The sequence below is a fragment of the Leguminivora glycinivorella genome, chromosome 4, assembly GCF_023078275.1.
Source record: "Leguminivora glycinivorella isolate SPB_JAAS2020 chromosome 4, LegGlyc_1.1, whole genome shotgun sequence".
Classification (NCBI taxonomy): Eukaryota; Metazoa; Arthropoda; class Insecta; order Lepidoptera; family Tortricidae; genus Leguminivora; species Leguminivora glycinivorella.
In genome coordinates, this window is record NC_062974.1 from 13,649,838 (window position 1) to 13,915,113 (window position 265,276).

The following is a 265,276-nucleotide window of genomic DNA, read 5'->3' on the forward strand; positions in this document are numbered from 1 at the left end:
TAATCAATTTTTATCAATTTTACAAATGACTTCAAAAGTCAAGTTATTCATACTAGTGGAATAATTAATACCTACTTGCTACGTGAAAAAAAAGGAAACAATTTGTTTTGTTTTAATAATTTATTGAAATATAGTAACAAACATAATTAATAAAATGAATGTAAAAATAAACAAATAATTTAATTTACTTTTCACGTATCATGTAAGTATTAATTATTTCACGTATGAATATATTAGTTTTGAATTCAGGATTAAAATGATTAATGAATAATGATCACGCCTAGGTACTAATTATTAAATAAAACTCTTGAACCATACTATATGCAGCGTGACGTCAAATTTATGTCATCGGCATGAAAGTTACGGGCCCTATTTATAACGTTTTAAGATAGTTACTGCAACAGAATTGTCACTCCCTGCGATGTAGAACCGCTACGACGCTACGACATGCGTAGCACGATAGCGAGTTACGATACGACTAGTAGTCGCTGTGCATATTGGCTCACTTCTGATTTCATGCAGTTATTTCTCAAAATCATCATCTCAACATCAAATCATTTGGTTCATAACGTTTAATAAGTCTATTGGTTTAACGTTGCGTGCATCATATAAAGCATAAAATCAACATAAACAAACGAATTGAAAACGATTTAGGTCTCGAACCTTTTATAAAGCCTCTAAAATGTTGGCAGTTACTTCCGCTTCACCCTGCTTAATACATTACAGCGATTACTCTAATATTCATGGCGTTTGAACGAGATTACGCCTCCAATACGCCTTTATTGCTGTGTGATTAAATTAGAAATTAAATCGCTAATTCAGTTAAACGCTAAGTACCTTTTTCAATTAGTTGCATCTGCTACATGTAACAACTTAAGTACGTACTATTTTCGTATACTACCATAATTATATAAGTAGAGATTTGGAGGACTTATATACTAATTATAAGAAAAAGTAGTTGAATGATTTATTTTTCATAATTCATCCACATCTCTTGGAATTTCATTTTTATTTAGTTCATTACGCTGTACCTAATGAAATTGTAATTTAACTACGTCTGATGATAAATTCATCTAGTGCCTACCTGATTTTATTTTTAAGGTGTAATTTTATTTTTAGAGTGAGTAATTAAATCATTGTGAAAAATGTATACAGGGGGACCATTTTGACCATTTTCCAAATTAAATCCCGAATATCGAATTTCGCCAGATCCGGACGTGTTTGAGCTCATTCTTCTCAGAATCACGAGCTGATTCGATCCCGACGATAAAAAAATGTGTCCCGAATTTTCCATAAAAAATTCGAGTTTCCAATACCTACGTCCCACTCGTAGTAAGTTCATACTAAAATCGTGACGTAAAAGGAAAAAAATAAGACACATTTTTTTATAGTCGGGATCGAATCAGCTCGTGAATCTGAGAATAATGAGCCCAAACACGTCCAGATCTGGCGAAATTCGATATTCGGGATTTAATTTGGAAAACCCCCAGGTAGTTTCAACTAACCATTATTTTTCCATGTTTTACAATTTTTACATTATTAAATAGTGTCCACTGGCCACAAATGACATGTGTGTCCAGTGGACATTTACTCAGTAGTTTAACACTAGAAAAATTGATTAAGTAGTAGAAATTGTCCGCCAATCGAAATGCCCCCTACCTATTTACCTTATACATTTACGTAATTTGCTATAGGTTTATGTTTATATCTACTGCATAATGTCTACCTGTTAAATTTTCAATTTACAACTTTGTCTTGGTCCCTGATTTTCCGGCTTCCAATTAACTAGTAATCATAGACGCCCGAGAAGCCCTTTCATTAAATACGGTTAATGATTTTTCACCCTTCCACAAATGGACACTGGAGCTGTGACGCCACAGACCACCTCAACTACTAGACGGAGCATTCAAGCCAACTCAAAGTTACCACAAGACGTCCCACTCACTTTAAGAGACGAGATTTGCTTTTATCTTTATATGAATAAACTGACACAGCAGCTTTATAGCAATCGAAAAAGTGGGACGTTTTACTAAACTCGCTCTCATAATTATGCTCTCCCGTAGTGATTTAGTATAGGATCGCAACCTCTTGATCCAGTTGTATCAACGAACAAAAACCAGCACTCGTGTAATATTTGAATATTCATAAACAACTACCCAGCTTCTGGCCGTGGCTTAGCTCGTATTAAATTCGAAAATTGCGGAATGCTCAATAAAAAAATCCACCCCTATTTTAGGAAAGTGGGGAGTTACAAAGAGACCAAAAGTAGCCTATGTCACTCTCTATCCCTTCAACTATCTCCACTTAAAAAAAAACACATCAATTCGTCCCTCCGTTTTGATGTGATAGACGAACATACACACACACATACACTTTCCCATATATAATATTACTAGCTTTTTCCCGCGGCTTCGCTCGCGTTAGAAAGAGACAAAAAGCAGCCTATGACACTCTCCATCCCATCAAATATCTACACTTAAAAAATCACGTCAATTCGTCGCTTCGTTTTGCCGTGAAAGACGGACAAACAAACAGACACACACACTTTCCCATTTATAATATTAAGTATGGATAAGTATGGTCGAGTTTTAGGGTTGGACGTAGGCTGTTATACTGATGTAATGCAGCGAGATGCTACTAAATTTAATTTCTCAAATCGTGGTATTTTATCAGTGAAATTATACATATCTCTAGTTGACCATGTAATCTTTGTGAACGCTGAACACATTCACTACCAGACAAAAAATGACACGCGACACCAGAAACCGGACGTTATTTGTTTTATAACCGCCCGCTTGTCAAAAACCCGTCCAAAGGGTTATCCGGCATATGAGCAATGTTCACGTGTGCCTACCTGGGTGGCTAGCCGAATGGCACAATCGCTCACGAAACGCTCACGAAACGAAGCGCTAGTAGATATCTATCTCTATCGCGCTTGCGTATTGGCGCGACAGAGCCAGCGGCGTATCGCTTTCGTTTGGCGTCGGAGAAATGCCATTCGGCTACGGGGCCTGGGTGGCTAGCCGAATGGCACAATCGCTCACGAAACGCTCACGAAACGAAGCGCTAGTAGATATCTATCTCTATCGCGCTTGCGTATTGGCGCGACAGAGCCAGCGGCGTATCGCTTTCGTTTGGCGTCGGAGAAATGCCATTCGGCTACGGGGCCTGGTAATCGTCGTGAGCGTTTCGTGAGCGATTGTGCCATTCGGCTAGCCACCCTGGCGAGTTCTTGGTTGCGCAAGTGGTAATAATGCGGTGTCTGTGTAGTCTGTGCTGTCTGTGTGTGACGGTCAACGTCGTGTTTTGTCTTTTGGTTTTACTGACGAATTGAGCAAGAGCGAGTTCGGTTAGTTAGGCAGAATGAACGTGAAAATTGAAGGCATTGCTTTTGGCTTTCAATTAACGGGGACAAATAAATTCAAATGAAATCTGACTATTAATAGGCGGCACATTGTTCGTTATAATTATCTGCGTAAATTAATTTGCTTAAAACGTTGACAAATATGTAGTTACTGAGACTTTTATTTGACGACTGGTCTGGCTCAGTCGGTAGTGACCCTGCCTGCTAAGCCGCGGTCCTGGGTTCAAACCCCGGTAAGGGCATTTATTTGTGTGATGAGCACAGATATTTGTTCCAGAGTCATGGATGTTTTCTATGTATATAAGTATGTATTTATCTATTTAAGTATGTATATCGTCGCTTAGCACTCATAGTACAAGCTTTGCTTAGTTTGGGGCTAAGTTGATCTGTGTAAGGTGTCCCCACTATTTATTTATTTATTTATGGATGCGGATGCAGATGCGGATTTTTCAAGTCCCACATCTGCAGATGCGGATGCGGATGCGAATGTGAGGATAGGCACTTACTCAGGCATATTAAAAACACAAAATTTGATCAAAGAAGTTATATTTATTCAAAAAAATAACCTTTCATATTTAAAAATCTTAGAAATTAAGATAAAGGTGGGCCAACGATACTAAAAAATCTCGCGATCCACGAATCACAGACGTGTAACGAGACTCGTATTGGCCAATGGTGAATTTACCGTGCACGTGGGCCGCGTCTAAGTCGTTCCTGTACCGACCTGTTCAACATCCGCATCATGCGAATGCTCCGTATTGATTTTTGCGGAGGCGGATGCGGATGCGGATTTTGAAAATGATGCGGAAGTTCCGCGCGTGCGGATGCGGATGCGAATATCCGCAACATCCCTGGTAGGTACTTCAATCATTGCTAAAGGGCTTGAACACTTGATTTGATTAGTTTCCTAGTCACAAGAGACGCAAAGTACCTACTATCAAATGTCCTGAACCAGTACGTGGTTAGTAAGACGGACTGAAGGGGTTCCGATTCCAAAACCGAGCTGGCTGAATCGAATTAGAGGTTGCAATCGGACACTGTGAGGGCCCGGGATAACAGAGAAATTGCACCAATTAGGAGGTACTCATCACGTAATAGTTACATAATATTAAGATTAGTTAGTATACAGTGTGTTACCACCACCCGGACCTTTATTAAAACCAATAATAATACTGTCATTTAGCAATCGTTTGCGCATATCAGCAAATCATAAATCAATGTAACGCGTGCACTTCTTAATTGTCATTACTCACATCGCTCATACATATGAGCTGTCAAAACCCACTTGTTGGTAACACACTGTATAGTTTACTTGCACCTATAATGCCTGCGTCTATGCTAAATTTGACGTTTGGAAAACGTTAGATACTCTTAATTGATAGGATTCTAATATACCTCAGGTTAAAATCGAAATAAATTTCACATTATGAAAGAAAATGTGACCAAGGCCTCTGGTACCTGAGGCTGGTACCTCAGGTTCTAACTAGCTCAATAGCACAGTCAATAGTGTCATTATATTTACGACTGATTGCAATTTAGCTATTAGGTTAAAAATATGCTCCTCACACGCCGACATAGGTATGAGATCGTTACCTTGGCTTGACCGGTTGGTGTTACAGGAGTCTATATGCTTATTATCAGGCGATGAAACAGAGTCACTATTGCTATAGGCCTAATATGATTGCTTTTCACCAAGTTCATTTATTACAAGTACGCTTTAAATCTTGAAATTTCGGGTGTCGCATACACCCCTGACCGTTCCTTGAAGGCGGTTCAGATCCCATTGAGTGTTAGGTATTTATGACGTGTATTGCTTCGAGCGTATTTCAATATTCTCAATGATATGAAAGGCAGGGGCGACGAATCGAACGGCCCTCATTAACGGCAATGGCGGTCGGAACGATACTACGGATACAGCGGTTTAATTAATGCCGTAGCCACCGCCCTTTGTTATACACAATTATTATCAAGTTCTGATAACGATTTAGTTACAATTAATGTCCGATGGCTGTGTCTATTCCATGTCCAATATTGATTTATTTTTGTGTGTCATATTATTATTTATTACTTTATTCTAGTAGGTCATCAACTCATCATTTTTCTTGTGCTATTTTGGTATTTTGCACTGTCTCATGGGAGTCTGGTATCCATTTCGATCATTCAGTGCCGCTGACCCGATTTATTCGTAGGCGATTTTCGCCATGTTCTTGGCTACATTCGTAGCGCGTAGCACGTGTCGGCACTGAATGCGTTAATGTCAAGAATTGGCGTATGCACTAGTTTTTCTGAAAGTGACTGCTGTTGACCTTTCAGAGTTAGTCTGGTTTCCTCAAGATGTTTTCCTACACCGAAAAGCGAATGGCAAAATACTAAGTAACCTACCATATACAGGACTGCCTAATATAACATATTTATATATTCATATTGACCAGACAAAAAACTGACTGTCATGCAAACAACGTTTCACAATAGACGGGATTTATAATGTAGAAATAAGTAAACAAAATGTTTCCAAATAGTAATGTTTATTATGGACAATCGGAACGGTTTTGAAAAAATACATATAAAACTGTAATTGGATACAAACTTTCGGGTTTAGTGGGTCTCAGTCTTGCCACATTCCCCTACCAATTGACCCTCTTACTCTACCTTCTTGTGACTTGCACATACGAATTACTTTATAACATCCAGAGTTAGGTACTGAGACATTTTTTTTGAAGATAATAGGTAAGGTCACAGGTCGAGTTCACAAACATCTTTACAACATGCCAATTAGGTAGATTTACAAACATTTACCAGTGAAGTAAGAAATATCTCGGATCACATGTAATTGGCGGCCGAGACGAAGCCGAGGTCAACAAACATGTGATCTGAGGCTTTCTTATTTATGGCATAAATGTGTACACTATTTTTCTGTTTAATCCGGGAAGCGGTAACTTTGTTTAGCGCAGCGGCCTAAAAATTGACATTTTCCGCCTGGAGGACAGAAAATTCTATTTTCACGTTTCTATGTCAATGACAATAAAGTCGTGTATACAAACATTTGGAATGTTGGTCTCAAATATTGTTTGTGAACTCGATTTCTTATCCGAGTTTTGTAGTCAATAAAGCTGGGTAGGTACTGGCTCACAAACTTCAAACCTATCTCAATGATTCGCCGATCCATTGGAATTATTTACATGTAAATCAATTACAAGAAAAAGATTACTGATAGTCACTTTATATTACGCTGGTGAACATGTTCACATTTAACACGTTCCCTCGTTATTCCAAAAATACTAATCTACATAACAACTGTACATGATTCAATTACTTGTTCAGTGAAACTGATAGTAAGTAGTAAATAATAATACCCGTCTTTTTCATGAAAAAAGTATTTTACTTATAAATAATAAAAAAAATGTGAAAGAAAATTGTTTAAAAAACCTGTTAAAGTTACAAAGTTAATTGGACAGCCTGAACAGATTAATAAATTATATAAACTGAACATTTCAAGTAATAACGTCTAGTAACCTGAAGTTAGAAGTAAGAACAAGTCTTTGGCACAGATCTTAATTGATATTTTATATAAATTGTCACAATCTTGGATGGGTATCATTGAATAGCTTAAACCTTATATAAACATAAAATAAATCTGTCTATTTGCTAAAATAAAATCCTGTACACAACACAAACAAATACTGATGTGAGCTTCATGTTTTTGAAAATATTTAACATAATGAGAATTACGATATAAACAATAATATAAAATATTGAACATACGTTAACATACATTGGAAAAACACAAGAGTATTCACAGTATTTATAGTAAGTATAAATGTAAGTCGGTTCACAGCTCGGTGCTCATTTCAGCCGTGGCCGAAGTTTTGCCGCCGGCCGGCGGCGGGCCGTCCGCGCCCGGGCCCCCGGGCGCTTCGCTCGAAGAATTCAGTTGCTCTGCAGCCTGTTTTCACGGAAAGTCGTATTACCAGAGCGAATCGACACTTTGCAGAAAATTTTTTTAATTCATGTAGGTAGAGATAATATAAAATTAGAACAGCGAATCACACGTTATGGACAATTTATTTAATCACAATCACAGGTGCATAAAAGAACAATAAAACATGAAATTAAACAAGTGTAGTAATAGGTTAGTCAAATCGGGTTAGTCTACTTTGACCACATTCTTAACCACTACCCTTCACCCGCATGCACAAAAAAACATATAAACCTCCGCAGGCAGGGAGGATTTACAAACAAACCGGGGTTGCGTGCAGCTAGGTCATTCCGCTACGTGTTGCGACACAGATGGGTCGAGGAGCCTTACTTACTGCGTGCTTTCTATGAGAGGCTTAAGGATAATGTTGAGTGTGTTGTCGTGGCGGTGTATGCGCGCGTGCGTGCGCGCGAGGTTGGCGTTGTGGTCGCGCGCCTCGCGGGACTCGCGCGGCGCGCGCGGCGCCGGCCGCGGCCCGTGCCGCCGCGCCAGCGATCCGCCGGGCTCGCCCACCAATATGTTGTTGTTGCTAGCATGTCTCTGCGTATCCCATAATCACGAGCGTCAACGACTACCGGTGCACACCATAGCTTTATACAGTACTTGTGACATAAAATTATACATGTAAGTAGGTATATCATAATTAACCCCAGATAGCAGGAGGCAATAACATCGCACTACAAGTGTAAACGCTAAATTATAAGATTCATTTAGACGGCGCGGCGCATGAAATTACACGCGATTTTTGTTACACTACGGACTTTTGAGGCTACATACTGTTCAGAACACCAATCAAATACCGCAATGCAATAAAACTGCTATACGAGTTCTCGCACCGTGTAAATGGGCCCTTACGCTATTTATCACTCGTAGTGTTCTGTTGTTTTGAAAATTGGAAGCCCCGTAGCATAGAATAGTGTATGTATATGATAATTTAATGTAAACCAAATCTAATATGCGTCAGTGAATTAGACTATTCAACTCAGGTCTACTATAAAATGCGCATATCATAGTCAAGTAAGTACACACATTATCAAACTTATGTACCTAAATGATAAAACGCCTCTATTATCCTTTCGTTATAACTTTTAAATATCGCATCGCATTAAAGATTAAAGCATTTTTTCATTTACAAATGTTACTTTTTGTTGTCAAAGCTAGAACTGAAGGATATTTAGAGTGTTTCCAAGTAATAAATGGTATTAAAACTGTAAATGGTTTGATGTCGCCAGCAGCCTGTACACGGTTAGCTTCGTCAGCGACCAAGAAACAGGAGCTGCGGATTAATCCGGCGGCCCTTGTAAGCTTCTTTGTAATTTATTGTACTTTACTGGCTTCTTTTAAATCGCCGCCGAAGCAATTAAAATAGAAACGTTTATGGCGTTTTTCATGCTGGTCGCATGCATTTAATAAATACCGCCTTTTATTTGATGTGCAAAGTAAGTTTTTTTTTTTTTTTATCCCTGTCTTCAATTAGTTATATTAAATTAGCTATTATTTTATTAAAGTCTAAAATTACCTGTGACAGATATTTTTAAAGATTGTTCTACGTACAGTCAAATGCAGAGAGGTGATCTTTCTGCAAAAGAAATCTATTCAAGGTGGACCTCTGTCCGGAACTGACTGAAAAGTGAAAGTACGTATCGTATCAATCTAGAAAATATACATATATAGGTGCCAATAAGGGAATATTATTTTCGGTAAGTGTGAAAACGTTAAATATTCTGCAAGATCTATTCTCACCCGATAATGAGATAGTGAGTGCTGAATCTTATGGCAATCACTGAGATGTAACTGAGACTTAGCAATTATCTCATTTAACCCTACCAGGTGTTATAACACCGATTCTTTTCTTTGGCTTTTTCTATTAGGTAAGTGACAATATACCAAAATATCCCGAAAAATCCGGGGGTAAGAATTTTTGCATTTAGGGTTAGGTACCGGCCGGCAGTACCTACTGGCAAAAACACTCAATAAAACAATATTTGCTCGCCAAGGGCCGCCGGATCGCGGAAGTTCGGTTAGAAAGCGAAGCGCCCACTCACGAAGAGAGAAAAACCCGTGTCCGCGGGATGGGGGTAGTAGCGGGGGAGGAGCTCGCGCGGGCGGCGCGAGGTGGCGCTGTCGCTGGCCACGGACAGCAGCGAGCGCTGGGAGCCCGTCGCCGAGCTGCGCCCGCGCGGCGCCGCCGGCGGCCGCCGCGCCACGCCCGCGCCGCCCGGCCCGTCCGGCACGCGCCACTGCCTACTCACAGGCACCGCTGACACCGGCGCGCCGCATTTCGCGCTGTCGCTCGACCTACAACCAAAATACGTAAACTCATCCATATTCCTAAAAGGGGTAGGGAGATCATAATAAATAATAAATAAATAAATAAATATTATAGGACATTCTTACACAGATTGACTGAGGCCCACGGTAAGCTCAAGAAGGCTTGGGTACTCAGACAACGATATATTTAATATATAAATACTTATATACATAGAAAACATCCATGACTCAGGAACAAATATCTGTGCTCATCACACAAATAAATGCCCTTACCGGGATTCGAACCCGGGACCGCGGCGCAGCAGGCAGGATCACTACCGACTGCGCCAGACCGGTCAAGAAATATCATGAAACTGCTCAAGCTTAATTAAGAGTATTTTGTTCGTTAACAACAGATAAACACGCCTGTTTTCCAAAAATGGGGTAGGCAGACCACATGGATATGCAATGTCATGCGATGGGCTAGAAACCTAATACTGCTCCTGAGCACACATACATAGCCGAATGGCACAAACGCTCACGAAACGAAACGCTCGGAGATATCTATCTCTATAGCTCTTGCGTATTGGCGCGACAGAGCCAGACTACCTTTCGCGGCGTTTCGGTTTCGTTTCGCGTCGCAGAAATACCATTCGGCTACGGCACCACATATCAGATCCACTCTTAACAAGAAAGGGAAAATATGAAAAATGAAATTATACAACACAATGAATGAAATGTCATAAGTGCATATGTCATCATTATGTCCCGCAGTCGACTTTTACGACACCCATGGAAGGAAACTAAAGGCGGTGGTGAAATTCCGAACACGGGGCAATCAGAAATACAACTTGTAAAAACTCAACTTCGATAAAACGGCGAATCATTACGGTTTCAAAGATTATGAAAGAACGAAGCACTTGAAATCCCTTTTCCTCAAAAGAGGGACTGAAGTCGGGATCAAGTGTCGCCACGAAAGCAAGGGTTGGGGGCGTCTATAAATAGTCATAGCACTTATGAATCCTCGAAGCTACATTTAAAATGTTTGACATGAAAATAGACATTCATAGGAAGATATTTTAACTAGTTTAATGCCTATAGATAATGTGAATGCGAGAAATATTTACACTTCGAGTATACAGTACACATACTATTTTCAGTTTCAGTTCTCAAAAAGTTTGTACAAAAATTAAGGAAAAAGGTGAATTAGTTTTGACATTTTAGTAAGTTTTATTTGGTCATTTAGGTTCTCTAGTATCTATATTTTCTTAATTATAACAATTATCCTGTATATATATCTCACGAAAGTCGATTTATATTACAGAAATGTTGGTAACAAAATAGGATCAATTAAAATTTGCTGACGTGGTTTTTTGAAAACTGCTCATTTACGAAATATTATTATGTATCGAGCACTATTCGTAAACAAACATCTCTGTTTGTAATACCTATATATTTTACAGTTTTAGATATTTACATTGATACTACGAGTATCCACGGTGTGTTAAAATACGAGTATGTATGTAGAGTTGTAGATGCATTAAGCCACCTACGAATAAATGCACAATAGTCAAAATAACGACATGAAAAAGCTGTAAATCTGCCAAATCCCCGCAACACTGAATTTCAGATGTTCAACAAGCCATTCGTTTTGCACAGTATTTAAAACGCATTGAATGACACGTGATCGGATCAGTCGATCGCATCATTTACCGCCTTTCAGCTTTCAGCGAGACTTTATTCACATTTACAAAGTACCTTTGTACAGCCAACTAATTGGAAACCCTGGACACTGTAGAACTCTTTCACAGTAAATGTCAAAGTACCTACTATGGCAAATGAAGCACAGCGTCAACGAGACAGGGTTCTAATGTGGCCTATATTCAAAATACCTGACTGTAGGTGTAGGTACTCCTATAAACTGAAACTCTTATAAACTGAAATAGATATCATACACGAAAAGAAAAACGATAAGGCCCACTGGTGGCCGAGCCGGGAATCGAACCCGGGTCTTCAGCCTTATTACGCGGCTAACGTCCTTACCACTACCACCACCCGCCCGTCAGTCTAGTGTTTATCACAATATTAGGACGTTAGCCGCGTAAGCTGAAGACCCGGGTTCGATTCCCGGCTCGGCCATCAGTGGGCCTTGTCTATTTTTCTTTCGTGTATGATATCTATTTCAGTTTATAATTTATATATATATAGTAGTGTGACTACTTGAAAAACAACAAATCAAAAAATTATTAAAAAAATAAATTTGATTTTTTCCCTAGTTGTAGGAACTCTTGTTAGAGAATTTGTAGGTAAGTGATTAAACGATTAAATAAATTGCTTGTTCACCTTTCGGAAGAATAGGCGTAATCCTGGTCGGCCCCCAGGCCCGAGTCGGTGTGTTCGTGGGAGACCCGCGCGCTCCCTGATATCAATTCTCCGCTTGAGCTGTTGCTATTGCTATTTGTCACTGGGCTGTAAGGGTTGTCGTTGTTCGAGACGGGCGTCACGTTGCCTTTATATCCGTTGTTTGTTAAGAAATCATCTCCGTTCCGGCCGGCGGTCTCCTCGTAGCTCGGGTATACACGCCTGAAAACATTTGTAATATTATATAACCCTGAAGCTTACAGAGTAAATCTGTTTTGCGGTTCCCGAGTTCGTACCTTCCGTATTTCTCGATGCCGGTTCGGTGCGTGCTAAGGGTGCTTGAGCTTGATCGGAGGGAGCCTTGGTTATGGTTGTCATGGGCGCTCTTGCTGTGAGTTAAGGAACTCTTCTCTCGCCTCACTAATGATCCGTGTTCAGTCCTAAGTTTGATATTAAAGCATTTTTAGAAATACAGTAAACTTTAGAGTGTATGGGTATTCTAAAATAGTTTTTGGTAAACCGTTAACCACGTTATAAATTGGGGCGCAACGATTATAATATCTCAGCGATAAATTTTATATTTTCAGTAGCAAAGCTTACCTATTTAATTAAGAACAAAAGTTAAATGTAGAGAAATCAAGATAAGCGTCATTTACGAGAGGGTAATAAATCCCAGCGAGATTTAAGTATACTAATGCAATGTTTGTATTTTTTATAATATTGGTAATTTTAGCCATGCGTAAATATGACAGACAAGGGTCGAGGAAAATATAACAACTCTGTATTAGAGGCCGAAAGATGCTTTTATACATTTGATGTTTTCAAATTTGGCTTAACATCACCGAAGGGTACTGCTATGAGCTCCTTCACTTTAAAAGCTATGAGGTCCTTTACGTCTGAAATTACAACAAAAATGCATACAACGCCCACGTCTTTATTCCCAAAAGGGATAATCAGAGTACACGAGACTGATTAATTTTCAGTGGCAATTTTAGCAATTAAGGTGTTGAAAGAAAATTAAATTGCGATATTACTGACAGTTCGACAGCCCATCGCCCACATTTGACTTGATATTTGATTTCTACGATACCCACGAAATAACAGGGGGTGGTGAAATTCTTAACCCGCTTCAACAATAAGAACCCTTCTGGAATGGAAAGCCACAAAATATAATCTATTGCTTACTGTCTATGCCTCGAGGAGGTCCTCAGCTTGGTCTGCCGCGCGTGGCTGGTCTGCACCACGGTGTAGGGAATCTCCTTGAGCTGCTCCTCCGTCATACCCGCCGTGTCCACCAGTGAGAACTCTAAGTGCTGCTTCAGCTCACTGGGCAGCCATTTCTTATCGTTTGGTGAGCCAGACCGAGACCTAAAGTGTGGCAATAAAAGGATTTGAACATTCATTCATTAATTATCAGCTCATTATCGCCCATCAAAGAGCATTGGCACAGTAGAAGGACGCCTCAGTAATAATTCTTCTAACAAATTTTGCGCCGCGCGGTTTCAACTTGAGTTAGCACTCTGCGCGAGCGAGGTGTAGATGCCGGTCGCGCCAGTACGCGCTTGGCTGCGTGGCGCTGCCAAGGTCAGGAGACAAGGAGCCAAATACCGATCGCGGGAGATTAACAGAACTACTTAGTCGTCCTTAAACTGTGGCGTTGTGCTCTCTTCCTAGAATCCCACTTGTTCCGCTCCTGAGCTGGTCTCAGCCAGAAGTGATCCGCAAGTTTCCCAATATCGTCCACCTAACGAGCTAACAGACATTAAATGGATGATGTAAAATAGATACCTAGATCTATTTTACATAGTTATTTTAGATTGCCTATTGATAAATACTGACTGAAAATATTGCAAGCAAAATTCACGAAATTAAACAATGAAACACAAACGTAAGATTTCGACGAAGTAAATAATAGAACCGTCTGGGATCTAGATTTCAATTTGACTTCGCTTAATAAATCCAACCCGCCTGAAGGGTAAGTAATCAAATTCAGAACATATCTTACGTTTATATAATTTATATCTACCTTCTTGTGTTCTAAAATAAGTGACTGGCAGGAAAAAACTTTCTCAATTTCGTGTAATGGTTGGTTACGATCAAAGTTTTCGGCTAAGTCACTATCCATAACTACAAAAGAAGGTACAAGATATGTGAATAATATACAGATATGTACATAAGATAAAATGAGAATGAGCATAAAGTTTACCGATGTTTCCTGTGTCTTCTGTGTTTGTGGGACGACCGGTGCGTTCCCGTTTCTGGTTCCATTTGTGAGCGACGAACGTTGGCCACCTACAAATTGAACGGTTTAATTAAAATGTAGATTCCCACCGCCGCATCGGTTTCCATGTCCGTTTCTAGACGTTCTTAATCTTTAGGATTTGAATAATGCAAGTGCAGCGACTGCAGTTTGATGGTTATGTTTACGGTCGGTACTTACTTGCACGCCGCTACCGGCTGTCGTCTGTCTCAGCACCTCCTTCCACTGGGACTCAGATTCCACCAGCTCGTATTCTCTGCAAAACATGTTATATTTTAAGTTTTCTCGTGTTGCATATTTTAGAACGTGAGTGAGGTTTAAACTGAAAAGTAAAACCAAGGACGATAATATAATATGGGACAGACAAAGCCCATACAAAAAAGCTTAACCCTGAAATATATGGGACTTTTAGGCTTAAAACTAGATGGCGCTGTTTTGCAGCCTGGAAATGGCTAAAATCATATTTTCCTCAAATATTTTTGCGTGTTTTTATTTTTTTATAAGAACAAATGACATGCTTCTTTATTTATCATGATACGTCAATACATATTTTGAAAAAATACATTTTTAGGCATCATCAGTGATAACCAGAGCCCGTAACTTTCATGCCGATGACATAAATTTGACGTCACTGTGCATATAGTATGATTCAAGAGTTTTATTTAATAATTAATCATTTTAATCATGACTTCAAAACTAATATATTCATACGTGAAACAATTAATACTTACTTGATACGTGAAAAGTAAATTAAATTATTTGTTTATTTTTTACATTCATTTTATTAATTATGTTTGTTACTATATTTCAATAAATTATTAAAACAAAACAAATTGTTTCCTTTTCGTTTCACGTATCAAGTAGGTATTAATTATTCCACGTATGAATAGCTTACTTTTGAAGTCATTTGTACATGATAAAAACTGATTAATGAATAATGATTAATTATTACAATAAAACTATTTGAATCATCCTATAAGCAGCGTGACGTCAAATTAATGTCATCGGCATGAAAGTTACGGGCCCTGGTGATAACTACACTGATAGTATTTAAATGTAGCGCTAAAAAATCGAGGTACGATTGTTAGTATGAAGATTGTAACAAATCCTATATAAATTATCCTGGGTAAAACCATATCTTTTTAAAATTAGAACAAACTGGATACGTCACGCTCTTTGGTGGGTCTGAGGCACGTTCCTCCCCACCTCTTTTTACTCTGTACCTCACTAAAGTCCAGATGAGACTTAGAGCCCATTTAAGCGGTACGAGAACTCGCATACGAGTTTTATTTTTATTGTATTGCGGTATTGACGGCTGTGCAAAATTGTATGTAACATAAACAGCCCGCAATGCAACTAAAATCGCATGCGAGTTTGCACGCCGTCTAAGGGCCCATTTAGACGGTACGAGAACTCGCATACGAGTTTTATTACATTGCGGTATTTGATGGCTGTGCAAAATTGTATGTAACCTCAACAGCCCGCAATGTAACTAAAATCGCATGCGAGTTCGCACGCCGTCTAAATCAGGCCTAAATCAGGCCTTACTTGGTATCGGGTTGCGAGTCGTGTTCTGAGCCGGACTCGTGCTTGTGGCGCGAGCGGTGCCGCCGGTGCCGCCGCCCCGAGCGCCCTGAGCCCCGGGACATTTCACTCTCCGCGTCCGACTGCTGTCTTCGGGACCGGTGCTTATGCCTGATAGAAATACGATAATCAAATAACAGACATTGTAATCGTCATTTTAGTGACATTATCTCTTCACTATGCCTCAGATAACAAAGTTACGAAACTCGAAACGGGGTGACTCTGACTCGCTAGTCTTCAACTGTTGCAGCTCAAATTATCAAGGCCACGGAGTCTTCTCTGAGGTAAATTTTGTATAAATGCGTGGTTAATATCTCCTATGAAGAGTCAAGCCATGTTGCAGCCCTTGGGGCCCATATGACTTTTGTTGGTTAAGACATTACCTGCGGTTGGATCGCGAGTCGTTAGAGCTGTGCGGTGGCGGGGTGCCGGCGGTGGTCGGGTCGCGCTGGGTGACGCGGAGTACAGCCCCCGCCGCGCGGGCGCTGAGCGCATCGACCGAAGTGAACCTGGTGCTGGCGCCGGTTCTAACGTCCCTCCGACGTTCATACAGCGAAGAATCGAGGTGTGCTGCAGCCGCTGGGGTCCACCCTATATTATTACTTTGGTTGGTTATGCCATTACCTGCGGTTGGATCGCGAGTCGTTAGAGCTTTGCGAATCGACGGAAGCGGAGCGGTGGCGGGGTGCCGGCGGTGGTCGGGTCGCGCTGGGTGACGCGGAGTACAGTCCCCGCCGCGCGGGCGCTGAGCGCGTCGACCGAGGTGAACCTGGTGCTGGCGCCGGTTCTAATGTCCCTTCGACGTTCATACTGTAGAGAAGGTAACATTGAAATCTTACTTGGAAATACTGAGCTAACTTAGATAAAGCATAGTTCAAAAGGTTCAAACAATTGTTTAACTAAAACCAGCTTGATTTATATGACTTTGCTAAATATGTATGATTTATTTTTGTCTGATTGTGGGAACGTCAGCAATTTGTTTATAATAATAATGTGTTTACGATGTTTTCACAATATTCACTTTATTAACGATACCCGGAGAAGGCTTCGAAGACCTATTGAAATCACTTCAATCAATCACCTCATGATATTTTCAATCAGGCGTAGCAATAAATTCAATCAAATCGAAATCTATCTGAAGCAGGTAATTGACACTCACGAAATGGGACGGTGTATTGAGGTAGGTTGCTTAATTTCCGGGGGACAGTCTTTTATTCTCAAGTCTTCTAGTTTGTGTACTGAAAACAAAAAGCAAATATTTATTTTAAATACGAGGACTATTAACCCAGCTGTGTGATGTATATAATTATATAGGTCTAGGTTATTATCATGGGCATTGGCGTCTATCGCAGACAATTTATGGTCTGAGAAACATCTTTTCTGGTTGCTGAATAGTTAAGAGTATGAGACCGATATGTATGCAGTAGATCCTTCAAATACAACGAGAACAGCGGTCCCAACATGCACGAGTATTTCTAGGAAATATGAGCAGAATTTCAATCAATTTTTGGGCTTGTTTTAATTGGTTTTACCGTCGTGCATGGAGCCGTGCGGCGGGCGCGCGATGCGCCGCGATGGTGTGCGCGTGAAGGCCGGTGGCGGCCGCGGCCGAGCTCCTCTCCCGCTGTTGAAAAAAAAAGCGTTAGCTACAGATGAAATGAAAATATATTTCTTTGCAAATTTTTTTTTCTTCCGTGAACGTTCTGGCTGTCGAATAACCTGTCTGCCGAGGATTTCTCGAGGGTCTACAATATGGAGTTCGTCAAAAAAGGAATGTACAGATTTATAAAGTGCCGGCAACGAGCATGTAACACCCCTGGAGTTGCATTCTTCCATAAAGTATGGTGACTGTTCACCATCAGGAGGGTCGTCTGCTTGTTTGATGTGTGGTATAAAAAAATGATTACATTTCTAACTTCATCGGAATGCCGCACACGTCTCACAACACGCTGTTAAAACTCGGAAAATATTTGTTTGATGCCATTCCATACTTTGTGTTGAAAACAACACACTTTTTCTTTGTTCCTAAGCAGCAATATACGGGAAGTGATATATATAAATAAGTAATTATAGATATAGATTTACTTTGATTCATTTAACATTTTACTTATATAAGTAGCATTACTTCCTACTCGTAGATGTAAAACAAGAGCATGCAAGCGACTTCAAAAGATTGTTGGAAAGTTCAACAAGTAAAAACTACGAGCGAAGTGTAAAAACTACGGAACGAGAAAGTTCAATAAGGAATTTTTAACATCTATCAGACACATCTGAAAGACAGTTTTAGCGAAGAACTTATTAGTTTTACCTTGAATAGAAGCAGGTTCTTATTAATTATACCTATTGTTCCTGCGTCTGTTACATTTCGAAGGTAGATATATTTTTATAAATGCCGTGAAAGTAGTTGTGAGAAATACCTTTAGACATTACTATATCTATATATATTGTTGGCAACTTCCAGCGCTGGTCTGAGCGAAAGACCAGCGCTGGAAGTAGCCCTGGAATATGCTGAGGTGAGACCATTTCGTGACTCTTCATATTCTATCTGTATGTCTCGAAAATTGTTTATTGTCTGTGTTTTTACGAATAAACCATTATTATCTACTTAAATGTACCAATGTACCGTGTTTTAGGCAGTTGAATATTAGGTACACTTGAAGTAAATACTGCACACAATTAACATAAACTGCTAAACGTTGCTAACAATCAAAATTACCTAACTAGACGAGATTCAGTTTCTAGCAAATAATAGCAGTGGCCCGTTTCTCGAAAGGTACAAGCCTTGTATTACAAGTGTGTTTCCATGACAACCCATACGATTTGACAGTTCGCGCACTTGTAATACAAGGCTTGTACCTTTCGAGAAACGGGCCCCGTCGACGATATCCGGTAAATTATTATTATTAATTAAATATTCTAGTAAACGTCAGGATTATTCAACACCTATTAAACCGCGAGTTCATAATGCAAATACGTAAAAGCGTAAAGCGAAAAAAATCATCGCGGTGGAGCAGCATCAACTAGCGACTCCAGTACCAAACTTAGAGATGTAAGTATGTTGATTACCTGTAAGGATGATAGCTAACCTGTTCCTAAGTCGAGTTCCTAACGCAAAGATGTCGGCGGACGCTGGAGAGGTTTGCTGAAGGCGGAAGAATGCGTGGTGGTCGGAGCAGCAGCGCCACAGGTGCCGACAAGCTGACCGCGTTGGAGACTCGAAACCGTATGTTGACGTTTCATTCTGTTAAAAAAAAACACAATATTTTTATATTAACAATATATATTCGTAATTACTGTACAACATAATAGAAGTATTTGTCTGACATAACTAGAAATAATAACAAAAATATAAGTAGGGAAGTACCTAATTCAATGTAAAAATATTCTAAGAAATTCATTTTCCTTGTAGCATCTCCGTATTAGAATTTCATATCATACAATACATTAATGGTTAATTAGACATATATTTGTCGTATAAAATATTTATTATTATTAATAATAGAAATAGTACATTACTACAGAGGCCGGGACAAATGGGGTTGCCGGCCGAAGACATATAGAAGACGGATAGGTCTGAGGCGGGCAACCCCATTTCCCGCCGAGGTATGTATAGTGCTTTTCTCAAACATGGTATGAAATAAATAAAGTCTACTGAAAATAGTAATTTTGGATGGCTGTATCTCCTAAACGGTGCGTCGTAGCGCAAAAATAATCGAATTTTCGTTCCCCTTTAATACCCCGTATACGCCTATAAAAAAAAACAAAAAATTTAAAAAAAAATTAAAAAAAAACGAAAAAAATTTTTTTTGTATGAAAACGCACCCAAAATCAAATATTGTCTAGGGCCCGTACCAGTTGCAGTCGGCACGTCTATAAAGCCCCTTATAGTTTTTTTTTTAATTGGCTAAATACCTGGATGTTATGTCACAATTATCTGTGTTTGGAAATTAAAAAAGAAGACTTTGCCGGCCTTGGCCTGCAAGGTTTGTATGAAATTCCATTATCTATCAATCGTCCTAGCCGCACCTGCAACGTCATACTTCGCTGCCAATTATAAGGCACATAACATCAATATTTCATACCATGTTTGAGAAAAAAATATTTCCGTCTTAAGACTTAAATAGGCCAATACCCAGCAACATGCCGCAGGACGCGAGCGGGCGCGCGGTTATCAGCCGCTCCACAGCGCAGTAAATACGCCGCTCAGTCCTCTGACTTATCTATAATTGCCTTCCTACGAATGTCTTTCAGGGAAGCCTCAGAAGGTGGACGTCTTGCACCACTTCACTATTCACTGCGCGATTATGAGATAGCTGCCAACTAGAAACGGGGTCAAGACTCAGGATTTTGTTTATTTATTCGTCTCTCAATTAGTGAAGTTTTTCGCCGGGGTTTTCGCTTCGGCTGTCGCAGGAGGAAAATATTCGTTAATTAAAGATGAGTGCTCACATTTTTGTCCGCTACGCGAAGCATGAAGTAACGCCCCTTGTAATACAGCTTGGAGACGCGCGGCCAGTAATAGTTTGCGACGGTGTGTTTTCCTTTCAGCAGTAGCAACCCGCTGGGCGCCAGGCCGAGGAAATATTCTACGCTGTCTTCACCCTGTTGAACATAATCAATTAATCACGTAGTATGAAATTAATCAATGTAACTATTTGTTAAATATTGCCTTTAACGATGCGAATGTTTAGTACCATAAAGAAAAGGTTCTATACAATGTAGATACATAGAGAACTTAGGTTTTGCCGATTTCAAAAGTGAAGTAAAAACTAAACGAATGCAACTTTTGGGTACATTGCATTTTTCCTGTCTCTGGTTGCTTTTTAAAATAAAATAACTTTATTTAGCATGCTGAGATAGGTAAATTATTCAGTAAAATATATAATAAATTTTCTTGCATATTTTACCAATGGATTCGGACCGCCTTCTGCGCTACATATAAAATTTGCATACCACCTGAAATCCAGATTTTACTTGCTACGTACACCGGTGTTTGCTATTCGTAGTGAATAATATAAGAATTCGGACAAATATCTTACCAGAACGGGGTGCAAATCGACGCCATACATGTCGAGCCATTTCACTTTATCCAGGTAACTCAGTTCGGCTTGCGCCGGCGAAATGCCGCTGTAACAAATAACGCAATTTAGTCGAAAGGGGTAACTGAAACAAAAGACAATAATAAAGAATAGCTGAAGTGAATTATTACAAATTGTGGCATTATTCTGGAAAGTGTAACAATGAATAATCAGTTGGATAGGGCGCGGGCCCGCGGCGTTCGCTGCCTCGGCCGCACTTGGTGCTAAGTACACGTAATTTGCATGTAATTGCGGCTTTGTGACGCGCCCTCGGCCGCAGACTGCATCTTTGTACGGTTAAAAATTCATTCAATTAGGCGAGAAGCGCGACGAAGTTTAATTTCCGGCGCGGGCGGGGGGACTCTTCCGGCGTGAAACTGCTCCCTCTGAAATCTTAATTCCTTGAAACTTACTTTCTTCTGACGATGCAACCAACTTGCTACTCTCTTTGCCGTGATCATAGTATACAAGCTACTGTATACGCGTCTTTTTGTTCGAAGCTGCTTTTGTAGTTAGCATTGTTTGTGAGATGCACACATGTCTAAAACTTCAGGTGAAGATTTTCTGTTGTCTCATAACTTGCATATTATACTCGCACTCGCAGAAGAAACTTGCAGGTTTCTATTTCAGTTAAAAGTTCTTTAGAACTTAGTTGTTGTATTAGCCTGTGTTACATGTTCTTTGCTGTTAGTTATGCTTTTATTAAAAGTACCTAACAGGCATTTACGAATTATAGGCACCTAGAGTTTATGTTAATATAAGTAAGTAATTATAAGGTTTCTGACTTTTATGAGAGCGCTGTTAATAAGTAAGGGCCCATTTAGACGGTACGAGAACTGGCATAGGTAGGTACGAGTTTTATTACATTGCGGTATTTGATGGCTGTTCAAAATTGTATGTAACCTCCACAGTCTAAATCAGGACTTAAAGGGAGTGCCTGATGTGAAATGCTGGTTATTTTCTAGTTTGGTTGTTTATTCTCGCTAATTTGAATGAGTAAGGGTCGCGCCCACGGGGGCAACAGTTGCTCGGCGATTTTCGTATTTGTATGAAAAGTTGCGTCGCCTCGTGTGCGCACTTTCATACTAGGCCATACTCTCTCATGATTGACTCACGTAAGTGTTCGGTGGATGTCGGCAGCGCGGGATTCCAGTTCAGGGGTTTGGTGAGCGAGGAACCGGAACTCCGACACGTAGCCAGACACGTGCCGACGAGGATCGTAGTCACCCAGCTCCGCTGTATAAACAAATATTATTCTCATTAAGAATGGCCACCGAAAAAAACTTATTGGAATATGGAGGAGTTCCACTTAGGAACGTTCAGAAATAGATAAACCCACACAAAAACATTTCTAACATAATGAACGGTCCTTGGTGCCGTAGCCGAATGGCATTTCTATAACGCGAAACCAAAACGAAACGCCGTGAAAGGTAGTCTGGCTCAGTCCCGCCAATACACAAGAGCGATAGAGATAGATATCTACGAGCGTTTCGTTTCGTGAGCATTTGTGCCATTCGGCTACGTACAACTAGCCCAGGGTAGTTAGTGTTGTTATCTATTCCCCTATCATACTTTAGTACTATTGATTGACTCCTGAAAAGCGTAAAATGAAGAAAACTACCACACTCACGACAGCCATTAAACGCAGACCTATCTTTATTCTTCCAACAGATGTCAATGCACACATTATGCTTCGTCCCACTTCCACGGCAATAAACAATCGTGCCTGAGGGATACACGAGACACGTTTCTAACCAGCACTACTCTCGCACGTAAGTGTTCAAATTTTAGTTAACATAAATCATGAGCGAGTATATATGTCCTTTGGACTGGTTAGATCAATCTATTTCCTAAATGGTTACATTTTGAGAGATCCTTAAATTTATAATATTATTGGGTAATGTGAAATACGAATATTTTCCTTTAATGTAAATAATTTTCAACCGGTGCCCTCTTGGTTGTTCAGAAACTGATGAGAAAGTTACATTTTATCAACTTTAGGTAGTTACGGCCCGGCGCAAAATTATCTCTGTTAGTAGAAGTATTGAGTTTTAAATAAACTATCTCTGAGGTCAAAAAAGGTGGAAGCCGAAAATTGTTAATAAAGACGCCACGAGCATTTTTTGACTCAGTTTGAGTTAGCATACAATCAGTTTGAGTGCAAACATGAAAATAAAACTGTCTATGGTATGGTTCTTTGAAGCCTGGCCACTAAGACGAATCGAGCCGAGTTGAATCGAGTTCTCATTACATTTGAATGCGATTCGACGCGTCGCCAATGAACGCAGCAGACAACGAAGGAGTCTCGACTCTGCGAATTGGTTTGTTAAGTTGGTAGCAATGTATTTACTGAACTTTAACAGCTATATCGTGCTACTGCTACTAAATGTTTTCAGGGTATAGACTAGATAGACTTGTCCTGACATCTTTTATGTAGGGTTTTAAACACAGAACTTAATTTAGATAGAAGAAACAAATTCATATATTTGTATAGGGGCCGAGCGTGTCAAATTTTGTACTGAAGTTGATTCTTGCCTGTAATTTTAAATATGTCTCAGGCTCTTGATTGTTCATAATTTTTGTGTTGTTGCAATTGAATATCACGTAACGAGGCATTTTTTATGTTTTGGTTGACTTCAACTTACAAAAATTGACGCCCGAAAGCTGCAAGCTGCGAGTAAAGACGGACAACTCAGTGGATTTCACTGAGTTCATTTGACACGCTGAGTAGATACGTTTGCTTGATCTATGGTATATATGACATCTGTGGTTTTAAAGTTCTATGCACGACCTTGTAACTCACGAATACGGGAGTAGAAAAAATATTTAATGAACTAGATTTGGTTTCATATCTTATAGCTTACATTTTTCTTGGGTTGCATCAAGGATTATTTATATTGGTTTTACAATTTTCATACCAAGGATGATTTATGTATAATAGGATTTAGAGGTACAATCTCCATACTAAGAATCGTACCTAATTTTTTAGCGCCACCTATTAAATTCTATCATAACTACACTGATGATGACTACAAATTTATTTTTTTCAAAACGTGTATTGACGCGATATCATGATATCAAAAAAAGAAGCATGTCATTTGTTCTTATATAAAATAAAAACACGCAAAAATATTTGAGGAAAATATGATTTTGGCCACTTCAAGGCTGCGAAACAGCGCCATCTAGTTTTAAGCCTAAAAGACGCTTTTTTTGTATGGGCTTTATCTGTCCCGGTATTATATGGTCCTTGGTGGGTATTGAGAAAAAATGGGTTTAACTTTGCTTGGGGGCAAGTCTTGTTCAACTATCTCTTAACGCTCGCGCATTAAAGTTTTAGCAACGCTCAAGATTATACTTTTTGAACCACGAGCGTATAGGAAACTGGTGATGTAGACACGATGTAGATATGCGTCAGACTCGTAAGAGATTAGTTACATGCAGAGTTGGCTAGTATAATAGTAGTATTTGCACGAGCACGAGCTAGTAAGCAGCCAAGCTATAATTACAGATGAAATTACTGAGTTTGCTACTCGTACTCTCGCTAGCTACTCGAGTTTGTGTTTAGTGAAGATTAAGACAGACTGTAAGAGTTAGGAGCTTAAATGCGAGGTAATCCTACTATACCATCCTACCTGAATTCTGAAATAAGTTATAGTCGTACTATTTAAGTAGGCTTATAGTGCTCATCAAGTTTAAAACCAAATATAAGAAACTAGGTTTTGCCCGCGGCCTCAAATCGAAAATTGCGGAATGCACCATGCAAACTTCCACTCCCCCATTTTAGGGAAGTGAGGGGTTAGAAAGAGACAAAATGTAGGCTACGTCACTTTCCATCACTTCAACTGTCTCCACTTAAAAATCACTTCAATTCGTCGCTCCGTTTTGCACACAGTTTCCCATTTATAATATTAATATGTATGTATAATAATATAAAATATGGATTATATAAAAATATTTTGTAATTATTTCAGCGTTACGAAAATTATTTGAAATTAAGTAGATTCACTGTTAATAATTATCATTTATTTGAAGCTCAATTTGTTTTAAGTTTTTAATTAATTTACGTACTACTTATACTTCGCATCTAACTCTTCGAGACTCTATGAGTCCGTTCGCTGAAACGACTATCGGAACAATGATCGTTGAATCAACATCCCACATGGCGGTTATCTCGTGAGCCATATCTAGGTACTTACTGGACTTGTCCTTCTCAGCTTTCACTTATTACCTTTTACTACGTCGTCTAAAAACACAATCCATCCTTACCAACTGAATTTATCTATGGCATACTTAATAAAAACACTATTAAACAGAAATAAAACTATGGAAACGGATTATATCGCGTATAATGAATTTACAATTCATCCCGTTATTTCACGTTTTACGCGTTATAATCCGTTTCCATAGTTTTATTTCATGAGTACCTAACTTTCGCGGTAGCTGAAGACAATATTATAAACTAAACAGATCAACCGCGCTCCACTGTATTATTTTTAAGATATCCCCGCATAAAAATATAGGCACTGCCATCACTAAAACTAAAATATTGCCCGCTTTGTACACATGTGACACTACTGAGGATAATAAAACCACATAAATTCTAAGTATCATGTAAGTAAGTCCATTTATAGGTGATGAAGTACTTCAAACAAGTGGATAGAAATAACCCCGAGCGCGACATACCGTTTTAGTAACAAATGCCTTGTTTGGAGCACCGGCATATATGTAGGTAGGTATACGAAAATAGTTGGCATCAGAGACTAGTAATTAAAATAGATTGTCGATCATTATCATTAATATCAACACCATTGTTATATGTCAACCAATGGATATAGTTTGTCCCTAAATTTAATGTTACGTATTCATCCAAAACTTCCTAATAGAAAACTGTCATTCGAATTGTAAACTATTGAACTCCCAAACATGTTCAGATACGTTCAATAGATTTTATAACAAACTACTATACCTATTTACCTATTACATAGTTTTTTTTTAAATTATAATTCGGCTTACTCTGGGCCACAAACTAGCCAAAGGCAAAGACGTGGCCTACGATGGAGTGAGCTCGCCCAGAAAATGCCTGATTACATAAATAAAATCGGTATATTTAAAGGAGAATTAAGTTTTAAGTATTTTGAGAGTTATATGACAATCCACTAATTATTGTAAGTGAAATAAACGCCATTTGTTTAAGTGTTAATTTGGCTTTGGGTGTGGTGACGGATTAAGAATTTCACCACCCTCTTTCTTCCCATGGGTGTCGTAGAAGTCGACTGTGGGATATGGGTTAAATTGTGGCGTAGGCGAGAAGCTGGCAACCTGTCATTGCAACGTCACAATTTGGATTTCTTTCAACCCCTTTTTGCCAAGAGTGGCACTGAAACTTAGTAGTTCATTTGCTCTGCCTACCTCTTTATGGGATACAGGCGTGATTATATGTATCTAAGTATGTAATTTGGATGATACAAATTACAGTAAGATAGTAGGCTCCAGTATAACCTTTTAGGAATAGAAGAGCTTTTGTTCAGTATCGATTTCTAGATGTTGCACTGGTATATCTTTCCATATATCGGACCTTTGGATGGCAAAATCCTACAGCTCGGATGCCTTTACAATAACTTTTAATATTCCAGTTAGCTGTCGTATTATTAGGGTTTCGTGCCACAAATGTACAAAAGGAACCCTTACTCTGCCCGTAGTGTCCGTCACTCGTCAGTCAGTCAGTCTATTTGTCATATTTTTGTTATTCAGCTCGACTTAAGTCGGCTTTATTATTTTCTAGTCCTTGTCCCTGGCGTTACAAATAACCGAGACGCGTCCGTAACACTATTACAACGCCGACCTGCCGCCCCCATCTTCGGAAACAATTAATCCAATCAATTCAAAGGGATCTATATCTTACTAAATATCGCTGTTTACATTTATGTATGTAGCTACGCTCGTTAACACGATTATTATTGTCCTGGGCGAATTTGCGTTCGTAGTTCAGGCGAACACTCACACAAACCAGTGTTAAGGCCATGTTGACATTTGGAATTTATTTACAGAATTTCATAATAAATAAATTAGAAAACACTGATACTAAACACTTATAAATTCAGCAGTGATTCCTCATATGATCTCAAGCTCAATAAAGTTGGTCAAGTTTAAGTACTTAACAAACGCGATCCATGTCCACCTATCGTGTATTTTCAATGAATAGGCGTATTTTTAACCCCCGACGCAAAAACGACGGGGTGCTATAAGTTTAACGTGTCTGTCTGTCTGTTTGTGTGTATGTCTGTCTGTGGCATCGTAGCTCCCGAATGGATGAACCTATTTATATTTGTTTTTTTTTGTTTGAAAGCTGAGTTAGTGGGAGTGTTCTTAGCCATGTTTCATGAAAATCGGTCCACTATATCGAACTTTTTTCAAATTTTTAATTTTGTGATTATTAGGATTTATTAGTAAACCCCTCAGGTTCGCCTGTACCTATGTCATAATCATTTTATGTATAAAATTAGAAAAAATCGTATATTTTGTAAGACGCTACTTAGTTAAAAATACATAGAATGTAAAAAAATGTATTTTAGGGTTGTGTAACCCTCCATATTCATAAATTCAATCAAATTATTTTGTTGAAAAAAATGTTTTTTTCATGTGCGTAATCTAAATCATTAATATCTAATGTACCTATGTAACTATTAAATAAGTTACGGCCCGAACGTGTGCCCGGAACAGGGATTGGAATAATGTAGGTATCTGACATTATCGCACGGAGCTACGTGTGTGGTTTATTAACGAATTTAGGCTCAATAACGATATATTCAATTATATGTGGAATATAGGAACATTATAGATAACCGTTAGCGGGGACACTCCAGTCCCATCTGTTTCCACTACGCTGATTAATAGGTAGGACGACCAAATATTAGTAGGTGTACATAAATAGTATAACATAACTACCACCATGGTATTAAGCCTGCTAGGGCTGCTAGTGCTAAGCCCATGGTCATGGGTTAGATTTTTTTTTGTGCGATGAACACAAATGTTTGTTCCTTTCATGGATGTTTTCTATGTAGGTATGTAAGTATGTATTTATCTATATAAGTATGTAAATATTACCTTTGCTTAGTTCGAGGCTGGGTTCATCTGTGTATGGTGTCCTCTAATATTTATTTATTTATTCATTATTTAAATGTGGCTTTATACAGAAGGATGTCTATTATTGTGATTATTCTTCACGTGCAATAAGATGCTATCCGTCTGAAAGTTCTGTTAAATAATCCTTACCTCTTGAAGCTTAATAATGCTTCCGTGATGGACAGCCACAAAATGATTAACTATAGAATGTAGGTGAAGTTTTATTTATACTAAAAGTTCTACGAGCCAAAATGCGATGACAGGGACATTTTTGTTAGCTATCGAATTCATAAAACATTTGTATTCTTCAAACGCCCCTCCCGTTGACGGGTAAAATGTACCCTTATTTGTCCAAAATGTTAGGGAAACGTATTTGCGGGCAATTTATAACGGCTGAAGCCTATGCCCTAACCTAAGAAACAGTAGTATTCATAGGTCCTAGCCGAGGATTAATGGCTCGTTCCGTGTACCGGCCACGTTAAGCGGACGTGCGAACTGCGGCCAAATAAATAATCTTCAAACATGTGTATTCCCGTTGCAAAAGACATCGCTCTTTTAGAGCATCCAGTATCTGTGACCTGTAGATTACCCCCCTCCCCCCACCCTCCTGATCTCAGAATGAATCTTACTTTTTATCAAACTGAAAGTTCATAGTTTCGTAGTGTCTAAAGTAACACCTTTCGGCTAGGTATTTAGGGTTGTTATCTTATCTGTTGTGTGCATGCAAAATACTATACACAACACCATTTGTTGTATGTACCGATTGTGATGTGTTTACAAACACTCGCGCTTTCGATGCATTCTTAAAATGCTACGACACGACGCGTTACGTTGGTGTAGTGTCTTCAATGTGCTAGTAAATCTGTGTTCGACTTAGGTACTACACTTAGTAAGCAATATCACTCCAGAAAAAGTAGAATGGACGAGCCGTGTGTCATTTCCCGTCGTTGTATATCTTGTTTTTGCGGACATCACATCTGGTTCGTGTCCTCATAGTGTGAAACCTACATGTGTATCTTTTTTAATGTTTTTTTTTTTAATGTCGGTGTAAATAAAGTTAGTCATCGCTATATTTGCTATGCAACTAGACACAAAAATATTTACACGAGCACCCTACGAGTATGTCATGACGAAAGCACAATCCATGGAAGTTGGGTAGTGCCCCAGATTAAAATAAAATACATACAAAAGTTTTCTTTAAAAAAAATATTAAATACCGTGCACCTTTGAATAATGAGGCCTAAGACGCCTAAGTATTATTCAAAGATAAATATTTTATTATCGTTAAGTAACGCTTGTGTAATTTAACCCTCAAATCGAGAACTAAATAATACCTTGTTCATTAATATAAACAATATGCATACCTACTCCAATCGAAACCCCGATGCACGAACGAATTATTTATGATATAATTGAGATTACGCATTTAAACCAAACAGATTTTCCCAGTAACGATATGAATATTGGTTGGCATGTTAAACAAAAATATCCAATCTGTGTAAATTTATGAACGCAAACACTCCACACGTTTCGTTTTCCGATATAATTTCGACATCAAAGAATTTCATCGCCTGATGGTTTTCATCGTGTGTACCATCAGTATAAGTCACGAGCAAAGAATCTGTTTTGCGTTAGATGTTAGATGTGAATGATCTATGGAGGGAACATCCATCAAGAGGCGGACCGCCCATCCGTCCAAAGATATCGTTCCTAACGCTTATCGAGCACGTACATAAAAGGCCCAACCGGAACAGCTAGTGCGCTCTCGAACTTGCTATGAAACTAGGGGCTACGTTCCAGTGGTTATACCAAAAACCTGACTCGCCTGCGGTCACGTAAAGAGTAGGATAAGAGGAATATCCACCGCAACCACTCACGGTAGCCACATTTTAAAATCCTTCTATAAACAAATAATGATTTTATCGCATGCGTTAACAGATAACTTAAATAAACAGTTATTCACTCAAATCACTCATAAAAACGTTCCACGGACTTGTAACTTTAGATTTCAAGTTCTTGGTAGCGCCTAAAATTCATGAGGGTCGTTAAGCTTCAAATGTAGCATTTCAAGTGCTTATCATCTTTATAACGTTATTATAGTTAAGCGGGAATATCCATATTGTGGTCACCGCACAGTGTCTCATTTGGCGCTGGCAGCAATTACCCGGTTGATTAATGCGAGGAGTGTTTCGCTACTTGTTGCGAGCGAACGAGCCGCTCGAAGTATTGTAGATACTACGGTTCTGTTTTCAGCTCACCATTAAATGAAATTCGACTCTTGGGGACCCGTCCGTTGCCGTCTTGATTTCCTTACCAGCTTTGTATAGTTGGAGATCAATACTATACTGGAATCTTAAGTTAGTAAGCTACGAGAATAAGAATACTATTGTCACCAAGCCGATACTATCTCGCAAGCAGGAGCTCCTCTCGCGTGAATATGGGACTAAACTAAGAATAGACTATAGCATCCAACGGCGGTAATAAATTGTTCGTTGCCGTTTCCTGAAATGCGCTGCTATTTACTTTGAACAACAGTATCTTATGAGTTTTTACTATAAATTATTGTCTCCGAGAAATCGTAAACTTTGAGACTTGGAAAAATGAACGAACATTTATAAATATGACTTTTTTATGCGTCTTATTTCTGCATAAAATGTCTCATAAAGAAATCTGGCGCCCTCACCAGAAGGCAGTCTCACAGGTTTGGATAATTTGGAGTAAAAAAGGGCAGAAAATGAGAATATTTCTCTTTACGACTAGGTTACATCGCTGTCAGGAACACAAACGGGCGCTTGAAACGCTGTTCTTTTCTTTATGTTTTCTTCCACTTAGGTACGAAAGGAGCTTTAGACTTCAAAGAATTAAATATAAAATTAAAAATAGACTCGAAATTTTGGTGCGGGGTGAAAATTTCTTGTATGAGCAAGCTTTAACGCCCCCTGGTTATCATTAAACAATGTCACAACCTTGCATTCCATCCCCACGTTCCTCAATACATCCTGCAAATACATAGCCTCTTTGGTGGCTTCGGAAAGTGCCATATATTCGGCCTCAGTGCTCGAGAGAGCGATAGTCTTTTGCTTACGTGCTTCCCAACTCACTGGCGCACCAGCCAAAATGAAAGCAAACCCAGAGTAAGATTTACGATCTATCGCATTTGAGCCCCAATCAGCATCAACCACACCAAATAGCGGTAAATCAGTTCTCTCATACACCAAACCATACTCAAACGTGCCTTTCAGATATCTTAACACCCGCTTTGCTGCCTTCCAGTGCTGAACATCATAATTAGTATTGAACTGACTCAGGTAATTGACAGCGTAAGCAATATCGGGCCTTGTCGATACAGCTAAATACATCAGCGCACCTATTAAGCATTGATAAGGATATTGCTTCATAATTTCATTATTCACACTTTCAGGCTTCTTCAATTTTACAAGACTATCAATAGGTGTCATAGCAGGCTTACAATCTTGCATACCAAATCGATCTAAAACCTTTTGCAAGTACATCTTTTGGCACAGATACACCCTATTTTCATCATCTCGATCAAATTCAATACCTAAACAAGTACTAATCTTGCCTAAATCTTTAATATCAAAAGCGTTTTTTAATTGCATTTTCACACACTTCAACCATTCATTATCATTCGTGGCTAATATCATATCGTCAACATAAACGGCAATCAGCATTATTTGTTCACCTCTTTGTGAGACAAACAAACATGGATCTTGAGGCATTTCTTCAAAACCTATAGACTTTAATTGACTTACCAATTCTTTATGCCACTGAAGACCTGATTGACGCAAACCATACAAAGACTTTCTTAACAAGCACACAGTATCATCACATTCACTCATCTGTTTCTTCCACATCTTAGCTACTTCTATAATTTTCTTATCTTGAATTACTTTCTGGCTTGCTCCAATCCTTTTCTTTGTCAGTATCTTGTTCAATACATCATGTATGTGATCAGGCATTTCCATGTAGACATCTTCGTCTAATTTTCCATTCAAGTATGCTGTCACGACGTCCATTTGATGGATTTCTAGTCCTAGTTCCGCTGACAAAGCAGCGACTAATCGTATTGAAGAAGATCTTACAACTGGGGATGATATTTCATGGAAATCCTCCCCTGGTCGTTGAGAGCAGCCCTTAGCAACAAGGCGTACTTTCTTCCCTGTAGTTTTACTAGCGAATACCAGTCGGTTGCCAATAACTCTTCGATCATTTGGGCGTGGTACTATATCCCACGTTTCATTTTTGATTTGTGCTAAATATTCATCTTCTAATGCGTTTCTCCAATCAATTGCATCACTCGTCATTTCCGCTTCTTCCCAGGATATTGGCTCAATTATTGCAGTTCCTGCTAACATTTGTGTGATCTCTTCTTCATCTTCTGAATCATCTTCTGTCATGTGTTTGTTATACTCATTCGGAGTTCTTTCCATACGTATAAGTCTTGATCTTCCTTTTCCTCTTTTTGCTGGTTCTATAAGCCTTTCCCATGATACAGTCGAACTTCTTTTTCTGGAGAGCATCCCATTACTTTTCTCATTTTCAGTATCTATATTTTGATGTATATTCTTAAGCGATTTTCTCACTCTAGATTCATCTCTCCGTATTCTAATATATGGTCTTTTCTCCTCTTGTTCTTCTCTCTCTTTTACTTGTTCTTTTTCTAAATCGATTGTCATTTTCTTGTCTTCCTCTTCATTCTCTAGAATTTCTTTATATTCATGGTCAAATGCAGTTTCCTTCATGAAACTAACATCCCTAGTTACAACAATCCGCTTATTCCTGGGATTATGTACTCTGTAGGCTTTAGATTGATTATCGTATCCCATAAATATGCCAACTTCCGAATTATTATCGAATTTACCTTTTTGTGTCCCTTTCTCTTTATAATAAACCTTTGCACCAAACACATTCATATACATTACTGTAGGCTTTTTGCCTTTCCATGCAGTATAAGGTATTTCACCTTTTAGTGCAGCAGTGGGACATCGGTTTCTTATATAATTGGCGGTATTCACAGCTTCAGCCCAAAAACTTGGTGGACTTCCAGCTTGACGCATCATACAACGAGCCATCTCAATCAGCGTTCTATTTTTTCTCTCTGACACGCCATTTTGCTGTGGTGTGTGTGGCACCGTTAGTCTTCTTTTGATTCCTTCCTTTTTCAGAAAATCATCGAATTCTTTATTCACGAACTCTTTTCCATTATCAGATTGCAAATTCTTTATTTTCTTTCCAGTCAACTTCTCTACGTATGATTTATATTCTTTAAATACTCCGAAGACGTCAGATTTGTTTGCAATGAAGTATACTTCGCACCAACGAGATTTGTCGTCAATAAATGTGACGAAGTATCTCTTCTGTCCAAATGATGGATGTCTCATTGGACCGCACACATCTGTGTGTATTATCTCCAGTAAATCTGTTGTGCGATCTTCACTTCCTTTCGGGAATGGTTTACATGTCAGTTTCTGACTTATGCATATCTCACATTCTGACAATTTTTCACTGTCGTCGAATGTTAAACCGTGTACTAAATCATTCTTAGCCATAGCTTTTAAGTCACGTTCATTAATGTGGCCTAATCGCTCATGCCACATATCAATCGGCTTCTTCAGCACTTCCGCATTATTAACGTTCTCTTGTCCCATTCTAACGTGATACAAATTCCCTACACGGTCGGCCTTCATATGAATCTTCTGGTTTTCATCAATCACAATAGCATCATCTTTTCGAAAATGCACTTCAAATCCATGATCAGTCATCTTTGCCACTGACAAAAGGCTTGTACGTAAATCTGGCACGTAGAACACTTTCTGAATGTCTACTAGGCGTTCTTCACTGCCTGTGTTAACTGGGATTCTAACTTTGCCCACCCCAGTTATTTGCGTACTTTCATTATTTGCCAGATTTAGTTCATTTTCCAGTCGCGTAAATCCTTGCATTAGGTGTTTGTCGTTGCACATATGCCCTGTACACCCACTGTCGATACACCAAGTCGGATTTATCTGTTCACCCAACATCGCCTCTTCGGTTGTACTCAGCATTGTCGTATATCTCTCTCGATCATCACATCGCCCTGCCTGCTGCTGTGCACTTTGTTTCGCCTTATTAGACAATTTAGTTTTACATTCTCTGGCTATATGCCCTCGGCGTCCACAACGATAACAATTTGCTTTATTTTTGTCGTTGCTTGCGAAGTGTTCATGCACGATATTCTTCTGAAAGTTTTTCTTAGGAGCACGCTTGACGAACATAGCTCCCTGATCAGGTACAGCTGCGCCTTTTCTACCTTCATGGTCTTCCACAATCTTTACTTTAAGTACTTCGGTAGATGGCAGATCGTCACGCGATTCCATTGCAGTACGAAACATAGCAAATGAATCTGGTAGGCTATACAAAAGCAATATCGCTAACAATTCGTCAATCACCACTAACCCAATTTCCTTGAGTTTCTTGACCGCATCAAAAAAATCGGCAATGTGTTTACGCAAGTCGTCGCCTTCTTGCATACGCGTCAACACAAGCTTCTTTAACAACGAGGCTTTTCGCGCAGGTCCACTGGATTGATACAGTGATTTTAACTTTTCCCATATCGCATTGGAGGTTTCCAAACCGTCTAACGCTGCTAATTCACTTGGACTGACGGCTAATAAAATATCAGATTCCGCCTTTCCGTCCATTTTAATCCATTCTTCATACTTAGAATCCGTTTTTGCCGGTTTCGCGATAGTACCTGATACGTATCCCCACAAGTCATTTTTCTTCAAAATTGCTCTCATGTGTATCTTCCACGTATCATAATTATCTGCAGTTAATGGATCAATCTTTATTGTAGCAGCCATAGCGTTTTTTCAACACTATTTTTTCACTTACAATCGAAATTTATAAAATCGTTAGCGTTCCGCAGCTTCATTTAAATTCTAAAACCATCCTGAACTTTAAGCAATCTAATACAGCTTTAGCGTAGTTACGGCAACGTGGCTCTGTTAATGAAGTTATTTCAAGTGTTGTAAACTTTAACGCTTTCTTGTAATTGGGAGTTGCTACAAATTGCACGCGATTACGAGACGCCGGTCGCCGGTGTGTCCCGTGAGCCGATGCGGCAGAGGTCGACGCACAGATTACTCAAAATATTACAGATGCTCCTTTGAAAGAAATCTGCGTGTTGTCCAAATATTACATACCTATTCAAATACGTATTTTTTGTTGAGTGTATCTGCTTCTGCTGCCTAATACATATAGCACCTAGCAAAAATATAGCTACAATGTTCTTTTTTATGGCACGGAAAACAATTTAACGTTAAAATTACTTATTTAATAGTCAAGACGTGGCAAAATAGACGCTTAAATGTAACTGATTCTAGACGGCCATTTTATGAGTAGCTTAACTTTAAACTCTAACGTTAAAATTACTTATTTAATGGTCAAGACGTGGCAAAATAGACGCTTAAATGTAACTGATTCTAGACGGCCATTTTATGAGTAGCTTAACTTTAAACTCTGAGACTTCTAACTGACGATTTTGGGGGAAAATAATCAATACTTAGTGTATATTGGATATACAAAATTTGCGATGAGTCATGGTTTGCTGCACTCGCTGATAAGAGACAGAAGCGACGCCAAGGTGTTTCAGCGCCGATTTCCGCAAACTTCTCTTGTCAGTCCTGCGGTAGACTATGTCGGTCTCGCATCGGTCTAATAAGTCATCAGAAAAGGTGCTCCTCGAATATTACACCATAAATCGTCTGCAATAGACGTTAAGGCCAATGATTGGATATATATGTACTTGAGTTTGAAGTTTGGTGTCTCAAATTATGGTGACCCTAGTAATGTTAGATTTGGGAAACGTAGATTTTATTTTTTGTTTATTTTTATGGTTTCTGTTATAAAATTATGTAATCTGCGGCACAACGGTAGAGATTAGATGCAAACGACGCCACTGCTGATGGCTCATTTACCTCTTGAATAACGCATCGATATTACCCGCCTTGTTTACGGCACTCACGCTTAAATGGGGCGAGGTAAAAAACGCGCCCTTTGAAAAATTGGTTTGGGATGAATGAGCTACGGAGCTATTATTAATATCAGGTAAGGATAAACGTTTTATGGCTTTGCGGATGTTACATGTTGGTAACTCGTAACTCGTAGAACTCGTAGAAGGTTCTTGAGTAATTTTGATGATCTTTATCCTGTTACGATTACCAAACTAAAAATAAGGTAACTTTTATTGTAACAACAGCGAATGATTGCTTTTCAATAGCGAAAGTGTTACCAAAGTAGGGTTTCTTCTAGTTCATATACCTAATACCTACTATATGTATAAACCGCATTAACAAGGAGCATTTATTGTAATAAAACGTTGATATAAGATTGAAACTACATAATTGATACACCCTGACACACTTCATGATGTTCACATTTAAAATATTACCTTGTATAAATACTTATAATGTTTTACATGAACGGACGATCGGACGCGTAAATGACAAAGTTGTCTAAATATTTGCGATTTTATAAACTAACATGTCCTGGAAATTAGGTACTAAACAAATCTCATGAATAAATTTAAATACGAAATTCGGATAATCTAAATACTAAATAATGTACAATCAGTCAATTGCATTCCGCAATTTCATATTGTAATGGTAATTATAATTAGGAAATTGGAATGCTCAAATCGACGATCAATTTGCAAGATTGTTATATACAAATATAGGTAAGTTCTTAATCTATACAAATCATGTTATGTACGTTGTATTAATATATATTTGAAAGCTAATAATGGTTGATTGTAGTGTACTATGTAGTAAAGCTGAGCAAAGGGTACCGTCACTTTTTATTATTTTTGTTTGCCCCTAAATTACGAGTTTTGTCTTGTACGTAGGTATTACTTAATAAATATACGGATCAAAAACGTCAGCGTTTGCCTGAGCTCAATCACGATGTTTTGAGTCACTCAAGATTGATATAACTATACTAACTTAACTATTTATGTTACCCTTAAAGTGATTACGTAATCAGTAGGAATCAAACAAGAATCAAATTATTTGTGATCAGTTTTGAATTGTCTTGAATTGAGTCCTTTTGCCGTTTTAGCCTGTTAAGCCATCATTACCCGAGTCCCGATGGTATTTCCGATGAACTACAGTATGGGGTTCTTCAAAAAAGGAGTGTACAAGTTTCTAATGGGTCGGCAACGCGCACTCTTTGAGTTGCAGGCGTCCATAGCGTTACGGTCACCGCTTTTCATCAGGCGGACCGTATACCTGTTTGCCACCGACGTGGTATAAAAAAACCGATTGTATTGAGAGGTTATTTATGGTAAAATTATATTTACACAATACCTACTGGAGTTAATGAAATTTTGACGTACTTATACGTATTCCAAATTGAATAATGCAATAATTTTATCTCATGTATCTTCGACCGAATAACGTTAAACAATAGTAGGTACTAGTCTTCCCACACTTACCATCTATAAGCTGGCGTGCAGCCGTGTATTGATTCTATAGAATGTACAGAGATAGATTTTGTATCGCTTAGTAACCATAGCACAAGATGTTTTACCTAGGTCGTTTTGTGTCTATTGTACCCAAATATTTGTTCATTATTTAGTGGGCGTTCTTTAGACCTTATGCCTTTAATCGTGGATTCAAGTTCAGCCAGTCGGTTACCTATGGGGCTTTTTCAATTTACAGGTACTCCAGGTTTTTTGAACGTTCCCTAAACTCAACCCATTTCCTGCCTTTTTTTATTTTGTTTCGGGATTTTGCGTTCGGAAAATATTTGGTAAATTCAAAAGCTACGGTCGCTAGTTTAGGTAACGGATTTTAACGAATACACCAGGTACGTAAGTCAAGTGTAAAAATATGTATCGAGAAAATCGTCTCATATGTATATATGGTAGGTACTATACGCTCTTATTACACCGGACTAAGATGCTATGAGACATATTTTTGAGTAGTTAAGATGTGTACACCCATATTTTTACACTGGACTGTGCGTACTTAGTCTATGTACATAATATTAATTGAAACAAAATATAAAAGTAGGTATATCTAAGACACCGCACGGTTTCAATACTATAAAAGCAATAATAATTATTGCTGAAACAAAAAAAAATATGTCTAAAAAAATTAAAGTTACAGTCTCCTTTAGACTAATTTGATCATATATAAGTAATACTTACTTATACGTGCACAAATCATCAATTTTCGAGAAGCAGTGCTAACCAAATTGATAAACGAAATCGCCACTTTCAGGTGCGTCGTTTCAAAGTCAAAAGTATATAACATATTAAGTTCAACGATTTTAATGTCTGACATAAAACAATATGAATAAATAAAATAACCCTTGAAGCGAAGTATTAACCAAGATAAGTTCAAGCTAGACTTTCAAGTTTACAAAAGATAATACAAGTGTTCAGGCTCCGTGCGAAATTTATGACTTGAAACTTTGTAAAAGATGACTTAAGGGCATGACATGACTGGTTTAATAATATTTAAGACTAGAATTCTAGAAATTCACGAACAAGAATGTGGCTGAGTTATATTTTAGTTTGCTGTTGAGATCTATGTTTTGAATGAAATCAAATAACGTTTAATTTTTTATTATATTATAAAAAGCTCCGATGCAATAATGTCTACTATAAAGTGATTTACAATAAAGGAGATACATATTTTTCCCCATTCGATATAACATGTTTTAATATTTACGAAATTAAAAAATAAAGAAAAGTACAGGAAATTTTTGAATCAAATATCTGAAAACAGGTCGCCGCGCGTGTGTTAGAGCATGGGGTTTAATTGCACAAAATTAAATAAGAGTAACTAAAGCTCATCTAAAACTGATGAAAGTAGAGAACCAAAACGAAAGCAACGTAAAATAGTTTAAAATTCCCAAGATAGATGGCGATCCGAGCGTAGTTGCAGCTTGGCCTTATCTCGCCGGAGCACTCGCGCAAAGAATGGCTTTCAACTATCACCCATGCCGGAAGCGCATTCTGATTCCAACGACAGGTTATTAATTTAATCTGAAGTTGTTATGAAAATGATCTAATCATGTCAGTAATGTTACTGGTTAATTGTTTTTTGCTAAAAATCATACATAACACTTTTTTTATACCGAATATTGCGATAGAAATCAAAGATAGATATAATTACTTAACATGGTGGTTGAAGAATGTATGTTAAGTAATTTTACTTTTTATACAGGGCGATTATATCTGTCATCAAATAGATCAAACACATAACCTATTACCTACTACAATCAGAATACACCATCTGGGCTCTGCCAAACTGAAACACCGAATACATGGTAACTATAACTATAAATAGACCGACAAGAAAGTTTTTTTCTTATTGTTATAACCAGTACGGATTTGAAACTCAATTGATAAATAATTGTTACATTTAAGGACTGTATCGTTAATTATAGGGACAAAACAAACCTCGTCTAAATGTTGACATGTGCATAATTTTGTATTATTAAGGTCCGAGAGTATGATCTGAAGGTATTGCTAAGTATTGGGTTGGTAAGAAAGTAATGAGCGAATCATAACCAATATTGTAATTTTTATTTAATTTATTATTTTAATCATTTATCAAAAATATAACGGCCTTCGTTATCTACTACTTGTCTCCATCGTTCTGGTAAAGAATGAATAGCATCGGCGAAGAAGTTCTTAGGTTTAGATTCAAAAACTCAGCTATGTACTGTCGTAGATGGGCTTGATCATCGAACTTTTTTCATTCAAGGCATTGCTTAGCGATCTGAACAATGCGTAATCCGTAGGTGCCAAGTTTGGAGAGTACGGTGGATGAGGTATCACTTTCCAACCTAGCTCCAATAGCTTTAGCCGAGTCACTTTTGCAATGTGTGGGCGAGCATTGTCGTGTAAGAAAAAAACTTTAGCATGCTGTGGACGATTCTGACAGATGTTTTGGTTTAAATTTTCAAGCTGATTACAGTATACTGATGCGGTAACAGTCATTCCACTTGGTAGGAGTTCCCAGTGAATAATACCATGAATATCCCACCAAACGGACAGCATAACTTTTTTCGGGTGAGGCTCTGTTTTTGGTGCCTCTATTCCTTTTTCGTTTGGAGCTAGCCACTGACGTTTGCGTGTGTGATTTATATATAAGACCCATTTTTCATATCCAGTGATAAGATGGTCCAACCAGTTGAATGTGCGGCGAAAAGACAGAAGTTGTATGCAGATATGGGCACGGCGGTTTAGTTGATGTCTATGAAGTTCGTGCGGTATCCAAACACTGTATTTGTAGTTTTTTCCCAACTAGTGTAAATGTGTTTCTATGGTGACATGAGAGCAGCCTAACTAGGTAGCAAGAGTACGACTCGTTAGCCTCGGATCTCCTTCAATTAAGGTTTTTAATTTGGCTACATCAATCTTCACCGGTCGACCAGACTTAGGTTGATCTGATAATGAAAAGTCGCCACTACGAAACCGCTGGAACCATCGTTTCGCCGTGGCCTCAGACACAACTTCAGGAGCAACACGCTGACATATATTACGCACTGCTTCGGCGGCTGAATGGCCAGACTGAAATTCATATAGTAAGCAATGCCTTACATGCACTTTTAATTCGTCCATTTTCTTCCTTATATTAGCTCGGCGACAGCTAGTGAATGACTGACGAGAAACTGTGCGACTAGCCCTTTATATACTTTCGACCATAGAAGATTCTAGAACTCTCTCAAAAATTTTATGTGGAATTCAATCGATCGCTCATTACTTTCTTACCAACCCAATACTATTTGATATAAGAAGGTCTGCTATTTTTTTATTTTAGGGACTTTATGGTACTTTCATTAAGGTCTAGCAAATAAATTTCGGACAACCCCTAATCTGGCTTAATTTGAGAATATCTCAAAGACTCTTTGTACGATTTCGACAAACAAAGGTTAATATGCTGCCAAAATATATTTTTTAAGAGTCCTCTTCGTGGTTGTTCAATTGGGTACTTGCAGAATAAATGCGGTGAATTTATATAATTTAAAAAAACGCATTTTTGAGCAACGTTCCGGATTGTCGTAAATTTTTGATACAAGCAGGATGAGAGAAATAGATAAAAAAAATTAGGCATAGGCCAATGTCTAATAGACATTCATGGTGTTTGAACAGTGCCTAAACCAGATCGATATAAATAGTGTATGATAGTTAATTTCGACATCAAAGTCGGAGTTAGCGTAAGCGCCATGCCAGATTCTCTAAATGGCCTCCATACACAGATCATGAACTTTATTTTTTTTAAATAACAGTGGCTAGACTATGTCTAGATATTCTGCTTTGTGGATCATGTGTCGTTGAGGTGCGCACTGTACAATTTTTTTTCGCAATTGTGTCGTCTTGTACGCACTTTGTGAATTTTCTAGTAGCATTTGTCCGAAATCGTAATCGGTACTCGGGAGGATTAAGTCAATGCTGTCTAAACCACATGCTTTACGTCGAGTTTTTAGGACAAAATGCGTACCTTATTAATCTTATTATGTGCCTTATTAAAGCCCATGTCTTGTTATAAGAAAAAAATATAATAGCAAATAAATACGGCTACTCAAAGTTGTCTCCATATTTAACGATACAGTCTTTAAATGCAGTAAAACAGAAATTCCGCCTATGTATCGTGCGTGAAAATAACATAAATTAAGTAGGTTCAGTATAAATCACGATTAATCTGCTAACTCCGTGAGCTGTACAGTAAAATCCACAACAATAGATCACATTTCTCAAAGCAGATGGAGTAGTTTTCCACTTACAGTGAGAGCTGCACAATCAGGTTAATAAAATAGTTGTGCTTTTACGGGGAATGGTAAACGACGGGTGTCGACACTGCGGCTTGGAGTAAGGGTTACAGATTTTTCTTTTCAGAAATATTAATATTTTTTTCAAGGAAGCAATTAGAATGCAGGAAAATAGCGTGTCGTATAATCTAGCTTTGCATACATTTGAACATACAAATGGAGAAAGTGTTATTATAAACATCTATTATTTATACTTACCTAGTTTTTTAGAGTTCCGTACCTCAAAAAGGACTCGTGCGTCTGTCTGCCCGTCTGTCATAGCCGATTTTTTTTCATATGACTGTGTAAAAAAATCGGTAAAAAAATATGGATTTTGTTTCAACCTTTTCCAGTCCTAATGTTATATCCATTTTTATTGAATAATACGTTTGTTTTTCCCGAAGGCATACGATGGAATGAACTCAATGATAATTAATGTTTTGTAACTAATTTGAATTCTCCATTACGTATACCGATACTCTGTTTATGTAAAGGAATTTCCCGGGAATTCATACATCTATCTAAACATTAATATTGATCATGAAGAAACCTTTGGAATATAATATTATCACCAGGATTTTAAAAATCGTACCTGATAACCCTAGACAAATAATCGCAATGTTACTGGGCGCTTTGTAACCCGAGCACGGCCCACGTCTTTATATGGCGACTACTTGCGCCCAGGGAACTCTAATTCGCACCAGGATTTTTACACGCCTTGAGTACGTACTAGGATTATGTCTTTAGTCCATTTCGCTTATTGGTCTCAAAGGAAAAACAACGCTTCACTTATACTGTGAAGAACAAATGGGTACTGCCAGGAATGTGTGTAGAGTTTCGAGAGAGTTTGGTCAATAACAGTATTTTCGCTTCCGTTTCTGACGTTATTGCAAAATTGAATGTTGTTTCCTATCTTGTTTTGTGTATCTCGTACCCACTTTCTACACGAGTGAAATTACGTAACAATGCCAAATGGGTCAATGAATTTTATTTGAAATGAAAATATTTAGGTAGGTACCTACTTACAAATATAACAGCAAAAGCAATGTATTTTTATTTATTCATTCAACTGACCTTGTGATCATCAGAATACTTAGGTATGTGAAAAACTTCAACCGGCGTACCGTCGAACTTTGTTATTGAAATGGTAAATCCCAAACTAGTCTAACATTCCAAATTAAAAAAAAGTGCTCAAAGTGGTTAATTTCTTGTGAGGTGAAAAATGTCATACGATACACGTGCGATAAGGACATTCGTTACTCGTGTTGATTTACAACACTCCCTTCGGTCGTGTTGTAATTTATCGCCACTCGTTTCGAACTTACTCTTTTCCGCACTTTAATAGTAATGTAATCAGGTACAGCGGGGCAAATCTCGACTGGGGGGCAAATGTAGCTGGTCCATTTTTTCTATGTTTTACAATGTTTGCATTATTAAATAGAGTGTCCATCGGTTAGATATGGTAGGCGTGTTCAGTGGATACATGTAGAACTCAACATCATACTCGTAGTGTAGGTAATAATGGAGAAATGGGATCAGTTATAATTGCCTTTTTTGTTTTCATCATTAATCTGATCCGCTCCAATGACAAGAAAACAAACACGTAAATTTTATGTATCGCGGTGATAAACTTGGCTACTTTGTCAAGTCCCAGGTCCCATAGCTGTATAGTCATAGGGCTTACGGAAAAAAACTGCATTTTATGCAGAAAGCTAGCCACTTTGCACAGTGATACTAGGGACCAATACAAACGTTTTCATCCGAGGAAACACGATTTTCATCCACTAGAATTCAAGATGGCGGACATTTTCCAAAATGGCGGCCGCATATTTTTAAAAAATTATAGAATCGTAACGGCTGCACCGATTTAGATGGTTGTGGTGTCTATCGCATCGTATTGAAGCGTTTATTAATATAAAAAAATAAAGTCATAAAAAAATTAAGATGGCGGCCGAATAATAAGAAAAATATGAAAATTTCAAACTTTTTTTTTTATTCTCGTGCAATTTACCAATAAATTTTCTATGATATGGCCACATTTTTATGTATTTAAATCAAATCTGATAATATTATCTACATAATAAAATAAGAATCATGAAAATCTGTTGAGTAGTTTTTGAACTATACTCATTTGAAATGGAGCGCGCGGATTTGAAAGACGTTTTCGCACGTGATGTAAACAATTTTGGAATCATAACGGCTGCACCGATTTTAATGGTTGGGGTAGCTATCAGTTTGTATTAAAACATTTCTTTATATAAAAATTAAAATCATTTAAAAAATAAAGATGGCGGCCGAATACTAAAAAAAATATGAAATTTTCATTTTTTTTTATTCTCATGAAATTTACAAATAGTTTTTCTACCATATGGTCACATTTTTATTTATTTAAATAAAATCTGATATTAACATCTGGAAAATAAAACAAAAAACATTAAAATCCGTTCAGTAGTTTTTGAACTATACGCATTGAAAATGAAGCGCGCGGGTTTGAAAGACGTCTTTGCACTTGATATGTGATGCATCGTATCGTTTGGTACCGCTATACACGCAAGACTGATTATTTATTTTGGTCACAACTTACTATATTACTATTCAGAATCAATGTTTTTAGTATTTATATACATTATTAGTTTTTTATTCCGAGTTTAGGTATATTTAGACGACCCCCGAAAACTTGACCATCACAATTTTTATTTTAATACGTAAAAGAACTTAAATGCACATAACATAACATTTGTATTAATAGCAATTGTCCTTTCCGAGGACTCCAGAGATAATTTTCGACAACTTCTGTAGGGGGCTTCAGAAATATCTATGTATAAAATAACTTGTTTTCTGCGACAAGGAGCGTATGTTTTTGTAGTGCTGGCGATATTGGTGGGATGCTGGTTATTAATTTTGGTTGGAAACAGTTCCTTGCGCACCAAGTTAACCGATAAATGTTGAGTCTGCGGATCAAGTTTTCAAGCTTGGCCATTATTCCTCCAGGAAGACACTGTTCAGTATGACAACCAACAAGACTTTTTCCAGAAACTGTAGCCTGTTGATGTTATAAGTGTGGTGATTTTTTTTTTCTAAACAATTTACTTCCTCAGAGAACATTTGCTCTGCTATTTCAGGGTAAACCATAGGAACGTAACCGGAAGAAGCTGATAATAGCCTCATTGTACCTCGCGCAAAAGATATGGCGGAACAGGGACTCACGCGTATCATCACATCTTCCGATACAGATGTCTTGGTATTTAAAGTCAGTGGCCAGATTCGGGTTTTGGACCTAGCTTAGAGCCTCGAAAGGTCTTTGCCTCATGTGAGACCCCGAGTGAGTTCAGGGTGGTAACGGATGCTAGAGTGTCCCATCCCATGCCCTTCGTTGAGCTTATCTCGCAGTTTGTAGCCGTGGAGGCTTTCAGGGCGTTACGTGCGAGATCGGACGTGATGTAAATGGAGGCAGGAATGACGGCAAAACGACACTTTACGAGTGCCTCAGCCGCCAAACCATACCGGTAAACAGGCCTGAGTCCATGCTTGCTCACTAAAATATGTGTTAAGAACGATCCCAATTTGGCATTTAAGCATGTGATCTATGGAGCTAATTATATTGGGAAATTTCCAATTCTTATCTAGTTGAAATAAACTAATTAATTTGTATAATAATCATTTTATTATAATATCCCAAACTAAAGAGCAGTTGACAAGACGTCAAATGTGCTAACAGAACTAAAACCAACATTAATAAGGAGTCAGTATACCACAATCCTCCCCACTAAAACAACGAAACAATAACACTCTAATAATGTCTAAATAATATAAATCATAATATAAATTACCTGTATACAGGATTTTTATTCCTAGTACAACGTGGCATGGGGCGGTTCAACACAGGAGATGAATTCACATTTGTACTACTCCCACCTCTTACACTATCCCCCTGAGGAGGTACTGGCGCAGACCCTACAACCGGCTGAGCTGGGACCTCTGCTACGATGTCACCCGAAAATGAAACATTCCCAACCCTTCTTTAGTTTGGGATATTATAATAAACTAATTAATTTGTATAATAATCATTTTATTATAATATCCCAAATTAAAGAGCAGTTGACAAGACGTCAAATGTGCTAACAGAACTAAAACCAATATTAATAAGGAGTCAGTATACCACACTAGTATACTTTCTTAAGACTTCAAATGAGAATAACTTACGGAGTATAAGGTACTACTGCTATTGGTGGTTTTTACGCTTTTACGTCTGATACCACTTCTTTTTTCAATACAAAAGGAAAAAATCATGTTCTAAAACATTGTTTGCACACACACTGAAGTTATACCAGCTTTGATAGAAACATCGCGGTAACTACAAAGTCTTCCTGGAGGAATAATCGCCATGCTTGAAAAGTTCACCTGAACTTGGTGAGCAAGAAACTGTTTACCACCAAAAATAAATTAGTACCTAACCAACATCGGCAGCACTCCGTGTCGTATAACAACGCCCCATATTCTGGATATTACTTCTGTGCCTATGCCATCATCGGGGTTGGAAGATGTACAATGATAGTTGGGTACTGCAGTGGTCTGAAAACAGGGAGATACAGTCCGAGTCACTTGAATAGCCTCACCCCCAAAATAAGTATAAATGCTGTTATATATTCAATATTGCCTGTTTGATTCTATAAATAAACTTCACTAGCGTAGTACTATGGCTTAATCATAAAAAGTAAAAATAAGAAAAATAAATATACGGATTGTCCACTATAGTAGTGAAAAGGGTGCGTCACTTGAATAGCCTCAGTGAAATAAAACACCATTAAATACGATTATAATTTGTTTTTAATATTTTGTATACTTTCCATTATTTTTGATAACTTCAAAAATACGTCCGGGAATAGAGTCATATAATGAATTAATGTAATTTTGGTTCAAATTATCCCAGTGATTATGAATTTCTTGTTCAAGATCTGCGCAGCTATTAAACTGGCGTCCACCGGCAAATATCTGGCGAGATAGATAGCCCCAAACATTTTCCATAATATTCAGGTCCGGAGAGTTAGATGGCCAATCTAAAACTTCAATTTTATTTTTTTGAAACCAAGCTTTTGTTTCACGTGACGCATGTATAGATGCATTATCGTGTTGGAAAATCCAGTTCCGAAGTTTAATAATTTTGCGAATATCTTTTTTCTTGTCTTCTAATAGATTAGTATATAATGCTGAACTTTGTTTGCCTCTGAGAATTGAAATTGGAATAGGTCCGTTATAAGAAATCGCCCCCCATACCATAACTGAGCCACCACCTGAATGACGACGTGACAACACTTGCTCTTCTTTTCTTAGATCGTGAAAATAATATGAATAGCCATCTGGACCATCTAAATTGAATTTTTTTTCGTCACTGAAAACAACTTTACGCCATTCATTTGTCCAAGACATATGCATTCTGGCAAATAACAATCGGGCTTTTTGATGCCGGTCGCGCAAATGAGGTTTCCTCTTGATTTTCTTCCGTTTAAGGTATGAGGATGACTTTATAATGCGTCGCACGGTAGACAGTGATGCGCTAGTGTTAACTTCATTCGCGATTTGTCGCGCTGTCTTGGAAGAATTAGATGCTGCACGTAAAATAAGCCGACGTTCACGTGACGAAGTAGCCAATTTTTTTACGACCTTTATAGTTTTTTCCATAGTTTTCTTTATTTTTCACATAATTATTAATTACTTTAGGACTGCGGCCAATTTTAATTGCTATTTCACGGTGAGATAATTTCTGATCTAAATAAAAATTCACTTTTTCTCTTTCTATTTCAGTTAATTTTCGACCACGACCCATGGTAGCTAAACAATAAAATAAGACTTAAAAAATAATATATACGTAATATTCAACGCTTAATTGAAGAATTGCAACCAAAAAACCGAATCAAACGCACGCGAGTAATGTTCGAATATCACTGAGGCTAATCATGTGACGCGGACAAAATGACGCGCCGGCACGGGGCGCGGTGTTCCAGTGCAGGTTCGAACATGTTTTGTCTTGTATCGTAATGCACTGCGCGTGAAGTCAAATTAAGACTATTATGAAAGTAATATTCGTACACATTTATACAGAAATTTCAAAATTTAGGGGTGAGGCTATTCAAGTGACTCGGTCTGTATGGTATGAATATGTATACTTGGACAATTGCGGTTGTGAAAAAGGCTGCGAAACAATACGCTGTACGTGTTGTGGGTCTATTACCCTGCGCGGCGCAATGCAAATAATGCAATGTATTAATAATGTTATATTTGCAAAGGGATCTGCCAAAATAAAAAGTATTTTGCAAAAATGATATTATAAATTATTATGTTATCATTATTTCCTTGTTTGATATTATTTTGTATCTCTTTAATCTTTCAGTATAACCTAGACGAGAAGCAAAAAATATGTTTTGTATTAATATATGTTTTCGTAGCCCCCTACAGAAGTTGTCGAAAATTATCTCTGGAGTCCTCGGAAAGGACAATTGCTATTAAATTTATGTATTAAAATAAAAATTATGTGATGGTCAAGTTTACGGGGGTTGTCTAAATATACCTAAACTCGGAATAAAAAACTAATAATGTATATAAATACTAAAAACATTGATTCTGAATAGTAATATAGATAGTAAGTTGTGACCAAAATAAATAATCAGTTTTGCGTGTATAGCGGTACCAAACGATACGATGCATCACATATCAAGTGCAAAGACGTCTTTCAAACCCGCGCGCTTCATTTTCATTGCGTATAGTTCAAAAACTACTGAACGGATTTTAATGTTTTTTGTTTTATTATCCAGATGTTAATATCAGATTTTATTTAAATAAATAAAAATGTGACCATATGGTAGAAAAACTATTTGTAATATTCGTGAGAATAAAAAAAAATTGTAAATTTCATATTTTTTTTATTATTTGGCCGCCATCTTTATTTTTTAAATGATTTTAATTTTTATATAAATAAATGTTTTAATACAAACTGATAGCTACCCCAACCATTAAAATCGGTGCAGCCGTTATGATTCCAAAATTGTTTACATCACGTGCGAAAACGTCTTTCAAATCCGCGCGCTCCATTTCAAATGAGTATAGTTCAAAAACCACTCAACGGATTTTCATGATTTTTATTTTATTATGTAGATAATATTATCAGGTTTAATTTAAATACATAAAAATGGGGCCATATCATAGAAAATTTATTGGTAAATTGCACGAGAATGAAAAAAAATGTTTCAAATTTTCATATTTTTCTTATTATTCGGCCGCCATCTTAATTTTTTTATGACTTAATTTTTTTATATTAATGAAAGATTCAATACGATGCGATAGACACCCCAACCATCTAAATCGGTCCAGCCGTTACGATTCTATAAATTTTTAAAAATATGCGGCCGCCATTTTGGAAAATGTCCGCCATCTTGAATTCTAGTGGATGAAAATCGTGTTTCCTCGGATGAAAACGTTTGTATTGGTCCCTAGTATCACTGTGCAAAGTGGCTTGCTTTCTGCATAAAGTGCAGCTTTTGCCCATAATTTCGCCGTAAGCCCTATGACTAGTATGGCATTTCTGCGACGCGAAACGCCGCAGAAATGTAGTCTGCAGGCTCCGTCCCGCCAATACGCAAGAGCGATAGAGATAGATAGCGAAAGAGATATTATCGTGAGCGTTTGTGCATTCGGCTACGCACACAGGTGACAACATTGGAAGTGATAGGCGATATAAATGCAATACTCACACTGTAACACAAAGGCAGCCAGCTCGGCGGCGAGGTCGAAGTTGACGGGCAGCCGGCCGCGGAGCACGTCTTGCTTCACTTGCAGGAACAACTGGTACCTGCACAACGTATATGTTGTTACTTGCACGTTACATAACTAATCATACGAGTTTGTATAATATACCTACAACTACTTATACTTAAACGATTTAACCAAACATGTTATAAGAGTTTTGAAGAGTTTTCCGTGATCATGATGCATGCAACTGCGTCGAAATATCTCCCGGTCCCGGTCTATATCCCGGTTAATACAAGTCAAACATGTTATGTTTGTAACCTATCGTACTTTTAAATACTTCGATCAAATGTTAAAATCCGTAAAAACCACAGATGTCATATATACCATAGATCAAGCAAACGTATCTACTTAGCGTGTCAAATGAACTCAGTGAAATCCACTGAGTTGTCCGTCTTTAATCGCAGCTTGCAGCTTTCGGGCGTCAATTTTTGTAAGTTGAAGTCAATCAAAACATAAAAAATGCCTCGTTACGTGATATTCAATTACAACAACACAAAAATTATGAACAATCAAGAGCCTGAGACATATTTAAAATTACAGGCAAGAAACAACTTCAGTACAAAATTTGACACGCTCGGCCCCTATACAAATAGATGAACTTGTTTCTTCTATCTAAATATAGTTCTGTGGTAAAAACGATAAGCTAAGGCGCAAATAAATCCGATTTGCCGCAAATATTTAGATATATGTGTGTAGTACCCATTCACGGGATGCCAATATTTACACCCCACTTTTCGACCGTGCAGTAAATAGTAATAGGTAACTAAGCTACCCCTGCCATTCCTAAATGTAAAGACAGAAGCAATAAGAAAATTAAAAGCGATTTTTCTCAAAGAAAAATGCATAGAAAGTTACGCTTGGAATGCTTGTTAAAGTTGCTTCAAGATAATTAAATGAGAGATAGAATTAATTTGTAACTCATTTTTCTCCTTCTGGTATTGCGCTTAGTAAAAAAGATCTAAGGAAACACAGCCCTTAATGCGAGATTAAATATTAAAAGAGCATTACTGTAAAAAAGTTCGAGTTTTAAATGTGGCTCTTATCTAAAGCATCTACAGGAAGACGTTACCTCGCAGCAGCCCTAACACGAGGCGGCGGACGTCGTAATAACGAAATTTTAATAAAACATTTCAATTCCCGCAGCAAGCCTACGTGGAAATAAAGTATAATGAATACTCTCAAATATTCCACTTAACTGCCTTCAATTTTGGCATTGTTGAGAGTAAAACTTTCGAGGTAAAAGGGAAACCAGAAATTAGAACCTTGCCTTAAAAAATACAAATGAGAAAAAGAAATTAACAGCCCACGTTCTAACGACAAATCAAAACGGAAACTCCCTTTTGTGCATTTTTTTAGAATTCTATTAGGAAAGTATTTTATTAATTTGGGGTTTCTATTAAACCTTTGTTGTACGGGGGTTTACGAGTTACTCACAAGTTATAGCGCACCCGCATTGTAATTTATTTTAGTCATAAAATTTTGCAGTCAGCAATAAAACTACGGTTGTTAAAGTAGGTGGCACTTTAGTACTTGATGTGTGCACTTAAACCAGACTTGTAAGTGTTATGTATTAATGAGGTTTACTTTACTGTTCCATATTTAATTCATGTATTAGTTCATTTTACTCATATTTTTTATCGTGAAATATGACATAATTGTTAATAAGAGGAACGTCGGATGCTTGTATTTATATGAAAAATCGAAAGTAATTTTGTTTATAATCAATAATTTTATTTTATTTTTAATTCCAAATCGTTACTTCCAGTCATTGCATTTGCTTGATACTAGGACTTAGCTTTTTGACATCACTTTAATATTTTTTTTAATATCGCACATTTTACTAACTGCCAAGAACATATGTGCCTTATGGTTGTAGCGGATCAGTCGTCATGCGTGGTTTGCCAATGACGTAATTCCTAACCTAACCGAAGCCACGCATGTGGACACGGGAGCGATCCCTCTCGTGCGCAATCTATCTGGCTCTAAATAACTGTTTGGTTTATGGACCCGGCGGGCCCACGTCGCACTACTCAATGTCTGCTTACATTTCGTCGAACCGATAAAGTTAATGGACTAAGAGTTGAGCCGTACGAGTGTTTATAAGTGCCTACATTTTCAAAGATACATAACCCTCATCAGGCAGGCAAGCACGGTCGCGTGATAAACGATATAACTTCAGGCCGTCCTTTTCGCACTATATGAAATACGTTTGTTCAAATTTCGATCTAAGCGAACACATGTCTTTTTAAACTTGACTTTTTCAATAGTAAGGTGAAATATCTTTTTTTTTAAATTGTATATCAGTATTTTAGAAATTCTGTCGAAAGGTTAAGTACTATTAATCGTTTTAACCTATTTTGGATTAGAGCAAGTAACTAACATTTAGGGTCAAAATATAAAGTAACCCCAAAGGACAAAGTTCATAGTAAAATACCTACATGTGAACTTTCATAACACGACGTATAAGTAGGTTTAATAATACCCGAGAGGGTCCGAGGTGATGGCAAAGTGCTGAGTAGCGTGAAGCGCAGATGTCTTTTATAGTTTCTATCCTGTCTGCCACATATTATTATCAGCATACGAATAATTCCTCGTAAGCTCGTGTTAGGCAAATTCGCATTTGTATTCTCGTATATTTTATGGTTTACGATATTTTTTTTGTACTTCAGATGTTTTTATAGCCCACGTGTCACAGATATGGTGCTATGAATGGAAACTAGTAAATGTCGTTTCAAATAAATCCATCTTATTAAATATGTATACTAGTTTTCGTACATGAAAATCGTTAACATGTGTAAATTTTATTGATACATAAATGAAAAGCACTACGATAAAACAAATATAGCTGCCGCATTAAATATTAATGTAGTCCGATCATTTATTATTCAAGAGCACAGTTAGCGGTTTCGGCCGGCCATTTTACGAGTATAATAACCAAAATATGTAGGTATATACGCAACTATACGGGTCAGTAGTGGTACAAGATGACTCCTCAAACTGGTTTTTATATCAGAGCTTACAGTTAAGTATCAGGAAACATCTATTTATGCAAACATAAAATTTTCCTAAACAAATGAGAACACTGTAAGGTTTTTAATTAAACTTTTAAAACTTTACGCGCTCAACCATAGCCTCGTCAAAGATACGTAAATAAGGTTTTCGGTTATACATGTTGTTGTTGTATTGAAATTCTTTGCGTTCTTGTACGTTAATTAATAAAACAAAGTAAATAGTTAAAAGGAACAATATTAAGTACCTAAAAGGTACATTCTAATGTCTTTGCTCTTCAAAACTTAGAAGTGAAGAAGATGAAATTGAATTTATTATGTTTCTATCTTCAAAATGATTTACTATCTCTGAATTCAAATAGGTAGTTTAAAGATGAAAGAGCTCTTCTCGCTTGAATTTTGCTATTTATTCATTTTAATGAAAGCTATAGGTACATACTGTTGCTGGTAATATTTTGTTAATAAGTACTGTGGGCGTAGCTTTGGAAGTTTATCGAAACCCTTCGCGGAAAACGTGAAAAGGTTGGGGTACATCAAGCTCTTTTAAATTCGGTTATCATTCTCGTACAAACATAAAATAAGCGTCTAACGAAAATGTAAAGTGAATATTATACATATTGTAAGGCTTCAAAGGTTGAGTTAAATATATTGTATGTAAGTAATGAAATCTTAAATTATCTTAGTAAATACCTCGTGATTTCCTCCAATAGCTTGCAAGGGTCAGCTGCGTAGAACTTGACTCCGAAGTAGAAGGTGTGCGGGTCAGATCCGCGTAGTTGCCGACGCAGACGCTTTCCGGCGTCCAGCCAATGCTGTTGACAACAATGCGTCAAATACAATATCTAAAGTCGCCGTCAATAGAAATTGTCAACAATGTAAACAAACCATTCTATTAAATATCAATATTCTAGCACAATTTTATTATGTTAAAGGTTGGGGATCATAATGTGATAAGAATTGATTAAATAACACATGGATTTAGCCAGTATCTGATGAGTTAGAATGGAAATTAAAGATATTTTGACTACAAGGTTTGTTTACATTGTTCACGAATTCTATTGACGGCGACTTTAAGGAAAAATCAGCAGTCCTGGACAGTATTTATCCCAGTAGATGACACTTTAATATATTCATTCATTGTCAATAAATCTGAGTGTGATTGTGCCGACGAAGCCGATAATCTTGGGTTCAAAACCCGTATATTTTTGTAATGAGACTAATGAGCACATTTACCTATTAACGATTTTTTGCGCGAGTTAATAATTTCCAACTTACAGTTTGGTTGTCCTGGTCAACGTAACGCAGGCCAAAGTAGGCTGTTTCCAAGAGATCTAGATGCCGGAAAACCACGTCCAATAGTGCCTGCCCCGTACTATTATCCTGTAACAAAACAATAGACGTTAACAATATTGAAAACATGTGTAAAGTAAGCTAGCTATAAAGAGCTTTTAATCACTTTTAAAGGCAACTACTTAGTATTTTTCCAGCAGAGTTTAGATAGGTATAATGAAGTTTACCTAACTTATAAAAAGGTTTGATTTCATAGTAGGTACTTATTGTAAACGAAAATTAAAATAACATTTCTGCTAAAAACCTCTGCTAAAGTGAGCTGGGGTCATAACGATATTACCATCTTTATAAACGTGATGAAATGTATAAATAATTACGAGCACTACGAATACAAACACCATGGTAACTAAACGGTTTTAAAGCCGAGTAATGAGGTATTAGAAGAGTCGTTTGTTCTTGGGTAATTTTCTAACAAGAGATTTATATCTGCTCGGGGCGGTACAAAAGTCTCGGAACTGTTCCCTTAACCAGAGATATAACTTCGTATAAGATAAATACGTTCGTTCAGATCGCATCATACCTTTGGTCAAAAGTCATTTAGATGACGCCACTGATTATATTTAGCAAGTTTAAGACATACCAAGTTAAGAAAAACCGGATGTTGTAAAAGTTGTAACCCTACATAGAGATGACAATAAATGCACTCTCACTCTCTATATCCATTATCTTTGCCTTAACTGAATACTAACTGTTCGCAATTCCATTTCCCTGTTGTTTCTTCAAATAACTTTACGTTTGAAGTCATAAATTTAAACGTCTGGAACGAGATCTTCGTTACTCTTGGGTTCACTCTGGACTTTCTGTTTTCATTACTGCTTAGTTACGTAACTTTCAGGATAAAATGAATATGAAAACGGTTAGATGCTAACTTTCATCTTTCTTCCTTTTGTTTCGCACTGCGAGAAAACTACTTATGCAATGAAAAAAAGTTCACAACTAAAATAAACGGGGAACATTCGATGCACAGTCTTAAATATTTCTACCGTTTAGGTTAAGAAATAAAGAAATAACAATTTGACTGAGAAATAAAAAGTACAAAGTAGGCTGTAGGCAACACTGAATTTAATTAAATAATATTTACTTCAAACCAAATTTGGAATATTCAGAGCAGTGCTTGAATACGACTGACATATATTGTAACTACTAATACTAGTACTTACTGCACAGTATAATAAAGAGTACTATCGTTATAGATAGACAGAATATAGAATAATCTTCATTTACTTTAAAAAATGTTTTTCAAAAGCTCATCGATTTAGTAACACATTAGAAAGCGAGGACGCACGAGAGCCGAATATTAATATCCCACGGTATCGGCACGTAACTATCTCCAATTTGCATTTCCGAAGCCGGGCTTTCCACAATTAGGGTAATTCGCACGCGATCCCATTGATGGACCAGTAAGACCAGTAGTGGACACTATAATGAGCGCGCTGGTCTCACGCGCACGGTCGCGCGATGCGTGTGCGCGTAACTGTGGCATTCCAATCCATTCAAATACTGAGGAGTGAGCCTTAACCAGTGTAAGAACCCTTAAATATTGATAGCATATTATTCCCCGTGTGGTGCCTGGTTAAGAGGAAAGGCGGTGGCCCTTGAGTGTCGCAGAAATCGCCGGTGAGCTATGGGTTCCACTCTGATGTGGGCGATGGGCAAGGCAACCTGCCACAGTTCTGTTTTCTTTCAACCCCGTAATTGCCAAAAGTAGCACCGAAGCTTGAGTAGTTTCATGTACTCTGGTTAAACTAAAACCTCGACTCGCTCACCAAAGTTGGAATGCGCGCCGAGATGTGCCCATGACGCGATAACTACTCTAGAATTAGTATAAAAACGAACCGCGAAATTACTAACTGCCTTTTGTTTCTTCTAAAATTAATGTTCGTGCTTTTTGAAAGATCAGGCCGATGACCTGATGTGGGAAAATGGGATGTTTGCGTTTAACCGATACCTGTAGGCCTAGCACATGATGGCCGCGGGAGTATGTCGCCGCGAGATAGATGACACGTCTTTGTCTAATTGTATTAATGACATAAGGACAGGTAGTCTATCCCGCGGCGACATATTCCCGCGGCCATCATGTGCTAGGCCTGCTGGTAGTTTGGACCTACCACTAACTCATTTTGGAAGGTTTTTTTTTATGTCCACTAAGCAATGCCAAAATAAAAATTATATTCATGTTGGTAAAGGCATTATTACATGCCAGTTGTTTTTCTTTACATACATGGATAGATTGGAACAAAAGAACAAACCAACAAAAGCAACAGTTCGAAGGGAAATACTCGTAGACGAAGAAAAGAAAACACAATGAAAGAAAAAGACAAAAATTCATGTGTTCAAGATGTTGTTACCTAAATAAATACCTAGAATTTAAATCTAAATAGCTAACCTTTTATACAGTAGGTATACTATACATATAAGGCCTACGTGCATAAGAATACTTATGTAGCTGCGATAATTCCGTTACAGATATTTTTGTTAATGCGACAAGTTTGTAGCTAAGGGTACCGGAATAGGTACGTAATTAAGACGAGCTCTCTTCACATCCACGATATGCAACAATAATGCACGCAACAATAACAGATGCAGCACAAGTAGGTATCCGCAAGAGCTGTATTTGCTTGTACATAAGCCTCCGAGTTTGTGGGAAAATTGCGAAACAGTTCGTTGGGTTGAATAATAAATGATTTAATAACAGAGCGCGTTTGCTCCCAACGTACGTTCGGGTCGAAAAATAACAAACGATTTTAAAAAGTGCCGGCAGTCGCGGTATGTACGGCGGTGCACGCGATCTACCTCCCGCGGGCGCTCGGCTCCGGCCGCTCACTGCCCTTTCCATACATTACATACCACATACACCTATTACTGTGTACCTACCTCCTGCCTCTACAAACATTTTCTCAACCTGGAATCAAGTTGAGATAATCAGACTAAATTGAACCAATTAAATCAGCTTAACTCATACGACGAGAAACGTTAAACATAAACAAGTTAGTTATGTTTCCCAGAAGTAGTCTCGGTCAGCGCATGAGTACGCTGGCATCTGTGTCGCAGAGATAAGCCGGGCTAATTTCGTTTCCGCATCTGTACAAATGTTTGGATTTGCATAAAAATTCAACCCCGATGTTTCCAATTCTAATGTCAGGAAAATTGTGAAAGCAAAATTATGAAGATAGCGTCTGAAGCTGAAAGGTAAATAAACATTCGAAAATAAAATAAATTCAGAATTCTCTCAGTTGAACGTGGGAATTGAGAACAATAAAGATGTAATTTGCTGGGCTTTAATACAGTTAATTTATGAAATGCTTTATTCGCTTCACTTCATTAATTTGTCAATTTATAAATAGGGAGACGAAGACGATGATATTAATAGATTCAAATTTTCTAAAATTACCAATAAATATAAATTTGTATTACTTACTGATACAATGCTTCAATCTATATTTTTTGGTAATTTCTATATGCACGAATGCACCTATTTTATAACAAGTTTTCCCATTATAAACTGAAATAGATACCATACAGTAAAAAAGCGACCAAGCCGAAGTGGCGAACCAAAAAGTCCAAAAAGTGGCGAAGCCGGGAATCGAACCCGGGTCTCCAGCTATCGCAGCTGATGTGCTAAACCGTTACACCTCGAAATTTTGACGGGTACCTCGGCGGTCGAGGTGGTGTAACGGTTTAGCACGTCAGCCGCGATAGCTGGAGACCCGGGTTCCATTTCCGGCTTCGCCACCAGTGGGCTTGATCGTTTTTCTTTAGTATATGGTATCTATTTCAGTCTATAATTTATATATATTTAATAAAATAATTTGATTTGTTCTCTACATCGGTTTTCCCATTGTTATTGCCATTGTTATATGTATATTGCTTAAAGCTAAGTATTTATTTAAACCCTTGCATCTGGAGGTCACAAAACTGCGTCTGAAAAATCCGTAATTGAAAAGAAATACGAACGCGATGGGAAGTTAAAGGACGGCATCAATGAAACACAAGTAGTAGTGCAGCCCTAGGCAGCAGACCGTGAAACTCTGCAGAGTCAATTTGCTGCAATACAACAATGGCGAGCCATCGCGTTGTCGCCGACACTAGGCTCGCTTCATAAATTGCTGCGCAATTCCTTATCTTCCCTTCCCGTCTAGTGTTTGAGTCAAATAAAAACAGCTCTGCTAGAAAAGTCCGACAAAGCTTTATTTGCCTTGCTTTTATGTCTGACATCTAGATAGTTTCCTTTTTATTACACTTTTAGTCTATGCTTACAAGCTAATTAAGCTTCTTTGTATTTTACCAGTATACAATGTAGGTCGTGTCAATCACGGACGATGATGCGCAAAGTCAAATGTGTCGCTTAACTTTAAACTCGGGTAAGTCCATTAAAGCAGCATGGATAGCAGAATGGATTTACCCGAGTTTAAAGTTAAGCGACACAATACGACATGATCTATAAAAGTACTTACTTCAAATTGGAAGCTTAATCATAATTATTACTGCTACTGAAACTTCTTCTTTCAGTTTTTTAGGAAATTAATTGTAGTAAAACTATCTTCAAGTAATACGCAATTACTAGTACGAGGCATATACATATAAAAGTTAGAGGAAGCTAACGCTTGACGAATAATAATGTTATATTAATAAATCAATTAGGTACCTGCTTTCTATTTTCAATTAAGACTGCCAATAATTAAAGTAGCATCTCGATTGAAATCAAAATTATAGGCAATAATTACAAGTAGCTTATTATTAGCAATATTATCTTTTACATTTCCATTAAAACCGTAAATACTGTGTAAGGAAGAAATTGTATTCAAGTACCTATGTATTGTCCCTGGCTTGGTTCAAAAGAAGGATAAATAGGAATCTTTTTTCCTCAAAGTGGCACAGCGAAAGATTGTCAAAAATTAATTAACTTTTACTTTTAATTAATTCAATTTCCTGGCAACGGTTTCATTATTTTGTAGATTGAATTCACATTAGAAAGCTTGAATCAAGCTGTTGTTAAACAGGCTTTTGTTATTCAGTGACCTCTAGTAATATCTTAAAAAATCCGCCCCGCACTATCATACATAAAGATAGATACATATTTAAAGCCCCATTTACACCGTGTCCAATAAGTTTGAATACAGCAAAAATAGCCAATAAAACAAAATGAACAAATAGTTACTACATTATTATTATATTTTATGAATGGCACTCTTATTTACTACATTCACAACAAATGTTTTGGAATAACTCCAGCATTAACTTGTTTACCAGCCTCAAACGCTTCTCAAACGGATCACACGCGGCACGCACAGTTTTCTTCACATTTCATCCCAAATACTCTCGATAACCTTTTTGAAATGATCTAGGTTTATGATTTTATAAAAATTTAGCCTTCAAAGCATGTATGACCATACAAAATAGTCTAATACGCTTAAACCTGGAGGCCTGGGTGGCCACTCATATTTCGGATAAAAAACTGCCAAATTAGTCTGAAACTACGCTAGAATACCATTTGCCGAATGTATTGGAGGTGCGTCTTGTTGGGACACATGATACTCATTCCCAAGCATTCTTTTTAACTTTAAGGCATTTTTTTCTCCAAAACCTTGGTTTTAAAGAAAAAAACGTTGATTTTAACGCTTTTATCTGTAAGTACTGAAGGTAGTTTACCTCGCTTACATACTGCATCCCACACCTGGGCCGATGGCGAGCTCTGGAACCTAGGCACATTTTTCTAGTTGCCCGGAACGTTATCTATCCTCGGTACCCATAATAGTTTATTTTGGACACGTGGCGTCTGTTTTATCACATACAGATTCTCCTTTTAAAAAATGACTCGTCACCTGCGTGCCGAGCAAGTATTTTGTTAGCACTTTACCTCTTTGTTTTTCTTAGACACTTCGGAAATTTCATGTACTTTGTGCTTGTATTTTATTAAGAGGAATATACTCTTTAGTTTAAATAAGAATTTGATGGCCTGTGATCCCTATATCTTTAGAACTGAGGTAAAATGTGAGTATTCGGACTTATTGGACACGGTGTAGATGGTACGAGTTTCTCGCCTCGGACGTACGATTATCGAAGTACGAGAAAAAATATCGTATCATGTAAACTATGCGTACGATATCGCACGGGAGGAGGCGATAATCGCCTCGCCTTTGATGTTTGTTTATCGTACGAAAACGTTTACACTCGTGCGAGAAATAAAAACTCGCATACGAGTATCGTATGCGATACTCGCCAGGCGATTATCGCCTGGCGAAATAGTTTAGACGGAGAGTTGAATTTTCTGGAGATATTTCCATTAACATTTCTCGACTCGTCTAAACCGGTTCTCGTATGACATTTTCTTCTCGAACGTGCGATTATCGCACGAATCGGAGCGAACCGATTTTCATGCGAGTTTTTCCTGTCAACTTGCGTGCTTACTTGCTAATTAATTAATTAAAAACACATATACTATATGCTTTTTTATAATATTGGATACAATTTACTTTGGATTTATTTGAATTTAAGTTGAATAGTACCCAATAACTTTAAAAACACTATAAATTATTTATGACGGTTTAAATAATAACTGTATAATAGGGAAAATAATTAATTCGACCGTAGCGTTATCTATATAGTAAGATCATGGTTGCGATTGTTGCGATTAGGTTTAGGATATAATTGAACATAGAATATACCTAGATAAGATTTATTTTAAATGATAGCATTATACCCCATATGGGGTAAAATGCCAGTAAACATTAACTCTAGGGGTATAATATTGATAATGATAACCCTAATTTATTTTTGGTCTTAGCAGTTACTGAGAGTTAGCTATAAATATAAAAATACCATGATTTACATGATTCCTGTTTCTGGTAAAGAAAATTTATTTCGACTGAGTAGCGCATAAACTCGTATACGATTCTCGCATACGGGCTTTGTTTACACGGAGACATACAAACATCTAAGGCGAGGCGATTATCGCCTCCTCCCGTGCGATATCGTACGCATAGTTTACATGATACGATATTTTTTCTCGTACTTCGATAATCGTATGTTCGAGGCGAGAAACTCGTACCATCTAAATGGGGCTTTAGGAAGAAAAATTAAATCAAGACTCTTGGGATGAATTTGCTATACTTTACCAAATATAATAACTGTATAAGATAAATAAAGTCTAAAATAAAAAAGTTCGTCGGAAACACCAAGAAAAATGTGTGCTCGATCAGATGGCGACACAGTTACACTTTTGGACATATCAGCTTAATAAAAAAAACTGATATTTAAAATTTCTAACTGATGTTCTAAAAGTGGGCAGGAAATGCACTGTGATTCTAAATTCACTTTGACAATAATCCTCTACATCCATTCTCTTTGACTTTCCTAAGCGTTTACGACCATTTTGTAGTCCAGCCGGCGCGTGCTGTTTCAGTTGGTTGTTGTTGGACTCGCAAAATTTTAAATCATTTGCCAGAGTACATATTATGATTTCCAATATTTATATAACGTTTTTTACTGGCATCTTAAATTGAGTGCAAATCTTCTTGTATTTACTTATAATTTATAAATGTTGCACTCAGATTAGCGCTCACCTGAGGTTGGCAAGTGATTGGAACAGCCTAGTTCTTGTGCGGCGCCGGCCGACAGAGCGATCGTCGGCTGCGGCTGTAATCTTCGGTAATAAACGTAATAAAACCGCCAGCGCACACAATTACACGTTCCGCTATTCCTCAAATTCGATCACCTATAATCGATGAAACTTCACTGATTCGGTGAATTTTGTATTATTTTTTAATGTGAATATGTAATTATTTTGAAACTAATTTTACATGAAGATTACATTAGGTAATCTACGTATTTTTAGATATGTATAAGCTTTAAAATTAATTTGGTTCATTTATGATACAATAATAGATTTTAGTACGCATTCTGATAGGGGTAAGTAAATATAATAAATTAAGGGAATACAGCTAAATAAAATAAATCAGTTTTACAAAGTTTGAAGCGGAAATAAAATCCGCAAACTTACCTACTAGCTGAGAGCTGTGAATAACAAATCACGATATTTTATTGGATATTGGATGTGTGAAAAGAGAAAAGTTTTTGTTAGATCCGTTTAAGACAAATGTCCCTTTGTAGATGGAAAACTGAGGGAAGAAAGGCGATTTATCTAAAATACCCATACAATTTAGGATAAAATGTCGCATTCTCGTCGCTTTCACTTTACCCAAATTGGATGAGTCTGGCCTCAATATATTTTCTGGGGAATTTGTTTGACGTGTAAGTTGAGGATCCATGCATGCCAAACAAAAGCATTTCTAGGACAAATTCCGTCCTTGTTTACGGTTATGACAGAGTAACTGGCCGGTATTCGTTCGAAGTCGGCGGCTGTATATTTCCAAGTTGGCAGGAGTTTGAAGATAATAGACATTGTGTGTGAGGTCGATAGAGGCGGCCATTATTCCTCGGCGGACGAGGGTGTTTTTGGAGCCATAACTTATCTCAGCTTTGGAAAAAGTTTTAACAAAGTTTCCGTCGCGAGAGTGGAAAGTGTTAGGGAAGCTTTAGATATGGGACGGCATTCAACAAGTGGAAGGAATAATCGCTATCGGGGCGCGATGATGAGCCAGCTGGGAGAGCATAATTGGCCGATAGTGAGGCTCGAGCGACGGCGGCGGCGGGAGTCAGCCACTCTCACATTCACTGCGCGGCGACAATACCAGCCAAATAGAATTTAATATTCATAGAGTCGACGTACGATTCAGTGAATTCATCGTCCGCACCTTGGACCCGAGTCTCGCATATAAAAGACCTTCCTCGAGCCCCTGGGTGTACTTCAAATAATTCGTCTCGGAATAGCTGCTGCACTTCAAAAGTAAGGGAAGGGAATCCGAGAAAAAATTCACGCGTTGTTTCATACAAGGGAAATTGAAAATACCGCCAGCGTCCGCCGGGACGAGGTGGCAAAGGTTGAATTTCGAAATAATCCCCGGCCAATTTTCGACGCTCCTACTAGGAGCGGTAATCGAAGTCATCGCAGAGAAGAGTGAAGTTGTTTTCAATTGTAACGTAACGCTGGGATTATCGCCTCGGTTTGATGGTTTGGGTTTTGTATGGGGAGAGAAAACAATATTAGGTAGGGTTGGCGAATAATAAGGTGTACGAACTTGTCTGATTGGCTTAGTATATTTCGTCACGTTTACCTACGATTTATTTGATATCCATACAATTATGGAATACATATTTTTATTTATATGTTAAGCTTGATATATTACATATAGGCATATTAATATCCGTATGTTCTATTGTTTTCCCCATAATTAATTTTTGAAAATGTACTGAGTAGTAGCATGTACTGTAAACAAGGTTGCGATGAGTTAACGACATTACCATATCGTCACTACCTTGAAAAAAACTTGTATCTCCTTCGGTCAATGAAAATAAAAATGTAGTAAGTATGTATGGAATGCATATAGAGTTGCGGCGTGAGCGACTGTGCAACTTTATGTGCGAAATGTCATTTGATATTTGTCAGTCGCTTTTCGGTGAAGGAAAACATCGTGGGGAAACCGGACTAATTCCAATAAGGTCTAGTTTACCCTTCGGGTTTGAAGGTCAGATGGCAGTCACTTTCGTAAAAACTAGTGCCTACGCCGAATCTTGGGATTACTTGTCAAAGCGAACCCCAGGCTCACATGAGCCGTGGTGAACGTGAACAACGCAAGGAGGATGATGATGATAGAGTTACAGCGTTTTAACTTTGAGTAATATGTAGTGTGAGATACGATATTTTTTGAAAGTAAGTACTGACGATATGCGATATGATTACCTGTATTTCGTGGAGCAGTTCTCGCTCGTCCAGTAACACCACGCGGCAGGCCAGCGTGCGCGGCGCGGGGCACAGGCAGTCCATCATCCTGCTGCGTGCGCCTGCGCCCTGCAACAACATATAACAAATATTACCAACATGTTCAATAATTTGTGTTTGGTATTCCATTTGGAGTCCTTGAAATATCCAAGGTTTGTCAAAAACTTAGATACTTATAGTTTCAATAATGGCTCCTTTTTAGGGTTCCGTTGTTGGATAGGTATTTAAAAATGAATAAGGGTTTACTAACATCGTTTTTTGATAATATTTATATTTTCGGAAATAATCGCTCCTAAAGGAAAAAAAAGGGCGTCCCCCCCCTCTAACTTTTGAACCATATGTTTAAAAAATATGAAAAAAATCACAAAAGTAGAACTTTATAAATACTTTCTAGGAAAATTGTTTTGAACTTGATAGGTTTAGTAGTTTTTGAGAAAAATAAGGAAAACTACGGAACCCTACACTGAGCGTGGCCCGACACGCTCTTGGCCGGTTTTTATACCACGTCGGTGGTAAACATATAGCTTGCCTGATGATGGTAAGCAGTTACCGTAGATTTTGGATTTCAGCAAATACAGAGGTGTTACCTATAAATGCGAGTTGCCGACGATTTTGAGAGATGTGGTCCTTTTTGACTTCTTTCTTTGCTCTCCGAAACAAAGCTCCGATATCTACATATAAAATAAACTATTTTTGACCACCTAACATCTTGATTTGAGTGATTAAAATAATTGCCTAATACTATTTGAAACACTCTCAAGGTACTTTTGCTCGTTTGGAGATTAAAAAACGTGTATCGTGCTCCCCTTTTTAGTCTTTAAGTCTATTTGATTCAGAACCTGTCGAGTTATCAAGGAACTGTTGTTCCATAGAATAGTGTAGCATTTAGTGCAGCAGCATGGAGTTTAAGTAAATCAGCAAAAATAAAGTCAAATATAAACATCCTAGTTATAATTTAACTTCTGTTCGAGAGTACGTTTCAAGCATAAATCCAGGCTATTTACTAGATAACACGAAACTGCATAAATTCGGTATGCATTTTGCGCTTTAGGGCAAATTAAAACCCTTGCAGGTAGCTTATACAAATCCCAGTATTCTGACCAAAGCCAGAAGTTGTTTGCAGTCAATTACGGAGTTATTTGGATTTGCAGTCAGACTCAATAGTAAAATCACCAAAGGGTTGGTCGAAACCAAATATATACTCGTTAAAAGTTAGTCGGGGAGAGCGCAGGGTGGGTGTGTTTTAACAATTTTGTTTTAATTAGTAGCAGCGCCCTCCCTAATAGGCGTATTCGATTCGGCGGGTTTTTTGTGATCTCGAAAAGGTTTTTCGTACGTTAAAGTAACAGGGAGGACCGCGTTCGTAATGAATGTTTGGAAAACGAAAAATAGGAATTGGAACGTGAAATGGCTACTTTTGAACCTGAAATAAAAAATTGCCATTGGAAATACTGAATGTGATATTTTACGTGACGATCGGAAGGTCAAAAAAGATTACTCATGAACCTAATTGCTTAATAACACTTTCATAAAATGAATCTTGTGTTATATTTTATGAATGACACGCAATTAATTAAGATTTTACGTGATGAGCCGATGCCGTATTATTTACGGAGCTCGAGTCGACTAAGGTTTATTAGATCTCCCATTTCAATTTTGCAGTTGTTAGACAATTAACTGCCAGAAACAATTAGATTTATTACTTGCCTGTTTGTTTATGAAAGTTATATTAATTTGAAGGACTTATCAAGATGTCAAATTGTTGTTTCGGCAGGTACAAGATACAAAAGTATAGACCATCTGATAATACGCTTTACGCTGTAAATAATTAAATAAATAAATAAATATTGGGGACACCTTACACAGATCAACTTAGTCCCAAACTAAGCAAGCCTTGTACTATCGGTGCTAAGCGACGATATACATACTTAAATAGATAAATACATACATATATACATAGAAAACATCCATGACTCAGGAACAAATATCTGTGCTCATCACACAAATAGATGCCCTTTCCGGGATTCGAACCCAGGATCGCGGCTCAGCAGGCAAGGTCACTACCGACTGAGCCAGACCGGTCGTCTGGTGTATTAAGTAGCTCATACTGAGAAAAATTTACAATGTCCCTATTGACTCCCAAATCTCCCAATAAACGAAAAATTTTTTTGCTGTTTCATGCATTTTGGCTGGTTTGACGTTGCCATTTTCAATGAGGAGGCACACTGACATTTAATCCCGCCAGGCGGCGCCTGTGCAAGTGTCTAGGTATGTCACTGTCATTCATATGTGTGAGAGAGAAAAAAACATATCATCTTCTCGCTTTCACGTATGGACTGATACGGTGGCGCCATCTGTCATAACCTTTGAGTGTGCCTCCTCATTGTCGTGACATTTTTTCGTTATTTTGAGGTTATAACTTACGTACGTAGCAACATTCATTATGAATAATACCATAATCATTTCACTTATCATAGTTTATTGATTTTGTATTAAGCATAAATTTCAACTACAGCTGGAAATGGTTAACACAATAGATACAAGTTACGTTAAGTATAGTGCGATGTAATTTACCATTGTGACGTATAATGCAATGGCATTGTTTGGCAAGTACTGCCATAACTGGTACCATAATGTTACATTGGGTAAATAACAACGCTATTGCGAGTATTGCATAATGCGTATCATTGTGATGGACGCCGAATTTAGCAGCCATAGCCAGTCAGCCACAGTAAGTAACGGACGACAATAATACCTAAAACTCATTAAAAAAATTGAGACACAATAGTATCATCTTAACTAAGTACCTAAATTATGCAAAAGGTAATCAGCATTTAAAAATTTGAGCCAAGTTTTTGATATATTAAGATAAATAGGCATATAACCTATTACATGTAACGATCCTCCCGTAGACGTAACTAATAAATCCCTCGCTAAACATCGCGTAAAAGAACATCCAAACATTAACGCAACACGTTTAGCGCATCGCAAAACTTCTAACAACTAGACAAGCCAAGAACTTGGCGCAGCAAACAACGGAACAGGGCCTCTAACTAAACGTACAAACGTTGCGAACTATACAGGCAACTGACTCTGTCGCGCCAAGACGAAAGAAAGATAGAGAGATAACTACGGTACGTCAACGATTGCGCTTTTGGCTAGACGGCCAGAGATGGCAATACGAGCCATTAATCCGAACGAGCCCGGCAGAGATTAGTGCCCCCTGCCACCCCACACGTGGAAAACATTTTCCCGCCATTGTCTGGGGGCAAAAAGAGAAGTCGCAATTGACATCGTGGCGCTGCAACGCGGGCCGGGCGAGTACCTACCGCGCGCGATCTCGAGCGTTCCGAGTTTAAATTTACAATATTTGTACCTATTCTATTGTAGCGCGACTCCTTCGTCTCCTTCACACGAATGCATAGTACGAGTGAGGTACAAGAAGATCAGATATAAATCAATTAGAAAACTTCAGTTCAAAGTATTCGAATCAGACTCCTGGTTTTAATTATCTACACACCAAAACAAGGTCCACCGTCATATATCTGTGTGTCAGTTTGTTTCTATTTACGCGATATTTTCATTCTGTTTTCACCTATGAATACTGTGCTTCTTGAGGAAGATTGAAATATGACTAAATGTGATAAGGAAATCGGTATATATCTCGCTTCCTAAGGTGTTTTTCTTGTTTTGTCCCGTAAACCAAATGTCACTTTAATCTACAGAACACATAACTCGCAGTGTCATTAGGCCTGTCAGATAATGAGACCGTGATATTTATTTATATCTTAAGGAGATAAAGCGGCAGATTTACTGGTGGGAGCCTCGTCTTGTTTCCCCTCGCATCCGTCGTGGCTACCTAGCCAACGTCACAATTGCTTGCGTTTTGTAAGCCTTTCGCAGCTTACATACGTGCCGTCACGGAAGTATAACTAAAGCATGGAAGCCATGCTAAAATAAGAGCTCGGTGACATGTATCTTACTCACACCACACTATTACCTTTTTTATATGAGCGAATGAGACAAAATTCTACAACTTCTTTCGTTTTCTCGAAGGTTGTCCCTAAATGCTGATGTCAAAATGGACCTGGGGTCCATTTATTATACGGCAAAATTAAATATACGTTTGTCATTTCACACTCGGTCTCCATCTTTGACAACTGTACATAGTCGTATTATATTGGTTCGGATTTTTAGCGCGACTTCAATGGTCGTCTTGACGATATTTATTTATTTTGTGAGGATTTCTGATAGATCGTGGAAAAATTAGCTCAGTGTATATTTGTGATAGTTCCAAGTTTCATTTCGGACTATGGCTTGTGTGATCAAGTGTTGCAAATCACATTCAGGAAGAAAAGAAAACACGCAAGAGGTTATATCATTTCATCGGTAAGTTTCTTGAAATTTTGATAGTATTTATTGATACGACCTGACAGAAATATAAATGTACATATTAGTAGTTTATACAGTTCAAATCTTATTCAATTCTGTATAGATTTTTGCATATTTTTTGGAAGTTTTCTCAAACTCGCAAAGGTTATGTTTTTTGGCATAGTGATGTGATGTGTTTTATCGACCATGCAATAATAACCTATCGATATCCATACCTAAAAAACGATATGAATGATTATTGTTCTTTGTTATGATTAGAGATAGGCCGAATATTCGTTAAATATTCGGTATTCGACAAATTCGGCAAGTTTTTCAGTGTTCGTATTCGGCCGAATAGTTCGGTTACATTGCCGAATAAACGAAGTAAATAAATAGCGTAACCTGTTTCGTAATTCATCACATAATGACATCCTATTTCTGAATTCTAAGAAACTACCAAAGGAAGTTAAAAATTAGTTAAAATATAAAATTTAATAATTTTGTATAAAAGTAGAATAACGTATCTTAAAAAACAAAAACGATTTTTTTCTTATACACTAAATTATAGGAACATTAAGATAAATGTGTACCCATTAGCAATCATTGAAACGTTTTCAACTCTAAGCCCGGATTTAAAACATGGCTCAACCGAATATTCGGCCGAATGTTCGGTTCGGTAATAAACAGCTGAACCGAATGTTCGGCCGAATATTCGTATTCGGTAAAGTCCGTATTCGGCCCATCTCTAGTTATGATTCTCTTGTTATTTACTTATCTTGCAAATTCAATTTTATATATTTCTTAGATTTCCGAAGAACACTGGAAACACGAAGTTCAAGGTGCGATGATCGCGTTTACTCCCTGGACCCCACCAAAAAGGAGAAGGCCAAGAAGCTAAAACAGAGCCTGTCCCCAGGTCTCTATATGAGGGGTGAAAGTGAAGTAATGATTAATGTATGACTAAGTCTAGTCAAAAGTCATAATAAACGCAATTTGTACATTACCTTGCCTATTTTCAATATTAATAAAAGTGATAAATTTAATACATTTTTAGTGTCATTAGTTATGTATGAAGTTTATATTATTTTTAAGGTGAGAACATAAGCACGTGCAAAATATATCGATAATTAAATCGACACAGTCACATCCCTGGCTAAACACGAAATCTCACAAAACTGGCGACCACCTACCAAAAAGAGAAATAACTAGCATATATCCGTCTCTTTTCAATACATTATCTAATTCATAAGGAAGTCAAGGATGAGTATACGCGTTTCACACGATTTTTTATTAGGGAGGCTTGCGTGCCGTAGCCGAATAGCATTTCTACGACGCGAAACGAAAATGAAACGCCGCGAAAGGTAGTCTGGCTCTGTCGCGCCAATACGCAAGAGCGCTGAAGATATCCCACATAACGTCAACAGAAGTCACATGGCAGACAGAAGGTTCTTCCCATCGCCTTCCGAGGCTATTGGCAAACCATGTCTAATTTTCAATAATGCAGAGTTTTTAGACTATAATATAATGTTTATTCGTGTACTTATAACTATATCAAGTCAGACAGAAATCAGATAAAAGTAAAACAACAAATGGCATTGACGTAGTATGGCATCCGTAATTTTTTTGAACCTCTAGATCACATTTAAGTACATCTTGTTCTGCTAAGTACAGTAAGGGTAAAGAGGTAAATTAACGAAATTATAAAGTATAACTAGCAACACTGTAGTGGTCTCCCTTTCAAATCGATAAATACCAGAAAACGGGCGACACTACAATACAATGTTCCCTCTTTAATTTCTGCAATGTCTTGCCAGACTGTAAGCCAGTGTAAGCAACTATTCAGTAAATAACGAGAATAACAGCCCCGCGATCTTTTCCCCCTTTGTTCGAGATGCACGCGCGTTACAAAAGTACCGCATTAGGCCCGTTAATATAGAAACGGCAATATTCTCGCAGCGTACCCACGATAACATCGTTACGCACTCGTCAATTCATCACTCCGTTCTCACGAGTGCCTTTTCTCATGTGCACAAACGAGATTACCGACAATGAGCAGTTTGCTTGTGAGTTTTTTTTCGTTTAAGGTGTAATAATAACCTGTGTAGCTTATTAAAAAGTCTTTACAATGTAATGTAGGTACCTACAGTTCAGGTCGGTATGATTTCGCTATAAATCGACGAACGGCGCAATTAGAACTACTTACGTAAATCACTTAGACCCAAAGTAAAAAAAAGTAATGGTAAGTACCTTGTATCATTTTTAGGGTTCCGTAGTTAACTAGGAACCCTTATAGTTTCGCCATGTCTGTCTGTCTGTCTGTCTGTCCGTCTGTCCGTCCGTCCGTCCGTCCGTCCGTCCGTCCGTCCGTCCGTCCGTCCGTCCGTCCGTCCGTCCGTCCGTCCGTCCGTCCGTCCGTCCGTCCGTCCGTCCGTCCGTCCGTCCGTCCGTCCGTCCGTCCGCGGATAATCTCAGTAACCGTTAGCACTAGAAAGCTGAAATTTGGTACCAATATGTATATCAATCACGCAACAAAGTGCAAAAATAAAAAATGGAAAAAAATGTTTTATTAGGGTACCCCCCTACATGTAAAGTGGGGGCTGATATTTTTTTTCATTCCAACCCCAACATTGATATATTTTTGGATAGGTATTTCAAAATGAATAAGGGTTTACTGAGATCGTTTTTTGATAATATTAATATTTTCGGAAATAATCGCTCCTAAAGGAAAAAAAGTGCGTCCCCCCCCCCCTCTAACTTTTGAACCATATGTTTAAAAAATCACAAAAGTAGAACTTTATAAAGACTTTCTAGGAAAATTGTTTTGAACTTGATAGGTTCAGTAGTTTTTGAGAAAAATACGGAAAACTACGGAACCCTACACTGAGCGTGGCCCGACACGCTCTTGGCCGGTACGAATACGAACGTTAAAGAAGCAAGGAATAAAAACTTACTTCCAACTACTATTCTATATTCTTATTAAACTGTGATATTAATATCAGAGATAAATTTAAGATGTCTCCTCTTCCCTACATTCCAGGATACATAATGGGTATGTGACAGTGATCACATGTGGGAAAGGGAAAACAACGCGACCCCACGATACGAGATAAGTGCAGCAACCTGTCGGCGACTTACGTTAATGTAATAACACCTAACGAGGTTAACTATGACTCGCTATAGTCGCTGTTACGTGACGGTGGAATGAAATACGACCGGATTCGAACTTTAAGATAATGTTGTGATACGTCAAGCTTTAGATATGGATCGGACATGACGTTAATTCCTTGATTGAATTACTTACTATTTTTTCTGCATATATTATGTGAGTGTGTTTAGTAAAACGTCCCACTTTGTAGATTACCATTAAGGCGAAATTAACTTGTGTCTTTATATGAATAAACTGAAAAAGCGGCTTTATAGCAATCGACAAAGTGGGACGTTTTCCCGTGCATACTCACATTATATTTCCGACTGGCCTGCTTTTACGTCAGTAATTTAACGTCAAAATTAACCCTGGAAATGATACCTCTAATGTATGGATGTGTTAGGCCCATTTGCACCAACCACTTAACTCAGGGTTAGCGGGCTGTCATCTGTCACATTTCATATAAAACGGTGGGTTAACCCTCGGGTCAACCCTCAATTTTCGTTGGTGCAAGTGGCCCTTAGCGTCATAAACAACGTTTCTTCAAATAAAGAAGTGGACGTCTAACGATACGCAACGTTAGATCATGTCTTCCACAATGTCTGGCATGCCACGTAGATTTGTCAAATGTAGCCTTTAATGGCATCAGAATAAAAACCAAGGCAGGCGTCAGGGTGAATGTCTTCTTCTTCTTTGTTAGGGGCTAAGTAAGGCTTCTTAGCGCCTTATGTGTCACTGCGACCATTTCTGATCTATTGTGATCGCCACCTACTACAACTCTCGATCAAGTCCATGGTGAATGTCACATGCAGTCGTGTATAGTGTAGATATGAGTATAGGCATGAAGCAACATGCACTCATACTCATGTCTAGTGTTAGGTATGGGTATAGGCACGAAAAAGCCAATATGGCCAATTATCGGAGCGTTAGCGACGCCGCCGGGGTCAGCTTTATACGCTTTATACGTATAAAATGTCAATAATTGTTATTTTGCAGCAACAGTACGCTGCGAGAGTAACGAGACTATAAAAAACACGGCGATGCGTGTGTGCTGACGGTACATGATTATCATGCGGCTAAATACTCGTAAAGTCTAGAAACTTCCAAGAAACGATCTGTTAGGATAGTTTTCTAAAACGATTTAATAAATTAACAATTATTGAAACAAATAAATAGTAACATGATTCAATTTGCGAGTGAATCGAAACGGCCATTCGAACGTCAAAAAACGTAGAGATAGTCGGGAGAGAAAGGGACAGAGAGAGGAGGAATCGTGAGAATAACTGGGAGAAAAACGAAGGAGGAAAGATAACATCGTTGTATTATGGTTGTGTATTTATCATAATAAACTAAGATTTGCTACGGCGTTAGATAATATATTTTATCATTGATCATAGATCACAATATATTTTGATGTAAGTTTTGTAAGAAAGCCCTCTACATACGATGGTTTTAGGTTAAGTCAAAGTAGAGTCAACCTAATTTAACTTTGCGCCCCTTTCATAGACCAAAATGGAGAAGTTGAAGTTGGACATTTTTGACGATATTAAGTAGTGACTACAAATGGTTGATCATTGCTAACGCAACGTTACGTCAAACGGATGTTACTCTACATATATAAAAGCAAAAACGTTTTTCCTACACACAGAGAGAGTCAAGTAAAACCAAATAAAAGTTTTAACAAACTAAACCTACCTGCATAAAAAAATATTTTTCGCTATGTTAAACTTATGAATTCCGAAAAGTTCTATGTGAAATGAAATAGACCGTTCAAAACCATTTAGCGTTAGCTAGTTTTTATTTCAAACAGAGTTCACTTCTTTAATTTTATTTTACACCCTTTTTTAACATTTTATTACCAAAAATAATGCAGTGATAGTGATTCACCAACAAGCTTCATTAAATTAAAAGAAAATAAGATTGACACCTTTCTACGATACCATTTTTCACAACCTCATTTCCGCTTATTACCCAAAAACCAGCTAGGTACTTTTAAATAAATTACTTGATTACTTGAAAATAACGAGCGCTATTCAATTTTTACTCAAGTTCTAGGTATGTATCTAACTTCAGACCCACTCAACCTGGGAAGGCGTTTATAGGCAATAAGAATAACTTTTTGTTATGTTTATAAACAACCAACCCTGTTGTATTTGCTTACGTACAGTATCCCATAGCTTTTAATTCGTCAACATAAGACCTATAGGACATATTTTTGAGCAACTTTTATTTATACAAGCATACTAAATTTGTACACGTTGTTCACTCATCAACTACAAGTGTGACCTCAAGATATATTAAACAGTACATTCAATCAGTTTGTTGCTACACTGGTTGACATGAGGCAAGTTGTTGTTATGCATTTTAAATAATACCAAAGAGGTGCGAGCGGACGCCAATGCATACCAACACGCGCAGACCCTCGCATATTGATGGAGCTGCCCGCTTACACACTACTTCTACAACTTTATTGATTCGCTTTAATATCAAATCAGACAGATGACAGCAGTTCTCAAAAAGTTTGTACATAGCCACGTCAGAAAATTTTAATTGATCCTATTTTGTTACCAACATTTAGTAACATAAGTAAGTCAACTTTCGTAAGACATATACAGGATAATTATTATAATTAAGAAAATATAGATAGATAATCTTAGTGACGAAATAAAACTTACTAAAATCTCAATTCATCAAAAAAAATCTTTGTAACAAAATGGGAATAAAAAAACAAATTTAACTTTTTCCTGAAATTTTGTCTAACATTTTTGAGAACCGCTGATGAATGAAAAACCACGGTTCTCATGTGGTTCTAGTCACTAGTTTAATTAAATTGTTTTTCATCACTTCAATTAATTCTACTTAGTCGTCTATTAGTAACGTGTTACCCCAAAATATTTGAAGTAAATACTATTTGTTTAAATATTAAAGCAAGAATTAATTGTATTTGATAACTAACATGTTCGCAAATCTCGTAACCAACAAATCAAATATCAGACCATGTCGTGGTATAGTGATTTTGGGATCTAAGAGCATGAGCATGACTTAGACGAAAAGTTGTTCTAGGTGTTTTCTCAGATCTACGAAAGTATGAAAGAAAGTCGCGATAAGACCATCTCGAGCACATAAAGCGAGGGTGTATCACTATAAACGGTATCTGACCTTTTAGCACAACTTGCCTTGTCGCACGCGAGTCCATACATCAAGTGCGACTTCAAGTGTGGACTCGCGCGCGACAAGGCAAGTTGTGCTAGAGGGTCTGCAGGTCTACATATTGACTTTGTAATTGCCATATCATGTCATGTCAAAACTTCAATAATAAACCGACAAAAACGTGTATAAGAAAAATATTCTGAAACTTTTAAACATAAGTAGAAAAATTAGTATTTTTAAGTTAGTTTTACATGTACAGAGTAAAATATAATTTAGTAGAAAAAGTATAATTGTTACAAATTGTAATTACCATTAGAGTTTCTTGCCTTGGTACTTATAAAAACCAGACTACAAGTTAATGTCCACAATAATAAATGATACGACAGTTTAAATCTTCTGTTTTATGTCACAAAAACAGATAAGGCTCATAAAAATGCTGGAGTAATTTAATTTTGCATACAAATACTGAAGTTAGCATTCTGCGTAGCTTTCTCAGCCAAATAAGAATATTTCCGTATTCTGGCTTCTCTACATATAAGTTTCAACTAAATCTGCCATATTGTTATAAGTTAAGTAACTAAATTTGTATGCTTAAAAGTTGTGCAGATCTCCCTCTACTGGTAAAACAAGTCGGGTTTTACCGGTAGTTTTTCTTTTCCACGTTGCCAATATTCCAAGATTTTTAAGTGGACGAGAAAATTAGAATTCAAAACGAGTATACGTGACATTTCTGATTGTTTCGACAGCATCTACGAAAAAAAAATCTGTCTAGTGATACAAGTGTTAGCGCAAATTAATATTTTATTTCAAGTTTAGTCATATTTTCTTTTAGATTAATATTATGGACATTTAGGATATAATTAAGTAATAATATAATTAAGTAATTTATTAGATTTTTTTCCTTTATTTTAATTTCATTCAAAAATACTGACAAGATCATAGTTTCATATGGATTATGATATTCAGACAACTAATATGTATTCTGTGATTCAGATCAAATTCATAACCTATTAATATAATCAAAATACGCCTCCCGATTATGTAATAAACCTAATCGATATTCGTAATGTTTGATAATGTATAGTAAGGCACATGTAATTACATGTATTACGTTGACATTGACATAGCGACTACAACCTTGTGTCTCCTCCTAAAGTGAGCCTGGAAAAGCTCTCATTTGAAAACCAAATTAACTACATTGCTTAAGTAGAACATTGGGAGAAAAACTTTTTGGCACTTATTTACTACCTACCCATATTTTTACAAATTGAATGTTGCTAATTTGTTAAGGCGCTACAGGAGCGAAAATGCTGAAATGGAAAGGAGCCCCTTTCAATTTGGGAATTTTAGTTAAATATACAGTTAGTTATTAATTAGATTTATCGAAAAAAATTGTCCATTCAGAACAACTGAGTTAAAAGATATTTCGTAAAAATCTTTAAAATTCAGGTGCTGCTCTCGACTGTTTCCTCCTTCAAAACTTAATCAATCCTAACGAAATTTGAGAATTTGAATGACAATGAAATAATCTTTATCGGACCGTTTAGTTTTTTTGCTAATTGTTACCAATTTTGCGCCATAATCAATCAGGCCGATTTTGAAAATTTTAAAATATGGTAAGAATTCTTTCTACAAACACTTTTCTTTCGTAGGTATATTATTTGAAAAGAAACACTAAACAAAGTTCTATACTAAAACACACTGGAAAATTGATAGATATGCCATTGTCAATGCGTTTGACTAACGAGACGTGAATATTTCGTTCGTTTCTATGCATGAATGAATGAATAGCTTTGTACCGGAACTAAATAAATAAAGCCCAAACTGCATTTTGAGGATTCCAATTGGATGCATGTCGATCGATTCGTCGAATATGGGATGTAAGTCACTCTCAGAGCAATTACCTTTCGTTTGTTACTACAACAAAGCCTTTAAAAGTGAGTTTTTGATAGTTTAGTATACGTTAGGTATTAGCATAAACGTTAAGTGGTTCTTGATAGGTTTAGTAGTTTTTGAGAAAAATACGGAAAACTACGGAACCCTACACTGAGCGTGGCCCGACACGCTCTTGGCCGGTTTTTTTTTTATACTACGTCGGTGGCAAACAAGTATACGGTCCGCTTGATGTAAAGCGGTCACCGTAACCTATGGACGCCTGCAACTCAAACAGTGTCACATGCGCGTTGCCACCCCATTAGAAACTTGTACACTCCCTTTTGCTGTGTTAAGTACACAGCAAAAAGGAGTGTACAAGTTCCAAGGAGGGTTCGGGTTGCCGACGACTCAAAGGACAATAGACGGAACAAGTTAGTTCCGTAAGTCCTCCCGTCATCAGCACACCGCACCCTCGTTGAGCTCTGGCAGCCTTACTCACCGGCAGGAACACAACACTATGAGTAGGTTCTGTTCAATTTCTACAGACAATGAATGTCAATGTCACAATGAATGATTGTCACGATTGTCATAACGTCAGGCCTACGTCACTCGCTCGCGGTCACGCGTTAAGTACCTACTCGCTAGCAGTTGCCTCGAGGTAACAAGTGGCCGAGAGGCGCCACGCGCCCGCCTGTGTAGTCGCGTGGTACGTACCTACTATTCTTCTGAGTTTTACCACAGAATATATAATAGTACAAGTACAGAAGGCCCACTGCTTTGATGTTCACGAAATGCCGCCTTTTTAAATGCCTACAAAATTCTAACAAAGAAACGAACCGCACGTGCGCAGCGTCGGAGGATAGGGTTGCCTATGGATTAAAACCCATCAATTCTCAGATAAATATACTATATATTCAATTCTTTTCTGAGTTTTACGTAGTAACTCATTAGTATTAGGTAAATAAAGCATATGCATTTGTCGTTTTGCGGGCATGTTAAGGAACGTTTAGAGCGGTTTCGCACTACGTCCGATCAGAATTCGTGAAAATAAGATCCGTGATAGCCGTAGAACTATTTGTATGGTACTTTATGCACTACATCCGATCTCCGTCATCCGATTCCTTTCCGTCATTTTTCGGATTTAGTGCATAAAAAATAGTTCAACGGCTATGACGGATCTTATTTTCACGGTTTTCGTTCGGATTCTAGCGTCAAAAACTCTTGGCACAGGCTGAGATTGTTTCTCACACAATTCACATGTCCTTGACAGACGAATTGAAAGTAACCAATTACATGTTCCCATTAAAGTCAAATGAGACCGATCGAATTTTTACGCTCGTTCGCTACACTTAATCGCAAGCGTGTTTCCTATGGTCCTATGGTCTAGTGCATAGGTTCCCAAACTTTTTTGGGCCACCGCCCACTTGGGTATCTAAACAAAACTTCAGCGCCCCCCTATCATAAAATAGCTGAAATAAACGATGTATTTAGTCATTACTTTAAAAAATCATACATTAGTCTCACCCAACAACAACACACAACCCAAAACGACTTAGAATACGTACTACTTAAGTACGTACATGTAAAGCAGAACGAAATACATAGTTATATTCAACTTTTTGAGGATGCTTTTATTTTCGCTTAAAAATAAAACAAGTATACATGATTAAACACTATTTATTTATTTTTTGCACTATTGTCTTTATTGAAAATATGAAGTTATCTACTGAGTTTATTGAACAATCAAGATTTCAATGTGAAGGATGCGATTTTGTTAATTTATTTATATCTGGTTGAATTTTCGTTAAAAATAGCCGAAGGTCACCACGTTCAGTAATTTGCAGTTTGCTTCTTTTTTTTGTAAGAACAATGTGAGAACGGCACTGAAACCTCGCTCAGCTAAATACGAAGATGGAAACGCGATTAGAAACTTCTGTGCTATTTCCCATAATCCAGGGTACAGTTGAGGTATTGATTTTTGGAGCCAGAACTCCTGGTATCCCATTTTAAATTTCACTTTAAGTTCTTCATTTGTTGTCAGTTCAATTAGTTCTTCTTCTAAGTTAGGTGACTCTGCTGTATTCAACTGCGAGAATGGATTTAAAAGCCAATCCGGTATGTTCATTTCAAGAATATCTTGGAACCGCTCATTGAAGTCAGCATGAAGAATTTGTAAATGCTGACAATATATTCGCCTCTACCTAAATTACGCTTGAACAGAAGGATTTTTCCCATAAAAGCAGCAATAACATTTTTGGTTTTAATTAAATTCAAGTGATCACCCTGTAATTGAAGATTAACATCCGATAGAGGTGATGCAGGTAGGCACCAATATCTGCACCTGGTTTATGCATCACAGTGTTTATAACTTCTTTGACTGCCGGTAAAATCAATTCTTCGCCAATTGTATGTGGTTTACCTGTTTTTGCAATCAACAGCGAAATATTGTAAGAAGCTCTCAGTCCGTCATCATCTTGTTTTAAAGACGACGCGAAGAGGTTCGAAATGGTAGGCCGCGTATGAAATTTTTTTTCTAGCCCTTGAAAATACGACAAATCTTTGTCTTTTTTGTCAGCATGCATTTTAGTCAAATGCTCTTGTAACCGAGAGGGCTTCATTGCCTCATTTGAGAATACCTTCTGGCAGATCACGCACATGGGTAAAGTGTGGTTGGTGGGAGATGAAATAAAGCCATATTTCAAATATTCAACACTATACTGGCGACATTTTTTCTTAGCCTCCGACATTGTCGCAGCAAATCAAGTCCAACAATATAATTATGTATTCACATTTAACACCAACAAAAGTCGTTGTTCGAGTTCACTTGTAATCACAAAAACATTATTCAAAATGTTCAGTCGCTTTGTGGCAAAACTGGACAGTTAAACTTATTACTATAACCACCATTAACACTCCCGATAAATAACTTTATGCGCAGTAAAATTAATCTAGGATCCCCAACGATGAGCTCAACTAGAAAGACGTGGATTTACTGATTGCAAATAAAGCTGTGCACTACGCGGTCCATGTGTAACGGTCACCCAGATGGCTTCGAGTTCTCGCGCCGATAAGGAGAATAAGGACCCGACAAAAGATATTAGACAAAACAAAAACTAACCTAAGGTAATAAAACAATGTTTGCTAACGGCGGGCGCGGCTTATTGCATAATAATACAAATGCGCCGAGACGATGGTGTTTAACAATAGGCTTTACAGTTATTATTTTAAGTTTTTTTTCCTCATATATGGGACCGCCCCCCTGTGAGGGACGAACGCCCCCCAATTGCTTTCGAGCCCTCTACCGCCCCCCTGGAACTCCTCAGCGCCCACTGGGGGGCGGTATGGACCACTTTGGGAACCACTGGTCTAGTGTATGATGTAAAACGATATGAAGTTGAAATTGTTGTTTTCCATGGTTAAAGGGTCCTTACGTTTCACATGTAATAAGGTGCTTTCTGTCCTCGTTTGCATGTTAAATCCATAGAATGTAGAAACCCATAGATGTATAAGATGTCATCATGGCACCAGTTGTTTTGCATTAGGTACCATAATACATATAACGGCCTACAATGGTGCTGGTGGTTAACAAACATTCGTATAAATCTCATTAAAAATAAGTTTTTGGAAAGAAAACACAGTACCACGGTAGAGATTGAAGATCGAGTAGAGTAGCTACATATCTGCCTCTTTCAGTATTTTGTATGCTTCATGATCATAATATATAATACTATACCTACTTATAAATTCTCATTAAGTAATCCTTATTTTATAAATAGGAAGGATAAGGACCTTTTGGACGTGGAACACTAAATTTGATCAGAGAGGCCATATCTCGGCGGACGTCGTAAAGTTTGCACAACCGCCGCGGAGGCTGCGGGATGTGGGCTCGGGCAGTCGTCAAGCTTCGCCGAACCAACTAGTGGCCCGACTGATCACGCTACTTACTAACTTAAAAAAAACCTTCGACAATTTTACCCAACAAAAATAACACCTTTGTAAACCACAGCTGTAATGACATCCTGTTCTTCGGAATTACCTTTATTTTATTCCTACTGAATGTAAAACATGAGTTTCTGAGAACACATTAAAATAACCAACACTGCCCTTCTATGGAAGCTGACACGAGGAGAAGTTTAACATATTCCTTTTTTATTTTTAATACATTCAACTTACGCTTCGGATACAAGTAGTTCGTTGGAAAGAAGCCAAAACAAGTCACGCATGGCTTACGAGTGACATATTGGTTTGGCGACGATTGAATATGTGAATTGTAGTGAATACAAATATTTGGGTAAACGTTCATGTATAAACACTGCCAGTTGACAGAACTAGTTTATGTCATGACACATTTAGTCATGTGTCTTAATAAAAGTGAATTATCCGCCTACTACCAAACCGTAACTGAGTGTGACTGACATGCGAGTGTTACAAACCAATAACCAAAGTTAGGCTCATTTCATATGATTTGTGGTAGAAAACTAGCATTTTATAAAATAGTTTACATCCCTATATATTAAAATGAAGACACATTTCTATTTCTTTATATCAAAGTAGGGCGGGGCTTGAGTACGACTACTAAATTACAAGCGGGATCCAAAGACGCAAGCTTCGGCATACCTATGCAAGATTGGCGTTGAGTCACATTTAATACGCTGCTTCAACCGAAAGGATTTAAAGTCTGCTTTTTAAAATTAGTAGGCACATTATTATTATGAGTAATTTGTTGGCTCACAAATTACATCAGGTAGCCCGCGGCGGTCCCGCGCGCGGCAATCAGCAGCGCTGTCGGCTCCAGCGCAGCTCCATACACCTCCGGACACGCCCACAGTTTAACATTTTTCAACTCGCCTGGGATAATGCTAGATTCGTATTATTCATTATGGACCCCGATAATTATATTGTCATTATGCTGGAACCCGGGCTGATTTCTTGAGGGTATATTGTTAGGCCGTCGGTCAAATAAAAAGGTCAACGGCTATACAATAGGGATAAGTGTGTCCCGGACGGACGGTTTGTGAGATCTGCCGGCCTCGCCGAATTGACCAACATTGATGCTACGTGGCGATCCAAACGCACTCTGATTTTGTTGCGAATGATTGGGAGACCTAGCAATGATACTTACGAAGCGATTGTGACTTCAAAATGGGTGTCAATGGCTTTCTCGCAAGTTTTCGCTGGCTCGGCGCTCGGAAGCCAAAGGAATGATACGGATTTGCGGAAGGTACTGCTCGTTAAGTTTTTGTGGCTTTAAATCAGCGTTAATTAAAAAGTTGCAGTTATCACATAAGGATTCTCTGCGCTCAGATTTTGCTGAGCTTACTTAGTCGGCGCGGCTAAATGGAATATTAATAATGCTTGTGGCCCCACCCGAGGTGCCTTTATAATACCATTTGCTAGTGAATATGAAGATGAGAAGGCATGGAAGCGTCCCTAACACTGTCTCTTCATCCGTCCTTTGTGTCAATTCGTATGAAGATTAGTGCGCCTAAGCCAACTATTTAGCTCGAGTTGTACCTTAAATACATGTTTTATATACCTATTTAAGGCACACACGTAGATAGCCAAGAAGTAGATACAAATAAATGCGTATATATTCATATAATACCTAAAATACGTGGTTGGTACTAGCAAAGACATATGTAACTCCGTATAGACAGATAAAGTCTAAGAAAAAAACGTACCTCAAAACCGTACCGAAAAAGGTACGGTGACCTAGATGGCGATACACCTTTGGGAAACGCTCGGCTAGATGGCGTGTAACGGACCACACAGTCCTCGGTTCAAATCATAAGATATATCTATAATAATTATGCTTAGAAACAAATGCATACAGAGATAAAAACTTAAAAATTGCAAATAAATAAAACGAAAACAACTTACATACGAAATGGAATTCCAACAAATTAAAAATAGAAATTCTCGGAATTAAAACCGGCACAATAGGCGTTTTAGGCACATTAGGCGAAATCGGCACAATAGGCGTTTTAGGCACAATAAGGCAAGTCCGGCACATTAGGCGTTTTAGGCACATCTGGCGAAATCAGACATTCTTAGCCATAAAACAACACAGCGCATGCGTTAAAATCGGGACAATAAAACTCAGAGCGCAGCGTCAGAGGGGGCATTCGGCGAGGGAACGTGGAGGTGTTGACATCAGGAGTTTAAGATACAAGATTGAGAGGTTGGAGACTGGCGAGAAGGTATCTTGGTAAAGTAGACTTGAAGACTACCAGTAAGTATCCAAATTGTTTATTTTGAATGTGTTTATATTTGTAATTTTAGATTAGTGCTATTTTCTGAAGGTGATAATTTTAAATAGTGGTACTTATTCATTTCATATGAACAAGATATTCATGAATGTTATATTTATGTGGTAATTATTTTAAGTCGTTCAAATTTCAATTTATTTATTACATACAATTAACACTAACGGTTAATTTGGAATATTATTAATTAAAATTCGGATCTGAGTATCTCTAATATGACTACTATTTAGATACATAAAATATTACACATATTTACTTTATGTACATACACATTCTATTAGCTAGAATCTCTTTGGGTGATTAGAAGGATTTTCATACTATTGTTTCATCTTTAAGTAAGATAATTTTGCTATATCAATGAAAGTAGGATTAATAACTTTATTTATTGTTCATAACATGTAAACTTTATTAGAGTTAAAGGATAACTTGTGGGAATTAATACTAATACTAAATACTAGGGAGGCATAGGACATCTATGGATGTTAGGATCCTGTCGCTATCAAGGAGAATCATTGATATAAAAATACGATTGTTCACAAAAGTTGAATCATTGACACTGGCCTCGAGATTGACAGACTTTGGAATCATCATTCCATTTTCATAATATGGTTAACGATAACGTTGTCTGGGAGACCAAACAATTCTAGCATTGACTAGTGAAACACGATGTCAAGCAATGGACCACTATACTCGGAACGTGGGAAATTGCACGCATATAGAATTTATATTTTGTGATCTTGGACAACCTTCGATGGCTATGGCCGAACCAAAATATATATATGGGATGGCGTGTGAGTCTGGGGTTTTGTCGTTCGAAAGGCTAGATCAATGAAGTATTTGTCTTAGTATCAAAAGAAGGTCAATGAATAGGCCCAATAAAGGGTATCAAAATAGATATTCTGTTTCCTTGATAGACCAGGGGTAGGCAGAGCAGTTTCTATCCTGACGTTAGAGGACTTGGTTGCAGAAACATCCCAAAACATATAAAATTATACCGGGATTAAAGGATCCTTGATTAAATATTTGATATCTACTATTATGGTAGTACATTTTTAAGTAGAGCAAAGACACTTTACATCAGTTTACTTTTGTTCTAAGGATCCCATTTGTTCAATGTTTGATAAAGCATAAATTGAACCAGCAACCTAGTTTGTACATATGCTCGAGCGAGGTCCTTATAATAGGCTATATTATATTATACACCTATTATTCCTACGTATAAGGGACTCGTGGGTCGGAAACAATTAACCCCATTTTAAATAATGTCTTGTATTTATTTTTAATATATTTCCTGTATTTATATTCCTTACACAATTTTACCATTCTCACACACTTTTATCTCAACGCACTAAATTCTTTCACAAATGACGTTCTCTCAGCTTATTATACCTCAAGTGAATATATTACTGCCTTAGTTTTATCAACTTAAATTTAACCCTAATAGCAAGTTCCTAAAGGTAAAAAGAATCTGGATTGCTACGCACAACTACGGGGTCCTTCCACTTACTAGACGATCACAGTATTTGTTTTAATGGCCAATTTTTAATAGTGTATTGTTTTAATTAGGGCTAACAATTTGGACTTAAGTTAGGTAATTTAGGGTGTATTTAATTAAGGGGTAGCGGGGTGTTATAAAGTGGTGCCGTGACCAGGATGTAATAGACCCTAAATATGTCCAATTGTTAGCATATTCAAGTGACATTTTGTCACAAAGTGTTGCTGTGAATGAGATATCCTTTTTGGGAACTTGCTATCCTTCATGCTGAAACTTTATGTTAATTTTGTATCATTCGTCTATTCTTATTAACCACTGCGTAATAGTCTAAGGGGCAATCAAGCTATTGATAGTTTTCTAAGATACGTTTCATTTTGAAGTATGTTTTGTAAGTTTAAGGTCACTAACCTGGATTTTTAAACAAAGTTATAATCCGATATTGAAACAGAAACATTGCACTTTGCACAACACATTTCACTCACTTTAGACATAGCTGTGTAATTTTAAAACCATTGTAGGCTTATCACTTATCTAATTAGATTGTTATTTCACTTTAATTCACTATTCAAAGAACTAATGACAGTTTGCGCTTCTAGCATAAACTAAACTTATAAACGTTACCCGTTACGAACTTAGGACGCGGCTTTATACGATAATTGGAATCGCGTGTGCACATGGTAATGTATGTAAACAATAACATAATTATCGATCAACAACGTGCGTACAGACTGATAAGAGATAACACGTGCAGAAAACTGTCATCGACTAGGGACACCGGGGATAGAAGAAACTATTTGAGGCTATTGTAAAAATGTCAAGCCAGCTGTCAGTGAAACAATTCAATCGGAATGGCAATTTTAGAAAAGTTATTCGTTTTCTAGCTAATATTTATTCTGTTGCGATAATCAAGAGATTATAGCAAAAATAAAACCTCAATGGTATCGGCTATATTTATCTACTGGGAAAGTTTTGTACTAAAACAAATTAGTCGTTACTGAAAGCAATTACGCACAGATCGACTGTCTTGTGGTAATTTTGTGTCGAGGGTTCTTTAAAACGATATCATGGAAGATTATAAATACTTAGATACATCAAAATAATTTAATATTAAAACGTTGTACATGTTTTATGTTAAGGGAAACTTTTACTGTTTAGTGAATCAAGATTTTCCCGTTCTGTTGGTTATAATATATCTGCCAGTCTCACTAAATTAAGTAGAAATGAGCAAGGAAATACTGCTAGTATTTTAGGTACTTTGCTCTGTGGGCCTCTGTAGGAATTGATTTCTAACTAAATTTGGTATGTAGTATGTATGTATGTCATGTCATGTACAAGTTGTCGCCACCCCTCTCCTAGCCGCCTACGGTACATTTACGAGTCCGTAAAGGAGAAGGATGGCAACTTATTTGTGTGTGTGTGGTCAATATATATACTGACCACCAAACAGAATGCATGGTATACATACCTGACATTTCTATAGATGATTCCTCATCCACGCTCACGCTGTCCCAACCTTCTCGGGGCCAGGTGAGCCTCTGATCTGCTTCGCTTGCTTTTATGTTACGGCGGCTGATTGTCACTCCGTGATCTGTGGGTTTTAAGTGCTCATGAATATGGTATTCTCCTAACAACCGTCCCTTAGAACATACATCATCGTCATACTACTCATACTAAGGATTGATCTTATTCAACCAGACAGGGTACACCAAATACATCTTCCTCGGACGCCTACACGCCCAAGTGGATAGTCGAGACGTACCGCCACACTACGGCACGTCTGTCTGGAGCTCGGCGGGTGTGAGGACGTGCTGAACTGTCAACACCCTCGTACCTATCATACCGACTCTTCTGGAGAACTCGTCTTCCAGGATTGATAACAGTGAGGGCCGTCGGCGTACCTCTCGACCCCCGGCGACCTCGTCTTTCCGGGCTGAGCCAGGTACGCCGCCGACGTGCCCCTCGACCCCCGGCGACCTCGACCCCCGGGCTGAGCCGAGCACGCCGTGGACTTGCACCTCACCCTCTGGCGATCTAGTCTTACCAGGATTGAGAACAGTGAGCCGTCGACGTACCTCTCGACCCCCGGCGACCTCGACCCCCGGGCTGAGCCAGGTACGCCGCCGACGTGCCCCTCGACCCCCGGCGACCTCGACCCCCGGGCTGAGCCGAGCACGCCGCGGTCTCACCATGATTGAGCATGCATGCTTATTCTAAGTGTGTCTACCTGTCACTTACCGGCACCTTTAGCGTGCCTTGTCTGCTTGCGCCTCTGGAGAACTAGTCTTCCAGGATTGAGTACCATACTTACTATTTAGATAAACAACTCGGCACCTAGTGGCACCTTTAGTGCGCCTTGTCTGTTACTAAGATAATCGAGGTAATAGCCTTTAGTTAGATATGGAAACAATTGTAAGAGATACCATTACACCACTGTGAGCCACCAAGTATAAATAAATACTTAGCTTTAGTCGTCTCTGCAATATCTGGATAGCACGTGGATCACTTCACTGTGTGTTACACTTTTAAGTACTGGCGCGTTTCTCGCGCCTCGTGGAATGTCTACGTGGCACGTAGTTTGACAACTTTGAGATACTTACTATGGCTCCACCCAGAGGGCGCCGCCAGTGTTGCCGCAGGGGAATATTCTTGGGGCTCTATAGTTTCGCGTTGGTCGCGACACTCCCCACTACAGGCAGCAAAACTGCGACTAAGTTGCTGGTCCACTCCTTAATCTTCTCAAGAGCACGAAGCGCCGCTGCTCTCTTAGGTCTGGACTCGTCGTGATGTTCAGCCGACGCGATGTTCTCTAGGTGGTGCGTTTCAGGATCAGTGTTCTCGCAGAACGTCATGTCTTTGACTGCGAGTGGGTCTGGTTCGGGTATGGACTTAGGCTCAGGCTCGTGTAACTGACTAGATGCAGGCTCTAATAAGACTGAATCAGACGGTATTTCTTCTGACTCGTTTAATTCTGTTAATTGATAAGATTTCTGCTCAGAAGTCTTAAGAACGTCGTTAGTGGATTCTTTCATCACGTCGTCCCTTCTTGTTGGATGTGGGACGTCAGGAACCTGTACAGATTCTTCTACGCTTTCTTCATGTGACGTTTGTTTACACTGTTCCTCTCCATCTTCGATCTCTAACGGGTAGAGATGCGCGATAGATCTTGTATATATTGTATCTCCTACTTGGACCGTGGCTACTCTACATAAACCATCGGCGCCTTCCTTTAAAGATACTATTTTCCCAACTTTCCAATTGATCCTATTCTTCGTGTCGCCTTTTATTTGCACTATCTGACCTATTTTTGGCGTTAATTTTGAAGTCACTCTAGGCTCCTTAGGATGATGGGAGTATCTTTCTCTCAAATTTAGGAGATACCTGTTCTCAAACATCTCTTTGAATTCTCGTAGAATGATGAGCGCTTTCTTCCAACCTTTAATTAGATTGTCTTTGGTTACTGTCCCATGTGACGTAATAGGATCCATGCTCGACGTTTCCATTACGATACATTTTCCCATGGTAAGAAAGTCTGAGGGTTTTAATACGTGGTCAGGTTCTGAATCCACGTAGGTTAAAGGTCTTGTGTTAAGTACTGCTTCTATTTCCTTAACTGTTGTTGCCAGCTGGCTGTCATTCAATAAGTGTTTTTGTAAGGTTTTCTTCATACAATTCTTGGTTAAGCCAATCAACCTTTCGTAAAATCCTCCATGCCATGGGGCTAATTGCGGTATGAATTTCCATTTAATCTCCTTTTCTATGCAATATGGGTCTTGAAGAATTTCAGAAAGTAACTTGTAATGAGCTGCGTTGTCAGATGTAATTAAGGTAGGCACGCCTCTCGCTGATATCATCCTTTTTAAGGCCAGAAGACCTTCTTCCGCTGTTAGATCCTTTACCACTTCCAGGTGAATGGCTCTTACCGCTAAACATGTATAAAGGCTAATCCATCTTTTACAACTGCCATTCCCGTTGTTAACTAGAAGTGGTCCCAGGTAGTCTGTTCCAACGTACGTAAAAGGAGAGCTGTAATTGACTCTCTCTTTAGGAAGAGCAGGGGTTTCTGGTAGTCTATAAGGTCCTCCATCATGTTTCATACATTCAGGGCATCCCTTTAATATCCGTTGGACTTTACTTCTTCCTTGAGGAATCCAATACATTTCTCTTATTTTATCAAGCGTGTGGCTGACACCTACATGTTTGTTCTCTTGATGAGTTTTCATTATAATTTCCTTCGTGAAATCTGACTCTTTTGGTATGAGTATAGGGTATCGTTTGTCGAACGACCAGTTTGCGTTTTTCATACGACCTTTGCATCTCAATAGGTCATCAATGTCCTTGAATACTCCTAAGTTTCGACTTAGATTGGTTTCTTTTCCTTCTACCTCTAGAGGAAAATATTTAGCTTGAATTTCTTTTAATTTATGAAGCTTGTCGTCTGTTGACTGATTATTTCCTATCACTTCATTTGGTGTTATAATTTCCTCCGTTTTCATCGGGTTGACATTAACAACTGGATCTTCTTTATCGACCATCTCTATGTCTTCTTGGAACCCAAGACCCTCCCCTGTCAGAAGAGAACTGGTTGGCTCACTGCCGGATGTGGTTGGCCATTTCTGTGGATCTTCTGTTATAAACTGCGGACCATTCAGCCATTTCTCCTTATCCTCCTCTGCACGAAGGGGTCTTGTGCCTACATCTGCTGGGTTCAAGCTTGATGGTAGATATCTTATCTCCAGGTCTTTGTTTGTCTTGATTTCTTCTACTCGTCTGGCAACGAAGGGAGGAAGTAGTTTGTTAGACTTACACCATTCGATGACAATCTGACTATCGGTCCACAAGACTTGTCTTACTATTTTCTGTTGCAGAAACTTAAGGACGAACTTCATCAGTCTACAGCCTATCAGTACTCCCAGAAGTTCTAGACGGGGTATCTTGAGGTTATCTTGATCCTTGGTTGGTATCAGACGGGATTTACCCATGATAAAGCTTTTCTTCGAGCCACAGACTAGAAACACCGATGCTGCGTAGGCTTGTAGTGAAGCATCTGTGAAGCAGTGCAGTTGGTAATTCGCTTCCGTTGGTGCCTTCATGTAACATCTATCCACCGATACCTTTCCTATGACTTCTAGGTTCTGTCGGATGATGTTCCACTCTTCTGTTAGCTCGCTTGATAATGGTGAGTCCCAAGATACTCCGGCCTTCCAAAGTCCTTGCAGAAAAAGTTTAGCTGATAATGTATGAGGTGCCGCGTAACCGCACGGGTCATAAATTGATGCGATAGTCTTCAGTATTCCTCTTTTTGTGACTGCTTCCTCTTGGAGGTTGGTCTTCAGCTGGAGGGTGTCCTTTTTTATGTCCCACTCTAAGCCAAGTACTTTTATCTTGTTTTCTTTACATGTATCAGGGACCATCTTCATGAATTCTTCGGAGTTAGAACTCCAATCCCTGAGTGACATTGAAATATCTTGAAAAGATCCTTTCAAACTTTTGTAAAGCTCTATTGCTTCAGCTGTAGTACTACAGCCTGAAACAAAGTTGTCTACGTATATGTCATTCGCTTTCTGCCTGACATGCTGATCTTCTGCATTATTTAAATGTTCTTTAATAGTCGCATTCAGTAGAAACGGTGAAGATATCACGCCGAATGGAACTCTGCAGAATCTTAGGTAAAGTAGGTTATCCTGAGATACTGGTTTAGAGGTATCTTTAAGCCATAAGAATCTGGTAACGTCACGATCCTTCTCGTGTAATGCCATCTGTAAAAACGCCTTTTCTATGTCGGACGTCAATCCTATGTGATGTGTCCTGAATTTGATGAGTAACCCTGTAAGGTCTTCAAGCATGAGTGGTCCTCTGTATAAGCACTCGTTCAGACTCTTGGTGTTCTTGTTACTCTTGGAACTAGCATCATACACGATTCGCATAGGTTTTCCTCGATGACGTACTCCATGGAAGGGTAGGTAGTGAATAGCGTTACCAGTTGACGTTCCTGATGTGGGTACGACTTCTATTATACCCTTAGCTAATTGTTGTTTAAATGTATCGTCGTATGACATTAAGGTTTCTTGGTCCATGCGCTTCAGTAAACTTGACAGACGCCCAAAGGCGATTCCAAAGTTATTAGGTAAGTCAGGCGGATAAGTTATCCATGGCCAGCTTACCGTGTATCTATTGTTAATTTTTACTGTAGTTTCATTAAAATTTTTAATAGCTTCTTCTTCTCTTGTTGCTTTAGGTGAATCACAAATTCCTATACATTCCAATTCCCAAAGGTTTTTAATGTCTCCATCACAAAGAGGTGAATCTGGTTGATGAAGCTTCGTTTCAATACAAGTTTGAGCATAAGTCACTACATATGATTCCTCTTCAAGCTGTGGTTCCGTCTTGCCACTGACTATCCATCCAAGGGCAGAATCCACTAGAAACAAGTTACTATCTAGTTGTATCTTAGTTTCATAAATAATGTTAAAGTAGTAGTCGTTTCCGATTAGAATCTGCACCTGTCCGCTTACAGAACCATCATCCGCCAGTACATAAGACTCGGGTACGCCCCGTAACTTGACATTTGGGATGAATCCTCTTGAAATGCGTTGGACACAGTTAGCTTGTATAACTATCTTCTTATTTGTTCTAGTTACTAACTGTAGAATCACTATAGGACTATGTATTTCCTTCGGAGGATCTTCACCGAAGGTGAAAATTGTCAAGAGACTTTCTTCTTCGACTGGAAGCTTCAACTCCTTGGCCGCTTGAAATGTGACATAAGAACGTTGAGACCCTGGGTCTAAAATTAAACGGTATTTACACAATACATTATTCTTATCACCTAAGGGGTTAGCATAAACAACAGCTGTCTGTAGAGTGGTGATTCCTCTTTCTGAAATAGTCAAGACTGTTTCTTTGTTTTGGGATCCTTTGGAAAATTTGAAGGGCATAAGGCCATGTTGTGCCTTTCTTTTCCTGGGCAAAGTCTACAAGTCCAGTTTTCCTTACAGTCCTTTACAAGATGATTCTTCCTAAAGCATATAAAGCATCTTCCGGTCAACCGCTTCTTTCTTTCCTCTAAAGTAGAAGCGTCCTGGCACGTATAATTGCGGTGTTTGCCGTTGCAGAATATACAACCTAAGATTTTCCCTTTTTCCTTTGGGTTAACAGTTGCAGATCTGTTAGCAGATGTTGCAACATTAGATACGCTCGGTTTGCTTCCTTTTTTGGGTTCATTGGCCCTTTGAAATTTTCCTTTTCTATTTAGTCCTTTTCTATTAGTACTTCCTTGATAATGTTGAGTATTTGAGGTATTATTTCCCTGTTGGAAATGATGCATTCTCTTCGCACGCTTTGCGTTCACATGCAGGGTACCGACAGTGCTGTCATCTACCTCATGTGATCGTTTCCTTCCAGCAATTCTCTCTGCATCTTCCTTTGCAGTGATAATTTTATTCAATTGTTCCCGGAGTTCTTGTGTGGACTCATTCTGAATTTTCAACTTTATTTCGTATATTAAATCCGAAGGAAATTTCTCCAAAATCATGAAACGAAGATGGTTGTGGTTGGTGTTTTCGCCAAGAGACTCTAGGATTTTAAGATTGCGCTCCACCTCGTTGAAAGTTCTTCTACAATCTTCTGCGCTGCTTTTTGCCGCTTCGATTTTGTATAATGTAGCATAGTGGGCATCAATCAGATGAGCTTTCTTGCCAAAACGTTCCTTTAGTAGAGTGACCGCTATCTTATAGTTTCCGTTAGTGGTAGGCAGGCCATCAATAGCTTTCTTAGCATCACCCGTCACTGAAGTTTTAAGATAAGACAGCTTGTCTACATCAGGTAAGTTTCTTGAGTCGATATTGCTACTAAAACTATCCCAAAATTCGCACCAGGAAAGCACATCCCCGTTATAAACCTGTAGTTGGAGTTTCGGTAGTCGACAAGAGGAATTCACTTCAGGCGGCTTTTCCTGGGTCTCACGGGATACGGTGACTTGGTCGATCTTCGCCTTGAGTTCTGCTAAAGTCTCTTCTGCTAAAAGCTGCTGGCCACTAATCAAGAAAATTTCATCTGATGCAGGAGTTGTAGCTAAACGAAAGTATTCTGATAAATTAGCGTTGAGCCTATTCACTGCAGCTTGCAGTCTGTTATAGACGACCTGAGCCTGTCCTATGTTTTCTGACCGAACCGTACTGGGTATTGTTTCCAATTCAGCACCAATTTTTTCACTGGTGATTCGAAGTCTGATTAAGAGAATCTCGTCCATCTTGTCCTGGAAGGTACAGAAATATATACTATAAACTAGTATCTTTTATTAAAACTCTTATTGGGAAAAGTCTATTTAATTATCCTTCACAAGGATAGGTTTCTGACATTTTCTTTAATTATTTTAGAATGCTACTAGAAATGAGGAATTGTTTATTTTTTATTAATCTATTCTTATTATGGAAAACAACACTCAATAGTTAAAAGTAACAAAAGATTAAAATTTAATTTAATTTATGAGGACTCTTATTTGAAACTTTAATACTTTCACTTTAAAATTAATTTAATTAATGAGTTCTTTTATTTCCAAATTTAAATTATTTCACTTTAAATTGAATATCACTAAAGAAAATTGGAATATCTGTAAACATAACATACACACAGACATGTTGTTGAACTCAAATTTATGTTAAGACTTATCACTTCTTATCAGTGCTTGTCAGTAACGTTGACGTTTACACGCAGGTAACTATAATATAACTTTGCACTGTCACTTTCACTCATTCAGCTTACTCATTTGTTTTATTTTTGTATTTAATTTGTATGACGTATTTTAACGAACACTATTGACACAAATTCACTTCTTATACTAAACCTGTAAAGAAGATGTTAATTCACATATACACACAATCAACATAAAAAAAACTTTCTCAAAGTTCTTTAAGGAATAAGTAAACAACATTGTGAGTTCAGGAAAAATATGCGAGATATGCATAACATAATATCTCACGATGTTAAAAGCTTCTCTAAACTTTTAAAGAATACTAGAATTCGCCATTTTGACTCCGCTGCAAATACATTTCTTCATCCAAGTTAATCTTCGCCAATAACAAGTACAATGTCAAAATATTCAAGATATCTCTAATAAAACGTAATACGGATGTTAAAACTTGAATATTGACTGTAATATTCTTACTTAACTAACTTTATTTCTACTTTAGAACTTTAAACACGCCATGTTTCTTTGCAAAAACCACGAAGGTCGTTTTCGCTAACTTTACGGCAAATTAGCTGACGATTGGTTTTTCTTTGAACAAACTTCATGTGATGACGAAGTAGTTATTTAAAAACTTACCGAGGAATTTCTTTTCTCTTTTCTCGTCTAATCCGGTGGTATGTGTCGAGTCCGTGATGGTTCACGGAGGCCGGTTCGTGTTTTTGTCTTCCTATGACGTAAAATACACACATTTTCAATAATCGTACTCATTCACCAATTTAATTCTTCTATAAAGCACTTGAAATTGTACAAAACAACTGCATCTTACCTATAAACTGGATGCAAACTTCTTGGGAACCAGCGCTGTTGCAGCTTCTCCGTAAACAAAGTTTCAAAGTAAAGCGTATTCTCTACGGGAATTAGTGTTGCCAGCCTTAGTCAGAACTCCCTGATTTCTGACATATTTAACGAATAAACTAACCGTAACTTGTTTCTTCTTCGGTCCTTTTAGATGCATCGTTATTACTTTTATACAAATACTTAATACTAAAATCTTAATTCTAATTAAGTTTAACACACATGTATCAAGTAAAATTCAAAGCGGAAAATTCCTCTGCCCCTTCTTATTTTACGCTTGTCTTATAAGACTTATAAGATATACCTGCAGTATACCATAGGCTAGTGCTTCTCTTCTTATCCCTGAAAAGATCTTCTAGCTTATATACTAATCAATCCAATATAATTACGAACACAAAGACAAAATTCTTACCGACTTATATCTATACACAGTTCAGTATGACCGTTTGACTTAATTACACATTCATCTTATAAGAAAATTCTCATTACTGCCTTCCAAGTCGAATCCGTTTGTAAAATAATTTCTTCTCTTCACTGAAGTTATCCGGTTAATCCTTTCGAGTCGTAATTTTCTCCCGACATTTCGGGTAATCTTCTTACTGTAACTGTAGCAACACTACTTCGTGCTATGGCCGCCGCGATGGCGCGATGGCCGCCATGTTTCGCTTTTGGCCAATCAGAGACGTATTCGTGACGTATCCCGGAAGCAACTGAAGCAACTTTGTTCAATAACATGACCTTTTATTTTTGAATAATGAATTTTTAATTTCATAAATTCGGACGAATACTGAAATCTTCATACTTTTATTTTTTAAACATTATTTATAACAATTGAGCCTTTTTTCTTATACGGGGAATAAAATGTATCTTATAAGTAAGTAAACCATCCTTTAGCCGAGAGAGTACGCCATGATGTATTTTCTCATATCCTGCCGTATTACACAGTCAATGAAATTACTTTATTCTTAAAAGTCTTCACTTATTGAGCTCTTGAAGTAACTTTCATAACTAAATGAGCCAAAATTGATGTTGAACCAGACCCTGTAATTATATGATTCCGCACGTGTACTTAAAGTACAAATCTTGCAATTTTTGTTACTATTGACACACACATGTTATTTTTCTTAGAATAATACGTTTAATGTTAGGATAGTATACCTTGCATTCATTTTAGGTTATGCCTTGATTCTATATCTGTTCAATCCCAGCACTAACCACCATTTTCGCCACCCCTCTCCTAGCCGCCTACGGTACATTTACGAGTCCGTAAAGGAGAAGGATGGCAACTTATTTGTGTGTGTGTGGTCAATATATATACTGACCACCAAACAGAATGCATGGTATACATACCTGACATTTCTATAGATGATTCCTCATCCACGCTCACGCTGTCCCAACCTTCTCGGGGCCAGGTGAGCCTCTGATCTGCTTCGCTTGCTTTTATGTTACGGCGGCTGATTGTCACTCCGTGATCTGTGGGTTTTAAGTGCTCATGAATATGGTATTCTCCTAACAACCGTCCCTTAGAACATACATCATCGTCATACTACTCATACTAAGGATTGATCTTATTCAACCAGACAGGGTACACCAAATACATCTTCCTCGGACGCCTACACGCCCAAGTGGATAGTCGAGACGTACCGCCACACTACGGCACGTCTGTCTGGAGCTCGGCGGGTGTGAGGACGTGCTGAACTGTCAACACCCTCGTACCTATCATACCGACTCTTCTGGAGAACTCGTCTTCCAGGATTGATAACAGTGAGGGCCGTCGGCGTACCTCTCGACCCCCGGCGACCTCGTCTTTCCGGGCTGAGCCAGGTACGCCGCCGACGTGCCCCTCGACCCCCGGCGACCTCGACCCCCGGGCTGAGCCGAGCACGCCGTGGACTTGCACCTCACCCTCTGGCGATCTAGTCTTACCAGGATTGAGAACAGTGAGCCGTCGACGTACCTCTCGACCCCCGGCGACCTCGACCCCCGGGCTGAGCCAGGTACGCCGCCGACGTGCCCCTCGACCCCCGGCGACCTCGACCCCCGGGCTGAGCCGAGCACGCCGCGGTCTCACCATGATTGAGCATGCATGCTTATTCTAAGTGTGTCTACCTGTCACTTACCGGCACCTTTAGCGTGCCTTGTCTGCTTGCGCCTCTGGAGAACTAGTCTTCCAGGATTGAGTACCATACTTACTATTTAGATAAACAACTCGGCACCTAGTGGCACCTTTAGTGCGCCTTGTCTGTTACTAAGATAATCGAGGTAATAGCCTTTAGTTAGATATGGAAACAATTGTAAGAGATACCATTACACCACTGTGAGCCACCAAGTATAAATAAATACTTAGCTTTAGTCGTCTCTGCAATATCTGGATAGCACGTGGATCACTTCACTGTGTGTTACACTTTTAAGTACTGGCGCGTTTCTCGCGCCTCGTGGAATGTCTACGTGGCACGTAGTTTGACAACTTTGAGATACTTACTATGGCTCCACCCAGAGGGCGCCGCCAGTGTTGCCGCAGGGGAATATTCTTGGGGCTCTATAGTTTCGCGTTGGTCGCGACACAAGTTGCTAGTATTGGCATGTTCTTTTAAGAAACAGAATAAGCTAAATTAATGACAGTATGCGATACACAGACTTGATTAAGTACATTTTGTCAAAATCTATTCTTCATGTGTCAACAGTGTCGCATATCATGGTAGATGTCACTTTGACAGCAAGACAATATCGTGTTCACTCTTACCTCACTATCTTCTCGCCCCTTTTCCGTGTTATCAACTGATTAGTGATAAGCTGTTATCAGCTAGAGAAAAACTAGGAAATAAAATGATGATTGGTCTAGAGAAGCGTTAAGCTGTGAAATATCTATTTTAGCTGTGATTATACTGACAAATAGAGGCTGTTTAATCTTAAGTTGTCAATAGGGCGACTCATTGATCTTATTTTGATTTATTTTTAAATGAGATTAACATTAGAATAAGTAATGGTATTCATAATCATAGGGAAATGAGTAGCAATTAGCACGTTTCATACTTACTAACAACTAAGGATTAGTTGTCTTCCACTGAAGTGTGAACAAATTATAATTACTTGAAAGAGACAAACATTCAAGTAGCTTATTGACAAGAATGTCAAGAACATACAATCTAGAATTTAAGCATAGTACTTAAGTGTACTCAAGTAAGGAGTTAGGCACACCATTCATTAACCTCAGGCAAGCTTATAGCTAGGAATATTTTTATTGACAGTCAGTCTGAGTCATTATTTAAGATAGTATTCAAAACTGTGTTAACATGAAATTATTCCCATTAGTGAACAGATTACAGTAGCTATTGCATTTAAAAATTAGGGACACGGTGAATCACACGCTAGCAAAATTATGAAGGAAGGTGGTAAATGAAACACTCACAAAATGCTTTATTAGTAATATTGGAAAGGTGCACAATAAAAACCCAGAGCATACATGTTCTTGTTGGTTCCATTAGACGGAAAAGCGCCACTCCATGCAGGAAAAATAGAATAGAGAAATAACTTTTAGTTAGGATTATTCAGGCAATAATGGAAAAAAAAAATATTGTTCCACTTCTTGATGACTTTTGAAAAGTATCTTGATGTGAGACACGTTGAGTGATGATCATATTTGGTGTAGTCAGTGTAGGCGTTGAAAGTGATTGTACATGGAGAAGAATTTTCACTCTTTCATTGAAACCTGGAACAAAAATGAAGGGTAAATACATTTCAGTTAAAACATTTAGAATGCAATTCCACTATTGGATGTGCATTCCTTTTTTTATACATACAGGTCAACAAGTCATATAATGAATTGCATTGTTTGTCAGACATCTTCATGAATTCGGTTGTTAATGATATTGTAATATTGTACTGTCATCCCATTTAATGAGTTTATAAAATTTCAGTTCAATAGGTAACTTGTAGCCTGTTATTACCTCTGAAGTAGTCTACAATATAACCCAAGGTTACAATAGGAAAGCATAATTGCCAAGAGCAAGCTTTTTAAAATATTTATCAGTAGATTGTGATTACACTAATTCTAGTATACTATAAAATAGAGTGAGGAAGTTGATCATAGGTTTCCTATATTTATGACTTAATTTGTCAGATTATCCGTCTGTCTGTGTTTTGATTTTTTTGAACCAGTTATCAGTGGATGCAGTAAGTTAGCATAGATCAATTTGACTGGTTAGGTAGATAAGCTAGACTTAAGATTTTAGACTTAGTAGTAGTGTTTGTGCCAAATATAGTGCACAGTATAATAGTTTGAATGAACGAATGGAGTCAGTCTGTAGTAGACTTGCTATTATTACCTCTAGAATCAGGAATAAGAGCAAATAATATAATTTACCTTAGAGTAAACCAAAGAATAAAAAAAAAAAAAAATATTTTACCATTGTCTATGTAGATCAGACATACAAGAGCTGAGCCAGGTCAGCCTGGGAATCATTTTGTTGCAATTGAATGTGTTTCGAGAACACACATGTTGCTCAGTCAAAGGGGCATGCAGGGGCATGGAGTTCCAATTTGTACATAGCCGGGGAAGGGGCAGGACGTTGATCCTAGTATAATGTCAGCATTGTTCAGCATGCTCTGGAAAATTTAAGAAAATATTTATTAATTAAGTAGGAAATAAGCCTAGTTATAAGCATAAGTTATAAGGATAAGATTGGTAGAGGTTTTATAACTAAATAGGTATATGATCATTTTATTAATTAGGGTCTATTTTAATTACGGGATAAATTTCAAATTCTATCATACTAAACTATTATCGAAATAAAGTTTAGCCAAATAGAATAAAAGAGAAATAATTGACTTAACAACAACATAAAAGTTAAATAAATAAATAAAAATTGAAGGGGCATTTTTGTACAGGCCTACTTGATTACAAACTAAGCATGATTCTTATTATTGACATTCGGTAATGTTTACATTCTTCATTTATACAATTTTTGCTTAAAACCAACATTGCTTGGTCATACTTTATTATTCCGGCGTTTGCCACGGCTCATGGAAGCATGGAGTCTGCTTGACAGCTAATTCCAGGATTAGGCGTAGGCACTAATTTTCAATAGATCTTATTGAAATTAGTCTGGTTTCCTCACGATGATTTCCTTCACTCAAAAGCAACTGGCAAATATCAGATGACAGTTCTCAAGTATTTATCGGTATGATTTGCGGTTCGAACCCGTATCTTATAATTCAAGGTATACAAATAATTTTATTAACACTAGGTGAGATTAGTTAACAGATTACAGAATCATTAGACATTAAAAGTGTAACTTACATATTACGAAGCAGTACAGGTGATGCAAGCCGTGATCGTCGGTGCCTTGTCTACTCATGGAAGCGGTCCGTCGAAAAATGAGCTGCGACTGGCAGGTTTGAGCTGGTGGAGCGAGGTCACGAGAGTTGCTGAAGATAGGAAGGCGTGGCGTGAGTTTGTGAAGGCCCTTTGTACCTCCGGGGTGTCTTAGGACTACAACACCCACACATAACTGGTAAGGTAGTATAGTGGCACTGGGGCTTAACTCCAAGGGGCATCTAGCACCCAATACCTGGAACATGTAAATAGGCGGACATAAGAAATAGGAAGTTGTAGGCTTACTAAAATTCTCCATCTCTAAGACCAGAATTAGAATGTTATTGTAGTGCGCTATAGGAATTAGACAATCTCTCTATTGGAAAACATTTTACCATTTTAGCAAGTCAAGGTTTAAACTAAACTATGAACTGCTTTGTGATGGACAAGTTAAATACATTATTACTTACGGCGAAAACTTGGCTAATTCCATTATGGTATCATCAAATCATCATGAAAGAAAACCACGTAGTTCCACTGGCGTCATGGGGTCATTTTATTATTGTAGCTAAAGGTTCGGTTTGTTTCATTATTGTTCATGATGTTTTCCATAATCTAAAACCAAACAAGCATTTATTTATTACATTCGTTATACACATTTTGTGTTGTATTTACCACATTACTAACAACATATATCATTACTTAGTTAATGTATTACTCACTTTTTTATGATTTATAACAAATACAAGCCAGCAGGTCGATAAATTACGTAATTTTCAGTTCCAAATAATGCGTGTACGTCTGAACGGCATCCATTTTTCTTTTATTTCTGTCTGACTGACAGTAATGACGTGGCAATGACGTCAGCATAGCAAATGTTGCCATAGAAAAATCAAAAGGGCTCTATAGATCATAAGACATTTGACGGACCGGATGCGACTAAAATTTATCCAGTATGAATGGGGCTCTGCAGACTATGTGGAACGAATTGTAGAATAATAAAATAGAGACAGTGATTTGACGTTTACATTCAATCTTAATGTTTTTTTTTATATAAATATGAAATAAATAACTAAATATTGGGGACATCTTACACAGTTCAACTTAGCCCCAAACCTATCAAATTTTGTGCTATGGGTGTTAAGCGACGATATGCCTATTTGAATGGATAATAACATGCTTGTATACAAGGGAAACATCCATGATTCATATAAATATATTCTGTGGAGTTTCATTGAGGAGAAAATACCCCAGGTTCGAATAAGTGTATCGGGTCACTTGCCGAAGAGTCTCCAGATTCAGATGATGTAGAATCATTAGAAGAGAGGGCAGTTGGACTAGGAAGAGGAGGAGGGATGTGATAGAAAGGTAAGAATTTAGTGGGGACTACCCTAGCTAAAGGTATTATCTTTTGGGGTGGGGTTTGAGTATAGCTAGATATCAAAAGTGGGGTACGGTTAGGAATTACAGAGGTAGGGAGTGGAAGATAAATCATATTATCTTCAGGGCTAGTTTGAGTACATGCATCAACTTTTAGGGAAATTTGTTGAATGGGAGTCTCAAGTATTTGTCCAAACACAAACACTTTATCTTTTTGTTCCTGGAGCAAGAGAAATAGAGATTATAAACTAAAAAATGGTCATTATAGAACAAATGATTCAAATTACGAAGATAACGAAATACATAAACGTTAGTTACTTACCATTTTTTTTAAATAATCTTTAAATAGTATTAACAGACAATTGGGTGTGTACCATGAACGAAAACAGTATAGATAGTGATTTTCGCGGGGAAGAATTCATGTCATAGTTAAAAGGCGCCATAATAGGGAAGGGAAAAGGTGAATGATAAATTGTCACAGGGGATCTACTATAAAGTACGAATATCGTTAATCTGGTTCTCGGTCTTTACGGTGTGAATCATTAAACTCTAAACGCAGAAGCGATGCATATGATTGTTTTAAAAAAAAAAAAAAAAAAAAAAAAAAAAAAACATATGGGCAGGCAATTGCATTGTCGTTTAGAGAGAGTTTGCCAGAGCGCTAATGGCGATCAGTCGGAACAGTCGTAGTATGGCAAATTTAGAATATATGTTTACAAAAGGAATATACCGTACTGTTTAGTAATATCATGTACTAGTCGTTCTAACAAATACGGGAAAAAAAAAATATGGGATTAAGTTCATGTGTAATTTGGTGTGGATCATAATTATTTCGATTTGTTTTGTACGAACTACTTTTGTATGGGGATGATGTTATGCAACATTTTAATAGCCATTGATATTTAAGAAACTTTCATATTTTGTATAATTTTATTAGAATCGCGCGACCATGTTGGTAGTTTAAACACACGTACGTGTCGGTGACATAGGAGTTTGATTATTTTGATCACAGACCTTGTGACACCGGCATAGTGGTTGAATGGACAATCTGAACACCTTCGTGGACACGTATGGTATAGCATACGCATAGTCATTTGTTTTCTTGGTCTATGACAGATGACATCACTGGGCGTCCCTAAACGTGTTAATTTAGAGGGTTATAGAATAAAAATAGACGTGACCTTTGGTCCGGTGTCAGTACGTCATATTATGAACTTCGAACCACTTTTCGGCTGGCATCTTGTTTGAAAGAAATGTTCTATGTTAATATCTTTCGGTGGAGACATCTAAGTAATTACATATTTAAGGGCCGGTATTTCGGTCGCCAGATAAATATATCTACCAGATTAAGTTTAGTGACAGCTGACATTTATCTGACCTGTACTGTACTGAAAAACAGCCCTGAAAAGGTAAAATTTATAAAATGAAAGTTTACGATTAACACCTGTTAGCAAAAGATGACAACTGACAACAATCTAAATGTGACGGTACATTGTTATACAGATATAAATTGAATACTTATTATAGCGGAATACATGTACGACATAATTATTATTTTCATATGTAGATTGTTACTTCATAACAACAAATTAATTATGTAGTTATTTTTTTTAAAATATGCATAAGATTGGGATTATTCCTGCTTGGTTCTTTAATGTATGACATAAACCCATCCCTTTTCGTGTGAAATTTTAGTTAAATATGAACCGCGAAATCTTAGCTGCCAGTACGTACAGCAAGAAGGTTTTTAGCCGAATAAAATCGCTGATTGGTAATTGGTGACATTAAATGTTTTTTTTCTATTCCCGTACTGTTATTCGAAGTTACGGGGTCGTGCATGGAGCTTTGAAGCCCTACATAATAGATGTCGGAGCGGGTCTGTCTGGTCTGTACCCTGAAAGCATTTAGTAGCAGTCGCACGATGTAGCTGTTTTACAGTTCAGTAAATACATTGCTACCAGCTTGACAGACCGATTCGCAGAGTCGGGACTCCTTCGTTTTCTGCTGCGTTCATTGGCGACGCGTCGAGTCGCATTCGGGTGTATGGAACTCGATTCGGCTCGGCTCGATTCGTCTTAGTGGTCGGGATTCAAAGAGCCATACCATGGACGGTTTTATTTTTATGTTTGCGCTCGAACTGTATATTCGGAATGGTAGGCGGTCCACCTAGATAGCTAAGATGACTGAAGGTAGATATTTGTTGAATTTGTAATTTTCTTTCAAAATAAGTGCTTGATCGTAGAAGGGGTGTTGTGTGCGGAGGTGTTTGGCTGGGTCGGGAAATGCTCGTGGCGTCTTTATTGACAGTTTTCGGCTTCGCCTCAAATTGTTGCCCGCGCCACTCACCTTTTTGACCTCTTTTGACCATCAGTTGCATAAAATACTATTCAGCTACACTTATCTGTGTGCATTAGTATAAAAGAGATGACTATTGTTTTGTTTTCCAGTTTTGATTACATAGCCTGTAAACGTATTGTCTTGTGTAAATGAAGGCGTAATTGTGTATGTGTGCTAAACGGCGCCAAGAATTTGAACGGAAATGTTCTTAAAAGCGGCTTTCATATTTATCTTACTTCGTTGGAGAACTCTTATATTACTTTAAATTATGTGCTATTTACCGGAAGTTCCGTTATATGTTTTTTTTTCTTCTCTCATTTGTAATAATGTACATATTACTTGATATCACGAAAAAAAAAAAAAGGGAAAAAGATCAGGTGGAATTTTATAACAGTTTTGAGGAAACGAATATTTATGTGCCTTGCATCTGGGGGAGGGAGAGAAAGTATATGTAAAAAAAAAAAAAAAATAATGATAGTAATCTAAAATTAAGTACAACTTGCTAGACCTGCAACTAGGAATTGTTTTCCAAAATGACAAAAAAAAAAAGGGGCAAGGGATAGTCGTTGGTGAGTGATTCCATAAGACTGATGATTTTCTTCCTACTTCCCAAGGGTTATTAATGATTCTTAAAAATATTAAGAGGAAAATAAGGGAAACAATAAGGTCAAACTTCCGATAATCATAGGCAATGATACAAATCAAAAACATTGCTATAACAATTTCCATAGGAGTTGTGTACAGTTGTATAGGGTTATTGCGAAAGTTAAATGTAAGACGTGATAAAGTAAAGAATAACATAGTACCTATACTTATGATATAGGTATGTATATTATATTAAATTTTGATCAATTTGAAAAATTGAAATAGCAACAGGAAAAAGAGAGAGCTTTTTAAGTAATTATGATATCATACATTATTTTTACTGTCATTATCTAAGTGGACTTGCAGGGATGACAGAAATAGTGAAATTGAGCGTATGAGGAAGGATGAAATCTGAACGAGTAGTATAAATGAGATTCGCATAATAGAAAGAAGAGAGGTTTAGCTAGATGAATGGATGAAGAGTTGTCTGAAGATAGGAAGGGTTTCTTCGTGTTTGCAAGTCTGAGATTAGTGACGGCAGTTATTGGAATTTCGAAATGGGGAAAGGGTTACACAAACTTGATACCAAAAGAGTTAGGTGTTAGGATAAATAATTTATACCTTTTACAGGTACATTCTTTTGGTAACAACATACTCTACATGCCGCTAACAAACGAACTAAACACACACCCTGTGTCTTTATGGGATAAATCAGATAATTTTGTCTGACATATATAAAAAAAAAATGTGACTTAACATGGAATCATATTTATAAAATTGTTGATTTGATTAAAACATTGATTGTCTGATTACTCTTATAATTATACATAGGACATTATGCCGAGAAAGGAGGAAAATTATTGATTAGTATTGAGTTGTGGACTGGTTCCTTGAACTATGGGGAGAACAGTTGTCAGTGGCTACCTGAGAATAGAAAGGCTTTTTCTTTCTAGTGAAGAGATCTTTGTAAGTTCATAATATCTGGACAATGGAGATAGCGGGTTACCTGTCGGACAATGTGACTAACTACCCATATGAGGATGCAAGGATTTTACCATTAGGGTACATTTGATTCACAACCAAATGCTTTTACTGGAATGAAAATTCTGGCTGGTGACAATTTGACTCATGTGTCTGGGTAACTATTAAGTTCATAATTCGTGCTGGATCAGTGAGGTTCTTTTGAGTATTGGTCACTTTTATTCACCACAACTATGAAAATGGGAAATTGAAAATTTCAATAACTGAATTATTTTATTGGTTATTTTCGTTTAACACAAAATGTTATTTTGAATCAAACGAAAATAAAAGGGGCAGATGTAACGGACCACACAGTCCTCGGTTCAAATCATAAGATATATCTATAATAATTATGCTTAGAAACAAATGCATACAGAGATAAAAACTTAAAAATTGCAAATAAATAAAACGAAAACAACTTACATACGAAATGGAATTCCAACAAATTAAAAATAGAAATTCTCGGAATTAAAACCGGCACAATAGGCGTTTTAGGCACATTAGGCGAAATCGGCACAATAGGCGTTTTAGGCACAATAAGGCAAGTCCGGCACATTAGGCGTTTTAGGCACATCTGGCGAAATCAGACATTCTTAGCCATAAAACAACACAGCGCATGCGTTAAAATCGGGACAATAAAACTCAGAGCGCAGCGTCAGAGGGGGCATTCGGCGAGGGAACGTGGAGGTGTTGACATCAGGAGTTTAAGATACAAGATTGAGAGGTTGGAGACTGGCGAGAAGGTATCTTGGTAAAGTAGACTTGAAGACTACCAGTAAGTATCCAAATTGTTTATTTTGAATGTGTTTATATTTGTAATTTTAGATTAGTGCTATTTTCTGAAGGTGATAATTTTAAATAGTGGTACTTATTCATTTCATATGAACAAGATATTCATGAATGTTATATTTATGTGGTAATTATTTTAAGTCGTTCAAATTTCAATTTATTTATTACATACAATTAACACTAACGGTTAATTTGGAATATTATTAATTAAAATTCGGATCTGAGTATCTCTAATATGACTACTATTTAGATACATAAAATATTACACATATTTACTTTATGTACATACACATTCTATTAGCTAGAATCTCTTTGGGTGATTAGAAGGATTTTCATACTATTGTTTCATCTTTAAGTAAGATAATTTTGCTATATCAATGAAAGTAGGATTAATAACTTTATTTATTGTTCATAACATGTAAACTTTATTAGAGTTAAAGGATAACTTGTGGGAATTAATACTAATACTAAATACTAGGGAGGCATAGGACATCTATGGATGTTAGGATCCTGTCGCTATCAAGGAGAATCATTGATATAAAAATACGATTGTTCACAAAAGTTGAATCATTGACACTGGCCTCGAGATTGACAGACTTTGGAATCATCATTCCATTTTCATAATATGGTTAACGATAACGTTGTCTGGGAGACCAAACAATTCTAGCATTGACTAGTGAAACACGATGTCAAGCAATGGACCACTATACTCGGAACGTGGGAAATTGCACGCATATAGAATTTATATTTTGTGATCTTGGACAACCTTCGATGGCTATGGCCGAACCAAAATATATATATGGGATGGCGTGTGAGTCTGGGGTTTTGTCGTTCGAAAGGCTAGATCAATGAAGTATTTGTCTTAGTATCAAAAGAAGGTCAATGAATAGGCCCAATAAAGGGTATCAAAATAGATATTCTGTTTCCTTGATAGACCAGGGGTAGGCAGAGCAGTTTCTATCCTGACGTTAGAGGACTTGGTTGCAGAAACATCCCAAAACATATAAAATTATACCGGGATTAAAGGATCCTTGATTAAATATTTGATATCTACTATTATGGTAGTACATTTTTAAGTAGAGCAAAGACACTTTACATCAGTTTACTTTTGTTCTAAGGATCCCATTTGTTCAATGTTTGATAAAGCATAAATTGAACCAGCAACCTAGTTTGTACATATGCTCGAGCGAGGTCCTTATAATAGGCTATATTATATTATACACCTATTATTCCTACGTATAAGGGACTCGTGGGTCGGAAACAATTAACCCCATTTTAAATAATGTCTTGTATTTATTTTTAATATATTTCCTGTATTTATATTCCTTACACAATTTTACCATTCTCACACACTTTTATCTCAACGCACTAAATTCTTTCACAAATGACGTTCTCTCAGCTTATTATACCTCAAGTGAATATATTACTGCCTTAGTTTTATCAACTTAAATTTAACCCTAATAGCAAGTTCCTAAAGGTAAAAAGAATCTGGATTGCTACGCACAACTACGGGGTCCTTCCACTTACTAGACGATCACAGTATTTGTTTTAATGGCCAATTTTTAATAGTGTATTGTTTTAATTAGGGCTAACAATTTGGACTTAAGTTAGGTAATTTAGGGTGTATTTAATTAAGGGGGTAGCGGGGTGTTATAGGCGGTAATATTAATATTTGACATTTTAACACATATCAAGCTAAGAATATGGGCCAAATTGTCAAAACTGAGGTTCAAAAGCTTTAAGCCTGTGTGAGAGATGGCTGATGCACTGTGATTACACATTTTACTTTGACAGTAACTCTCTATAATACTCGATCCTCTTTGGTACTAGGTTGATATGTAAGTAGAGTAGGGTTTGAACAATAATAGCGATCGAATTATATCGAGGAAATCTTAGAGCTTTTGCTAAGTCACAGTTTACATCGGATCCTTAATAATTACTAAATTAAGATATAATTTGGCTGTTCTTTTTTCATCGAAATCAACAGCCATCGCAAAGCTTTTCCTATTACGTTTTGCAAGAAAACGCAGGCCTTTGCTAACATTACAAGGATAGGTAGGCACGATTCTATTCAGCACTTTAAGCTCAACGGAGCTCACGGTAACAAGCATTGCGGAGTATAAAGTTACCTTTGCGTAAGAATAAAGTTCGTACATTCGCGATTAATATATTCACCGCGCCTCTACCTGTAAACACAGACTACTTGCCAGCAAGACCAAGTATATTAATTGATTATCTGTGTTAGTAGATGGGGATTTAAAAGAAAACGTATTCGCTAGGTGAACGACTGATGCTGCCTTAATTTTGTCAGCTTTTTGTTAAATTGGTTCCAGAATCACTGCCGCTAGGTTGCATTGTTAATGTTTATTACTTCTTAAGATTACGTGTTTCTGTGACAGCGCCATTCCTTCATGCTCCAATATGACGTATACCTTGTCAATATCTAAAGGAGCGGGTGATAACCAGTGATCGGACTATTGGCGTCATGCCAATGAAAATAACATTAATTTACTATAAACTATTCTAAAACCATTTAACAAATGACGCCTCTGTTGATAACTTATGATAACCATCAAGTGTTCGTGAACGCTGTGGTGTCTGTGCGTGGGAGTCTGTGCTTGCGAGTGAGCAACTAACGAAGAACCCCTCTAAACTTTGTTTTGCGCCGCACTCGTACCTCACAAAGCGCCTCTTTGCACTAAAACGCTTCTTAATGAAACGCAATCGTCGCAAATTCGTCTAAATTTTCGCTACAACGAGCCGGTGTTCATAGGCTTTATTCGACATGCCAAAACTGACGATTCATATTTATTCTACGTTGATGTGGATAACATCGCAAGTTATCGAATAAACTAAGTACTGTAAGAGGTTTCGCATTCAGAGTGAAACCTTTTACAGCAGTCATGGTCGCTGACTGGCAGTCCCTGATTTAAAATTGGAACAGTATAAGAACGTCAAGGAAAAACAGACACTTCAAAGGGGCATTCATATAGAAGCAGCGATTGAGAGTGAACGGTTGTTACTTAGCTCCTAAAATATAAAAAAATATTGATTCAAAGCGTTGTTTAAATGTTTGGATGCTCTCCACTGATAGGCCGACTCTCTTACAGTACAATGACCTGTCAAAATTAGACACTAACAATCCTCAGTTAGGTGATAAGTATGATAACCATACCAAACTAAACTATTATAAACCACATACTCGTAGCAGTCATAAAGTAGTCATAAAAGTTCAATTATGAACTGTTGATTTCATGTCGGTTCTGGCAGGTACTGTGAGTCGAATAAGGCCCAGCTCTCCTAGCCCCTCAAGCATGATCTCGCTAAATTTAATCCCCGTGCATTCGACATTTCGCTCGCAGTGAATTAATTTTTGCTCATTATCTTTTAATGGTAAACGTTTGTAGTGTTAAATGCCCCGGGCATTTAAACATAAAGCCAGACAACGCTATTTGGCCTTAGGCAGTCACAGAATTGGTTATTACAGTGACATTAAATAAATTGTTTATTGGTCAGTTCAATGGAATTGTCCAAAAATGCCTACGATCAAATATGTAACAGTAAAACTTGCAAAAGCCCTTAGCTTATCACTGTTTCGGTGGAAAGAAAGAGAGGAAAAGGCCACAGTCAAACGCTTTAGTCCGACTATGTTAGCAAATCGCTTCCCGTCCAGTTCCATGACGCTTTGGAAGTCGAAAGGTATCGAAATTCCTGGAAATCTGTCATCCGGATTCATGTGGTCCACGTAGACAAAGGTGACGACCCTCATCAATCTCATCATTAAGGAAAGCGAAGCAAGGAGGAGGTAAACTTACAAATCATACTATTAAAAGAGGTAAACAAACAAAGCAAGTAACAAAATACCCAACCTAATCATAATGCCCAAATGAAGACTGAAAATATAAATTTGGAAACAATTATGGAAGATATAAACTGAAATAGATACCATACACTAAAGAAAAAGCGATCAAGCCCACTGGTGGCTAAGCCGGGAATCGAACCCGGGTCTCCAGCTAACGCGGCTGACGTGTTCGACCGCTACACCACCCCGACCGCCGAGGTACCCGTCGAAATTTCTCTAGTGTATGTTATCCCTGAAGGCTAGGCGCCTTTGACCAACTCTAAGGGCGAGCAATTTGTGCTTGCACCTCCTATATGAATCCTTTTGCAGGATTACGATATAGCGAGAGAGATGGTGCTGCCATCTATCGATGTAGGGAACAAATTGATTTGTTCCCTACATCGAATTATGGAAGTTGTTAATTAATGTCCTCCCCCACCCGCATACCAAAAAGGTTAATGAAATAATAAGAAAACCGCAGTCGAGTAGCTCTCCGTTCTAGAATGAAATAGAATTTAGAAAATTGGCGGTATTAAAAAAAAAACAATTTGTAAATTATATCGTATACTTAGATAAGTAATTAAGTACATAAATGTGTCTATCGTTGACCCAGAGAACATCATGCCCAAATTAGGGACTTAGTTTATTAGACCTGAAATTTATCTGTATGTAATAATTATGAGCTAGCGTGGCAAAGTATGTCTGTCTGTATGTCTCTAATTCAAAAGGTCATCTTTAGTTATATGTATAATGATTTAAAATGGTACATTTATTCGTTATGAAGATATTTCCTAGAAATTCCCTGTTAGGTCCTATGACAAGTTGGTGAAGCTAGACCGCAAAACTGAATTCAAGCTTTGGGACTTAGTTGCACGTCGGGGAGCGTGAGCTGGCCGCCATTAAGTTATGCCTCGCCCACTCGTTACAGGAATTAGTAGGAAACTTATTGCATCAATTTGAGTGTTTTGTCTGCAAATCTATTAAGTTTAAAGCACATTGAATAGTCTAGACATAAAGGTGCGCCTTTTTTAATAAATTAGAAGTTTTAGGACCTGCAGGAATAAAAAAAACTGTGAAATAATGCTAAGATTGCTAAAGTGCATGATCTGGTGCTCGGGTTAGGCCATTTTGGCACGTTGAAATAAGGGCTAAATTGAACTCTGTCTCTAAAAATCTACATTTGGCTGTAATGTCGTAGTCAGAGAAAATGCTCACCACCGCCATGTGCGAATCAAGATCTTCAAAAAGATCATTATGATTGATGACGAACATACATACATACACATCAAAAATACATTGTTCAGTCTTTAAAATCCGGTTCAGTAGAGGCAGTTAAACGAGCGGTGTAGAAGAGTGGACCGGAGAAAAACAACGACATGAAAGCGTTGTAGGTACGTTGGCAGCGTTTAAGTTGGGATGCTAGTAGTATTTTGTAACATATTATTTATACTGAGTCATTAGTGGTTTATCTAAAAACAAAGCCAAACGCAAACACCTTGCATCTCTTAATTACTGTATCGATAAAATTAGTTCGCAGATGGTATGACGTTCATAAAAGTTTTGTTCCCTACCATAGCAATGTTCAACATCCGATGTAGGTACATGTGACTACAGAGAATCGTTCGGTAACAGGTAGGCAACATATTGCAAACACTGCGTCGTCGGTGCCGGTAACGTGAGATTGTTGCGACGCGACAAAGGAAGATAAACAGAAAAATGCGGCGTCACACGACTAGGGATTCCAATCCGGTTCGGCGGATCCGATAATTCGGCCAGATCCGACACCATTCAGGATATTTCCGGCCGGATTCGGTAAAATAATGTTAGGCGTTTAGACAACGTAAAGGTTATTAAGGTATCACTTAAACAGAAATAAAGATAGATAAAAGATAAGATAAAAAAATGTTTATTGCACAAAAAGATACAAATGAGATGCATTCTTACATAACTTACAATTACCTACGTGCATAGCTTAGTTGGTTTACCGATACCTCAGGAGTCCCCGCACTAGGCTAGGCCTGTATCGCAGGAGACCAGATGCTTAAGTTGAATGTCATGCAATGACGTTGAAGGAAAGAAAAGATATATTACGGATAGATACAGTAAATTACAGAAAGTTACAATTACGTTAGTTGGTATACATTCAATTTACATAATTTACCTATTAGACTATATGTGTAGTAAGTAACCATGTAGGCTTGACATTTTAGCAATTTTCTTCCAATTTAGTTAGTTATATTTATTACATGTGTGATAATATTAAACAAATTTCAAGAGTAATGTCTCACTCTCGTTATAGTCGAGTGATAGCAACCAGTTATAGAGTAATCTTTTAGCCACATGCACAGTACAACCAATCAAATCGCTCTGGAATTTTACAGCCGTGTTGTATATAAGAGAGCTGAGGACGTCACCATAACGACGCCCAAAGCAGTGTTAACCCACGGGATTGGCAACTTGAAGACGCGTTTTTCCAGTAATTTAGGATAAATTTCGGTCTTAGCGGCGCTTTTGTGGATTGACATACAGATTTTATGGACGTATAACTGGCGAACTGTAAGTACCTTAGCTTCCCGATAGAGATTGACTGTCGGGTATCTGAAGGGCTTTCTAAGCATTACCTTTAGGACTGCGCTGTGCTCTTTCAGCCAATAGGATTACTGTCCGGAAAGAAATAAAGAACGAATGGAAAAGTTCTAAATTTATCATTGACATATTTACTAGTTTTTTGCATAGATATTTATGAACTTTTTAACAATAGCTTAAAACTTAAACTAACCAGTAAAAACTATTTAACTGTAACATTAAAATGTCAGTCTCACAGGATCAAACTGTAAAAATTCAATGTGAAATTTAAATTATTTCCTAGGTATACGAGTACCTATGGTTAGTTTAAGTTTTAAGCTATTGTTAAAAAGTTCATAAATATCTATGCAAAAAACTAGTAAATATGTCAATAAATTTCCTTTGATTTCCCTACAGGAAATCAGACCCAGTCCGGCCGGATCCGACCGCATTGAAAACCTATTCGGTTTGCAATCTCTATACACGACTCACACGACCGTAACAATGTTCCGATAGCGACAGACGATAGTTCTGCCTTTAATGAGAAAAAACAATCTTGAAACGGTAACAGCTTTGATGGGAAACGCGTTTGATGCTTGTATAAATTCACAGTTCAAAGCACTCGACGCGTTGGAAAATAGCAAGTGTTAAGTGAATATGTTTAGATAAATACTGAACAGCATATAAATACATTACTGACTAAATATAATCTAGCTTATAGTGGCTAAATGTTAGTAATATGTTCTCATAAGAACTACGATTCTATTCTGTTTCACTTGTGAGTTCATGAGCATTAGAACATGTGAGCCAAATGATGCAAAAATCATTTGAATTGAACGGCCGGTGGCGCGGCGTTCAATTCAATCTGGTGAATCTGGTAATCGGAAATGGGCATTGTGTAACAAAGGCTCCATTGTCAACCGGCCGCTGACGCCCGCGCCTGCCGGTCAGCGCGCCCGCCATGAATATAGTATCTACTGGATGTGACGTGGGAGGGGGTGGGGGTAACTGAACGAAATGCTCATATAGAACTTTCGGTAGGAGTAGCAGAGGGGTCCCTATAAAGTCTTAAGTCGTAATGTATCGTTTATCCACATTTTTGTTAGTCATAATGTGATTTTTCTCTGAAACTATTCAGGATTGTGATAAAAGAAACCTAACCTAACCTAGCTTTAGATGACCTTAATGAAAACCCTGAAAAGTTAACCGTTTCAGAATTACAACTACAAGTTACAAGACATTTATTGATAAAAGTCAATGTTTTACACGTCAGACTAATGATAATCTGTCAATTACATTATGACTTTTAATCATTATGTTCAAAACTATTCCTATCTGCTTACTTAAAAAAAACGAAGTGACGTAGATGTTTTTCGTTGTTCACCAAATCTTGGTGGGCAACAATGAACCCTATACCAAGCGACATAGGTTGTTTTTGGTATGTTGTCAAAAAAGTTCAAACTCTTTTTAATCTAGAGGACTCTATAATGTCCAATAGATGACACCCGTCTTCCTTTCAAATATTGACAATAACTTAAGTTTTAATGAGATATTACCTCATGTATTGTCCCTCACAGTCCTCACACTTGTATTTATACTACGTGTCTACATTTACTGTCGCCTGTCCGCGCACATTCATATTGTATACTCCATGCATACAGATTTGGATCACATAGATTCCGTTTGATCACGGAAACCGTCATTCGATTAATTTGTGCTAAAATTTACGAGCAAAAACGTGACCACTTCCGTAATTAGATTTGTGTTGAATTGTATTGTCTATTTTGATTGGACACGTTCTTTACACGCCGTTGTTTTGCATAACCTAAATAAATTTAGATATATACCTATATACATTTATAGTTTATGTAAAGATTTATTTATTATTTGAATAAATGTTGGTCCTAAAATCTTGCCGGTATAAATTCTACAAGTACAAGCAATAAATATCTATTTAGGTATGATATGGCCCTGGCAACGCTTAACTAGGTAGGTACCTACATCTGGCAACTGTCTATTAAGCTTTGTTATGACCTTGGAAAACACTTCAAGTTCCTTTTTCGTAAGATTTTAGATAGGTACTTATAAACAGACTTGTAAGAATTAATTATTCTAATGAAAATTAATCCTCTTACCCAAAATTACTGCCAATTTAGATTGAACAGTTTAGTTAATATATTAAATAGGTTTTTTTTAATTAAACTAGAACATAAAGCAAACATTTGACTATTCAATTTAATAATTGACTCCGGATATTGACAAGATCATTTTGACCTAAAGATACAAATTAAAGCCACAAACTTACTAACTAAATAGCTCTAAAGTGCGACAGGCAAGCGGACCCTCTGTTACCTATGATGGCTTAAATTTAAAATGTTAGAATATGTCTACTTCAAACGAGAGTACACCCTCCTCTTGATGGAATGAACCACAGGAGGTAGTGCTAACGCGGATCGTGATTTTACAAATCCCTATCGAGGACAAGGGGGCACTTGACCTCTTCGCCAAGACGCCGGCAGTATCCCGACTGCCTATTTTTAAATGAATGTGCGGTGACTCATTCTCACTCTTTAGACTGCGTTAATTCCCACGCAAGTCTCTTAAATAGATTAAACTTATTTTTTTAACATAACACGAAATATAATAGCTTTAGATATGTATCCAGACTAATCTTTTTCACAGCACCTTCTCGGACAAGGGCGTTTTGTTCCCTGCTAGGAGAATTTTTTTAATTAACATTTTTTGAGCATCACATGTGTGCCTGTGAGGAGTGTGTGGTATAAAACATAACACACTTGGACTAGTTGGACTACTACGCTCAGGATAGGATTCTACATAGGTAAGATACTCTCGATACTCTCGGGATTCCATTATAAAATACTTACTTCGCTTCATGTAGGATTCGGTATGCCCTTGCGCTAAATATATTTCTGCGAGTCTAGTGAAAAAGGGTATAACTCAAATAGACTCGGTGAAAAAGGTCACAAGTCCGAGTTGGGACATGTGCCCTTTTTCACCGAGTTCATTTGAGTTATACCTAGGGTTGCCAGACGGTCGGGATTTGGCGGGATTCTCCCGATTTTTAACATGTGTTCCCGAATCCCGACAAATTAGAGAATGTCCCGATTTTTCAAAATATTATAAAATTTCAAATTCCAAACTAGACTCAAGCTAAATTATGAATTTGTGAAGAAGCAGACCAGTTCTTCAAAAGAGCCATTAACTATATCGAAGAACGATATGACTTTAATGAGAACTCGTTGTATAAAACGCTGTCGAAACTGTCTTTAAAAAACAACTAGTTGTTCTTATGGAGTGATCTGTTGGAAATAACAGAAAAATTGAATATCTGCAATAATATTAACAGTGATGAATTATACACGGATTAATGTTCCCTAAAAGAAATATTGAAATTGCATCTCCAGAAGAAGTAATAAATTTGTCTAATGACAAAATATGGGCATATACTATAAGTAAGTGCAATGATGTGAAAAATATTTAAATACTAGCTTTTACCCGCGGCTTCGCCCGCGTAATAAAAGTATTCATTAAGATTTTCATTTGGATCCGTAGGGACCGTAGGTTTCTCTGTAGGTATATTTATCTGCGATTATTTCGATTGCACATAATACTTTTGCTTGCAATGATTGTAGAAATATTACACATCGACCACAGCGTAGGTAATTCTATATACGCTGGGGAAACCTTTATAAACATCCCACATAGCCCGTATTTCGACACTATGATCGGTGGGTAAAAAGTACTTTTTTCTATTATCCCTTACAATTTTTTACATTTTGCTTATACTTATCGCAAACGTAATCTTCAAGCAAGCAAACAACGATCGTCTTAGAGCACATTGATTGTAAGAGACCGCCGACCGATTATCCGTATCCCGCTAACGATACCCATATTATCCGTATCCGTATCGCTATCGCTATCGCTATCGCTATCCCTATCGCTATCCCTATCGCTATCCCTATCGCTTTCCCTATCGCTATCCCTATCGCTTTCCCTATCGCTATCCCTATCGCTATCCCTATCCCTATCCCTATCCCTTATCAAGATGTTTAATGATATAACACTTTAAGTACTTACTATGAGCACTTACCTGCCGATCTGAGAAATGAGCCATGTGACGAAGCATTTAAGCGCAAATTGAGAAACTTTTTGTTAGATAACCCCATGTACTCTGTAAATGAGTACATGGATTTGAATTTTTAATGACCGACGATATAATTATACCTATATTTCTCTGTTATATAATATTTTCTTGCTTCGTGATACTTTCATGATATTGTAACTTAATTTATTAATTTTATTTAGCTTGGCATGTGTATTTTCTTTCTTTGTAAATGACGATCCTCATTTGGGAGACACAATTATTTTTATTTGGAATTTATTATGTAATTTTTGACGATCATAATGAGAAGATAAACATAATTTTGACATGTAGCAAATTTATAGTGTAATTTTTATCATGAAATAAAGAAATCTAATCTAATCTAATCTAAGTTCTCGCGCTTTGTACACATATTTAAAGTCACATACAGGTCGAACGCGATTATTTAACATTATTTTTACCTTTTTTCCCAACGTTTCGGCCAGGTTGCACTGGCCGTGGTCGCGGAAGACTGACGTCCCAGCAAAATGTCACCGGAGATGTAAACAACACAAAACTACCCGATATTAATTTATATAAATGTTCGGGGTATCCAAATAAATATAATCTACCCGCTTTTAGTTAATGTTTATTTCCCACCATGTTTATTTTAAAGGTAAAAATAATGTTAATTAATCGCGTTCGACCTGTATGTGACTTTAAATATATGTTTAATGATTTCTTATCAAGTGCTAAAATATAAAGTTTCATGGTTTTATCATTTAAAATTAAGAAATCCCATACAAACTTTCAACCTCTTTTTCGACCCCTTCATCCCTTTTTTTCGAAATAAAAAGTAGCCTATGTTCTGTCTCAGGGTCTAAAGATTGTCTGTTCCAAATTTCATCAAAATCGGTTGCGTGGTTTAAGCGGGAAAGCGTAACAGACAGACAGACAGACAGACAGACAGACAGACAGACAGACAGACAGACAGAGTTACTTTCGCATTTATAATATTAGTATGGATACTTAATATGTTTTGTGCTGTCCATTCCAGTACGCAACGCTAACTGTGAAAGAGTGTTCAGTTTACTGAACAATCTTTACACAGAAGAAAGAAACCGTGTGCAATTGTGCATTGACTTGATAAAAGCCGAGCTAATAATACGACTCAATTTTGAGGAGAAGTGCTTAACTTTTAAGTCCTCATTGAATACTGAAAAAGACAAAAAATGTTAATCTCTGTTAAAAGCAACACAAAATATATGTGGCAGAAGCAGCAGAAGAAATAAATTAGTAACAGTACAAGTTTCGTTCTAATGTCTCAGATCTCAAATAATTAATAAAACATGAGAATTCTTTTTTTTTTGTTAAAGTCGTCAAATAATTATCAAACCGTCAAATAAATAAATATGATAATTTTTATTGTATTTCAAGATTTCAAAAAAAATAAAAAATTATATAAGTAAAAAAACTTCTATGAGCAGCAGGTGTGCCTGATACAAATGTCATAATACAAATTTATAGAGTAAATACAAATTTATAGAGTATATTCTTAAAATATAATTACGTTTCTACTTTAATTTGAATGTTTTTTTTTTTTCTTTTCCAGACTTGAGACCTAAAATCCCGAAAAAAAAAATGTTTTTCCCCGATAATCGGGTAATTCGATCTGGCAAGCCTAGTTATACCCTTTTTCACTAGACCCACAGTTTCATGTTGCTTCCTTGTGAGAGCTGTGACACAATACATAATGACACAATTTACTATCAGATAATGAAACTCAGTTTAATTATTATGAATTTACACCATTCAATTTGTTTTGAAATGACTGTGTTTGCCCTCAGAAGTCAAAATAATCATTGTTATTAAATTTGATGTTGCTCAGACATTTAAAATCTTAGACGAAATCGCGAATCAATCGGCTTCCGGTAATCGTGATAGCAAATAATTACGGTGAAAGACATTAATTCCAAGGGAAGCTGCTAATAAATGAAATGGCTCGTTATCACTGACAGCTCCAGATCGAAAAGAAAAAAGATAGCTGCCCCCCTGGAGACCGTCTTCACTCGCGTACGAACGTATTATTTATAGACAGTTACGAGAAAATGTCGGAACACTGATATCATCTTATTCTGGCAGATCTCCGTTAGTTATGATCATGACTCGATATAAGGAAAGAATGGAGAAAGAACTTAAAAATATACATGTTTGGAAATGTGTATTGGTTCTAGTTCTAGTCTATTTTGTAGAAGCTTCTTTATGTTAAATTTTGTACAGGTTAACGTTTCATTGTTGAAGGTACAAGTACAGAAGGCCCACTGCTTTGATGATCACGAAATGCCGCCTTTTTAAATACCTACAAAATTCTTACAAAGAAATGAGCCGCACGTGCGCGGCGCCGCGAACTCGCGGCCGCCAGCATGTACTTGTAGCGCGGCGATAGAATCGCGGAGCGAGCCGCCCCTGATTGCAGTCTAAAGCATTGAGTAACAAAACTAACAAATAAATATAAATAAGTACCCCCGTGTGGTGACGGGTTAAGAATTTCACCACTCCCTTTTTTCCCGTGGGTTTCGTAGAAGTCGACTGTGGGATATGGGTTAAATTGTATCGCAAATAGGCGAGAGGCTGGCAACCTGTCACTGCAAGGTCACAATTTGGATTTCTTTCAACTAGAGATGGGCCGAATATTCGGTAAATATTCGGTATTCGGCATATTCGGCAAGTTTTTCAATGTTCGTATTCGGCCAAATAATTCGGTTGCATTTCCGAATATTTAACCGAATAAACAAAGTAAATAACTAATTAAGATCTTACGTATTCCATTGGATAATAAGCTCCTATATTAGTAGCTTTCTAAGGAACTACCTAAAAATGCGTCAAAATACACAATTGTTTTGTAAAAAAGTTTAAAAACCGTAGTTCAAGAGTTGAGAAGAGTTCAGAGTTGTTTTAACTAAGTTTTAGTTATCCACTAAATCATAAGAACATAGTTGTAGTATGTATAACCATTATCAATCATTTCATGGTTTTAATCTTAACATTCGCTTTAAAAATATGTCGTAACCGAATATTCGGCCGAATGTTCGGTTCGGTAAGAGCTGAACCGAATGTTCGGCCGAATATTCGTATTCGGCAAAGTCCATATTCGGCCCATCTCTACTTTCAACCTCTTTTTGCCAAGAGTGGCACTAAAACTTAGTAATTCATGTGTTCTGCCTACCCCCTTTTTTGGGATACAGGCGTGATTATATGTATGTTACGTATAAATAAGTACATAGTTAAGGTAGTAGGTATTTTATATGTATACTTGAGTCAACCGTTAATTTACATTATCGAACTATAACTACAAGTAGGTGGATATAAATCGCTTTCTTATTTACTGTTCAAAAGCCGAAGAAACTGACAACTTCATTAAACATTTCACATCTTGACGAAGGTTAAGGGTTCTGAAAAAAATAAAACTTTTCTAAAATTTCGCCTTTGCATTGGTCCAAAAATTTCATGATTTTTAAATGCTTTTGTAACTACCTTTAAGGTAAATTTTGAACCCTTTTCATGTTTGACCTTTTGTTTAATGTACCTCTAACATATCTAATCATAGTAATCATACCAGTTTTCAAACGGATTTTTTTTTTCAAAACTAAAAACTTGATATCAAAACAACACCATTTACGCTTGAATGAAAAGCGTCATGCCTTTGGCTAAGCAAGGTTCTTATAGCAGAACTGGTTGAAATTGCTGCTTCATTACCCACATAGTGCAAAAGAAAGCGTTTCCATATTGGTTTTTCCTCTTCTTGATATAAGAAAGCGTTTCTTGAGAAACATTGGCTTACCTACTTGTTTAATGGATCAGAGATCTGATTTTTTTTTCGTCTGCTTGATATCATGTTTAACATTAAGTAATATCTCCCCTACCGGTCATTTCAATAGTACCTACTAATATTGGGTTGGTAAGAAAGTAATGAGCGATCGATTGAATTCCACATAAAATTTTTGAGAGAGTTCTAGAATCTTCTATGGTCGAAAGTATATAAAGGGCGAGTCGCACAGTTTCTCGTCAGTCATTCACTAGCTGTCGCCGAGCTAATATAAGGAAGAAAATGGACGAATTAAAAGTGCATGTAAGGCATTGCTTACTATATGAATTTCAGTCTGGCCATTCAGCCGCCGAAGCAGTGCGTAATATATGTCAGCGTGTTGCTCCTGAAGTTGTGTCTGAGGCCACGGCGCAACGATGGTTCCAGCGGTTTCGTAGTGGCGACTTTTCATTATCAGATCAACCTAAGTCTGGTCGACCGGTGAAGATTGATGTAGCCAAATTAAAAACCTTAATTGAAGGAGATCCGAGGCTAACGAGTCATACTCTTGCTACCGAGTTAGGCTGCTCTCATGTCACCATAGAAACACATTTACACGAGTTGGGAAAAAACTACAAATACAGTGTTTGGATACCGCACGAACTTGATAGAGATCAACTAAACCGCCGTGCCGATATCTGCATACAACTTCTGTCTTTTCGCCGCACATTCAACTGGTTGGTCCATCTTATCACTGGAGATGGAAAATGGGTCTTATATATAAATCACACACGCAAACGTCAGTGGCTAGCTCCAAACGAAATAGGAATAGAGGCACCAAAAACAGAGCCTCACCCGAAAAAAGTTATGCTGTCCGTTTGGTGGGATATTCATGGTATTATTCACTGGGAACTCCTACCAAGTGGAATGACTGTTACCGCATCAGTATACTGTAATCAGCTTGAAAATTTAAACCAAAAAATCTGTCAGAATCGTCCACAGCATGCTAAAGTTTTTTTCTTATACGACAATGCTCGCCCACACATTGCAAAAGTGACTCGGCTAAAGCTATTGGAGCTAGGTTGGAAAGTGATACCTCATCCACCGTACTCTCCAGACTTGGCACCTACGGATTACGCATTGTTCAGATCGCTAAGCAATGCCTTGAATGAAAAAAAGTTCGATGATCAAGCCCATCTACGACAGTACATAGCTGAGTTTTTTGAATCTAAACCTAAGAACTTCTTCGCCGATGCTATTCATTGTTTACCAGAACGATGGAGACAAGTAGTAGATAACGAAGGCCGTTATATTTTTGATAAATGATTAAAATAATAAATTAAATAAAAATTACAATATTGGTTATGATTCGCTCATTACTTTCTTACCAACCCAATAAAATTGAAATGGAGTGGTCAATAGGTACCACTATATTTCCAAAATCTAGTGCTCACATTTCTACAATTATAATTTTCAGTTTATTACAGATTTTTCAGCTCGAACCTAATATTTATTTTCAGTACAGAGGTGTTTTTTTTTCGCAAGTGCGAGAAGTGGTTCGGATGGCCATCTGTACTGAAAGACGTCGTACGGTACACGTGTGAAAAGGAAATTCGTAACTCGTGTCGATGTAAAACACTCCCTTCGGTCGTGTTTTAATTTATCGCCACTCGTTTCTAACTTCCTTTTTTCGCACTTGTATCGTAATGTAACTATTTCACCACACCAACTAGTAAAGGCTCTGTTGATGCTTGATAGATAAGAAAGTTGCATTGTATTCCAAAATAGTGCAAAATAATTTCTTACCATTTTTTACTTGCACACAAGTATCATATCCAAAATATATCTACCTATTACCTAATAACTAAAATTCGAATCGGGCAGACATCAGTCTTTCCTATGCATGATTTGATTTGGAGGCCTTTATTGAAAATATACTAAATACAGTATCAGACTTAACGTAGAAATCCTATAAATTTAAATGAACAGTTAGGTTTTTTGCCCTCAAAATGTTTTAACTCTGTGCAACCAGCACATTAATCTGATATTAAGTAGTCAAGCATTACGAAAAAATTATCTTGTTGGATTCTGATAAGGATTTAAATGGTCATAGTAAAATGGTGTAAGATGTTGAGTATGTTTTGATCAGATCCGTAATAACAATAATAGCCATCACATTACGGGCCGGTAAGACGTCGCGACCGCGAGCGCGAGCGGCGCGGCCGGGTGGTTGGGTATGCACGGCGACGGCCGAGCCCGCGGCGCCGGCCATTCAACTCGACCATGGCCTCCGCTAGTGCTTTATGTTCTACAACACGGCCCCATCAGTCCCATCACTATCATATACTTCACGAGAACTCCCTATTCAACACGCTCCGGTTCACACACAAATTATACTCCATCTTGACTACCTACAAAAACGTGGGAACAAACTTTTCAATCTACTTACGGTGACTAAATTTGTTCAGAACTCCACTCGATTACACCAGCAAAGTCCATGCTGGAACTGTATCAATCAAAATCATCAAAGTTATGTTAATAATCGCACTTTAATCGTACTTGTTAACATGACTAATCTCGCCGTTTAGTTTTCCCAAAACACTTCACGACACTGAAAGTTCACATTTCAAGTTTCAGAAGGAACTTTAGGAAACTCTCCCGCGGGTTGTCATCGAACCGGGAGCACAACAAGTGTTATAAACAAAAGGGATGGTTTCGCGAGCGCGAGTTAGTTGCGTGAGGGCGGCGGGCCACCTGTCACCGCGGGGAACACGTATCTACTGCCACCGGCGGCCCGGTGTTGGTCCCGCGTTCTCTACTCCACCAGCTCACTACGCAACACAAACATCTTGTCTATAACATTACAAAAACCTCCACCGTCGTGCATTACTCGCGCAGCGCGTAACGTTAGAGCTGCAAACGTTACAGACGCCGCAATGTACAACGCTACTAAAAGTTGCCCGTGATAAACCAAAGTCGGGTGGTAAAGCTTTCGAAAACACGCAGAGCTCGGCGCCAGGCAAACTTAAACTAAACTTACCACAGCGGCGCCATCTATGGAAACAATTTATACAGTGCCCTCTATACAACGCATGCTGTACCACGTACTACAGTCAGGGGCGTATTCAACTGTAGGTTAACTTGAGTTTAGAGCTGATGTTACGAATAAAATGTTCATTGCTAAACTTTAGTGTTCCACGGTTATCCGGTAGATGGCTTTATTGCGGAAAAAACTCTACAACAGTGGCTGTAACGACCAAGCCGTACTCATATTTTGAGTTAAGTTGGATGTAGAGTTTGTGAAGTTAATGCTTATAGAGTTAGTTAATGAATCATATCTGGCATGTTCGCGGACGCGCATGTGGATGGGTTCCACGCGACACTGCGCAAGCGCTGCGCTGCCACGCTCAGCAGGGTGAGCGGCAGCCGCCACAGTCTCCTAGCCGTCGTTGCAGGTAGGTGGGACAGTGGTTTAATTAAACACTGGTCTCAGCTACATTTATGTCTAGGTTCTAAGTTAGTAATTTAAGATATTAACATTAGTTTATAAGGTTTATCTTTGTAAAATTTATTAACAAACTTATGGACTCAAATAGTCTGAAATAAATGCATTTTATTTTATTTTATTTTATTGTTGCAACATGTTATGTAGGGAAAAAATATGTTACTTCCGGAACTCGCTAGAGAAAAACATAAAAGACGATTCAAGTCTAAGCCCTATCGCCCACAAAGTCCACTGTGCCTGATGTATAAATTAAGCGAAAGTGATTTTTCTATACATATAGAGATAGATCATTCAGATATAATTACTCATAGCCCTATCTATCTCTCTCCCTAATAGCTCCTACTTATACTAAGTAATTCATCTGTTTGGATATAACTCATATGTATTAGCTCTACGTATCACCATCTCGTGGCTGTCTATCGTAATTCAGCGTGGGACCGTATCGAGTGTGATGGGCACCTTTGCACTTGAGTGGGCCCATTGCACCTGAGAGGGCAACGAGTTTTGTGAAAAGGGTTTAGTTTTATAGTAATATTAGTTTTAATAAAGTAGTATTATTTTAATCAATATTTTTAAGTTCGTTTTTACATGTACCGATGTCTTCTGAATAAAGTTATTTGTAAGTTAAGTACATTGCTGAAAGTAATCACGCTTCCCCTATCCTCGTGCGCACCCTGAGGCAACCCTTTAATCTTAATAAGAGGTCGTGTACCTGCCTCGTGGTGAATTATGTAAATTTAAACCCCTCAAATAATATCAATTACTTTGCCCTTATACCTCACACCACGCATATACCGGGTGGAACAGAACGAGGGATTTTTACTCAAACGGGTTTTTTCTTTCAGGATTTGTATGTGTAAGAAGTGTTCCTGTCGGTGAGTAAGGCTGCCAGAGCTCAACGAGGGTGCGGTGAGCTGATGACGGGAGGACTTACGGAACTAACTTGTTCCGTCTATTGTCCTTTGAGTCGTCGGCAACCCGAACCCTCCTTAGAACTTGTACACTCCTTTTTACTGTGTTCTTAACACAGCAAAAGGGAATGTACAAGTTTCTAATGGGGTGGAAACGCGCATGTGACACTGTTTGAGTTGCAGGCGTCCATAGGTTACGGTGACGCTTATGCTTATTTGCCACCGACGTAGTACTAAAAAAAAAATATATGTGTAAGAAAATAGCCAAAAGAGTTTCGGGAATTAGAAAACTTGAGGAACAAAAGTAAGTGCTTAACACAAATAATGGTACATACTAGGGTACAAAATAAAAATACAATCTTTTTAATAAATTGGTTTTAATAACTACATAAAAATGGTCAAGAGACATGATACACAAATTTACTTAGTCCTATGGTTGCGAAAAAATATTCATAAAGATATCAAGCCGATAAAGTTTGTTTGTCCCTTTCTATCACACCAATACGTCGGAAAGAGACAAACGAATTTTAATTTATCGGCTTGATAACTTTAGTGAACGTTCATGAATAAGGGGGATAAGTTCATATAGGTATAAAATATCCTAGTTCAAAAATTCTTACCAATTTTGCTTACAATACATATTCAATTATTCATTGGCTTTCATTTTATGCATATTAGAACAATCCAACTACTGGTACTCCACAGCAGGACGCAGCTTGAACTCCCAGTGATTGTAGTTAAATTACTTCGGAAACCTATCTAAGTTTATTAACAACTTCTGCAAATCTACGCTCTGATCTCTAACTTACGGTGCTTCAACTGCTAACTAAACCGCTTGAACATAATTACAGTAATTATTTAATTTGTGGTAATAAAAAAGAAATACACTTTTGAAAAAACAATACAGTAACTGTCGCTTTATAAAGTGATACTTACGTATTACATCAGTATCTACATCTAAAAAATAGATTAAGTATATTTATTATCTTTAGTTGTGATATCTAGAGTCTTTTACAACTCTAAAGTTATTTTAGTTATTCTTATTTTTTGTATCAGTTTGTATTTTTTTTTCACCATGTTTAATTTTAAATTTAAAGTAGCTTTTTAAATTTTGTTGAATCCGTATTATTTATTGTAAGTAATGTTGACTTGTAAAAGTGCCCCTGTGGCCTACTTATGATTTTTGATGTTTGATGTATTACGGTTATGATGACGCCTTTCAATACGTGACAACATTATATATACAGTACCTCTCTTTCTATCATGCGGTGTTAAAGTGTGACTTATTTTAGATCGATAATTTATCATTAGGTCCTATTTTCCCAACTCTTTACGAATCTCCAGCACACACGTATGTACATCTACCTAGTGTATAAAAGTTGCCCAATGTATTTTGTTTGAAACACGTTCGTATTTGTCGTGCTAGTTCAGATAATGTACTGAAAGTGACTGAAATAAGTTCTTACGTCTCCGTAAAAATACGAAGGAAAAAAATTTCGCTACTGTACATTGCTGTATCTGATTACCATATTAACAGTCCACAATGTAACTAAAATCGCCGTGTAAATAGGCCACTCGTATATACCTATAACTATTAGTTATTACCATGATATTCTTCTAAGGTGGTCATACAGAACGGCAACGACTGTGTGTAGTCCTCATACAAGAAATCGCTGAGAGCGTATCAAAACCGGCAAACATTTTGCGGTGGGTCAAATGCTACGCTGCATTTTCACGAAGATTGTTATTATAAAATTTATAACACTTTAAGTTCTCGCGCTTTGTACACATATTTAAAGTAACATACAGGTCGAACGCGATTAATTAACACTATTTTTACCTTTTTTCCCAACGTCTCGGCCAGGTTGCACTGGCCGTGGTCGCGGAAGACTCGAAAAAAAAGGTAAAAATAATGTTAATTAATCGCGTTCGACCTGTATGTGACTTTAAATAAAATTGTTATTGCTGTCCACTCTAGAACATTTCTTCCCTAAATATGATATATTATGCGTTTGCATTTTGTCACCGTTTGAGTAAATCAGAATTCTCGTGAGCATGAGCCCCGTGCATTTCATGACTCATTGATTGTGTCAGTACGACGTGACAAAATTTAAACCACCACCATGGCTATAGGTAGTATGGGTGACTCATGCTTCATCACTTGATATGCTGTGACGTCCTCCTGGAACTATAAGGTAAATACTACCCTATGGATGATATATGAATAGTGACACATTTGATTTGTTATTGTGTGATTCATACTTAATTAATTGTTATTAACGGCGCTGAACTTTAGCATAATAAACTGAATGAATAAGTAAGGATAAACTTATAAGAATAAAGTAGGTTTTGAAAGGGCAGCTGCACTTTTTTGGTAGCTTTTAATTGAATTAAAGATAATTATTATGCTCACTCAATATACATCATCGTCCCAATTTTCAGGGTTCCGTGCCAAAAACGTACAAAAGGAACCCTTATAAGTGTTTATCACCCTATGTGGCTTTCCATGAGAAGGGTATCTGTACTGAATCTGTAATCATCGTCCTCCTTGCGTTATCCCGACATTTGCCACGGCTCATGGAAGCCTGGGGTCCGCTTTGACAACTAATTCCAAGATTTGGCGTAGGCACTAGTTTTTAGGAAAGCGACTGCCATCTGACCTTCCAACCCGAAGGGTAAACTAGACCTTATTGGAATTAGTCCGGTTTCCTCACGATGTTTTCCTGAATCTGTAATAATGATGAATTTCTGTTAGAATTTCAGATCCTTACAATTTCAGGTCGTGACAAAGAAAATATTATTATTTGATTTTTAAAAAGGTTCCTTTCTACCTACGACTCACACTTTTCCGGTTTTTGATTTATTTTTATGCAGTAAACACTAAACACCGAATTCAAGGTTTTTGGTTATTATGTGTATATTTTTTACACTCCATTACTATTTTACAAACATAACTCAACTGAATCTATTACAAATCAAATCGTTTTCGAAATTTACTTTAAACGGTGATGTCGTTGAACTGTAATTTAATTGTAGTTATGACACACCATCTCGCTGATAACATCGTCGTCAGCTGCAATCAGGCGTCTCCATTACGAGCATTATTAAGACCACTTGAATGCAGTTAGTAGTCTGGAAAAGGGCTTTGTTAGCATGATGTCAGTGTCCTTAAATGTCTTACATTAGCATTCCCGTATATTTATTATATTACTTAGACATATTGACCGGGATGCAGACCGTTATTTTTTGTCGAGCTTCTAATAGTTCGACGCAGTTATATACATGAATTGGGCCTGTAACAAAGGCGAATAATTGAACTCTAGGCTATTCTCCTTATACTGATCAACATTTGTTCGGCGACTTTTAAAAATAACTTGTATTTTGATTTTTATCACCCTTGAAAGTTTTTTTTTAAGAGGTAATGTATTGCGAATTCTGTTAAGTCTAAAGTGTGACAGACAACGTCAATGACAACAATAATGGAGATACATTGAAGCTAATATTTATTTTGTATGAAAAATTAAAAATTTTAGGACTTCATAATTTTTAAAAGTCACTGAACAAATGTTGATCAGTATAAGGAGAATAGCCTACAGTTCAATTCTTCGCCTTTATTACAGGCCCCACTCTGTATACATGAATTATGATCACGGGTAACTTTTACCCGGGTGAATGCATTCGCAATGCATGTAACTGCATCAAAATATCGGGAGCTCGGTCTACATCTCGGGCAATATACCTAAGTTTATTGAAACTAATCGTGATTCATTCATAACTCTTATTAGGGTTCCGAACCTCAAAAAGGAATAACGGAACCCTTATAGGATCACTCGTGCGTCTGTCTGTCCGTCTGTCACAGCCAATTTTTTCCAAAACTACTAAACCGCTTAAATTGAATTTTTTATATATTACTTGACTGTATGTAATATAATTGATTGGTGAAGTGTTATAATTATCAACTTATCATAACGGCTTTTTCGCTCTTTAAACCTCACAGTCTTCACACGGGTGTCATTCCATCCGACTTCGTTTTTTTTTTAATAAAGAAGACGCGAGACGTGTCACTTTCGAATATCAAGTCACATAAATGCTGACGAATTGACGTGTTTATTCATATTTTGAACATTCTTTGGTAGGTAAATTCCATAATAGATTTTTCCCCTCACTAGCTCGGAAACACGTGTTTTGTCCTTTAATACCAGCGGGTAAAAACGCATTTGATAAAAGTAGGTGAATCTAGTAATAAAGATGATTTACCACCTGTGGAACTACTGGAAGCAGTGATAAACGCATTTTTTGCGTTGTAGTTTCCTCGCTATAGTGAGGAGAAAAGTTTTGTGTTACACTCGGGTGCAAATGTATTTTACTTCTCGTGTGTTAAAAAACTCGCAAGTTCAGGATCCTTTCACTTGCTCGTTTTTCAATTCCACACTCGGCGTTAAAATACAACTTTGCCCCCTTGTATAACAAATAACTATTAAATCTTAGTGCTTACGCGATAACTAGATAAATATAAACAAACATTCGATAAGGTAGGTAGGTACGTAATACGTATAAATTACTATAAATGAACCTAATTATCCTAGTGGACTTGTTAATCCAAATTACTTAAGGGGCTTTAATCTATTGCATAGCCGATCAGGGCTATCATTGACGCAAGATCAATCCAAACGCAAGAGTCGAAAGTATGTAACATTAGAACAATAAGTCTTTTCTGGTCCAGAAAGCGCGTCCGGCCTAGATGCGCGACGTCCAAACTCGGGTGAAAGCCACCATTGTCTCAAACACACTAAATGCTGCAATCCAGTGATGCAACTTTACTTTGTGTGACAATTTTGATGTTTCTTAAAAGTGTAACGCACGGTAATGGCAAACATTGCAACTTAGTACTGTTACCCTAGGAGGCAAAGGCATTTCTTAATATTGTGTTAACATAAAGGTTTCCTTTCTCTTACTTAGGTATAGTTTCTGTTTTCGACTTTTAACGAGATATCATCTTGATGTAAAATCTAATTAAAATATAAATACAAAACACATTATTAAATTAGGGTGCGAATCATGAAGTTTCTGTACAGAAATGATTACCTGACTATATTGTACAGACATGAAATACTAATAGCCAAGTAATTATGTACCTACAACAAGTATGGTTAGAGAATGTCCCAATGACTCACAAGTATTAATATTCTAACAACTCTAACAACTTGTACATACAATACAAACCTATGAAATTAAATATATGGCCGTTGTTCATGACTAATGCTCTACCCTAAGTTTTCGACGTTTAATAATACTTACTTACTTACTTGCCCGTGTGGTGACGGCTTTAAGAATTTCACCACCCCCTTTCTTCCCGTGGGGGTCGTAGAAGTCGACTGTGGGATACCGGTTAAATTGTGGCGTTGGCGAGAGGCTGGCAACCTGTCACTGCAATGTCACAATTTTCGTTTTCTTTCAACCCCTTTTTGCCAAGAGTGGCACTGAAACTTGAGTAGTTCATGTGCTCTGCCTACTCCTTTATGGGATACAGGCGTGATTGTATATGTTGTATTGTGTATGTGTGAATAATACTTTACACAATAGCATAAACATAAACGTCATGGAAAGTGACATTCATAGTATGTTCAAAGTGAACATCATCCTCCTTGCGTTATCCCGGCATTTGCCACGGCTCATGGGAGCCTGCGGGTCCGCTTTGACAACTAATCCCAAGATTTGGCGTAGGCACTAGTTTTTACGAAATTACTGCCATCAGACCTTCCAACCCGTTTCCTCACGATGTTTTCCTTCACCGAAAGGCGACTGGCAAATATCAAATGACATTTCGCATAAATTCCGAAAAACTCATTGGTGTGAGCCCCGACCTCCGTATGACATCCTTATGGTCCGTGTGTCAGTATGTTCAAAGTGAACAACGCCCACAAACGATTACTTTTTCTGCTTCCTAGAGTTATCCGGAATTTTGCCACGATTCATGAAAAATTTGAGCGTCACTTTGGCAATTACATTCCATAAAACCAAAAAAAAATATTTTCAGTACAGATGGTCGTTTTTTACGCACTAGTTCGAGAAGTGGTTCATTATATGCCAGGTCGAAACTTCGGAGGCTCATCTGTACTGAAAAACGTCGTACGATACACGTGCGAAAAGGAAATTCGTAACTCGTGTCGATTTAAAACACTTCCTTCGGTCGTGTTTTAATTTATCGCCACTCGTTTCGAACTTCCTTTTTTACGCACTTGTATCGTAATGTACTATTTCATAAGAAGTATCATAGGTACATAATTATAATAAAAAACAAACTTAGAATAAAATGTAACCTATGAAAATAAATAAGTATCAGGCAAGGTGACCGAGGTCTGAACTGAACCCGCTGGTAAAAGGTTCCCATAATGATAGATAGATGCGTTCCCCCTTTGGATCGTAATGCCAATTCGTTGGGCGACACACATTTTTTTAAAGTTGCCTACATTTTACGCTATCGAGTTACGTATTAGAAAATTTCAGAAACTCATGGTAGTAGCTTAGGACTTAGGACAAGGTGGTGTAATTCACGTTTAATTGTCATTTGTATAACGGTGCCCTGGCACTCGCTGACAGATCGTGATGACTGAGCTGGAACCCGCGGCTCCCATGCTGAAACACTACACCACCGCCGAGGCCGCCTGCGGGTCTCACGCTAGCTTCTATTATGATTAAAATACCCAATTAAAAGGTACATGTTGGATCTTGATAGTTTAATGAGGTTTATTGTGTGCTAAATTATAATATTCTAATTACAATGGACAGAACACATACACTTATACTCAGTTGCTAAACATTCTTGTCCATTTTTTGTTCTTATGACATGGGTCTTGAGATAAACGGCGTCCTTGTTGGAGGGCCTACCTTACTTCACAGTGTGAGAACAATGAAATGCGTACCTCTTTAACTCGTCGTACGCACTATTCACGCTTCGATATAAACAAATGCGTTAAATGCGTAGCGTTCGGTCACGGAGAAAAACAAAACGCACTCGTATCTCTGTAACTTTCGAAAATCGATACTTTTGTACTTAGTACAATGCTTTGTCGTGTACAGATGTTCTCGTGTCATCCATTGAGCGTGTTCTGTTTCACACGGGACCGTTAAGCGTGACGCTGAACTCGCCTCCGGTAATGGAAAACTCTTGTTTCACCTGTGTCTATACGAATGTACTGAACCGTTGAAAGGCATTTGCGACTGTGACGCGAGGGAAGGAAAACTTATGCAAATACTGCTTTAGAATGTTCCACTTGGTTTGATGGTAAAACTCTGAAGGTACAAAACTAACTAACGTAAACTAACTTTTATACAAAAGTCCGAACTTGAAATTAGATAGGTAAAGGTTGAATTTGATTAAAAAGTTGATTTTGCACTTCGTAACTCGTAAGGATACAAAATACCCTTTTCAACGACAAAGTGGGACTCTACTACGGCCTAGGCTTTGATACAATTATTATGATTTTTTATTATTATTCACAAATGTAAAAAAACGTTTTAATAAAAAAAGTTTGAAAACAATACAAAAACAAAACTTAACATTTTGTTGATAACATGTAAAAAAGACATGACATGGACAAAGAAATATCTATTTCAACGACCTTTACACGTGTTCCCTGGAGAGAGTTATAAATAGAAACAGTTCCTATTATTCCATACACCTGACCGCCGGTCTCCCTATCCCAACTAAACTACCTGTGGAATGTTGCCAAAGGTCATACGACAACATCCTTGGAGGCACACCTCTTCAGTACAAATGCTATACAACCTTTACATCTACAGCCACACAGACGCGTCGCTTTGTAACTGCGGAGTTTGAACAAAAATAGCCTTTTGTAACAGTATAAGATTGAAGTTGTATTACAAGATAGAATTATTCTTCTTTATACTTCTATTATCTAATTTTAAATTAAAGTAATGCCATCAAAAAAAAAGTCTCGCAACTCAGTTTTTCTACCGTGATAAGTTGTGAGATCCATGTAATACTGGTCTAATCGGTTAATTTAATCATTCCCTTCTTAAAGGACCTTCTGTCTTAAATTATTACATAATTAGGTAACCTAACAACAGTGACCGTATCAATATTTAAGAACACTTTGTTGCCTCCTGACAAAAGACTGTTAAGGACTTTTGTGAGCCGATTGAGAAAGCGCTCCTTCACCGACCGTCTAATGCCAACATCCTCAATACCCAACGACTGTGACATACTCGTACAAGAAATAGTAATGTTTGAAATAAAATAAATTGGTGTGCACTAAATAACTATACATTTTAAATTTTAACTTAACTATAAATTTTGTGCGTTTATTAGGGTTTTAGAAATACCATAATCTTCAATTAAAACAATATTATGAATTTTTTATACGACTTTTTAAGTAATACAGTCACATAATTTCCAGACTATTTATTGTCTACTTCTGGATATATGTATTCATTGTAATATATTTATCAAGGCCGCTTTCATTTTGCGAACTTAGTTTCCCCGACATTATACTCGTTCATTAAAAATTAAGTACCTACTCAATGATATCGTAAATGCCCGACAGAGTTGTTAGTTATAGTTCAATTGCAATTTCCTAATAATCAATAAAGTTTTAACACGAACTTAATATGCATATACCTGTAAAGATCTAAAAAATAATAGTGTTTAAATCCTTCCATTTCTAGACCAGTTAGATTTCTGGTCTCGGATTTTTGGACTGCGCTGCGCTGCGAGGGATTGATTTCGGCACTCGTCATCGTCAATAGGTGGAAAACGGCAAACGGCGTAATTAGAAATCTAGTGGGAAGTACATATGATTAATCAGCGTCAATTCTACATATAATTAAAGGTGTAGGAAAATAGGCTGATATTTTATTGAAGCGAAAATTGCGAGGAGGATCGTATTAAGTAGTAGAATTTTAAATGCTACGATGCTAGACTACGAGAGTGGTTACAATTTACGAAAGCAAAAATACGAAATCCTAACCCCCTCAACTCAATGGTGTCAAAGCATTACATTGCCACATAAAATAAGTTTACACTTACAGTAAATCAAAAACTGGTTAATTTCATATCAATCATATTTTGATATAATGCTTGAGACTACCGGTCTGGTCTATTTAGTGGGTGGGTACTTATAAGTAATATTTATTTTAAAATTAACCGTTTAAGTGATTATAAGTGGAAATGACAAACAATAAAATAAATAATATACGCGACAGTATCTCTACTCACATTGCGCGGTGCTTTATCTGTTTAATAAGCAAAGGTATTTCAAACCTTTTCATCGTAATCATAATACCAAAGACAATATAACTTCATAGAAGACAAATAAAGTATCTGAAAAAAACCTCGAACACAAAAAAAAAAACCGGCCAAGAGCGTGTCGGGCCACGCTCAGTGTAGGGTTCCGTAGTTTTTCGTATTTTTCTCAAAAACTACTGAACCTATCAAGTTCAAAATAATTTTCCTAGAAAGTCTTTACAAAGTTCTACTTTGGTGATTTTTTTCATATTTTTTAAACATATGGTTCAAAAGTTAGAGGGGGGGGGACGCACTTTTTTTTCCTTTAAGAGCGATTATTTCCGAAACTATTAATATTATCAAAAAATGATCTTAGTAAACCCTTGTTCATTTTTAAATACCTATCCAACAATATATCACACGTTGGGGTTGGAATGAAAAAAAATATCAGCTCCCACTTTGCATGTAGGGGGGGTACCCCAATGAAACATTTTTTTCCATTTTTTATTTTTGCACTTTGTTGGCGTGATTGATATACATATTGGTACCAAATTTCAGCTTTCTAGTGCTTACGGTTACTGAGATTATCCGCGGACGGACGGACGGACATGGCGAAACTATAAGGGTTCCTAGTTGACTACGGAACCCTAAAAACATTTATTATGCTCTTGTAGATGGAGCCTTTGGATGATGCTTGACCGGATTGGATGGCGCTAGTATGTCTTAATATATTATATTTAACATTTTAAATACATATCATAAAGGAATTGTCAATACCTACTGAGATTTTATATGTTTTAATCCTGTGCTGAGAGATTCTTTACTCTAACAAAAATCCTCTAAATATATCCATTCTCTTTGGTAAAGGTATTTCAAACCGCTTCATCGCAATCATAATACGAAACAGGCGCGTCATTTCACGGAGTGGCGAAGCAGAGTTCGAGGAACCGGGAGATGTTTATTTGACGTATCTTTGGTTGGAAGTACAGGATCTCTCTCTTCTCTTGGGTCAATACTCGGGACGCTCCGATGAAATTTGTACCCTGGTCGCTATAAACATGCAATGGTGTTCCCCTCCTGGCGCACATCCTCTTGAAAGCAGCGAGAAATGTGGGTGTGGAAAGGTCAGATGCAAGTTCGAGATGAATTGCCTTCGTGGCGAAGCAAACAAATACTGCAATGTATCCACGGGTTGTTTTTATCCCCCTTCCCTTGTTGGCTTTTAGTTCCACGTGTCCGGTGAAGTCAACACCCGTGTGTGTGAACGGTCGAGAAGGATTCACTCGTGGTGGTGGCAATTCTCCCATTAATTGTTTTTTGGTAGTAGTGTTGAATCGGTAACATGTTACGCAACGGCTCACATGTTTCTTTACCATGCGTGTTCCGCCCAGTACCCAAAATCTCTGTCGAAGGGCGACCAAGGTGAGGGGTGCAGTTCCGTGCAGCGTTTGCAGATGAGCTTGACTTATGCATAGTTCTGTCAGTCTTGAGTGTTTGGGCAAGATGATGGGATGTTTGGCGTTTTCTGTCAGATGTGCATGTTGGAGTCTTCCGCCCACTCGTAATACCCCTTTTTGTCGAGATAAGGGCGTAGATCGAGCAGGGTACTCTTGGTGCCAACGGTCCCTTTTTCTAAGATGTCAGTTATATCTTTGTCAAACTCTTGCCGCTGTACTACTTTTGCCATAATATTGTATGCATTTTCAATTTCCTTAGTTGTCAAGTAGTTCGTGTATATAGGTTTGTTTTGCAAAACGCCTAGGGAGTCATGTTCGCCCGACGTAGCCGGCTGTGCATACGTCACGCGATGTCGTAGGTTTGTTATGAAACGTGATACGTAACATATGATTCGTACTATGCGGGACAGTGAGCTGTGTTTTTCCAATAAATCTTCAATAGTTGAAGATGTTGCCAGGACAAGACAGGTCTTCTTTTCTTGTTTGGCCTCACATTGGGGTAATGCAATTTTGTCAACATTGTCAGGAATTTCCCCTTTTATGAAGTGAGGCCCTTCCCACCACAGAGCGTGTGTTGTCAACTGAGTAGTAGAGATGCCTCGCGTCGCACAGTCTGCGGCGTTATTCTGCGAGCTTACATGTCTCCAGCATGTGTAGGGCATAATGTCAAGGATTTCGGTTACCCGATTGGCTACAAATGTCTTCCAGCGCGATGGGTTTCCTTTTAACCATCCCAATGTGACAAGTGAGTCACACCACCCGTAAATAGGTATGGATGCATTTGGCAGTGTTTTAAGGATCTTTGCCATTAGTTTAGATAATAGGAGAGCTCCCGAAAGTTCCAGTTTAGGCAATGTCAGTGGCTTCTTTTTCGGTGCAAGTTTCGTTTTCGAAGCAATGATTCTTGTCGTAATTTCTCCTCTGTCATTGATGGATTTAAGATAGATAACACATGCGTAGACCTTTTCCGAAGCGTCGCAAAAGCCATGGACTGCAAGCGCCTGTGTGGTGTCTCCGATCCATCGGGGTATTGTCAATTTGTCAATGTTGTTGCTGATTATCTTGTGGCACTTCTTGATCCCAGTCAGTCCCGGTGAGCCAAACCTTTTGGAATAATAGTTTAGCTCTGATGGTTACGGGTGAAAGCCATCCGAGAGGGTCAAATATTCGGGATATTTCGGATAGCAATATCCGTTTTGTGCATTTATCCGAGTTCGATTGTTTATGTTTGTAATGAAACGTAAATGTGTCGGTAAGCGGACTCCATTGTAATCCGAGCGCCTTTGTTGATTTCATGTCATTTGTAATGTCAATTGCAGATTGATTTATTTTGTCAGGTGATAAGTTAGATAATAGTTGAGGTGTGTTGCTGGCCCATTTTCTTAGGTTCATACCAGCACCACGGAGCATGTCAATGAGCTGTTGCTGCGTTTCTCGCGCTTCGTCAATATTATTGCATCCACTTAGTAGGTCATCAACGTAGAAATCCGTCTGCATGACCTTGGAGGCTAAGGGATATTTGTTAGCGTCATCGATGGCTAGTTGAGCCATAGTTCTTAGTGCGAGAAACGGGGCGGCTTTCATGCCGTAAGTCAGGGTGCAGAGTTTGTATTCCTTTAGAAGATCTTGAGGATGATCTCTCCACAGTATCTTTTGCAGGTGTTGTTGATCTTCCTGGATAAGTATGCACCGATACATCTTTTCACAGTCTGCAGTGTAGACGATTTTGTATGTTCTCCACCTCAATAGGAGATCTTTGCGAGGTGGGCGTTGGTTGGAGTACTTCAAAGGGGCTGAACAATCTTGCTTGTCTATTTGTACAGACGAGGTATCTTTTACGTTGCTGTTAGGCCATTTTGTTAGCACATTACATTGCGCTATTTCGTTGAATGAAGTATCTGATCTAGCTTTTTGAATGAAATGAATGATTTAAAATAGCTATGTAAGCTTCGTATCGTTGGCCCATCTAGAAGGAGCCACCATGCTGAGTCGAGACTCGAGACTTCGTGGCAAAATTGGTATTCACCTGTGCTGTTTTATGTTTTATTTTCTTGTTGTTTGCCACTAATACATTTGTTTGGCTTTTATTTGTGTGATGAGCACATATATGTATTTGTTCCTGAGTCATGGATGTTTTTTATAAGTATTTGTATATTATATATATCGTTGTCTGGGTACCCACAACACAAGCCTTCTTGAGCTTACCGTCAGGCTCAGTCAATCTGTGTAAGAATGTTCTATAATATTTAATTTTTATTTTTTTATTTTTATACCTAAACTATTTCTATTCTCTTCTCAATATAGGTGTCTGAATATTTTATCTATGTCCTCCTAGAGAAATAACCCTTGTTGACTTATAGAAATAAGTCCTTTTGAAAAGACACTCCTCATTTATAATAGGTGTTTACCTAAATACCTACTACAATAATTGTGAAGCCATATAGGGGGTCTGTGGCTCTTGTGAGGCGAAAGGGTTAAAATAAATCTGTTTGCTTTCCGGCCATGTGTACAACAGGTTCTATTTTTGTCGGAATAAATAATTAGTTATAGTTTAACGTCCGTTACGTGACCACGCACGGCGTAGCGATCACGGTTCTGATTACAACCAGTTGCGCACGCGCCCGGAACCAAAACACGCGGGGATGGATTCCCGTGGTTTACCGAATCTTGCCTGACCAGCGAAAAAACGTCCCTCCAATATGTATAGGACTGTTGTCCTATGTCCTGGGCCTAATGCCTAGGAATGCCTATGAAAAATAAAAATAAAATATCTCAAATCTTTCGAAAGATTTTTGATATTTTATGTGTATTACACACGCACATCAGAATGATTCCAGAATATTTATGATTTTGCAGTAAAATGTTTGCCCTAAAAACTGAGCTGAAACGAAATGCGTTGTGGGACTTATCTTATCTTACTGCACAAATTAAGAATTCATCTGTCCACAAAATACTGTAATACCGTTTGGAAGGTTGAAGGCCCTAAAAGGATTAAGTAAAATAAAATTTGTTGGTCTTTTCTTCAATGTCATGATGCACCAGTCGACTTAGTGAAACCAATAGACACCAGAGATAAGCAAAGCAAATAAGACATAAGATTATGTTGATGAGGCACGATCTCAGTAAGCAATGGGAATAACATATAAGAAACAAAGCTCCTTATTGTAAATGCCCTAAATCAAAACCTCAGAAATGACGAGAGTTAACTTCAATATCTTGACACGCCATTATGAACCCAAATTATAAGCTTTTATATCCCACAGCTGCATCAACGTGTTTCTGAACTTGGAGCATTTCGAATTTCAAAGTTAAGAAAATCATAACGCGTAGCGAGAATTAATTCAATACAATAGAGTATTAAAAAACCTTTGCTACCCTACCAAAATATTTATAAAGACCTCAACGGTTCAAGCCTTATTGTTGTTAAGAATCAATGATTTTAAGTATTAGTACCATAAACTGGTAGGTAGGTACGTATTTTTGCTGAAGTGGATAGTTTGAAACTATACATTACCCACATATGAAAACTTTTCGTGCCAAAACTTTAAATTTTTCAGTCATCATCATCATAAATAATGAAATGGAAATGAGAGAAAAATAAAATAAGAACTAAGGACTCGGGGGTAAATAACTGGTCCAATTTTTTTCATGTTTGACAATGTTTGCATTATTAAATAGAGTGAATAGAATTCAACATCATAGTGTAACAATGGAAAAATGATGGATTAGTAACATTTGTACCTTACTTTTCACTTTGGACAGTTCAATATCCCTCAACATCTTGATGGAATAACGCGTTATTCGTAGGTGTTCGTAGTAAAAATCACGGTCGTGGCATGTTATTCCGTTGATGTGCTAGTGCTGCAAGACGGATAATATTACGTAGGTATAGACTACTCATATTCTTTCCCGCTCATTAATCACAATGGTTGTCGACGATACTAATTGTACTCTCGTATATATTTTAGACGTAGCGATGCAGAAATTCCGTTGTGTTTGTGACTGATTTTTACGACTCATTTAACATCTAACAAACAAACACTGCGATTACAACAACTCACTGAATCGTAGCTTGCTAATTGAAATCATATCTCATATTATGCCTACTGTGGTAAAATAACATTTTCAAAAACCAATTGATAATACATTTTACATATATTTAGGTACGAAGGTAGTTTAAAAATCGCTAGGAAGATACCCTAAACCTTGGGGTGTTGGCTTAAAATCATCCCAGCGGAAAAAATGGGGTCGAGATTCCCCTAAAAATCTTTCAAAACTTAATATACCGGAATCAGGTTCATTGTAGCGTAAAACATTGAAAATAAACTAATTGTACTCTCGTATATATTTTAGACGTAGCGATGCAGAAATTCCGTTGTGGTTGTGACTGATTTTTACGACTCATTTAACATCTAACAAACAAACACTGCGATTACAACAACTCACTGAATCGTAGCTTGCTAATTGAAATCATATCTCATATTATGCCTACTGTGGTAAAATAACATTTTCAAAAACCAATTGATAATACATTTTACATATATTTAGGTACGAAGGTAGTTTAAAAATCGCTAGGAAGATACCCTAAACCTTGGGGTGTTGGCTTAAAATCATCCCAGCGGAAAAAATGGGGTCGAGATTCCCCTAAAAATCTTTCAAAACTTAATATACCGGAATCAGGTTCATTGTAGCGTAAAACATTGAAAATAAACTTAATGCAAAAATCCAAGAATATAGAAAAATTTAATAGTATTATATAGTGGCTAAGAGTAGGTACCGAAGAGACATCCCAGGTCCGATGGGATTACAACATTCGAGAAATATATGTGATTGAAGGCCTTGTTTTATTTACTGTCCGTATGTGTATAAAATATTTTCTATTTTGTGCAGCGGAGACAAAAATCAGGAACTTCATACGACGCAGAGTGCATATCATATGTGAATAGGCTGGGAAAGAGCGCCTCTTCAAAAGTCGTATTTGATTTTGAACTTGCAAACCTTGCAAGTTCATTATCAACCGTTTTTACGGTTATAAAAATACAATATGCTAATATCTCTATTGACATAAGAGTCGTGACCTCTACATAGGATTACAGTCTGGTTCTTTCGCAAACAGCTGCCACAAAGGCCCACGGACTAAATGTTATCGCGTCTGAAGTACACTCACCTACAACTATATATTACTTTTCAAAGGCCGTAAAAATATATGACACGCTCTTATTGACGTACAAATAAGTTCGTAATACTTTTTTGGCGGCCGACTACTTTTTCGAAGTGTATTACTGCAGGTGACTGTACTCTGCATTTGGAATGTCATTCTCGAGTAGAAAAAAATAAAACACAACTATGACACATAAGACATTATTCTTTTACAGGAGTTACATGGCACGCATTGTGGAAATCGTGCGCGTGCCCCTCACGCAGCATAGCCCGTTTCTCCTTAATGTTAATCAAACTAGTTTGGCGGTTGTGTCGTGTGTGTTAGGGCAGCTCGGACGTGGTCGTGTCGGCAGGAAGCACGCGCCGCTAGGCGACCCGCCGGTGTATCCCTTGCCTTATAAACATGGTGCGTGCGTGGATTCATGTCTGACGTGGAATTAAACTGCTGAAGTTCGACTCGAATACAAATATGTACCGAAGGTTTTGGTTTTGACACTAAGAAAAAGATGTTCACTAAAATTTTCCTTCCTGCTTGCTTAATTTTTATAGGTAGACTCTACACTCTACCCATAATAAAATAACCAAGTGGAGAGGACAATTTATCTGGCCAAGATAATTTAGCATTGATTGGCTGGTTTCGCAGCATTACTAGTTTCATACTCTGTACTAACAAATCTTAAACTCTAAGCATAGTGAACAACACAGTTTATCTGAGATATCTGTAATTCTGTACTAACAAAGCTTGGACTCTAACGAATCAGATATTTTAGATGTGTCTTCACGTCATTCGTCAAGCGTTTTTAGTATTGTTGTTACAGGTTTTGTGAAGAACAAATTACTAATAACACATTACCATTTCTCTTTTGTCTTACGTGGTCCTACGTCCTACGTCACGATAGCCCAGTTAAAAATAAAATTACAAAATAAGAACGACATGCTCACAAAATCACATCATGGGTCACGTTCTAAACTTAGATAGGTAAAGTTTTACACTAAGCTTTTGACATTGTCTTTCAACGATATTTGGCAAGGATGACTAGTGCAATCAAGAACGATTAATCCACCTTTTGTGTTCCTTGTTGTGCCCATGAGTTCATCGATTAATGCACGCAGCCTTGCAGACGTTCTGGCGCGAGAGCATGTGGGCTTCGACCTACACAACTTTTGGTACTCACTAAATTATACTGAATAACAGACACCTAAAACAGCTACTTAAGAACCCAACCATCGCTAAACATAACTATTACTCGTAAATTTAACCAGCAGAAACATTTGCGAATGATACTAGGTATTTAGCTTCGAATCTATAAGTACTTACTTAATAATATTATAAATGGGAAAGTGTGTGTGTCTATTTGTGTCCGTCTTTCATGGCAAAACGGAGCGACAAATTGACGTGATTTTTTAAGTGGAGATGGTTGAAGGGATGGAGAGTGACATAGGTCACATAGGCTACTTTTTGTCTCTTTCTAACGCGAGCGAAGCCGCGCTCAAAAGCTAGTAAATTATAAAAGGATATTATTACGCTCCGTCTTGCGTGAGCGACGGGCGACGCGACGCGACGCGACGCGATGCGACGCGATGCGACGGCGATGGCTCAAGGTCATCGCGTATCCATCGCACGAAACTTCGGCACTAGCATTTTGGTGATTAGAATCACAAGATTCGCCGTCTTTCACAATGTGCAAATGGTCTAGCGGTTTTGACTTCTAGGTGGAATCGTTTGCGCCATGAGTGTCGTGAGTTCGAATCTCGGCTCACGCAATCTTTTTGCATTTTTATTTACTTTTTTCTTTTATGTTCTACTAGCTTTTGCCCGCGGCTTCTCTTGAAAGACGGACAAACAAACAGACACACACACACTTTCCAGTTTAATCAGTATGGATTATTTGATTTTGTTTACCTGCTTATTTCTTCCTCTAAGATTCTACTTTCTTATTTTTTTTAAGAACTTTGGGTCATGGGGTCTCATCCGGAACATCGTATAATTAATGTCAAACCAAAATCATAGATGGCGCTACGTGCCACGATTAGCCATTATAACCTATTTATTCAATAAATTTAAAGGTCTCAAAGGTATTATTTTAGTCTCATGCATTAAGAATATCATTAATTTAATACACAAATCCACAAAAACACAATTTCAATGCAATATTTTTCAAAATTCGAATCTAAAATTTATTACACGATTGAATACAACATCAGCAAACTCGCATTGAACGTTATTGAGTCGTCTAAGTATTATTACCTCTCGTCACTAGATGGAGTGACTGTGCATAACGTACGTGATATAATTAGAATAGCCACTTGAGTGCGGGCTAGTCATACGCTCAAAAAACCAGTGTAAGGGCGCTCTCCGGAACCATGATCTTCTTACGCGTCTGGACGGCACATTTTAGACTGGTTACTTAGCCGTATTCAACTCGTGTGCACTCCGTAACCACATGGTATCGTTAATGAAACTTATGAATGAATGGCGTTGTTGGTAAAACGAAAATCAATATGTGAAGCCTGGCGTCCACTAAGCGATTCGTCACTAATGCACGCACTTTCATAACAAATTCAGAAGGCGAATTAACTCTTAAGAGGATATGATACCGAAGCACGAATTCAAATTTCAGATTTTTAGGTCTTTATCGCCGTCGCGCTGACGGGGGTGGAACCCACAGAGAGGCCCTGTGTGCGTGCGCCACGCGTCCGCCACCGGCGCAAGTAGCTACTCGCGATCGAGCGCTCTCTATATTTCTCTAGTTTCGGACTTCTGATGCGAAAGTGGCTTTCTGCGGGCAGCCGAGCGGCACCGCCCCCGACTGCGCGATGGAAATAAACACAAAAATCACAAATTTGAATTCGTGCTTGTCTACCTTATCGTGTTAGTTCTTCATTATTAATAAATCATTTTAATTGTTGAATGTTGATTAGAACTGTTATCTGGGACATTTTTATTTTTGTCACAGTTGTACGTCCACCCGACTTTTTTTGAATTTGGAAATTTTTATGTGGTTTCCACTCAGAATCGCGAGCTCCACTCCTAATAGGAGAAAAAAGTCTCCCAAGTTTTTTCCCATTCCGTTACCATTTTTTCATACATTTTGTATGCCAGTAACGGAATGGAAGGTTTGAAAAATGTATGGATATCTTAAGACATTTTTTTTACTTCCTATCAGGCAGGATCGAAAGACCTTGAGATTCTGAGTATGAATCGCGTAAAAAACACCCATGTTACAAAAAAAGAAGGGTGAACAACTTTAAAAAAAATGGCTCATCTGGCCGGCAGCCATAAGGCCATAACAGATAATAGTAATTATGTGTTGAAATGAAATGAAAATGAAATATTAATTTTTCAAGTAGGCATAATATTACAATGAACATGTGAACGTCAAGTTTCAGTAAATAACTAATTTCGGTGTTTTTCTCAATTTCATGAGTAAAAATTACTCTAGACAATGAAATAAAACTATGGAAACGTTAATTAATCCGTTTCCATAATTTTATTTCATGAGTAACTATCGCGGTAACCGAAGACAATATTACTCTAGAAAATGTTTTGTCAAATACCTAGCTACATTACCTTTTATTTTTTATATTAAGTACATGTATTTGTTTACTTAATAATATACATTTCCATATTTATAAATTGAAATAGATATCATACACGAAAGGAAAAACGACACCGACGACGGTTTTTTTCCCACATTTCTAATTAACTACGCGCCTGCTTTCGAGTGCTTTAAATTTTAATAAACCAACGCATTCTTTGATTGGGGGCTCGGGCCTCTCAAGGTCAGTGCAAATGTGATGCGTAGAATAGGTACTTGTATAGGTAGGTAGGGGCGCGGGGCGCGGGGCCGCGACTAAATCTTGTTCATTCACATCCGCTTGCATGTGTCGCGGATAGAGCGAGTACGTAAGCGGCGAGCACACATACTAACCGCGCGGAGGCCGTTTGCCACCCTGATGTATACCTCTATGTACCTAAATGAATTTATTAGTGTCCCTAGAGAGACCCTTACGAATAACATTCAAGTTAGTGTCAAGTGATTGACTGCACATGTCAAAACAAAAAACATTCGGAATTGGTCACACATGTGTTCAGTAATTATCTGTGGTAAAGGCAGTCACACACATGTTCAGTAATTATCTTTATTTTTTTAATAACTCGATAACCGTAAGAGTTAAGTTTCTTAGAGACATTAAATTCATTTGATCTTCCCTTAAAGTTAACGGAATTCAATAAAAACAGTGTGTATAACAAATAACAATTTTAATATGCTGCATTAATATGCTGTAAGCGCATGCTGTTCTTATAAAAAACCGGCCAAGAGCGTGTCGGGCCACGCTCAGTGTAGGGTTCCGTAGTTTTCCGTATTTTTCTCAAAAACTACTAAACCTATCAAAATCAAAATAATTTTCCTAGAAAGTCTTTATAAAGTTCTACTTTTGTGATTTTTTCCATATTTTTAAACATATGGTTCAAAAGTTAGGGGGGGGGGGGGGGGCGCACTTGTTTTTCCTTTAGGAGCGATTATTTCCGAAAATATTAATATTATCAAAAAACGATCTTAGTGAACCCTTATTCATTTTTAAATACCTATCCAACAATATATCACATTGGTTGGAATAAAAAAAAATATCAGCCCCCACTTTACATGTATTACCCTAATAAAACATTTTTTTCCATTTTTCATTTTTGCACTTTGTTGGCGTGATTGATACATATTGGTACCAAATTTCAGCTTTCTAGTGCTAACGGTTACTGAGATTATCCGCGGACGGACGGACGGACGGACAGACAGATATGGCGAAACTATAAGTGTTCCTAGTTGACTACGGTACCCTAAAAATGGCAAAGTCACTATAAGCGTGCCGTTCAGATTTGAGGAGTTTAGGTTCTGGCCATCATCAGCAGTTCCACTGCACCAAATGTCACTGTTCTGGACGAAAGTGCATGCTGTTCTTATTAAAATACCAAAGTCACTATAAGCGTGCCGTTCAGATTTGAGGAGTTTGGTTCTGACCATCATCAGCAATTCCACTGCACCAAATGTCACTGTTCTGGACGAAAGTGCATGCTGTTCTTATAAAAATACCAAAGTCACTATAAGCGTGCCGTTCAGATTTGAAGAGTTCCGTTCTGGCCATCATCAGCAGTTCCACTGCACCAAATGTCACTTTTCCGTACCTAAATGCATGCTATTCCTTTAAAAACACAAAAATCAGCATATGTATGCCTTTCAGATTCGAGGAGTTCCCTCGATTTCTCCAGGATCCCATCTTCAGAACTGGGTTCTGAGAAAAATGGGACCAATCTGTATGCATATACATTCAATCAAAAAACATTTTTCAAAATCGGTCCAGAAGCGACGGAGATATCGAGGAACAAACATAAAAAAAAAAAAAAAAAAAAAAAACATACAGACGACTTGATAACCGTCCTTCTTGAGAGATGAGGCGATGGTTAAAAATAATACCAATAATAATAGGTGCGTGCTATATTTCGACGACACCATATGCCGACAGAAATGTAGTCTAGCTCTGTCGCGCAAGTACGCAAGAGCTATAATTAGAGGTACCTTTCCTTGTTAGTATAAAAGCCGGAGTTATTAAAAATAAAATAAAAATAAGAATGAAGATTCTTACAAAAAGAAAAAAGTAAACAATCAAATAATAGAAAATAAAAGAAACAAAAATAAAACTGCAAAAGCATGCCTCAGCCGAGGTTCGAACTCATACCGCTGGCGCGGCGTCCAGACGTCGAAACCGCTAGGCTACGAGCCCGTTATAATAACTAGTTAATTTTGTGATCCTATTCACCAAAGTCAAGTGCTAGTACATATATCGTAAGGTCATCGCACTAGTGTTTCATATTTTTAGTTCACACTTAAATTTTAATATTTTACGCAGACAATCTCGTATCACCGTGCACATAATCAAAGGCTGCCAATACAAGTTACAAAAGTTGTAATTTCCTTACTTTTTAGGCACATTACTCCTTTGGTCAACTTATGTTAATTTGAATATTTTGAATTTTTATTATAAGAAAATATAAAGAATGAAATGTGAGACTAGTAATCAATCGTTATTTCTCTAGTCCGACCTCTCTACGTATTGAATTTGCTTCTAAAAATCAAATAGCTTGATCGCGCGCCCATCGCCATCGCATCGCGTCGCATCGCCGTCGCGGGCCGTCGCGGGCCGTCGCTTACGCAAGACGCTCCCATATGAACACAGCGGTTTGATCGCATCGCGTCGCATCGCGTCGCTTAACATTCGCATGTTCATCGCTAGTTCGTCGCGTCGCATCGCCGTCGCGTTCCGTCGCCCACCTAAGACAAGTCCATAGAGATAGAAGGTTTGATTTCGTCGCATCGCATCGCATCGCGTCGCCGTCGCGGGTTCGTCGCTCACGCAAGACGCGGCGATACTTACATATAATACATATAGGTATAGCGATCTAGAGGCCGTGAGTTCAAGTCTCACCCAAGACAGTGTTTTCCACTGTTAGTTTGATTAAATATGTATAATTTAAACCCATTATTTGACTACGACTACTTAGAATCGTTTTTGAAATAGTCCGTTAAATGCAACTTCAGATATGCTTGAAACATCTCGAACAAGTTTGTGCCATGTAGACCTTCACGGTTAATTATTTTCGTAACCTTTACTTCAACTCCTTAGAGTATAAATATGTATATCGAATTTAAGGTTTTGCGTGTGTATGTAAGTCTTTTTGATTTCATCAAACAATTAACAGCAATTAATATTTATCACTATTTGCAGGTCATCCCAGTGATTATTTGATAACCTAATTTCAAACCTTCCTGGGTTATTGTTATCGTATCAACGAGCTTTGTTTTCAAAAATCGAATATTATTCATTTCTCTCTAAGTAGATACCTAATGTATCTATTTATCCTAACTATATTCTTATGGACCATCCCAAGATTAGTACTTAATCTGAATAAAAAAAATTACATCAAAAGAGTTAAGTAGCTTAGAAATAACTTCTTCGCCCATAAAAACAATCTTGATCCCAACAGATGGAATTCTAAACATTAACCACTATTAGAATACAAAGAGTAGCCAGGATTTATTGCGACTTTTGTTAGCGGCTGTTAAAAATCATTCATTCTTCACGCCTGAATGGGTTTGGGGAGCGGGAGACTCAGACGTTGCGCAGGTACACAAACAGTTGACGCTTTGATAGTTTTTTTTGGTCTTCAACTTGTCTACATGTTCAAGTGAGAGAGAAAAAATGTTTTGATCTTTTATGCGTTGCGTTCTTTCTCTACGCTGCTACAAAAATATACAGTTGTTTAAAGCATGCATACGCTTTGCTTTTAATTTCTTTAATCGATTTTTCACAGTTACAGTTTGTATTATACTCCACGCGTTACCACATTGCTGGAAATTAAACCCATTATCGTGTATGCACATTTCCTTATCATAAAAGGTGCGGTGTTTTTCAGTTATAGGAAATGTTAACGATGTTTACCGTGAACGTTAACGCTTTACACAACTCCGTGTATTTCCGTTATAGTTAATAACTGATATGTAAGTAAGTAAGTAAATATTCTTTATTGCACCATTTTACATGTTGTATGAATACAGAATGTTTAGTGAGAATATAACTAGGTAACAACAGGCGGTCTTATCGCTAAAAAGCGATCTCTTCCAGACAACCTTAGGGTAGCTGGAAAAACGGAACAGAAACAAAAGTTAACAGGCAGTGCAAGAACAAAAAATATAGAGAAAACCAACACAAACACACATACATATATACCGAATACATAAATAAATATACCTTACATACACATAATACATACATACATACATACATAAATACAATAAAATAAAAATGGCAACTTAAGATAGAGATAGATAGTATAATTTAAGCTGATTTTTGAAAATTGGAAGAGATTTTGCTAGTCTTAATTCTACTGGTAAGGAATAGGATATGCAAACATACATAGACACGGTGCACAAAATTCCTTTAAAAAACATTGTTTTTTTTTTGCTGATGCCCCTGTGACCGGCAGACGGTTTTTAATACACTACGGCGCGTGCACCTTTGATAATCCTCTATCTTTATCACTCACTAAGCTATTTATATTTCCTTCCTCTCGTTACTGAACCCCATTACAAGTACGGACAGCATAAAGCATTTCTCGAGCGGCGCGCGCGTAATTTTGTTTGAGGTTATGTTAGTATTAATTCGTCATTCGCCTTAGGCGAACGTGCCGCGTCGCCGCTTGTCGCCGGCTGCAATCGTTCAGTGCATCAGCTGCGTCGATCGATATGTTTTGTGTTGTGCCGACTCCTGTATAAAGTTTGAATGATTGATTTGAAACTTAACGACTTTTAATATGATCGCGACTTTTGAACTAAAGTGCCAAACGATCGCCGATGTCCGCATGACTTGGATAAATTAAAAGAGGTTTGTGTTTGACATTAATTTTAAACTTAACGGTTAGGAGTGAGCTGTCGCTTGGAAAATTTTAGCGATTGGTTTTAAGATTTTTTTGATGTTATAATTATTGATATACAAATTTTACCATATAGGTAGGCAAATACCTACCTATTTTATTACTTAAATCTTATAAGTTGTGTAAAACTAAAGTATGTGCTAATGATTCGGTCACAACAATCATCATCATACCTATAACAACAGAGGTTGGCTGAAAGATACGAATTTTCTAAAGTTCGCCCCTATGGTTATATATAGCCATCGATCTTGTACTAATTGATTAGTATTACTTGTAAAATTACATCAAAATGCACAATTAAATATTCATAATTACGATATATTGCGTATGTACGTATATTAAAAAGTATAATTGGCCATTATTTCAATAAATCTCTAATATCAACACTCGGATGCATCGCATTGCATAGCTGTTGTTAAATTCGTCCCCAGCATTTCCCCTCGCGTACCTTAAGCCCCCGTCACACTCCGTCTGCTATACATTATACCGAACCTATAGCATGTAACCCCTAAAGCAGGGACGATAAATGTGAGTTTCCAATACAGAGGTTAGAGGTATGCAGACGTTGTCGCCATCATGCACCCTCCTTATTGCCTTATTGCATATTGCGGTATTGTGAAGCCTCAATCCATTAGACGATTAATCCATACCATTGTAATGTTTATATTGTTGTGTAAATGGTGACTTAGCAAACATTTACCTAAATATTTTACCGCAAGCCTTTGCAAGTATACGTTTATGCAATTACAGAAGAGGCAGGTCGATCTCTGAAAACGTGATAAAACGAGCCCATCAACAAGTTGGTAGGTATTTTACAGATCGTCAGTCGTTAAGTTGTTATTTTCGCGCCCGTCGCTCGGCTGCCCTATCTTCACCTTTTCCCTGACACGTTTCAGCATAATAAATATAGACACTGATTTATCGGTGCAATCTTTTTCAAATATTTAAAAGAACTTTCGTAAGGTTCATCAACATTATCTTTCAAATTTATCTTTAAAGACTTTTCAAGAGGCGGTGTTTATGAAAAGCTTTATATTACTTGGTATGTTAATATCTTCGCCAAAATCTGTCCGTTCGCCTCGAAGCCGCCTTAAAAGGCGACTTGTGTCATTAAACAAGATGCCCCAGTTATGGGCTGGGACAAGTGTGGACTTGAAAGATTCACAGTTCACAGCTTATCTAAGTAACTACCGTCTTTGTTTAGTTGGTTAGCACCAACCAAATCCTTTGTTTGCGTCTGACGGCTAGGCAACACTTTCGCATATTTTAGTTTTATAATAACCCGTGTTTTAATGCCGTTCTGCTTAGCGCAAGTCTGTAATTAAAACCTTAGAGTTAGTAATCAAGAGCGACCACCAACGAGAACGAGTAATTATTAAGTTGTTTCGACAAGGCAAAAGATGAGCGCATTCATATTTTTTACAGTTTTGTTCACCAGTCTATAAAACTCCACTGGAGAATTCTCACGAGACGTAAGACCATTTAATGTTTTACCACCGCAATATTCGCAACGCAGGAAACGTTAAAGTTCATGCATTTCGTAAGGTAGAGTTCGCTCTATTGTAGACATTACAGTACAAAGCCACGGATGTATCAAACAATCCTTGATCTATACGAACAAAGGTAGACACGATCTACATTTTGGCTTTCAACTCCGGCGAATTTAGTAACGAAAACATTCATATGCCGTTGTGGCGGTAATTCTTTTATATTTACTAACATAAGTAGAACTAGATCTAATCCACATGTTCCGGATCTCCCACGCGTGAGATAATGAAGCTGCTGGACAATGGCGGCTTGTACGGGGTCGGCGTGCCAGGGCTCAAAGACGAGCTACTAGACGAGGAATGCTTCACAAGAACTCACACAGAACCCTTTGTTAGACTATATAAAGAGCTGTTCATTCAATTGAGAAACCCGCTACCAAACTACGCGTTGCGTGCTTCGAAATCATTAAGTAGTCCTTATACTAATAAAGAGATGAAGAGCAAATTATAGTTCACTGGTTTAAACACAGCGGTTACGATTATACTCGTGTCTAGCTCATCATCATCATATCAAATATTTTAAATTGATAATGTTGATAGCCCGATAACTACTTACAAGTCTTAAATGTTTGCAGTTTGGTCTTAGCTTTTGGCACAACCATTCCTAGCCAGCCGACCGTTTAATGACATCCGCCGCAAAGACCGCCATAACAAAAGAGGTTAGTCACGGTAACCCCACGTTGCGAATCTTCCAGCGATAACAACTTACTGCGTAATGCAATGCAGCATAATATACCCATTTGAATACGAGTAAATGTTAAACTTTTTCATCGCACGTAGTGCCCAAATATTACTTACAGAGAAAGTGAATACGAATTTCAGAGACCACCAGCATCGAGAAAAAACAATCGTGTAGTTAAGTTTTTTCTGTCTGTCAATAATTTATCTCCATTTGAGCAACCTGGCCTAAACGGAACAGCATTTATTCACGGTCCACATTGACTCTTGAACGATTTGTTATAACTATGGACAGAGTGGGCAGGTAAATTGTTCTGAATCTGACCTTGTCTATTCTATGCCCAAACAATACGAACGTTTGCGAAATAAATAAGATGATTTAGTCGGTAAGTGTTAAATTATGATAATTTGAGTTACTTGCTCGAAGTAGGAAAGACAATAAATTCTTCGATTACATCACCGCTTATCCAAAGGATGCAAACATTTTCACACGGAGGACGTCTACTTCCATTGTTCATAGACCCTGGGCCTTGGGTCGACTTGTAGGTACATGACAACATGACAAACTGGCAAAGTCGCAATAAATTAGGAATTCACTGTCTCTAATGAGTAAAAAAATAATGAACCAATATAAATGAAATTTTGAATGAAAATCCTGTAGTAACTATATATATGGTTTTAATTCAAACGTTTGTTCGTCAGTGAATTTGACAGAATTTCGTGCAGAAAACCTACTACGTGCTCTCCATCTCCCTGGGACACAGATCACACAATGATATAATGCTTTAAACAGTAAATGGAACCAGCGCAAACTGATTTCTCCTGAGAAAAAAGCTAATAAAGGAGGTTAAACATAATAGCAATGTCGAGAAGTAATTTCCCAGATTCGTTCGATGAGCTCGGATCTAGAGCAGCGTTGATGGGTAGTTTCTTAATTCGACGGTGAACAATATAATGGCAGCAGCTGGGAGTTGCGACGACAATAATGTACAGAAAGGCGACCTACTTGCTACTGCCAATAATAGTATTAAGCCTGCTGTAAATTAAGTACGACAGTTGGAGCCATTCATATTCATTAAAATGTTATATCTAATTTGCTCTACTGACAGTACTGACACCCGTGCAAGTTCCCAGCAAAAGCAAAAGGTCCGAGCTGAACGATATGGCTACACAGCGTAGATATCAGCTAGATAAACATAAGTCGACCGAATGAGTGTTGGGTCACATTCCGTAGGGCCCATTGTGCCACTATCGCTATCGCGGCGACGCATAAATCTGAGTTTCGTTAATAAGTGTGGGCGCAACATGGGCACGAACCCGTTACACACTATACATTCCTTAAACTATACCCTAGTCGCGTTCATTTTAAGAGCTTTACTAGGAAAGCAGACAAAAACTCGTCCCGTCCCTTTAAATCTGCGTATTAAGCTATTAAATATTACACATTGGAGATAGGTATTATACCTGCTGATGATTAACGAACATAAGTAGGTACCTTTACCTAACTTAGGGCCATTTGCATCAACCATATTTTTGACAGACACCTCATCGTCACGTAGCAGACGTCTATGGAACTTCCCATACAATTAAATTTAACGAACGCTTTAACGGTGACAGATGGTTTGATGCAACCGGCCCTTACTGAAACTTCGTGACCTTCGGTAAAAGTGATAACTTTTCAGGGTTGTTATTTTATAGTTACAATGAATAACTTTAGTTGCTGTTTTTTTATGTTTTTAATTAGATACATGTATTTGAAAGATTTAGATTTATAGTTCGAGTTATTTCTAGATTTCTTCACTGTATTCTTTTCCTATTGAATTTCAACAGCATTAACAAATCACAGTAATTTGTGTGTCTCGCAACCTCGCTGATTGGCACCCTACTTGAACCTTTTAATTGATCCGCCGGCAACGGATATAGCGAACCGTTTTTGTCGTTTCTCACGTGTCATTGTATCAGAGCAAGGCAAGCACTTGAGAACATGCATGAGCCAGAACTCTCAGGCCCTCTAGCCAAGGATACAATCGTTTGCTCCGTATCGTATGGTGGTTTGGTGGTTCTTTATCCCTCTCTATCACTCTTCCGTATTATAACGACAAAGCCAGTTCATGCAGCGTATCGTACGCTACAAGCGTCAACGATTGTACGATTTCCAGATACCCTGCCCGTCTAGCCGAAGTGACAATCGGTGATGGTCGAAACACAGTCTGGCTCTGTCCCGCCACTACAGAAGCGGGGAGAGGTAGCTTACGAAACGCTTACGAAGCGTAAGCAATTGTTAGTTGGCTAGGTACCCGCCGGCCTAGCCGAAATGATAATAGTTGACGCTAGACTCCGATCGAAACGCAGTCTAGCTCTGTCGCGCCAACACAAAAGATCGATAGAGTTAGCTAGCTACGATAACGATATTATCGTAAACGTTTGGGCATTTGGCTACGTACCCTGATATAATGGCTACCCCACTTGATCACAAAGCGGCCCGCGGGGCGAGAACCATTGGAGTACCTCTTCACCGACGCTACATAATGTACATTTATTATACGGATCTGATGATAATGCAGCTTTCACACAAGCCGATTCCCATGATGGATGCCGGGATGGCCATTTTATTAAGATTTTTAAAGATGCACTGGTGGGAACGTTGGCTATGTCAGGTGGGTAACGCAGACATTCTTAAAATTCATAATCTGAAAAAATCATGATCTTACAAAAATCAGATCGAGTGCACGTAGTTCCATACAATTTCGCGACTGTTCACACACACTTGTTTTTTAAGATTATGAATTTTCAGACTGTGTGTGGCGTGCCTAAGAGTACTAACATTTTACTCGGATATCCATATTATACTCGAAACGAGGAGTAACTGTAAATGAAAATAGACGTATTTGTCTTATCTCATCCCACTTTATAAGTGAAGGAACATTTCTACAAAATAATATGTAGCAGTTCCTTAATATTCCTAGTAAAACAAATGTATTACGTTTCCTTAATTAGACAAATGACTTCAGTTCCTTAGAATTTGTCCCAAAATGGAACTACACAAGACAACGTAGGAGTCGCGGATTTGTCACCGTCTCGTACAATAATAGGTATTTTATTCGTATTATAATAATAGGTATTTCATTCGTGCTTATGCACTAAATGGTTAGTTTAACCCACTTAATAAGGTAAGGTAGATAAGTATCATTATTTAAAAAAAGTACTTTTGCAAGTAAATTATGCTACCGACTGTATTTCATCACAATAAATAAAGTAATTAATTAAGTTAGATTTGCTAGGCTTTCTATGCTCTACAAACTCTACATTGAACTGCATAGGATAAAACTTTCTAGTATTGTCTTATTTAAACTTTTACATGTCAGAAGAATCATCATCCCGTCATTCTATAAAATTCTTATCTCAGGCAGCTGGGACGTTTTCTTGTTAGCCACGCCACCGACGTATTAGTATAAAACTATGCTGACGTACAATTTTATTAGATTTAATTCTCATATCAAAGAGGATATCGTCCTAGCTTATAACTAAATATTTTCGAACTGATAAGGCTAAACGAAAAAGCATTTACTTCTTTGAAAAACCAGAATGATGATTGATGATGATCATATCGTCACTACTTTTAAAAAATCTCGTATCTCACGCTGTTCCTCAAAGTTAAAACGCAGTAAGTCTATATGCATTCCATACATACTTACTACAATGTTCTTTTCATTGACAGACGAAGATACAAGTTTTTTTAAAAGTAGTGACGATATATTTATTTTTCGCGTATACACTCAACTACACAACTGTTACGCTAAATGTAAACTAAGACTGAATTTAATCTCATTGATCTGTATAAATTGCAGAATGACTGCACGTCTGCATGCCTCACTGCCCGATTCGAACATTAACAGATGTCAAAAATAATCACTAGACACGATTTGGGTCAGTTATTTCAGTGTCAGTATCTTAAAGTTTGAATTTGAATCGGGCTGAATGTGTGTGGTGTTAATACTTAGCTCTAGATAGCTCAGTGTCACTCCAATCTAGACGGAGCGTCTGTGATTTGAGTATTCAATTACGGCCATCTCCACGATTTGCATACAATCATGACTGCTAAGTAGCTTTTGCTGGGAACGGAAAGCTATTTAAAAGCCCGTCATAAACAACATATTTCTTTAATTCTAATTTCTACATACGGTTAATGAGATTGAAATAGACTGGGTACTTTGAGTAGATACCTACTTAAAATTTATACCACAAATACCACAATAAACCAGCGGCTCCGTAAGCTGACCTTCGCGATAGGCTTAGCCAACGCAAAAGTGAAAAAATATACACATTGTAGATTACAGATAATTAAATAGGCGCTTAAGCCCTTTATGGCAGGATCCGCATTTTGAAAAAAGAAACAGGCTTGACATAAATATATCCAACCATAGAATCTAGTCACTAAACACAGGAATAGTTTAAGAAAATATTGCGAATCTGTAGAGAACTTCCGGACATACAACATGCAAATCGAGTTAAACCTACGCTGTTGCTCCGGTCAATAGGCTTGACCATACCATGTGGTGTGTCAGATTTTTCCACATTTCGCTTACGCTTAAAGACTGCTGAAGTGTGCAAAAGAGAAGCTTTCACGTATATGATCATCCTATGAGTGCAAAAGAGGCAGACTACAAATGAAAAACGTGACCATTTTTGATGACAGGCAGCGGCCGCTAGCGGCCTTCTCAATTTAAGTTAACGGATTAATCGTAATTTTCAGTACAAAAAGTTGTATTTAGAGGATACAGTGAGCGATTTCCGTTTGGATTAAACAGAAAAGTAAAATTATACACGTTATCATACATAATTTCTGAATTTAATATTCCCAATGACACTTGACATTGGTCCACTTTTGGTCTCACTGTTGATATTCGACAGTTGTTCTGTGTCATCCTACTTCTATATGGATTTTTCTGATGCGTGGTCACTTCAAAGGTAAGAAAGATGTTTTCAGTTGAAATTCCAACAGATTCCTTATTGCAGATGCCTATAACCTTTGTGCTTGGAACGCCACACGTTATTGTATACATTATTTTTAATAACAAGATATGCTCAATTCAAAATATTAAAAATATATGCTAGGACGCTTGCATACCTAAGAGATGTCAATTCGTAGGAACGATATTTTACTCGTATTATGTGTATGTTAGTTGTCTAAACCCAAACTCCCATGAGCTGTGGTGAATGCCGGGATAACGCAAAATGAATGATGATCATTATGTACAATATCTAAATCGGTTCATCCGTTCAGGAGCTACGATGCCACAGACAGACACACACACACACACAGACAGACACGTTAAACTTATAAAACCCCGTCGTTTTTGCGTCGAGTCGGGGGTTACAAATGAACCTCGGTAACAAGACCTGGACCAATTTTTTTAATCCTAAGTTTTATTGTAACTTTTAATGTAATTGTTTGTATTATTTTGTATGTTGTTTATAAATAACGTACCTCGTTATTGTTTGAATTGGGTTTTTACGTACCGTTAAGGTATTGCATCGATCGCGAGTAGTGCCGGACGGAAGAGCAGTGACCACGGCGCCGGCGCCGATTTCGGCGCGCAACGGGACCCACCGATTAACGGCTCCAGACCCGTACCCAGCTTAGGCTTAGATTACTGTTAAAATATAGTCTAAAGTACTGAGCCGGTATATATGTACATATTTAAAATTAGAAGCATGAAAAATGATGAACAATCTTAGACGCCGCAGGTACATTATACTACTTTAGTATTTGATGCTGAATAGGTCATTATGCCTCATCTGAAATAAGAATTTCTGTAGAATTTTCGGATGTTTTAGAAAAGTAATTTCCTCACTTGAAGCATAGGGTACCTAAGGGTAAGTAACATGTTATAGGAAGCCCGTAATCCGTATGTGTAGTTTGCAGTATTATATTTTAAATTTGAGTTATATAATTGTTTCAGTACCCAAAAGTCTTGGATAAAAAAATACAACAGACAAGACTGTTGCACAATAAATACCCAGCAGTTTAAAAGACAAGCTCAATTATCTGCGCAAAAATTCAGCGGCAAAACCCGAATGCGTTATAGCCATGTTTACTTGTTGCAGATTAAAAGTGCTTTCAGTAGTAGCATATGTACAACTACTTATAATGCAGAAATACCTACAAAATAAACTCGTAAAGGAAACAAATAATCAAGATATTTAGCGCGCTAAATGCGGCCCTGGCGTTAATGCAAGCTTCCGATCGGCATACAGCTATCTGAACTGTTTCACTCATTGTTGGCAAAATGAAGCTGCCATAAATTGCACGCCATTGTCGTTTTGTCATTGTGAATTATGAAAATAGATTTTGCGGTTACCAATAACAAATAAGTACTTAGCGACCTATAATTCTAACGATACTTAGAGGTTTTCATCTAACCACAAAGTCGGAGACAATGGCGATGCTTCTGAACTAACCACAATGAAATCAACTTTATTATTATTTTGCTTATAAAGAACGAACGCTATTGCGATTTGTTCTTGTTACTCTTTGCTAATTTTATAACAAAGTGTAATCATCTAATCATGAACTCTTATAATGGGAGACATAAATTTTAACTTTTGAGTATCTCAAACAATTATACATTTAATTTTAAATTATACATTGACCATTGTTATGTAGTTGCATGGTAACCTCCCACTATGCCTACCTTAGACTATAAAGACATTATCTACCACGTTAATGTTTAAGCTTAATACATAATAATTTCATATCTTTATTTGTATTAAAAAACCGTTCATAACGTATTATAGGTATCAGACATTTTTCCCTACAAGTAAACCGTTTAGGTACTCTCGTATAATTACGTACCTAATCGTGCGTCTGGCAATCGACGTTCAACTAAAGTTCTCTTCCCAAATAAAATTCCCCTTTGTTTTTATTTGGTCCCGAGGTCGTTTATCAGCCATAAAGATCGCCCCATCTCGTAGCAACTCGGAATTTAATTACTCGCTAGTGTCCACACCGAAATACTTGTTCCCTTGGGATTAATATTCGTCCTGTGGTCGCCATCGCCAAATGACCAGAGTAAAATAGAGTACTCCATAGTCGCATAATTTAGACCCGTGCACTTAAATATTACGTAGATATGCTACAACCGATAATGACAAACTGGGTGGGTTAGTCCTTATAGGTAAGTATTTATAGAGCACCATTAACACCAACAAACAATTGACATTTGACCCCGACATATGATTAATTCGCTATACTTAATTGTCTAATAAATAGTTATTGTTAATGTCACAGTTTCGTTTTCTTTCAACCCCTTATTTGTCAAGAGTGGCACTGAAGCTTTAGTAGTTTCATGTGTTCCGCCAACCCCTTTATGGGATACAGGCGTGATTGTATGTATGTATGTATAGTTATTGCATTTTTGTTTTTCTTTAGCAGGAATGCATAACCTTAAATCAGTGAACTCATTAACAAGTTTATATTACATATATCGCCCTCTATGATCTTCTATCACAGACATCACCTATAATAAGTATGTTCTGTTGTCTCCTTAGGTACAGCAGAAGATAGATTACTGTCTATATAATACTAAAATACTTGCTCCCTCAAGATTAATGCTGATCCTGCGGTCCCCACAACGCTCCCTATAAAATTACCCACCATTTATATCCTACACGAACAGTCTTTTGGTCGTTAACAAATTTACGGCAGTCCTGTCCAATATGTATGATACAGAATGAGGTAAATTTGCTATCATGCGTTATTTGGTTTTTTGGTTTGGAAATAAATGATAGATAATTATTGATAGTTTTCAAGCAGGTTGACTAAAAAAAATGCGTATTTTTTTATGAAAGACTTTTTATATAAATATAATAGGTTGCCTAATTAAAAACTCGGTTGTATAGGTTTTAGACAAAAATTGTGTTTTTTACTTCTTCCTTGCGATATACCGGATTTTTTCCACAGATCAAGAGGGGATTAAATCTGCGGAAAGAGAAGAATCATGAAATAAATTGGGTCCGATACATTTTGCGATTCTTCTTCACGTAGACCGTCTTATCACAACTAAAAAAACTTTTGAGGGTAGAAATTCCTTGTAGGTACCGTATCCTATTGGTAGTTTTTACGGTGTTTCCAACGATTTGTGTCAAGAGCAAGCACGAACGGTCTTGCGTGGGGCAGCGTAATACTAGTGCATTATAGCATACTGGTAAGTGGTAAGATTAGTTGAAACACGCAAGTGAATGCTTGCACTCAATTGAGTGGTTAATTCATGGCCGAAATAATAAGTAACAAGTGTTAATTTAATTAATAAATGTAAGAACCGCACGATTTATTGCACGAACTTTGGTCTGTTTATCAGTAGAAATTCAGGGAGATTCGAGCTTTAAAACATCTGCTTTGGATGCCGGTCCGTCTTGCTAGCGCCATATATTAGGTGCCATAATTAAATTTGTAGTACGAGTGACATCATTTTTAAGTCTTTCATACAAAATAATTTTCATTATTTTTGACTGATCATTCTCGTTTCTTGAGCGTCGTTTCTGATAGATCCTTACATTACATACAACTATTACAAGACTATTGATTCGCAATACGCTCTTAATTAATCACATTAACTACAGACTTGGCTGGCATTCGTGTACAGCGATGTCACTCACGCGAACTTGACAAATAGTTGAAATAATATTAAAAAATTAAGGTCCCTATTTAGTATTCGATCGCAGGAGCGGATATCCGCGACGGCGCGCGCGCCGGTCGGACACGCCGTCTGCGTCTAATTATAACGAGATGCACCGCATTACCATGCTATCTTTATTACAGGGCTGCATTCATTACTGCACCCGACCCGTGCGTCTTCCTGGACTAGATTTTATGTGGCGGATATACGCTTCACTGTCCATACAAGTTTGTTAATGTTACCATAAGCGTACCGACATGTGTGTTCTAATTTTGAGTTAATTTTATGGGTACCTTGTCTTCATTACCTATGTAGATACCTCTAAGTAGATTTCCCTGTAGTGTTACCGCGTAGTGTTACCAGTTGAACCAATCTTCAATCAGTAAGTCTATTGGGAAGAAAATTCCCAGTGATTCAACTAGTACAACTACACGGTAAAACTAGAGGGAATAGCCAGATTTTTCTAACTTTGGTTACAAAAACAATACTTGGTAATTTGCCCAAACTGTAATAAATACGAAGTATCAAAAACACTGTCAACTTAGCTTGGCATGACTCTATACGTCACGACCTAAATAAAAAACTATAGTAAAGTATCTAGCTCGTGTTAGAACGTCTTCCACATAAATACAGCACTAGCAGTACCGCTAATAAAGTTCTGTGTATTGTTTACCAGCCGGGCCGTGAGAGGTAGATGGTTGCAATCAGTATTTACGGGAACTAAGTCAACGTTGCTTCTCAAACAGCCAGCGGAAGCCAGTTGTTTGCTGATTTAAGCCCATGGGTCGGTGTGGGCGTTAATGTCAATCCGTGGGCTTGTGTACTCAAATCCGGATTCATTTCAACGATGTTTATAAACACGCCGTAGATAAAGTCATTATTCTATTTACCCAAATGCGGTTTTCTGGGAAAATGGGAGCTTTAACGTATCTGAGACAACGATTCCTCAAATTTCATATACCTACATTGAGTGTCTACTTTCATAAACTATTTAAATATATATGTATACTTTACTGGAGCACAGATTTGCTATTTTAATGTACCTAAAATTACGTAACTACAAAACGCAATTGCCACAGTGGTAATTGATTGAATGAGACAGATACTTATTTATGAATAACGCTATACAATTTTTAAGATCCGCCTTGCAGAATGCAGAATCTAATTTGGTGCACACAAATGATAGAAAACTTGTATTACGTATTTATAGTACGTATGCTATAATGTCTAATGCCATAAGCTCCAGATGAGTATAAAGTTGTTCCTATATTTAGCGATGCGTGATAAGTGTCGAGGGTATTGTACGGACGATTTAAAAATAACGGCCAGTGTACCATAACTAACTACTTATGTTTTAATAATCTCTGTACGAGCATTCTACTACATAGTATAAAAAGTAATATCTCAACATTACGTTATCTTAGACAGCATTCAATTACTTATTTGATCCTGGCTGACCTCGGTACATTAGTTAAGTACCTATAGTAGTAATCAGCTTTTTTACTTTGGCTCCTGAGATTGGAAGATCCGTGAAGACGATTCAAAGACATAATAAAAACTGTTGATAAGAACCAAATAAGATAAAGATACGTCCAATGAAGTACCATTTTTGTTACATATTACTATTCTGTAGTATGTATATAATTATGAATATGAACGTACTGTACTATAGGTAAAACATAGCCTGTATCCAATACAACTTATAAATATGGATCAATCTGATACTCTGGCGGTATGATTTACTATAAATAAAATGAAATGTACATAACTACCTGTACATAAGTATAAATGTACATAAGTATACCACAAACAAGAGGAATGTAGATAAAATTAATACTTAGCTTAAAACTAAACCTAAAACTAAAATACCATTAAGTATGAATACTTATGAAGGTAGATGCATATTCTAACTGGTTAATAGAGCCTACGGAGTAGGCGTAGGTTAGGTTAGGAGTTAGGACAGGTTAGTCACACTTGTTTACTTAAGATAAAAAAGTTAAGTCGATGTCGTAGTTCTACAAAGATACGAGCGCTTGTTCCGTATCGTATGCACACAGTTTAGGTTCATCCAATGGCACATTTTACCTATCTATGTATTTATTTTATACCGAGAGCTATTCTAGTTAAACCAAAAATATTAAATTTAATCTATTTTTTGTAGACTAAGCGCAACTAATAAATAAATATAATTTTCCCGTGTTACAATTTTAATTTCTTATGTTGTTTGACGTCACTATCTAAATCACATACAGCTCCGCTTTACAAAAAACTCTTAACCGTTCCAGGGCTTGGTGAACCATGGGTGCGCCAGCTTGGGGTTCGCGCGGCGGCGGCGACCGGCCGCGGCTGCTGCGCATGACGCCGCTGCGGCACAGCTTCGCGGCTCCTGCCTCGCCGCCCGCGCAGCCGCCCCCGCGCTCCCACGACTACGCCTCCGACGCCGATACTAATAAGAAAGGTAACTTCCTACTTTACAACCAACCAAAGCACTAACACGACATGTGTACCTTTGACATTAGTAAAGCTCCGAACTTTATGTAGCTTGATTAATATCGCATATTCATGTGAAGAACACTTGTTTTAAATGCCAAAATTAATTTTCAGAAGAAAGTTGGAACGCAAACCTGTCACAAAGATGGAGAAAGTTGCGTCGCCGTTGCTCGCGGCTACGACCTGGATCTGGCAACCGCGAGCCTAGCCCCGTGCGGTGCTCGCCTTCGCCGCCGCGGCCGCCTCCACACTGCTCGCCGGCGCCGCCGGCTAAGCTATCCTTCAGACATCGCGGGAAAGTGTACACCACGGCTTCTCTACGAGTGACTAACGGAGCGCCCGATCTCCTTCGCGCCTTAGGCAAACTCGGTGGAGGACTTCGACGACGGGCTCTATCAGCTCATGACGTCCTTGCCCCGCAACAGCAGCAACAACCTGCTACCTTCTACGTTCCTAGCCCAACCTCTGTGAGAACACCGCCATCGCCGTCTCCTCCGCGACAAAGTACTCTGCGTCGGCGATGCAGTTCTCCAAACGTGTACCGCGCTAAAGCTTCGCCGGCGCCTCGCGATCGTGCCCCGCTAATCTGTCCTGACGACGAGAACCGTGACGTGGTAGACTTTAATTATATACCTGAACGTAGAAAAAGTAGTGAATCAAGAACTAGAAGGCCTTACAGTGAAAACGTGGAATTAGATGCTCCAGTGTATAGAAATGGGTACAGTCGCTTAACGCCAGAACCCTCACAGAGGCTATGGGAGGAGCCATACCGCTTGCCTCGGGTGCAGGCCCGGCAGGACCCCATGCAGCCGCTGCGCAACGGCGTGGCCGAGCTGCGCGTGAGCGCGACCCCCAGGAGCGCGCGCCCGCCACCTGCGCCGCCTGCTTCAGGACCACAAACCAAACGACCACCGCCACCAGAACCACGTGATGGGGTACAGTCTTTTGAGGTCAGTATCAAAATATATATTAACATTATGTATGTGCGTATATATAATATCACAAATTCAAAGCACCATTCTCTCGCCATGGTTGGGCACTTTCAGAACGTAATGAACCCAACTCAACAGCGATTTGTTTCAGCGTTAGGTTTCGTTATGTAGGTGCGATTGGCAGTGGCACCATAGCTCAACAAAAATATTAAGCAAGTAAAAAAATGTTAAAGCTCCATGCCTCAGGGGAATAGTTTCTAATAGTGAAGATAATTTAACGATGTCGAACAAGAACGAATAACTTAACGTTTTATTACTTAGCGGGACTAACGTAAAATTTTATTACTTGGCACGTTAAATCTGGATTTAAAGGAATAACAGAAAAAGTAACCGGTCAGCTATCGTCATTGAAAATAGATGTCATGTATCAGAAAGTACCTATACTTATTCAGGATTGTTTTGAATGGGTATATGTCCATCCTTTGCTATATTATTATTCTTGTATACATAGGTAGTTATGTACATTTTATTTGGTCGGGTATTTGACGTAAACCACGTGAGGTAGGTATATATGATTTTTTTTTTGGCGTGAATGAAATATGAATTGATAAAAAACTTGTTGACATTTCAGGTTCGATTCACCAAATCAGCAGGAGGCAAAGGCCTCGGGTTCAGCATCGTGGGTGGCCGGGATTCTCCGCGCGGCAACATGGGCATCTTTGTCAAGACGATCTTCAATAACGGACAAGCGGCTGAATCGGGCTTGCTGCGCGAAGGTTAGTTACCGTTCAGAACTCCTTTGAGCTAAGGAAAAACGTTGATTTACAATTGTAATCTCCTCGAAGAAACTTATTGGATACAGTTCTTATCGCTACGCTCTCGACGCTCTTATCACTTTAAGATTAAAGAACTACACTGTAAAGTAGTAGTGTGGAATAAGAACCTTACATCGCAGTTCACATTCCTTGGGAACGGTTAATCGACAGCTGCAATTTATTGGTATTTCTTGCCCCTGAGTTACCTGTCTCGTATATGAGGTGCGTCCTACATACACCTGCCTGTACGTACGCAATATAAATGTCGATTTAAGGTTACGTCATCGGAAAGGTGAAGGAGGATAAATCTTGATTTAAACTAAAGTAGAATTCAACGAAGGTCTACCACTTTACGTGATTATAGGTTTGTCACCGAGCCATCTCTGATCGGTACCTAATTAGATACCAGTTGTGCCTGATTGCTGTGTTAGTGTGTTATTATTTGTGACAGGATGGCTAATGGAAACCTAGTAGGTGTTTCCTTTTACACGCATGCAGTGTAGGAGTAGTCGTGATGTACTGGAGGTCACTCGGGCACAGCGGACACTCGCTTCGGCCCGGGCTCAAGGCTAGCAACGTTTTAGATAAGGAGAAACTATTGTTACGATTAAGTAATATGAATGCCTTATAAGTACGACTATTAAAAAGTCGTTAACCTGGTAGTTACACTTAATAAGAACTGCAGAACTATTTGGAAGCGTGTATTTATATCCTAAACTGCAAATATTATGAAAAATTAAGTTTTTAACTATACTCGGAACGAACCCAAACAAAATTAGGTTTTTTTTAACACAAAACTACCTATGGCCACCCCTCGCTTCCATCATCAGATCAGTTCTATATTCCATTGTCGTCTAATTTACGTAATGTATGTAAATAATTGTAACATAGCTTAAGTGAAAACTTAGTTAAAGTTAAAATCTATCTATTAAGAAATGTTGGTGGCAAGTAATTCATTGATATTACTGTGTGATACCTTGATGTCATAACATAGCACTCCCAATATGGCGATATCCCACATTGATATATCATTCTGTGGGTGTATCTATCCATTTGTAGCAGATCTAAATCGATAACATTCAAATTACCTCATTTAAATGCGGAACTAGTTTTGCCTTCATTAATTCGTATTTAGTTTAATCGTCTAAACCAGGGCAACCGCAAATGATTGAAACGTTATATTTTAGAAATAATTTAATTAATCAATTAGTTCATAATTTTTATAATCCTACCTAACAGCTCTACCTATTACCTACCTGAAGACCGGTCTGGCTCAGTCGGTAGTGACCCTGCCTGCTGAGCCGCGGTCCTGGGTTCGAATCCCGGTAAGGCCATTTATTTGTGTGATGAGCACAGATATTTGTTCCTGAGTCATGGATGTTTTCTATGTATATAAGTATGTATTTATCTATTTAAGTATGTATATCGTCGCTTAGCACCCGTAGTACAAGCTTTGCTTAGTTTGGGGCTAAGTTGATCTGTGTAAGGTGTCCCCAATATTTATTTATTTATTTATTCTTAAAGTATAATAAATAATGAGAAGGAAGTACTTATACTTAAGATGTCTTTCTATTGCTCGAATATAAAAGACTGATTTCCTTTACATTAGAATTCATAACATAAGAATGTCCATATAGTTAACTAAGAGTATACACCTAAATTTAAAATAAACCCTCGAGACATTGCACCAAGAATACTGGTGCCATTGCCTTGCTATACATATCTCAGTTCTGATACGTTGTGCGAGGAAGTGGTCTGCTTTTCGGTGATCAGTATAACTATACAAAAAACTCTAGTATTTTTACAAGCTACAATATCACGTGACAATGCAATATTATTGTATCATGGAGCTGATCTGATGATGGAGTAGAAAGATGGTCATATGAACTCTGTTATGAAACGTCGTATCCCTACCGAGTAAGGGGTTTTTATAAAAGTCTCGGAGAGCAGTAGATGACTGTTGAAAGAAAGGTACAGTCGGCGATAAAAGCTTGTGGCAAAAATATTTTTTTTGCAAAAAATCTTATTACCTAACTAAATCACAACGGATTACTCATCATCCTAATTTCCATTTCAGGAGACGAGATAGTATCAGTAAACGGGCGCGGCACGGCGGGTCTGACTCACGGCGAGGCCATCCGACTGTTCAAGGACGTGCGCGCCGGGCCCGTGTTGCTGCGTGTGTCGCGGCGTGCGCCGGCGCCGATGCGCTGACTGCCCTGCGCCTGCTGCGGCCCGCCGCACCAGGCGCAAGACTACTACTCCACCTTGTAAAGATGTAATTGAAGCATACGAGTTTAATAGGTTGCCAGTCGAGATAATATTAGTAACAGGCAAACCTGAATGATACACGAGGCTATCCCACTGCTAAAGGACTTGTATTGCTGTGCTTAGCGCTGCGTACGCCGGCGCCGATGCGCTGACTGCCCCGCTGTTAAAGTATTACTCCACCTTATAAAGATGTACATACTTGAAGCCTATAATAGGTCGGTCGTCGTGGTTGATATCAGTAAACGGGCAGGCTTGATGCACGGGGCCAACCGACTGTTCAAGGACATACTGCTGCGCTTAGCGCGGCCGGCGCCAATGCGCTGACTGCACCTATTGAAAAGATATATTTGAAGCCTATAATAGATCGCCGGCAGGCCTGGTGCGCGAGGCCCACCGACTGTTAAAAGGACGTGGCGCGGCGTGCGCCGGCGCCGGTGCGCTGACTGCCGTGCGCCAAACACTTACTTTAAGCCTAAAATAGGCGTGCGTGATGTTGCCAAATAACAATAAGTTAGTCCAAGCTCTGACGCCGTGGCTTGCGTGGGCGACGGTCGCGCGATGGTCGCGCGACGGCGATGCGACGCATACGAAATCAAACCTTATCGATATGAAAGTATGAGACGCGACGGCGACGGTCGCGCGACCGTCGCCCACGCAAGACACGGCGTGAGGGTTCGGGCTAGAATTGTATTCCATATCCCAAATAAAATTTTAATCTGTAATCTAATAAAGTAGGGAAGTCCTCGCAATTTTCGATAAATTGAAATATCAGCCTATTTACCTACACCTAACAAAGTATGTGGTAAGTATGTGATATTATACGCTCAAAGGATACTTTAACAGTAAATGTCATAATCATAATTTACATTTATACTGAAGAGAATGGCTCAAGGAGTCATTTCAATAACATATTTGCGACTTTGTATATCACTAACTACCTTCAGATCGCTTTTTCACGGGGCATTACATATTAATATTTAGGTACCTAAACCTAAGTGTCTCTTCGACACTTTAGAATTCAACAAGACCATTATTACCTGAATATTCCTGGCAGTCAAATTACTCGCTTTAAAAAGTGAGGGCTTACTTTTACAGTACATATGGCGTTAGGTTACCGCACTAGTGCGCAAAAAGGTACTTTACTTGCTTATGAAACTCCATATACTTCCATATACTTATATTGTAAAACAAACATTCCTTTTAATGGAATTTTCACTTTTCCGCACGCGTATCGTAATGTACTTAAGTACTATTAACATTCTGTTACTTGAAGTTTTCAATATTTACATGAACTGGCAATAGATTTAATAACCTTTTAATATGTAAATACGCACATTTTAGAATTAAATGAGTTAACTAATATATTGATAGGATTTGGATGCAGCTTTGACTAAGCTTTAAAATATTTATGTAATGGCAAGTATACAATTATAATATTAAGCATATTTTTGAGGAATTATTCACATACAATTGTGTAGGTATTTTGCCTAATAAATATATACATACATACATACATCAGACATGTAACAATGGGCCATATTTCGAAGTACATCAACACATTATTAGTATAACATCTTACAATTACATTATGTGGCAACCATCGAAAATCTATCTACTCGTAATATTGTCCACGCACAATAACCATATAGTATTGTACTACTTTGCTTGAAAAGTAAAAGATTTACATACATAAATAGGTAAACAATAATATAGAAAGTCCTAGGCACAGAAGAAAAATGGCAATCATGGGTGGAAATAAATAACGCCTGTCGTGTCTGTAATTTTGTATCGAGAAAAGAAGAGTGCGTAGGTATTTTGGTAGTTTATTGTATGTATCTACTAAAAGCCGTAGGATATATTTATGGCTCATAGATTAGCTAAGCAAATTTTGTAAAGATATTCGTGTTGGATTAAGTGTAGGTATAAAGAATAGTGACATTAGTGGCCTTGTTTAGCAAGGTTTTAGTATTAAAGCTAAAAACTAAACAAAGAACTACGCCCAAACATTGACACAATTTTTAAAATTGTCTGTGATATTGACTCTACACCGAGTTGAAAAATGTATTTGCACTTTTTAGTGCTCTTTACAAACTTAAATAGGCTACTAACTTATTTTTATAGAAACTATTTAAAGTCGAGTAGTGTATTATATGCGCTTATAAATTTATATAAAAATAGCGTTTTATATTTTTTATTTATGTACGATTTTAAAATCTAAAGATAAATTTGTAGAAAATAACTGCAATAATCATAATGTAACGTATTTTTGTACATTTTAAAATTAGAAACGCGAAGTGCTTTATACAAAATAAAAAGTGTAAGTAATAAAATGTTTTGTGTATTCTTTCTACCTCTTCCGAGACATGCACTTCCAAGAATTAATGTGTTAACAATTATTAAAAACCTGCATTTTATGATTTTTATTTATGTCTCGCGCAGGAGTTCAGCCGGCTGACGATATAAATAACGAAATATTCTAATTTGTTGATATTTTGGTGACGACAGTTGAAAGACAAATGATGATGTCGGTTTTTGGTGAATCATTTTCGTAAAAGACCTGTAGATAATATTACAGGAGAACTGCAACCACGGGAGAAAGATACGTTAAGAGGCAACAGGAACGAAAATTCTAGAAGCCCCCTTTCAATTTGGGAATTTTATTTAAACATACTTACTCGTGTTATTAACTAGATTTATCGAAAAAAAAATTGTCCATTAAGACCAACTCAGTTAAAAGATATTACGAAAAAATCTTTAAATTCGAGGTACCGCTCTTGACTGTTTGCTCCTCCAAAACTTAATCAATCGGAACGAAAGAACCCCGCAGCAAACATAGGGAAAAAGTGGTTTCAGTCAAATCGCATGAAATTTTAGTATGATGTAGAATTAAGTCTGCTGATTATTTTTTTATAAGGGCACAACTCTCTCAGACTTATACTTTCGAAAATAATTAATTTAATTGTTTTATACAAAATATATGTAAATTACCTATTTTACGTAATTCCCCCTCTTTGCTCTGTTTTGCATAGAGTTCGTAACATAGATAACTGATAAAATGAAAGTCAATGTGACAGACAGCTACATTATAAAGATGATTTATTATTTTCGATAATTACGTACTTAATTATAAGCACATTTTAATTAAGCACAACACTTATGTTAAGCATACTAGATGATGGCAGCAAGAAATCCTTGCTTTGTCTGCAATAATCTTGTCGCTCCTCGGGGTTTGAGACGTATTCCAATCGACAACCTACAGTCACAAAAGTCGATATTGGTATATTAAAATTATTATATATTAGTCGATATTGCAATCCGATATCGGGAAACTATTAATAACTGTCAGTAACTGTCAGTGAGTATCATTTAGATATATTGATTTCTAAAAACACGTCGCGTAAATAGAAAAATATATACTTGATTATTTCTGAAAGTATAAGTCTGAGGGAGTTGTGCCCTTATAAAAAAATAATCAGGAGACTTAAATCTATATCATACTAAAATTTCATGCGATTTGACTGAAACCACTTTTTCCCTATGTTTGCTGCGGGGTTCTTTGAGAATCTGAAAAACAATGAAATAATTTGTGTCGGACGGTTCAGTTTTTTTGGCGAATCGTTACCAATTTTGATTATCACACCTTTTTGCGCCATAATGGAAAAGGCCGTTTTTGGAAAATTTTAATGGGCGTCTATAAAAATAAAAATATCAAAATATATATCCGACACAGATAAAGATAATAATAATCAATGTTGAAAAAATCATTGCTCTAGCTTCAAAAACCAGGGAGGAAGTAGTCGAGAGCGTTTGTATGGAAAATTTATCTCTGTTGCGTCTTAAAGGTAGATTTGCACTCGACGGTGACTTACTTATCGTTGTTCGTCCTTTGGTCTCACTATAATTATTAGTCAGTGTGCTTCTATGGCACATAAATTCAATAGCAGCATATTAAATTATATTGAATTTTTAAGAGGAATTAGTAGCAGAAGAGAAGCTCAATGTTTGCGTAGTTATTTATATCAATAACAATTATAACAGCGGCGACTATGTATGTCAATTGTGAGTTTGTCAATACGTCGATGTTCTGTCTGGCTGGCCACCTAGTCACCATAGAGTTTATATATATTGTAAATAAAACCGGCCAAGGGCAAGTCGGACTCTTTTTTTTCGTATTAACAAAAAGCAATAGGTATACAGAGTGGTTCCTGATGATGAACATAACTGCTTGTCGAATTTAACAGAAACAAAAAGAACACGGTATAGGCACCGTATAATAAAGAGTACTATCATACAGTATGGTCACTTTCGCTCACCGCTAAAAGTACCGCCCACCCCCTCTCGGTTACCTCACAGTTACCGCCTGTCAAAAACGCGAACAGTCGATCTGTCATATTTCACTCATACAAGCCTAGTACGCGTTCACCTATACGAGCTTAGACTGTGTGCTAGGAACGCGCCTCTTTCATATATTTGATCGCCACTGTCCGAGGTGTGGTATAGGTATAATCACAACCCGGTGTACGGTGTAACTCTAAAGACCTATCACTAAAAGGTACCTATATTTTGAAATGGCGTCTCGGTGCCTAGCAGAAAAGACCCAGCAAAGTATACTATCAATCGAACTTATTCTGATATCTTTCACCTCTTTTAAATAAATAACGACAAGTTTACTTATTCTAATTAGCAAGAACGATTTAATACTGGACTGCAGACATACCCATACAAAAAAGCGTACCCCTGAAATATATGGGCATTTTAGGCTTAAAACTAGATGGCGCTGCTTCGCAGCCTGGAAGTGGCCAAAATCATATTTTTCCCAAATATTTTTGCGTGTTTTTATTTTTTATAACAATAAATGACATATTTTTTTATTTTAAAATCATGATGAGGTTATTTGCAAGAAAATAGTTATGTTCTACTACTAGCTCGGACAAACTCGAGCCTCGATTCAACATAAGGTGGATTAAGTAACTTGTGTTATTGTTTACGGGTTAAGATATTCTCGTAGCATAGTAACTAAATTACGTAGAAAAGTCACCCACGAATATCGATAATATGTGTAGCGAACTGAGCGTGCTCTACCTATTCATTATGTTGAGAAACATGGTGAATACAACAATAATCATGTCACTATTAGCAATGATTTATATTTAACTTTATTTTCATTAGCACACTTGGTAATAACCGGCTTTGTCAAAGAGTTCTTTCCTTTCATATTGTTGTTCGGTAGTAGCCTACTTTTCAGTTACGGCCTTGTAGTCAGTGTTACGTGCCAAAGCTTATTTGTTATTAATAATATTCTCATTCATAATTGTAATATTCTTACACACTGATTTACTTTAAAATGGTTAATAATATCATTGATGAATGTTGGATGATTGTAATTACAGCCATACAATTTGTCAATGAATAAAACACAACAGGAATGTAAAATGCTCTAAATAATTCAAATGAAATTATATTGAGTAAATAAATCACAATATGAAGTCCTCTGAGTTGTAATAGATAATAAAAACTGTATCTGCATAGTAGCCTGCACAATGTGCCAAGCGTACATTATCTACTTAACTGTCATTACAAAAACTTTAGAGCTGCATATAGAGCTCATATTTATAGGGTTTTAGCATATATTTCGGTTAAATTGTTATGATTTCATAATAAAAATACAATAATGATAAATAAGTTCTTATGAAATCCGGTTATTCAACGGGCCAATTTGGGCTAATGAAATTTTGCTTGCAATTGCTACCTCAAGAAGTCAAGATGCTAGTGTACAATTTTTCAAATCCTAAATAGTATTTGAGATGAAGGAATATAGCAAGACAATCCATTACAAACAGTAGCATAGCGGGAAAGTGGCTTACTCGTTGGTTATTGATTTGGTTTTGTTAATGGTGGCTTCACACAGTTTCAATTAAGTGATTCCGCCAAAAGCTTATGACATTATCATGTAATATATACGGATCAGTTTGACAGTCCAGCGAGGTAATGTAGCCAGCGCCTGCGACACCTTACCGCAGGGACTTTTAGTTTTAGTTTTTATTTATTTACTTATTTCTATATATAGGAATTTTTACATTTAACGTTTATATAGAACTAAAATAAAAGTGACTAGTTATACTTACGAATTATTCATCAGAATATTTTAGTGGATTAAACTGATCAAGTACTTATTATACTAACTACATTCAATAACTAGTGCTTATTGGGTTTTATCATCCTCAACTCAAAACAATAACAAAAAATAATATATTTTACATTCTGACATTAAGATTCTAATAAAACAAAGACAGAACAATTTCACTTATACATAATGTTTTCGTCCATCTTTATTAAATTGGATGTCCACATTCCTACGGTCCACGGGTCGACCCATATTGTTGGTATTACACATTATTAAATTCTCAAAACTGCATTAAAAAATATATATATATAAATGTATAATGATAAATGAACTATTGCATGCGGTACCTAAGGGTTAAATTGATTTAACATCAAGTAGTTTAAAATAAATCTATACCCGTCAAATAAAATTTTAGTACAACCAAACAATCTGATACAAATTGTTAATCACACATATACGGGGTGGGTCATAATGCGTTTATACATGGTGACCCATATAGTTCCCATGTCTATAATAAATAAGGTTTTTTTGATCACACAAACAGGGTGGGCCATAATTCATTTATAAATGGTGACCAGTTCCCATGACTATTATAAATAAGGTGCCATGTTTATACCTGATACGAATATTTTTTTATCGCACGTATACAGGGTGGGCCATAATGCGTTCATACATGGTGACCTACACAGTGCAAATGGTTATACTGAATACAATTCTTTTTATCGCACGTATACAGGGTGGGCCATAATAATACGTGAAAACAAGTAGAGATCGTTCAAGTTCGTCTGAGCGCTATAGTCGAAGGAGAAGTAATTCTCGAAAGCATTTATCTAGTAGTAGTGAGAGTATTAGTGACTTTCATGATAAACGTCATAAATATCGACACCGTCATATAGTTCACAATGTGTTTTAATTTGAGGAAATTGATTGTTCTTTTTTTATATTGTTATATTGTTTTGAATATTGAACTGCTTAAGTTTATGTGAAACTGTGAAGTTGTTATGTTTGTGTCTACTTATAATTGTTGAAATTTATCTCAGATAACACCACTACAGTTGTACTGGATGAGGCCGAAGCCCTTTTGTGGCAAGCGGTAGCCAGTCATTTCATCATAACGCTGGACGAGGCCGGAGCCCTTGTGTGGCAAACGGTAGCCAGACATTTCATCATAATGCTGGACGGGGCCGGAGCCCTTGTGTGGCAAACGGTAGCCAGACATTTCATCATAATGCTGGACGGGGCCGGAGCCCTTGTGTGGCAAACGGTAGCCAGACATTTCATCATAATGCTGGACGAGGCCGGAGCCCTTGTGTGGTAAACGGTAGCCAGACATTTCATCATAATGCTGGACGAGGCCGGAGCCCTTGTGTGGCAAACGGTAGTCAGCCATTTCATCATAATACTGGACGAGGCCGAAGCACCTGGTGTGTGCAAGCGGTAGCCAGATTATTTAGCTTATACTGGACGAGGCCGAAGCACCTGGTGTGTGCAAGCGGTAGCCAGATTATTTAGCTTATACTGGACGAGGCCAAAGCACCTGGTGTGTGCAAGCGTTAGCCAGATCATTTAGATCATACTGGATGAGACCGAAGCATGCGCAAACGGTAGCCAGTCATCTCACCGTAACACAGGACTGAGGCCACAGCACCACCGGTTGTGTAAGTGGTAGTCTGACATTCTATCGTTAACGTTGAACGACACCTAAAGGTTTATACATGTGAGGTGATGGTAAACGGTAAGCAGACTAATCAGTATTATATTCAATAATGAAATTTCAGAGTTCATATCGTCTTGAAATTCTTGAAGAATTTAACATCTTTATGGATAACTTGATGATGTGAAATGTTCATTTTAGAACTTAATCTGAACCAAGTGACATGTTCTCGCTTAATTAGGTATTCATCTTGTTTGATTTTTGGTCATTTTGACATTATACACCACGAATATGTTATTATTTTATTTAGTAGGTAATTCTATTTTGCAACATTTGTTATTCTATCCTAAAATGGGCACACAAGAGTACCTTACTTCAGAGAAATTTAACTAACGAAGAGGTTCGATAAATTTCCTTAAATTCGTGTTTTAACTGGACGGAGACTGAAGTAGCTGGTTACAAGCGGTAGCCAGATTGTTATTTTTCTAGAAATAAGTTGGAACACTGCTTGCGCAAGAGCACTCGTGGTGTCCAGCCCTGAAAGTTGTTACTTACTAATGTTGATCATATCATGATGAGACGTTCGTTGCACAGAACATAATGTCTCTGATTTGTTATATGATTATTTTGTGTCTTTCTTCTTTCTTACAAGCCGGCGAGATATTTCCTTAAACAAGCGGATACGATGGGCTATTGTGTTTCTACCATTATTCATTTTGGATGGATCCTTGAGGTGGACAAGAATTCAGCGTTCAGTTGTATAAGTTGCTGGCTGAAGGGGGTGAAGAAAAAAAAACATTGGTCGTAAACGCTGAGACTGCATGTTGGCTTAGCGCAGGACGTTTTCGTACTATTTTATGTATGATAATCTACAATTTTAATTTTGCGTCCATAACAAGCTTAAATTCTATGATATTGAAATATCGACTAATAATACAATATTTAGGAATATCGACTGAGTCGCAGTTTTAAGTCTTTCCCTTATAATTCGAATGCTGCATACTGTATGGTCATTTTTCACTGTAAGTTAGCATATGAAACAAACTATTTTCAGAATTATTTGGAGGTACACCTCCTAAAGTAAATTTAATTTTATGTCAAATTTAGATACTCAATTTGCTGTTTTTTTTGTCTTTTTATTAGGTTAATTTTAAATTGCGGTATTCGTATTTGGGATTTCCTTTAAAAACCTCGTATTACTAGTAAATTTAAAGAACAAAGATAAAACACTTTTACATAGTCATGAAGTAGTGACGAAATGATAATATTTTATATGAGATGCGAAATGCAAAAAAAAAAAATCTACAACGGAAATAAAGTTTTGGGCATTATAACGAGGCGAGTTAGATCTATATACTATCGGAGATCTGACTTTTGGTACTTAAATATAACTTGCAATTTACAGGACATTTGTTATTCGCAAAATTTTTATTATTTACGTAAATTACAAAACCATTACTTAGAATAGCTTCTGTCTCCTTGTAATTAAGTGATTGAAAAGTATAGGTGAGCTTTTTGGGCTCATTTTGGGGATTTGCCTTTCAGATGACAATGCTTTAGCATTGCATTGTAGGCGTAATTCACTATAAGTAAGCATAAAACTGCTCTAGTATCAGCTAGCTTAGCTCGTGTTTTTATACAAATTACCTATGATTAAGCGATAATGTGGTACCTTTTGTTTGAGAGTGGCACATTTGAACCACACTTGAAGAACCACATCTACGGGACATACTGGTATGGCCGCATTAACCTTACATAAATATATTAATACTAGTATTACCTGTGACCATTTTAATTAACTCCATAGTTATTATAATATACAGTGATTTTGCGTATCTGCACGTAATTATGGCACTAATGTAGTTTTAGTTTATTTATAGTGTATTCATAAAATATAAGTGACTTGAGTCATATATGACATCTTAAACAATTACTATTTTATGTTGATTATTGATACGATACGGCTGCTACGTGACAGGTTTAGCCAAGTGTGGAGCCGTACGATATTGATATCATGGTTTTTCAAAATATTTCCTATTAATAAATTATTCTTATCTTTACAATAACATTTCAAAAAAAAAAAATATCCTAATTTACCCATATATCAAGATCTTGATCTAGAATCTATTTTGTATAAAGGGCTCTAAACTGTTTGAGAACACTCTGAGGTTCCCAGAATCGTAGATATTATCTGGTGGACGGTGCAATAATTTAGTTGCTGTATGATTTATTATCTGGAACTAATCAAAATTTAGCAGTTGATTCAGATGAGCTGTATCCTGTTATAGAATTATAATGTATTTATTTACTTACAATTATGATTTTGTTTACACTAGTGCTTAGTGTTTACTTGCATAGAGGTTGATAAAACTTACTATTTATTAAAAAAAAAAAAAGTGTATAAGCTACGTAGATTTTAATGAACAAACGGGTCTTAGGGTCAATTTATGTTGGATTTGTGCTACGAATGGCTGTACTAGGTACGGTTCTAACTCGTGACAACCTCGTTGAAACAAATGGAATCTGTTTTAGCTATAGGTAAAAGCGTCGAGACTTCATTCCCATTATAGTCATTAAAAATTAGGAACAACATCTTATAGACTAATTCCGTATGTTGTAATATTCTAATTTTCAATAATAATATCTGGTAATCTACACAATTTTACATCCTACTATGATCACTGAATCGGAATGAAGACTTAGGCTATGATACTTGAGCTATGGCAGATATTAACGACCCATGCCTGTAATTATTCACTATGGATGTGAATACACGCAGCTTGTTCTGTATAAATAATACTTTAGCACGTTGGAAGATGTCAAGAAAGATACCGATTTTGATATGCTTATTGCACATGTGAAAACCATTTATGGAGCGGTAATCTCTATCGGCATCGCGGTACATTTGACGTACAACGATCGTACTTTTTCATCATTTTTTATTCAAAGCTGAAGACAGACGCCTATCCGTTAGACTACTTCTCTTATTGTATTTTTTTTTGTAGTCGAGGTGACGAATGTAAATTGGATGCATATTTCACGATATTGTAGTACGTTTATAAGACTAAAAGCACATATCATTAACTGCAAAGCGCAATATTAATTAGAAATTATATTAAATAAGCTATAATGAAACAAAAATAAGATCACATAATTAAATAAGTATGTGATAGATTTAAATGCACGGTCTCTAAATTTATTACAACTTATTTGAGTTATAAAACTTATTTTAGCTGTCAAAGTAACGGTCCGTGCAATACAACTCGTTTGTTTATTATGATTATTATATATGTTGTTGTGTGTTCTTTGTAAATTGAGTCTATTTAGTTTTAGTAATAATTATAGGAGAGATATTGTTTTTGGCACAAAATTATATAGGAATGTAACGTCTGGGAATGAACAGTTGCGACTGGAATCTATTTTAAAGTTATAGGTTTATATTATATGCACAATGAGGAATTCCAATGAGTGATTAATTTAATATTATGCAATAACCTACTTTAAGATTGGGATATGTAAATCTGATGTTATATATGCAATATAAATATCTGTGTTTGTAAAACAAGATGTACACTATAAGAAATTCAAAATAATTTAGCTGTTACCATAAAGGGCGTAAGAAACTATGAGATTCATTTAGCAAGAAATTCCATCTTGTGTTTTTCTCTTATTTGTGTATCGTCAGAATAATTTCATATTCAATTTAATGTTGTTCCATTGTTTCAATGTATGTTTTTAAATGTAGTTCCAGCGTTCCAACTCTATTTAGCAAGAGAGAAAACGGGAAATAGTCGTGTATTAATTATCTGCTAAATTAGATGGAATACTGAGTGCTCTTTCTCGTTTTAGAATAAATTTACCTAATATGTCCCAAATAAGTTTGTAAAATGTGGATTCAGTGCAGCTCAGCAAAAGAAGGTCGTTATACTGCTATGGCGCAGGTATAATACGCTATAGGCTACAAAATGTCCAACGAATGAGGACATTCTAACAAAGCAGGATGGCCGAGAGGGCCAGAGGTACTTACAGTTGAGTTGCACTGGATGTACAGATATATACATATATAAATAAATATTTTTTCTCTTTCTATTCACTGTATTGAGTCATTTATGTAGTGGTTCGTCGCTACCTACTAACTTATCCTGATTGAATTACTAACCTGACATAATGGCTTGATTTGTGAATAGCTGATACTAGACCGATTGTAGAACATTTTAATCCAGCTGGGTTCGAGTGATCTCAACTAGTTTTTTTATATTAGTTTTGTTCAAGGGTACGTTCATCCCAAGTTTTCGGGTAGATTACAACTTACAAGTTAATTTAAGTTAATTTTAAAAATAATTGTTAAAGCTTGTTTGATTCCTTTTATCCATGTGTTGTGCCTGGGACAGGCACTGGGTCAGGATGGTCGACTGTTAAGAATCTCATAACTTCACAAATTATTTATATAATATTTTTAAGACAATGTTAAATATTTCATAATTTTACCCAAAGATTGATATATTTTTTGTATGTTGGCAACCCCGGCGCGAGCGCGGGGCTGTCAGTTAGTTTTCTCGGCGTAAAGAAGTGAACTTTGTTTTCTGTGACGATTCGTAAAATAATAATAAATTAAAATCATGATATCACGTAAATACACATTTTGAAAAAAATTTTGGCATCATCAGTCTAGTTATGATACTATTTAATTGGTTGCGCTAAAAAATTGAGGTACGATTCTTAGTATGAAGTCATATGAAGTATGTAAATACTATACACTCTACAACTAGGGAACAAATCAAATTATTTTATTGAATATACACTCTGTTTTGTTGAATTCCGTTAACTTTAATAAGGGAAGGTTCTTTAGATCAAATACAATTAATTTCTCTAAGAAACTCTTATGGCTATTGAGCTATTAAAAAAATAGAAATAATTACTGAACACGTATGTGACAGCCTTTACCACTTCCTGATGTTGTTTGTTTTGACATTCGCCGTCAATCACTTGACACTAACTTGAATATTATTCTGAAGGGTCTCTCACACTAATTAATTAATGTATTATGTATGGAAATGATGAAAAAAATTTGTTGGCGAATTTGGTATATATACATGGTGGTTCCTGATAACGAACCTAACGACGTATCGAATTTAACGGAAAACAAAAAAAAACACGGTGTATAATAATCGTCAAACTCCTTATAAAAATGGCTCTACCTACATGTCTCTGTCTGTGGATTCCTTGTATAGGTAATCCAAGATAAGCTTGCAACGATTTACACAGCCTCGCCAGTGCAGATGTTATTTTAAACGTCAAACTTTAATGAAATTATGACGTTTACTTAACCCTTGCAGAGGCGGGGCTATTATAGTATTTTATGCAACAGGCGTTTAAAGGAGGTCAAAAAAGACGAGTGGCGTGGGTAACAATTTGAGGCGAAGCCGAAAATTGTTATTAAGACGGCACGAGTATTTTTTGACTCAGTTAAACACCGTTGCATACAATACTTTTTCTACGACCATGCACTTACTTTTGAATAGTTTTCTAGAATAACTTTCGTGAAATTCGCACTGTTTCCTATAAGTATTTTGACTTGTCCTCTGCAATGTTTCTGCACTCACCCTGTCGCTCGCACTCCCCCGCGCCGCCGCCGCCCCCGCCCCCGGCCGGCGCCCCGCGGCCCGCTATATCCCTTAAAGGCTACCTAACAATGCTGTGCTATAAGAGCTTTTATATCGTATGCGACACGGTAAATGACGAATGCGGGGGAAAAAATCTTTGCAGACTTATCGTGGCAGACTATAATATAGAGCCTGTATAGATGGACAGCAACCAGGGGCATTTGGGCATCTTTTATGTAGGGTTTTAACGATCTATGACACGACACGGTAAATGACGAATAACAACACGGGAGTAGAAAAAAATCTTTGCAGACTTATCGTGGTCAGACTATAATATAGAGCCTGTATAGATGGACAGCAACCAGACTGCAATTTATATGAAAACAGTGCATTTGTGGTGCAGTCAGAGTGCGGTTTACTCTCATAAAATATCAGTGAGATTGCATTTTGTCTGTATCGGATGAAGACAGCCTCTTTAGAGATGTACTCATTTTTTTCAATGAGTATTAGGTACCTAAATGTCTAGAAATGTCAAAAGTCAACACCGAAATGACTTATTTGTCACTCGTTCTCAGTATCCAGCAACGAATTTTGTGATTATTTGTACTACTTAAGTCTCAAGAAGTAATAAAGCATCATCCTCACCTATTCTCAACAGTGTACCTACAAGACCGTATTTTTTTTGCTGTTAGTTTGTGTGTGTTTCTGGTTTGGTGAAGATCAGCATAGGCATGTTAACAGTTACTGTGTCTGGACTAGTGCTGGTATAGTGAATATGGTGACCACATAAAAATACGTAAGTACATAACAATACATATTTTTTACCGCAGATATATTACCTGAAACGGCAGATATATTATTTTATGAGTATCATTACTTTAAAAAACCGCTATAAAACTATTTTATGCCTTTTAAACGAAAAAGATACCATTTTGCATACACTAAAGAAAAACGATCAAGCGGCGAAGCCGAGAATCAAACCCGGGTCTCCTGCTATCTCTTTCATGGCTTGTAAAACTGAAATTTCCGGGTTGCTCTAGCGTTTTAAAGCCAGTCCGTTTTATGTAACATCGAATTAAGTTCTCGTGCATTGGGCAAGTGCCATTGCAGTATCAAACGATGTTGGTCGATATTTTCTTCGTGCTATGCTATCGATGGCAGCCTAGAATTCAATAAGTAAATGAATAACCTTTAACATAACCTTTCCTGGCAATTAGCTTTAAATTGTAATAAAGAACTTATTATTCGCAAGATGTCTTTAGACCTTGCGAATCTATTATCGCAGTGAAAGTGTTAAAGTGGGGTAAAATCTTAATAAACACTTGAAAATAAGTGTGTTTCAATAATAACTTTAATAAATGCTTCTTACGTACTGAATATATTACGTACCTACGTTACGTACTATATTTATGGCTTCTTAAGTACTAAAGGGCTAACACGTTTTTGCGAGGCATACAACTAGGTATTAATAAAGTAGACAGTTGATGAAAGTAAGTAGTTTATTATTATAATCATTACAAGAGAATAATAATATAATTAGGTACAAAATATAAATAACGGTCTGCAACATTCCTTCCCTTACGCTTATCAAATCAATAAATAGGGCAATTAGGGCTTTTAACAATGTACAGTTAGCGACAAAGATATGAACACAGCTAAAGTGCCACATATACACGACATTAATGTATAGACAATTAAGTCCCGGTTACATATTTATACCACTTTAGCTTTATTCATATATTTGCTGCTGATTGTACGCAGAGCTAACAGAAATAGGAGTATGCACAATAACGAATAAATTGCATATTATATATTTAGAAATTACTAATGACAACAAGTAGTTACGTAATTTAGTTATGTACAACTTATTCTAAGACTAATTGCTACAAATTAGTGGTAAAATAGACTTAAATAGCCTAAACGATCATGGCAAGTACCGCTATATGTTGTAGAGTAAGATAGTAAAAAATGGTGAGAATGATTTCTTTTATAAATTAAAAAGTAAATCTGCTCGGTGAACGAATTTTACTAACAAAGGTTTTAATAAGGGATGCATACGGGATACATGCAAAAGTATTATAATTATCATTTATAACATTGACGTTAATAAAAACATGCCAGAAATATAAGATATTTATGGTCTGCCCAACCGTATATAAATATTGGGCATGCGAGGAATTCAAATTCTGAATATGTCACTCGATATTTTGATGAAGATTAGGAAAATTCCAGACGCAAAAGATGGCACTCTACAAGATCATTGCTGCAAACTATAGCTTTAAGTACAGCGCCAAAATGCAGGCAATAAGCATCTCCGCTTGCCATTCCACTGTCTAGACTAGCAAATACATTCCTATTAGTTTCAACCAATAAAGTTTAAATATTTTAAAATAACGAAACAGTCTTCGAGAGGTCCTAAAACGATAAAATGTAATCTTTCCATTTAGTTTAGGGACAAATTGGCACAACGTTATGTACATCGAATCTACTGACTAAATGAAGGGAGTAAATTGTGTTTGTACAAGGAGCGGGCGGGCGCTCGCATCCGACGCACTTTGCTAAATTGAATGGTGTCAGTTAGCATCTTTTTATTCTCCCGTTCAGATAAACGGCTCTTGTTAGGCTGAGTGCTAACCGGATCTCGCGCGCACGCGTCGCCTAATTAATTCAGCCCGAGGCCTTCTAATTTCCCCGCCTATTTCCAAAATACTCCAATAGTGAATTTAAATAGGCCACACAAGCTTACGTAAGCCTAATCAGGCGTTTAGGCAAATGTTTATTTCCCTACGGGGTTTCTCAACACCAAAGTGACGGGCCCGGCCGGGAGCGCCTTGAGCGCCGCCCAGGCCTGGGTTCGCGTGAATCCCTCCATCGAAGTTCCTCCCGCTGAAAGGAGTTCTGCACCGACTAGAATACGTCCACTTTGTGCTGCTGCTCCGCCTGAAAAAATGAAATAATACTTATGTTATCGAAAGCTATAAAATCCATCTCTGATTAAGATTCCATGTAGGTACGAGTATATCTCGCCTTAAATATGTTAGTATGGTCCCTTCTGACACAATCTATATTCCCATGATGTGTATAAATATTAGTAATCACATACTATAAGCATACTTCGTAATAAATATGAAAGTACTTGCAAACAGTTCTCTCGTATCCTTTGACTCCGCTAGAGAGAGAGACCACTATACATAATATGTACCTACTCAGCTGCAAACAGTTTCTGCGGCGAGTCCCGACCGCCATCGAGACCGTATCCCAGAACGGCGAGGCCGCCCGCTTTGTCCAGCAGCACGGTCACCACTGACTGACCCTCGCACGCTCTCTGTCTCACCCTGTCGACTCCGCTAGAGAGAGATAACATTAGTATCTACCTGCAAACAGTTTCTTGACAGTCAACGGGCGGTCGCCTTGCGGCGAGTCCCGGCCGCCGTCGAGACCGAAGACCAACGGGCGGTCGCCCTGCGGCGAGTCCCGGCCGCCATCGAGACCGAAGCCAAGCCCGGCGCCGCCGCCCGCCTTGTCCAGCAGCACGGTCACCACTGACCCTCGCGCGCTCTCTGTCTCACCCTGTCGACTCCGCTAGAGAGAGATAACATTAGTATCTACCTGCAAACAGTTTCTTGACAGTCAACGGGCGGTCGCCCTGCGGCGAGTCCCGGCCGCCATCGAGACCGAAGCCAAGCCCGGCGCCGCCGCCCGCCTTGTCCAGCAGCACGGTCACCACTGACCCTCGCGCGTTCTCTGCATCGCCCTCGTATCGAGCCTTCGACTCCGCTGAAAAGAAGTGAAATGACGTATTTCATTATAAAACTTGGTTCTTGGTTCATCATTTTATGTGTGCCATTAAAGGCCCACTTGCACCAACCACTTAGGTTAGTGGGCTGTCATCTGTCAAATTCCATATAAAATGGTGGGTTAACCCTCGGGTTAACCCTCCATTTTCGTTGGTGCAAGTGGCCCTTAAAGGAATGGGGACGGAAGGACGGCCGTTTCTCCGTAGTTCCGCATTTTCCTCATCATGTTATTTAGCTAAGTATACCTATGATCTTACGATTGCTTTGTTTCGATTTTTGATTATGCTAGAAATCAGGAGCGAACAGATTTCATACAAACATCGAAAAATATAAAATCGAAATCTGTCAAAAATATCCGATATTTAATATCCAGAAAAGAAAATAAATAGGTCATACATTTTGTAGATATGAAAAGGCGATTTTGCGTTTCACATTATTCTAAAAGGCGCGGTAATCATTATCATTATCACAAATTATCGCAGTAGGTATACCTACGAAGATCTCGAAAATCAAAATATGTTAATAAAATGTATTAATAAAATTCAGAAAAAATCACTACATATTCAATTAAAGGGCAATGTCAATGCAAAATCCGCTCCATCCGCTTTCCATCAAGCCTGTTTGCCACCGACGTGGTATAAAAAAATAAAATAAAAGTAGTACAGTATAATTTCGTCACAAAAGTTATTTGTTTATTTAATGGCGAACATTTATAAATTTCTACACATAACTAATGCATGGTTATTACAACAAAACCACTGATTTTAAGTGATTTTACTCAATACCTAATGTATTTTATAATTAAGAGAACGATTACTGATATATGCAATGTTTGACCTAGATACGTAGATACCTAGATCGCCGACGATTTCAGAATATGGAAGTGCATTATTATTCGTATTTTTAATTTAAAATGATTTTGACTACTTACTTTACGAGTTTATGTGTAACTAATGTAATACATAATTAGAATAAGTATCTTACCATTGTCAGAGCCGCATGTTACGCTACTCGTGTTATCTTGGATATCGTTCTCAGTTTCAATTACAACCTCCGTTCGTTGTTCCTGAAAACAAAACATTACCTAAAGTAATCATCTACAAAATGCAACATTGAGGAAATCACCAACTATTAATACAAAAACGCTAAATATTTGATTTGAGTGACTTGTAAGAAAATGGACCTACTATACTACCGCTAGCTGGTACAGATTTAGTAAATAAGAAAGTCATGTTTCACAAGAATTTTCATTGGTACAGTCAACCATTTTGAATTCTAGACCACTGTAGAACCTTTTCACAGTAAACGTCAAAGTAACTTCTATGACAAATAAAGCACAGTGTCAATAAGACATGGTTCTAGAGTTGCCTAGGATTAAAATTGATTGACCGCACATAGAGATGTAAGGGCAAACACATTATTTTAAAAGTGTATAAAGAACTTAGAATGGGAAACGATCGGGCTGTCAAGAGAGTCTTCTTGGGTCGACCCGCCGGACGACCACCAGCCGGTCGATGGGGGAACAGAGTGGCAGCGCATTTGCGTCAGTGGTGACGACAAGAGGTTGTGCATGATTGTTATAGGTGGCGATCTCTCATTTCGGAGGCACATTTAGAGCCAAAATAGTTAGTTATAAGGAACTAACCTTTAGGATAGCAACAGTTTGCGCATGCGTCAAGCCCACCATACTACAGTTGTTGATGCTGCGAATCTTTGCTCCTCGTTTCAATCCAGCCTTCGCTGCTACGCTGTCTGCTAAAACTCGGTGTACCTGTGAAAGACATTTAAAATAATAAATATGAAATTAACAAGATAAGAATCTTATTGAAACACGATTTAGTTTAAATAGAAATGTTGAACATTCTATCGGCGATGAATTTCATTTGTATTATGTTTATTTTTGTAACTGGTTTGACTCATCTCTAACATTGTTTATATGCAACATTAGCGTTAGCTTCTGTAGGTATAGGCTACTTGACCCTTTATTAAAGTTTGTTTTAATTGATTAAGTACTGTCCAATGAACGGAAATAAAATATTACCATATTTTATTATGACCTAAAACAGAAAAAAATATTTTTAAAGTATACTTTTACGTAATCAGGCGAAAACAACACAGAGTTAATCTATAGATTACCTGTGCATCAGGTCATTATATTCGAAAACAACATAGTCTGACTTTTAAGTATGAAGCATAAAGTCAAGCACAAATTATGTCAGTGATTGTTTTGACATGAAGTAAGTTCGAATTCGATGACGTCACTACATCGCTGACAGCGTTTTCAGTGGCCAGAACAAAAAAAAATTACAAACATTTTTAATCGAAAATACGTAGTCATCATACACCTTTAATACCCAAAATCTATAAATATTGGTTTTTTATGTCAAATACTACAGAAGATAATCATTTATTGTACCAAATTCCATATGAGTCTAGTAGCCTATTGTCGGTATTATAACATCTTCAAATCATGACATTGAGATTCCATAAAACAAATCCAGTTAATTCATTAAACTGTTGGTAAAGGTACACAATGTAAGGTCAGCAGAATGTATAGGTACAAATATATAAACACATTCGTCCCTGTATGCACACTTGTGTTACTTACCGTGACATCTTTCGCTTCGCAGTCAATGCCGCCGGCTAGAATGAGGCCCACTCCGGAACTGGCACCTTTCTGTAGCCGAACTATTTGTGTCGGTAATTTACTCTCCTCCAAAGAACTTAGTTCACTCTTATCACTTAGGAATCCATTCCCATTGCTGAGTTTATAATGAAGGTTTTCTTTCATGGGCAGATTTGATCGACCATTGAGTGAACTAGGTGTAGTTGATTTCAAAATTGTCTTTTCTCGCAAAGTCGGTATTACATCATGTTTCGTATCTTGCACAATAGTTTTATCGACTTGTTTTACCATTTTATTATTATCAATATTAAAGCTGTTAAGTCCTGATTTTTTTATTTCTTTGATTATTGTTTCTGAAATCACTTTAGGCGGATCTTCGACTTTTGCTGTTTCTACAACAACTTCGCTTGGCTTATTTTTGTTCGCTGAACTCGAATTTCTCTTGAGTCTAGAATTTTTAAAGTCAGCTTTTCTTTGTCGCACGTTGACCTCTTGGTCACTGTCCGAATCAGTTTCAGCGATCACCTTATTGCGACGTCTGCTATCGCCTTTATTCGAAATAGCACTCACGGAAGACGTGAGTGTAGAAAGGCGCTCAGACGCATTACGCGTTGGGCTCGGTGATTTCTCGTACGACTCGTGCGTAAACTTTGTTTCCACTACGGGTGACTTCAGCTTAGCATCGCGACCGCTCCTACATTTCGCCGAAGCCAATATATTTCGCCTGTTGATGGTATCTATATTACAGGATTTCGAAACTTTTCTTTTATCTGAGTCAGCAACAGAACTTTCTAAAGAGCTGCAACTTGCTTGCGACCCAGAAGTAGCTGCCGATCCCGCTGAAGAACTGAGTGAAACATTTGTATCAGATGATACTGAGCGACATACATTACGTTTAACGTATTCCTCGCAGGTTTTTTCAGAAATTACTGATTTTGCAGGAATTTCAGTTTTTACTATTGAGTATGTTGTATAATGTGATATTCTAGGTGACAGGCGAGAGCTATCGGACTCTATGCTGTCTAAATTGTGTAAAGGTGATGATGCTGACGACCGATAGCTAGATTGTGTAGAACTCATGGCAGAATCATTATCACTATCTACAATTTCAGTGGCAGTGCATATTTTTATTTCTACATTTTTATAATCCCGATTACTGAGAATGGATTTGTAGTCGGTACTAGAGCCCTTACTAAGATTTATCATAGAGAATTTAGCCGGTAACGTTCCAGTTTTAGCATCTGATGTTGTTCGAGCCGGTCTCGGTGCAAAAGTTTTACTATTAAGTTTATTAAGAGCATCTACTTTTTCGTTGAATTTCCTTTCAGGCGTAGACTCTTTTGACAACGAAGAAGGCGTATACACTTGTAAAGACTTCCTTTTAAAAGCTGGCGAATACTTGGGTAGATTATTTGGCAAGAGATTTGTTTTCCAATTAGTTTCGTTCAAATCAATTATCTTCTTGTGACTTGTTGTAATCTCCTTATTGTTTATATTCGTATGCGGATTTGACTTGTAAATAAATGATTTCGACAAATTGTCCTGCACTTTAATTTCAGGTAAATCTACTATTGGTGATTGCACTTCAGGTATCACCAATCCCCTGAGTTTAGACAAAGATTTTTTCCTTTGTTCAATTAAATATTCTAGATTAGATTTGTGTACACTTTTGTCACCATTGTCATCACTTATACTGCGAGCATGATACACTGGCTGGCTAAACGTTTTCTCAATATTCGATGGTAACGTAGTTGTACTTCCGTAAAATAGGGGTTTACTGTCCATTGGTCGAGGACTACAGTTTTGAGCGGCTTCCTTACTCGACGTCCTAGCTTTGCTTTCTATAGCTCCTAGTACCTCAGGGCGCTCCGAATGTATTTTATACGATCTTGGTACTTCATCGAGATTATCTTGAGACTTGGTTAATCGTCTATCCAGAGATTGAACTTCGTTGTAGTTGTTTGTGTACGACGTTTTCCTGGGGGCTGTCAGATTTTTTGGTAGAGTCCCACAGCTATCCAATTGATCTGATGAAGGAGCACGGTCGTTTGAAAACATAGCTATCTTATCTTTCACACTGGCTTCACTTCTCGCATCCTGCGTCCTCGAGGTATATGAGTAACGGGTGCGCGTGGTTGGCCAGCCGGCGGGTAGTCGGGGTGGTAGCCGTGACGGGAGCTCGGGAGCATTTTCCACGGCATCCGCCGGCGTTTCCACCCCATCGGGTGGCTGCCGAGGGCACGTCGGCAGAGGAGTCTCGTCATTAGACAGACTTTTGTCTTCGGCGTCGCTTTTATTGACCCGATCTGTAAAAGAGAAAAATCTGTTAGTTCCTGTGATTATAATTATGACTCGTATGCAGGTATTTCATATGAAAAACAAAGACCGTGAATTATTTAAGGAAAATTTTATTATTTCTAAATAAGACTAATTGCAACCACGGACCTCTTCGTTCAAAAAGCATTTATTTTATAGCACTCGTTCTTTGATCATAAAATTTCATATGCACTAACTGAAAGTCACTAAGAACTGACCGTACATTCGGGTGCGATAATATTTATGCATTTAAGACAAGGCCTTGAACGCGACGTGTGGACAGACTAAGGCAAAATGGAAAACCAGTATTCTGAGACGATATGATGAATCACCAGTGGTGTCACTTTACAGTTGACCAACCTATTAGCTTAGATGATGCGTCATTACTTCTATTACAAACAATCGCCGATATGCAATAATTATTGTCATTATATAGTTTGATACCAAACCAGTGCCATAAACGGCATAAACATGTTAAATATAGATATAATTGGAGTATAATCTACCTTCTCTTTCTTCTTGGATTGGATGCAAACATCGTGAATGTCTGATTTTAACCACACTATAAGACTGAGTATCTAACACTATCACTCTTTGTGTGTACATTACGTGTAAAATCTTAATAAATTATAAACATGTGCGTTTATAATGAGGTTCAAGTTTCAACTGATGTTTTTTTCCAATAAGTACGTAAAAGCATTACATACGTAAAAGCGATTAATGTCTACATTTCTTATTTATTTTGCGGACACGGCACGCTTCAATTTGTTTGAACAGATGTTCCTTGCGCACTGAAATTCAGCATTGTGGACCACTTCAAGGGTTCGGCGCTGCTGATGTTTTCGTCATCGCGCCGGAACAAAGAAACTCAGTGGATGAATTTAATCAGTTGCGCAAAATAAGTACATACGAGCATGATATTGTGTGTAGTTAGTAGTTACTGTGGCCAAAGACGGCGCAACCGGATGCACATGTGTAAAGCCCGACCCAATGCACCCACCTTTTTATAATAGGTACCTATCAATAATAATAAATTATATTACAATAATGAAATGAGATATAATTAGGCTATTATTATATTCCACTCTTAATCCCAACGGTTATAACTAATAATTATTATTACAGCTTACTTTAGATTTAAAAAACTTGTCATTTTTTACAGTCGTGGTACTTATATAAATACTTACATAAGTTTCGGGCTGCATGTATAAAATAAATACACGTACTGTACATAATAATTCGGGTATCTGAATCGAGACATAAATGTAACATATTCGTCTTTTCATAATAATTCGCAAAACATAATGACCTTAGTAAAAAAAGATTTTAGGGCATAAATTATGCCACAATAATTAAAAAAAAAACTTATGCCATTTTTGATTGTGCCCTGACATGTAATTGCGATTAGGCTTATTAGTTAACCGAGCGACTATTTTCCGAAAGGTTTCCGTTTCGAATTGAAAATAACGCTTTTGTATATCCGGATAATGATAATTTCAATGTTGTATTTCTTGAAATTTTGTAAGATGGTACGACAAATTTTTTTAGTAAATACATCAACTTTTTTTCACTATAACTATCATCACTATCTCCTATCTCTACACATTAAACAAAGTCCCACATCGCATTTTGTCTGTGTCTGTTTGTATGTTCGCCATCAACTCAAAAACTGTTGAACAAATTTTCATGCGTTTTTCACCTATAAACAGAGTGGTTTTTAACTGCTGAGAAAGGTTTGGATAAATAATTTACAAAGGTTTTTGTGTACATTGACAGTGATGTAGTAAGATAACGGTATGTGCTAATCAGGTAGGAAAATCACGTGGCTATAAGAACTTTAATCAAAGAGGGACGCTGCTCATACCTATTGAGATTCAACAATACCTATAGAATTATAGATCTATTATAGGGCTACAAAAAAGTCAGCAATGGAGTAGTAGAAGTCGACTGTGGGATACAGGTTCAATTGTGGTGTGGGTGATGGGTTAGCTTAGCAACCTGTCACTGAATTAGGTGTGAAAATATTGTGTTTTTTTTTTCAACCGGCCCTTAATGACTAAGAGTGATGGCACTTTAGCAGTTTCATTTGTTCTGCCTACCCCCACCCCTTTTGGGAATAGAGGCGTGTATGTACCTATACCTATTTACCTTCTATGTTAGCAATGTAATCATCCACTACAATACACTATGCACTCTTCAGAAATTGTGTCTAAAAACAAATTCGAGGTTTGGCGAGACATAAAAGACCCCTAAACCCAAAAACCAACCTATTTACATCATCAATTGAAATTAATAATCATCCAAACGACAAAACAACTAGGAGCAGTATCAGGTTCAGTAACGCGTATGCACCTAACCCTCCGAAGTTTCTGGCGTTCATAGGCTGAGAAGACTGTTGTCACGCAGACTATATGCTTATTTGCCACCGACGTATTAGTATTAAAAAAATGTATTTATTTTATACCTTAACTATATGATCCGTTTAAATAATTGTAGTACTTGATCAAGAAAAATCGAGGACATGAGGACAAGCTATCTTCATACTTATTTAAAGGTTTAATTTAAATTAGGAAGTGAATAACCTCCTGAGTCGGATTTCTAGAGTATTTCAATAGCCAAAAGTTAACGGGTGACGAAAATAGCAGTTTATTTTATAAGGTTGAAACTCTTTATAGCAAGATTAGCGTTACGGTATACTAGTTATACTTATTACCTAATTAATAGAAATGCAAACACCGTAGAATTTGTGAATATGCAAAAAAGTTCAGTAGGTAAGAAATACTTGGAATGAAATTGAAATTCTTGAAAACCTACCTACACTCTTCAGTAAGAAAATAATGTATTGAGTGAATTTTAACTTCAGTTAGGCCTTAGTACTAATATAACAATAGCATAATATAATAAAGCATAAGTAAATACATGCTTTGCTTTCGTAAGGTGAATAATTCATAGACACTGACCATAGAGGGACATGGACCGCCGAGGCAGCTTCCTCATCTCCAGCATCGTGAACTATCGCACTTCAAGGATGTTCACGTGAACTAATTCATAACCGCACACTTTCATTTAATAAACCAGTTTCATATTCCAGTTCATTCAGAACTTTCCTTGCAAAAACGGGGAAAACCACAAAAACATTACACCCACATTTCGCGCGGAGAACAAAAAGCTGTGCACTTTATTTATTCGGCAAAACAACAATGCCGCGAATCTCGGTCCAAAGAAAGAGGATCGAGTTAAGAATGCGGAACCAGCTCATTGACGACCGAAATAACAGTTATTTAACATAGGGCGGTGCGTGCAGTGAGCGCCCACGGGCCGCGGCCGGTGCGCGGGCGCCGGTCGGCAGGACGAGCGAGCGGCGAGCACGGGCGGCGAGCGCTGTGCCGCCGCGGCGGGGCGAGATGCACTGAGTCGCGGCGGGCTTGCACAAATTTGCAGCGTCGCCGCCCTTGACGGGGGCGTTGCTCCGAGCCAGGGACGGACACTGAGTGCGCACGCGACTCTCCCCCGCATCCCGCTCGCGACTGCATAAGCCTTGACAACGTCACACATCACATACCACTATAACACCCCACTGACTGAAAAAACTACACTCTCGATAACACAACACGACTAACACGTTACAACAATATGCATAAAACAAAAACACAGAGCATTTAAAATGATAGAACTTATAATCGCTCGCTCTAGTCGGTGCTCTAACTTTAAAGTAAGCACGAATCTGTAAAACCGAGCTATTTTTAGCAAGGAGAGGCATTGGAGGGCGGCGACCGTGAGCGCGAGCGCAGACGGCACTCGCGCGCACAACAGATGTCAGGGTCGCGCAGGCGCCCCGCGCGGCCGCCGTGCACCCTGAGCGCCGCTCCACTTCCGATTATATGACATGCCTTCTACAGCAACTTGCGAGTTGGATTAGGCTTAGAAAATGCGGTCGGGCCGATCTCACGAGTGCACTTTCTTTTCATCAGTACCGAGAGGAGGGAATAAGTGTGGCATCACGGAATGCGCCATGCCATCTAGGTACATAGAGGTGACGTCGCCATGGCCGCGGGAGGTTGGAATGCCGCCGGTGCCCGCCGAGCCGCCGCCGCCGCCCCTCGCAATCCGGACGCGGCCTTTAAACCGCTCCGACGTGTTTGCAGAGTTGTTTGCACATTTTTTTACATTCCCGTCCTTTTATTAAACCTTTTAATAATAGCCTCAATATAGATCAGAACATTGAAAATGTAGCTACATCGACCAACATGGCGCTAAAAGCACAACCAGAATATGTTTGCCCTATTAACTTGTATGTATGTGTAAAGCTTATTTTTATTATATGTATGTTTTGAGTTGGGCAGCCAATAGGTAGGTTTCGTTGCCAACGTATCCTTGTTAAGTTTAGGTAATATTTTCGAGCATCGTCTTAAAAGAGAGAGACCTAAAACAATAGGCAAAGTCACACAGAGTTGTGCAAGTAAAACAGCTAAAATTTGAATGACTGATGGGTTCCAACAGCGAACTTTAAAATACAAAATAGGTAAGTGAATGAAAGTGTAATCGATTTCACTTTCAAAACTAAATTAACTTTCTCCAATGACATGTCTTATGTAATCTCAACGAGACAAGAGTCATAACCGCAACATTTATATCTCGAAAAGGTCGTCTGGCGACTCTTTTATTAATTCAAAACGCTTACTCGTGTTTATTAGCCGGATGATCCATCTGACATAACGATCTGGTATGGCACCGACATGACAATGAGTGATGGACAAATTCAACACCAGGGGCTGACCCGGCTGACGTGTGAACTTCAGGTTAGTAACGTAGTAACATAGGTATGTAAGGTGAGTATCGCAAGCCTAAGTGGACATACCTACTAAGTAAGCTAATGCTTACTATAGTTCTTTTTCATCATGTGATAAAAACGCAGTTGTAAAATTATATCCAATTAGAAAAGGTAATTAATGCGGCATTTGCGGGCGGCGTTCGCGACATTTAAGTCGAATAAATATTGCTTCGATTGCGGTATGCGACCGACGACCGGGCGAGCTGACTGCTGCGAATCAAACCGGGCACGCCAGGAATCCGCCAAACGTTACAACATCTGCACCTTCACCAGCTTTTCGAAAGTCAACCTTAAACTGCGCGACATTAGAATCTGATACGTCGCGTACAAAATATAAACGCTTTTTGTTAAAGCCTTCACTCGAGAAAATTCCAGGACTTCCAATTTAAAATGGCAACCGGATAAGTTAAGCCCATCAAAGTTTTTTGGTTCAAGGTATTAATGGATTCCGAGGCTTAGCTGTTCCAACCGCAATAAAACAACTTGGGGGAGTCATCTCAAAAACGTTACGTAAATAAGTATATATCTATTATGTACTTTTGTAATAATTATTAAATTTCCCTATACCAATCACTTTCCCTTTGTAGTCCTGTAAAAAAATACACAAGGTGCTCGCGAGGAACCCGCATAACTTTAACCACGCGTTTCTGAGGCCAAAAGAAAGAAAACAATGTTATAAAAATTTGAATATTTTTGCCAATTTTTTTTTGTACGTATTTTACATAAAAAGTTTATTCATAAAGTTGGCAATGAAAATGAGTTTCTTAACTTTTTTCTAAATTCCAATTTTAAGTTTTTCTTATTTTGACAGCTATCAATGACGACTGTGAGACTATGCCCCATAATTGCGCCGTTAAGAAGGCCTTTTGTAGTGTAGTAAGCTAGTAACAATACGGAAATGTTTTTTTTTATTTGGCAATAACTCTGAAACTAGACAAAATCTAGAAAAGTTTATATGACATTTTAGTTTAAAATGTGACCAAGAATACGCTGTTAAAGTTATGCGGGTTCCTCGCGAGCACCTTCTATTTTATTCTATTTATTTATAGAACAAATTCGGAAAAGGGGAAATTCGATATAAAATGATATATTTGTAAGTGTATCCGTAACATATACTATGCTTTACTGAACAAATACATAATTTGACCCTTTAAACTTTTGACATCGGCACGGAATCTTAGGATTAGTTGTCAAAGCGGACCCCAGGCTCCCATGAGCCGTGGCAAATGCCGAGATAATGCAAGGAATCCTCCTTCCGATGATGATTCGTAAGTGTATCCGTAACATATACTATGCTTTACTGAACAAATACATAATTTGACCCTTTAAACTTTTGACATCCGCACGGAAACTTCTTTTTCCACTAGTATCGACTTATAGTCTCCGTGTGTTAATTTATCGCCACTTACGACTTACCCCTCTTCCGCACTTGGATCGTAAATGTTTTAACACTCTATATTATGTATATTCAATGTACCTATACCTTATTTCCGTGGTACAATGCCGCAAGGGCCTATTTTAGACATCAGCTTTTAAGTTTAATCTTAGTTTCGTATATAATTATGTAAATATGTTCATGTAAATAAAGAATTTTGTGATTCCTATACGGTATATATGTTTGTATATCTACTGTAAAGACATAATTGATTAATTTTAACATTTACCTCTATACCTACCTAAGTAACTAGTTGAATTTTGGGGTTAATTTCTTCTCCCATTTTCAACCCTGTATATGTATAGAATCCTAAATATTACGTATTAATTCGTCTGGGCCTGATACGTCAACGTTTAGAATGTAATCGTGTAATTAAAAGTAGTTTGCCATCGATTAACCTAATTTTACAAACAATTTATAAGAAACCCAAGGAACAAGTGTCCAAGACAGTCAAGTAGACCGAGTAATCCATGGCTCAGGTGCACTATAAAACTGCTAATCTATTCCATTGTGATCGTATCGATTTAACGTAACTACCGACAATGGCTATCAATCATAGCGATAAGCATTCGAAATCGAAATTTCTGGGATGCAAAATGCCGGTTAACAATGAAAGTTGACGGGTGGATCGTGGTTGTCAATTTAATGATCGGCCAGCGGGATATCGGAACACAACTTTCCTTATAAGCATTCTTATAAAGTAAGGACGGCCAAGATAATATTTTCGCTTATAGTAGATACAGGAAACGATAAATATTAACTGTTCTGTGGTATGCTATGGAACCCTTAATGTGTTCTTCTAACGGTTAAAATACGTACTTATTGGTGCTAAGACATTATACTAAAGGAATTTTCATTAATGTGTAGGTAAGGTCAGTGTGGAGAAGACCGTCTACCCGGAAAGACCGTCTATTGACTATAACTTTTGCGTTTATATATCTACACCTCTCACACCTCCGAAGGTATAGCAGGTTTTCATCCTCAAGCCATTGGTCTTCAGTACATATCCCTAGGACGAACACTAGTTAACAATAATCTTGATTTGTGTTTCGAACTCGAACATCAAGTTCAACATGGTTCCGCAAAAAATTAAAATAAAATAGAAGCAGTCGGAATATTTGTATATTGTATATGTAACGTAGTCATTTAATAACCGTTCTTTCTGACTAGTACTATTAATTTACTCAAAACGCGCTCAATTTCTAGTTTTATGTTCTGAAATATGTAACTTAGAAATTTTGCCTACTCAGAAAGTCCGGCATAAAAGAGAAAGGCAAGACCGGCATATGATAAACAAGGAGTTGCCAACCTTTTTTAGGCTTTATTGGAAATAAGTCGAGTGTAAACGATATCAATATATAAGTACATTTTTGGCTTATGGTAGTTGTACCGTTTTTGATTTTAACTTCGAAATACAGTTTTGGTAATGATTCGTATGGTGTTACTAAAATCATTCGAAAGTATTAAGTAAAAATAAAATATATGTGACATGGTTGTGAAGAATGATAAAAGGTAGGGAATAGAAGTAAGCCTACACTGCATTATTCATCATCATATTTAAGTTGGTAGAACTATCATAAGTTCTACCCGTTTTTTATTATTTTAGTTTAAGTATATGTAGATTGTGCAAAATGCGGCGACAAATATTTCAAAAGAGAGTAGGGTTTCAAGTTGGTCATTATTTTTATAAGGAGCATTACCCAACAGGGACCGTATGGGTACCCTTAGAAACGGTTTTGACCAACTATTTTACGGCTACCCGACCGTTAATTGACATTGCTGACTGTCACTTTGACACAAAAGTCGTCATGGGTGTCATCAAATATGTTTTCGGGGGTGCTGATTTAAAAATTAAACGCCACTTTGGAATCTGACATTGCTGACTGTCACTTTGACACAAAAGTGGTCATGGGTGTGGTCAAATAGGTTCTCGGGGGTGATGATTCCAAAATTGTGTCGCTTAACTTCAAACCTGGGTAAATCCAATCTGCTTTTAGGTTGAATATATAAAAAATATAATATGATCTGAAAGATAGTCAACCTTATAGCAGAATGGATTTACCCAGTTTTGAAATTAAGCGACACAATTAATAATCAATCGGGAATTTGACATTGCTGACTGTCACTTGACACAGTCTGGTAGTGACTATAGCAAAACCCAGACATTGCTAAGAAATGTTACCAAACTAATTTACGCATCCTATTACATTTACTTAATAACAAAGTTTCAAAAACAAATAAGTAGTTGGATTTATATGAGCTTGTAATATCGTGACTAAATTGGACCTGAAAAGAAAAGGTGATGAACCCCATCTACGGGATATATGCCGGTCTTGCCTCATAAATGGAAAAATGCTTATATATTTAAAATTTCAACGTTATTTTATTAATTATCTAGCACATTCTGCTATGTTATTACGTAAAATAACAATGATCATGGTTTTGGAACCTAGTTTCATATGAAATTACGCGACAACAAGCACTAGACGGTCTTCCCGTACTCACCGCGGGGGGACGGTCAACCCGCCGAGCCTTAAAAAATGTGATTTTTATCACTTAAAATTACCTTATTTCGCCAAAATATTAAAAAGCTTTGTAAAATATAATATTTGCTATCCCATAGGCCCATGCGCATTACGCTAGACTACATTAATTATAGAGTTTTATCCACTCAAACTTTATTTCAAATAAACTATGCCGGTCTTGCCCGCACTGACCTTACATTAAGTACAGTTAGCGGCATAAATATGTGAAGATTTCTATACTTACCTTGTCACATTACCGTCTTGTTAATTGTCAAACGATTAAAAGCGACAAGGTACAGAAATCATCACTTATTTATGCCGGTCAATGTATGGTTTTATATAAAAAAACCGGCCAAGAGCGTGTCGGGCCACGCTCAGTGTAGGGTTCCGTAGTTTTCCGTATTTTTCTCAAAAACTACTGAACCTATCCAGTTCAAAATAATTTTCCTAGAAAGTCTTTATAAAGTTCTACTTTTGTGATTTTTTTCATATTTTTTAAACATATGGTTCAAAAGTTAGAGGGGGGACGCACTTTTTTTTCCTTTAGGAGCGATTATTTCCGAAAATATTAACATCATCAAAAAACGATCTTAGTAAACCCTAATTCATTTTTAAATACCTATCCAACAATATATCACACGTTGGAGTTGGAATGAAAAAAAAATATCAGCCCCCACTTTACATGTAGGGGGGGGTACCCTAATAAAACATTTTTTCCATTTTTTATTTTTGCACTTTGTTGGCGTGATTGATATACATATTGGTACCAAATTTCAGCTTTCTAGTGCTAACGGTTACTGAGATTATCCGCGGACGGACGGACGGACGGACGGACGGACAGACAGACATGGCGAAACTATAAGGGTTCCTAGTTGACTACGGAACCCTAAAAAGCGTCAGAATAATTAAAATAGATTTATTTTATAATATTTACATCATATATAAGTGTATCATAATACTCGTATATCATATAGCATCGCATTGGACCAGACGCCGTAGCCGAATGGCATTTCTTTCTGCAACGTGAAACGAAAACGAAACGCCGCGAAAAGTAGTCTGGCTCTGTCACGCCAATACGCAAGAGCGATAGAGATAGAGATCTACGAGCGTTTCGTTTCGTGAGCGTTTTGTGAGCGTATGTGCCATTCGGCTATGTACCCCGCAATCTAAAGGTGGGGTTGGAGTCCCATGTTGATCAGAGTCCATCACCGTTTTTTTTTTTCAATGCGATTGGTATCTGCATTTATAATTTGTATGCAGAGGATCCGGAGAGATCCAATTCCTATGCAACATTGCAATGTGCTTAGCCTGCTGGCTACGTCAAGAGTTTATTTGGGTTCCCAAAGTGACACTTTTAAAACCCTTTGTGATTTACACAGCTTACTATTTAAGTAATTACTTTTCAGTAGGTACTTATCACGTCGTCGCAAACTACTTATATTTTAACAAATCATTGACAAAAACAAGCAACATTAAAACATACATAACTTATCACAATTTTATAGTTTCTTAAATCCTTTTTTGGCAAGTTGATGATTAATCAAATATTTCCAACTTGTTTAATTTTTAAACTATTGACCTAGGTATTTTTCAAAATATCATAGGTACTGCACAGAGGATGTCTGTTATCGAAGTGAAATTTAGCGAAATACTACTAATACTTACTAGGCACGATACAAGGCGGAAAATAGGAAATTCGAAACGAGTATACGACCGAAGGGAATAAAAAAGAGTAAAAATCACCATATGCACTGAAAAATATTTTGCCTTAAGTACCTTACACCGATTAGCACCTTCAACGTTTTAAATGGAGGCGATGTTTCTGCATAAAGAAGTGCCAATGACTGTAGGAACTTTACAGTACTTAATGGGTCGTTTACCTTATTTATTGTAAGCAGTTGGTCACAACACGGACGTAATCGAAAGCCTAAAATGGAAGGGGTTAACGCCTTCTAGGTACATTCACGGAAGAGAAATATTTAAAATGTAGCTCAATATTAATTATATTTTCGTGCGAGTATCCAGTTTGCCCACGCTACTTATAAGGTTCGAAAGTATACGGCATTCTCGCAATGCAGTCCAAGCCTTGCACCGAAACTGCATTACAGCATGTGCAAAGAATGAGCAGGAGTGTCGTTCAATATGCTTACGGAGCTCGGACGAGGCAAAATTTAAAGCGAACCAGTATTTTGTTCTCTTAGTGTACGCATAGTGGCTATGCAGCTCAGGATCAAATTTCAGTGATCCGCAACCGATGGGAATACGCGGACAGGTGATGCGACAATGCGGGCGGCCCCACGCAAGGTGCACTTTCACGACCGCACACGCAAGGATTCTTACTAAGCTATAATATAAAACGAATATTATACAATCTCCAGGAATGCAATAAATATATAATTTCTCTATGGGTTCAACAGCGTCACCGATTAAGAAATTTACATAAACACGATTTTGCAATGCTCATTTGTATGGGCGTTTGGAGCACGAGGCATAGGCGTGGCGTTAGTGTTATACTGTCGAGAAACAATATGATAGGTACTTGAGTATATAAATGATAATCGTACAAACGTGCGTATACAATGCACCAACGCTGTAAACCCTTATCGACATTTATAAACCATTGTAATTCGTTTGCCAAGCCAAGACGCAAGCTACGTAAATATGTAGGCGTTGAAATTGAAAGAATCAAAAAAATATAGTCATAGCACAGAGTTTTCCTGTTTACATAGAAAGTTGGAAATAACTGTGTAACTTTTTGGGGCAGAAAATTACTTTCGTGGTGGTCGTGGAGGAAAGCCTCCAACAAAAATCTCGTACCCTTAATAGTTACCTTGCTAAGGCAACTATAGTCAATTTAAACTAAGGGCCCATTTATATGGTACGACAACTCGCATACGAGTTTTATTACATTGTGGTATTTGACGGCTGTTAAAATTGTATGTAACCTCAACAGCCCGCAATGTAACTAAATTCGCGTGTGAGTTCGCGCGCCGTCTAAATCAAGCCTCCGCCACACATAAAGCGTTTTGATAGCGTAGCGTTAGCAGAGCGTTAGCGGAGCGCAATGATAGCGGTGCGCCAGATGAACGCTGGCGTTCCGCTCACAATCCGCGCGCATTCCGCTCGCAATCCGCGCTCGTTAGTTCTCGCCGGCGTCCGCTGGGCGCAACGCCAGCGTTCGTCCGGCGCACCGCTATCATTACGCTCCGCTAACGCTCCGCCTACGCTCTCAAAACGCGCATGTGTGGCCGAGCTTTCAGGCCTAAGGTAGAAAGAAGCGCCTAGCATCCGTTGGCTCGTTGGGTAGACGACATCCGAAAATAGTTATTTGTTATACAAGGGGGCAAAGTTGTATTTTAACGCCGAGTGTGGAATTGAAAAACGAGCAAGTGCAAGGATTCTATAGTTGAACCACGAGCGAAGCGAATGGTTCGAGAATAGAATCCTGAACTTGCGAGTTTTTTAACACACGAGAAGTAAAATACATTTGCACCCGAGTGTAACACAAAACTTTTCCCCTCACTATAGCGAGGAAACTACAACGCAAAAAAATGCGTTTATCACTGCTTCCAGTAGTTCCACAGGTGGTAAATCATCTTAATTACTAGATTCACCTACTTTTATCAATTTTAAAGCAGTTAATTTGACTTTATTCAAGGTCAAATTACTTTACCCACTAGTGGATAAAATGCGTTTTTACCCGCTGGTATTAAAGGACAAAACACGTGTTTCCGAGCTAGTGAGGGGAAAAAATTATTGCGGGTCATAATCATAACTCGATGACACTACTCTTAGAAAAATTAAATTATTTTCATATAAAATTGTATTTTTAGTAGTCACACTACTATTAACTAAATAAATGTCATTGTATATGATACCCATTTTAGTTTTCTGGCGATGAGACTAGCTCAAAGCCCGGTCAAAGTAGCGTACTCAGAAAAGAGGCATAATGGTCAGACTTCATCAGTGGGCAATAAAGGGCTGATATGATGATGATGATGATACAAAAAGTTGTTGAACCAGCAAATAATACCGGACTCTACCATACAGTGACAAAAACAAGTCACGCTTTATTCACAGCGCTAACGAACGTTCATATAAACAAATCTACTCATGGCAATCCTTTGTCTTCTTCCATTTGCAACGGTTAGCGTCAATTAATTTCCTTCAGATGTGTAACAATGGATGGTTGAGATGGGTTTTATGCTGAGCTGCCCTGAAAAATATACCTATATTCTTTTAGACTTTGGAGAATATGTTAAATTTAACAATATTGGTATATTTTTCAGGGCAGCTCATATTTAAATAAAATCAGCCTGTTTTACTAAGTTTTAATAAATCATAATGTGTAAGGAAAACAAATGAAAAATTGGGTATATTTTTCTATTATTTTATCGTAACACATACCCGAATGCGGAAAATATTGGTATGACAATGATAGTTTGAGTCAACACAGATACGATATTGAGCTGGTTAGAATAACGACTATGTGCGGTGGACTCCCTATCTAACATGCAAATTTTATACAAATTGTTTGTCAGATAGGTGGTCCTCGTATATCGCGTTGGATAAGTGGTTGTACCTAAGGTACGGCCATTTACAGTGCATTCCTACATTCCTAGATAACTTCGTGCACTTTCACGCAAAGGTACTCATATATCCTAGACACACACTTAAGGGCCCACGCACTAGATAACTTTAGAAAAACGTGCAGGAAAAATTCAAAATGGCATCGATTTTTCACGAAAGACCAATACGGAAGAGCGGTAGAGGTAGGCAGCTTCGATAACGATATTATCGTGTGTGCATTTGGCTACGTACCCTGAGCATTTTACATACAGGAGTGACAGGAGTACGTACGTGTCGTACGTATTATGAACGTTTCAATTTATGATCCTGGGGGCCGATTTTTGAGTCTCACTGTCACTAAAATACCGGTTGAAAACGGTGAATTGCCTACTATTTTCAGTGACAATTTTCTGAATTCGAACGCCGTGAGATTCAAAAATCGGCCCCCAGATTTGTACTTACAGGAACTCTCACACTGCGGAATGTACTTGAATTGCTGGGAATCCCAACGATCTTAGCGATATTTTATATTTAAAATAACATACCTTCCCAAAAACTGCTGTCAAAGGTGGATTTTCGATCGCGTGTTTCGTTTTCTATCACGGCCGGTTTCCTGAAACAAAAGTAAAATAACTTTTAATTGTTTTTCTAAAATACAACTCAAAACCATATTCTAAAAAAAACAACGTATTGAAATAGTAAATAGTAGATTGTTAGACTATGAATGTCGGATTTCGAATACGAGCAAAGTATATTAAAAAAAACATTGTTAATATGTTTTCCCGAGGAACCTTTTAAATAACTGTTTCTGTAAAAGTATATTAGGTAGTTATTTATGAAACAGGGAATAAATTATTTAATTAGATCGAAACTTAACTAATTAATTAATTTCAAACTAAATTTTATTTTTTTATCGAAAAAGCTTAAACGAGTAATACTAATATTCACTGTTACCTCACAGACTTACATGAGCAAAAAAGTGTTATTTACTTAGGGATCATCCATTAATTACGTCACACGTTAAGGGGGAGGGAGGGGGTCGACGAAATGTGACAATGTGTGACAAGGGGGTGGGAGGGGTCCTAAAATACGTGACGTCACAATACAAAATCTATCTTAATCTAAGGGTTCAACCCTAACACGAACTTTAAACTGTTACTTTATGAAAACCTCATAAACATACATACAAACATACATACAAACAAACATACAAACAAACATACAAACAAACACACAAGTACAAATACAGGTTATTTGGTAAGATAAGATACCAATTGTTTTGTAGACCGATTCGAAATGTGGAACTATTGGAATCTTGAGCGTTGCGGGGGTTTCAAGGCACGTATCTAGGTTAAACAAATTTGTAACACACCAATACGTGGAAAATATTAACTGCAAAACATCAAACAGTTTAGTTTGATTTATATTTTTTTAACATTAAGGAGTCAAAATCATAATTTAAATGTTTATTCTACAAGCCCCTGTGTACATGAAGTTAAAATTTCTATGAAATTAGAGTGCAAACACTCTTGTGGATAAAATGCAACTTTGTCGTTCGTTTTTGAAGTATCAAGAGAGCCTTTACTAATAATTTCTACATGTAAGTTTGTAAAATATATTGTGACGTCGCACTAGGGAGGGGGGAGTCTAACAAATGTGACCAGCTGTGACAAGGAGGGGGGGAGGGGTCAAAAATCATGATTTTTCGTGTGACGTAATTAATGGATTATCCCTTATTTAACCTTAATACCTACATGCGAAATCGATGACTGTTGTAAATATGTACTTAACTACCTACTTCCTAAAAAGTAAGTGAGTATCCAATTAGAAATAAAACATTAATGATGTAAAATGATACATTACATCACACATCGGTGCGTGACTAATAAATTTTATTTATTTATTTATTTATTTAATCTTTATTGTACACAAAGAAAGAAAAACTTATAGTACAAAAGGCGGACTTAATGCCAGACAGCATTCTCTACCAGTCAACCTTTAGGCAAAGCATAAATACCTATTAGGTACTACATAACAATACAAAGAGCACGTTTATAGATGAGATGTAACTCATCTCATATTAATTTCATTATAAATCGCTAGCAGCAGTCGTTCGGTTACTAATACAAATTTACAATCAAGTTCAGCAAGCGCGGATCCAGCTTTGTGCCCAGGGGGGGGGGTCACGTGGTAAAGCCCCAGGCCCCAGGGGGGGGGGTCACGTGGTCTATTTGTATGGCTCAACCTAGGCTCCTGGGGGGGGTCATGAGCCCCCCCCTCATGAACCCCCCCCTGGATCCGCGCATGAAGTTCAGTCAACTGCAATAGTGAATATATGATAAACGCATTTTATCCACTAGTGGGTAAAGTAATTTGATCTTGAATAAAGTCACATTAACTACTTTAAAATTGATAAAAGTAGGTGAATCTAGAAGATGATTTACCACCTGTGGAACTACTGGAAGCAGTGATAAACGCATTTTTGCGTTGTAGTTTCCTCGCTATAGTGAGGGAAAAAGTTTTGTGTTACACTCGGGTGCAAATGTATTTTACTTCTCGTGTGATATAAAACTCGCAAGTTCAGGATTCTATTCTCGAACCACTCGCTTCGCTCGTGGTTCAACTAGAGAGTCCTTTCACTTGCTCGTTTTTCAATTCCACACTCGGCGTTAAAATACAACTTTGCCCCCTTGTATAACAAATAACTATGTCACCACACCAACTGCATGAGCAGTTTGGCGAGGAACTTACAAAATGTAAAATGTATGTTACCTTTAAATAAAAAAAAAATAAAAAAAACTGGTAAAGGCTCTCTTATTTATTCGAAAACGGATAGCAAAATTGCAATTTATCCACAAGGGTGCAAAGAAATTTCATAGAAAATTACTTGATGTCTTAAGCTGGATGTTAGATTTTACCTATAAATGATGATTTTGAATCAGAGTTACATATTGATTTATTTGATGTTTTAAAGTTATTCGTGTTAGTGTCGTGAAAAATTTTGTGTTTCACTCGGTGGATAGACCTACCTCCATAATTTTTACTAGCAATTATTAATAATTATTAGGTATGGTTAGATCGCGTAGCGATAAATTACTAGTGAACGGTTATTTTAACCATTTTGAGACTGACTCTATGATAGTAACTAGGTGTGGTCAATAACCGTTCGTTCATCACATTTCCTCACAAGTAAATTATTTACCTACTGCATGTTTTGATCTTACGTCACTTTTGACACTGACATGTCCGATCCATGTCGTTCGATTATTTATCTAGGATTTTTGACTTAGTTTGTTCGTATTATACCGATACTTTGTAAAGAGACATTAACAGTAGCAACGTTACTTAAAGTATAGTTATTTAGACGCCTAGTCGCGTAAACGATGGAGGCGCGCTTTTAATCCTGCATTGCAGTGATTTATAGCAATTGTGTGTAAGTGTCCAATTTCTGTAATAGCGACAATTAGCGGGCGGCGGTGGCGGCGCGCCGTTGACTGCGCAAGCGCACTCTGCTACAGTAGGCACGAAAGCGTATTTAATTTTTGCTATTGGAGCTGTGCATAAAGTCGCCGTCAATAAAATTTGAGAACAATATAAACAATAATTTTATTCGAAATGTCTTTAATTTTCATTCTAAGTACAGTCACTGGCATAAATAAGTGACGACTTCTGTACCTTGTCGCTTTAACGTCGTGTATGAAATGTCATACGAAATTGTCAAATGATTAAAAGCGACAAGGTACAGAAATCATCACTTATTCATGCCAGTGACTGTAACATACTTTTTGCATAACCTTTGGTATTTAAATCCTCGATAAGCATTTACGATTCGCCATTTAGGGCCACTTGCACCAACGAAAATCGAGGGTTAATCCACCATTTTATATGGAATTTGACAGTTGACAGCCCACTAAACCTGAGTTAAGTGGTTGGTGCAAGTGGGCCTTAGTGGGTCTCAAGACTCTCTAGGCAATGCAAGGTGACTATAATATTATTAGTTACAGTTGGCCTACTGTACCGCTTTGTCAAGCCGGCGGCCGGTCGACACACCGCCCTTCCATTATCTGCACTTCACCACCACTATTTACACATTTATTAGAGCTTCACAGAAACCATACTTTACGGCGATTTACATCGCATCAAGGCTAAGAGCTTCATTACAATGACAGGCTACTCCTTATTAAACACACCTGCCTATTATATTCGTTGGCAACGTCGGAATGATTTATTTTAAGTCAACAAGAAAGATCAAGCTTTGCCATCTTATAAGAACCTGGTTTTTGTGGCTACTTCGCAGAATTGGTACTAACCTATATATATGTCGCAGTAAGATAGATAAAGCCGTTATATAGTTATAACCCTAGGGATATAATTATATGTCGTAACATAGTTAAACGAAAGCGATTAATTGCTATCTTACTAGGAATATAACTATAATACTAAACTAGTTTAGTCATATAGTTATATGACTGGATTCAGTTTAGTGAAATGATTGTAGGCAGGAGTGCGGCGGTGCGGCGGAGGTATAGTTATAACCCTAGGGATATAATTATATGCCGTAACATAGCTAAACGAAAGCGATTCCTTACCATCTTACTAGGAATATAATTATAATACGTTACTAGTTCAGTTATATAATTATATCACTGGATTAAACTTAGTCTAGGGATATAATTATAATACGTCTCTAGTTAAGTAATATAGTTATATTACAGGATTAAGTTCAGTAGTATAATTGTAGCAGTGTTGTGCTGCAAATTGCACTATTTGCGATAGTAAATATCATGTTTATCTTAGATTAAATTAAAACTGCCATCGCACAAATCCAAATGCAGATACAATTTAAAAAATGAATAAATCCGATATTATGAAAAGAACCGGGAGCACCGGTTCCTAAATTTTTGTCTCGGTTCTTTCGCCACCATAAAATTACCGGGATTTCCCGGGAAATCAAGAATCGGGAAATACCGGGAGCATGCCCTAACTGTTACGTTTTAACTAATATAGCTTGGATTCGTTTGTTTAGTAACCAAACCTTGTGTACTATGTTCGATACAAAATAAACTTTGTTCTAAACATTAAATAAATGTCATATACAAAGAAAAAGTGACCAAGGCCTCCAGTGTTCTACCTCAGGGATGGCAGAGGGCGCCACGAGCCTTCGGGAATGTCATATACTTGGAAATTTCGACCCTTGCCTTCGTGCACCGATGGCCGAGTGGTTCAGGCATTCGCCCGGTAAGCGGAGTACGCTGGTTCGATTCCAGCTCGGAACACTGGAGGCCTTGGTCACTTTTTCTTTGTATATGACATTTATTTAATGTTTATAACATAATAGTAGTGTTACTACTTAAAAAATACAAGTTAAAATATTTTCTATGAAAATAATTTAATTTGTTCTTAGAGTAAACTTTGTTCTAATACGCGATTAAGTCCCGTTTGCAATTTTAAATACCGTATTATAATTATATTCCTAGTAAGATGGTAATCGCTTTTGTTTAGCTAGTTACGGCATATAATTATATCCCTAGGGTTATAACTATACCTCCGCCGCACCGCCGCACTCCTGCCTACAATCATTTCACTAAACTGAATCTAGTCATATAACTATATGACTAAACTAGTAACGTATTATAGTTATATTCCTAGTAAGATAGCAATTAATCGCTTTCGTTTAACTATGTTACGACGTATAATTATATTCCTAGGGTTATAACTATATAACGGCTTTATCTATCTTACTGCGACATATATAAATTAACTAGCTTCCGCGGCTTCGCCCGCGTCGCGTACTAAATAATATAATCTTAATTAAGACGTTGAAGTTTGGACCCCCATTTCACCCCCTTAGGATGTGAATTTTGAAAAATCCTTTCTTTAGTGCTCCTCTACACCTAAGGAACCTACATGCCAAATTTGGAGTCTCTAGGACCAGCGGTTTCGGCTGTGCGTTGTCAGTCAGTCAGTCAGTTTCTTCTTTTATATATTTTATAACGTGAGAATAATGGAGTTTCATTAGCAATTATGCCTATTAGTCATGAAAACACACTTAAAGTGGACTGTCCCACGAATCGAAAACATATTTATTAGTTGGTTTAAATTAAATTATTTACTACTTAATTATTTACGATTCGTCCGCGTTCTTGTCTCCAATTACTTTTATTGCATTTTAGAGCGTTGTAAAGTTGTGGTTAGCTGAGGATGGCTCACGTTTTGGTAGTGCAGGTATTAAGTCAACTATGCCCCAATTCCCTAAAGCCTAGAACGTGTTTGAGGTTTCGAGAGTACTATGATGGTCAGTCGTAACCTCGTTTGCCAGTTATACGCGATCGATCGTGCATAATGGATCTCAAAATAATTTACCACTGCACTTAAAAAATAGGATTGGTCATAAAATATCTGAATCACAATTTGAACGATCAGGTTTTGATAGTAATGTTGTATATGTCATTATTTATAAAGTCAATTGTGAGCAGCTTTATCTAGAACTTAAATCGTGACCCGCATGCCATTTCATGAAACCTTAAAAAGCGCACGTTAATTTATGCAAATTGACAACATTTGAGTCACGTTTGCGGACATACAACCTGGTATGAATATATTTATCCTCCAAGATCTATTTCAAGCTAAAATTCCGCGAAACAATAACATACAGAACATTCTATTACGTAAAATACAAGCAAAACAATCGAAATGTCAGGGACCGCTCGCTCGTTGTTAGGCTAGTTTCAGAGAGGCAGACTTCGCCTGAACAGTGCATTGGCAAATGTCGCTCACCTTGCTTGTCTCAACACTGTGCTTGCTTACCGCTTCGATTCACGACTGGCGTGATAAAAGCACGTACGTTTAGTAAACGTTCAGTAAAAATTTATTTTATAGACGGAAATCATTAAACATTCTTTTAAAAACTGTTTTTGATGACATCATGAAATATTTAATATAGGAGACATTTTTTAATATAGGAGAAATATTTAATATTGTAGATACTTGAATGGAATAAGAATGCCGTGCCATATACATACATACTTACATCATTATTTGCTCAAAGATGATTCGTTAATGTTTAAAATGTTATCTTCTTGGGATATAAAAATATCGTTAATAAAAATAAAATGAAACTGTTTATTTCAGTCATTTTTTGTAGAACTTTACAAACAAAACTCTGAGTTAGGTCTAATTGAGATCATGCATTACATTACAGTTTCAAAGTTAGTATTATAATTATAACAATAATTATACATATTTAACTATATTTATGTTAATTCAGAGATTAGGTAAATTATTCAGCAACATTATTTTATATGACTTTACTATTTATAATCAAAGTCTTTAATCATTCCTTAAGAGGAATGTATTGAATAATCTTTCTCAACATTTTAATATTACCTACTATGTAGTCACAGTGCAAAAACACGAAGTCTAGAAAATAAAAGCATAAAAAAAATTATGCTTTTATTTTGACCTAACTTTAAACAGTAGGTACCAATAGGATATTAAGCGTGCAGTTATTTTATTCGCGCGTTGGGACGAAGGCCAAAAGGATTGTGTTATATCGTCGTGTTCTGCTCTACTTCGTTTATGTTAATGCACGATAGAGGTGCCTATTCTTGGAAGCTACAGTTTTACAGCCTTCTCTCCGAGAGAAATAAGCACTTTATAGGCAATTTTATGCTTTGAGGTGGGATAGAAACGAACTTGATGAGAAATACTTTACCTAAACACTGCTGCTGAACAAGCATTATAATTAGCTCGGGGGGAGGCCTGCGATTGCTCGATTTCGTGTATTTCATGTAATAATTATCTCCTCTACTGGTCATTCACATTCTACTACTAAATAACTATTTCATCCCTAGTTTCTCAATTTCTAGCGCGCGTCTTACAACCATAAGACCATAACATTTTGCTGTTCTTCGCAATTTAAATACATTCCAAAAACCGGCGTGCGAATTTGTTTTTCCGCGACAACATTTGTAAATAAATAATTATTCGGTTGAGAAATATGCGCTACAACAGTTAATTTCAATCTCTAGTTAGTAGGTAGGTATTCATTGGCTAGCTGTAGGTATAATATTTTTCATTAGCTGTATAAATCCTACTCTTGTGAAATAGTCAAGTACATGCAACATGCCCATTTTCATTATCCGACAGACAGCAAATTCGGTTCCTACGTTATATTAACATATACAATACAATACAATACAATACAATACAAATCCACTTTATTGCACAACCTCAGAAATGTACATAGGAACACACACATTACAATAAATTTTATTACAGAGGTAAACAACAGGCGGCCTTATCGCTAAAGAGCGATCTCTTCCAGGCAACCTTTGGGTAGTGGAAAAATGGTATTCATAACTTTAACTAATGCAAAAAAACTAAATTAAAAGTAATTAATTGTAGCTAAAAAGCATATATTTACATAATACATATAATACCTACACATACATATACATACATACTACTTACATATTATATACATATGTATAGACCTAAGTTCCTAAATGCAACGTGTCCATTCTAGGTGTGCTGTGCTAGTTACATTCATTAGTCAGATTGTTGTGTTAGGTAATTTGTTCAGTCAATACTTTGATATATGTTCTAACTTACAACTATCGTTCTTTTTACAACTGTTTGATACCTTATAGTGTACCTAAATATGATACTGTATATAAAGAACATGTGTAAAGTCGAGTGTGAGATATGGCTTAAATTGTGGCGAAGGCGAGAGGGTGGCAACCTGTCACTGCAATGTCACAATTTTGTTTTCATTCAAGCTCTTATTTGCCAAGAGTGGCACTGAAACTTGAGTAGTTTCATGCGCTCTGCCTACGGGATAAAGGTGTGATTGTATGTATGTAATTTTAAAGACCCAGTAACCCAGCCGACCTTTTAATTACGGTTGAACGCGGCATGGGGCATATATCCGATGTTCAATACACCAGCATCGAAGCACGCAGTGTTTAATCAAAAGGCAAAATTGAGAGCATCTCGCCGACCGCGAGCTGAAGCCTAGCCTAGGCTAACCGCCTCGTGACCGTGCGGTGCGCCCCGCCCCTCGCCTCGCGGCCCTTTAATGAGAGGCAGGTATTTATTATTAATGCCCACTACCTACTCGTACAAATATGCGCGGAAAAAATGTCGGTAGGAACACAAACATCCTGACAACGTTATGTAATGTAAGCGACGTAAGCATCCTTAGTTAAGTTCATATTGTTCCGTTTCTGCACCCGATATGTGGAGTAGCTTTGGGGACAGAACCATGAACATGAGCCCACAGTTCTAATCAATTTTTAATGTCAAGACTAGAACGCAATTTATCCACATTGGCAGGAATGTACAAATGATAAGATTGTATGAAATAATTTTTAAGAAAAAAAACCGCCTTCCTTTGGGGTTCTGGTGATAAATACTGTCAAATGTTGGATTATGTTATCAATTCGTCTGTATATTTTTTAATGTTTGTTATTCGATATCTCCGTCATTTCTGAACCAATTTTGAAATTTGGATGATTCTGAAGTACTTACAGATGAGAATGATTATCAGAACGGAACTCTAACCAGGGGCGGCTCACTCTTCATCAGCAGTTCCACTGCACCAAATGTCACTGTTCTGGACGTAAGTGCATGCTGTTCTTATAAAAATACCAAAGTCGCTATAAGTGTGCCGTTCAGATTTGAGGAGTTCCGTTCTGACCATCATCAGCACTTTCACTGCACCAAATGTCACTGTTCTGAACGTAAGTGCATGCTGTTCTTATAAAAATACCAAAGTCACTATAAGTGTGCCGTTCAGATTTGAGGAGTTCCATTCTGACCATCATCAGGAGTTCCACTGCACCAAATGTCACTGTTCCGTACGTAAATGCATGCTGTTCCTTTAAAAACATAAAAATCACCATATGTATGCCTTTCAGATTCGAGGAGTTCCCTCGATTTCTCCAGGATCCCATCATCAGAACTGGGTTCTGAGAAAAATAGGACCAATCTGTATGCATATACATTCAATCAAAAAAAATTTTCAAAATCAGTCCAGTAACGACGGAGATATCGAGGAACAAACATTAAAAAAAATAAAAAATAAAAACATACAGACGACTTGATAACCGTCCTTCTTGAGATATACGAGGCGACGGTTAAAAAGCGAGAAGCCCCGGCTAAGCGGTGGGACACTAAGAAACTATTAAAATAGGTATTGATTAAGGTAATAACCATCGGTAAATAAGGAACTTATTGCTTAGGTACATCTACTTCACCTCTTCAAAGTCTCATCATCATTTCCTTGCCCTTTTCCCATTATTTGGGGTCGGCGCAGTAGGTCTTCTTCCATTCCTCTACATCAGTCGTCATTTCAATACTAACCTCTCACATCATTCTTCACACAGTCCATCCATCTTTTCATAGGCCTTCCACTACCCTCTTCAAAGCCTAAGCATATTAAACGCATCCAGCAAATATTATTGCTAGTGAATGCATCGCCTTGCAGCTCGCGAACCGGCGCGCGCGCTCCTTTAAGCCTTCACGTCACTATTCAGTTACACATCGAAAGTACGTGCCTCATTACTACACGAATAAACCTTCCTTCGCCGAACCGGTTCGTCAACCAGTGCTGGAACCTTCCCTTCCCTTTATTCAATTAAACTAGTACTAAGGTCAAACCTATTGGAGCGGTATCTGATCAGATCGACATAAGAATGTTGTGTTGGTAGGTACATATATGTATGATTTTGTTACTGTAATATCTTGAGTTAAATTGTGGCGTAGGCGAGAGGCTGGCAACCTGTCACTGCAATGTCATAATTTCGTTTTCATTCAACCCCTTATTTCCCAAGAGTGGCACTGAAACTTGAGTAGTTTCATGTGCTCTGCCTACCCCTTTATGGGATACAGATGTGATTGTATGTATGTATGGAATATCATGAGATAGCCTTCTTTATCAAACTACTTTTTTTATTTACCTGCGCGACAGACTTGCCTTGTACAAGAACTAGTATATAAAATATAATTATGTAGTTACGTATATAAATCTGTCATGTTTAAAGCTATAATCGAGACTTGTAGGTGCTTAAGTAATGAGCCTTTTTTCCATATAGAAAGTGCAGTGTAGAACGCGTGATATAAAAATTAATTGGCATTACTGTAAATTAATTGAAAGCAGTTAAGGGTCCGTCAAAATTAAAAAACGTTCACTAAAGTTTTCAAGCCGATAAAGTTCGTTTGTCCCTTTCTATCACACCAATTCGTCTGAAAGGGACACACGAACGTATTAGTATCATCAATTTTACATTTTCCCACTTTGGCTTTGACAGACTCGTTCGTATCGTTCCTTTGATAAATAATATCATTAATAAGAAAAAAAAACTGGCCAAGTGCGAGTCGGACTCGCCCACCGAGGGTTCCGTTCAATCTTTCAATAGTTGAATTCATATAACTCTACAGACTTGACTGAATCCCTCAAGACTCAATTTCCCACATAATAAGTAATATGTATATACAATTATAAGTAGCGACGAATCCTGTCCACATTGTGGTAAGGAGGAGACTAGCTTGCACTTACTAGCAGAATGTATCATGTATGCGGCACCGCGATATGATACATTCGGCAGAGACAATTTGGGAGAAGATGAACTCAAGGATGTCGAACTTAAAGATGTCCTTCTGTTCTGCAGGAAAACAAGAAGATTTGAGGAGAGAAGTGTGGGAGGGCAGCCGGGACAGTAACCTGCAGCTCCAACTCCAGGGAATTGGGCTGAATGAACGCACCAGCGATCGACAGCCCGCCTGTATCCGGCCAGGCGTCCCTACACTACATCTACATCTACATATACAATTATATCATTAAACAACGTCCAAAGAAAATCAATTCAATTCGACTTCAATAGTTAACGTTACAACTTTGTCGTCAGGACGCTCCTCCTGACCCGATCCCATTATATAAGGAAAAACGCGATGTGAACGTGAAACGTGAAACGCGAAATGAGCGTTCAACGTACAGCGACATCTATCGGTAAATTAAGTAAATTGATGTGCGCGAGCTTAAAGTATGGAAGATAATTTTTATGGGATAATTATTAACTTATTGCGTGAACCGATTTAAGCCATTTTTCAACTATTTGAATTTGGTATTAGGTTATTCTGTAAACATTACAGGTACAATAGAAACCCGCAAGGGTAGTGAAATTGAAAATGTAAATCGAAAAGGTTTTTTTATAAATAAATAAAAAAAATTACAAGATACATGTACGATTTTATTTTTCCTGTAATATTTATTATAATAGCCATATTTGGTAAAAAATCATAAATTTTCGTTGGTTAGTTTCGGAAATAAGGGGGGAACTGTATTTTTTTTTTAATTTTCCTTCAAAAAACGTTTTTTCCCACAATAAAAAAATATAAAAATAGTTTTGATATGTACAGTTTGAGCCCTTTCTAACGATACCCCCCCACTTGACCTAGTAACTTGACATTTACAGTTTGCCCCCCTTTTATTTTGGCCATTTTTATTAATTTGAATAAATTAATCAAAATAATGCTTTCAGTTTATAGAGGTTCACGATGTTGATAAATATTCCAAATTTCAAAACGATATCATAAGTAGTTCTCGAGATATTTAGTAATGGACAGACAGATGGACAGACGGACAGAGCGGCACCATAAGGGTTTCTTTTGTACCTTTTTGGTACGGAACCCTAAAAACTTCAGTAATTACCGACATGTTACTTTTATAATAAAGCACTGCCAACAATAATTAACACGTAGTGTAGTGACTTGATCAGTGAGTCTAACGATATAATAAAAATCCGAAAGAGTCAAATATTAAATTTCCATGAAAATTTTTAAATTTATTTCTTTCATATTTTCATTACCTATTTGATCCTGTTTCAGAAAACATCCGGTATGTCTATTAGATAAGGCCTAATTAAAAAGCTAATTATTTTAACACAGTACCCCGTGTGGTGACGGATAAGAATTTCATAACCCCCTTTCTTCCCGTGGGTATCGTAGAAGGCGACTGTGGGATACAATGGGTTAAAGTAATATGGTTACAAAATGGGTTAAATTGTGGCGTTAGGCGAGAGGCTGGCAACCTGTCACTGCAATGTCACAGTTTCGTTTTCTTTCAACCCCTTATTTGCCAAGAGTGAGACTTTAGTAGTTTCATGTGCTCTACCTACCCCTTTATGGGATACAGGCGTGATTGTATGTTGTATGTATGTATGTAAAAACTATGTATTGGGCATAATTATTTTTAAATTCAAGACTTAATCGCGTATGTCTACATATATTAAACTGACCTCCAACGTTTCAGGGACGGCGTTGTCCCCGTGGCGTATTTTTAAAATAGTTATGTGTAATAATCGTGAAAGTTTAAATCAGTGTTATGTATTGGGCAAAAGTAGTGCTATTGCTTCTATCTATATTTTGAACGGCACGCAATTCTTATAATCTTGGCACTGTAGATTATTTCTCTCTAAACATGTACCGCATCGCATCCAAAAACCAATAGGAAAACTTAACATTCAAGTTTTTATCCCCGTTCCATCTGTCCGAACTGCTCACTGGAAAAATCGCCGGGAATACGAAACGGCAAATCAAATCAAAATTGCTGCCAGAAGAGCTATCTATCACAAAGATATTGCAAAAGTTTGATGGACACATATTGCATTCGTGAAGATCACAGCTGCTGCCTACAGCTACACGATATTTCTGAATGTTGAAGAATTGTTTATTAATGAGTAGTATTTCTAAGTAGATTTTCTTCTGGCCACGAATAACAAAAAAGATAAAACAGCATGTTTTGATGCAACATGACTCTATTTAAAAAAACCGGCCAAGTGCTAGTCGGACTTGCCCACCGAGGGTTCCGTATCGTACAAACTTACAAAAGTTAAAATAATCTCATGTTTCTCATATGTCTAACTAACTTTGAAGATTTCACTATAATTACCTATTATATACGTGAGTCGTACGACGTTTTTCAGTACAAATGGCCATCTGAAGTTTCGACCTGACATAATGAACCACTTCTCGCACCGGTGCGTAAAAAAAACACCATTTGTACTGAAAAAAAAGGTTTCAAGTCAAGGTACAGACACGGTTTAATTTTTGCTGTATTATTTAGCATAAAACCAACGTTTCGTGAAATTTTCATAATTTTTCGTTGGTAAATTTCAGAGATAAAGGGGGGGGGGACGGTATTTTTTTTACATTTTTCTTCGTTATTCTCGTTTTTCACAACAAAAAAAATTATAAAAATAGTTTTTATATGTACAATTTGAGCTCTTTCAAACGATACCTACTTGACATTTACAGTTTGTATTTTCTATACAAATACATTTTTAAAAATATTTTTAATATTTAAATTAATAATATTTTAAATTTCAAATCGATAACATAAGTAGTTCTTGAGATATTTAGAAATGTGACAGACAGACAGACAGACAGACCGACAGAGCGGGACCATAAGGGTTCCTTTTGTACCATTTTTGGTACGGAACCCTAAAAAGCCGATACTATAACGAGGTATATAATTTTATAAAAATATTACAACTACTGTTGCGTACGAGTAAAAGTACTTAAACCTAAAAACAAACTAATACAAGTAGAAAATTAGTCCAAGGCATGGAAACTAGTATTTGGACACTTTACTATGCATGTCATATTTTGTCAATATTGACCCATGACCCATGACATTCGTTAACGGTAAAATAACTATTCAAAATACAGCAGCAAAATTTTTACACACACTAATTAAAAACCTTATATAAAGTAACATTCAATAAAAAGAGACAGCAAAATGTGTTCGTTAAAATAAAAAGTAACGATTTAATAAAATGTTATTGGCGCTGTCAAAACGTGGAGGGTGGTGCGCGGCGAAGGGGCAGGAAGAGCCTCGTGACATGGGCCGCGGCCGTAAACATTACACATTCCACTTGTACATGGCACATTCCACTTGTTTTGGCTATCAACAGTCATAAGGTCGAGGGGAACGACCGGTCTGGCGCAGTTGGTAGTGACCCTGCCTGCTACGCCGCGGTCCCGGGTTCGAATCCCGGTAAGGGCATTTATTTGTGTGATGAGCACAGATATTTGTTCCGGAGTCATGGATGTTTTCTATGTATATAAGCATTTATATATTATATATATCGTTGTCTGAGTACCCACAACACAAGCCTTCTTAAGCTTACCGTGGGCCTCAGTCAATCTGTGTAAGAATATCCTATAATATTTATTTATTTATTTATTATTTATTTATTTAAGGTAACTATGATACACTGTCCGTTGTGGCCATCAAACGCAAGAAACCGTTCGTTCTTGCATTTTAATTCTGATTGACAATATTTATTTCGCAGGTTCATTTTTGATGGACAAATAGCCACTGAAAATCTAAATACAAATGAGTTTTGATGTTTTCAATACCACCTCGATTTCATTTTAAAAAATATTACATGATGAAAATGCGAATAGAAACTAGGATACTATAAACATGACGTAATTTAGTAAAAACACTCCTATACTGAATGTGACTCCCCAATAGTACTCCGTAGTGTTTACCACAAATTATAAAAATAAATAATAAAAAACAAATGCATCAAATTGTGGCAAAATATTTTCAATAATTTGAGAGTTAAAATGAGAATATAGGGTAGGTACGTCCTATGATGCAAATTTTGCACTTTATGACAGAAATGAGCATGCTTTGCTGAATCCAAATCTTGTAGTAGTAGGTGCAAAATTAAATCGTTAACACGCAGACCTTAACCTAATGCAAGCATGATTTAAAACAGTAAATCCTTAAGCCTTAAATGCATGATGTTGCCATTTGGCTACATTGTATTTATTTTTAAATAAACTAACCGAAATAGAAACTAGACTTTTTTATTTATTTTTCCTAGATCTAAATAACGAAATAAAAACATTATTTCCAACCAAAAGAATAAAAACATGCATTTAAGAATTATGGATCAAGATAAAATGGCGCATTTATACAAAAATTATTGAGCCCATTTCACTTCTAATACTGATTTAGTATTAAAATCGATGTTAAATATTTTCTTATTATTTTTTCTAGAGTCAGAAAACCATTGACAACCACATAACATAAAACACATAACACAATAAAATAAAATAAAAATAAAATAAATTATATATATTTCTCGTTAAAAAAATCATGCATTTAAGGGTTAATTAATACTATTTATTAAAAAAAATATTTTGTATTTCCAAAATTTTCTTCTTTGCGGCGGCAAAATGACTAAACACGATGAACCGTTACCACTTCACCTAGTCCTAGTTATGTAAATATTATGTTGAGACTATCTCATGGGCAGCCTTACTGAAATGCCACACATTACGAGCACTTACGTGTTCTAACGGGCGATTTACTACTACCGTAATCGATATTACGAACATAAGGGTACACGGATAATCTCCGTCCGTCTATATAAGTGGAACAATATTTAACCGACAGGAAAATGGGAGAAGGTACTCCAGGTTTATACGTAAGTACATATAAGCACAGTTGAAAAACTTCTTTATTTCAATTTCAAATATTTATTCAAGTAGGCTTAATTAAATAAGCACTTTTGACATGTCATACAAAATCTTAACAATTACAGCTTAAGAATTACAGATAAGTATTACAATAATAATTATTTATTTGAACTTACCTGTATTTCAAAAACTCTAGAAAGTATGTTTTAACCCCCGACGGCCCCGACGCAAAAACGACAGGGTGTTATAAAAGTTTGACGTGTCTGTCTGGCTGGCACTGTTTGTGTCTGTCTGTGGCACCGTAGCTCCCAAATGGATAAACCGATTTTTATGGTTCCGTAGTCAACTAGGAACCCTTATAGTTTCGCCATGTCTGTCTGTCCGTCCGTCCGTCCGTCCGCGGATAATCTCAGTAACCGTTAGCACTATAGAAAGCTGAAATTTGGTACCAATATGTAAATCACGCCAACAAAGTGCAAAAATAAAAAATGGAAAAAAACGTTTTATTAGGGTACCCCCTTTACATGTAAAGTGGGGGCTGATATTTTCATTCCATTCCATTAAAAAATATGAAAAAAATCACAAAAGTAGAACTTTATAAAGACTTTCTAGGAAAATTGTTTTTAACTAGATAGGTTCAGTAGTTTTTGAGAAAAATATGGAAAACTACGAAACCCTACACTGAGCGTGGCCCGACACGCTCTTGGCCGGTTTTTTGTTTAGAAGCCGAATTAGTCAGGAGCGTTGCTAAAATTTAAAGTTTGTGGTTAAGTTATATTATTTAGTTCTAGGTACTTGTATTTCTAAATAAAAATAACTAACTCAATCAATATTTATGTATGGGAATATAAATACCTATTGATTGAGCACTCAATGCATATTTATTTATATAGGAACCCATTCAAGAAATTATTAAATAATATACTATACATAGGGTGAAGTCACCAAAAGATGAACGCCGCCGTAGCCGAATGGCATTTCTGCGACGCGAAACGAAAACGAAACGCCGCGAAAGGTAGTCTGGCTCTGTCACGCCAATACGCAAGAGCGATAGAGATAGATATCTACGAGCGTTTCGTTTCGTGAGCGTTTGTGTCATTCGGCTACATACCCAGTTAAGCGAATTTCCTAACGTAGACGTTATTTTTTTCTAAATTATGTGATGTAAATGTGTTTTTTTCGTTTTTTTATACATTTCACTTGGTGGAAATAGGAATGGAATCACTTCAAATGTATCTGCATGCTTTATATCTTATATTAGTCTCTTATATCTAAATTAAAAGTTTGGCGTTAAAGTTCTAATATGATGGAAGCTATATTAGCAATTTCATTTATAAATTGACCCATATTTCATACTTTAGAGACTCAGAAAGTTAATAAATAACGAGTTGGGGAAAAGCCACGTCGGTGATAACTATCTAAAACTTCGTTTTTATTTTAAAAGCTTTTAACGATTTCCAATTAATATAATACTGAAATTGACATTTTGAGGCTTGAGAATTCGGTCAACACTTAGCAGCAATACAATATTCAACAGTTGCAATTTGTGTCAACATTTTCATTTGGTTATGGATAAATAGACCTTTTCTCAATAACGTAACCTTCTTAGTGACAAATTAAATTTAGCCATTTGGCCAACTGAAAGGCTCAACTTGTTTCTTTAATAACCTAACCACAAAATTAAAATTTTGAAAAAGCCCCCGACCGCGACATAGTGGACCGATTTTCATGAAACATAGCTAAGAACACTCCCGACTAACTCAGCTTTCAAACAAAAAAACTAAATCTAAATCGGTTCATCCGTTCGGGAGGTACGATGCCACAGACAGACACACAGACAGGCAGACAAACAGACAGACAGACACGTCAAACTTATAACACCCCGTCGTTTTTGCGTCGGGGATTTAAGGAGAAGACCTGATTTTCACAATCCTGATATTTTAGGATTGTTGGAACAGTTTGGACTCAGAATTTTTATTAGATTCCATCTTTACGAAAAAATATTGTAGTTTCCACTACTTCATGCCCGTGTGTCACACAAGTGAAACATTCTGAAAAACGTGATATAATGCGACACCTTTTTTTATTACACCATTAAAAAAGAATGCCGTATATTCTGAATGAGGTGAGGCCAAAAACACCAATATCAGTGAGAATCAGTTTTTCAATATATTTTGTATTTTAGAAAACGCCTAAATAGTTCAGTGACGACAATCAGGGGAGAAACGAGGATCGTGTGAACAAGGTCGACTATTGTCGCTGCACCACTACGTTTCCATGTATGTGCACTTATGTGGTCAAAGACTACCTCTTATAGATAGCATATTAAGAAAATACTTTCCTACCCAGATATTGGGATTACTCCGATTTCCTCATGAAGTTTTCCGTCACCGAAAACTGACTGGTAAATAAGTAGGTATAAGAAAATATATTATTTCGTATATAAGCTCCGAAAAACTCATTGATTGAACGACCTCCAGATTGACAGTAACCGTTCTATTCACTTCCTTCAAATGAATGAATTTCATTTTCCACAAAAATAAAGTATTATAAAACATAAAAAAAACTCATAATTTTTGTAAGTTGCAAAAGCTTCCTTTCTTTTTTTTTTTTTTTCAAAATAACCTCTAAAGAACAAAATCCTATAATATAATATATACATACATACATACATACAATCACGCCTATATACCATAAAGGCGTAGGCAGAACACATGAAACTACTAAAGCTTCAGTGTCACTCTTGGCAAATAAGGGGTTGAAAGAAAACGAAACTGTGACATTGCAGTGACAGGTTGCCAGCCTCTCGCCTACGTCACAATTTAACCCATATCCCATAGTCGCCTTCTACGACACCCTCGGGAAGAAAGGGGGTGGTGAAATTCTTAACCCGTCACCTCACAGGCTAATATGGGTTATAATATGGGTTCCAAAGTGGTGTGGGAATAAAAGGAATAAAACAAGGCTTTATAAAGCAATTATAAACTATATTAAGTGGAAATAACTTTAGGTAAAAAACGCGAGTGACAAACGGTAATGACAGAAGAATGTAAACAACACTGTCAACACTATGCTAGCAACCAGTGCGATAAAGAGGATTGCTCTGCATAAAGGTCTAGGCGTCCATATTTCCAACATCCTCTCCTGGACGCAGACGCTTTGGAGCTAAGCCCGGGGCCGCAGAAAAATATTCATGCCTCGTTCGTTGGAGACCCTTCGTCAGTATATCGGCAATCATGTCTCCAGAGTTTTTATACTTAACGGCCACTTGTCGGCTAGCTATCTTCTTTGAGTTCATTGGACCAACCTGAAATAAAAATATATTACCGGTGCAAGATCTCCGATCTTCAACACTGTTTGCCCAGTCTGAATCGCAGTCGGAAATCATCTCGCATCTCAAATTCCTCTTATGTTTCATATTAATTGTTCCTTTGAGACCCATGACACGTTTTAGCTCCATCCAATGTTCTGTGGTAGGCTGACTGTTGTATCGTCTCAGTGAGTTCACTATAAAGGTTAACACCATTTTATTCAATTGCCCGCTAGCTTGTTTAAATCCGTATATGGATTTGTTCAATTTACAAACTTTATTTTGATCTTCATAGCCAGGAGGTAAACAGATATAAATATCTTCATCTATTTGTCCTCGTAGAAAAGCCGTGACCGCATCCATTTGATGTATTGTAAGTCCATATTTTGCAGCTAAAGCCATCAAATATCTTATTGAACCATATCGGACCACAGGGGCATACACTTCATGGTAATCAATACCCTTAACTTGTTTGTAACCTTTTATTACAAGTCTAGCTTTGTAGCGTGATACCATTCCATTGGCATCTAACTTCGTCTTATACACCCATTTACATGGAATAGCAGATTTTCCATCTGGTAAGTTGACAAGTGTCCATGTATTGTTTTCTAACAAAGACTGGTATTCTTCGTTCATAGCTTTCTTCCACTCATCAGCCTTGTCACTACGAAGAGCTTCTTGTAAGCTCAACGGGTCACTGTTTAAAAAACTCATCGGAGACTCTCCACTCATACACATGAGAGAGGTAGGTACATGGTCAGTTTCATTATCTCCTCTCCTCTCCATTCGGTGTGGAAGTGGTCTTAAGTTCATCACAGGCTGCGGTGAAGAATGACATGTTTCATCAGGCAAAAATGTTTCATCTGGCAAATATGTTTCATCATGGCCCGTATCAAACTGGTCAGATTCATCTGACGTGGAAGGTCTTTGCGAGTCATCCTGCGCTTCTATTGCCTGATCTTCAGTATTTGAACAAGTCGGTTTATCTTCAAATAAAGGTAAGTTTACAGTCTTATTTTCTCTCATTTCATTACAATCTTCATCTTTTTTAGTTACTGTCACATTTTTACTAACATTTTCTTGTTTTTCAGGTACACCATCAACTTTGTTTCGCTCAACCGAAGCCTCCAGGAACACAACATCTCTACTGATAATAGCTTTTTTGCTTTCAGGGTCTATGAAGCGGTAGCCCTTGGCACAGTCGCTATATCCAACAAAAATTAATTTACGTGACTTTGGTTCGAGCTTCGTCCTCTTTTCCTTGGGTATATGCACCATCGCATGACAACCAAAAATCCTCAAATGATTTAAATTAGGTTTCTTTCCAGTCCATATTTCATGCGGGGTCTTGTAGGATAGAACGCGAGACGGTGAGCGGTTCACTATGTACGCTGAGGTGGCAACCGCTTCAGCCCAAAATGTGTCCTGTAATTTCGCATTTAAAATTATACATTTTGCGCGTTCTGTCAAGGTCCTATTCATCTTTTGGCTGAGACCGTTATTTTCAGGAGTGTAAGGATTAAAAGTTTGGTGCAAAATACCGTGTTTCTTCAAAAACGTTTCAAATTTTTTATTCTTATATTCGGTCCCGCAGTCGCTTCTTAAGATTTTTATTTTTGTGTTCAACTCATTTTCAACTCTATTCTTGAATTCCACAAATTTTTCGAATACTTCGCTTTTATGTTTAATAAAATATACATGTACTCTCCGAGAAAAATCATCGATAAAGGTGACATAGTACCTTGCTCCTCCCAAAGAATCATGCTTCATCGGCCCACAGACGTCACTATGCACAAGCTCTAGCAAACTGGTTGCCCGGGAGCCCTCGTTAGGAAACGGTCGTCGTGTCTGCTTGCCTTCAAGACATGTTACGCAAGTTGTATCGCTCTTACTCGGTGTCAACTTTACTCCTTCAGTACATTCCGGTATTTTATTAACGCTTGAAAAATTCAAATGACACATTCTCTGGTGCCACAAAAAAGGATCATCATCAGTTATTGTCTTTGCCATCATTCCTTTGGATTGCTTATTTTCATTCGTAATTAACTGGTATGTTCTGTTGACTAACTTTGCCCTTGCGACTAATAGTTTCTTCTCGTTATATATGTCACAGCCTTGTTTGTGAAAATCTAGTCTGCAATCATTTTTAACTATCTCACTGACAGAGAGCAAATTTGTTTTCAGGTCAGGAGCATAATGAACATTTTTCACCTGTATAGTCTCAATATTGCCATTCACCTTTACTTCGACGTATACAATACCCATGCACTCGATTTTTAATGCTTGGTCGTTGGCTATTGTTATGTTTGTTACAGAAGGCGATGTTATATTTGTGAGCCAATCCTTTCGCATTGTCAGGTGAACTGAAGCTCCACTGTCAACATACCAGTGTTCGGAGTCATCGGTCAAGGCGGCTGAAAATGCTGAAAATGCCGCTACATACCCGGTGCTCTTCTCTCCATTTGTTTGTTTATTTTGACAATTTCTGCTGAGATGTCCATAGCGATTGCAAGAAAAGCATCTCGGACCCTTTCTAAACTTCTGAGGGTTATTTCTAGGTTGACCTTTAGAGTTTGTATAAAGTGCGGTAGTGTCTGACGATGACGTCGCCTTAACTTCTTGTAATAACTTATTTTTCACTAAGTCAGCACTAATCTTCATACCAGAACTCTCTAAACCCATTATCATTGGCTGATACATGTCAGGTAAGCCTGCCAGCATTAAGGTACCTAGCCATTCATCGTCAACCTCAAATTTTATGTTCCTTAATTTGTGTGCCGCTGTCATTACTTTGTTGACATACTCTTCTACGGAGGAACTGTTTTCTAAATTAGTATTAATAAGTTCCTTTAATAAACCCACCTTCCGAGTTAATCCACTATCCTCAAAAGCCTTCGTTAAATTATCCCAAACCTGTTTTGCGCTTTTAGCATCTTGAATATGCACATAGAGTATCGGGTCTACCAGTAATATCAATTTTGACTTCGCCTTAACATCTTGCCTGACTGACTTTGATTCGGAGGGATCCGGAGTCGTTTCTATGTACTGATACAAGTCTTCATGCTGTAAATACGCTTTCACAGCAAAACTCCAACTAGCCCAATTTTCTCTGCCAGTAAGCTTTTCAATCGACATCATAGAATTACTGTTCGACATCTTTACAGTGCTAACTTACCCTGAAATAGCTGAAAAATAGAAATAATCGCGAGCACGGTAACTAACTGGAAGTTATACACGCGACATTTTTACTTTCACTTTTTACTAATCGGAACGCAAAAATAACTTTCAAACGGCAGGAATGGGACGGCCCATAACCTGAAGGAATAAAACAAGGCTTTATAAAGCAATTATAAACTATATTAAGTGGAAATAACTTTAGGTAAAAAACGCGAGTGACAAACGGTAATGACAGAAGAATGTAAACAACACTGTCAACACTATGCTAGCAACCAGTGCGATAAAGAGGATTGCTCTGCATAAAGGTCTAGGCGTCCATATTTCCAACATCATTGCTGGCAATCAGTCACTACAATATCACAATTTCGTTTTCTTTTAACCCTTTAATTGCCAAAAGTAGCACTGAACTTGAGCAGTTTTACGTGAATACAGGCGGGAATATATGCACATAAAATCCTCTACAATATTGAACGTATTTTTTATGGAAGCTATGTACCATCATGATATGGCTTCTTATGTGCTCTATCTAGAGGATGAGATCTTTGTATGTGACATATATATAGCAATGTGCAAGATCAAGGCGCTCACCGCGGTTGCCGCTTCCGACTCTCATGCCGGGAATTCCGCACTCTCGTCAAAATTACTTCTATATTCTTTAATTATTTTAATGAAAGACACCTTTGCACACTCACATTTCCCGTCTTTTCAGTGCTCATCCGTTCCGTTGCAGTTAACAAGTCAAGAGAAAATTTCCTGTTCAAAATATAGCTGAAGCTAGCCCAAATCGACGCTCGAGCGGGAACCAACTATGAATACTAATTGTAAAGAGAAGCTGGTGTACTGGTGACAAATATTTAACTCATTAAATTGCCTGGTGTTATTACGGCAATAGGAAATAAGGAACACGATTGGCACGATATTTATTGTCGATTAATGGCTTTGCCATTTGCTGAGGTCCTTAAACTTAGCAGTTTAATTACATCATTAAATACCTAAACGACCATAAACACCGGATTATGTGGGTGTAAAATTATTAACCGTGCAAAGCAGAAAGGGAACCTCCGTAGTAAAATCGGCATGATCGATGTCCGCGATTACCATCACACCTAAGAGAAAGTACAAGGTACACACATAAATTTAATAACAGTATTAGATGTATTGGATTGCAGAGACGGAGAGCAGCGTCTAGGTTGCAGGGCCGATGCGGCGAGAGTACCGTTACCGGCGCGAGTGGCCGCTGGATGCCGCACCAATGTGTCTACTCAATAGACAGTTTTCACTCGACTGTACTTACTCACTATCATAACCTGATCTGTAGTCTTCCAACGACTATATGTTGTTCAAGATCAGATGTACTCTGGTCCGCTTGAGAAGTAGTCGATTGGGATAACGTACAAGCCAGCTCACGGCACCACGGCCGCTCAGCGGCGGCGGTCGACACGAGAGACGACCTAACCTACTTCTCACCACATGTTACACTAATCATATCAGATCAAAGCTCAACCTATTAAACGCAAGTAAACATCTGCTAAATGTCAAGTAGATTAGAATCTTTAATAATCTTTAAATAGATGCCATTCTATTTGAGGATGGTGTAGGTGTATTTGTTGTTGAGTAATTATATAATTCCCGAAATGTAACGTGTCGGTAACTGGGTGGAATCGACTGCTTATTATCCAATCTTGTAGGTACATCGTTCGATTTTACTGGCTTTATGCAAGCCAATTACAACTCTAACTAAAAAGATTTTTAACACCTTTTTGTTACATACTCCCAAATGGTGGTCCATTTATTTCATACTTTCAGTAATCATGACATCTTAGCTATTATAAGTTCAACAAACGGGGTATTGTACCAACAAAGGCTTACCAAATCCAACATATACGCGGACAATACACTAGCTGACAGCGTACTAGCTATTCGAGTCATGGATATGACAGCACTTTACGAAACGCAAATGCGACTAGATTGACGCTCGCCGAAGCCTTTGTCAAAGGAGCCTGACTAATCACCTTTCCACGGCCACTCAATCCCCTCATAGAATATGCGGCTAATACCGAAGATGGCCCGTTACAGAACATGCATGACCTCAACTCGAACATTGTGATGTTGTCGTCTTGTCAGTGACTTGCACATTATACAAAACAAAACAGCGCACTAATAGATTACATGCAACTACCACACCCCGCCGCATTCTAGGACAAGTCAACATTGTATACACTAACTGTCAATTACATTCTGTACCCATACATTACCGGAAGATCAATCGAAAGCACTGAAAGTCCGTATCAAAATGCCCCGTATTCGTTATTGGTCATGTTTTCTCTCGGATATGTGGGTCGAGTCGTGAACGTTACTGCTTTGATTATATCGAAGAGAGCATTGTTTGTAGCAACATTCTGTCAAGCCCGAATTTGGACGAAAACACTTAATACTGATGATACCCGGGTAATATGTAGATACTTTCACAGATGAAAAGTACGCATTCAACATTAATCAGACAATGATCGCTGTTTTACGCAATACCATGACTTTATAAGTACTTGTACGCTTGACCTTTCATATTGTAAACAATTAATTTCTTTGTTAAGTAAACAATGAATACTTATAAATAATACGAGTATTACGTAGCTGTCTTACAGGTATGTACTTGTTGCGAAATGTGGAAATCGAATTTAAATTTCTCTTTCGGATCTTCTTTTTAGCGATCCGAATTTATCACTTGTTTCGTGATTCGCCACGGCTTTCAAATGTGATCATCTCACTTTAGAGTTATATTATAATTTGCGCAGACAGAAATTGAAATGGGCATCTCATTCGGTTTATGGTTTTGACCCAGTAGTTGCACTAATAGTGGAATGTTGCCTACTAGCCGACTTGGCACTTATTGCTGAGTAATCTCTGCATATTTACTTGACCCAGTGAATCTTGTTTCAAATACGCTAATCAAACGTGTATGGAATTGGAATCGGATCGAAAACGCAACACACCATTTTTAGTTTGAGTGCAAAGAAAACGATTTATACTAAGGACTGATTCAGTTGTTGCTCGGTTGATTATTTTTATGAGCTTTTAATTATTTCATGTTTTCGTTATATAAGGTATTTAATTGTAATTTTATTTGACGTTTTAATTATGTGAGGCGGACCAGATACTTAATTCACTTAATTTCGCAGTGTTTATATAATAACACAACTGTTGTTCTACTCATACTGCATTGATACCTAATTTTCACATGTCCAAACTGCAGAATCACACATTCACTTTTTATATTCATCAAGATCATGCATAAAAAGTATGCACTTCACACCAACACCTAACTGGAACGAAATAAAATGTATTCAAAACCAATTTGAATAGGTGTAAAGACGGGAGTAGAGTAGAAGACCGTAGTTATAAATGTACAGTTATGCCGTGTGGGTGTAACACAGTGGCAATTATAAACGCCGGTGCCGCATGCTGTATTTGGCTACTGATTTACCATTCACGCCGGCGTGAACAAGCTGAAATTTCACCGCGGCACTTGTTTGCGGAACGCGGTCTTAAATTACTTACTTACCTTACTTGAATTATTTGTGAATTAGATAGTTGATATAGAACTTTGGTAACGAATGTTTATTTCATATATAATTATTTATTTTTTAGCAGTTTACTTTGTACCTACCTATTTCTTATGTATAACTTATACCTACTATAAAATGAAAAAGTCCACCGGTGGACTTCGTCGCAATTTTTATATGTGTGATTATTTCAATTTATTATTTAAATAGTAGTGTCACTTAGGCCCACTTGCACCAAACATTTAACTCGGGGTTAGTGGGCTGTCATCTGTCAAATTGCATATAGAATGTTGGGTTAACCCTCGGGTTAACCCACCATTTTCGTTAGTACTTCAAAATTAATCGAAAATTTTGTAAAATAATTTATTTTGTTCCCTAGTTGTTTATACTTATAGTATTATTTATAAAGTTTTAACTTAAATATAAATAACTTACAAATACTTACAGTAAAACCACTGGAGGTCTTGTACCTTTCTTCAATACTTATATTATATGTAATTTAATTTCCATCATATCAAAATTCCCCTTGATAAATTACCCGAGCATTCCTGTGCTTCCAAATTACCCCAATGCACCCTACTTATCTATACTTAAAGCTTTCTGATTTCAAAATTATTGGCTTTGCCTAATCTATCATTGCGTATAACACTTGGAAATCATGTTAAAAAACGTTAGTATGACTAATTTAGGTAACTGTTTAGCGTTTGTAAATGTTGCCCAGTCGGCCTAAGAATGACTGTGACTGATTATAATTACGATAAGGTTCAGGCCAAAGTATAAATAATGATTGCGATTAGGTCAACCGGTGTTAAAATAATGGGCACCGACTTAATCACATCCAGATCGGTGTTAAAATAATATTGAGTTAATCCAACCGACATTTATTTAATAAACTATTTTTTCTACTCCCGAACTATTATTCGTCATTTACAGGGTCGAGCATAGATCGTTAAAACCCTACATAAAAGATGCCCGCCCCCGCCCGGCGTCCCGCGCACCCGCGCATACGATATAGCTCTTAAAGTATTGTTAGGTAGCCTTTAAGGGATATAGCGTGGGTGCGCGGGGCGCCGGGGGTTGCGGCGGCGCGGGGGAGTGCGAGCGACAGGGTGAGTCCAGGATCATTACAGAGGACAAGTCAAAATACAGGGAACAGTGCGAATTTAACGAAAGTTATTCTAGAAAACTATTAAAAAGTAAGTGCATGGTCGTAGAAAAAGTATTGTATGCAACGGTGTTTAACTGAGTCAAAAAATACTCGTGGCGTCTTAATAACAATTTTCGGCTTCGCCTCAAATTGTTACTCACGCCACTCGTCTTTTTTGACCTCCTTTAAACGCCTGTTGCATAAAATACTATAATGGAGTATTGAAATCAATTTTCATAAAAAGCTTTCTACTTACATATGATTTGATACCAAAGTACATCAGTGACAGTTCAGGCCCCGTAGCCGAATGGCAATTCTGCGACGCGAAACGCCACCGAAACGTCGCAGATATGTAGTCTGGCTCTGTCGCGCCAAGATATATTATCGTGAGCGTTTGGTGTGCGTTTGTTTGTGCAATCGGCTACGCGCTACGCACACAGTTTATTATGAATAAAATAGTTATCATGCAATTCCGCAACATGTTTCAGTCATATATTTCTGGTCAGGGGGGCGATTTTTGAATCTCGCATACGGGATTTTGTCACTAAAATACCGGTTGAAAACGGTGACTTTCTTATTATTTTCAGTGTCAATTCTGAATTCGAACGCGTGAGACTCAAACAAAAATCGGCCCGTAGGCTTTAAAAATCATGGTATCGTTTCTTCAAAAACAACATCTACATTGGATTCTTATCATTATGAGCATACAATAATTGATAAAAATCCAATGATTGACAAGTGATCACGAATCAGCAACGCGAGCGGTCAGAATACGCAGAACGATCACAATTGACTTTCTATTTCATGCTCCGAACCCGTGACCGTTCCTGGGGCTTTTTATTCTTGAGCTGAGAAAAACGCTTTACTTTCTCAGAATTTAATATGCTTTTTACACATGTTATTTAAGATTATACGTAGGCGTGTTATTTTTGCGGTGTTATCGATAAAGTGGGTAGAGCAAATAATAAGGATGCGTTTATATCGTAGTAGGTATGTAGTTCTGTTTTCAAAAATAAATTGCTTTTTTATGATTGTTTTCTCAAATATCAAGTAAACATTAAAAATATAGCTCTTTACATTTAAAGCTACGAAGTGTTTAATGATTCTATTTCACTAATTTATACGAAATAACCCTTCAGGTGGCGAAATCCGATAAGATTGCAAATTGGGATATTAAAAAATGACACTTAAAGAAGAAGTTAATAGTTATTTGTTATACAAGGGGGCAAAGTTGTATTTTAACGCCGAGTGTGGAATTGAAAAACGAGCAAGTGAAAGGATTCTATAGTTGAACCACGAGCGAAGCGAGTGGTTCGAGAATAGAATCCTGAACTTCGAGTTTTTTAACACACGAGAAGTAAAATACATTTGCACCCAGTATAACACAAAACTTTTCCCCTCACTATAGCGAGAAATTACAACGCAAAAAATGCGTTTATCACTGCTTCCAGTATTTCCACAGGTGGTAAATCATCTTTATTACTAGATTCACCTACTTTTATCAATTTTAAAGCAGTTAATTTGACTTTATTCAAGGTCAAATTACTTTACCCACTAGTGGATAAAATGCGTTTTTACCCGCTGGTATTAAAGGACAAAACACGTGTTTCCAAGCTAGTGAGGGGAAAAAACTCTTTATACAGATTAGCAACCCAACCATAACAAAACAAGGGATTCTTCCGACTTGACACAACATTAGCATTTTATTAACTCTCTATATAGGTAAATATAACTCAAAGACATTTGATAAAGGACTTCGCGCACTGCTGTGTCCCGGCCAAGACACTTCCGATAATAAATTCGTCCCTACTCTATTATCCCGCCAAAACGCAATATTATTCAAATGTGAGCCATTTGTGAATCTGTTGGTTTATTGGAGTGAAAAGTTGTGTCTAACTCGACAATCCGCACTGTATACATACATAATTCACTCACGCCTGTGTTCCCCAAAGAGGCAGGCAGAGCACATGAAACTGTCCAAGTTTTAGTAACACTTTTAGCAATTAAGTTGTTGAAAGAAAACGAATTTTTTCCTGTGCTGTTTATCTAAGTACTATCATTTATCTATTTATTTTAAACTAGCTCTTGCCCGCGGCTTCGCTCGCGTTAGAAAGAGACAAAAAGTAGCCTATGTCACTCTCCATCCCTTCAACTATCTCCACCTAAAAAAATCACTTCAATTCGCCACTCCGTTTTGCCGTGAAAGACGGACAAACAAACAGACACACACACTTTCCCATTTATAATATTAGTATGGATTAAAAAATTTAGCTAGCCTAGACATTTTCTGAAATAAGTTTTCCAGCCGTATTTCAATCAACTCCGACGAGCGAATCTAACATGACTCAATTTACATTGTGCTGACCTAAATTTCAACCCTCGTCGACCCACTCAATCTAAATTTTCGAATTTGCTTATAATTAGGACACTTCATCTGAAGTCGCTACTAATTATTCACCAGAGTACCTACTTAAAAGTGTCTGGACTTATTTAAATATAAAATGAATTTAATGACTTTTACGTACCCACTTACAGGTACTTATTTCATTAATAAATATAAACGACGAATAAAGCTAAATAATCCATAAATAACCTATGTATACTCGTCCACATTGCATTTGAAATCTTTCCTATAATGTGAAAGCGCTCTAACATAATATTATTCGGTTATTACCTACCTATAACAACCTTACCTGCTATTTTACACTAATGAACGCTTTTGCCAATACAATATGCATATGCAATTATGCATGACTACTCAAAGATTCTCGTAAAGTTCCTATATGTGCAATGTGCATACCTATTTATACGCAAAATTCAGTATTCGCAATGCATTTGCGGAGTGAGTTACGAGGGCGCACCGGGTGCGCCCGTGCTGCCACACCACCGCTATTGTTGCCACTAGTTTGCATGAAAATAGAGAAAACTCTCCATGTGTGTCACCGTTCCGAATAAAATATACACGTCTTTCTTTCAGGCTTTGTTCCTGTGCAACTGGAAAAAGTATTGTTTGAGAAAAAACAATGAAGATATTGTTGCATTGGCGATTAGACTTTAAATTATAAAACTGTTATAAAGCCAAACATAAACCTGCCCAAAGAAAAAAGACTGTATTGTGTTCAGCTTTCATGTTTGTATGTATGGGAGTTTCTTTATTAACATACATGGTACAAATAAATTCATGCCTGCCCAAACCCGGCAGTAGGCAGAGCACATGAAACCGCTCAAGCTTTAGTGCCACTCTTGGCAACGGGCTTGACAGAAAACAGAATTCGGAAGAATCACAATCGACTTCTATTCACTTCTATCCCAGGAAAGGAAAATACCGGGTGATGTATTTTTACCAGTCATTGAAAAATTACTTTTTTATAAAACAAATGATTGGTACATTTTCCAATCAGTAACCATACTCTCGTAGCTATGAAGCTAGAAACCAACTGGATAATAACTAGCAATTATGTTGTATCGGCACATTCCTACAAAATTCTACGAAGATTTCGCTTTCAAATGAACATTGAACAACAATTACAAACAATTCGTGTAAACAACGATTGTTTTTTTACAACCAATACTAAACACGTTATTGCATTTGTGAGTCACTTTATTTTTTTAGTGTTTAGTTGTTCACCTCACATTGTCATCATTCCTACGAGTTCAATTAGCTATTATTAACATAATTTCTAGACCTAAATTATTGCTAGATTTTTACGAAGTTCGTGTTTTTAACCGGTATTTGGTCTCACTGTGAATATGAGGTTATTAAACATGACACTTTAGAACTTATTAATACCAGACAATTTTTCTCGATGTGAAATAAATTCCAGCACTCTACTTATCTGCCATGGTATCCTTTACAATATGTGTGACTTAAAATTTAAATAGTACATTACATCAGAGGCCGGGAAAATGAGGATTTCGCGAGCGAGGCCGGATAGGGATACGAGGCCGGGAATCCGTTTTCACGCCGAGGCATGTATAGTGCTTTTCTCAAACATACAATGAAATAAATAAAAAATGCTTTAAAGGACAATATTTTATAAAAAAAGTTACTTTGCAGGCCTAGGCCTAAAAAATAATATGAAATCCCTTTACAGTCCTCTCGAGTTGTTGCGCCCAAAAAGCGATACTTCCCAGCCCATTTTAAGGAACGTAAAGACAATATTTCATTGCATGTTTGAGAAAAATGTATTTACTGTAGGTAAGCATCCAGATTGATCGCCATAATCGCAGCTGTGATTTCAAAGGAAAACAAAAATACTCTTTGGTTTGAAATAGCTATTAGCGAAAGTAACATTTCTAGAAATTGGCTTTACCCAGTAAACGGACAGTTTCAATTGCACACCAACGATTAGTTCGCCCAAGGTGAAAAGCGGCTTTCCTATGCTTACCACTTTGCACCTACTGGTTAGAAAGAAATTTCTACTATATTTACAAGGCTTGTAGCTTAGAAGCTAATGTACGATTAATACAGAGCCTCTAGCATAAGTATTTGAAACAGAATCAGAGATAACATACACTAGAGAATTTTCGTCGGGTACCACGGCGGGCGGGTGGTCTAGTGGTGAAGACGTTAGCCGCGTAAGCTGAAGACCCGGGTTCGATTCCCGGCTCGGCCACCAGTGGGCCTTGTCGTTTTTTCTTTCGTGTATGATATCTATCTAAATTTATAATTTATGTATAGTAGTGTGACTACTTGAAAAAAAGAACAAATCGAAAAATATTCAATATAATAATTTGATTTGTTCCCTAGTTGTATTTGAAACAGCTTTGCAAAAAATAGGAGAAATTAAAAGGCGGCATTATACTGGTTATCATCATCATTCATTATTCCTTTGCCGTTTTCCCATTATTTGGGGTCGGCGCAGTAGATTTTCTGCTTCCATTTTAGTTGGCAATATCCTATTTATGTATTTGATATTTTGCGTTGTCTCCATGGTTACGGATACGGAACAGACTCACCGAAATCAAGGGGACAACGCCAGCCTAGAAACGTCGGAGGTTTGTTAAAACTTAGTAATACGCGATTATGTCTTTTACAATATTAAATATGGGTAGAAATCGTGAAAGTTTAAATAAGTAATCCTAGGTACGTTCCGTTTTCACAATGTTGGCACTTTTTAATTTCTATAAACTGGGTCATTTTTTTCGAAGTTGTCCACCCCACTTTTTTTTGTAACAGGTATTTTTTACGCGATTAATACTCAGAATCGCGAGGTCTTTCGATCCTGATAGAAGAAAAAAAATGTCCCAAGATTTCCATACATTTTTTCGAACCTTCCATTCCCTTTCCGCCATACAAAATGTATGAAAAAATGGTAACGGAATGGGAAAAACATTGGGACACTTTTTTTCTCCTATTAGAATTGAAAGAGCTCGAGATTCTGAGTAGAAACCACATTAAAATTTCCAAATCCAAAAAAAAAGTGACACAACACAACTTTGAAAAAAATGGCCCAAGTCACTCTCGATAGAGTCAACGTCATGGAAAATGTATGGGAGATTCTACTAAAAGTAACCATTTGGGGGAGCTGTTCACTTTCTCCATCCAATGAAGTAATTTTTTACATATATTGCTTATTGTATTTTATACGTATTTTACTATTATTGTAAATACCATAATCTTGCAATAAAACCATTTTCTGATTCTGATTATTGTCTATGTTTGGAGTTCGATTTCGAGTAACGTATATTATAAAACGTCAAAACCTAGACTCTGGAAAGTGCAAGCGAAATCAGTATTAGGACCATCGAATCGGAGAGCTACCGACCTGCAAACCCCTTTGCTCACAACAGTATGGATAATTAGTGGAAGTGGAGGGGCGGCGGAGATTAGTTTATAGCCGCAAGCACTGATTCCACAACAACGACTCGCTAATTATAATACTAAAAACATATAAAACTATGTAAAAACTAATATAGTCTAAGAACGAAAGAACCCTTTAAACCAATAAGAAACATTAATTCTCAGATGGTGCCACATATTTGGTTGATTCTCGGATAGATTGGCGCTAATTTTGATATTTGACAATTTAAATACATATCAATTAAATGATATGGGTCAAATGGTCTTACTGAGGTTCAAATGTTTTAATCCTGTGTCGAGAAGTGGCAATCTATGCTTTTGACTTTAATTTTTAATAATACAGCACTTGTTTCGCCCTTACTGTCCCGTGTCTATCTAGCAGTGTGTAACACATAACCACTCAAAGTAATAAATTATCTAGACAAATTGTTCGAAAAGCTGTGTATCAGGTGGTAAGTAATGAATAAATTGGAGCAATTTTCGGTAATGGCTGATTTGATTACCAGTAGTTACGGGTTAGGTACGAATATACGGATACAGTTACACCAGGAGCTTTATTCAACATGCCAAAACAAATGTTTCGTGTGGATTCTCTGATGATATGGATAAAATCGCCAAGATATCGAATAGGTACAATCACCTGTCAAAATTAGACATTTATTCAATTTAAGTTAGGCCCACTTGCATCAACTACGTAACTCAGGGTTAGTGGGCTGTCAACTGTCAAATTCCATATAAAATGGAGGGTTAACCGTCGGGTTAACCCTCCATTTTCATTGGTGCAAGTGGCCCTTAGGTGACTAGCATGACAACCAAATCAAATTATTATTAGTGCGTTTTCACATTATCCGATCCGATATAGGATGTCGGAAAGATTTCAAAGGCAAAAATCAAAGATGGCGGCTTAAATTTATGGGATATCGGTCCTACATCCGATACCGGATCGAATAATGTAAAAATGCACTTAGCCGCGTATTATTAAAAAAAACTAAGTTGATAATTGTAACGTTTTTTTTTTCAATTAGATAGACGTATTTAGACGTATTTTAGTTTAGTTTAGTTTTTAATTTAATTTTAAGTTGTTTTATTTTTAGAGTTAGATATTATTTATTTGTTATTTAAGTTTTATGTCCAATAAAAATATCACTCCCCCATTAGGTAGGTAGGTAATATGGTAACATGATAATCAACATGCGATAATATCCCTGGTGAATTTAAAATGATGCAGCTTTGACAGGTAGTGCGAGTCGAATAAGGCCCCAGAACGCGGAACATTTTACGAGGAACGGCGGTGGCGAGGACGAATAGGCAGGTTTATGTCTGAATAGCTCGTATTTATTTAACAAGCAAGCGGAGCCGATGACAGATACGCCGGAGCGAACCTTTTGACGCTACATTTATCGTGCATGAAAGAATTCATTGTTTCTTGGAGAAGTATTTCTTCAAATTTATTATTAGAGAACTAATTAAATTATTAAATTATATGTTGGAATGGAAGCACGCAAAATGAAATAGGGTTAAACGCATTGCACTTGATTTAATATCTATGTAATTCTCATATTGTTACTTCAAGCTGTAAAAAGACCAATGCTGTCAATCAACGCTATCAAACGATAGGTAGTATAAATATAACATAATCTTCACTTCCGTATATTTATTTCATACGAAATAAAATTACTTTAGCGAGACTAATAGAATTTTCCTTTGTAATTATGTGTTAACTGAATTTCACTTTAAGTAAATGCAAATTCAAAATGTAATAAGGAATCCAAAATTGTGTTTTGATAAATACCTACTTTATTTTTGTAAAAATACTTGCTTGTGCTATTTAGCTAAAAAAATATAGGTACTCACGCATTATCAGTGACATCACAGGTCTCGTCGAAGTCTCCGATGGTGTCGAGAGAAGCGCCAGAGCCGTCCTCGCGAGGGTCCGTTGGCGGCGGCGGCGGCGGCGGTGCCGTGGTCGGCCGCGGCAGCACTGGCGCCGAGTCACTTGATTCTTTATAATGCGTCTTCGGAACAAAGTCTATCAACCGAGGCAACACTTCAGGAGCTGGAGCCTCTTCCAACTTTTCAGGGGGCTTGTTTTTCATTTCGGCCTCTGATCGTTGTAACCATGTCTCGATACAATTCTTCTTCGTAGGAGTCAAAAGTGGCTCCGGTACTGGCGGCGGAGGAACTGCTGGAATAGGAATAGGCCTCGATTTCTTTTCACTCACAGAACGCTCGATTTTTGTATTTCTTGGCATTGGTTTAGGCTTTTCAACTGCGGTTTCAGTCTTGATTTCTACTTTTTCTGTCGTCTTACAGATTTCACTGCGTTCCACAGTACTGTGGAGAATAGTATTGTTGTTATTTTTATCATTAGACTCAAGTTTTTTAACCGACGTAGTTATATCATCTGACAAGACGGTAATTTTTTTCAAAGTCTCCTGGTGACTAATACTTTTGATATTCATATTTTTATCTTTGAGTTTAGAATCATCCTTAATATCAAATTTGTCCTTTTCTAGGAACCTTTGACTTGATATATCATTCAAAATATTAGAATCAATGTTTTCAATGCAATTTAAGACTTTCTGTATATCAATAGTCTTCGGTTGCATAGTAGGAGTAGACGGAATACTGTTTTCTACGGAGTTAGCCATAGATCCCAGTCGATCTACTACCGTGGAGATCGAACTTCCTGTATCATCTGACTCGGCATCTGCAAGTGCTAAACAACGTTCCCATTCTGTTGAGAGTAAATCTATATAAACTTCAGCATCTGGAGGCATAGTTTTACCGTCGGACAGACGACGCACTAGCCGTCTAACTTCTTCCGGGGAACCTTTTTTTAAGTAAGCTATTCCCTCTTTTCCTTGCCGATGTATATGGCTATCGAAAGAAGATTTTCTTGATAGTTTTGTGAAATTAGAAGCTGCTCCATTCTGTTGTCCATTTATTAAAATATTGTCTTTCTCATGTCCACTTGTGCAGAAAATTCCGTTTTGTTCACCAACAGTTTGAAGAGTTTGCTTGTCTTTAAATGAGTTTTTCTTGCCTAATTTTCTTGGCGGAACTGGTGGCGGCAAAGTTGTAGGTCTTGTTATATCAGTCGTTTGTTTGCCTGATGTCGTCGAGTCCACCATTGTCTTCTCTTTTTCAGAATCGCTCGTGGTTTCAAAGTGTCGTACGAGTAAAGTCAACTTTTCATCTGAATCTTTTAGTCTGCGAACGCAATCTATTCTAGTCAATTCTGCGACGGAGATGCCATCGATAGCGAGTATTTCGTCACCGGGTATTAGTTTGCCCCATGGTGCTATAGCGTTTGCTGCTGGGCTGTCTTCCGCGCATGACTGAACAAGAAGTCTTCTGACCTTTTCCGCTGCAGCGGACCCTCCTTCGAACTTGAGTCCTAGGCCAAGGCGCGCGCCACGCGGCCGGCGCACGACCACCTCCGCCGCCCCCGCCGCCGCTCCCACCGTCAGCACGGTGACGAAGGTACTCCTTGTCTCTGGAGACTCCTTGGGAGCAGGCCGACTCTCGCCCACAGGAACTATTGTCACAAAGTCCTCGCCCACCACGTCCGCCGCCATGCCGCGTACAACGCGCGACGGCGCTGTTTATCAAACACCGCTCGCAGACTCGAATCTGTTGGCAAAAAATATTCATGAACTTACGTAACAAAAATGCATGAATGGTTGGAGTTGCGTTCGCATTGGATGGCACGCGAGGACTGACGCGCCTGGCCTCTCTCTTTCACTGTTGCTGCACTTGAACGGCACAAGATGAGCTAAGATCGGAAATAAACCCCATTACACGTATGGCCTTTGCCAAATACTCAATGAACCTATTTACGGTACTCTAAGGGATACTATGGTATTTAACATTACCTATTCAGTTATGAACTTTTTTTGGTTTTTAGATTTTAAGATTTATAGGTTCCCATTTTATATTTAGCAATGAAATAACTATTCATCCGTACGTATACATACAGAATATTATATCGCCACACTAACATTTAAATGCATTTTTAATTGTGCACTTTTCTGAGATAAGTACCTAAAATACATTTCATCGTTAAACGTCGTGATAGTCTGTTAGTTTTCTCTTCTACGTCGTTGTCGCCTCTTACGTGTATTTTTCTCAAAAACATTAGAATCTTAATAAAAATTGGCCATTTACGCGAAACATTAAAGAAAACGTTTCTACAACCTTCCAATCGCCAATTTGGTAATATTAACCTTAACCACAAGTTTTATCAACAAGTAATGTAGGTACCTACTTCCCACATGTCCGATCGTTTAAAACTTTCGTCGATCGATGCGAAAGTATAACGAGCGTATTTGGGAATGCGCTGGGTGCCTAGCCAGCGTCCCAATCTCTTACGCTTCGTAAGCGTATCGTAGCTAGCTGTCCCTATCGCTCTTCTTGAGTGGCGCGACAGAGCCATACAGCGTTTCAATCGCCACGTGGTGTCAAGAATTGTTACTTGGGCTAGGCCGGCTGACCACAAGTCTCATCACAGCGAGATGTGGGTTAGTAGCACCGGAGACGGCGCGCGCGCTGCCGTTCGCGGAGCAGCATTAGCATATTGCCCGGGGCTGGCCGGTCCGGCCCGTTATCCCGGGTCCCGTTCTGAAGGGCCGTTCGTTCTCACGGCTCTCGCCAATTTTGCGATTACTATCAAAATTGAAATCGTCTCATTTAAACTTTACCTGCCTATATCAAAATAATGAATAGGTCTCATAATGTTTGGACGCTTATTGCATATGCATACGTACACGAGTCATTATTTTATATGTACATGCGATCAATAACTAGCTGAGACGACAAAATATAAATGTTGACCTTAATCAGCGTTCCATTTGTACTTTTAGGTATTGCCAAAGAGGATCGAGTATTATAGAGAGTTGTTGTCAAAGTAAAATGTGTAATTACAGTGCACAGACTGCCATCTCTCGACAGAGGCTTAAAACTTTTGAACCTCAGTTTTGACAATTTGGCCCATATTCTTAGCTTGATATGTGTTAAAATGTCAAACATAAATATTAGCGCCATCTAGCCGAGCGTTCCCCAAAGGTGTTACGCCATCTAGCCCATCTAGGCCACCGTACCTTTTTCTTTATGGTTCTGAGGTACGTTTTTTTCTTAGACTTTATCTGTCTATACGGAGTTACAGATGTCTTTGGTATTGCACAATCAAACTGACACTATCACATGAACCATCAATACTAAAGTCCCTTGTATCAAGACACCAAGACGTCAATAACCTCCAATAAGTAACGAATATATACTAGATACCACAATATGACAGCTAATGATGATTAATGGGGGTATGTTGAGCCATAATGAAAATATTCCATCTATTAACTCGCAACAATACTCGGGATTGACTTTATGTGAACACAAAAGTGAAACTACATATTACAGACAGGTATTTTAGATATAAACATTGCGCAATAAGAAAGGCTGGTATAAAAACAAGTGTAGTTCGGAGTATGCAAATGTACTGTTCCGTGGTCATTATTGCTCCTCATGTCACCATTACCATACGTAACATAACAGAACATTCAGATAAAAAGCGAAGGCTATCGTTTTCATACAATAATAAAGAATGTGTAAATTAGTTTCGTCTTTGCCGTTGAAAAGGTTTTATGTAACTTTAGATATTAAAATACATCTAACTGTAACTAGTATTATCTAAATACTCCATAAAGTAGGCAAGATGACAATGAAACAGACAAATGTTATAAGATTAAAATTAAACATCCATGTCATTTTCATATCCCCTGGAAAAGTAAAAAATAAGTAAGGTAAGGTTGAAGGATTTTTCTTGTGGGGTAAAATTAAAAGCCACCCGTAGTGCGTTATACTGAACATTTATATTTTTCTTCTTACGATCAATCTTCCCCCACCTTACCTAAATAGGCAGCTTAAATCTATCCTAGGATAGGAGTTTAGAAGAGAAGAGGAATACTAACATTTTATAAGTGGTACTTCTATTATAAGTATGAATGTTTGTAGTTTGACTACGCAACTCTAATGCTGGCAGTTTTGACCTGTGCAATGTGTTAGCCTTTCCCATAATTGCATGAAATTGACTTGCCTTTTGGTACCACATTTGCATTTTTGTCTGCATGTTGTTGACATATTTTATTTTTGTTGCAATTATAATCAAAACAAGATAGGTATCGGTTACCGAGAATTTTTTGGAGGTTGTAAACTGATAAAAATATGATTATGGTTATGTAACTCTATAACGTTGTGTCTTAATGATGTTTGATCAATAGTTGTTTACCTGTAGCTCTACCACAAGTGATTTAAACTTTAAATTATAATCAAGTTCTTATGCCACTTATTTAGTTAAACGTTTACCTTAAATGCGCAAAGAGAAAACAAAGTAAAATTCATTTCAATTAAAATATGCTATTACTAAATGTCACCGATATCTGAACAATTTTAAAGTTATCAGTATTAAAATATGAAATTGAATGTACGAAATCGGAAAATTCGTGAGTCCGTGCGAAAAGGAGTTATCACGTTTCAAATTACCAATTGGTTTCACGAAATTCAAACGTGTTTAATCTCGCATACGATTTGCCAATGGAGAGCAGCAGTCAGTACTTCTGTTGTTATCGTATACAAAGAAACATTGCTATCACACATGGTATTGTTTGCCGATATCTCATAATTGAATCTTTACTCGTGGCACAAAGTGTTTTACAATTTGAGAACCGTTGCCTACTTTCGATCGTGTATTGAAAATTGTTGGATGGCAACGCAATTTTTAACCATTAACCTTGATATATGTAGACAATTAGGTAGGTATTTTATTTTTAATTTTAGATTTTACATATGCAGGATGGGGCCTGTAGCAAAAGCAAGAAAAATAACTGTATGCTGATACTATTTAAACTGATCAACATTTGTTCAGCAACGTATAAATTATGAAGACTTTGTTTTTTTAATTTTTCATACAAAATAAATATTGGCTTCAATGTACGCCATTATTGTTTTCATTGGCGTTGTCTGTCACCCTTAAGACTTAACAGAATTCGCAATAATTAGTATAATTACCTCTTAGGAAAAACTTTCAAGGGTGATAAAAATCAAAATACAAGTTATTTTTAAAGTCCCTGAACAAATGTTGGTCAGTATAAGGAGTATTGCATAGCCTACAGTTTAATTTTTTGCTTTTCTTACAGGGCCCACCTGGTATATTTACTAATATAAAACTACTTACAATTTTGTACGTTACAACATTACCTTCCTTGTCGGCTCCGGTATAAAAGTTTTTGGAGTTACTATTTAAACTCCAAAAACTTTTATACTGGAGCCGACAAGGAAAATAATGTTGTAACATACAAAATTGTAAGTAGTTTTATATACCTCTGTTTTAGTTATAGTATATACATAATGTATAGATACAAACTGACATAGAAAGGTTGCCTACTCCAAATAATACTATCGCTAATAAGCATTAAAATTTGACACCTACGCCAAAACCAAACTAGCACTAGAAAACTAAATCGATATTTTAGAAACGTAAATTATACGACGGCCGGAAACCATTTTGTTAACGTTATTTGCATCAGAATGGACCATTTGTATATTTAATCTTTAAAATAAGACAAGCGGATATATTAAGTAAGCTTTAAAATTTTAATAAAAAACCACTCGATTCAAACTACCTATGCCTCTATTTCTACGAACGCATTTCATAGTGATTAAATTCGTTTTATAAACATTTGGTTGTTAATTAGAATGTCGAGCATCATCCTATGAAGATATAGGATTTACAATCTTCAAACTAAGAATCGTACCTCCATTTTTTAGCGCCACCTATTAAATACTATCATAACTACACTGATGATGCCTGCAATTTTTTTTTCATGTGTATTGACGTGATATCATGATATTAAAAAAAAAGCATGTTATTTGTTCTTATAAAAAATAAAAACACGCAAAAATATTTGGGGAAAATATAATTTTGGCCACTTCCAGCCTGCGAAACAGCCCCATCTAGTTTCAAGCCTAAAAGGCCTATACATTTCAGGGGTACGCTTTTTTTTGTATGGACTTCGTCTGTCCGGGTATTATATGGTCCTTGGTAATGTAAAAAATATTTTATTTTTATTTTGGGTATTCATATTTGCTATTTAATTTGAAAAATCTGCATACTTGCCATTAATAAAATTTTACCCTATTTCGGACGGCACCGACACGACGGGCGCGCTGGCGGTGCTAGCATGAATATTCATCGAGTGTCGAGTGTACGCGCATCATTTTAAACATTGCCAATTACACAGCACCTGCGTATCTGGGTGAAATGTAACATCTATTGTTTCTTATCGTACTTAAATATGAAAATACAAAAGATGCTGGCAGGTTATCAAAAGTGTAAGAGCAAAACGAGGTTAATATAACTTTTTGTGGTCTGATAAGTCTGAAATTTTAAACATAACTGTTTATTTTTGTTTTCATTCGAAGTGACTCGAGAAAGCAGTAATGCTAATTTGTATCCAATCAAATTTAATTACCAGTCGCAATTGGCTTAAAAAATATTTTCTCACGTGTGTAGGACTTAGGCATGTTTATCAACAATGGAATTTAGTACCGGTGCTTCATTATCATTCCACTTAACTTTATCACTTTATCAGGCAAACAAACTTTATCGTACTTTAAGATTTTCTCATTATCACAATTGTCCAAGAAGCTAATTATAGCGGCTTACCTCATTCTATTTACTCTCGAGTGCTTTCTTGACAATCATTTAAATGAGTAGATTAAATTATAATATGCCTACGATTTTGGTACATTATTAAACGGACAACGAACTAGCATCTTTTATTATATGTACATAGATGTAGCAAATAGGCATACGGCCTGCCTGATGGTAAGAAGTCTCCGTAGCCTACAGAATCCTGCTTCTCCGGAGGTGTTTGAATGTTCACATAATTGTATTGGAAACCAGTTTATCTATTTAGTTGGTGTAAATATTAATTAGTTAATTTATACACAATATTGTCTTCGGTTACCGCGATAGTTACTCATGAAATAAAACTATGGAAACGGATTATATCGAGTACGTATAATGAATTTACAATTTGTAATTTTACATTCATTATAATTACGCGATACAATCCGTTTCCATAGTTTTATTTCATAGTTAATTATCTACGAGTAAATATATATTTATGCACCTGACAATTTGTAATTTTTAACCAACTTCAAAAAAGGAGGAGGTTCTCAATTCGACTGAATGTTTTTTATCTAATAACAATAACTACCCACACAATCTAGTATAACAATTGAGAGGTCATTGAACTTTCACCTGCAACGGCGTCGAAACAAAAAGATTCGTTATTAGGATATTGAATAACCGTTTATTTGAAAACTTACGCGCTTTCTTCGATTAGCCGGCGGCGGACGATTGCGTTGGCGCTTAGATATTTCACCTTCTACGGCGGGTGCATAAAAAACGAACATGCAATACCTACAAGTTTGTTGCTACTCGGTTGTTTCTGGCAATCGCTATCTACATCTAATTAGGCGATCCAGGTTTGTGCAAGCTACATACAGTAGCAGCGCATGGAACTCGCTCGCTAACTGATTGCTCTGCTTATTTATCGTTTTAGTTCGTGTCTGGTACTCGTAGAAATGCACTAACCGATGACTGCCGTCCTATTTGTATAGGGTGTAAAGTTAAGGTTTCGGGTTAATTATTTGTAGCACGACTTGCAAGAGCTGTGTAAAATCTTTTAACTACTTATTTTCTCGTATTTAGAAAGTGCTTAAATCTATTTTTAAGTATGATGCGCGAAATCGTAACCACATCTCTAACACCCGTTAAAATTATGTAAAAACTTGATTTTCTATACAAATTCGCCGTTTTATTCATATTGAGTGAACCTATGACTCCATTGGTATTCGACATTTACATAGCAGCGGGGCCAGTCGGCGCGTCACAAGCCGCAAGTCGGCAATATGTCAGCGTCGCTAAGTTCATCTCATCACGCAGCGCCCTCCCCCGCATTTATCTCCGACGAAATTGAAATAAGTTAGATAATATATCTCGGTGAGAACCCGCCTCGAGAGTCGAGACGAGTGGTCGAGACGTTATCGAGATGTGTCGCCAAAAACAGCGAGTTCAGAGGCACAACAAGCGATTCCGACAACGATAACCTTTTGAGCCTTTCTTTAATTTTATGCCCTTTTTCACGAGAATCAAAAGGCTTCAGCAACCAAACCTTTCATCTGAGAAGTTGAGGTAAATTGTCCATTTAATGCGAGATTGAATTTTGCCATAAATTTTACATACGAAAGCCGGGAAAAGTTTCGAAGTGCCTAACATTTGTCACCGCTGTCGTACATTAGGCAGAGCAAGCTCCTTAAAATGGCTTTTGTGTAAGACGTGGGCCACGAGCATCAAGCTAAGAGTAATATAAAACTTGAGTTTTCTGTTTTGGTCAAATGCAAAACGAAAAAGTTAATAAGCAGGTCTCCCGCAGCGCAATATCGCCCACGACTCCCACGAGCCTGCCAGCTAAATTATAAGCATAAAAACATCACTTCAAAATTAGAATTAGACTACTTCCTACTATTTTTGTAATAGAAAAGGTATGTAAACATTTTATTCATTACCTATTTGTGAGAGATGAACTTGTTGTGTAGTTGAACAATTGTAAAGTTTGCTCGATAAATTCGAAATGACACTCCAAATGGCGCATGTGACACTTCTTGAGTTGCAGGCGTCCATAGATTACGGTGACCGGTAGTATAAAATAAAATAAAAAAATGAAAATTTTACTTCGGCTTCGACTTCGACCTATCTCAGTATGTATATATTACATACGAGTATTTTTCTATTTTTTCTAGACAGTGTTTGCAATAACGGTATATACTCGTATATGGGAAGTAGGATACGATCGTCAGTGTTTTCTAAAATGATATTCACACCGTGCAATCAATAAATATAAATCAATAGAATGGTTTACGGATTATTCTAAAATCTAAATGACCATGAAGTGATAGCTGAATGGCCGCTAAAGTGGGCGTATTGGCAATATTGGCATGACATCAGCGCTCGCGGCGGCTTGCAAATCTTCCCGGGGTTAACATCCTACAAGTATCCGTGCTTGACCAATGAGCTCGAATCAAAGGCAAACACCAAAAAGCCTGTCTTGCGACAGCCCGTTTTTAGCTAACGAGTTTTCTCGCAAACGCGCAAAAAACACGCCGTCTGTGACTTAAAGCAGACAGGCAACATGAATGAATTGTTAGTATTTTTTATATCGGTGTTATGATTTTTATGTTATGCATTATTAGCGCACAAAATACAAAAGCAATGAAACTGTAGGTACACTTCACAAGCAACACTGTTTTTAGATTTATGAGGTACGAAATTTACTTTACTGATTTACACACAATATAATTGTTAATTGCAAGCAAAGAAAAACGTTAATCAAACCTAGAGTATTTGTATTTAAAAAAGGAAACCAGTAACCGCTACAACGAGCACAAAACAAACTGTAAACAGACAATATGGGAACAGAAATAGCATGCTTTTGACTAATTATAGTTGGTACTAATTTAATCGCTTGTAAAAAGGACTGCCAAACCAGTACTTATCGCACCAGTTTTTGCTATACATGCAGTTAGTAGATCGACAACTGGTTAATAATAGCGCTTAAAGTACCGTGAGAACCTTTGTCATTATACGAGGATTACAATAAGAATTAAACAGCACTTGTCATCTGGACAATTGAATAAAAAGGCAAGAACGTCGTGCAAGTGGTCAGTGGTGTGAGAGAAGTGCCGAAGGCGGACATTGCGAAATATTTGCCAAAATACAGAATATCTTGAACATGATGTCATTTTATTGCGTTTAAAAACATGTCATCGGTATTTATTACCTTGGCACAATTTTTTGCATCTCAGCATAACACATAATGTAAAATACTACATAAAGACTGTATCGTTATGTATGAAGACAACTTTGAGTAGCCGTATTTATTTGCTATTATATTTTTTTCTTATAACAAGCCATGGGCTAAATAAGGCACATAATAAGGTACACATTTTGTCCTAGAAACTCGACGTAAAGCATATGGTTTAGACAGTATTGACTTAATCCTCCCGAGTACCAATTACGATTCCGGACAAATGCTACTAGAAAATTTACAAAGTGCGTAAGAGACGATACGATTGCGAAAAAAAATTGTATGGTGCGAACCTCAACGACACATGATCCACAAAGCAGAATATCTGGACATAGTCTAGCCACTGTTATTTTAAAAAAATATAGTTCAGGATCTGTGTATGGCGGCCATTTAGAGAATGTGGCATGGTGCTTACTTTAACTCCGACTTTGATGTCGAATTTGACTATCATACATTGTTTATATCGATCTGGTTTAAGCACTGTTCAAATACCATGAATGTCAATTAGACTTTGGCCTATGGCTAATTTTTTTATCTGTTTCTCTCATCCTGCTAGCATCAAAAATTTACGGCAATCCGGAACGTTGCTCAAAATTGCGTTTTTTTAAATTATATAAACTCGCCGCATTTATTCTACAAGTACCCAATTGGAAAAACCATTAAGAGGACTCTTAAAGAATATATTTTGGCAGCATATTAACCTTTGTTTGTTGAAATCGTACAAAGAGTCATTGAAATATTCTCAAATTAAGCCAGGTAGGGGTTGTCCGAAATTTATTTGCTAGACCTTAATGAAAGTACCATAAAGTCCCTAAAATAAAAAAAATATCAGACCTTCTTATATCAAATAGTACTTACCAATACCTTAAGATCATACTATCGGAACATAATAATACAAAATTATGCACATGTCAACATTTTAGACGAGGTTTGTTTTGTCCTTATACTTAACGATACAGTCCTTACTCGTACTTATATTTTTTGAATACTTTTGTATTATTGGAGACGTTTTATTATTTTACTTCTTATCACCTTATAATATTTAATTTTTACTCATGCGTCAATACCTACGTGATGCGTAGTTATTGCGATACGTACCTATGTACATCACGAAGAAGAAACATTTTTATAGTATAAACAAACATCAATGAAATAAACAATGCTCGACTGCAAGTCAACAATGCCTAACAATCCTAACATGTTTCGTTAATTAAATAAACATTGTTATAATTACGGACGCAAGGTTTTGGTAATCTATGATCATTTTCCTAAATAGTAATAAGCCTTTTTACCTGCCAATCATAGAAGCTATAAAATTAAATAGGTAAGCGTAATTAATTTAAGAGCATTTCACGCCAATAAATCGCTTAAAATGTAACGAGAGAAAATTCGAAGAGAAAATGGAGGCTGCGCCGCTGGCACATATAGGAGTGTAGTTATGGTTATAAGAGCCGGACGGGGTACGCGACACCGCACCCGGGCAATGTGTCGCCCTCGCCCGGCGCGGCGCGCGGGCTGCGCGGGATCACAGGCTCGCTCGCCCGCCCTAATCTCATTACCGCACAGCCGTACTCGCCTCGATGACCTTAACCCGTTTCCCGAGCCGCACCAACCCGTACCTGTTTTGTTTACGTTCTGCTCTCCTTAACAACTAGGACTGGAAGTGTCATATACTCACCCTAGTTCTTGTTCCAAATGTAAATTTCAGAATATCACTTAACAACGTTCCGAATCACTTGTCGGTCAGGCTTCACACATTAGCGAAGAAAATCCGGGAATCGCGGTGGTAAGTGTGTAGCGCACACGGGTGCGCAGCGAGCGAGCGTCGCGACGTCGGCGGCGCAGAGCGGCGTGTGCGCGTACGCTGGAGGGGCCGACCGGTCGCAACCGGGCCGCGCTCTCACCGCGCGCCCTGCCACAAAGTTGCTTATAATCGCACTTGACACCGTGCAGCGCACAATCTTAATGAAAGTTTCGCATTTCTCTATGTCACTTTAACCCGACCCGACGAGAGACGGTTGACTAACTTCATTTTCTCTATTCGTCTTTCTTTTACACTAAAATCCCCAAGTGAAAAGGATTTCATAGATACAACGGAGTTGTTTTCCAATATGCACTAAGTAGGGCAACAATATATAGTGGTGTTTTTCGATATCAGTAAATCAACACTTTTTCCTCACGATCTTGCTCACCCGACTAACGAGGCGTAACTTACCTTCGTTTCGAAGCCGACTCAACAACTCTAATTGAATTAGGTAATTCCGTAACACTTACCTATTAGGTTGGCTTCGCTGTTCTTGGTATAGACACATCGATTGCATATTTACATGCACTAGAATATTCCGCTTTGCTCCCATCCCGACCGTAGGCCGAGGTGCTCCGAGGTGTTGACGAACTGAAACAGTGAAAGTAGATAGAAGGTACAACACAAACCATTCTCTCGCAAAGATAACACGAAAGATAACTTTGTATTCACTTTTTCTTTTTGTCGTGTCGACCAATCAATTGCTAATTCAATCATTCAGCGCTCTAAGTGCTAATACACCTCTAAAACAAAAAATAAACATAATAGTAGATTCCATTACTTGAGTACGAACATAATCTAATCGTACGTAACGGGTACATAACGTAATAAACCGTCGTAGTTTTGTTTTAAATTTCTCTCCAACGTATCATGATGATGCGTTAATTTGGATCTATTGTAGTGGTTAGGTGTTTAATTAGATACCTACGAGTAAAAATGTTGCTTTCAAATCAGAAGTCATTCTCTTCGAGCTTGAAATTCACCTCGTCTGTGTCACGCATAAGTACCTATTATTAAAGATTCTAACAGCCATAAATGTTCTAGATTCCGCAGATTTGTCGGCCTGTGAACAAAAGATAGTTAGAAAGTTAAATAAATGTTATTTATATCCTAAAAATAGTATGAATTATCAATAATTTTAAACACGTAAACATTCTTGTGCAATTTCTCGGTTTCACAAATATTTGTCACGATTTTCAGCATGTATGGTATGATTTTATTTCTAATAACGTATGCCTGTGGCATACATTTGTAGTCACTTGTTATCTTTAACCTGCAAAGACTCTTATACGTAACGTATGTAGGTATCAGCAGCGGGTGGTCCATACAAACCAATTCCTAACGGCTTACCTAAAATTGATTATTATTAAAATATCTAATGTTAAGGTAGGTATCTTTTTTCTCAGTGTTGCCTAGTACAAAATTTTCACCAGCCGCCACTGGTAGGTATGCACTATTTCAGTTCGGTGTACCATCACTATCACATTTATCGGAGCGCCCTAGTATCCTGGGTCCCTCAAAAGCGCAAACGATTGCCAGGGATCCACGAGGCTAGGCAAGGTGCTGAAAAATAGTTATGTGGCACGCACCCTTGGCGTGTTCATATATTTATGTGCACCTTGTGCTTAAGGTAGGTATGCACTATTTCAGTTCGGTGTACCATCACTATCACATTTATCGGAGCGCCCTAGTATCAAAAGCGCAAACGATTGCCAGGGATCCACGAGGCTAGGCAAGGTGCTGAAAAATAGTTATGTGGCACGCACCCTTGGCGTGTTCATATATTTATGTGCACCTTGTGCTTAAGGTGCACATAAATATATGAACACGCCAAGGGTGCGTGCCACATAACTATATTTTTCAGCACCTTGCCTAGCCTCGTGGATCCCTGGCAATCGTTTGCGCTTTTGAGGGACCCAGGAGACTAGGGCGCTCCGATAAATGTGATAGTGATGGTACACCGAACTGAAATAGTGCATACCTACCAGTGGCGGCCGGATATACTCTTATGACGACTGTACCTCTGTATTGAATACTAGATACAGTTATTATAATATAAAGCTGTCAGTCAAATGTTCCGTGAATGGGACTGCATCGGCACTGGCTGTCACACCGACAGGTCCTCACGCCGCCACAAAGCACTGCCCGCCGTTCAGTATCATTGTAAGACAATTTATAAGCAATTTATTTTAAAGGTGAACGACCTTGTGAATTACTTGTAACGAAAACGCCAGCTGAGGCCAGCTTTGGTGATACCTATTACCTATTGGAAATAAGAGTTTATACAGTTTAGATTGGATTAGGGATTAGTTTAAGTAATTACTTACATAGTTACTTACCTACTCTTTGTTAATGATACGATACGATACGATACGATCATTTATTAATAAAAAGATATTTTACATGTAATTTTCTTAATTCTATGTACTTATGCTAACAAATCTGTTACATAGGTTTATCAGTCGTTTGGTTAACCAACCACTTGATTTTTTTTACAAAAATTAACGTTTTATTAATGAAGTAGGTACCTATTATGGCTTAATTATATAGCTCAGTCTGGCACTTGAAAATAGTCGTCTAAGGAGTGGCTTCAGATACTAAGTTTATTTTTAAACTAGTAATAAGATGTAGAATTTTTTATATCATGCGGTAATGCATTATATCGTCACTAATTTGAAAAAATCTCGTATCTCACGCTGCTCCTCAAAGTTAAAACGCAGTAAGTCTATATGCATTCCGTACATACTTACTACAATTTTCTTTTCATTGACAGACGAAGATACAAGTTTTTTTAAAAGTAGTGACGATATATCTTGAGGTCCTACCGTGTGCATACACTTTCTCGACGCGACAAGCCTTTTTCGGGGAGGTCGCAGTTCGTCCCTACATGCAAAGTGGGGGCTGATATTTTTTTTCATTCCAACCCCAATGTGTGATATATTGTTGGATAGGTATTTCAAAATGAATAAGGGTTTACTAAGATCGTTTTTTGATAATAAAAACATTTTCGGAAATAATCGCTCCTAAAGGAAAAAAAAGTGCGTCCCCCCCCCTCTAACTTTTGAACCATATGTTTAAAAAATATGAAAAAAATCACGAAAGTAGAACTTTATAAAGACTTTCTAGGAAAATTGTTTTGAACTTGATAGGTTCAGTAGTTTTTGAGGAAAATACGGAAAACTACGGAACCCTACACTGAGCGTGGCCCGACACGCTCTTGGCCGGTTTTTTTTTTTTAATTCAGTGTATAGGTAACATACTTTCTGGTATTTATCTCTCATACGAAATCGACTTGAATGCTACCTCGCCATGTGGGTACGCAAACGTCCTACATTATCGACAGGTAAGCAAGTAATCCCCCTCTAAATGGGGAGTGAACGAGGCTATCAGCATTTTTCTCATTTCAGGTTAATAAATATCGTCGACTTGCCGTACCCGGCGAGTGAGAACTCAAATGCAGTCAATGAGAGGGGTACCTAGCCAACGTTACAATTGCTTACGCTTTGTAGCTAGCTCTCCTTATCGATCTTCTGTAATGATGTGACAGAGCCAGACTGCGTTTCGATCGCCAAATAGCGTCAACGATTGTCACTTACGCTAGGCCGGCCGGGCGACCGTCTGCGGAAGGTGTGTTTGCACATAAACCGGCCCTAACTGTACTCTCGTAAAATCTGCATAACGTAGGCGCGACTTTATCTTCAATAAATTTATTCTGGCCGTTGAAATGAATACGATGTTCACTTCTTCGAATCTATATTGCGAAGTATTTTTTTTTTTTCTTTCATTACATGTTAAGGAGAATCAAAATTTTAATGGTAATTCCATTCTTACTTTTGAGAAAGATCCTTGAGTATCGAACATTATATCGACTTAACACGTGAGTAACCCGCTTAAAATATTTTTAAATATATTCTATTCTTCTCGTATCTTCCGTATCTGATTAAAGTAAAACGTATATTTTACTTTAATCAGAAATTACGATGGATTAAATTATTTAAGAAAGTGCCTGTCCCAGGCCCTTTCACAGATCAGACTCCAAGTGGAACATGTGGTGAAACCAGACAAGATTTTTATTTACAACTTTATTATAAAGATATACGAACAGATGCAAAAAATCTACAACATAATTACATTGATGGAAAGTCTGCGAGGACGCTGTCGTAACGCATCTGCCGAGGACGGCTACACCGAAGCATTGCGTTTTTAAATGCACTTCGCAATCATTAACAAGAGAAATTCGTTGTTAACATACTGTTTAATTAAGTACGAGTATATATTTGAATTAACCATGGTGCCATAGTTTTAGTTAAGTTTCACTATCGAGAAATTGCACGTGATACCCTAGGTGAAGTAGGTATGTATATTATACTTTTAATTAATACTTAACGTAGGTATCTACGTTAGGTATTTATTTTGCTTTTATAATTTCATACGATATACAGTAGGTTTAAATAATCAGGAATTGGTCATTATTTTAGTATATGTCCACAAGCAGTAGGTAATAGTCGCATCTTGTCCTGGGGACCGATTTTTGAATCTCGAACGCACGAATTCGCCGTTAGAAAGTCTGTGGAAAACGACGTAATGCTATTTCTGAAAAAGGACGGCTAGTAATGTTAAATCTAGTGGTAATGACCACTCTTTTTTGATTTCTATTAGTAGAATTTAAATCGCTAGTAGTGGAGATACTATTGAGGGAAATTCACGAAATCGAATAGTCGACATTCAAAAATCTTAGGTAGACTACTAAATAAAGAAACCTAAAATTGTAAATGTTTTCTGGAGGTATATATTTTGATATTTTATTAAATAAATTGATTATGATTATGATTATACATTAGTGATAATAATGATTATACAGTACAGATAGTGGACAAAAAAACTTAAACTATAACTTATATAAAAATAAATAAACCTAAAAACTACCCTCCAGGCCCTGGCCCCTCGGCAGGGTGCCCATCACGCAAGCAGCATTCCCGCGCTGTATTGCAATAGCAATTCTTTGCGCGAGAAAGCTGCCGGCGCGAGGGTCACCTGTTGCCTCCCTTAACCGTTTCCCCAAATCCCTTACAAGCCCACGCGCTCCCTTACCCCACGGTCCGAGTGTCTCGACGCCAAACGCTACGAACTCGTAGTTGGCGCCGAGACAGCTGTATTTGTTGACCTTAAACCGCTCCCGGGCGTCAGCTGCCGCCCCACCCTTCTTGCTGGTCACTTGGATGTAGGACGCAGCCAACGTGTCAGCGCAGGTAGCGTCCCACACCAGCGCGCGGCCCTTTCGCCAAGGGATTAACGACATCCCGTCCGGGCGCTTGCCATCGTCCCGTGCGATCTGGGGCTCCAGAGCTACGGGGACGTTGGCGCTGACGAGAGCCCTTCTGAGGATGTCGTTGAGGGCGGCATGGCGAGAAAGGCGGCCCGCGCCCGAGGAGCAGGAGAGGCCGTGGTGGCCCAGCCGGTCTACTGGGGCCCTACAAGAAGCACACGAGTGGTCTGAGCATATTGCTACTCCAAGCCGGAGACCGACGGCTATGCGCAAGGTACTTGCGTCTATCAAAGTACCGGTGTTGGGTGAGGGATAGGCGTGGAGCCATTGTCCGGATTCCGGTTTGGATACAGCTAAGAGCCTCGAGAGGTCTTTGCCTGATGAAGAGGCCACGAGTGTGTTCAGGGTGGCAACAGATGATAGGGAGTCCCATGCCCTTTGTTGTTTGGGTCTGGATGGTATGTTTGGGCTTGGTCCGGTTAGCCAAGCATTCGTGGCCCCATCCAGGCACGCAATCTCGCAGTTTGTAGCTGTGGGAGCTTTCAAGATTTTACCTGCGAGATCAGACGTGCTGTGAATGGAGGACAGGAATGCTGGCAAAGCGACACTCGCAACGTTTCGAGTGCCCAAACCGCCAAACCTTACCGGTAAACAGGCTTGGGTCCAAGCTTGCTCACTAAAATGGATGTTAAGTACGGTCTCAATTTGGCATTTAAGAATGGAGTCTATTGAGGTAATTATATCGGGAAATTTCCAAATGGGACAACAGCGCAATAGATAAGTAAATTTTGGAAGGAGCAAACAAAACTTCAAAATAAAAAAGGCGCAGTGACTATTAATTTTGATTAAGCGGTCCGAATGATTTGTAAATGTTGAAATCGACTTATTGATTAGAGGCGGAATGGCCTCGTCAAAAATAGGCGATCCCAGCAAATGCAAACTGTCTTTAGTGGTGATTTTAATATTTGGAGTGACGTTATTAAAGTTCTGAATGATTTGTGAGGCGGCGAGCGGTTCTATCTTGTCTGAAATATATAATTCACATTTATTAAAATTTAATTCTAGGCCAATGTGACGGAACTGACTTTTAATTTTGACTAAATCTGCCAAGACAGTTTGCGAGTCCCCGCCTATTGTCCCATCATCGAGATACCACACGTTTAATTTAGAATTTAGACTGTGTATTATCGAATTAATAGCCAAACTAAATATAGCTGGTCCCAGAGGGTCACCCTGCTGACAACCTACGGCCGAAAGGATCTCCTGTTTTCTGTAAACTAATTTAGAGGGAGAGTGGTAGCATTGCAAGAGGAAATTATAAATTTCTGGGACATGAACTTTTATTTCGTTCAGCAGGGTGTCCCTATTCACAGAGTTAAAAGCGTTCTTAACTGAACAAAAGTTCGTACAGCATGGACCGCTGCCTCGCAGCCTCCGCGTGTGCCAAAACCGACCTGAACGGGTTCGAAAAGTTTTTGTAATTTAGAACGCGTCAGTCGAACGCAGACTTTTGCAGCTAAACGTCGCAAAGTCGAGCCTACAGCAATGGGACGCACCCCCGCATCCTTCTTTGTAAGTGCAATAAGATTGGCACCATATATGACGGGAGTCACGTCCTGGCAAACATCTCCCAGCAGCATCAGGTTGACCAGCTTTGTAATACTTGCGATCAAATGTTCGCCAGCCACACCTGTACCATGACTGGTAAGGTTCATGAGGTGCTGCGGAGAGAATCCGTCCAGGCCGGACGCCGAACCTCTTGGGAAGGATGCGAGGGCTGCTTTTACGACATCCTCTGTGGCGTGCAAACAGGCTGACGCGTCTGACGGAGGGTCGACAAAAGCAGGGGAGGTCGGACCGGGGGGGTGTTTGTCTTGCAGCGCAGCCGCGGTCTCCGGAGTGTCGGGTGCGAGGGTGTCGTTGGAGAAAAGGAGGCGTGAGGCTCCTTTCAGATCACCGTCATGTAATTTTTCTTCTACTTTTCTAAATATGTTATATTTCTTGGCACGAGATCGAGACGATCGTGTTGCTGTTGGTAAACAAGGATCAAGGACATTATTTTTAATTTTTCTGGTAAGGGGAATGTTATCAATGTCACCATCAGATACATGCAGAATTTTGAATGAAAATGTTAGTAAGTTTTGCCAAGACTGGAGGTTGTTGTTTTGTAAACAATTATCTATTGCTGTAGTCAATGCTTCGGCCACCGCGGACCTAGCACCACGTGGTATTCGTTTAATTAATGATGTTGATTGTTTGAGCTGTCCGAGAAGAGTCTGAAGTGGAATGGCAGGGTTTGATGGTGGCGTTGACAAATTGTCGTTTTGGGGACTCGGAAGTGAGGCAACAGGGCATATGCGGACATGGTGAATACGCGATTGGTGGATATGGAGGCCCCTTTCTGTTAAAAAACTTTTACTACATACTACACATAATTCCATTGTGAATAACAGTAACTTGATATCGCTAGGAGTTCCTAATAAATAATATAACTAGATAAATTACCTTAAAAAATAGACTTTAGCACTAAACATGTAAACAAAATAGATCTGTGTGTTAATCTGATCTAATCTGATCTGATCTGATGTTTTCTTGTTAAATTTATTCTTAGTCTTCATTTCTATTTTGGGAACCATTTATATTTTTGTAAACTTGACAGATGTCAATTATCCAACGCCCATGTAACTTGGAATCTGCAATTAAGATGAAATTACATTACATATCTAAAAAAGAATGTTCGCAGTAGGTTAACGGCAAGGACATTATTTTAGGAAACAATACGAATTCCAGGACATTTTCACAACCTATCCTCGTAAAGCCAGCCGGGAATTCGTTGAGAAAATTCCAGTGTAACTTTCCCGACACTTGACTGCTCATTACTAAGTGCTCAAGTTCAGAGTGAGGCGCGTCAATAATTTCCAAATATATTTTACGCTTGTGCTAGTAGATCGTGACCCTATTACAGTTAACAAGACATTCTCTACCAGCAATATGGTTGGCAGTAAACCACACGCGCGTCTCCTGAAGTCCGATTGTCGGTATGATAAAATTTCTTCTTTAATCAATGACACAGTTGGTCCAAATTTATCATTGCTCAGCGGCAGCGGACCGCAGTCATCAATAAGTAATCAGCGTGACCTGCCGCCACTCGCCAGCCAATAACGACAAAACCGTATAATGTTTCACAGCTTATGCAATATTGATGAAACCCTTCCAGCCCACATCAGCCGATTTAGATAATCGCCGTAATGGAATTGGGTTGCTGGCCTGCTGTTGTCAGCTGGGAGTTATTCTGGTTGGAACATGGACATTTTGTGTTTAGCTAGAGTAGCTATTACTACTAGTACTTGCGAATATATCCAATGGTTTCCCGAAATATATCAATAAGGAACCATAACTTCGACTGTTATTTAATTTTCTCCCTAAATGTCCCATTTTGCATATTACCCTCGGTATCTGGTCATATTATTAAAACTCATCTAAGTAGGTACGTGTTCTCCAAGGAGAGCATAAATATCTCAAACTTGATACCACCGTCACTCTTACAGGCGTGAATATTAAGATGAATCACTAGCACACCTAGGGCCTATACCTAAGCACACCTAGGCCCACTTGCACCAACCACTTAACTCAGGGTTAGTGGGCTGTCAACTGTCAAATTGCATGTAAAATGGTGGGTTAACCCTCCATTTTCGATGGTGCAAGTGACCCCTATAGAGCCAATACTTGAGCTTGTAGAAATCGTTTCAATCTTCACAATATGTAAAACCACTTAGATGGTTACATTACGCAGCTTTTGCTTTCACAACAGGGTTTCAAGCGTTTCTGCATATATCTACCAGTTGAGTTACTTGAAAGGTGGGGCCGATAGAAACTGAAAGGATTATTATTGGAAACGTGCAGTACATTGTATTATGATTTGAAAAAACGGGGTTTAAGAATCGAATAGAATTGAACTGATTTTAATCAGAACATGAATAACATGATGCCGAATCACAATATGCCACTCAGGTATTTTAAAAGCTGAGACATGGCGCATGCACACATTTTGTAAGAACGACGACACAAAGTTGTATTTAAAAGCTCATTTTCTTTTAGCAAAGGTATATCCTATCCTAGGTAAAGGTGTCCTATAATATTTATTTATTTATTTATATATACAAGCTGACTAGCTACTCATGAAAACTATGGAAAAGGATTGTATCGCGTATAATGAATTTACAATTCATCCCGACGTTTCGAACACTTTACAGCATTCGTGGTCAACGGGTGACTGAGGAAAAATTACAATGTGCAAAAGCTACCCACATACAAAGAATATTAATGAACCATGACCATAAATAATGTAGATTTTAAGACAGATTCACACACTGTTAATAAAGCTAGATATACAATATTTAAAAAAAACTATGTTAATAAACAATTACTTAATTAATCTACACAAAATTGACAAAAAAAACTGCAAATGTCCAACACCATACAACACAAATGCCTCAGTCTTCGTCACACAATACGTCACAGTTTTATTTAATGAGTAACTATCGCGGTAACCGAAGACAATATTATTTGAACTCGTTAATATTGATCACTTTAGAGAATTAATATAACGAAACTAATGTTACGAAACTTATATTCTCTAAATAGGTACTTTATTTCATATAAATCAATATCGCTTTAGGGCAAAAACTGTAACAGTTTCTATGGTCAGTTTAGGTATGAAGTAATCAGCGGGAATGCACTAATGGCCGGTTGCAGAGGTGAACGCGTGTAATGTGCAATTTGCGGGCAACCATTCAGTGGTCACGCGACTTCAACCTCGCACAACACAATACTATTGAACTGTTCACAATAAGAAATAAAGTTAACATTTCTTTAGCAAGAAAACGTGTGTGTGTCGCGTGCGGTCACTTTAGTACACGCGCCATGAAAAAATATTTGCTAGGAAAGCAATGAACTGCAATATCCTGGCAAGGTACTGCGCTGTGGTACTACGTGATTTAGATAAGGACTTTTTAAGTAATAAATGATTGAGTGCCCTGTAATTTTGAATTGGACGTATAGATTCCGATTACAATTTAATCAGTAGCGCTACTTGTAATAGGCACTGGTCCCTCCGCGAGCTATGAGCTATCGACTATAATAATTTTTAAGAAAAAAAAAACCGCCGCTTTTGGGGTTCTGGTGAAAGGTACTTGCGAATGTTGGATTATGTAGAAATGTGGACGTATATTTTAAAACTGCTTTTAATATAAATCTATGATTATTTGATGGAAACACAAATGAATATACGTATACCGTTAAGATTTTCCTCAATTCCTCATGAATCCGATATCCGATTATAAGAAATCGAGCTTGACAAAATTTGAAAACTCTATATGTAAGCATAGTAACAAAGAGAACAAATAAATGTGACTGTTCTGAAGTTAAATGCATGCTGTTCCTATAAAAATTGTTTCCAGTAGTTCCACAGGTGGTAAATCATCTTTATTACTAGATTCACCTACTTTTATCAATTTTAAAGCAGTTATTTTGACTTTATTCAAGGTCAAATTACTTTACCCACTAGTGGATAAAATGCGTTTTTACTCGCTGGTATTAAAGGACAAAACACGTGTTTCCGAGCTAGTGACGGGAAAACGCATTTTTTGCGTTGTAGTTTCCTCGCTATAGTGAGGGGAAAAGTTTTGTGTTACACTCGGGTGCAAATGTATTAAATAAGTTATAAGTTATAAGTTCAGGATTCTATTCTCGAACCACTCGCTTCGCTCGTGGTTCAACTATAGAATCCTTTCACTTGCTCGTTTTTCAATTCCACACTCGGCGTTAAAATACAACTTTGCCCTCTTGTATAACAAGTAACTATTAAAGTTTAGTACGTGTAAAATAATTAAAAAATCCATTTTTGTACAATACTAAAAAATATAATATAGGTAGGTATAGACATAAGCAATCGAATTGAGAACGTCTTTTATCGTGGAAATCGTCTCATGTCATGATACAGATGGATAAAGTTGAGCAAAATCTCATTAAGACCAATAAACATTTGCCTACTTGCCTTAACCGTCCAAACCCATTAAAAGCTACATTCTAGTGCGGCTGCCGAGAGATGCCAGCACAGACATAGAAAGTTCCACAATATGTTAGCGCTCCAAATGGTAACAACTAGAAACTAGGCAAAACAAAGTAAATAAAAGTTATCCCGGCTGCGTGGTCGGGAGAGGATAAATTGGTGTAAATTACGGTGGTACAACCTGGCGTACCAAAAGTTCGGACATTCTGAAAATCGGACCTCTAATTTCAGGTTCTGGAAATTGTTTTTAATGTAGCTTGATCCTTAAAGGCCGACAACGCACCTCCTCGTGTTTCGGTAGTCTATAGGCGGCAGTGATCGCTTAACATGAGACGATCTGTCTGCTTGTTTGCTTCCTATGTGGTAAAAGAAACTAAGTACGTTTTGTAAGCCCTTCTTTCATGTGAGTCCCTTAACCATACAATTTATAAACTTTCGTTTGTTTACAGGATGTTACAAGTAAGTTTGATTTATTATTAATTCTGAAAGCCTCCACAAAATATAATAAGTTTTTATTGTTTGGATTTGATGCTCAACCCATTTATTATTTATTACGTAACGTGGTGTAACCGTGAAACCTAGAAAACTTGAACCCTTCATCCCTTAAGTAATGAGAAATGTAACGTGTATAAATCAGAGAGTAAGCCCGAGTTTTTGGGCGCTCTGTCGCGACAGTGCCTGACCCATCTGGGAAATAAAGCTGTGACCCTGTTCCGTGCTACAGGATTCACGTCCACAATAGCTGTAAATTATTACGTTTTTATTAAATGTTTACTGTGCTAGCTCTATTACACAAACTATATCTATCCAAACTTATTGGAATGCGAATTGCAATGACAATCAATAGACATCTCTTGACGCTACCTACGAATAGGTCACTTAACCACCAAGTATATAATTTTTAATATCTGGGCGACCGAGCTTCGCTCGGTTCTATTTTAATATATCACGTCTTTAGATAAAAAAAACTCTTATAAATACAAAAACAAAAAAAAAAGACAAAAAACAAAAATTTAATTTCTGGCCGGGATTCGAAACCCTGACACCTACAATCTATCTGCGTACATTAGACCGACCTCGTACTACTGAGCTGAGCGGAATCGATGCGCGCGCTGCGAAATTAACGACCATATTTTATGTTTACTACCGCGAAAGAAAAACTCATGAAAACTTGAAAATTCGCGTTTTCCGGGATCTAAGGCTACGCTAGATCGATTTTTCACCCTCGAAAACCCCCACATAACAAATTTCGGCGAAATCGTTAGAACGGTTTCCGAGATCGTCGGTATATAAATAAATAAATAATATCTGGGCAACCGAGCTTCGCTCGGTTCTGTTTCGTATCCTTGACATGTGTCGCCATCTAGTTCAAAAATGAATAGTACCTACATCGAGCGAAAGAATTTTCAGTCTTAACAACACAACTACTCCACACGAGATGGCGCGCATTTCGCCACAAAAACTCAAATAGTGTATTTTCTATTCGTTTTAGCCTTGACCTGTGTCGCCATCTAGTGTTTGCAATAAATAGTACTTACATCGACCGAAAGAATTCTGTCTTAACAGTACAACTACTGCACACGAGATGGCGCGCGAAGAAAAACGCATGAAACTCGAAAATTCGCGTTTTCCGGGACCTAAGGATAAGTTAGACCGATTTTTCAACCCCAAAAACCCCCACATAACAAATTTCTGCGAAATCGTTAGAGCGGTTTCCGAGATCGTCAGTGTAAATAAATATATATATATATAAATAAATAAATAAATAAATAAATAAATATACAAGAATTGCTCGTTTAAAAGTATAAGATACAAGAATTGCTCGTTTAAAAGTATAAGATAAGATTTAACGTTGTACTTATTTCTTCATCCATGAATAACTTGAGGATGTGTTTCTCCATCAACTCCATAATAAATAAAATATGTCCATTCGGAAAGACACTCCTCAATTATTACCCGGAATAAGGATCTTGCATATTCCGTATTATTTAATAGGTTTGAACTGTTTAAATAATTTAACTTATTGTTTTGTGTGTCGTTTATACTAAGATACGATCCATGAAGAAATCTGAACTAATATAGAAGATCGTACAGCTGTATAATAATAGTTTAGTTAGTAGTTAACTTGAAGTTCTCTGCCAAAGCTTTCGTCTAACCATAGGCACCTATTCAATAGGCCGCAACCGGCGCCACTATGCAATAGCCCTGCAGCCTCCAAGTCCACTATTCACGTTACTTGCACGAGCGTAGTCAAGTATTTTTAGCGAACCAGAATAACGTGAACTCCATTGTAGTTAGAGTACTCAAGATCAAAAAGAGTTCTTAACTTTTGACGGTTGAGTGAGCAACTTAGCAAGCGCATGGCATATCACCCCAGGCCGCAGTCCATAGCCCACGCCGTGCACTCGTAACATTTAACCTTTACTTTTGACATTTCACTTATGGGACGGTCATTATTGCGCCTAGTTTTCAGCAAATGAACCGCTTTTGTTCGAAGCGGGCTATTCACTAGCTACTCCTTAGGCGCTTTCTCTAAGTTTCGCAAACTTCCTAGCTCAGAACACATTTGCCATTTACCATTAGATTCAGTTCTCCTAATAAAGACTTCTAACAAGATTGCATTCGACAAATGCAGTCATTGGTTCCTTAAAGCCAAAGCAACTACAAATACGCTCACTTCTTGTTTCTAATCGGTGAATTATAGTTGCATGTTTGATTGAGAATTTAATTTACATTTAATTAGATACAATACAAACAGTTTTTACAAGCATGGTCCATCTTGAAATTTAAATTGAGCCCATTTTAGGTAATTGTCTGTCGAATTTATCTTTTTATAGCTATTTATAAATGCAGAGCCTGAAACAATTTTCTACTTTCAAGGCTATTATGATTACCTTTAAAAGGTTAAATAATACCCACTACTTAGCAGCAGCGGCTGGTCCATACAAGCCGATTCCCACCAGCTTGCCTAAAATTGATTACTAGTAAAGTACCTAATGTTTCGGTACATTTTTTTTTGCTCAGTGTTGCCTAGCAGAAATTTTCACCAGCCGCCATTGCAACTTAGTATTGGTACAAATAGTCTATTTAATACATAGTAGCAATGAAAACGAGACAAAAGGATAACGGCGCGATTCGAACTTTAAGATAATGTATATGTCGATCATTATATTAGTCTGACTCGTATAGTATACGTTTAATACGTTTGTCAAAAGTGAAGTATTACTTATGCTGTCTCCCCTAGGTTACGAGTATGTTGGGACAGAGTACCCTAGATTTATCTTTTGAGCTGTCAACATACTACCCGGCCCGCATAACCCTCATAAAGTGTCGGTAACGCACATGTGAACTTTGAAGGTGTCCCCTACCTTGCACTTGAGTGGAAGCTTGTTCAAGTGGCTACCAGTTACACTGAGCATCGTTATAGTGTACCTGTGCCAATTCCTCAGCTCGTTTGCATAGTGAATTTTCATGGTTTTTTTTTTAGTATGGGAGCAATTTTGAATATGCGAAAAAGATGTATATTTCATACATTTTGACTATAGTGTGAGTCGTCACACAGACAGTCAGACAGACAGCTTTAATTTGTAATATTTATATTTTATTTACAATAGGGTTGGTCCTCAGGATGACCTACATAAATATACGCCCCGTAAATTATTGCAGGTGACTGAAGAAACTTAATATCAAAAATAATAACAAGATCGTTTAAGTCCTAAATCCCAGATGCAGTCGTTTTGTTTACTGCATTTAGGTCTTAATTACGCCAGAAAAGCACTTGCGTAATATTTTCCCTGCCAATGTATGTCGTAACTCGAATTTTCAATATTATTAAAAGTATCAACTCAGGGTTTTCAGTTAATTGAAAAAACGCAGCGTCACAGTAGATCGAGTGCAGAGTCGCGGAATGTCGCGGAGTTAATGTCTCGGAAACTGATAATGAAGGGTGTTCGCTGTTCGGTTCGCACATTTACCGCTTTCGCGATGCCGCACACTTTATTGAACGATTTTCTCCGATGGAAAATAATTGCTAATCAATAAAGTAAGCAAGCTATGAAAGTAAATTCAAATTATAATAATAGGTACCTATCTCATAGGTGAGCGTGGTCCACCTTGTTTTAAAATAAATAAATACTGGGGACACCTTACACAGATCAACTTAGGCCCAAACTAAGCAATGCTTGTACTATGGGTGCTAAGCGACGATATACATACTTAAATAGATAAATACATATACATACATAGAAAACATAAGAAAACAAATAATTTACAGAGTAGGTTTAGGTTAGGTTCGACCTGTGATTTACACAGAAGCAAACGTATTGCAGAGTAGGTTTGGGTTAGGTTAGAACTGTGACCACACAAAAAACCAAACAGTTTACAGAGTAGGTTTAGGTTAGGTTAGAACAGCGACCCCACACACAATAACGATTTTTATTTAAAGTAGGTTTAGGTTAGGTTAGAACTGTGACCAATCAAACAGTTTACAAATTGTAAAATTTTAGAAAAAATCATAATTCAAAATAATGTTATGCGTAATGAATTGTATTTAATGTAAAACAAAATGAAATGAAAAAACACGAAACGAAATACCGCGATATAAAGTATACTCGGAATAACTTATCTACGAAATAAAAGTTTACGGTTTGATTTTACTTGTATCGATTGTTCTACGATATAAACTGTCGATGAAATTAAATTATTTGAAACGTTGTCTTTGAAATAATATTCGAAGAAGTGTTTGTCGGCGATTCAAGGGTAAACCATAGAAAACATCCATGACTCAGGAACAAATATCTGTGCTCATCACACAAATAAATGCCCTTACCGGGATTCGAACCCAGGACCGCGGCTCAGCAGGCAGGGTCACTACCGACTGAGCCAGACCGGTCGTCAAAAAAAAAAACCGGCCAAGAGCGTGTCGGGCCACGCTCAGTGTAGGGTTCCGTAGTTTTCCGTATTTTTCTCAAAAACTACTGAACCTATCAAGTTCAAAACAATTTTCCTAGAAAGTCTTTATAAAGTTCTACTTTTGTGATTTTTTTCATATTTTTTAAACATATGGTTCAAAAATTAGAGGGGGGGGGGACGCACTTTTTTTCCTTTAGGAGCGATTATTTCCGAAAATATTATTCTATGTATATAAGTATGTATTTATCTATTTAAGTATGTATATCGTCGCTTAGCACCCATAGTACAAGCTTTGCTTAGTTTGGGGCTAAGTTGATCTGTGTAAGGTGTCCCCAATATTTATTCTAAAAATACTTGTAGGAATACTATGCATATATCCGATTAATAATTTGAGGGTGTACGATACATTTGAGAGCAATAGAAAAGGATGACTGTTGATTTGGTATAATAAGAATATTACGCCTTTACATCTATGACAGATGATTTAGCAGCATCCGAACGATACTTGAGCGATCATGGCTGTATAGCCCAACTCGAGAGGATACCGCGTCCACGACAGATGTAATGTACCCCAGGTGGACGGCGGTTGGAGGCGCTCTGATAATTAATTAAGTAGGTACGAACAATACTACCATGCATCTCGCTGTGGCCATTGGTACTCTGTGGCCAATGATAACAACCCAACCGAATAGTGTTTGGGGCGGTTAGAAATGTCTCGATGAGTATCCTTTACAGGGTGCGAGAAC

At 37.6% G+C, this 265,276-nt stretch overlaps 4 protein-coding genes across 12 annotated transcripts; 1 reads left to right on the top strand and 3 right to left on the bottom strand.

Annotated features, from left to right (window-relative positions):
• Window positions 1–5,878: 5,878 nt before the first annotated feature.
• LOC125225692 (band 4.1-like protein 4) lies at window positions 5,879–122,164 on the bottom strand. Of its 4 annotated transcripts, XM_048129519.1 has the most exons (21): window positions 121,849–122,164; window positions 63,780–63,887; window positions 53,906–54,010; window positions 53,321–53,442; window positions 49,565–49,662; window positions 21,989–22,109; window positions 20,835–20,922; window positions 20,245–20,397; window positions 18,882–19,036; window positions 17,328–17,419; window positions 16,955–17,033; window positions 16,420–16,605; window positions 15,760–15,906; window positions 14,392–14,467; window positions 14,158–14,243; window positions 13,137–13,319; window positions 12,248–12,391; window positions 11,934–12,173; window positions 9,386–9,638; window positions 7,675–7,880; window positions 5,879–7,307 (listed from the first exon to the last, which is right to left on the bottom strand). In XM_048129519.1, exons 2-21 carry the CDS (start codon window positions 63,864–63,866, stop codon window positions 7,292–7,294), a joined length of 2,637 nt encoding a protein of 878 aa, XP_047985476.1. In that variant the 5' UTR covers window positions 63,867–63,887; window positions 121,849–122,164; the 3' UTR covers window positions 5,879–7,291. The 4 variants fall into 4 exon arrangements, with proteins under 4 accessions (XP_047985476.1, XP_047985480.1, XP_047985481.1 ...); XM_048129523.1 differs by lacking the exon at window positions 12,248–12,391; XM_048129524.1 differs by lacking the exon at window positions 7,675–7,880 and having other exon boundaries at window positions 9,593–9,638.
• On the bottom strand, window positions 85,455–96,233 carry LOC125225690. 5 transcript variants are annotated; one of them, XM_048129515.1, is made up of 7 exons: window positions 96,144–96,233; window positions 93,633–95,134; window positions 93,443–93,533; window positions 91,750–92,374; window positions 90,730–90,733; window positions 86,718–90,271; window positions 85,455–85,708 (listed from the first exon to the last, which is right to left on the bottom strand). In XM_048129515.1, the coding sequence occupies exons 4-6, from the start codon at window positions 91,792–91,794 to the stop codon at window positions 86,775–86,777; spliced, it is 3,546 nt and encodes a 1,181-aa protein (XP_047985472.1). In that variant the 5' UTR covers window positions 91,795–92,374; window positions 93,443–93,533; window positions 93,633–95,134; window positions 96,144–96,233; the 3' UTR covers window positions 85,455–85,708; window positions 86,718–86,774. The 5 variants fall into 5 exon arrangements, with proteins under 5 accessions (XP_047985472.1, XP_047985473.1, XP_047985475.1 ...); XM_048129516.1 differs by lacking the exons at window positions 93,443–93,533; window positions 93,633–95,134; window positions 96,144–96,233 and having other exon boundaries at window positions 91,750–92,651; XM_048129518.1 differs by lacking the exons at window positions 90,730–90,733; window positions 91,750–92,374; window positions 93,443–93,533; window positions 93,633–95,134; window positions 96,144–96,233 and having other exon boundaries at window positions 86,718–87,239; window positions 88,124–88,256.
• A 25,713-nt stretch (window positions 122,165–147,877) lies between the features above and the next one.
• On the top strand, window positions 147,878–167,899 carry LOC125225666 (serine/arginine repetitive matrix protein 1-like). Its single transcript, XM_048129481.1, has 5 exons — window positions 147,878–148,115; window positions 161,353–161,525; window positions 161,672–162,507; window positions 163,121–163,265; window positions 165,382–167,899. Exons 2-5 carry the CDS (start codon window positions 161,366–161,368, stop codon window positions 165,516–165,518), a joined length of 1,278 nt encoding a protein of 425 aa, XP_047985438.1. The 5' UTR covers window positions 147,878–148,115; window positions 161,353–161,365; the 3' UTR covers window positions 165,519–167,899.
• Window positions 167,900–180,437: 12,538 nt separating this feature from the next.
• On the bottom strand, window positions 180,438–248,379 carry LOC125225266. 2 transcript variants are annotated; one of them, XM_048128879.1, is made up of 10 exons: window positions 248,158–248,379; window positions 236,404–238,185; window positions 201,601–201,668; window positions 185,362–187,685; window positions 184,399–184,524; window positions 183,738–183,819; window positions 182,681–182,733; window positions 182,418–182,496; window positions 182,331–182,366; window positions 180,438–181,896 (listed from the first exon to the last, which is right to left on the bottom strand). In XM_048128879.1, the coding sequence occupies exons 2-10, from the start codon at window positions 238,128–238,130 to the stop codon at window positions 181,733–181,735; spliced, it is 4,659 nt and encodes a 1,552-aa protein (XP_047984836.1). In that variant the 5' UTR covers window positions 238,131–238,185; window positions 248,158–248,379; the 3' UTR covers window positions 180,438–181,732. The 2 variants fall into 2 exon arrangements, with proteins under 2 accessions (XP_047984836.1, XP_047984835.1); XM_048128878.1 differs by lacking the exons at window positions 182,331–182,366; window positions 182,418–182,496 and having other exon boundaries at window positions 182,566–182,733; window positions 248,158–248,378.
• Between the last annotated feature and the right edge of the window lie 16,897 nt (window positions 248,380–265,276).

Bases quoted from the DNA above. Each gene is read 5' to 3' on its own strand.
- LOC125225692 (XM_048129519.1), bottom strand. From the start codon at position 63,866: ATGATGGACTGCCTGTGCCCCGCGCCGCGCACGCTGGCCTGCCGCGTG. The intron at 13,320-14,157 runs GTAAACTTTATG...GCCACACTTTAG, and splicing joins AGAAGACACAGGAAACATCG to GTCTCGGTCTGGCTCACCAA. The intron at 12,392-13,136 runs GTAAGCAATAGA...TATCAAACTTAG, and splicing joins ACCTCCTCGAGGCATAGACA to GACTGAACACGGATCATTAG.
- LOC125225690 (XM_048129514.1), bottom strand. From the start codon at position 91,055: ATGCCCTTCAAATTTTCCAAAGGATCCCAAAACAAAGAAACAGTCTTG.
- LOC125225666 (XM_048129481.1), top strand. From the start codon at position 161,366: ATGGGTGCGCCAGCTTGGGGTTCGCGCGGCGGCGGCGACCGGCCGCGG. The intron at 161,526-161,671 runs GTAACTTCCTAC...ATTAATTTTCAG, and splicing joins CGCCGATACTAATAAGAAAG to AAGAAAGTTGGAACGCAAAC. The intron at 163,266-165,381 runs GTTAGTTACCGT...TTTCCATTTCAG, and splicing joins ATCGGGCTTGCTGCGCGAAG to GAGACGAGATAGTATCAGTA.
- LOC125225266 (XM_048128879.1), bottom strand. From the start codon at position 238,130: ATGGCGGCGGACGTGGTGGGCGAGGACTTTGTGACAATAGTTCCTGTG. The intron at 182,497-182,680 runs GTGACCGTGCTG...CGAGGGTCAGTG, and splicing joins AGAACGCGCGAGGGTCAGTG to GTGACCGTGCTGCTGGACAA. The intron at 181,897-182,330 runs GTAGATACTAAT...TCATTTTTTCAG, and splicing joins TGTCAAGAAACTGTTTGCAG to GCGGAGCAGCAGCACAAAGT.